General features: G+C 42.8%; 3 protein-coding genes and 1 non-coding gene across 4 annotated transcripts; 2 read left to right on the top strand and 2 right to left on the bottom strand.

The window, feature by feature from the left end:
* Nucleotides 1-14,531: 14,531 nt before the first annotated feature.
* Nucleotides 14,532-45,566, bottom strand: LOC132820448 (sodium- and chloride-dependent neutral and basic amino acid transporter B(0+)-like). The gene is made up of 14 exons (XM_060832594.1): nt 45,235-45,566; nt 44,872-45,025; nt 40,466-40,597; nt 38,139-38,306; nt 35,992-36,130; nt 34,103-34,235; nt 32,657-32,797; nt 30,868-31,096; nt 28,581-28,706; nt 24,649-24,767; nt 20,747-20,846; nt 17,417-17,526; nt 17,142-17,312; nt 14,532-16,665 (listed from the first exon to the last, which is right to left on the bottom strand). The coding sequence occupies exons 1-14, from the start codon at nt 45,304-45,306 to the stop codon at nt 16,540-16,542; spliced, it is 1,920 nt and encodes a 639-aa protein (XP_060688577.1). The 5' UTR covers nt 45,307-45,566; the 3' UTR covers nt 14,532-16,539.
* A 13,062-nt stretch (nt 45,567-58,628) lies between these two features.
* trnai-aau (transfer RNA isoleucine (anticodon AAU)) lies at nt 58,629-58,702 on the top strand. Its single transcript has one exon. It is a non-coding gene; the product is annotated as a tRNA-Ile (tRNA).
* A 16,798-nt stretch (nt 58,703-75,500) lies between these two features.
* On the bottom strand, nt 75,501-204,797 carry LOC132820054 (sodium- and chloride-dependent neutral and basic amino acid transporter B(0+)-like). The gene is made up of 15 exons (XM_060831973.1): nt 204,642-204,797; nt 200,072-200,215; nt 155,727-155,880; nt 145,268-145,399; nt 139,101-139,268; nt 113,817-113,955; nt 113,163-113,295; nt 112,463-112,603; nt 107,728-107,956; nt 101,001-101,126; nt 89,160-89,278; nt 87,383-87,482; nt 81,361-81,470; nt 80,201-80,371; nt 75,501-75,744 (listed from the first exon to the last, which is right to left on the bottom strand). The coding sequence occupies exons 1-15, from the start codon at nt 204,795-204,797 to the stop codon at nt 75,607-75,609; spliced, it is 2,160 nt and encodes a 719-aa protein (XP_060687956.1). The 3' UTR covers nt 75,501-75,606.
* A 22,162-nt stretch (nt 204,798-226,959) lies between these two features.
* LOC132820053 (sodium- and chloride-dependent neutral and basic amino acid transporter B(0+)-like) lies at nt 226,960-287,666 on the top strand. Its single transcript, XM_060831971.1, has 16 exons — nt 226,960-227,070; nt 228,323-228,476; nt 231,491-231,622; nt 236,665-236,832; nt 245,494-245,632; nt 256,356-256,488; nt 257,351-257,491; nt 259,271-259,499; nt 269,439-269,564; nt 272,401-272,519; nt 272,837-272,936; nt 277,335-277,444; nt 278,402-278,572; nt 281,941-282,048; nt 285,637-285,735; nt 287,412-287,666. The coding sequence occupies exons 1-16, from the start codon at nt 226,960-226,962 to the stop codon at nt 287,664-287,666; spliced, it is 2,295 nt and encodes a 764-aa protein (XP_060687954.1).
* Nucleotides 287,667-288,358: the final 692 nt, after the last annotated feature.

The raw sequence follows: 288,358 nt of genomic DNA, 5'->3' as shown, positions 1-288,358 counted from the left end.
AGTTATTCAGGGTGAGGACCAGTTCAGTCAGTCGAAGGAGGGTGTCAGTGGAAGGGTACTGGTTGGTGCGGCGGGAACGGAAGAAGCGGAGGGCTTTGAGTCCTTCGTGATGGGGGATGGAGATGTACAGGGACTGGATGTCCATCGTGAAAATAAGGCGTTGGGGACCGGGGTAGCGAAAATCCTGGAGGAGGTGGAGGGCGTGGGTGGTGTCCCAAACGTAGGTGGGGAGTTCTTGGACTAAAGGGGACAGAACCGTGTCGCGGTATGCGGAGATGAGTTCGATGGGGCAGGAGCAGGCTGAGACAATGGGTCAGCCGGGGCAGTCAGGTTTGTGGATTTTGGGCAGGAGGTAGAAACGGGCGGTGCGGGGTTGTGGGACTATGAGGTTGGAGGCGGTGGATGGGAGATCCCCTGAGGTGATGAGGTTATGGATGGTCTGGGAGATGATGGTTTGGTGGTGGGAGGTGGGGTTGTGGTCAAGGGGGCGATAAGAGGAGGCGTCCGCGAGCTGGCGTTTGGCCTCAGTGGTATAAAGGTCGGTGCGCCAAACTACTACTGCGCATCCCTTGTCTGCCGGTTTGATGGTGAGGTTGGGATTGGAGCGGAGGGAGTGGAGGGCTGCATGTTCTGAGGGTGAGAGGTTGGAGTGGGTAAGAGGGGTGGACAGGTTGAGTCGGTTAATGTCACGGCGGCAGTTGGCTATAAATAGATCGAGGGCGGGTAAGAGGCCAGCACGGGGTGTCCAGGTGGATGGGGTGCGTTGGAGGTGGGAGAAGGGGTCGTCAGAGGGTGGGCGGAAGTCTTGGTTGTGAAAGTAGGCACGGAGGCGAAGGCGGCGGAAGAATTGTTCAATATCTCGCCGCGTGTTGAACTCATTGATCCGAGGGCGTAGGGGAATGAAGGTGAGGCCTCTGCTGAGGACTGATCTTTCATTCTCAGAGAGGGGGAGGTCTGGAGGGATGGTGAAGATCTGGCATGGCTGGGAGCTAGGACCTGGTGTGGGACTGGAGCTGGGGGTGGGGGGCGGGGTGAGGGGCGGGGACAGAGATCGATGTAGGGGCGTGGTTAGACGTGGTGATGTTGCTTGGTGTGGGGGCAGGGTCAAGCGTGGGGGCGGGGTCATGCGTCGTGACGGAAATAAGCGTGGGGGCGGGGTTACGTGTGGTGGCGAAAGTCAAGCGTGGGGGCGGGGTTATGTGTTGTGACGAAGGTTTGCGTGAGGGCGGGGTTACGTGTAGTGACGAAAGACGACGTGGGGGCGGAGACACCTGAGGCGTTGTGATCCTGCAGGTTAGTGATGTCAGTGGAGGCGGAAGTGGTTGCGGCGACGGCAACCGAAGGGGCGGAAATGGTTGTGACGACGAAAGAACCGTAGTCATTCCCGGTAGCTGCGGGGGCCGCGAGTCTGTCGGTGATCTTCCTGGCGATCGTGGAAGTGGTTGTCTGTGCGGTGATCGCCGGGGCGGTTGTTTGGGCGGCGATCGCGGAGGCTCCAAGGTCGGTGGGGGCGGAAGTGACGTCACGGTCGGCAGTGGCTGTTGGTGCGGCGGGCGCTGTAGCGGCCACATGTGTAATGGCGTCCGACAGGCCGATAGAAGATTCTGGAACAGTTGAGGAACCACGAGTGTGGGGGTAAGTACGTGAAAGTTTTCGGTACTTACTGTCTTTAATTTCTGATATGGCTAGGAAGAACTGTTTGTTTAGTGTGTGGATTCTTCTGTAGATGAAGAACAGCAGGGGTCCTTTGCAGGTCTGTGAGAGTGTTGTCCTGAGCTAGGGTAGGGCTGATTGCAGGGAATGTAGGTAGCGACGCATGGCTGCAGGGGTGGAGCGGAGGATCCGGAGGGAGGTCTGATGCTGGAGGCTTCGGATTTGTTGTAGGTACAGGTTGTCCTGGTTGGGTCCAAATTTTGTTGGTCGGAATGTAGTTCGGAGTCCGTGTGGGATCAGTCGGTTCCGTAGGCAGGTGCTGTGGAAGGAGATGTGGCTGTGGTAACGAGTCTGTTTGAGAAGCAAACTTGTAAGGAGATCTCAGCTATCTGTAAGAATAATAGGGTGGTTATGGTAGGGGATTTTAACTTTACAAACATCGACTGGGACTGCCATAGTGTTAAGGGTTTAGATGGAGAGGAATTTGTTAAGAATGCACAAGAAAATTTTCTGATTAAATATGTGGATGTACCTACTAGAGAAAGTGCAAAACTTGACCTACTCTTGGGAAATAAGGCAGGGCAGGTGACTGAGGTGTCAGTGGGGAAGCACTTTGGAACCAGCGACCATAATTCTATTTGTTTTAAAATAGTATGGAAAAGGATAGACCAGATCTAAAAGTTGAAGTTCTAAACTGGAGAAAGGGCAATTTTGACAGTATTAGGCAAGAACTTTCAAAAGCTGATTGGGGGCAGATATTCACAGTAAAGGGATAGCTAGGAAATGGGAAGTCTTCAGAAATGAGATAATGAGTCCAGTGACAGTATATTCCCGTTAGGGTTAAAGGTAAGGCTCGTAGTTACAGGGAATGCTGGATGACTGAAGAAATTGAGGCTTTGGTTAAGAGAAAGAAGGAAGCGTATGTCAGGTATCGACAGGATAGATTGAGTGAATCCTTAGAAGAGTATAAAGACAGAGGGAAAGCAGGAGGGCAAAAAGGGGACATGAGATAGCTTTGGCAAATAGAGTTAAGGAGAATCCGAAGGGTCTTTACATATTCATTAAAGACAACAGGGAAATAGGGAGAGAATAGGACCGCTCAAAGATCAGCAAGGCGGCCACAGGAGATTGGGGAGTTATTAAACGAATATTTTGCATCAGTGTTTACTGTGGAAAAGGACATGGAAAACACAAAATGTAGGGAAATAGATGGTGACATCTTGAAAAATGCCCATATTACAGAGGAGGAAGTGCTAGATGTCTTGAAATGCATAAAAGTGGATAAATCCCCAGGACCTGTTTAGGTGCACCCTAGAACTCTGTGGGAAGCTAGGGAAGCGATTGCTGGGCCTCTTGCTGAGATACTTGTATCATCAATAGTCACAGGTGAGGTGCTGGAAGGCTGGAGGTTGGCTAACGTGGTGCCACTATTTATGATAGGTGGGAAAGAAAAGCCATTGAACTATGGACCAGTGATCTTGATGTCGGTGGTGGGCAAGTTGTTGGAGGGAATCCAGAGGGACAGGATGTACATGTATTTGGAAAGGCAAGGACTGATTAGGGATAGTCAACATGGCTTTGTGCGTGGGAAATCATGCCTTACAAACTTGATTGAGTTTCTTTGAAGAAGTAACAAAGAGGATTGATGAGGGCAGAGCGGTGGATGTGATTTATACAGGCTTAAGTAAGACGTTCGACAAATTTCCCCATGGGAGACTGGTAAGCAAGGTATACGGGGAATATAAGCAGAACTTGCCATTTGGATACAGAACTCTTTTTTAAGATCAGATTCCCTACAGTGTGGAAACAGACCCTTCAGCCCAACCAGTCCACACCGACCCTCCGAAGAGCAACCCACCTAGACCCATTTCCCTCTGACTGATGCACCTAACACTATGGGCAATTTAGCATGGCCAATGCACCTGAGCTGTGTGAAAAAACCCATGCAGACACAGGGAGAATGTGCAAACTCCACACAGACAGTTACCCAAGGCTAGAATCGAACCTGGGACCCTGGTACTGTGAGGCAGCAGTGCTAGCCACTGAGCCACTGTGCGGCCCATAATTGTTCAAAGGTAGAAGACAGAGGTTGGTGCTGGAGAGTTGTTTTTCAGACTGGAGGCCTGTGACCTGTGGAGTGCCACAAGGATCGGTGCTGGGTCCACTACTTTTCGTCATTTATATAAATGATTTGTATGTGAGCATTAGAAGTATAGTTCGTAAGTTTGCAGATGACACCAAAATTGGAGGTATGGTGGTTAGCAAAGAAGGTTATCTCAGATTACAATGGGATCTTAATCAGGTGGGCCAATGGGCTGAGAAGTGGCAGATGGAGTTTAATTGAGATAAATGTGAGGTGCTGCATTTTGGAAAAGCAAATCTTAGCAGGATTTGTACACTTAATGGTCAGGTCCTAGAGAGTGTTGCTGAACAAAGAGACCTTGGAGTGCAGGTTCACAGCTCCTTGAAAGTGGAGTCTCAGGTAGATAGGATAGTGAAGAAGGCGTTTGGTATGCTTTCCTTTATTGGTCAGAGTATTGAGTACAGGAGTTGGGAGGTCATGTTGCGGCTGTACAGGACATTGGTTAGGCCACTGTTGGAATATTGCGTGCAATTCTGGTCTCCTTCCTATTGGAAAGATGTTGTGAAACCTGAAAGGGTCCAGAAAATATTTACAAAGATGTTGCCAGGGTAGTAGGATTTGAGCTATAGGGAGAGGTTGAATAGGCTGGGGCTGTTTTCCCTGGAGCGTCGGATGCTGAGAGGCGACCTAATAGAGGTCTATAAAATCATGAGGGACATGTATAGGGTAAATAGAGAGGGTCTTTTCCCTGAGGTGAGGGAGTCCAGAAGTAGAGTACATAGGTTTAGGGTGAGAGGGGAAAGATATAAAAGACACCTAAGACACAATGTTTTCAGGCAGAGGGTGGTACGTGTATGGAATGCGCTGCCAAACAAAATGGTGGAGGCTGGTACAATTATAACATTTAAAAGGCATCTGGATGGGTATATGAATAGGAAGGGTTTGGAGGGACATGGGCTGGGTGCTAGATTGGTTTGGAATATCTGGTCGGCATGGACACATTGGACTGAAGGGTCTGTTTCAGTAGTATACATCTCTATGATTCTGTTGCCACTCCCCTGATCAAGTGCAGCTACAAAGCTGTCATCTACACAACAATGTGGAAAATTTACCTGGTATGTCTTGAACAAAAAGCAGGACAAATCCAACCCAGCCAATTACCACTCCATCAGTCTACTTTCGATCATCAGTAAAATGATTGAAGGTGTCATCAACAGTGCTATCAAACAGCACCTGCTCAGCAATAACCTGCTCAGTGACGCCCAGTTTGGGTTCTGCCAGGGCTATTCAGCTCCTGACCTCATTACAGCCTTGGGTCAAACATGGGCAAAAGAGGTGAATTCCAGAGAGGAGGTGAGAGTGACAGCCCTTGACATCAAGGCTGCATTCGACCGAGTGTGGCCTCAAGGAGCCCGAGCAAAACTAAAATCAACGGGAATTGTTGATTGGAGCTATACCTGACACATAGGAAGGTAGTTGCGGATATTGGAGGTAGGCATCTCCATTCCAGGACATTGCTGCAGGACTTCCTCAGGGTAGTGTCCTTAGCCCAATCATCTTCAGCTGCTTCATCAATGACTCCCATCATCAGAAGTAGGGATGTTCCACAGTGGTTGCACAATGTTCAGCACCATTTGTGACACCTTAGATACTGAAACAGGATCTGGACAATATCCAGGCTTGGGCTGACAAGTGACAAGTAATATTCACTCCACACAAATACCAGGCAGTGACCATCTCCAATAAGGGACAGTCTAACCGCTGCCTTTTGACATTCAATGGTGTTACCATCCCTGAATCCCCACTATCAACATCCTGGGAATTAACATTGACCAGAACTGAGCTGGATTATCATATTAATACTGTGGCTACAAGGGTAGGTCAGAGGCTTGGAATCCCAAATGAACTCACTTCCTGGCTCCCCTAAGCCTGTCCACCATCTACAAGGCACAAGTCAAGAGTATGATGGAATACTCCTCACTTTCTCATTGAATTTAGCTCCAACAACACTCAAGAAGCTTGACACCATCTAGAACAAAGCAGCCCACTTGAATGGAACTACATTCATTAGCATCCATTCCCTTCAACCACTGACACTCAGCAGCAGTTGTGTGTACTATCTAGAAGATGCACTGCAGAAATTCACCAAAGAAACTTGTGGGCGGCATGGTGGCTCGTGGGCAGCACAATGGTTAGCACTGCTGCCTCACAGCGCCAGAGACCTGGGTTCGATCCCAGCCTCGGGTGACTGAATGTGTGGAGTTTGCACATTCTCCCTGTGTCTTTGTGGGGGTGCTCCGGTTTCCTCCCACAGTCCAAAAATGTGCAGAATAGGTGAATTGGCCGTGCTAAATTGCCCATGGTGTTAGGTGAAGGGGTAAATGTAGGGGAATGGGTCTGGGTGGGTTGCTCTTTGGAGGGTCGGTGTGAACTTGTTGGGCCGAAGGGCCTGTTTCCACACTGTAAGTAATCTAATCCTCAGACAGCATCTTCCAAACACACGACCATTTCAATCTAGAAAGACAAGGGCAGCAGATACGTGGGATCACCATCACCTGCAAGTTCCTGTCCAAACCACTCACTATCTTGACTTGGAAATATATTGTCGTTCCTTCGCTGTCGCTGGGTCAAAATCCTGGAATTCCTTTCCTAATGGCATTGTGTGTCAACCCTCAGCACATGGACTGCAGCAGTTCAACAAAGCAGCTCACCACCACTTTCTGAAGAGCAACTATGGATGGGTAATAAATGCTGGCCAGCCAGCGACGCCAGCGACACCCACATCCCATGAATGAATAAAAAACAATTGCACTCATTGGGACAATTCATAAGAAAAAGCAATCACGTGAGCTGTCCTGAGGAGTGCACGATGAAACATTTGACACAATGTACCTTTCTTCAGTACAGGCAGTCTCTGGGTTGTAGACGGATTCTGCTCTGGAGTCCTTTTGCAAATCAGTTTATACACTTGCAGAATACAATGTAAGATAATGGAAAGCAACTATTAATACATCCAGGCGAAAGTTATATGTTGGCCCTTAAAAAATAAAGCCATGAATGGGGTGGCATTTGGAACGAACCAGTATTGGGCTAGGGTGTACAAAGTTAAAAATCACACAACACCAGGTTATAATCCAACATGTTTATTTGGAAACACTAGCTTTTGGAACTCTGCTCCTTCATCAGATGGTTGTAAGTTGGCAACTCCCTGTATGGTTCAGGTTCTGTGCTATCATATGATTAAACCACATTTTGTTATTTATTGGACAGGCTGCTACATACAATGATTCTGCTTGAATCTGTCTGTACTTTCTATTAATAGAAAGAATCGCAGCAAGGTGGAATTACCTGACACAATTTTAGTAGTTGAAGGAACAATTTCCTGAATGCTGCTGAAAATGGACTTTTCAGAAAGTAAATTGCTCAGTGTTCATAAGTTCTCCAAACTTGAATCGGCAAATGAACTAACCAAGTAAACACTGAATAGGTAAGAACTTGCTAAATGAAGAAGCTATGGACTTTGCTGGGAACGAAACAATGAGCTTTTAATGGAGACAGTGGGAAAATCCATTCTTATCTTTTACTCAATCCAAAGTCTGTTGATTATTTAGTTAAAGCAGTGGACCAGAAGGTAATTGACAGTGTGTTTATTTAATGCATGCCATAGCGTTGATCAGTACAATGGCACTATTGAAGGCTGTGACGAGAGCTTTAAATTTGCCCACAGCAGTCAATGAATGGGCTCCATTGTTTGCCATTGATTTTCAACATTCTCTTGATTCTTAGAACGATGATTAAATAATCAATCAAAATCAACAAGCAGGCACAAAATAATTCTTCAACCGATCCTGTATTCTTATACATATTATAGCTGACCTAATTAATTTGGAGCCTTTCAATCCAGACTTCCAATTTCTGGGGCTAGTAATGTTACCTTCTTTTATATACAAGAGGCTGACCACACAGTAGGGTCCCTTGTACTCGCATTAGCTTTGTCGATCAATTGCAGTGTTGTGACAGTATCCTGTCATAGATGGGAACAAATCTGCATTCCAGTGGTTTAATCATTGTCTATATTTCAATGGAATAAAGTGCAGTGTACTCACAAGCCCAGAGCAACATAGGAAGACAATACAAATGCCAATGTCCATTAAGCTTGTCTCTCCCGAACATTTGGCCATAGGTACACAGTAATGGAATTATTGGTTAATCATTTTCTACAAAATAGAGTTGCTACAGTTCTAAGCTTAAGATGTAAAAAATCCCAATGGGAGAGAGATTTGGGAACCATCACCTCAAAGTCTTCTTGTTTATCAAATGGCACCATTTTCTTTGCTCATAATATTAACACAGAGATGTACAGGGAGTGGGAGCTGCCTGACATCATGTGGGAAGGTAAAAACTACATTCAGCCCTTCTGTCAGTGACTTCGTAACTCGGCAAATGTATCAGAATTTTACATCCAGCTCTGCCCTTCAGTTCACGGTGGTGGTGGATGTAATAAGGACTTGCCTGACATGAGCTTGAAATAACTCCACAGAGGCTGGTATTCCAGAGGACTTCAAGAGGTTATTTTGTCCTTTTTGTTATGAGGAGACGTTGTAAGGCCGAGGAAGAAAGCTGTCTCTTAGAAAATAAACAGCTAATGAGGTGATTGCATTTGGACTGGCCTGGGTGTGGCCAGCTCTCAGAGACCTAGCTGTCTAGTTTGTTTTTTTAGCTTTTAGGTTTAGCTTTAAGCAGAAACTATTGGCGTCTCAGAAGAGTTGGACACTTCAGTGAAGGCCTCCTGGCTGCTACACTCCCTGAATTTTCTCTTGATGCTTTCCTCCCGGATTGGAGAATTTGTGTCTGAATTTGCCTTTTTTTTGCCAAGGAGTGTGTTTCAGGGATGTTACTATATTGGAACAGTTAATTAGTAATAATAACTGTGTCTATTGTTCTGTTAAGTTTTCCAGTAGAGTTGAATTATTCTAAATGCCTCTTTCTTTGGTTGTATTTTAATTACAGTGTTTTACAATGTCAAGTAGTTTGACCAGTCGCATCACATCGCAACGAGACTCTTTACACTTGCCTTTAAAATAAGAAAAGTTTAGGGTATAGTCTACTTTCTTAGAATGTTTTAAAGGGGTCTCGTCAGGTCCAAAGCACCCGTCAGCAAGTCATCCTTTACTTACACACAGAGAGAGGCCTTGACACTGGTCTAACTCCCTCAGAACCACTCTCAGAGTGAATAGAATCTCTGACACTCCTTTCCTGCCTGTTAGCCAGGGCTCCCTGATTGGATCAGGTTAACAACCCCAATCAGGGAACTCAGATTCTATGAGATCTACCTGTCTGACCTCATTACTATCACTGCTAATCTCAAGTCCTTACTGAAAAGGGCTGACCTAAAATGCAACTTTAGTGATTGGGAAAGAGAGAGAAACAACTTCAACAAGGGATTCAAGACATTGAGGAGCCAGTTCACAGGTGCCTATGTTGATACCGTGCTGCATTCTGAGAGGAATTGATCAAACATACCACTCCTTGGCAACCGAGGGGTGAAAAACGTTAGTCCAAATCAAAGAATGTGTGGCTGTAGATTGTCCAAGGGGTTAACAGCAGGACTGTGTGGACCACATATTTGGAGGCAATGCAGTAAGCATTTAATATTGCCCCCAGGACAGGTAAATGTTGCACATTCATGTACATCCTGGTGTGTGCATCACCCTAACTCTCTCAATCTGCCTTGCCAAGCATAGGTCATATTGCTTTTAACACTTACCCACCCTGAAGATGCACACACCCTGCTATGTCTCTGCATTTTCTCATGTTTCCATTAGGGCACACACCACAGCAACTCACACTCACTTTTTATTGCGTCCTTTGACATTCTTTGTCATCAAGTGTAGTGCATTCCACCAATTGGGGGAATAAGAGCAGTAACTCATAGATTTATTCTTTCCCTCAATGTAGGAGCTAGAGAGCATGAAACAGAGAAACAAAAAGGCCAGGAAAGAAGGTGGCCCTACAAATGTCTGGCAACAGAGGAGCTGAGAAGGAAGGAAATTAGAGGAGTTTTGGCATCACTCACCCTGGGAGATGGGCAGATTGGGGCTGCCTAGTTACCAAGTGAGACCAATAAAGATTTATGTTATACAGCATGCAGTCACATTGACCTGATTTCAAAACAAGTGAAATATGCTCTTTGGCATAAACATAGCATGCACCATCGCCTCATCTTGCCAGCACGAATTCAATTCTTTTATCACTGACATTACATTTCGTGTGTGGGGCAGAAGTAGGTGGAGGTTCCTTCTCACATGAACTTGACAGACCTGAGTGTTTCTTCAAGAACGTAGCCAAGTAAGACCAGGCAATTGGCAACCTAGACCTTCTAGCCAGTTAAACCAGTCAATGAGATCATGGCTGTCTGTGATCCAACTCCACTCTGGCTCAGCTTCATGTCTGTTCATATTTTTGTTTAGAAAGAAAAATAAATCAAGCTCAGATCCAAGATTAATAATTGACCTAGCATCAACTGTTGTTTGTGGAAGGGAAATCCAAACTAATGCCATCCTTCACATGAAGGAGCATTTTTGAATGGCATTTCTGAAACGCCTGATATAAACTGTGGACCATGTCCCCTAATCCTGGCCTCCCCACTTTCTCTATCCTTGTGCAAATAGTTTATCTCCATCTAACCTGCAGTTTCCCTCGATACCTTGAAAACATCCATCATACCTTCCCGTGTACCTCTAAATTGCAGGAAATACAACCCTAGTTCATGTAATCTCTTCATCCAATTCAAACTTGAAGCCTGTGTCACTCTATTTAGTTTATGCTGCACTCTCTACATGGCCACTGTAACCTTCTTAGAGTGTGGTGCCCTGAATTGAATAGTTTTCCAGGTTTGGTTGAATTGAACCCTTAACTTCTCCCGTCCTATATTATCATGAATTGAATTTAAAGATCAGCCTTCCTTTTGGCTTTCTGATTAATTTCTGAAGAGTTGGCCTAGTGGTATGATCACTAGACTATTAATCCAGAGATGAAAATGTGTTGCTGGAAAAGCGCAGCAGGTCAGGCAGCATCCAAGGAGCAGGAAATTCGACGTTTCGGGCATAAGCCCTTAATCCAGAGATCCAAGTAGTGTTCTGGGGATCTAGGTTTGAATTCTGCCATGGCAGACGGTAGAATTTGAATTTAATAAAAATCTGGAACTGAGAGACTCATGATGACAATGACACTATTATCATTTGTCGGAAAAACCCAGCTGATTTATTAATGTCCTTTCAGAGAAGGAAATCTTCTGAAATGGGTCACTCGACCCGAAATGTTAATACTGATTCCCTCCACAGATGTTGTTAGACTTGCTGAGCTGTTCCAGCAATCTCTATCTCTGATTTACAGCATCTGCAGTTCTTTCAATTTTAAATCTGCCATCTTTACCTAGCCTGGCCTATATGTGACGCCATACCCAGGTCAGTGTGCTTGACTCTTAATTGCCCTTTGACCAATTAGGGATGGACAGTAAATATTGGCCTAGACAGTGACACCTGCATCCCATGAATGAATAACAAAATATTCAGTTGGTTGAAAGATGAAAGGAAAAACAATACTTAGCTTCCTACTGCTGGATAATCTTGAGGAGTAGGCCTCAACTGGGGGATCTACAGAATGTTGGCCTCTGATTGGCCAGCAGCTTCTGCTGGGTCAAGGCCTCTGTTCAGGGCAAGATACACACCCTTACTCCCCTCTCAGCTCTTAGTGAGCTGTCTGCTGCATAAAACAAGAAATTAGCTCACACTAGCAGGGATGATAAATGAATTACCACCTAATGTATTCACCTCCACACTTAGATAATGGGCACAATTGGCCATATTGTCTTTCTAAATATGACCACATCTCAAATTTGATTGAGATTCTTTTTGATATTTAGTAAAAAGGAAAAGATTCCTGTATTCTGAAATCATTTTATTAAAAAAAACGAACCCCTGTGGTAGTAAAATGTGGTGTTCGTGGTACAGTGATGGTTAGGCGAAGCCATTTCTGAGGTGCTTAATGCATCTTCCTAACCCCATCCCCACTCACACTACTCAAATGAAATGATTTGCTGTCTGTATTTCTGGTCTTCATTTATTCAAAATGCCTCACGAGGATGACTGAGCAGTTTTGTAGGTGAATGTGAATGTGTTTGCATTCTTTATAAGACAGTTAAGTGAGAATTGCGTTCAGCTGATGACCTTTGAGTGGTCCCTGTTTACATTTTCAACATTTCTTCCCGATCGAGTTGGATGACAATGTGTTGGATATCTCTACGTATTCCAACGTTGTTAATAGTTCGGAATCACTCAGTTTCTTACTCATAAATAACAAACGCACTTATAGAGGAAAGTCAAAATAATTCTGGTAACTGATTTGATGTTTTGTTGATCAATGTGGCTGAGCAACTGATTTATAGAACATAGAACATTACAGCGCAGTCCAGGCCCTTCAGCCCATGATGTTGCGCCGACCTGTGAAAACCAATCTGGAGCCCATCTAACCTACACTATTCCATATTCATCCATATGTTTATCTGGTGACCATTTAAATGGTCTTAAGATTAGCGTCATGATTTGGAGATGCTGGTGTTGGACTGGGGTGTACAAAGTTAAAAATCACACAACACTAGGTTACAGTCCAACAGGTTTATTTGGAAGCACGAGTTTTCAGAGCGCTGTCCCTTCATCAGATGATTGTCCACCTGATGAACCATCTGATGAAGGAGCAGCGCTCCGAAAGCTCGTGCTTCCAAATAAACCTGTTGGACTGTAACCTTGTGTTGTGTGATTTTTAACTTAAAATTAGTGAGTCTACTCCTGCTGCAGGCAGAGCATTCCACGCCTCTACTACTCTCAAGGTAAAGAAACTACCTGTGACATCTGTCCTATATCTATCGCCCCTTAATTTAAAACTACGTCCCCTTGTGCTAGTCATCATCCTCTGAGGAAATAGGCTCTCACTGTCCAACCTATCTGACCCTCTGATTATCTCATACGTCTCAGTTAAGTCATCTCTCAACCTTCTTCTCTCTAATAAAAAAAGCCTCAAGACCCTCAACCTTTCCTCATAGGACCTTCTCTCCAGAGCAGGCAACATCGCCTCAGAACCCTTTCCAAAGCTTCCACATCCTTCCTATAACATGATGACCAGAACGGTACGCAATACTCTAAGTGTGGCTGCACCAGAGGTTTGTACAGCTGCAGCATGACCACATGACTCCAGAATGCAATCCCTTTGCCAATAACAACTAATACACTGTATGCCTTCTTAACAACCCTGTCAACCTGGCTGGTAACTTTCAAGGATCTATGTACATGGACACCGAGATCGCTCTGCTCATCTATACCACCAAGAATCTTACCATTAGCCCAGTACTGTTTATTCCTGTTACTCCTTCCAAAGTGAATCACCTCACACTTATCCGCATTAAACTACACCTCTCAGCCCAGCTCTGCAGCTTTTCTATGTCCCTGTGTAACCTGCAACATGCTTCGGCATTATCTACAACTGTACCGACCTTAGTGTCATCCACAAATTAACTAACCCATCCCTCTACGGATTAAAGTCATTTCATGGTGAAGTAATGTTCAAACAAAAAAGGTAAAGGAGGTGGTAAATCCTTTAATTGATTTTGGGCCATCAAAACTCAAAAAGGAAGGTTTAAATTGGATCTTAGGATAACATCAGAAGTCACACCACGGGTTATTGTCCAACAGACTTATTTGAAATATCAAGCTTTTGGAGCGCTGCTCCTTTGTCACCTGATGAAGAAGCAGCGCCTTGAAAACCTGTGATTTCAAATAATTTTGTTGGACTATAACCCGGTGTCATGTGACTTATGACAATATCCACCACAGTCCAACACCACTACCTCCACATCACGGAGTTTAGGATGAGTAAAAAATGGGATTGAACTGGCTTCAGATTTCAAAGTGAAGGAGGAATCTGATACTTTGACTAAATAGGTTCAAATCCAATCTAAAAATGGACAGGTTAAGTGAGTTGGCCATGCTAAATTGCCTATAGTGTTCAGGGATGTGAGGGCTAGGTGCTTTAGTTAGGGGTCAGTATAGGATAATAGGGTAGGAATGGGTCTGGGTGGGATGGTCTTGGGAGGGTCGATGTGGACTTGTTGGGCCAAATGGCCTGCTTCCACACTGTAGGGATTCTATGACATTCTATGGTTTGGAAGCTAGATTGTGAGGTCAACTAATGGTCATAATCCTGTACTATGAGTTAAAATGGGGACATCTGCAATGATGTTCCCTGAATTGGTTTATTAATCAACTCAGGGTGGACTCAGGCAGTGCTTGAAGATGGAAGGCCAGTAGGAGGGCCTTTGTTTGGAAGGAGCACTTTGGGTAGAGAGAGAGAGGGAGAGAAGGAGAGCTGCCATTATCGTGAGCCTACTCGCTCTGCAGTTTTTAAAACATTTGCATTGGTATAGGTACTCAGCAGCCGGGAAACTGTAGGTAAAGGAATGCCAGCCATTCTGCCATCGCTCCCTCAGGACAGCCTGCAACAACTGTCGCCATGTAGATGGTGATTGTGGAGGAAACATTGATGCCCAGTCCGTGGCCAGGAGGCCTCATCAGGTCCAAGGGCCTAGTGCCTACCTCTCAAGGTACCAATTGACCTCTGACACTTGGCCTTCATAAACTGCGATCACATTGTGCTGATTACCCAGAATACGGACTGCCTAAAATGGTGTGAAAATCCTACCCATGAATTCACAGGAAACAAACACAGAGAAAGAAATCTTCAGTGAGTTAAAATTATTTTATTTTATAAATGTAATAGAATCTAACACAGAAACACAGTCTTCAACCCAACAGGTCGATGTCATTCTTTATTCTTTCCTTGAGCCTTACCCTAGTAGCACATTTTTGAAGGTCACAATTAATAATATGGTTAGTTGCCCATACCTCCATGGGAAATTACAGAATCATTGGCAGTCATATTGCCCATGTTGTCAGTCCTTGTTCTATGCTACATAAACCTAAACTAATTTCACTTTTCTGATCACCACAATTCGACTGCAACTTGCTTTGACCTTTGGTATTAAATCATTTTGTAGGGATTTGTAGTTTCTTGGGTCTGTATCCATTGAAGCGTAGAAGAATGAGAGGTGATCTTATTGAAACATAAGATCCTGAGGGGACAATGAAGAGGAGATCTTTTTAATTCACCCTTGAGAAAGGATGTTTCCCTTGTGGGGGAGACTACAATTTGAGGACACAGTTCAAAAATAAGCAGTCTCTGATGTAAGATGGGCATTTAGAAAAATTCTTTCCCCCAGAGAGGGTTGTGAGGCTGTGAAATGTTCTTCCCTAGAGAGTAGTGGTAGCAGGCTCACTAAATATTTCTAAGGCAGAGGTAGACGGATTGTCAAGAACCAAGGGTGTCATGTGGCACCAGAGGTAGACAGGAAAGTGCAGTTCAGACAACAATCAGATGGTCTTATCGATTGATAATGTATGTTGAAGGGATCGAATAGCCCATCCTGATCCTAATCTGTATATGACAGACTCTGATATTTGGATGTTTGTTCAGTTGAATTGTAACTGTGGATTAGATATGTTAACACAGCAAGCACCACTGCAATGTGGGACAGTGACTGAAGAAATCAAACTGTGTTTTTCTTCGTCTGATGCATTGGGTTGGCATTTGACCGAGCTTTCAACTGCAAGGAACTGCAAATACTTCTTGTTTCTCACAGCAGTCCATTGATATTATGACAACTCCTTAACTATGATTAAAAGAAGGTGGATTCTTCCTCATCGAAAAAGAATGCCAAAAATTTACAAGCAAAGTATTTACGGGATGTATTTAATTTTATGTGAAACACCAAACTGATCCCTTTGGCATGTGCAGGCTACCATTGAATAATTCTGGCCTGTAATCTGAGATAATTACACAATTTGTATTTGTGCACCCAGTAGATTATTGTTTGGAATACAAGAAAGAAATAATAATAATTGCTTCCTGAATCAACTCCACAGAGACTGTGGTGTTCCGTCAATAAGTCACTGCTCTTTCTATCAGAATTGGAAGAAGGAAAGGAAATACTTTTGGGGAAAAAAAATCTAGTTTACTTCATTCAGACTTAAAAAAGTCTTAGTCTTTGTTTAAACTTCCTCATTCCTCCTTAAGTATTGCTATAGACAGAGTTGGATTTTCCAAGGAGTGACAATCACAGTCAAATTGGTATTTGTTCTATCCCAGTCTAACAGAAGGGGTGTGTGTTTGTGTGTGTGCATGAGCACACGTGTGAGTTTGTGTGTTTGCGTGTGCGCGCGCGCGCGTGTGTGTGTCTGTCTGTCTCTAACACTTTCTGGGTGATCACTTACTTAACAGCAGTGATAGCCTCTGAATTCTCTGATTTAATGGGCACCTTTGGAGTGTTCCATGCATTGGAAAATCATCCATCAGAATATTCAATGTCCCTTGAGAATGCTACCTCAGGGTGTCTGCAGGGTCCTGCTGAGCAAATCCCATCCATGCTTCAGAAATGACCATCTGGTCATCAGAAAATCTGGCCAACATATTTTGAGTGAAATGGTAAAAAGGGCAATCTTATGAATGCAGACTTCAAATACAGAGCCTTGCTCACTGGAGTCCTTAAAGGGCATTCAGCCGTCTGCTCCATATGATTTGCTATTGAAACAGAAGTCCAAATTCCTACTAAGCGATCCATGCTGGCAAAATTCCAGAGGCATTATGCATTTTTAAGTTTAACTTGGGTGATGTGTCAATGGAACTGCAAATGTTCCTTACATTTTTGCCATCTCAGGAATGCCAGTTTGTGTTGAGTCCCAATTTGTGTCATATCTTTCTCCCCTGTGTTGTTTCAAGTAGGGGCCCCAGTCTGGAGTTGGCTTGGAAGCTGCAACAATTTTCTGTGGAAAGAAAATGTTTAAATTAGGTACGTGGAACCAAACGAAGAGATTACATTGAATTACAAAACAGCCATGGTCAATGGTAGAACAGACATGAATGGATGAATAGCCTGTGCATTGTTTCTTATGTTATAAAGTTCCTCGATTACTGCAATTTTATTCCAATGCATTATCAAAAAGCCTGTTTACAATGTGTTGCTTATTTCCATTCAGCACCATCTGTCTTTCCTATTAACCACAACATTAGTCTATTTATATTGTGCCCTTAACGTTGAGAGAAAAAACATATAATCCCTACAGCTCAGAAAGAGATCATTTTGCCCATTGAGCCCATACTGACTTGCTGAAGAGCATCATACCCAGGCTCATCTTGACCAAATGCTGTGTTGATAAATGATGATAATGGAGGAAACAGAGAGAAAATTGCTGAACAGAATGGGTGAACAATGGAGGAATAGATCAACATATTTTCTTACCTGCCATAAATTGGAGCCCTTGTTTTGGACAATTTTCACAATGGCTACAACAGGGATCCACAAAATAATGAAGATGATCATACACCAGCCAAGTGCTGTCGCCCAAACAGGGTATTCTATTTTTCCATAAGTTGGTGGTTCAAATGTCACTAAGGACCAGATTAAGATTGCCTGGATAAAAGGAAATCACAAAACCAGATCAATATCACAATGAAAGACCACCTGCAGTTTGATAATTCCATTTTTATTCACTAAAAGATGCAATATTTGCTTACCATCAACAAACATGGGGTGATAAAAAACCAGCATGCTCTCCACCACAGCCAGAAGACCCAATTCTTTTCCCCAATCATCATCTCAATGTCCTTGATGAATCTGTTTATCCCTGTGAACAACAAGGAAGCAGATAGATACCATCATTCACTCTGTCCTGTCTTCAGGGCAGCTTATATACTGTTGATGTTCATCACATACTGGCACTAACAAACAGGTTTAGTGCAAGAGGGTAGATTAAGAGGTACACAGCATGTAACTCCTGGTCACCCAGGAGCATCCCTCATCTTCAACTCACACAATCACACACTCCTGACAATGTCAGAGATCAAACGAAAAAACAGTGCCATGCATTAACGAACCTCCCTAGACGCACTGCCAAAGGCTGTCCCAAAATAAAAAAATGGCTTTCCCCTAGTGATGACAACAAAAAGGCCATTCTTACTGATGAAGACACAGGTGTTTGTGTAGGACAATTGGTATTATCTCTGTACTTTTATTCTAGAGACTCAGGTAATGTTCTGGGGACCCAGTTTCGAATCTCACCGCAGCAGATGGTGGAATTTGGATTCAATAAAGGAAATCTGCAATTAAGAGTCAGGGGAAGCCTAGGAAACCATTGTCAATTGTCCGAAAAACCAATCTGGTTCACTAATGTCCTTTAGGGAAGGAAGCTGCCACCCTTACCTGGTCTGGCCTGCATATGACTCCAGATCCGCAGCAATGTAGTTGGGTCTGAACTGCCCCGTGGGCAATTAGGGGTGGGCAATAAATACAGGTCTAGCCAGTGATGCCTTCATCCCGTGAAGAAATTTAAAAAATGAAATCAGCACACTCAGATGGTTTAGGAGAGTCTGGGCCCTGTGCCACAAGGGGATGAAAACTCCACGGTGCCAACCAATGCTTCAAGCTCCAGTAAGGATGAATGAGCGTTAGAAAGTTGCCATTGCAGAGGACTGTTGCTCCGCATTTAGTGCTCCAGGTACCACAGGGGTATCACTTCTCATACATCTGCCAGGCTTAAAACATAAGAGGAGCTGCAACGTTCAGCATATCACACCATTGGCTCACTGATATTTAACCACAATGAGGAAAATGTACATCTGGTAGCTTTTCACTAAAGCCTTGTCTGACCACCCCAAAGGATGGTCTTCTGAGGTTCAACTGTCTGCCAAGCTCAGTCAGGTTTGTTGGCATCAGCCAATGGGGTGGCCTCACTTGGGCAGGGTTACACCATACAGTGTTTAGCAACAAGAAGCCAGACACATGCGTTGCTGCGGCTTCTCATGAACTGATCAGCACGGAGAGGCTTCACTCCCTACACTGAGCATTTCGGTAAAGAAACAGCTTGTAATATAAAGGAATCAAGTTCCTCAACAGAGTCTGGCAGAAACAGTCTACCCCACCAACTCTGCATCCTATAGTCAGGCTTGGAAATCCATGTGGCTCACATTTCTGACTAACAAAATCGTACCCATGAACATAAGTCTTGCAGCTGGGATCTTAATGAATATGCATGACAAATGTTGATGAGTGCAAAAGAGGTGCCTTGCTCAAATGTTCTGAGAACTTCTCAACACACCTTCGGCTTGCCTCAAGAAGCTAAACTTTTTGCCTGCTGCCCATTGAAGATGCCCACCTCTGGCTGAGTGTGGAAAATTCAGCTTGTAAATTCAGAGAAGGGATTACTGGCTTTTCAGACAGTTGTTCCCTGTCCCCATGAAAGTGAAAGGTTCATGCAAATCCTGAGGAACCCTTCAAAGAAACGTTTGCACTTTTGATCTGTGCTGAGATAGGGAGGCCTCCGCTATCAGAATGGGGAAGGTGGACAGTGTTGTCTCGTACATGGAAGATAGCAAGTGGATTTCACAATCCTCATGGACATGCTACAGCAGAGACTGGCTTGTGGTTCCACTTGGCTCTCCATTTGGGAGAAATTAATAACTGACTGAGTCTAGTGGCAAACTCATGATGAAGATGTTTGAACAACCTCCAAAATGTAACTAGATTAAAAGTGGTTATTCCACAATTAAACCCAATAACTAACCAACTGTAACCCAACAAGAGAAAGGAGAGTTTTTCAAACAAAGTATGCAGCAGATATTGTCTAATATGTCCCAAGTGGGGAAAGATTTGACAGGGAATAGGAGCACTGGACTGTCTAGTCATCTGTGAAGGATTATCTCTACAACAGCTTTAAATGATGCCACCTTCGAAAACAGTGCTGCTGTCATGGCTTCCTTCTTTCATAACCGGGGTTTCTCACCCACTGTGGTTGACAGGGCCCTCAACCATATCCGACCTATTACCCATGATTCTGTCTCTGCCCTTTCCCGTCACTCACAACACCGTGATTGGGTCTCTCAAGTCTTCACTTTTCATCCTACCAACCTCCGCCTTCAAAGGATCATTTTCTGCAATTTCAGACATCTCCAGCAGAATTCCAAAACCGAACACATCTTCCCCACACTTCTTGTGTCGGCATTTTGCAGGGATTGTTCCCTCCGGAACACATTAGTCATCCTCCAACCTTGTGCATTATATTCACTGCGCCCAATGTGGCCTACTCTCCATTGGAGAAACCAAATGCAGACTGGGTAACCACTTTGCAGAACACCTCCGATCTGTGCACAAGCATGATTCTGACCTTCCCGTAGCTGGTCATCTTGACGAGCATCCTGCTTGCGTGCCCACTTGTCTGTCCTTGGCATGCGGTAATACTCCAGTGAAAATGAGATGAGCAACATCTCGTCTTCAAAATGAGCAGTTTACAACCTTTTGGGCTCAACACTGAGTTCAGCACTTTCAAACCGTAAACCCATTCCTTCCCTTTCCTTTAGCATTGCTTGTTACATTCTCTGTCACCATGACCTCTCTTCCTTCCCCCACCATGGGGTTCCTTCCAGTCTGGCAGTTCGACACACCTTTATTCTGCCATTTTCACATTTCCAATTCTTAATCTGAACCATCAACACCTTTTCTCCCCCAGCACTCCAACACCCCCACCTTCCCACTATTGCATCAATTCTGCCCCCGCCACCCTTCACGTCATTTCTGGTGAAAGGTCATCTCAACTCGAAACGTTAGCTTGTTCTCTCTCCATGAAAGCTGCCTGACCTGCTGTGATCTCCAGCACCTTTTGTTCACATTATATGATTCACCTTGTCTCTTCTTAAGAGCTGTGATGTGGAGGTGTCAGTATTGGACTGGGGTGGACAAAGTTAAAAATCACACAAGACCAGGATGAAGAGGCAAGAACCCACAGGAGTATTATTATCAAAATACAACCATTTTATTTCATTTCATTTTGGTGCTGTCCCTGCTGTACTTACCATAGATCCAACTTATTCCGGCAAGTTCTGCAATCGCAGCAACAAGAATTCCCCATCCAGCGCAGAAGTGGTCAATTAAATTGATCCAGTAAATCCCAGCCTGAAAATACACCAAATATTAGAAAATAGTCAGCATGAAGAAACTGTAATACTCCGCTATTCAAAATAAAAGCTTTCTTTGGTTGTGACAAAACTACATTTTTCTCAACCACAAACCAGCTAGTCCAAAATGGTTTCTGAGATGTCAGATAGTTTTTTGTTTGCTTGGGGGTGGGGAACTACCTGGTGGGCAGACCTACAATATCATATGACCAGCTGCTGTGTTGCTCTTCTGTCATGGTTTCACCTCCAGGCCATTATCATTCAGGTCGGATTGGAAGGCGCAGAGATTAGAGACAAAAAAATGCAGATGCTGGAATCCAAAGTAGACAGGCAGGAGGCTGGAAGAACGCAACAAGCTAGGCAGCATCACTCCTGCCTGTCCAGAGATTAGTCTCTTATGCCTACAAAAACATCTAATAAGGTCATTATGCAGAACGTTCTGTATTATGAGGTCTCCTGTTGAGACTGAAATAAGGTCAAGAAAGGGAGGCAGCTCTGAGGCAGCAGAGTGGGTTGAGGTGGGGTTCTATCCCATAATCAGTCCTTTCCATCTCTCCTATCATCATAGAGTCACTGCTCTCTCCTATCTACATTAGGAGTATTCACATCTGAAGGGGGGGGGGGGGGGAGCTGCCAGATTTTCACTGCTGGTAGATCTCTCACTGACTCTGCAAACCTATCCAATATCCTTAATTGGATGGAGCGATTCATCTGAGTATTACAAATAGAGTTATTTATTTATTCATAGGCTGCGAGCATTGCTATTGTTCAACATTAATTGTACCAGAGAAGCTGGTGGTGATCTGTTACCTTGTGATCTGTTACCTTATCTGTTACCTTGAATCACCACATTCATTGGAAGATAAGGATCCCTGCAGTACTGTTAGGAAGACTTTGGCCCCAGTGACAGTAAGAAAATGACACCAAACCAGGATGGAGGTGTGTGACTGGAGGGAAATGGCAGTGGCAATGTTGTTGTGCACCTGCCGGCTTTGTGGGAGGGAAAGTTCAAAGTGATGCATGTGGTGCCAGACCAAAAGCCTCCTTTGTCCTGGGATGTAAGTCACTTAACTATTGTTGGAGTTGCACTAATTCAGCATAATCAATGGGTTAGCACAGCAGGTGAAAGGGGAATGGGTGGTCACAGAGTCAGAGAATTGTACAGCACCGAAATACACCTTTCAGTCCAACTCATCGATGCTGACCAGATATCCTAAATTAATCTACTCCCATTTGCCAGCATTTGGCCCATATCCCTCAATCCTTTTTGTTCATAAAACCATTGATATGCCTTTTAAATGTTGTAATTGTAGCAGCCTCCACCATTTCCTCTGGCAGCTCATTCCATGCACGCACCACCCTCCGTGTGACAGGGCCTAATTTAAATTAGAGGCATGTAGCACAGAGGACATTAGGTTGCATGGATTGGCATGGTTCGATGTGTGTGGAGTAAAGACCAGAGATATGTTTCACATTGATGAGGTAACATGCTGTTTTGAATCTAGCCTCAGGACATCTTTGGGAGGGGGAAGGTACCCTTTAGTGCTATGAAAAGGCACACTCTAATTAATTGCATTACTGAATTGGTATTAGCAAACTGATGCTGACTCACTCACGAAACTCTCCCTACATTAGAGCACGACAGTCCCACTGGATTGCTGAATTCAAATATTTGTTAATATAAAGGAATTAAGCAATTATTTTAAAAGAACGACATAACAATAGACTAGCAACCTTAGTTTGCTGTCATGATGTGCCCTGATTAATGCTGGATATGAGTAAACTGCCATGGAGAAGAAAAGGAAAGAATTCGTGGATAAGGCTACATGGAGTATCGTGCGCAGTTTTGGGCCCCATATCTCAGGAAGGGTATACTGACCGTGGAGCGCATTCAGAGGAGTTTCACAAGAATGGTCACAGGAATGAAAAGCTCAACATATGAGGAATGTTTGAGGACTCTGGGTCTATAATCAATGAAGTTTAGAAGGATGAGGAGGAATCTAATTGAAACATACAGAATACTGAAGGGGCTGGACAGAGTAAATGTTGGGAAGATATTTCCATTAGTAGGAGAGAGGAGGACCTGAGGGCACAGCCTTAGAGTAAAGGGAAGACCCTTAAGAATGGAGATAAGGAGAAACTTCTTCAGCCAGAGAGTGGTGAATCTATAGAATTCATTGCTACACAAGGCTGTGGAGGCCAGGTCATTGAGTATATTTAAGACAGAGATAGATAGACTCTTGGGTTACAGAAAGAAAGTGGGAGAATGGAGTTGAGAAACTTATCAGTCATGATTGAATGGCAGAGCAGACTCAATGGGCTGAATGGCCTAATTTCTGCTTCTAAGTCTTATGAGATCAGTTGTCAGAAGGGCTAAAGGCAGTTCACCACCACCTTCTTCAGGTCAATTAGAGATTGTCAATAAAGACTGGCCTGTTCCAACATAACAATGTCCAAGGCCAGGGAACAATTGAAAAAAACATTGAGTCCATTGAGAGTATCTTGGCATGAGGGATGATGGGAGATTGCACAGGATGTATGAGTGGCAATATGGGGTTGGCCTCAGGGCCATGGTTCTGTAAAGGGGTTATGAGGGGCCTGGGGAATGCCTGGATTCACCTCGGGTGACACAGGAGTTAAGAAAGACTACAGGGGTTGGTGGTGGGGCATGTGTAGTCATGAGTGGGGCATTGACAGTGAGACGATGGGAGCAAGAATGATGTTTTCCATTTTAATCCGTGTTTCTAAACTTGTATGGTGCCAGAGTCCTCATAGAAAGCTTCCCACCAGGTCCAGCTTGGGAAATGGGCAATATTCTAGCTTCACCAATCCAAAGTGCCAGCCTGGACCAAAATCGTGCCAGCGGTGGCCATTTTTAAAGGTCAACTTCACAGACTTGTGCTTTCTCCCACCATTGTGCTTCCAAGTTGGAAGGAAATCACTGCCTAATAGTTTACCTTGTATAGATCCTATGCTTATGAGGAAAAATACTTCCCATGCAGCAAAATTCCATAATGAACAGTGAAATGAGCCTTTAGTGCCATGGGAAAATTAATTAGAAATTGTAAAGGAAATCTCAATTGGCACCTGATCAAGTAGAGGTGGACCTTGCATAACACTTGCAAAGGATAGCATCTATACTAATGGAGCAGTCCCTTTCTTACTACTTTGAAATTTCAGCCTTGAATATGTGTTTCAATTTGCATTTTCAGTTTGAACTTCCACTTAACAGCGTAGTGTGTTTCAAAGGAGGTGAACAAACTTTAAAACAGAGATTTATCAAGGTGGACAACTCTTGAACAGAAAGAATTCATATCCAAAGACATCCTAGGGATCTAAAATGAATACAATGGTATACATGTTGAAACAGGTAACAGTGATAAAGTAAATGAAAATAAGGATATGACAGACATCACTTTGCCTCAGTATTTACGACAGGTGAAAACAATAGAATTTCAAATGTTCCTAGGAAACTTGCACTTAATCAGGTAGAGAGATTAAGTAAACAAAATGCCAGTAATCAAGCAAATGACCATGCTGAAGACTAACGCATCCCCAGTACTCAGAAAATTGCTCTCCTAAAGGCTTTAAAGCAAAGAAGGTGACTTTCAATATCTTAACCAGGGGGGAAAATCAGTCAGTTCCATACCATCCCTTCACAATTTTAAATGACTGGGAAAGAAAGACAGGACCAACATAGACGATCCTTCCTAATCCCTGAATCCTGTGAAACTGCAGATTTCATTGACAATCAGCACCGCAATGTATACACGATGCACAGTATTAAAAGACAGACATACCTGTGTTACACATACAAGGCCCAAGAAAAAAAATATCAAGCACACGCCAGATGTCACAAAAATGCGTTTTGTTCGTAGAACGTTAGGGAACTGGTCCAGCAAGGTTGTTATAATTGTTTCTGAAGTAACAAAATATTAAATGCAAGTCAATGCTTAATAATTTCCACAGCTCAATAAAATCCACCATTACAGCAGAAAGCCTGGCGATGATGTAGTCTTCTCACTAAATGCCCACTTTTTGAAGCATTCAGGGGTTTGGGTCAGGCCTTTACAAGATTATAAACAGAATGTCATTACAAGGCTTGCTTGTACTCAAGTTGTCTTTACCCCAGGACTACAGGAATCATTTAAACTGACCTTTGGACAAGTTGATAACTTTATCACTCTGCAAGTAAGCTCCTCAGTGCCAAAATTTCATGAATATCTTCAGTGTGGGGCACTGCAGCACAGCTCTCATAATACAGCTTAAAATATTCAAAACCAATAAGAGTCATATTAGTTTAATTAGCCAGAATTAGTTAAGAGTTTAATGGCCAGTGAAATATTTATTTCACAGTGATCATAACATGATTGATCTCAGTGTTTCGTTTAAAAGGGAGAAATGTGAAACCATTTCCCCGATCCCAGATTTAGTCAAATCTGACTTAATGGGTGCAACTGAGATTCCAGAGTGAAGGGTACAAATCTGTCATGAGTAAATGGACAGAAATGGGTCACACGGTGGCTGAGTGGTTAGCACTACTGCTTCACCACACCAGGGGCCTGGGTTCAATTCCAGTCTTGGGCAAATGTCTGTGTGGACTTTGCACATTCTCCCCGCATCTGTGCGGGTTTCCTTCGGGTATTCTGGTTTCCTCCAACAATCAAAAGATGTGCAGCTTAGGTGAGTTAGCCATGCTAAATTGCCCATAGTGTTCAGAGATGTGTTAGTTAGGTGCAATATCAGGGGTAAATGTGGAGTAATAGGGTACAGAATGTGTCTGGGAGGGTTACCCTTCAGAAGGTCAGTGTGGCCTTGTTGGGCCAAATGGCCTGTTTCTACACTATAAGGATTCTATTCTATGAGAAGATCAATGGGAGGTGTTCAAATGAAAAACAAAAAAACTTTGTACATTTCAAGGGCAAGTTCATTACTCTCTAAAAACAACAGAAAGCAATGATGAAAAAGGTAAGGGAACACATAAAGCTAAAAGAAAACATGTACAAAAATATCAAAATAACACCGATCCCAGAGAATGGGAAACAAACAGAGGGTTACTAATGTTCAAAACAGACAGTAAGAGTGATGACAAAAAGGGACTTTGACAACGTTTTAATGGCATATGAAACTCATCATGTTTTCTCCAATGAGTATATGTAGGAAATACATGTCACCAGGAGGAATGTATCTCTTGGAACAGATAACAGTAATAAAGTAAATGAAAATCAGGACATGACAGACATATTTGAATATCACTTTGCTTCAGTATTTACGGTAGGTGAAAATAATAGAATTTCAAATGTTCCTAGGAAACTTGCACTTAATCAGGTAGGAAGAATCTTTAAAATTAATGTAAACCAATAATGAAGAAAATGACCATGCTGAAGACTAACATATCTCCAGCATGCAGATGATTGCTCTCCTAAGGCTTTAAGTGAAGTAGAGTGTATGACAATGTTGCAGACACCCTAATCCCAATCTTCAAAGTCCTCTCATTTCAGGAACAGATCCTTTTGATTGGAAATGTATACGTATCTCTCCAGCTGATTAAGAGAAATAAGTGAGGGAAGCCAGGGAGTTATCATCTAAAACATGTGTTTGGAAATTGCTATCATTAAGGGTGGGATGACTGGGAACAACTTGAGGATTTCAAACAATCAGAAAAAAAAATCAGCATGGGTTTTGTTAAGAGTCAATTTTGCCTGGTCATAAAGATGTACAGCACAGAAACAGATCCCTCAGTTCAACTCATCCATGCCAACCAGATATTTTTAGATGAGATTAGATTACTTTCAGTGTGGAAACAGGCCCTTCGGCCCAACAAGTCCACACTGACCCTCTGAAGAGCAACCCACCCATACCCATTCCCCTACATTTACCCCTTCACATAACTCTACAGGCAATTTAGCATGGCCAATTCACCTGACCTGCACATTTTTGAACTGTGGGAGGAAACCGGAGCACCAGGAGGAAACCCACACAGACAGTTGGCTGAGACGGGAATTGAATCCAGGCCTCTGCCATTGTAAGGCAGCAGTGATAACCACTGTGCCACTGTGCCGTCCTAACTTAATCTAGTCCCACCTGCCAGCATTTGGCCCATGTTCCTCCAAACTCTTCCTATTCATATACCCATTCAGATGTGTTTTAAATGTTGCAATTGTACCAGCCTCTACCACTTCTTCTGGCAGCCCATTCTACATATGCACAACACACAAGTGAAAAAGTTGCCCCTTAGGTCTCTTTTAAACCTATGCCCTCCAGTTCTCGATTCCCCCCACCACAGGGAAAAGACTTTGTCTATTTATCCTATCCATGCTCCTCATGACTTTATAAACCTCTATGAGGTTACCCCTCAGCCTCCGAAGCTCCAGGGAAAACAACCCCAGCCTATTCAGCCTCTCCCGATAGCTCAAATTCTCCAACTCTGGCAACATCCTTATAAATCTTTTCTGAACCCTTTAAAGTTTCACAACATGCTTCCGATAGGTACATCTGATTGATTTCTTTGAAGGGGTAATAAAAGTTGTGGGTAAGGAAATGTCTGCAGAGGTTGTTATTTATATGACCTTTTTGACAGAATTTGATTAAGTTTCCTTGTAAGAGATGGTTAGCTAGAGTTGAAACTCATTGAAATTGAGGCCAACGATTGACTCTGCTAAGGAAGTTGGATGACTGGCAGGGAGAGAGAGTAGGTATTATCAGTCAATTCTCTAAATGACCAGGTGGGATTTTTGATCTCCTCCATGAATTTGTAGAGAGGTTTCAACTGTCCACCAAATTTATAGATAACTTAGATATCAGCATGGAAAGCCATTTATACAAGGTAGCCAATGATAAAAAGATAGAGTAAAAAATGAGGTCTGCAGATGCTGGAGATCAGAGCTGAAAATGTGTTGCTGGTTAAAGCACAGCAGGTCAGGCAGCATCCAAGGAACAGGAAATTCAACGTTTCGGGCCGGAGCCCTTCATCAGGCTCCGGCCCGAAACGTTGAATTTCCTGTTCCTTGGATGCTGCCTGACCTGCTGTGCTTTAACCAGCAACACATTTTCAGCTCTGATCTCCAGCATCTGCAGACCTCACTTTTTACTCAAAGATTTTAACCTACTGCGAATCCTCTTGCAAGGATGCCTTCCTTGAAGAAGCTCTCTTCCTCCCTCTACAAGGATTTCAGTGAGTCTCTCTCTCACTGCACCCCCCAGGTCATCTCCTCTGCACAGAAGCTTTTCAGCCATGTTCTCAAACAGACTCGTTACCACAGCCACATCTCCTTCCTCAGCACCTGCCTATGGAACCGACTGATCCCACACGGACTCCGAACTACATTCCAACCAACAAAATTTGGACCCAACCAGGACAATACCTGATGAAGGGCTCCGGCCTGAAATGTCGAATTTCCTGTTCCTTGGATACTGCCTGACCTGCTGTGCTTTAACCAGCAACACATTTTCAGCAATGATAAAAAGATAGGTGACATTTTAATTCATGTAGATGGAAGCACATCATTAAGGAGGGATTAGGTTGTACAAATGAGCAAACTGTGGTAAATGGCTTCCAAGTTAACAAGTGCCATACATTTTGATCTAAAAGGGGTAGAACAGTGTACGTTTTAAGTAATAAATAGCGAGACATAATGTAGGCCCACAAAGATTCAGTGCCCTAAATACTTAAATCAATGATATGTGAGGGATAATTACAGAAGGAAATACTTGGAAATAATGTGATTCTTACCTATACTTGCAAACTGACTATCCAGTCCCAGAGTGACCAACATGAAGAAAAATAAAATGGACCATAAAGGTGCCACTGGCAACTGTGCAAGAGCCTCTGGGTAAGCAATGAAAGCCAAACCGAAACCTAGGCAGTGAATCAAAAGAGAAATTGTGCAATTAATGGTACATAAGCTAACGATACTGTAAATTTGCACCATTTATTTAAGACATGTTAATTAATTTACAATCTATTTTACCAAAAAATATGTTCAGTATTTATATTGCAGCCTGAGATTTTGTATTTATTATATCAGGGACAGTGAGGGTAGAGATGTTAACAGGGCAGTTTTCATTTTACACCTTGTGATAGCTCCTTACAAGACACATGGTAAATCCTAAAGGAATCTCCCTGTGGAGCTCAACAAGTGTGAGTTCTCTTGGTAATTGGCAAAGGGTCGGCCCAGCTGGAACTCATCATCTGAGCCCTTTATAGTGGTAGTGTCCCTGCCACTTTACCAGGATTCAAGTCCCACCTGCTCCAGAGGTCTGTAGTAACATCTCTGAACAGGTTCATTAGAAAAACAGGTTAAATAAAAAAAAGAGATAAAGCAGACCCAGAGATTGGTATGTAGAATAGCATGCCCTGGGCCGGGACTAGCTTGTGGACTGTAGTGGCTCTATTTTGGTGTTCAATAATAAAAGATACTCCTTTCCAGTTGGGCTTCCTGAGTTATTGTGCACCTCAAGTTTTTATCACAGTTGTCTGCAGAGTATAGAACCCTACTCTACCAAGCGTTGTGGCAGTGTGACCATTTCTCATTGCTCATAGAAGCTATCTTGGAGTTGATCAGAGTGATGTTACCAAGTAAGTGCTAATTGGTGCATTAGTTCCTTGCACATCACGAGCAGCTTGGATCTGCCCAAACTCTTCTCATGGAAGTTTCTTCTTAACAGCACTGTAGGTGAACTAACAGCTGTAGGACTGCAAAGATTCAAGGAGGCATCTCACTAGCACCTTTCTCAGGCAATTAGGGATGAGCAACAAATACTGACCTAGCCAGTGACGCCCACATCTTGTGAAAAAGATGTTCAAACCCTTCATACTCAGTAGCTAGGGAAACATTAATTACATTAGCATTGTACTAGTTATGAGAAGCAAAAATATCACCTTGCCCAATAAACCTCCACACCTTCAAAAAGAATCTAATATTGAAAGGGACCTCATTTTATTTCTTTTGGACAATAAACTGGAAAATGGAAGCTGGACATAGCTATGTAGCTAAAATCACCAGGAGTATTACATTGCTCCTGCAACTTGAAGATCAAGTGAGATTGTATGGTGGACACACTAGCTATGCATTCTATATTAGTTTTCAGAGCAATGAGGTGGGCACTTTTGAGACAGAGTGACACCAGGAACCTTTGAGCTAAGGAAACATTGCTTGAGAACAGCCTTTAGATTGGTCCAGCTGTGATTTTCTGTAGATCAGAGGCCATAAACAAGAAGCATTTCCTGTCACATCTCTCTCTGAGTGAAAAGATAAAAACCGAGAGACCTTCTGAAAGAATTCTAATGCAAGGTAAGGCAAGGTCAGCGACTGAATTGAAGAGTAATCATCATTCTGCATACGACATCGTGTCATCAGTGCTAGAATCAAAATAATCTTGGAATTAACTATCCGCTTTTGTGGTCTTGAACACCAGAATTCATTACTCCCTATCTATATTCTCCCATGCATAGCATTTGTGTCAAATGAAACTATTCTCTTCTTTGTCAGTCCTATTTGTGAATGAAAGCATGAGTATGTGTTTGGGTTTCAAATGGGTAAAACTTAAGCCACATATTAGTAAGTTAGTAATCTTATTTTGCCAACTGTTAAAGAAAATGTTTGTTTACAATAAATAAAACTATTTTCCCATCAATGACAAAACCATGTAAATTACTTTTATCGTGAATAGCGCTTTGTATGGCAAAGGGTGATTTATTTGGGTGGGTACACATTGGTGATGACGTGTGAAATACAAGACTTGATTGTCAGCACACTCTGCCATGATTATATTAAGTCATGATTATGTTGTTCAAGATGTTTTAAGTTGTGAGTCTCCTTGATATTCTTGCAAATCCTTATTATTCTTCTCACAAGTAGCTTAACAGTAAGCATTGCTGTTGCTTGTTTAGATTACAACACTATATCTTAAACTATTACCAGGTAAAACTACAGGAGGCAGATTGTGGAATAGCTGAGATTGTGAGATAATTTTATCTAGCACTTTTTCTTAACAAAGACGATAAGGTGAATGGGTACCTGACTGGGCAACCTCTGAAACAAGCTTGTCTTGTTTATGAGCCATATGTCCAAGAATGGAGAAGATGGCAAACCCAGCAAACACACTGGTAGCACAATTAATAATACAGACAATGATGGCATCTGTATAACAGTTGTTGTGGAATTTGTTGTAGGATGACAGTGCTGTTAAACCTCCCCAAGCGACTGACAGTGAATAGAAAATCTGTGTGGCAGCATCTTTCCAAACCTGGAAAATAGAAAGCAGAGTTAATCAGCTGTGGGACTTTTTACATGACATTCTGAACTGTGACAGGTAACACTGTATTAACCAGGAAGTAGTATCAGAGCTCAATGATGAGCTGACTGAATGAAAATCGCTTCAGCCAATGGAGTCTTTGTTAAATAGTACGATATACATTCATTCATTTTCCTTTTCCAATTCCCAAAAGGGGATCAAAAGCTTTGCACAGTTCTGTTTACAAGAAACTTACAGCTAAATTAAGTTACAAAAGCAGAAACCTCAGCATCTGTGGAGAGAAATCAGAATTTCTCAGCGATCCTTCTTCAGAACTGTGTTTAATTAAGTTTCAGTTTCAGTTTAATGTAAGCTCCTGTCACCATCGTTAAAAGCAGCACAAATCAAAGATTCACCAGAACTCCATCAGAATTGTAGTGAAACTAACAATCAAATCTCAATGTCAATTAATAGGTTGTTGAATTATCTTAATTGTTAATCAGTGACTTTCCAGCTAACATATTTAGATATTTAACAAACAATTTTTTACCAGATTGTTTACAAGCTAAAGAGAAATGGTGGCCATTATAATTGTAATCTACTCTAATCAATTCAGATATGCCATTCTATGCAATCATTGTTTCATTTAATCACAGCCCATTCTGCTATTGTAATCCCATTCCACCTGCGAATGGCTATATCTTAGACAGCACACATTATATCATTGACTTTCATTGCTAGCTTTCACTTACAAATACTTTCTAATTCTAAAGCAATCAGAATACAGTGACTGAAATCAATTTTCCCTAAAGTTCAAGAGCAGCACAAATTTTACTTCAAACATGTACCACATATCCTCATGTAAAAGTTGAGTCTTTTTCAACAATGTTTTAAGATTAAACTTATGGGATCAACTATTACATAGAAACAACTTTTGAGGGGCTGAAATTCATGCTACGGTCCAAAATACCATATCATTAGCAGAAGCCCAATTGCTCTCGAAACGAATAAAGAAAAAAAACCACAATGAATGATGGTAATTATCGGATAAAGACAATTGAAACAAAAATGATTTAGTTGTTGTTCCGTCCACTTTTTTTTCTTGTTATTCTCACGTTTTTTTTAAAAAAAGCACTTACCTTGGAGCGGCGATGACATCATTGGTGCAGCTGAGGGCTAGAATAGAGTAGACTGGAGGCCCGGAATGGAACAGAATGACCATACAGAACGTGAATACCAATTATACTAATAATAGAGCTCGTTTAATAATGAACTTAAGAAATCCGCACACTATTGTTGGTGTGAATTTTACATCAAATCATATAATAGCATGAAAAAATATTCATTTCCTCATTGCAATATTTATGTACAGGATAATACCTTGACTCATAAATGTTGATTTGTTATCTATGAAGAACTAGGGTTGATATATGGAAAATTCCAGATTTTTAGGCCAAAGATAGTGGGTCAACTTTTGCATGAGATCAACTAATAATTAACCAGGAAATTAAAGGATACCAGGTTGACAGAATAACGTAATTAAAATTATTTGATTTACCCTGGCGTATTTACCTCAGCTTCTCTCAATTTAGTGATGTTTGATTGGGATCCAATGTAGTATTCAATTCCTTTATAGGCTCCATCCAGAGTAGCACCTCGGATTAGAAGTATGATGAGAACCACATAAGGGAATGTTGCAGTGAAGTAAACCACCTGACCAGAGAGAGTAAGTTTAGATTACTTACAGTGTGGAAACAGGCCCTTCGGCCCAACAAATCCACACCAACCCACCGAAGCGCAACCCACCCAGACCCATTCCCCAAAATTTACTCCTTCACCTAACGCTATGGGCGCATGGCCAATTCACCTAACCTGCACATTTTTGGACTGTGCGAGGAAACCCGGAGCAAACCCATGCAGACACGGGGAGAACGTGCAAACTCCACACAGTCAGTCACCTGAGGTGGGAATTGAACCTGGGTCTCTTGTGCTGTGAGGCAGCAGTGCTAACCACTGTGCCACCCACAATGTTATTGTTAGAGTTTCCTGTTAGTATATCAATTGCATCCAATTTAATGACAAACTAATAAAGCTAAATAAAACAGTAATGACTACTGTGAAGATACTTTTAACACAGTTTGAGTATTAGTCTGGATCGTGCTGCAAGAATGATATGTTCATAACACTATTATTTATGTGCAAATCAACCAGCAAGTTCTGGGATAAAGAGCTGTGAGCTAGAAATCTCTCCAATTTGATCAACTACCTGTCATATTCTGCTGTTGGCTTTACACAAATGCCCTCCAGCCTCCTATTAATTTTAACAGCTTAGTGATTTACACATATACTACATACTTGAAACATGACAGAAATGTAGTCATTCAATGGAACAAATTGTAAAGACCTTTTTAATGAAGTCACACTTGGTTAATCTCAAGTCAATCAACCTCTGATCTTGAAATTGAACAATCTACACCATGGAACTTCAGGTATAAAGTTGTTCTTTGAAATTTCCTGGTTTTCCCCTTCCCTTAGTCTCTCTCTATAACATCCTTTGATTCACTCACCATTTCATTTGTCAATTTAATGTTTAACTAGGATGCTGATTGCCCTTGCCAATCTGTAACCAGCGCTAATTTCTCATGTTTTTCAACAGAAAATCATGTTTGAAGTTGTCCCATGTGGAAAAATGCCTAATCTGTGGCTGTTACATCACACAGGAGAAAATTGCCCACATCCTATGCAGGCCCAAAGTGCTCATGAACTGCAGATCTCACAATCTCTGCAGAGAGAGTTAGACAGAGAGATAAACCTGGCGAAAGTGAGGACTGCAGGTGCTGGAGATTAGAGTCGAGAATGTGGTGCTGGGAAAGCACAGCAGGTCAGGCAGCATCCGAGGAGATGGAAAATTGACATTTTGGGCAGAAACCTGTCCATTTTACAAATTTATTCATGTATCATTGCAGAAAAAATTATTTTGTCACTAATTTTAATTCTATTCACAACCAGTCATTTTACCTTTCCTGAAGATTTGATTCCTTTAGATAGTGCTATCCCAACTATAATCCAGGCTAGCAGCAGACAGAGGGCTAAATACCAGACTACCGGCCCAGTCTCATCTATTGAGCTGCTACGGTGCAAAGCCACACTACTAAATAAAATGAAAAAAAAAGTCTTGTCAGGGCATATTATTCATTGCATTTGATTTTTTTAGCCAATAACACTTCAACATAGAAACTCTACAGTGTGGAAGCAGGCCATTCAGCCAATCAAATCCACACCAACCCTCTAAACAGCATCCCAATCAGACCCGACTCCTTAACCTATCCCTGTAATCCAGCATTTCCCATGGCTAATCAACCTAATGTGCACATCCCTGAACACTATGGACAATTTAGCATGGCCAATCCACCTAACCATGGCCAATCCACCTAACCTGACTGTGGGAGGAAACCTGAGCACCCAGAGAAAAGCCATGCAGACACAGGGAGAATGTGCAGACTCCACATAGATAGATGTTTGAGGATGGGATTGAACCTGCATCCCTAATGCAGTGCTAACCACTGAGCCATAAAACCATTGTGCCACCCATAATAATTGATCTGAAATATAAAGAGAATGAATATTGTGTTTAGAAGTGAATTGGCAATGGATTAAAATTAAATTTCATCTTTATTTCCTTTGTGTTTATGCTACCCAGTCTTTATTTTCTGCTGCCATCAAGTAAAAGGAGCATAAAGAATATACAAATTTGTGAACTGAGATTAGCACAGTGCAAATATAAAATACTGGACACCATTGTGGAGAGAGGGACAGTGTAGCTGGGCAGAATTACCCACACTCTCTGGTGGTATCTGGAGATGGAGGAGCAGGCATTTGACTGGGCAGGAAGATTGGGGAGTGAGCATCCAGCTGCCTTTCTGCATCCATTTTAATTAAACGTGAGGAAAGATGGCTTCTGATTAGCTTTTCTATCCTGCTAACAATGGATACCCTTAAGTGGACAATTAATGACCACTAATAGCCTCATCCCACTGCTGCTGCGATTGATGGGCTGCAGGTGGACCATCACCAAAGGGGGGCACTCTACAGGTAAATCAGAGTGGGCTCTGGAGGTTTGGGCCCTTCCCTCTCTGAAAGTAACTCAGTCACTAACTGAAAGATGGTTATTCCGATGAAGGTCCAACTGTGAACCACCACCAAATTGGCTAATGATCCTCCACCATTGAGCACAGCCCTGGAGACTTTGTTGGAAGAACCACAACATGTCCTCGGTTCTATTATGGATGCCAGTTGCTGGCTGTTTATGTTCTCCCTACAGGATATCCTATGCCAACTCCATAATATTCTTCCATCTGGCTCTTTGGAGGCAATATACCATCTGGAAGTCAGGAGGGTAAGAGGTGACCTGAATGAAGTTTATAAAATAATGAGGGCTGTAGATGGAGTTAATGGTAGTAGTCTTTTCCCTAGGATGGGGGATTTCAAGACCGGGGCACACATTTTAAGGTGAGAGGAAAGAGATATAAAAAAGACACGAGGGGCAAATTGCTTAAAAAAGAGGGTGGTTTGCTTGTGGAATGCACTTTCTGAGAAAGTACAGGATGTGGGTACAATTACAATATTTAAAAGACATTTGGATAGGTACATGAACGGGAAAGCTTGGTTTAGTTTGGGAACATGGTCAGCATGGGCTTGTTGGACTGAAGGGTCTGTTTCCGTGTTGTACGACTCTATGACTGTAAGTGCTTGTCCATGCCTGACCTATTTAATTCTCAATGACAATTGCATTTTTATACATTCTTTTCATTGATTAAACAGGACATTCAGCAATCAAGTGTCTCAAGAGGAGTTACTGGTCCAGCTATGCAGGTTATAGGTGTAGTTCTCCACAGCAATGTACTTACTCCCAGTATTGCTCACTCGGACCTTGGTGAGGAATGGAGATTTCTGATCCATTTGGACAAGTTTCATTGTTTGTCTGCAGCCATGTTGTATTAACGATTTCAAAATATCCATCATTCAGAGTGAGATTGCAGAGTGGATCTAGAAAATATGGAATTTGGAAGACTAAAAGACTAATTTTCATTAAGGAAGTGACAACACTTGGAATCACAAAGTGTTCTACAGTAAAAGAAGTACTTTTGAAGCTTTTGCAATGTAGGAATCATAATAGTCAACTTGTGCACTGCTGGATTCCAATTCCTCATTTTGAATGATGAACCAGCATACTTCGATGATGAATCACACTTGGAGAAAGCAGCGACTGTGGCACTGGACACAGAATATACACTAGGTGGCAGACTATAATACCTGTCACTGAGAGTAACTCAGTAATTCCACTATAGATTGGCGATAGAGCTGGCCAAGTCTTAACGGACATACCTACTAGACTGGATCTGTAGCATGAACTGAGGCTGTCGACAAAAGGGAAAAATCTACTTGATTTTGTCCTCATCAATCTATTTGTTGCAGATGTATTCTTCCATGACAGTATGGTGAGGATTGACCATTGCACAGTACTGGTGAAGACAAAGTCTTGAGGATTGCAATGTACAATGAAACACAGGTCCTCATTTCTCTTGCTTTATGATCATATAAATGCTCCCATTTTGTATCACAAAGAGAGCAATGGTGTGTCCATAAGCTTGACTAAAGCAATGACCCAGTGGTATCATCGCTGGACAGTTGATCCAGATAATGTCCTGGGAACCTGGCCTTGAATTCTGCCATGGTAGTATTTCAATTCAGTGGAAGACAAAAAAAACATCTGGAAATAAGAGTCGAATGATGACCATGAAACACATTGTTGTGGGGGAACAAAAACACCCTCTGGTTCACAATTGCTCTTTAGGAAAGGAAACTGCTATCCTGATCTGGCCTGGGTCTACATGCTTCCAGACCCACAGCGATGTGGATGATTCTCAACTACCCTCTGGGCAATAGATGTTGCCAATGAATGTAGAAATTCCCCTTCAAAAAATAGCACGATGTACCCTGACAGGGGTCTGCTAATCCTGATTTGTGGGCAGGGAGATCTGTATTCTTGATACCACTTTGAGAGCTGTATGAAAGGACTCTTTAAGGAATGGAGTCCCACAGCCAGATTTAGAGGATGCACATTGTTTACAGACAAACAAATTAGAGAGCATACTTTCAATGGAGAAGATTAGTCTCATCAGCCTATTTGTAAAATAAAATTAGCAACTACTAGTTGTAATGAATCCTTATGTATTGGGTATTTTTAATTGGGATTTGGGAAGCTGAGTAAGTTTCCATCAGTCATGGCTCTGCTGTGGAAACTTAAAAGGCCAGAGGTGGAGAAATGAAGGGGGTCAATGTGGAATATATAACTGGAAGGAATTGCAGAGGAAGACACTGATTTATTTGAAGATAGTAAACAGGATCCAGCAGATATAGTGGCTTGGTATTTTCATTAACACAGGCCTTTAACATAGCTGCTGCTCTGCACTACTGGCTCCAGATTACTTTGTGCTAAACCTTAACTGAAGAGGATGTGTAGTTTTGAACGTTCAATTAAACATACGTGACTCAGGGCATTTTGTTAGACTGAAGATGTTATATGACCAGAAAATGATGTTAATGAAGTAGACCAAAAAAAAGTGGCCGCTTTTGGAGTGTGGTAAGTGAGTCTTGTACTATTTATTAAGCAGTGTTAGGGACAGAGAGTGGGTTGGACTGGGAGTAAGGAGTGAGTAATTTCATGTAAAGTACAGAATGACATAGGTTGCCTTGCAATCAGCAGTTTAAGTTTTTGCTTCTTTAACAATTTTAATCTGTATGGAATTTAAAATAAACAGTTGCCATCTATACTCTAGAGAGTGTGGTGCTGGAAAAGCACAGCAGATCAGGCAGCGTCCGAGGAACAGGAGAATCGATGTTTCAGGCATAAGCCCTGATCCTCCCGCTCCTCAGATGCTGCCTGACCTGTTGTGCTTTTCCAGCACCACATTCTCAACTCTGACCTCCAGTATCTGCAGTCCTCACTTTCTCCAGGTATCTATACTTTCCCCAGTAGAATTGAGCACTGTACCTTTGGGAGTCTTGCTGCATGTTTCATCTGCTCCCCACCAACTGAAACAGTCTGCCCACGGCAAGGTCGATTGGAAGGAAGCAAACAGGTAGTACAGACTGTATCCGATAATGCAGTTGTAGTAAATGGTCACAAATGTCGATACTAGGACCATGGTGATTCCCACACCTTTAAATGGACAGAGAAAGCAATGTAAATTAGAAACTTTTAATGACAGTATTTGTTTTTTTTCACACATTCAGCTGTCAAACAATTGATTAACAAACTACTGCCTGTGTGCATGTCTTTCTCTAAAATTAAAGAAGGATAAAAGGAGTGATAAATTGAGAACGAGGGAGAATACCAGGGTACACTGAGAGAGTGGGAAGACAGAGTATCATTGAAAGATTGGAAAGTTGTTTGGTGTATACACTGATTGTCGTTTGGTGAGAAGGGGATGGGTGGTGTCCAAAACTTGTGCTGTTTTTGGTATTTAAATATTTCACTAGAATGATCTCACTTGATTGCAAAGCAGCTCAATGCAAATGCTTATACTTTTGTCAATGGCTCTGTTCACAGGCCTCTCACTTCAAGATGAACGGGTTGTGGGCTTACTTGTGCACTGCCTGACACTGCAATGCAGTACTGAGAGAGTGCTGCAATATTACAGGTACTGCCGTTTGGTTGTGACATTAAATTGCTCTCTTTACTTCTCTCTCCTGTGGGTGTTAAAAAAGACATGGTGCTATTTCAAAGACAGCAGCTTTCTCCCTGAAAGGTGACAAATTTTAAATAATTATCTAGCAATCAACAGCAGTAAAATAATAAAAAAGTTATGCAGTTACCAAATTGCTATTGCACTTGCTGTCTGCAAATTGGTTGCCCTGTTTCTGACACACCATTGGAAAGGTGAAAGATCCTTTAAGCTGCTGTGGATTTTCAGACCTGAAACTTTCATGTACTCCTCCTGTGGACTCAGGAAGAAAAAGGGATTTTCGGGATTTTCCCTTCCCCCTCCACCCGAACTTCAGGAATATTGCATTTATAACTTTCTTCCAAGTATAGAAATAAATCATGTTGTGGAAACTTCTGAGGTATTTCCCTCTTGTCTAGTTTAGAGAAAATCCTGACCCTCATTCTCCTGTATTACCTCTTTCTTGGGCCTGAGAAAGACCTGCCTGGTTTAGATCTTTTACAGAACAACAGCGGAAACTCCTCATCGCCTTCATTGACCTGACCAAAACATTTGATTCAATAAATCACACGGAGCTCCGTGCTCCAGAAATGTGGAATGACCAAGAAAGTTCATCACAATCCTAAAACTTGCCAACTTGTTCCATACACACACCACAATCTGAATAAAAAAGTTTCCCCTTAGGTCCCTTTTCAAACTTTCCTCCCTCTTCTTAAACCTATGCCTTCAAGTTTTGGCCTCTCCTACACTGGGATAGGCAATTCATCCTATCCGTGGTCTTTATAATTTTATAAACCTCTATGAGGTCATCCCTCAGCCTCCAATGCTCCAGGGAAAATAACCTCAGCCTATTCAGCTTCTCCCTGTAGCTCAAACCCTCCAGACCAGGCAACATTCTTATTAATCTATTCTGCACCCTTTCAAGTTTAACAACCTCTTTCCTATAGCAGAAACATGGTGTTTGTCTATTTTCTGTCCCCTCCTCTGTTTAAGGACCTGGGGGAGTCTGAAGCCTAGTTGTGCTACTGAGTTGTACACTCTGACAGCTCTGCACCAGGACTGAATTATTTTCTCCACATTTTATGAATAATATCAATCTTCGAATTACCTTCAGTGACCTCAAGGTTTTAAAAAAGTGAAACGGAGATACTCTGAGTTAAGTTTCGACTGTCCCAGAGAAAGGAGGCAGGATACAAAGTCAATAACCAGGAACTGAACTTTATGCAGGGCCAATGGCATTGTCTGTAAAAGTGTGGGGTACAGTTTCCATCACATTGTTGCTGACCCCTATCATGGCCATTTCACCTCTGGCGGTTCACAAGTGGACCCCATGCTGTGCAGTCACCACCCCCCCCCCCAACTACTGTCAATTCACACTCGGGATAAGTGGAAAAAAAATCAGTTGAGATGAAAGGTAGAGAATTTTCTATGTGTTGGGTCTAATATCTTGCAAAAGAGGAAAGCAAATACTTATTTGCTGTGCATGTCACATCATTATCTGTGTCTGTATTTTTAAAAGTGTACAAAAAATCCAATTTTCAACAATAATTCAGTAAGGCCAGCTTATTTTCCTGTCTGATGAAGACAGTGTAGCCAAAGTATTACTGTGGAATAAATAGCATTATTTCAGCTTGGTTGTTAAATAAACTTTCACCTTGCAATATTGGCACAGCTTTCCACACTGCCACAGGCCCGAGGCTGGCAAACTGCCCAAAAGAACACTCCAAGAAAAACAAGGGGATTCCAGCAAGTGTCAGCATGACTATGTAGGGAATCAGAAATGCGCCTGAAAAAGATAGAAATGGTAGAAAATGTTACATGGGATAATTCATGTTGTTTGAGACTGAACATTTAACGAACAAGAACACAATTTTGATGAGGAAGCTCATCACAGTTTAACTGCAGAAGGTATTCAGTATTGAATACAAAAACAAACAATGAGAAATTAACGTTCAGGTTCTTATCCAGTCCCACGCACTCAAAAAGTCACAAATTGCACCTGTAAATATGTGTGTTTACACAGTCATGGGATTTAAATGGAATTGATTATGACATCTGAAATACAATATCTCTTGCTTTGATTTCTCACTAAGAAATGAAGAGTCTGCCATTATGTCAGTGCTGCTGAGTCAAAATCGTGGAACTGGCACCCTAGCAAGTGTAGGTCAACCTACAGCACACGGACTGCAGCAGTTCAAGACAGCATCTCCCCACCACCTTCTCAAGGGCAACTAGGGGCGGGCTATAAATGCTGGCCCAGCCAGCGACGCACTCATTCCATGAATGAATGAAAGTAATTACTTTACTTAAAGAGATGGTTAATTCATCAGCTATCACCACTACTTCAGTAGAGCAAGTTCAAATTTCCAGATAAAGTAAACATCCATAGTGATTAAAAATCTGACAATTTGGGAAACGAAAAATGGTCTTTAATAAATTAGGTACTTTTTATAATTGAATGACTAAAAACCCACAGGCATGAGCCTCCCTGAATTTATAATTGGCTTTTAATGATGCATCTACCTTGACGTGGCCTCTATTGCTATTGAATGAACTTCAGTTGGAATGTGTGGCGGAGAGCACAGAAAATCAACTTTCACCTTCTTTCCAAGTGAGACAGTGAAGCAGGTCATTAAACAATGCATGAAACCAATTTATGTTGTTCCTTTACATATTTCATTTAAAAGTACCACATGAATTTTGGGAATTAAATTAGAAACTAAGAAACTAGGACCAGGAGTAGGCCATTTGAGCCTGTTCTTTCTCTTCATTATGATCATGATCGATCATCCAGCACAGTACCCTGTTTCCACTTTCTCACCATAACCTTGATCCCTTAAACCCTCAGAGCTTTATCTAAATCCTTCTTGAAAATATCCAACGTTTTGGCCTCAACTACATTCTATGGCAAAGAATTCCACAGACTATCTCTGGGTGAAGAGCTTGACTTCATTTTCGTCCTAAATGGCCCATATGGACTGTGACTCCCTAGTCCTGTTCTCCCCAGTCTTAAAGTCATAGTCATAGAGTCACACAGTATGGAAACAGACCCTTTGGTCCAACTCATCCATGCTGACCAAGTTTCCCGTATTAAACTAATCCTACTTGCCTGCGAGTGGCCCAAATCCCTCTGACCCTTTCCTATTCATGTACCTGTCCAAGTATTACTGTACCTGCATTTACCACTTCCTCTGGTAGTTTATTCCATTTATAAATTTTCCTTTGTGTGAAAAACTTGCCCCTCAGAAGTCTTTTAAATCTTTTTCCTCCCATAGGGAACATTCTTCCTGCATTTGCTTTGAAATTAGATTTCCTTTGTGTAGAAGCAGGCCATTTGGCACAAATCCACACCAACCCTCCACACAGTAACCCATCTAGATTTATTCCCCTACATTTACCCTGACTAAAGCACCTAACCTACACATCCCTGAACACTATGGGCAACTTAGCATGGCCAATTCACCCTAACCTGCACATCTTTGGCTTATGGGAGGAAACCCACACAGACAGTGACCTAAGGCAGGAATTGAACCCAGATCCCTGATGCTGTGAGACAGCAATGCTAACCATTGAGCCCTGTGCCACTCTCATTAGCGTGGTTAGAATTTTATAGGGTTCTATGACAGCCCTCACTCCTCCGACTTATTCTTCTAAACTCCAGTAAAAATAGTCTGAACTAATCTAGTCCTTGTTCATACATCAGTCCTACCATCCCAGGGAGTAGTCTGCTAAACGTTCACTGGACTCCCTCCATAGCCAAAACGTCCTTCCTCAGATAAGACCAAAATTGCCTGCAGTATTCCAGCCATCGTCTCACCAAGGCCCTGTACAATTGCAGCAAGACATCCCTGCTTCTAAACTCAAATCCCTTCAAGATCTGAGATATAGGGAACAGATTATATTAAAATTGTTTTGACACGTATCACATTCAGCGGCAAAGTAGATTTCAGTACAATCTGCATTCTATACCTATCTATTTTCACATGATGGTCAGGAAATAGAAAGTTTTTTTACACCTGTGTACTTTCAAGTACCACAATCCAAAGACATTTCATTGGAATGATTTATATTGATAGGAGGTTTCCTTGCAACTTAAAGTATGGTTTTCAAACGAACTTAAAGGAGCATTCCCAATACTTGCGCATCTCTAGCAAAACTAAGGCAAGAAATGACTTGGAAGTGGAAACCTGAGCTGAAGGTACGTGAGTAAGCTAACCTGTTTTGTGTGAATAATTCTTTAGCGATTATATATTTAAAGACATCCTGTAATCTGATTCCTAAGGGTGGGGCTCTGTTCAGAAATTGGAGAAGTTGCTTTGTAACTGCTTCTTGTTATATATAATATGGAAATATGAATGTTTCACATAAACATGAGGAAAAAAAAGGCTGGAAGTTTTGCACACGATCTCCAGACATATTAAGCAGTCTGTGTGAAAGGGCAGTGCTCTGTCTCACCCCCTTCTGACAATTCCCTGGAGTTGGATATTTCTCATTTCTAAAGGATGTCAAATGCTGGAGATGTCTTCATAGAAGTACTATTTTCAGGGAAGATCAATTTAATTTTAGATTATTATGGGGCAGCATGGTGGCCTCAATGGTTAGCACTGCTGCCTCACAGGAACCCAGGCTCGATTCCAACCTTGGGCGGCTAACTGTGTGGAGGTTACACCCCGTGTCTGCGTGGGTTTCTTTTGGGTGCTCCAATTTCCTCCCACAGTTCAAAGATGTGCAGGTTAGGGTGAATTAGCTATTCTAAATTGTCCATAGTGTTCGGGGATGTGTAGGTAAAGTGCATTAGTCAGGGGTAATGCAGAGTGACAGGGGACTGGATGTGGATGGGTTACTTTCACAGGGTCAGTGTTAGCCTGTTGGGCCAAATGGCCTGTTTCCACATAGTAGGGAGTCTAACAAAAAGTAATTAGCACTCTAAACCTCTGTAAGGACAGGGCATAGGTATTGTTTTTTATTGAAAATATATAATTGTTTGACAGTCATCCCTCTATTCTGAAAGACTTCTCTCTGGCACTGCACAGAATAATCAATGAGTCTCAGTCTCACCTTTTCAATTGGCCATATCATAATTTCCAAATAAATTTATGATGTCAATATACATGAATATATGGAGCATGTTTAATGCTTAGTTCCAGTTCTGAAATTCAATCCATCAACGAAGTGAAGCAGGAGAAGACCTAGCTTGTCAAATTCATGTCAAACTGAATTAAAATGCTTTCTGTCTCTTTGATACAGTTTATTGATTAAAAATGTTGTGACATTTCTGCTCTTGGTTTCCTTTGATCACTTTCATTGCATTGCATTAACCCAACTCTCAAGGTTATTCTGGGAATACCATTGAAGTTTACATTATTTGCATGCATGATTCATAGAATCTCTACAGAGTGGAAAGGGGCCATTCATTCAATCTGACCCTTGGAAGACCCCCCACCCCCACCACGTAAACTAGCAATAACCATGGCTAACCCACTTGGCCTTGGATGCTACAAGGCAATTTAGCATGGCTCATTCGCCTGCACATTTTTTTAGATTAGATTCCCTACAGTATAAAAACTGGCCCTTCTGCTCAACAAGTCCACACCGACCCTGCGAAGAGTAACTCACCCAGACCCATTAACCTACCCTGTATTTACCCCTAACTAATGCATCTAACATTATGGGCAATTTAGCATTGCCAATTCACCTGACCTGCCCATCTTTGTGACTGTGGGAGGAATCTGGAGTGCTAGGGGAAACCCATACAGTCATAGGGAGAACATGCAAACTCCATACAGCCAGTCATCCAAAGCTGGAACCGAACCTGGATCCATGACACTGTAAAACAGCAGTCATTGTGAACTTGCATCTGGAATCCTCACTAGAATTTCTAGACAATGTACAGTTTAAAGCTATAGTCAAATTAGTATTTTTTATACTTAGCTCAAATCTACATGATTTATTTAGTACTAAAGGGTTTCCAGCTTTATTTAATTTTTTTTACTTCAATGGTTGACCCCTTTAATTTCTTTCTGCTTTCTCTGCTCTGTAGTTTGGACTTCATCACAGTACCTCCTCCGTTTCTGTAAGCCAGGTACGGGAATCTCCAGACATTGCCCAGACCCACAGCGTAACCGATCATCGAGAGCAAGTAGTCAGCCTTCGAGGACCAGTTCCCTCGTTCTACATTCTCATCACCTTCACTTACATGGTCATTGGTTGCAGCCTGGGAGAGAGAGAGGAAATAACTGAATCAGAAATTACACTTGCTCTGTAAAAGCATATAACTACAAAAACACTGTGCTTTTCTCCATCTGGAGTAACCGGTTGGTAATTTGGAACCTACTGCAAACCTCCACAATTAACACTCATTAAATTCCACAATACCTTTCAGGGTTCTGCATGAGTTTATTCTCACGATTGGTAAATACTTACTGTGTTCTCTGGAAGTTGTATTTGTTGATCTTTCTTTAAGAACCCAGGTAAAGGCAAATGCTTCTTGTCCATTTTTGAACAATGATGAATTTCTCTTTTGTTTATTGAGGGTGGGATGGAAAACTCAGCAGCTTTTTTTGTTCAAAGATGTTCCAACTTTGTTCTTGCTCCGGGACACTTGTTGAAGTTTACTCAGCTCCACAGTAGGTAATGCCTGTTACACAGTCAGAAGCCCAGTTCCTTATATGCAATTTAAAAGGGGTGTTGCTCTGTTTATTCAGATTATGATGACATCCAAGTTCCCAGAATATTTCTTCGATTAATACATCGATCTGCGAGAACAAAATGATCAATTGTTAACTATTTGTATTATTGTTGAACATTAAAAACAAGTAAAGCTATTCAGTATCCGCAGGTTAGGTAGAGCTGAACTTTTTAAGGGAAAAACATCAAACTCACCTGCATCAATCAGGAGGTTAGGCAAAGCAGAACTGCGTGTTGCTTAAAAATAGTACAATCCTTTCAAATGCAGAAACTTAAAGGAAATCTATTGGTGCCTGAGTTTCTTTCAGACTTTGAACTGGCAGTCTGACCATTTGGTCATGCTCCAGTTATTCTGAATCTACCTGCTTCACTTCCAAGTGGGGTCACATCCACCGCAAAGTGGAATCTGTTCAGTTGTACCTGTGCTGCTTACGGTGTACCTGTGATGGTTATCTTGTGCATTTGGTATTTACATTGTGTTGCAGTAGCAATGCTGTACTATTAAATCTAACAGGATCTTGGAACCAATTGTCCCTGACATTGTTAATCTATTACATCGATAGATATTTATTGTTGTTTCTATTTGTGAAAATACAGTAAATGTGTATAAAGTCATCACAAAAACAGCACAATTCCATTATTAGTGGACAGATGATATTTTGATTAAATGAAGTTCCTCACTTTTATCTATCTGTGGTAAGATAACATTGAGGATGCTGTCCAATATCTGAAAGCTCCACATATTTTCTGATGAACAACATTCACATTAACTGTTACCCAGTTGGGTAAAGGGTGTGATTTATTAAAAAAACGGTCAGTTGTGTTTAGTAGAGCTGCAAGAACTGGCCTTTGAAGCTGATTTTTAACTGCTCAGATGATAATATTTTTGAAGTGACATCCATCTCTAAAGAATAATAAAATTATTTAAAAACAAATTGCATTGTTTTAAAATCATTTCATTATATTTTAGAGATGGATGTCACTTCAAAATTATTATCATCTGAACAGGTAAGAATCAGCTTCAAACTACATTGTTTTTAATGAGTAAAAAATATATTTATTTTATAATATCATGTAAAGAATTTTGTGTTTTGAGTAATTTATATTGTACCAATGAGATATTACAGTGTTTCATCAGGAACTTGCAAAACCGGAATGTCCAGGGTAGGAGGGACTTCCCTGAAACTGTTTCAGAATATATTTTCACATTGTGCGGCAGTTTTTTTATAACAAAAACTGCAGTAATTTTGGAATTAAGTTGCTTCGAAGGGATTGATTGTTACATTTGTAAAGTATTTGGTAAAAATATCATTGTAATTCTGATTGGTACGAAGCACAGCACAAGTTCCATTCCTTAAGATACACACAGTGCTAGTGATCAATAAAATAAAATCATCATAAACATGATACTGAACGTGAGGAATGAAACATTCACGGTTCGCTTTAACCTTCACAGGAGAAATACAATGACTTTACCTTTGAGGTAATAAAATGCTATAAAGTGCTTCACATGAGCGTTACACAGAGAAAGAGAAAGGCGGGATTAGGTAATGAAAATGATCAGCTTTAAGGAGTGTCTTAAAGGGGAAAACAAAGTAAAACATTTTTACGAAGGCATTCCGGCGTTTAGGTGACTGGAAGCATTGTTATCTGTAGTTAGAGCACTTAAAGTCCAGTTGCTTAAGTGGGCGGAATGAGGCGAACATAGAAATCTCAGTAGGTGGAGGGGCTGGAGGACACAGAAGCATTCAGGAGGAGCAAGGTCAGGGAATGATTTGAAAACAAGAAGGAAACGTTTAAAATCAAGACTTTGCTTGGTTGGGGACCAATATTTCTGTGTGCACATGGGTGCTTGGAAGTTTTTTGGAAGTTGGATGTAGGCGACGAACTGGGGTGTGTGTTGGAATAGTCAGGCTGAGAGAAATTAAGGCATGAATGAGAGTTTCAAGAGCAGTTGAGACGGAGTGACGTTGGTTGATGTTGTGGAGATAAAAATAGCTCATCTTAGAGGAGACGTCATGATTGTGGCTGTGGAATATCATCTCGTGGTAAATTTTGACTCCAAGGTTGCAAACAGACTGGTGTCATTTCAGACTGTTGCCAAAGACTTTGAGTATTTAATAATGCTCTGGGAATATTTGTCAGGTTTACTCAGGGCTCATTACTTGCCAAAGATTGTTGCAGTCTGGTTTCACCCACTGGCTAAATTAGATGAGTCAGATCTATAGGGCAGAACTTAATGAGATTTAAGTACATTTCAGTACAGAGAAGAGCACCCAGTCTATATCCCATTTACTAAGGATGAATAGAAGATTGCAGTTTGTGTAGACATATTTGAATGCCGATATCCACTCTTGTTGTGTGAATCTCAAATTATTCAGGCTCTCAGTCATCAAAAGGAGTGTCAGATTCAAATCTCAACAATGCATTTCCACAGTTAATTTCAAATGAACAATATATATCTCTGATGAAGGGCTTATGCCCAAAACATCAATTCTCCTGCTCCTCGGATGCTGCCTGACCTGCTGTGCTTTTCCAGCATCAGTCTCTCGACTCTGATCTCCAGCATCTGCAGCCCTCACTTTCTCCTAATATATATCCCTCAGCAAAGCTAAATATTCTTGAACTTGTGGAAATGTTCCAGCAGCAGCACATCAATCCCATTGATAGCAAAATCAAAAAATTGCTACAGAAACTCAGCAAATCTGGCAGCATCTGTGGAGAGAAGGCAGAATTAATGTTTTGGGTCCAGTGACAGTTCTTCAGAACTGATGAGGGAGGAAAATATATGTTGGAAGGAAGGAGAGGAATGAGAGAGGTAAAATGATCAGGATTCAGGCACTGGGAGGTCTAGGGGTAGGTTTGGTTTTATGTTCAAGGGCTCATGCAATAAAGGCAACTTAATAGATGGTCCCAACCATAATGGCAAAGATGTCCACCAGCTCTTTTGTTTCTTGTAGAAGACGTGGTTAGAAGGAATAGAGAGATTGGTTGGTAACAGGCAAAAGAAACTAGGGGGTTTCTTTGAGCACTAAGATAATACTGAAATCACAGTCTGTTTTGACAAAGGGAATGATTAGCAATATTGCTTGATGAGGTATTTATATTATATAATCATCACAGTGTGGAAATAGACCATGTGCCCCCTTTGAAAAGCATCCCACCCAGACATATCCCATTCCTGTAAACATGCACTTCCTTTGGCAAACTTGCCTATCCCTGGACACTATGAATAATTCAGCATGGCCAATCCACCCAACCAGAGCAATCACATGGAGAATGTACAAACTCCACATGGACAGTCACACGAGACTGGAATTGAACATAGATCCCTGGTGCTGTGTGGCAGTAGTGCTTAGCCACTGAGCCACTATATCGCCCAGTAAACCTGGTGATTAATGCTGAAACAACTGTGTGCAGCTTTTGGGTATGTCTATAGGCCCTATGTTTGGGTGGAGTGGGAGGTTAATGATATGGACTGCTCCGGGGAAATGGACAGAATGAGAAAGGATGAAGGTTTTGCCAGGAGCTGAATATGAGGGAAAGGTTGAGCAAATAAGGAGCTGCATTAATATTGCGTCAAATGATGAGAGGAAAGCCAGTCAGCTGGAAATTGGACGCTCAGTTGGAAGTGAAGGGTGGAGGAATTTGATTTTCTCCTGGGATGGACGCAGAAAGAAATGAGGTCAGAACAATATTCTTAAATAATTCGCTGGCATTGGAATCTCCGCTGCCTTTGTCCTTCTAGACGGCAGTAGTCATGTGTCTGGAAGTGCTCTTTAAAGAACTTTGGTGAATTTCTGCAGCAAATCTTATAGATTGAGGAAGCAGGATCAAACAGCGCTGTAGAGGGTTACCAGGTAGCCAGGAAGGAACTGAAGAATGGACTTAGGAGAGGTGGAAGGGGGTATGAAAAAGCTTTAGCAGGTAGAATTAAGGAAAACCTTAAGATGTTCTTCACTTACATGAGGAACAAGAGGATGGCCAGAGTGAGGATATGGCCAATCTGAGATAGTTGAGGGGACTCGTGTCTGGGGTTGGAAGAGGCAGTGGATGTCCTTAATAAATACTTTGCTTTAGTATTCACTACTGAGAGGGACCTTGACGTTTCTGAGAACAGCACGAAACAGACCGATATGCTTGAACAGGTTGATGTTAAGAAGAAGGATGAGCTTAACATTTTGAAAGACACAAGGAGAGATAAATCAGACAGGATATACCCAAGGTTACTACAGGAAGTGAGGGAAGTGATTGCTGCACCTTTGGTGATGATCTTTGCGTCCTCACTGTCCACTGGAGTAGTAGCAGATGATTGGAGAGTGGCAAATATTATTCCCTTGTTCAAGAAAGGCAATAGGGATAATCCTGAGAGTTACAAACCAGTCAGTCTTACGTCAGTGGTGGACAAAGGATGGAGAGGATTCTAAGAGACAGGATTTATGATTAATTGGAAATCTATGAATTGAGTAGAAATAGTCAACATGGCTTTGTGAGGGGAAAGTCGTGCCTCATAAACCTTGTTGAATTATTTGAGGATGTGACAAAACACGTTGATGAAGGTAGAGCAGTGGATGTGGTGTATATAGATGTTAGCAAGGCATTTGATAAGGTTCCCCATGGTAGGCTAATTCAAAAAGTAAGGAGGTATGGGATATAGGGAAATCTGGTTGTCTGGTGGCAGAATTGGCTGACTCATAGAAAACAGAGGGTAGTAGATGGAAAGTATTCAGCCTGGAGCTCGGTGACCAGTGGTGTTTCTGCAAGGATCAGTTCTGCTGTTTGTGATTTGTATAAATGACATGGATGAGGAAATGGAAGGGTGGGTTGGTAAGTTTGCCAGTGATACAAAGGTTGGTGGAATTGTGGAAAGTGGGGAGGGCTGTTGTAGATTGCAGAAATGGACTGATAAGTGGCAGATGGAGTTCAACTTGGAAAAGTGTGAAGTGATTCACTTTGGAAGGTTGAATTTGAATGTGGAAAGAGGGTTAAAGGCAAGATTCTTGGCAATATGGAGGAACTGAGGGATCTTGGGTCCATGTCCATAGATCCCTCAAAGTTACCACCCAAGTTGATAGGGTTGTTAAGATGGTGTATAGTGTGTTGGCTTTCATTAACAGGGGAATTGGGTTTAGGAACCATGAGGTTATGCTGCTACTCCATAGAGCCCTGGTTAGACCACACTTGGAATATTGTATTCAGTTCTGGTTGCCTCATTATCAGGAGGGTGTGGAAATGTTAGAGAGGGTGCAAAAGAGATTTACCAGGATGCTGCCTGTACTGGAGGACATATCTTAGGAAGAGAAGTTGAGGGACCTAGGGCTTTTCTCATTGGAATGAAGAAGGATGAAAGGTGACTTGATAGAGGTGAACAATATGATGAGAGGCATGCAGTGGATAGCCAGAGACATTTTCCCATGATGGAAATGTCTATCACGGAGGGTGCAATTTTAAGGTGATTGTAGGACATTTTAGGGGATTTGTAAGAGATCAGTTCTTTGCAGAGAGAGTGGCAGATGTGTGGAATGCATGGCCAGCAGTGGTAGTAGAGTTGGATATCTTATGGACGTTTAAGCAACTCTTGGATAGGCACATGGAAGATAGAACATTGAAGGGTATGTGGGTTAGTCTGATCTTAGAGTAGGATAAAAGGCTGGCACAACATCGAGAGCCGAAGGGCCTGTGCTGTGCCGTACTGTTCTATGTTCTATGTTCATGTAATTATCCTTTCTGAAGCCATGTCGGTTCCCAAATTGCATGGCTAACATGGAGGTAATGTTGATTTTGTTGGGGAGCTCAGTAAACAGTATTCTGGAATAACATTAATGCGAACAAAATAAAGTAGAGATGTTTAATAAATAATCTACACGTTGTAGTCATGCCCAAAGTTAAAAAAAATTACTCATCCATCTCTCATATTTCTAACCTATACTAACCTTAAAAATAATTATCTAATATAACCATCTTCCTTTGCCCAAACTTCATTTTCTGTGGCCGTTGAACTCCAATCCCACAAATTGTTACATTTAACTCTATATATTACACTTAATAATTTGATGTACATTACTCTGTCAATGATTGCTTTCTTTATTTATATGAAACATTGAATTAGCCTCAGAACTTCATGGAACTTATCATCAAACGTTTTCCATCCCTGAAGGTTTGTGCCTCAACTAAAGCAAAAAGTATTTCTCATGCTGATCTCTCAAGGTCAATAATGAACTCAACAGCCAAGTTACACAGAATGATTCAGTACCTCTTTGAAAATGTCCCACTGAGATTACAATGGGACCATAGAAAGCATCAAGAGTGAATTATGTGGCAGTAGCACAGTCACGCCGATCAGATAGCTTTACAACATTATTATTTTATCATTAGATGTGTTTTTTTTCTCAATCTGTCATTTATGTGATGGCCATGTGACACATCTCTGTATATGTGATATTCTGCATGGCAAGCAGACAAAGAATAGGAATTAAAGAACAACAATTCCCTTTCAACATTTTGTGGGTCATAACACATCCGAGGTATCTGAACTTCCCATTTTCATCATTAATTTGTTATTTGGATCATACATCGATGTTATCATCTACACACCTTGCGTAATGATATCTCCCATTCAGAACATGCTCAAAGGCTTCTTTTACATTTGTTGTCTTAAGGAATTATCGAAGAATTGATTTAATTCCTTAATATGGGATAAATGTCAGTAGTGACATGTAACATATATGTCTCCTGGTGTTTGTCCGATCTGCTCACTATGTAAGGATCATTAATCCAGCTATTTGTAATGTGGAAACTAGAATGACGTGAAAGCACTGGCAATGTTTATCAAGGGGCTACCTCTGACCAACTGCTGTCTCAGAGTGGGGTTTCATCTACTGGTGTGTACATGAGGACAGCATGGAATTAAATCCGTATTCAGAGAATCATTCGCTGTCATTTCTACCACCTCCAGTAGGATACCACCACCTAACACATCTTCCCTTCTCCTCCACTGTCAGCATTCCACAGGGACTATTCCCTCCTTTGTCACTTCCAACACTTCCTCACCTCCCCCTCTCCCACGGCAACTTCCCATGCATTGACACCCATTCAACTCCTTCCTCTGCATTTTCCAAGGGCCTAAACACATCTCCCAGGTGGAGCAACATTTTGCTTACACTTCTTTCAATCTGGTCTACCGAATTTGCTGCTCACAGTGTGGTTTCCATTACATTGGTGAGACCTAATACAGATTGGGTGACTGCTGGAACGTAGCCGCTCTGACTGCAGTAATAAACTCAACCTTCCAGTTGCTTGCCATTTCAGTGAATCCCCTTCCTCCTATGCTAACGTCTCTATCCTTGATTTGCTGCTGTGTCCCAAAGAAACTCAATGCAAGCTGGTGGAATAGTTTCTTATTTTCTACTTCAGGACTTTCCATCCTCTGGGATTCAACATTGAATTCCATAATTTCAGAGCAAGACCTCTGTCGTCCAGTTTTCTTACAATTCCGCTCCTTGACAAGACTGTCTTGCTGGTTTTTTCAGCAGAGAGTTCCCAGTTTTTCATTTACACTTGCACTTCGTATATCTATCTCTCCTTTATCACCACTGGCACTCTCTTTGCCCTTTGCCTTGGGCACTCTCACAATCTATCCCACTCACTTGTCCTCCTCCTCCTCTTTCATGGCACAAAAAAACCATCATTTCAGTTCTTAAGAAGTCTTAAATCTGTTTCTCACTCTAAAAGTGCTGCCAGGCCTGCTGAGTTTCTCCAGCATTTTCTCTTTTTATTTCAGGGTTTCAGCATCCACAATATCGCCGTGTTATTATGGGGTCACGTTCCTCTTAATCTGAAGCTAGCAATTAAGACCCACTTCAGAAAGCTGAGCAACTAATTTAGGCTGACATGTCAGAGCATTGCTGAGAGAGTGGTGTGTGATTAGAGGAACTGTCTTTTGGATAAAAGGTAAAAATCTCCCTTCCCAGATGAACAGGAAAAATTGCTTGGCATTGTTTGAAGAAACCCGTTGAATGTCCTGACCAACATATATCTACCAAAAAATTTCTACTGCAGATAATCTTGTTTTTTATTGAATTGCTTTTTTGTGGTGGACACTTTGGCTGTCACACTTCCTGTTCTATAACACTGACTTCACTTCGAAAGTGCTTCAGTGGTTGAGATGGACTAGGATCCTGACAGTACCATCCATAGCCTGGTAAACAATCAGGAAAATGTTGAGCAAATGGATTGGAATTGGTTAAAGGCATTTTTCTGACAGATAAACATCACTGTGCAAGCGTAATCTGGCAGGGTGGAGTAGGAAAGTGATAAGTTGTCAAATAATTTTAAGCGAACAAGTGCAAAATGTGCATACAAATATCCACATGTATCCTTCTTTAACATCCAGTTGTGGTGTGGTGGCATTGTCACTGGGTTACGAACCCTCAAGCCTAATGCTGTGGAGACACAGCAGATGGTGAAATTTGAATTCAATAAAATTAAAATGGTAGCTATTGTCATGTGTCATTAAAAAACAGTCCCTATCTGATTCACAGGCGCCCTTTAGGGAAGAAAATCAGTCATCCTTGTCTGGTCTGTGTGTAATGCTAAACTCTCACACTCCCCCAAGGACATGCAAATCCTGGGCCTCCTCCACCACCAAATAAAAGCCACCTGCCAACTGGACGAAGAATGCCTCATCATCTACCTTGGGACCCTCCAACCACATGGCACCACTGGTTTCCAACCCCCCCACCCCGATCCAACCCTTCAACTTGGCACTGCGTTCTTGACCTGTTCCAGCTGTTCATCTTCCTTCCTATCTATCCACTCCACCCTCCCCACCGATCTATCGCAGTTACCCCCCATCTGCATCCACCAATCACCTTCCACCAGACCCAGTCCCACCCCCACCCCATTATTGATCTCTCAGCTCCCTTCCCCTTCCACATTCTCGAAGAAGGGGTTGTGCCCGAAACGTTGACTCTCCTGCTCCTCAGATGCTGCCTGTGCCGGCTGTGCTTTTCTAGCACCACACATTTTGACCCAGGATGATGTGGTTAGCATTTATTTGCGTTCTGTCACGGTTCAGAGAGCTAATCTGCTCAAGGGCAAGTAGAGATGGGCAATGAATGCTGGCCTTGGAAGCATTATCCATCTTCTAAAGATGATTGCCAATTATCACATGAGGGTTTCAGTGCCAACAGCTCCACTATCCCCCAGTAACAGAATTCAACAACTGGAAGTGTCTTCATTGGTTCTTTTCTTCACCCCACCTCCATCACTCAGTCTCTGTAGATGGCCTCAAAATTTGACTTCCGCAACGTCGATGGTTCCAGGGCTGTGGGAGCTAGGAGAGATGGAAGTGGTACTCTGACCATTTCCAAAACAGTCCACACTGATCTTCGTGCCTTTGAGGGTGATAGCACAGAAATTCCCAGGGCAGGCAGCTAGTAGTGTAAACCTTGAATGACAGCATTGGAGCTGACTCCTTAACCTGCCATTTTGAACCATGTCAATATCTTGACTGGATGAGGGATCGTCATTCCTCAGTAATGCTATTTAAAGGCACTGCCACTCAGTCAGCAGGCCTGTTCATTTATTTGCCTTTGCAGCAGTGAATCAGATTCACTGAATTATTCCAGTGCGGAAGGAGGCCGTTCGGCCCATCCTGCCTGATTGAAGGAGTTGTGAAAAATTTGGCAGGCCGTTGAGGAGTGACAATGCCTCTGAATACACTCCTTGCCCCCAGTCATGGGGATGATGGGAATTGTTCCCCTTGCGATGTAGCAACAAAGTTGGGTTGGGGGTGGGGGGGGGTGGGAGTGGAGCTGAGGTAGAGTGGAAGATGCAAGGAAGACAGACTGCTTGGCGAGAAAGGAGGAGTGGGGAGGACTCTTCACACTTTATTTGGCAACTCCATTTTATTAAGAGCGCAGTTCAGGAACTGCATCATCTCCTGGAAGCAGACCGACCAGTCACAGAGCAAGGCGAGGATGGTACTGTCAGCAACGATCAGGGTGAGGATGGCCCTCAAACCTTTCATCAGAGCATTTCCAGAAATGATCCAGAAATGTTACCAACATATTGCTATCTGCTGTTCATTGTTGTATCCAGGAGCCACAGCCATTAGGCTGGTACTGTGGCTCAGTGGTTAGCACTGCTAACAACACCAGGGAGCCAGGTTCAATTCAAGCCTTGGTAACTGTCTGTGTGGAGTTTGCACATTTTCCCTGTGTCCCTGTGGATTTCTTTTAGGTGCACTGGTTTCCTCCCAGAATTCAAAGATGTGCAGATTAGGTGGATTGGCCATTATAATTGTTCTGTTGTGTCCAGGAATGTACAGGTTAAATGGATTGGCCAGGTAAATACGGGGTTAGGGAATGGGGCAGGGGTAGCAGGTCTGTGTGGGGATGCTTTTTGGAGGGTTGGTGCAGGCTCAAAGGCCGAATGGTCTCTTTGGAGAAAGTGAAGACTGCAGATGCTGCAAATCAGAGTCGAAGTGTGGTGCTGGAAAAGCACAGCAGGTCAGGCAGCATCCGAGGAGCAGGAGAATCATTGTTTTGGGAAGGGCTTATGCCCGAAATGTCAATTCTCCTGCTCCTTAAATACTGATGTCCTGCTGTGTTTTCCAGCACCACACTCTCGAATGGTCGTTTTGTACACTGTAAGGATTCTATGATTCTACATCAGGAGAGAGGACTTTGTTGTCTCCTCTCAGTCAACAAAGAGAAAAAGGAATAGTGGAATTTTAAACAAAGAAAAAAACTGGAAAGACCCATCAGGTCAGGCAGGGAGAAAAACATCAGGTCTTAATACTGTTCATCCAACCATATCTGCTGGATTTATCTGACTTTTCTGTTTCTTTTTAGTTGGAGTTTCTAATCCATGGCATTTTGTTTCTCTGGGGACAGGAAGCTGCTTGGCTTTAGCAGGTTGTTGGTTTCCCCCTGGCATAGGGACTCCTTGATTACATGGAGATGGGTACAGCATCTCAGTGGGAGAGGCATTGTAATAGGGATGGGTGCAACCTCTAGTTAGTTGTTAGGTGACCCATGCCTGGAACGCTGTGTGCTGGTGAATGTCGACTGTTCTGGCAGCAGGCGTGAGGGCTTTATTGTGCATCAGTTCCACAAACACCACAACCCCAAGTCAAAATGCTATCCATCCAATTCCCTGGATGAAGGTGTCCACTCTGCAAAACCACCACACATGGGCTGCACTTGCGTGGTGACTACTCACGGGAAATGTCATGGGAATGCTGAAGAGAAATGAACCATGTGGGAAATACCCTCCAGGGTTCAGCTGGTGGCTTGGCTCATGGGAATCCTTAGCATTAGGTACAGTCCCTGACACCACAGGTTCAATGGTCACCTCAGAAAGGGTTGAGGGAGTGCAGGAGGGGGTGGGGAGCCGTGAATGGAGGCGGAGGAAGGCAAGAGGCAGGTGAGATATCAACCATCCGATCCTGCAAACGGTCCTTAAGGAACCGACTACCGTTTCCCCATGAGCGTGGCATCAACTCTGAGCTCCACACAAAACCTTCAGCCAAGTTGCGCTTGAACACTTCTGGGAGCAGCAGACTGAGGGCAGGCTGGCTCTCTGCCAATACATTTCTCAGGTGTATTCGTTTTGGACTTTTCTCTCAATGTTGCCCTGCTGCGATTGTCACCTCGGCAAGAGAGCTCATGAATGAGCTCTTCAGAGAGCTGGCCCTCACACTGACCTTTGCCCTTGGCCATATGCAGTGTAACCTTACCCAAGGTTTCATCACTTTGTGCCATTGTGCAGACTCTGTGGTTGGACTGTCCGAGGAAGAACACATCTTGCCAGCACCTGAGCTGTAGATGTTGGATCTAGTGACATTGTGACCCATCCCTCAGTGTCTTGATTCTCAGTTCATACTCTTCTCACTCTGACTGTTAACTAACTGCATTATGGGTGGCACAATCACTCAGTGGTTATCGCTGCTGCCTCACAGCACCAGGGACTCGGGTTTGATTCCAGCCTCAGGTGCCTATCTGTGTGTGGAGTTTGCACATTCTCCTTGTTTCTATGTGGGTTGCCTTCAGGTACTCCAGTTTCCTCCCACAGTCCAAAGACGTGCAGGTCAGGTGAATTGGCCATGTTAAAATTCCCCATTCAGGGATGTATAGGCTAGGTTCATTCAACAGGGGTAAATATAGAATAGGTGGAATGGGTCTGGTTGGGTTATTCTTCAGGGGGTCGGTGTGGACATGTTGGGCCAAAGGGCCTTTTTCCACACTGTAGGGATTCTATGTTTAAATTGATGTTCTTCTGTATGTGACTGAAGGGAGGCATTAGGGTAGGGTGGGCATGAAGCAACAACATGTGTTAATTTATACATTCTGCAGCCTGGAGATTGTGGGTTGAGGGTGCAGAATGAAGGTGAGTTTGGAACAGTCATACTTTCACCATGGAATGAAAGGAAAATACTGCAGATGCTGGAAATCTGAAACAGAAATTTTAGCATGACAGTAAGATGACCTATTGAAATGGCAAGAAACTGGGAGGTCAGGGTCATTGCTATGGACAGAGCGGAGGTGTTCTGCAAAGTGGTCACCCAGTCTGCTGTTGGTCTTATTGAAGTTATGACCTGGGCCTTCTGCAATGTTCCACCAAGCCCAATGCAAGCGTGAAGAACAAGACCTCATTTTCCTCTTAGGCACTTTATACTCCACAGGTCTCAATATTGAATTCAATAACTTCAGAAACTAACCACATTATGCCTGATCTCTATCTTTCTTACATTCTCTCTCTCCCATGCTTCATCTGACAGCATTGTCTTGTTTCTGTTTTGTTTACTTTGGTCTCAGTAGAAAGGACCCATTCTCTCCCTTTCACACCTTAATATACACCCACTCCACATCTCTATTTCTCTTCCATCACCATTAACAACCTTACACAGGGCCTCGGCACCATCTTCCTCTTTGCTCCTTCTCTGCCTCTGTCAAAAGTATTTTAAAAACCTTCTATTCAACACCTTTCAGTTCTGAAGATGATTCAAACTGGACTCAAAACATTAACTGTTTCTCTCTCCACAGATGCTGCCCTGACCTACTCAGTTTCTCCAACGTTTGATACTGTCATCCTGAAAGACTCCAGACAAAAGCATGGTTATAGTTGGTCAGTTAGCTCAGATGGTTACAGCATGGCGCTAATAATGCCAAGGTCGTGGGTTCAATCCCCACACTGACCAGGTATGTTGTTGGGATTTGCAAGTCACAGGTTCGTGCATGCAGGGTATGTGTAAGCATTGCTGCCTCACAGTGTCAGGGACCTGGGTTCAATTCCCACCTTGGCAACTGTCTGTGTGGGTTTCCTCCGACAGTTCTAAGATGTGCAGGTCAGGTGAATTGGCCATGCTAAATTGCCCATAGTGTTCAGGGATGCATTAGGTGTAAATGTAGAATGGGTTTGGGTGGGATATTCTTCAGAGGGTCAATGTGGACTTGTTGGGCTGAAGAGCCTGTTTCCAACTGTAGGGATTCTGAGTCCTGTGCTTTTAGAGCAGGGGATAGTGATCAAGGTTGCCTGTTCCCTGTTGATACATTGCTGCTGTGTTATGGGTCAACTTATCCTGTGAGACAGAGTTAAAAATCACACACCACCTGCTTAAAATCCAACAGGTTTATTTGGAAGTACCTGTTGGATTATAACCTGGTGCTGTGTGATTTTTTTTAACTTTGTTCATTCCAGTCCAACCTCCACATCATATCCTGAGAGAGACGGAGAGGCAGTGGGAGAGAGGAGTGAAAATCAGAGTGGTGTCATGTGTTTGGGTGATGCATCAGTTGGGGTAGAATGACAGTCAGTGAGTGCAAGCTGTGAGAATTGGGTGTGAGTATCAGTGGTTAATGAGTGATGCTAAGGTGGAACACATGATTATATGAGTGATTGGAGTGTGGGAGTGGTGTAGCGAGAATTGTGGGTGAATATACTTGAAGATTCATCCAGTGACCTCAATCACCCACTAGAAGTCAGTGAACTTTCTTCTGGCATTGCATCCAGGAGGTGGAATTTTAGTGTTGATGCGCAGAGATTTTGCTCCAACAATATGTGCCTGGAAATCCTCTTAGACATCTCTAGATGGTGCTCTTCTCTATATCTTACAACTTCCTGCATCAAGCTTTCCAACAGTGAACTGCAGAGTTCTCTTTCTGGTTTGAAGCACCATTGTTCAGGGTTCTTCCTGCTCCGAATGTATTTCCCAGCCTCTAGAATGACTTGCTACTGCCAGACTGTACCTTCTGCTTAATAGATGTGGAATGGCTTTAATTAAAGCCAGCCTTCCTCTTATCAGGCTCCACTGCATGCTCTAGTTTCTTCATTGATAACTGCTAGCTGCTAATTAGCTACATACATAATTTGGTTTTTAAAAAGTATTGAAAATTTCTTCAGGTATAATGGGTGAGCATTTTACTTTTTATGAGGTATTTCCACATTGACATAATCAGGCATTGGAATTTGAAATGCAATATGAATGTTGCAGATCATATGGGATTTGCAACAGAGATAATGGATCCTCTGTGGTCTTGCAGACATTCAGACAATATCAAGTTCAGGAGGACATTGAAGGGAGGGAGAAACATGTGGTAACAGGGTTTAGTAGGCTTGGAGCAAACATGGAAGAAGATGGAAAGAAATGCAATCAGATAGTATCGAGAGAGTGAAGGTAACAGTATGGAGGGGATGAGAGTGAAAATATCAAATTGAAAGGATGGTGAAAAGCATTGGGAAATGCTGGCTTAGGCTGTTGACTTCAATGGGATTGATATTACTTGGTGGGGAGGGCAGTGGCTTCCAGTCATTAAAGAGGGCGAGTGGGTTTCATGTCACTGGTTATTGACAGGTTGAGTTTTGGGGGTTGAAGGGATATGGTCAGGTGAGGTATGCAGGCTTCTCTAAGTAGGACAATTTTCCGGGTTGGTTACAGGAGGTTTCTCTTCTGAAGGGAGATTGTAGTTGGTTTGAGGAGTTTAAATATCTAGTCAGTTGGCTATAAAGCAATCTTGGAGAAAGTGAGGACTGCAGATGCTGGAGATCAAAGCTTAAAAATGTGTTGCTGGAAAAGCGCAGCAGGTCAGGCAGCATCAAAGGAACAGGAGAATCGACGTTTGGAAACGTCGATTCTCCTGTTCCTTTGATGCTGCCTGACCTGCTGCGCTTTTCTAGCAACACATTTTTAAGCTATAAAGCAATTTTCAATTCTTTCAGCAATGTCAGGATGTCTTTCTCAGCTTACCCCTGGAGTGCAGCTACTGATAGGTTTTAGCTATGATCCGCTGACTGAGGCAAACATTCCAAGTTATTATTTTATACCCGTCTCCTCAAATTTAGTTTCTTAGACTTTGTTCTTATTTCTTCTCTCTTTTCATGATTTACATCAAAATCGATTCAGTCACTATCAGGATTCCTTTTTTTGTAATCTCTACAGATTCTGCTTGTGCTTGTTTTGTCTTTGCAATGTATTTTATATCCCAGCAAATACAATAAGCCATTTGCATGCACCTTTTATGCACAATCACATGGTGTAATGTGTTTGGATGACGCATCATTAAGGTTCAAGAACGGTCAGTAAGTGCAAGCAGTGAGGGGTGGATGTGACACTTGCTGCAGTGGTTAATGAGTGAGGCTTAGGTGAGCCTTTAATTAAGTAAATGGTTGGGGTGTGGAGGGCAGCGTAGCTAGTATCGTGTGTTGGGGATGTTAGTCGTGGAGCTCCTGGAATATACTTGAACGTTAACCCACTGACCTCAAACACAAAGAAAGAATGACGCTTTAGCACCATCCAGTGGTAAAATTATGAAACCATTGTGGAAAAAAACCCCTTCAAATTAGTCGCAGACATTAGTGCTATCCATCACTGCAGTCATAGCTTAGAGTCATACAGCATGGAAATAGACTCTTTGGTCATCCAGTTGATGCTGACCATATTTCCAAACTAAACCTGTTCTGAGGAAGGGTCACTGGACTCGAAACATTAACATCGGACTCGCCTTACAGATGCTGCCAGACCTGCTGAGCTTTTCCAGCAACTTTTGTTTCTGCTTCTAAACTAGTCCCACCTTCCTGCATTTGGCCCAGATCACTCCAAACATTTCTTATTCACGTACTTATCTAAATATCTTTTCAACATTGTAACTGTACTCACATCCACTAGGTTCTTTGGAATGCGAACCATTCTCTGTGCAAAAAAAAGTCAATGAGGTGCATAATATTAATCGGGTAAAAAATGAAGTCTGCAGATGCTGGAGATCACAGCTGAAAATGTGTTGCTGGTTAAAGCACAGCAGGTTAGGCAGCATCCAAGAAACAGGAAATTCGACGTTTCGGGCATAAGCCCTTCATCAGGAATGAGGAGAGTGTCAATCTACCACTAATTGTTCCCTTGTGTCATTGCATATGACAAATTTGAAATATAATCAAAAAGTATGGAAAGAACCTGATTTGTTTTACAACTTCTATTTTGTACTCAATAAACTTTTAAAAAACTAGCAGACCCTCATGATAATGGTAAGTGAGCTTTGTCAGAAAATGGGAGTTTACAGGAATCAAAAACAAAATCTGGTTTATTTTTTATTTGTTCATGGTATGTGGATGTCATTGACAAAGCCAGCATTTGTTACTCATCCCTAATGGTCCTGGAGACGTTGGTGTCAAGATGTCTCATTGAACTGTGGCATTCCTTCGGACATAGGGATAACTACATTTATGTTCTAGGATTTTGAATTAGTAACATTGGAAGATTGGCAATATAGTCACAATGGTGTGTTCCCATGTATCCGCTGTCCTTGTCCTTCTAGACCGTAGGCGTGGATGGCACAGTGGCTCAGTGGTTAGTACTGTTGCCTCAATGTGCCTGAGACCAAGGTTCAATTCTACACTCAGGTGACTGTCTGTGTGGAATTGCACATTGTGATAACAAGAAACGATCTTTGATTGAAAGATTGGTGGAGGTAAGAAATAACATGGAGAGGAAGACACTAATAGTGGTAGTCTATAGCCCCGAATAATAGCTGTACAGTACAACAGAGAATGATGACCAGATAACCGTTGTTGATTGTCAGGAGAAAAAAAAACAAATCGGTATCTGCTGTTCTTACCTGGAAAGGTCGATATGTGACTGCAAATCTACAGCAATGTGGGGACTCTCAGCTACCGCCTGAAATGACTGAGTAAGGCACTCGGTAGTAATAACTGTGGGAAAGTCTTAAATAAGAAATGATACCAAATGGACAACCTGGCATTGATCTAGGAACCAGAAAAGACAATGGCAGAATTAGCACTGTCAACCCTGCAATGTCCTCTTTACTATCATCTGGGGACCAGTGCCAAGCTTGGGAGAGTTGTCTCACGGGTTAGTCACACAACAGTCTGACATAGTCATACTCACAGAATCATGCCTTCCAGATAATATCCTACACCATCGTCACTCCATGGATAAGGCCACAGAAAGTACTCTGGGTGGGGCATTTCAATGAGTGGTTCAGCAGCAGCACTATTGATTGAGCTGGCCAGGTCCTAAAGGACATAGCTGCTGGACTGGGTCTGCAGAATGTGGTGAGGGAACCAACAAGAGGGAAAAACATACTTGACCTCATCCTCACCATGCTGCCAGCTGCAGATACATTTGTCCATGACAGTATTGGTAATGGTGACCACTGCACAGTCCTTGTGGAGATAAAGACCCGCCTTCACATTGAGAGTACTGTCCATTGTGTTGTGTGGCGCTACCACTGTGCTAAATGACATGGACTTCAAACAGATTAGCAACTCAAGACTAGGTAGCCATAAGGCGCTGTGGGCCATCAACAGCAGTAGAATTGTACTCCAGCACAATCTATAACCTCATGGCCTGGCATATTCCCCACTTAATCATTATCATCAAGCCGGAGGATGAACTCTGTTCTGTGGAGAGTGCAGGGGGGCATGCCAGGAGCAACACCAGGAGCATTACCTGAAAGTGAGGTGTCAACCTGGTGAAGCTACTAAACAGAATTGCTTGCATGCCAAACAACATAAGCAGCAGCATAAGTGACAGACAGAGCTAAGCATTTCCACAACTAATGGATTAGATCTAAGCTCTGTAGTCCTGTCACATCCAGTTACGAACAATAATGCACAGTTAAACAATTCACTGAGAGAGTAGGGTCTGAAAATATCTCCATCCTCAATGATGGAAAAGCCAGCACATCAGTGCAAAAGCTATGTTTAAATCATTCATAGCAATTTTCAGTCAGAAGTATCAAGTAGATGATCCATCTTGGCCTCCTCCAAATGTCCCAGCATCATATACGTCAGTCTTTAGCTGGTTCAGTTCACACAATATCAAGAAATGGCTGGAGGCACTTGCTATTGCAAAGTCTTAGGCCCTGACAACATAGTACTAAAGACCAGTCACCAGAACCTGCTGCAATCCTAGTCAAGCTGTTCCAGCATCGCATCAACACTGGCATGCAGCTGACAATGTGGAAAATTGGCAACTTTTGTAATTGGTCTATTACCACCCCATTAGTTTACTCCCAATAATCAGTAAAGTGCTGGAAAGTATTACGAACAGCTATCAACCAGCGCTTGCTTAGCAAAGCCCTGTCACCGACTCATGTTGGGTTCTGCCAGAACGTTTACTTCACTTTTCAGCTCAGTGTGATAGCCATCATTTAGATTAAACCTTATCTATCCATCTGTAGCCAAAGAACGTCCAGAAATGGGTTCACTTCTCAATCCCACACTATTATCTCTTAAGTGTGTCAAGTATCTGTTTTTGGCCCCACTCTCCCAGCAACATCGTCAAAGAAGTGGATCAGCTTCACATACATGACATCATCCAGTTCCACCTCTTCAGCTTGTACCCTTGAAACCCTCATGAACAGCCAGCTTATTATTCCAATATTTTTCCATTTAAACTTTAGGGATACAGAAGTCACAGTCTAAAGCCCATTGTCCTTGTTACTCATCCATCTCTCCCACCGGTCACTTGCTCATGCTGAGTCAGATTGCTTGCAGCCTTTTCAATTTGAAAGTTGACCTTGTGATTTCATGTTATCAACATCACAAAGTATGAAAGGAAAAGGGGGTCGCGGAGGAAGGACTCAGCAGACATTACTGAAGTTTTTAGAACAAGTAATAGGACCGAGAGTATAGAAAAGGTCAGGAGTCTAACTTCAGGCACGGTGGCACAGTGGTTAGCACTGCTGCCTCACAGCGCCTGAAGACCCGGGTTCAATTCCCGACTCAGGTGACTGACTGTGTGGAGTTTGCACATTCTCCCCGTGTCTGCGTGGGTTTCCTCCGGGTGCTCCGGTTTCCTCCCACAGTCCAAAGATGTGCGGGTCAGGTGAATTGGCCATGCTAAATTGCCCGTAGTGTTAGGTAAGGGGTAAATATAAGGGTATGGGTATGGGTGGGTTGCGCTTCGGCGGGTCGGTGTGGACTTGTTGGGCCGAAGGGCCTGTTTCCACACTGTAAGTAATCTAATCTAATCTAGATATCAGGACAACTAGGAGAAGGGGCAGTCAATGTAAAACTGATGGGTGTTGTACTCAACTGCACATACAGTTTATGAAACAAAGTAAATAAACTTGTAGCACAGATTAAAAGTGGCAAGTACAATGTTGTGGGTATCACAGAGACATGGCTCCAAGGGGATCAGGGCTGGGAACTGAATATCCAAGGATACACGGCCTATTGAAAGGAAAGGCAGATGGGGAGAGAAGGTGGGGTGGCCTTATTGTAAATAAATTATACTAAATCAATCCCAAGAACTGATATAGAATTGAAATGCATGGAATCTATATGAGTAGAGGAATCACAAAGGAGAAAAGACCCTGATGGAAGTTGTGTCCTAGCAGTAGTCAGGATGTGGGGAAGAAAATAAGTCAGGAGATAGAAAAGGCAAGTAGGAATGACAGTATTACTATCATCACAGAGGACTTCAATATGCAAGTGAACTGGGAAAACGAGTTGTTAGCAGTTCACAAGAAAAGGAATTTGTAGAATGTCTACAAGATAGCTTTCTTGGAGCAGTTTGTGGTAGAGTCCACTCGGGAACAGGCAATTCTGGATTTGGTGCTGTGTACTGAGACAGACTTGATTAAGGAGCCTAATGTGAAGGAAGCCCAAGAGGGTAGTGACCATAATATGATAGAATTCACCCTGCAGCTTGAAAGGGAGAAGCTGGAATCCAATGTAATGGTATTACAATTGAGTACAAAAGCATGAGGGAGGAACCGGCCAGAGATGATTGGAAAGGGGGGCTTAGCAGAGAAGATAATGGAGCAGCAATGGCAGGAGTTTCTGCATGTTACAAATTTAATGATGAACAAAGCATTGAAACAAATTAATGAAAAGTTTACATGAGAGGCATTTGGGGAGAGGGAGTCAGTGAAGGTCAGTAGGAGCTGGTACAATGGAAGATCACAGCAATAGTCAAATTTTGAAAAGACAAATGTTGAACACTAGATTGACCATAAGATATAGAACATAGAATATAGAATAATACAGCAAAGAACATGCCCTTCGGCCCTCAATGTTGCACTTACCTGTGAACTAATCTAAGTCCATCCCCCTACAATATCCCATCATCATCCATATGTTTATCCAAGGACTGTTTAAATACCTCTAATATGGCTGACTTTACTACATCAGCAGGCAGGGCATTCCATGCCCTTACCACTCACTGAGTAAAGAGCGTGCCTCTGACATCCGTCTTAAATCTATTACCCCTCAATTTGCAGTTATGCCCCTTAATACAGGCTGACATCACCATCCTAGGAAGAAGACTCTCCCTGTCTATCCTATCTAATCCTCTGATCATCTTGTATGTCTCTATTAAATTCCCTCTGAGCCTTATTCTCTCCAATGAGGACAAACCCAAGTCCCTCAGCCTTTCCTCATAAGACCTTCCCTCCAGACCGGGCAACATCCTGGCAAATCTCCTCTGCACCTTTTCCAATGCTTCCCCATCCTTCCTGTAATGGGGTGACCACAGCTGCACACAGTATTCCTAAGTGCGGCCGCACTAGCATTTTGTATGGTTGCAGCATGGCATCATGGCTCTGGAAATCAATTCCTCTTCCAATAAAACTTAACACACCATATAACTTCTTAACAGCCCTATCAACCTGGGTGGCAACTTTAAGGGGTCTATGTACATGGACACCAAGATCCCTCTGCACATCCACACTACCAAGAATCTTTCCATTAACCCAGTATTCTACCTTCCCGTTATTCTTCCCAAAGTGAATCATCTCACATTTATCTGCACTGAACTTCATTTTCCACCTTTCAGCCCAATTCTGCAGTTTATCCAAGTCCCCCTGCATCCTGCAACATTCTTCTACACTGTTCACCACTCCACCGACTTTAGTGTCATCTGCAAACTTACTAACCCATCCATCTATGCCTGCATCCAAGTCTTTTATAAAAATGATAAACAGCATTGGTCCACACAGATCCTTGTGGCACACCACTAGTAACTGGACTCCAGGCTGAATATTTTCCATCAACCACCACTCGCTGCCTTCTTACAGAAAGCCAGTTTCTAATCCAAACTGCTAAATCACCCTCAATCCCATGCCTCTGTATTTTCTCCAATAGTCTACCATGTGGAACCTTATCAAAGGCTTTACTGAAGTCCATGTTTACCATGTCAACTGCCCTACCCTCATCCACATGGTTGGTCACCTTCTCAAAAACCTCAATGAGGTTTGTGAGACACGACCTGCCCTTGATGAAACCATGTTGACTATCTCCAATCAAATTGTTGCATGCTAGATGATAATAAAACCTATCTTTTATAATCCTTTCCAAAACTGTTCTTACAGCATAAGTCTCACTGGTCTATAATAACCTGGGTCATCTTTGCCGTCCTTCTTGAATAAGGGCACAACATTTGCAATTCTCCAGTCCCCTGGTACTATAACCTGGAGACAATGACGGCGCAAAGATCAAGGGCAAAGGCTCTGCTATCTCCTCCCTAGGTTCCCAGAGAACCTTGGATAAATCTCATACAGCCCAGGGGACTTATCTATTTTCACACCTCTAGAACTGATAACACCTCTTCTTTACTAACCTCAATCCTTTCTAGTCTAATAGCCCATCTCTCAGTCTTTTCCACCATAAAATTCTCCTTTTCCTGATTAACAGATGAGAAATATTCATTTAGCACCTCTTCGATCTCCACAGAGTCCACACATAACTTCCCACTTCTGTCTTTGACTGGCCCTATTCCTACCCTAGTCATCCTTTTATTCCTCACAAACCTATAGGAAGCTTTAGGGTTCTCCTTTATTCTACGTGCTAAAGACTGCTCATATCTCCTCATTGCTCTTCTTAGCTCTATCTTTAAATCCTTCTTTGTTAATGATTAGATTAGATTAGATTACTTACAGCGTGAAAACAGGCCCTTCGGCCCAACAAGTCCATATCGACCCTCCGAAGAGCAACCCACCCAGACCCATTCCCCTACATTTACCCCTTCACCTAACACTACGGGCAATTTAGCATGGCCAATTCACCTAACCTGCACATTCTTGGACTGTGGGAGGAGATTTGATTCCCTCCAGTGTGGAAACCGGAGCACCCGGAGAAAACCCACGCTGACACAGGAGGAATGTACAAACTCCTCACAGACAGTTGCCTGAGGCGGGAATTGAGCCCGGGTCTCTGGCGCTGTGAGGCAGCAGTGCTAGCCACTGTGCCACCCTGCCGTACAGGTGGTAAGTTACCATCACCTCAACTGAACCATCTCGTCTCAACGTCACATAAGCCTCCCTTTTATAGGCCATTCGATCCATTGAGTCTGCTGTGCCATTTGCTCATGACTGGTGTTTCTCAACCCCTTTCTCCGGCCTTCTCCCTGTTATCCTTGTTCCACTAACTAATCCAGAACTTAATTTGATGTAGTTCAGTGATCTTGTTGGAACATAATAATTAGACCTTCTGACCCTTCAAAATTGTTCTTCAGTTTAATAAGGTCACAGTCCATCCTGAGGCTACACTTCCCTTTCCTCCCCAGAGCTACATTTGTTTTGATTCACTTAGAATAAAAAAGTTATCAACATTGGATTAGATTTGATTCCCTCCATGTGGAAACAGGCCATTTGGCCCAACACGTCCACACTGACCATCCAAAGAGTTACCCACCCAGATCCATTTACCTCTGACTCACGCACCTAACACTATGGACAATTTTGCATGGCCAGTTCACCTAAATTGCACATCTTTGGACTGTGGGAGGAAACCAGAGCATCCAGAGGAAACCCATGCGGACACAGGGAGAACGTGCAAACTCCACACAGACAGTCGTCAGAGGCTGGAATTGAACCCGGGTCCCTGGTCCCTGCAATGCTAATCACTGAGCCACCGTGCTGCCCTGAACCTTGAATATATTAATTGACAGAAGATCCATAGTTCTCTAGGGAGTGGAGCGTGGTGACGATTCTAACCCTTCGTTATGAAGAAAATTTCATCCTAGACTGAAATGGCTGTTATCTTATCCTAAGCGTGTATGCTCTAGTGAGACACTATTCTGGGGACATAATGTCTCCTGCCAAACTTTGTCACAATCAAATATGTTTTAATGTGCTTTCTGCTCACTCTTTTTAACTCCACAGCCTATTTGACCTATTTGACTTGATCTGTCCTTAGAGACATTTTCATTCTCGAAATAAATTTAGTAAGCTTCTGTTGGACTCAAAGGCAATTATATTCTTTCTTAGATAAGAAGATCACGACTATGTACTCTAGATATAGTAGTTCCCAAAGCCTTGTACCATTACAACAAACTTCTTTACTCCTGCACTCCGAGGCCTTTGCAATAAAGAATTCCATATCATTTATAGAATAATGGAGTGTTAGAGACATTCAGCACGGAAACAGACCCTTTGTTCCAACCTGTCCATGTTGACCAGATATCCCAACCCAATCTATTGCCACCTGCCAGCACCCGGCCCATATCCCTCCAAACACTTCCTATTCATATACCCATCCAGATGACTTTTAAATGTTGCAATTGTATCAACCCCCACCACTTCCTCTGGCAGCTCATTTCATACACATACCACCATCTGCAGGAAACCATTGCCCCTTAGGTCTGTTTTATATCTTTCCCCTCTCACCCTAAACCTATGCCCTCTAGTTCTGGATTCCCCCACCCCAGGGAAAAGACTTTTTATGTTTATCCTATCCATGCCCTTCATGATTTAATAAACCTCTATAATGTTACCCCTCAGCCTCTGGCGCTCTGGGGAAAACAGCTCTAGCCTATTCAACTTCTCCCTATAGCTCAAATCCTCCATCCCTGGCAACATCCTTGTAAATCTTTTCTGAACCCTTTCAAGTTTCACAACATCCTTCCGATAGGAAGGAAACCAGGATTGCAAGCAGTATTCCAAATGTGGCCTAACCAATGTCATGTACAGCTGCAATATGACCTCCCAACTCCTATACTCAATACTCTGACCAACAAAGGAAAGCATGCCAAACACCTTTTTCATAATCCTATCTACCTGTGACTCCACTTTCAAGGAGCTATGAATTTGCACTCCAAGGTCTCTTTGTTCAGCAACATTCCCTAGGACCTTACCATTAAGTGTATAAGTCTTGCTAAGATTTGCTTTCCAAAAATGCAGCACCGCGCATTTATCTGAATTAAACTCCATCTGCCACTTCTCAGCCCATTGGCCCATCTGGTCAGGATCCTGTTGTAATCTGAGGTTACCTTCTTTGTTGTCCACTACACCTTGAATTTTGGTGTAATCTTACTAACTTACTAACTATACCTCTTATGCTTGCATCCAAATCATTTATATAAATGATGAAGAGTAGAGGACCCAGCACTGATCCTTGTGGCATTCCACTAGTCACAGGCCTCCAGTCTGAAAAACAACCCTCCACTACCACCCTCTATCTTCCACTTGTGAGCCAATTCTGTATCCAAATGGCGAGTTGTCCCCGTATTCCATGACATCCAACCTTGCTGACCAGTCTCCCATTGGGAACCTTGTCAACACCTTACTGAAGTCTATATAGATCATGTCTACTGCTCTGCCCTCATGAATCCTCTTTGTTACTTCTTTAAAAAACTCAATCAAGTTTATGAGACATGATTTCCTAAGCACAAAGCCATGTTGACTATCCCTAATCAGTAGTCTCTCCTCCACTTCCCGCTCCTCCGCTCTTGAGCCCCGCCCCTCCAACCGCCAAGACAGAACCCCACTGGTTCTCACCTACCACCCCACCAACCTCCGTATACAACGTATCATCCGCCGTCATTTCCGCCAACTCCAAACGGACCCCACCAACAAGGAACTATCTCCCTCCCCTCCCCTATCAGCGTTCCGCAAAGCCCACTCCCTTCGTGACTCCCTCGTCAGGTCCACACCCCCCACCAACCCAACCTCCACTCCTGGCACCTTCCCCTGCAACCGCAGGAAATGCAAAACTTGCGCCCACACCTCCTCCCTTACTTCTCTCCAAGGCCCCAAGAGATCCTTCCATATCCGCCACAAATTCACCTGCACCTCCAAACACATCATCTATTGCATCCGCTGCACCCGATGTGGCCTCCTCTATATTGGGGAGACAGGCCACCTACTTGCAGAATGCTTCAGGGAACACCTCTGGGACGCCCGAACCAACCAACCCAACCACCCCGTGGCTCAACACTTTAACTCTCCCTCCCACTCCACCGAAGACATGCAGGTCCATGGACTCCTCCATCGCCAGAACATAACAACACGACGGTTGGAGGAAGAGCGCCTCATCTTCCGCCTGGGAACCCTCCAACCACAAGGGATGAACTCGGATTTCTCCAGTTTCCTCATTTCCCCTTCCCCCACCTTGTCTCAGTCGGTTCCCTCGAACTCAGCACCGCCCTCCTAACCTGCAATCTTCTTCCTGACCTCTCCGCCCCCACCCCACTCCGGCCTATCACCCTCACCTTGACCTCCTTCCACCTATCACATCTCCATCGCCCCTCCCCCAAGTCCCTCCTCCCTACCTTTTATCTTAGCCTGCCTGGCACCCTCTCCTCATTCCTGATGAAGGGCTCTGGCCCGAAACGTCGAATTTCCTGTTCCTTGGATGCTGCCTAACCTGCTGTGCTTTAACCAGCAACACATTTTCAGCTATCCCTAATCAGTCCTTGCTTTTTCAAATACATGCACATCCTGTACCTCAGGATTCCCTCCAACAACATGCCCAATACCAATGTCAGACTCACTGGTCTATAGTTCCTTAGCTTGTCCTTACCATCCTTCTTAAATAATGGTACCACATTAGCTAACCTCCAGTCTTCCGGCACCTCACCTGTGACTATCGATGATAGATACCTCAGCAAGAGGCCCAGAAATCACTCCCTTAGCTTCCCACAGAGTTCTAGGGTACACTAGATCAGGTCCTGGGGATTTATTCACTTTTATGTGCTTCAACCCAGCCTCCTATGTAATATGGATATTTTTCAAGGTGTCACCATCTATTCCCCACATTCTATATCTTTCATGTCCTTTTCAAAAATAAACACTGATGCAAAATACTCATTTAGTATCTCCACCATCTCGTGCGGCTCCATACAAAGGCCCATTTGCTGTCTTTGAGGGGCCCCATTCTCTCCCTAGTTACCCTTTTGTCCTTAATGTATTTGTAAAAACCCTTTGGATTCTCCTTAACTCTATTTGCCAAAACTATCTCATGTCCCTTTTTGTCCTCCTGATTTCCCTCTTAGGTATATTCCTACTGCCTTTATACTCTTCCAAGGATTCATTTGATCTATCCTGTCTATACCTGACAAATGCTTCCTTCTTTTTCTTAACCAAACCCTTAATTTCTTTAGTCATCCAACATCCTTTGCACCTACCAGCCTTTCCTTTCATCCTGGCAGGAATATACTTTCTCTGGACTCCTGTTATCTCATTTCTGAAGGCTTCCCATTTTCCAGCCATCCTTTTTCCTACGAAATCTGCACCCAATCAGCTTTTGCAAGTTCTTGCCTAATACTGTATAAATTGGCCTTTCTCCAATTTAGAACTTCAACTTTTAGATCTGGTCTATCCTTTCCCACCACTATTTTAAAACTAATAGGATTATGGTCACTGGCCCCAAAGTGCTCCCCCACTGACACCTCCATCACCTGCCCTGCCTTATTTCCTAAGAAAAGGTCAAGCTTTGTGCCTTCTCTAGTCAGTACATCCACATGCTGAATCAGAAAATTTTCTTGTACACATTTAACAAATCCCTCTCCATATAAACCCTTAAAATTATGGCAGTCCCAGTTTATGTTTGGAAAGTTAAAATGCCCTACCAAACCACTCTATTATTCTTACAGATAACTGCGATCTCCTTACAAATTTGTTTCTCAATTTCCCTCTGACCACTAGGGGGTCAATAATACAATCCCAATAAGATGATTTGTCTTCCCATTTGTTGTGCTTACAAAATATCTTCCTTTATTTCATGTTTGAGGACAACCAATTTCTCTCAACATCAACACTTGTACATTAAAAAAAAATGGAATGATTCAGTTTTTCCTAACAAGGTCAATTTGCACAAATGTCCTCCACCAGCTTGCGTATTCACTTGATCCGTCCAGGGGCCTTTCCAGACTCTTCAGAGAGAATTTTCAATTCAGGTTTGGAACTGGTTCTGAATTCCGATGCTGCTTGATGGTGTTGTTGGATGATCAACGGCATTTTGAAGGAAGGTCCAAATTGTGTTGCACATAGTGAATTAGGTGCAGCAGACTCGACGAAGAGGTGAGCTGAAGAGGTGATGGGCCTGATTTATGCACGTAATAACGGGCTGTGAGTACTAGCATTCTGGGTGACTGCAAGATCCAGAACACAGTGAAGCAGCAACATGACATGCACTAATGGAAGACCAGACTTCTCACTAGGAAGACTGTGAGAGGTGGTGACTATTTATTTTTGGAATGTGGAAGGAGGAACTTAACCAGTCATAAAAAACCATGGCAGCTGTGTCTGATCAGTTGAAACATGTCAAGGCATTTGTCTCCCTATTCTTATTTATTAACTTTAATAATTTCCTGTCAATAGATTTCAGACTAGCTGGTCTTTTATTATCTGTTTTTGCTTTCTTATATTTCTTATATACCACAGTGCAGAGCATTTTCCAATTAAGCAAATGATTCACACATTGAGACAATATTGAAGGACTGTTGTCAAGGTATTTCGGAAGAAATATTTGGAGGAGTATGGGCCAAGTGCAGGCAATTGGGACTAGTTTAGTTTGGGATTATGGTTGGCACGGACTAGTTGGACCGAATGGTCTGGTTCCGTGCTGTATGACTCTATGACACTGCCTGCAGTGCTCCAACCTCCTTCATTTTTAGATGGAAACTACCTGGTTTTGGGGATTTGCCATGTTTTAATACACCAATTTTCTCTAGTGCTGTTTTCTTGCTCGCCTTAATTTTGTTGAATCACATGTGTGATCCACTAGCAGCTTCTTTGAACTGAACACTGATGCAAAGTCATTTCAACATATCCGACATTTCCCTGTTGTCATTGGAAGCATCATCATTATCAAGGATCATAGGGCCCACACTGCTACAGGCTGCACTATTTCTCAAATGCAGTTAGAGAAGTTATCAGACTGGTTATTATACCCTTTGTGAATTGCTTCCATTCTCCCTTTAATAGCTCAAACCCTTTGCTTTATTACACATTGTTGCTCTTTGCATTTGCCAGGATCTATGCTGACTTTTTTTTGCATTTTTCTCTGTTTTGCCTTTTACTTTCATTTTCTAACTTATCTCTCTGGTTGTCTGTGATTACCATTTCTTTGGGAAAAGAACCCTTATCCATTAGGCACGTGACCTGGTTCTGTGTCATACTGAATTCCTTTTTAAAAACCTCTAACTTATTCCCTGTTCTTTACTGCATTAGTTTATTTCCTCACCTTTCTGAGGACCATCTGTTTCATCCCATCAAAGCCAATCTTATCAAAATCTAGAGTAATAGAAGTTATTTGATCTTGCATATTTTCAAACAAATTGTTGAACTTTGTTAGCCTCCTAGTGGGCCATATTATAATCACAAGTGGACAGGCAGGAGGCTGGAGGAACACAGTTAGCCAGGCAGCATCAAGAGGTGGAAAAATCAACGTTTCAGGTCCTGAAGAAAGATTACACCCGAAACATCGACTTCTCTGCCTCCTGATGCTGCCTGGCTTGCTGGGTTCTTCCAGCTTCCTGCCTGTCTGCTTTGAATTCCAGCATCTGCAATTTTTGTTTGTCTTTAATATTAAAATCAGTTTTTCTTTATTCTGGAATGGGATTTTGGCGTTATTGGCAAGACTGGAATTTTTTTGCCTAACCCAAATTGCCCTTGAACTGATTGTCTTGGAATTGAGGAAGGGTCACTCGACCCGAAATGTTAACTCTGATTTCTCTCCACAGATGCTGCCAGAGCTGCTGAGCTTTTCCAGCAATTTCTGCTTTTGTTTCAAATTTCCAGCATGTGCAATTCTTTCTTTTTTTAACTTTGATGAATTGATTCAATTGGAGATGTCGTGCATTAAACGTGGCTATAGGTTATTAAAAATAATACTCGTCAAAAGTCAGAAAGTGGACAGACTGAGTAATCAAAGTCAGCCAACATATCTCCTCTTGTTTTTCCAATGCATTCAGCTGCACCTAAGTAAAGATTAGTGCAAGCAGAATTCAAACGGGGATCAGTACAGAGAGAGAGAGAGAGAGAGAGAGAAAGAGAGAGACAGCAGCAGTTAACCTGAAAAGAATTACTGTCCACACAATTGTGGAGTTTGAAACAGTGAACTCTGCAGGATTGTAGTAAGTAAAAAAATAAATTGTAAGTTCAACACCATATGACAAGAATAGATATTGAGAAACCGAGGTTGAGTTAGAGCCACATGAGAAAAATTGAGAGACAGAAGCACTCAGCTGGACAGACCCAAACAGATTCAAACAGAAAACTAAAGATGCAGAGCAGAGATAAATTGTGCTGAATGATTTACTGGCTGCACAAGAGAATCCCCATTGAAATTACAATGAATGAACACCAGAAGAGAGGAGGATTTTACAATTGATCACAAGTTAAGAATACATTTTTCTTTAAAATTTCACAAAGATCCTAATGACAGAGTTTCCATACTGACATGGGCTTCTGGTAAATCAGGCTTTTTCCTGTATCTTGCCCCTCTATGCTGTTCCAAGTACGGACCCCAATCAGGGGCTGATTTGAAAGCGGCAGTAAATTTCTGCGAAAGGAAAAGCAAAAGTATTTTGACCTAATTTTAACCAAATCATTAACCCATAACCAGAGAAAGGAATCCCAGTCTCAATCAATTTATTTTGCAATGAGGATGTCAATCCCTGCTCCAGGATTCCTGACCAGTCCCGGAGTCCAAGTGACAGCTCCCACCTGTTCATGAAAAGCTCTGTATTTAAGGTGACCTGAACAGCAGTTGGAATGGCTGTGTCCTAATTTCTTTGGGAAAGCAGAAGAGCGATGACACAGAGGTATGAGAAGGCTGCCCCTGTCCCAACCCTCCATCCCACCCCATTCTGACTCATTTGCCAACACTTAAGGTGATGGGGGGCTAGAGGGACGGATTGCTCCCCATGGAAAGAGCAAGGGGCCAGCTGCCTTGTTGTGGCTGGAGTTTGCAGAAGCAGTGAGCAGCAGTAGGGCAGGACATTGGAGAAAATATAGCTGTGTAAATCACTGCCCAATAAAAGGACAGGTGACACTGAACGTATTATTTTGCAGTGAGAAAGAGTTCATTCATAAAGTAGAAGTACAGAAATAGCGGGGATAGAGTAATTATATGTCAGAACTTTATAATTTATTTTGAGATCATGGGTGGATGTGAGAGTGAGGGGGATTGCTGGTTGTGAGAGTGAGGGGGGTTGGTGGGTGTGAGAGTGAGCGGGGTTGTTGAGTGTGAGAGAGAGGGGGTTGGTGAGTGTGACAGTGAGAGGGGTTGTTGAGTTGAAAGAGAGGGGGTTGGTGGGTATGAGAGTGAGGGGGATTGCTGGTTGTGAGAGTGAGGGGGGTTTGGTCTTTGTGAGAGTGAGGCAAGTTGATTGATGTGAGAGTGATGGGGGTTTCTGGTTGTGAGATGAGAGGGGTTGTTGACTGTGTGAGAGAGGGGCTTGGTAGGTGTGAGAGTGAGTGAGTGGGGTTGGTAGGTGTGAGAGTCAAGGTGTTTGTGAGTGTGTCATAGAGTCATAGAGATGTAAAGCACAGAAACAGACCCTTCAGTCCAACTCGTCCATACTGCTCAGAAATCCTAATCTAATCTAATCCCATTTGCCAGCACTTGGCCCATATCCCTCTAAACCTTTCCTCTTCATATACACATCCAGATGTCTTTTAAATACTGTAATTGTTCAAATCCACCACTTCCTCTGGCAGCTCATTCCATATATGTACTACCCTCTGTATGAAAACGTTGCCCCTTTGGTCTCTTTTATATCTTTCCCCTCTCACCCTAAACCTGTACTGTCTAGTTCTGGACTCACTCACCCAGGGAAAAGACCTTGTCTATTTACCCTATCCAAGCCCCTCATGATTTTTTAAACCTCTAAAAGTTCACCCCCAGCCTCCGAAGCTCCAGGGAAAACAGTCCCAAACTGGTTAGCCTCTCTCTGTAGCCTCTCCCTCCAACCCTGGCAACATCCTTGTAAATCTTTTCGCAACTCTTTCAAGCTTCACAACATCCTTCTGATAGGAAGGAGACCAAAATTGAATGCAGCATTCCAAAAGTGGCCTAACCAATGTCCTGTACAGCCAAAACATGACCTCCCAATGCCTATACTCAATGCTCTGACCAATAAAGGAAAGCATACCAAACATCTTGTTCACTATCCTATCTACCTGTGACTCCACTTTCAAGGAACTGTGAACCTGCACTCCAAGATGTCTTGAGAGTGAGGGGGGTTGGTGGGTGTGAGAGTGAAGGGGTTTGGTGGGTATGAGAGTGAAGTGGGTTGATGTGTATAGGATGAGGGGGATTGGTGGGTGCAAGAATGGGGAGGGTTGGTGGGTGTGATGTGAGGGGAGTTGGTGAGTGAGAGGGTGAGGGGGTTTGGTGGCTGTGAGAGTGTGGAGGATTGGTAGGTGTGATGTGAGGGGGGGTTGGTGGATATGACAGTGAGGAGGATAGGTGGGTATAATAGTGATGGGGATGGTGATGTGAGAGAGAGGGGTTTGCTGGGTTTGAGTGAGGGGTGTTGTGGGTACAAGTGTGAGGGGAATTGGTATTTGCGAGAGTGAGGGGAGTTGGTCAGTGTGAGAGTGGGAGGGGTTGTTGGGTGTGAGATTGAATGAGTTGGTGGGTGTGAGAGTGAGGTGGTTTGGTAGGTGTCAAAGTGATGGGTGTTGGTGGGTGTGAGAGTGAGGAGAGTTAGTGGGTGTGACAGTGAGGGGGGTTGGTAGGTTTGAGTGAAAGGGATGTTGATTGGTGCCAGACTGAGGCAGTTTGGTGGGTGTGAGAGTGAGCGGATTTGGTGGGTGTGATAGTGAGGTAGGTTGGTGGGTGTGTGAGCGAGGGATCTTGTTGGATGTGTGATGGGGATTAGTGCGTGTGAGAGTGAGGCAGTTTAGTGGATATGAGAGTGAGCGTGGTTGTTGGAAATGAGAGTGAGGAGGGTCGGTGAAAGTGAGAGTGAAGAGGCTTGGTGGGTGTGCATGTGAGCAGGGTTTGGTGAGTGTGAGTGTGAGGGGGTTGGTGGGCGTGAGTGCGTGGGGGTTAGCGAGTGTGAGAGTGACGGGGCTTAGTGGGTGTGAGAGTGAGGGGTGTTGTGCTTGAGAGTATGGGGATTGGTGGATATAAGACTGAAAGGGTTTGATGGGGTTGTGAGCGTGATGGGGTTTGGTGGGTGTGAAAGTGATGTGGGTCAGTCAGTGTAAATGTGAGTGCTTCAAGAGTGTGGTACTGGAAAAGCACAGCAAGTCAGGCAGCATCCGCAGAGCTGTAAGAGTTAGCGGAATTGTTGGCTATGACTGAGCGGTGTTGGTGGAAGTGAGAGTGAGGAAGATTGATGGGTGTGAGAGTGAGAGGTATTGGGTGTGAGAGTGAGGAGTGTTGGATGTGAGAATGAAGGGGATTGGTGGGTGTGAGTGATGGGGGTTGTTGCGTGTGAGAGTGAGGGGGTTTAGTGGGAATGAATGTGAGGGTGTTAGTGGGTATGAGAATGAGGGACATAGATGGATGTCAGTGATGCAGGCTGGTGCATGTGAGAGTGAGGGGGTTTGGTGGATGTGAGTAGGGTGTTTGGTAGGTGTGAGAGTGAGGGAGGTCAGTGGGTGTGAGATTGAGGTGGGTTGGTGGGTGTGAGGGGGATAGTGCATAGAGAGTGAGGAGGGTTGGTGGATGTGAATGTGTATGGGGTTGGTGGGTGTGGGAGTGAGGGGGCTTGGTGGTAATGAGTGTATGGAAGTTGGGGTGTGCACGTGTGTGAGCGCATGTGTATGTGTATGTGTGTGTGTGTTTGTGAGGAGATGGATGAATTTGAGGAGGGTAGGTGATTGTTAGTGTAAGGAGGTGGATGGGTGTGAGACAGTGTCGGGGTGGGTGAGTGTGAAAAGGTGGGTGAGTTTGAGGGTGAGGAGAGTGAATGAGTGTCAGGAGGTTGGTGGGTGTGAGTGTGGAGCGGATGGTGGGTGTGAGGAGGTGGGTGAGTATGAGTGTGATGAGTGCAAATAAGTGGGTGTCGTTGTTGGGTGTGTGAGAGTGAGGGGGTTTGGTGAGTGTGTGAATGGGGACCATGGTAGAATTATGTGTGTTGGGGAGGTTAGTGAGAGTGTAAGAGTATGCATAGCCTTTATGATGCACCTTGATGTGACCCAGCACTCTCAGATGAATTGAATTATTTCAGGCTTAGGCTGTGTCAGGCTAAGTGATTTGCTGCAGACTACATGAACATGTTTCCCTCCCCTGCCTCTTGTTCCTTCAGCATGTTGAGGATGCCAAGCCTACCTTAACACTTAAATGGCTGGTCCAGTTGGGTGCAAGTCAGACGTTTAGTTTGGTTGGGAAATCTGGAACCGGGTGGCTCAATATAAAAATAAGGGGGAAACGATGAGTTTTTTTTTAACTCAGAGGGTCTGGAATTTCTTCCCACAGAGTCAGTTTTCGAGTATGTTTAAATTAGAGATTGATAGATTTCTGATTACCTGTGGTGTACAGGATTGTGGGTGTAATGTGGATAAAAGGCTTTGAAGTGTCTGAGCATCCATGACCACATTAAATGGTGAAAAGCCTCGTGCTCTTCCTATGTTCCTAGTGGAAACTATCTTTCCGTGGTGCACTCCTCAAAAAAACATGGGCCCCCTGCTGAAGTGTGCAGCTATTCAACAGTACACTTAAGTGTGCACATTGGAGTACACATGTAACTCTCCTTTAGATTAGCAGGCAGCACGGTGTCTGTGTGCTATTTCCATCAAAAGGAACAGGCTTGGATGAATCACATCTGCTCAGCTCATTTTCAACTTGTCCAATTTTTCTCCCTGGAGTTTCTCATTGAAATAACAAATAAATACAGGTTAAATTCACTCCAACATAAAAATATTGGAGAATATCTGAAATAAAATCAACATAAACCTTAGAATAGTTGTCATTCACCTTCTCCACACTTCTACTGGTGATGCAATTTATATATTGGAAACTTATTCTTTCCTCTTTGAAATTTATTCAGGTGTATCCTTACCTGGTACAAGTTGGAGCCATCAGCTTGAATAATTTTTATTACAGCCACAATAGGGATCCAGATAACAATTATAATAATCAGACACCAGCCAAATACTATTACCCAGCCAGGATATCGAGTAGATTCGTACGTTGGTGGGACAAACGTCATTAGGGACCAGAAGAAGACCATCTGTTTAAAATGATTACATAAGTCAAGACCAAAAATACAGAACAAAATCTAATATCTCAAACATGAGTATCTTCAGTTTTGTTCACAGAAACATCGTGTGAAATTACATATCAGAAATTCAAGTAAAGCCTCTTCAGCAAACAAACATTATGTAAGGTGGTTTGTGGCGGATCACCTGAAAAACATCAACATCCGGCTGTGTTCTGGTGCTTTTCATGTCCTTTCTATCCATTTCTTTCCCTCTCTTACTCACAACAGCACTTTTCTTTCTCTGATATTTCTCCCATGGCACAATGTTTCCAAAACATCTTTATCTGTTTTTATTTGAGTTCAGGTGAGGGGTGTGGGGTAGATGATGTAATTATTTTTGGAAAGAGGCTTCTATAATCAGGATTTTCAGAAATTTTAAAGAATGTGTTCGATTTATATGTTTTTTTTATTATTTTACTGCCACATTTACTATTTTAAATACATTTAGTTTCCAATCACATTTAATCAGTAACTGTCCTGTAATGTTGTAAATTTTATTCTACAATATTAATTATTCATGCTCATTAGAATTTTAGTGATCAAGCAATATACCAACAATGAAGAACTGAATTGACAACAAAATGTACAGTACAAAAGCAGGCCATTTAACCCAACAGACCTTTTTACTAGTGTTTACACTCCATGTAAGTCTCCTCTCACTGGTTCTCCTTGCACTGTACATTTCTTTCTTCCTCATGTACTAACCTGATTCCTCTTGGCTATAGCTTTGCCACTTGCTTCAGCTCTTCCCAATAGAAAGTTCCACATTCCATTTGTTTCCCGAGCAAATTCCTTATTGGATTTATTAGGGACCATCTTAGATTTGTGCCTCCTCATTTTTGTCCCTCTCACAGAATGAGAATTTTTTCTCAGTGCAAACCTTTGCTTATTTCTAAACTACAACATCATTTTAATTAGTTGACAATAATCTATGCAGTAATAATATAACATCTCCTTACTGCTAATACAAATGGAGAGACAAATGACCAGCAGAGTTTCCACCACAGCCAGAAGAGCCAAGTCCTTTCCCCAATCATCATCTCAATGTCCTTGATGAACTTGTTTGTCCCTGTGAACAAGGAAGCAGAGAGACACCATCACTTGCTCTGTCCTGTCGTCAGGGCGGCTTGTTTACTGTTGAAGTTCATCTTGTACTGGGTGGCACTAATGAAAAGGTTAAACCAGAGAAGGGATCGCTCAGGATTTCAAACCAGGGGAGTAACTTGTTCCCTGTCACCAACTCAATTATCGTGAAAATAAAATGTTTGTATACATCCTGAAGAAGTCTATCTAAGAAAGGCTCATGGTTCTGATCTGTACTGAGATGGACAAACCCTGTTATCAGAATGGGGGAGCATCAAAGGGAGTTCTGTGCAGAGATAAAAGAATGGAAGGTGGATTTCAGGAGATCACAGGAAACATCATGAATACATAAGCTGTTCTGTTTTCCCACCTGCCTGGATGACTGGGGGGAACTGAATGAGTTCTGTAGTAAACAGCAATCGAGCTTGGAATGAAGATGTTTGAACAGGTTCCCCATCAGCAATTAACAGAAATATGCCAGCAGCAAAACTGACCTCAACAACAGCTAGCTGTAACCCAGTAATACAAGGTGTTCACATGTGGTTGGACAGATCTTTGACAATTAAAGAGGGTACACTTGCAAATGAAGATTTAAATCACAGGACTCTGGGTAATCCAAGATGGAGGATGGGGAAAAGATTAAGAATGTTAGAGCTGCTCCTTTTTCGAAGTGTTTTCAGTGTTGGAGCTGATTTCCTCACATTTTTGGAATTGTAATCACTGTTTTATAAGGTGTTGCATTGTTTTGGTATTTTGGAAAAAAAATGAAAACAACAGTACTTTATAAAAGGAGAAAGGGAGAGCAGATACTATGTGAGTAAACTTGCTTAGATGTCTGACCAGGCAGTAAACTTGCACTGCTGACTGCCTCTGTTGTTTAGCAACAAGTATCTTTGGACATCAGAGTTCCTTCTAAGAAAAATAAACAAACAGTGGAATTCACCTTGGAGAAAACTGTGTGGGAACTTCACAGCAGGGAAGCAGATAAGTGGAACTTTTTTAGTGTAACCTTACTTTTTTTGTAAATTTATAATAGTAGAGTGGCTGGTTTTTATCATATTTTAAATTGAGATTTGTCTCTTGATTGAACCTTAACAATAGGTACAAAGCGGAATGCTTTTAGTATAGTACAACTGTGCTATTTTCTGGGTCTGTAGATTATTAAAGTGTAAAGACGGCTTTTAGTAGAGTGATGTGCTCTTCCTGTCGGATGTGGGAGGTTAGGGAGGAGTTCAATGTTCCTGATGATTATATCTTTGGGAAGTTTGTTTGCTTGCAGATCCTATCAGATGACATGGATTGGTTGGGGTGGCAGTTAGAGGCAATGAGGAATTTATAGGGGCTAGCAGGTGCGACAGGTGGCAGACGCAGGAAGGGAGATAAACCTCAGATACAGTCAGACAGATGGGTTACCTCCAGGAAACATAGAAGAGGAAGGCAGGTAGTGCAGGAGTCTCCTGTGGCTATCCCCATCTCAAATAAATATGCTGTTCTGAAAATGTACTTGAAAAACATCACTAGTTACCTGATGAAGGAGCAGTGCTCTGAAAGCTTGTACAGGTAGGCAACACTTTATCTGAAATCCCAAAATCCAAAAAGCTCCAAAATCTGAAGGTTTTTTTGTGAAGATTTTATCTCATTAACAAGGTTGTTTGGCATGCAAACAGTTAACCCAACTCCACACGCACTCCGTGTGTGTCACTCAGATGTGACATGAGTGGGTATGGCCCAGCACTGACTGGCCTCAATTCTGTCTCAGGGCCCGTTTCTCATAGTGAGTCTGCTCTTCGGTAAGATTCTTTAAAATTTCACCATCAAACTGTCAATTATTCTCAAATCAAAAAATTTCAAATTACAAAAGCCAGCTGGACAGGAGCATTTCGGATAAAGGATTGTGCATCTTTACTTCCAAATAAATCTATTGGTCTATAACCTGGTGTGTAATTTTTAACTTTGAAAAATGTAGGGAGTGATGGACTCTCAGGGGAATGTAGCACTGACAGCCAGGTTTCTGGTACCAAGACTGGCTCTAATATAATGAGGGGTATGTCAGGTTTCAAGCAATTGATTGTGATAGGGGACTTTCTAGTCAGAGACAAAGGGAGACACTTCTGGTCCGACAGCGAGTTAGAATGGTATATTGCCAGTGTAGTGACAGAATCAAGGATATCTGGGAGAGGGTGCAGAATATTCTCAAAGGGGAGCGCGCCCAGCAGGAATAGTTTTACACATTGGAACTAATGTCATAGGGAGAGAAAAGAATGAGGTTCTGAGGAGAGAATATATAGCAAATTAGGCAGTAGGTTAAAAAGTAAGTCTAGATTACTCCCAGTGCTATGAGCTAGAGAGGGTAGGAATAGGAGGATAGAACAGATGAATGCCTGACTGATGAGCTGGTGCAGGAAGAAGGATTCAGATTTTTGAAATCTCTTCTGGGTAGAAATGACCTGTTTAAGAAGGCTGGATTACACCTGAATTGGATGGGGACTAATATGCTGGCAGGGAGATTTGCTGGAGCTGCTTCGGAGGATTTAAACGAGTAAAGATGGGTGGGGTTGGGGTAACAGGGAGATAGTGAAAAAAGGATCAATCTGAGACTGGTGCAGTTGAGAGAAGGTGCAAGTCAAAGAGTCAAGCCAGGCAGGAACAAAAAAGATGAAGTAGGACTGATAAATTAAACTGCATTTACTTCAATGCAAAATGCGTAACAAGGAAGGCAGATTAACTCAGGGCATGGTTGAGAACATGGGATTGGGATGTCATAGCAATTATAGAGACCTGCCTCAGGGATGGACAGAATTGGCCTTAATGTTCCAGGATACAAATGTTATAGGAAGGATAGAAATGGGGGTGGGGGGGTGAGAGAGGAGGGGGAATGGTGTTTTTGATAAGGGATAACATTATAGCTGTATTTAAGGAGGATATTTCTGGGAGTAAGTCCAGGGAAGTTATTTTGATGAAACTGAGAAATAAGAAAGGGATGATCACTTTATGGGGATTGTACTATAGCCAGTGGGAAATTGAGAAGCAAATATGTAAGGAGATCTTAATTATCTGTAAGAATAATACTGTGGTTATGGTAGGGGATTTTAACTTTCCAAACATAGACTAGGACTGCTATGGTGTTAAGGGCTTGGATGGAGAGGAAGTTGTTAAGAGTGCACAAGAAAATCTTTCTGATTCAGTATGAGAGTGTACCTAATACAGAAGGAGCAAAACTTGACCTACTCTTGGGAAATAAGGCAGGGCAGGTGACTGAGGTGTCGGTGGGGGAGCATTTTGGGGCCAGTGACCATAATTCTACTAGTTTTAAAATAGTGATGAAAAAGGATAGACCAAATCTAACAGTTGAAGTTCTAAATTGGAGGAAGGCAAATTTTGACAGTATTAGGCAAGAACTTTTGAAAGTTGATCAGGGGTGGATATTCACAGGTAAAGGGACAACTAAAAAATGGGAAGCTTTCAAAAACGAGAAAACGAGAGTTCAGAGACAGTATGTTCCTGTTAGGGTGAAGGGCAAGGCTGGTAGGGTATGCTGGATGACGAGGGAAAGTAAGGTTTTGGTAAAAAAAAAGCATATGTCAGGTATAGATAGCAGGGAGCGAGTGAATCCTGAGAAGATTAAAAAGGCAGGAGAAGCATACTTAAGAGGGAAACCAGGAGAGCAAAAAGGGGACATCTGATAGCTTTGCCAAATAGGATCATGGAGAATCCAAAGGATTTCTACAAATACATTAAGGACAAACAGGCCATTGTGGAGAGAATAGGGCCCCTCAAAGATCAGCTAAGCTACTTATATGTGGAACTGCAGGAGATGGACGAGATACTAAACAAGTTTCTTGCATCAACGTTTACTGTGGGGAAGGATATGGAAGTTACAGAACTTGGTGAAATAAATAGCGACATCTTGAAAAATGTCCACATTACAGAGGAAGAGGTGCTGGACACCTTAAAATGCATAAAGGTGGATGAATCCCCAGGACTTCCCCTGTGGGAAGCTAGGGAAGTGATTGCTGGATACCTTGTATCATCGATAGCCAAGGGAAGGTGCCAGAAGACTGAAGGTTGGTTACGATGGTGCCGCTATTGCACAGAGATGTTAAAGAAAATCCAGGGAACTATAGACCGATGAGCATAACATCAGTGGTGGGCAAATTGTTGGAGGGGATCCTGAGGGACGGGATTTACATGTATTTATAGAATCCCTACAGTGTGGAAACAGGCCACTTGGCCCAACAATTCCACACCAACCCTCCAAAGAGTAACCCACCCAGACCCATTCACCAACTCTGTCACTCTACATTTACCCCTGATTAATGCACCTAACCCATACTATGGGCAATTTAGTATGGACAACACATCTACTCAGCATATCTTTTGGATTGTGGGAGGAAACTGGAACACCCAGAGGAAACCCATGCAGACATGGGGAGAATATGCAAACTCCACACATGTGGTCTCTGAGGGTGGAATTGAACCCGGGTCCTTGGCACTGTGAGGCAGCAATGCTAACCACTGAGCCACTGTGCCACCCCTTTGGAAAGGCATGAATGATTAGGGATAATCAAAATGGTTTTGTGGGTGGGAAACTGTGTCTCACAAATTTGCTTGAGTTTTTCAAGACATAACAAAGAGGATTGATGAGGGCAGAGTGGTAGATGTAGTCGAGATGGACTTCACTAATGCATTCAACACGTTTCTGCCTGGTAGTTTGGTTAGCATGGTTAGATCACTTGGAAACCAGGGAAAGCTAGCTATTTTGATACCAAAGTGGTTGAACAGGTGTAGGGTTGCTTTCCAGACTGACCAGCGGTGTGCCATAAGGATCGGTACTGGGTCCACTGCTTTTTGTCATTTATATAAATGATTTGGATGTGAACATAGGAGGTACAGTTAGTAAGTTCGCAGATAACACCAAAATTGGAGGTGTAGTGGACAGTCAAGAAGGTTATCTCAGAGTACAAGGGAACATGGATCAGATGGGCTAATGGGTTGAGGAGTGGCAGATGGAGTTCAATTTAGATAAATGTGAGGTACTGCATTTTGGAAAGGCAAATCAAGGCAAGTTTCTAGGGAATGTTTCTGAACAAAAAGACCTTGAAGTGCAGGTATGTAGTGCCTTGAAAATAGAGTTGCATGTAGGCAGATAGTGAAGAAGGTGTTTGGTATGCATGCCGCTATTTGTCAGTGCATTGAGTATAGGGGTTGGGAGGTAATGTTTTGGCTGTACAGAATTTGTTTAGTCCATTCTTGGAATATTGCATTAAATTCTAGTCTCTCTCTGTCGGAAAGATGTGAAACTTGAACAGGCTGAGAAAAGAGTTACAAGGTTATTGCCAAGATTGGAGGTTTTAAGCTATAGGGAGTTGCTGAATAGGCTGGGGCTATTTTCCCTGGAGCATCGGAGGCTGAGGGGTAACTTTGAAGAGGTTTATAAAATCATGAGTAGCGTGGATAGGGTGAATAGACGAGGCCTTTTCCACAGGGTAGGGGAGTCCAAAACTAGAGAGCATAGGTTTAGTGTGAGCAGGGAAAGATTCAAAAGGAACCAAAGGGACAACTTCTTCACACAGAGGATAGTGTGTATATGGAATGAGCTGCCAGAAATGTGGTGGAGGCTTGCACAATTGCAGCATTTAAAAGGCATCTGGATGCGTCTATGAATAGGAGGGGTTTAGAGGGATATGGACCAAGTGCTGGCAAATGGGAACAGATTAATACAGGAAATCTGTTCAGCATGGATGAGTTGGACCAAAGGGTCTGGTTCCATGCTGTACAACTCTAACTCTGTGACATCATTCAATTAATTTGTCTTATGTTTTCTGAAGAGACATGAAGATACATGCAAGTAATTCTAACTGCAACATTTTGTGTTGTTTCAGTTCTTTCTCAACTTACCATAAATAGCAACTATACCGAAGAGTTCCTGCAGTGCTGTTAAAATGAGGACCCATCCAATACTGAAATAATCAATTATATTCAGCCAGTAAATTCCAGCCTGAAATTACAATGAAACATGAGTTCTTCAGAAAACCACAGCAGTCTCCTGCACAAAACAGGTGCTTCCTGTGACATAAACGTTGTGTGCTTCTATTCAGGTACAATCTGATCTTGGCCAAGATCTCAGGTTGAAAATGTATTGCTGGAAAAGCGCAGCAGGTCAGGCACATCCAAGGAACAGGAGAATCGACATTTTGGACATGAGCCCTTCTTCATGAATTCCTGAAGAAGGACTCATACCTGAAACATTGATTTTCCTGCTCCTTGGATGCTGCCTGACCTGCTGCGCTTTTCCAGCAACACATTTTCAGCTCTGTTCTCCAGCATCTGCAGTCCTCACTTTCTCCTACAAGATCTCAGGTTCTATATTTAGTAACAGGAGATGGGACAGAGTCACTCAGTCCCACAGCATCATTGTAGGCATCCTTGCAAGAGGATTTGCAGTAAGGTTAAAATCAACTAGTCAAAAGTGAGGACTGCAGATGCTGGAAACCAGAGTTTAGATCAGAGTGGTGCTGGAAAAGCACAGCAGGTCAGGCAGCCTCCGAGGAGCAGGAAAATTGACGTTTTGGGCAAAAGCCCTTCATCAGGAATACAGGCAGGGAGTCTCCGGAGTGGAGAGATAAATGGGGGGGGGGGGGGGGGGGAATTGATGGGGGTGTCCTGGAGATGTTCCCAGAAGCGCTCTGCGAGAACGAGTCCAGTATCCCCAATGTAGAGGAGACCGCATCGGGAGCAACAGATACAATAAATGACACTGGTGGATGTGCAGGTAAAACTTTGATGGATATAGAAGGCTCCTTTGGGGCATTGGATGGAGGTGAGGGAGGTGGTGTGGGCGCAGGTTTTGCAATTCCTGCAGTGGCAGGGGAGGGTGCTAGGACGGGAGGTTGGGTTGTAGTGGGGCATGGACCTGACCAGGTAGTCACGGAGGGAACGATTTTTGCTGAAAGCGGAAAGGGGTGGGGAGGGAAATATATCTCTGGTGGTGGAATCCGTTTGGAGGTGGCGGAAATGTCGACGGATAATGAGGTTAATGTGAAGGTTGGTAGGTTGGAAAGTGAGGACCAGGGGATTTCTGTCCTTGTTATGGTTGGAGGGGTGGAGTTTGAGGGCGGAGGTGTGGGACGTGGATGAGATACGTTGGAGGGCATCTTCAACCACGTGAGAAGGGAAATTTCCATCTCTAAAGAAGGAGGCCATCTGGTGTGTTCTGTGGTGCAACTGGTCCTCCTGGGAGCAGATACGGCGGAGGCGGAGGAATTGGGAGTACGGGATAGCATTTTTGCAGGATGTAGGATGGGAAGAGGTGTAATCCAGGTAGCTGTGGGAGTCGGTGGGTTTGTAAAAAATGTCAGTGTCAAAGTCGGTCGTCATTAATGGAGATGGAGAGGTCCAGGAAGGAGAGGGAGGTGTCAGAGATGGTCCAGGTGAGTTTAAGGTTTGGGTGGAACGTATTGGTGAAGTTGATGAACTGCTCAACCTCCTCGTGGGAGCACGAAGTGGCACCAATGCAGTCATCAATAGAGCAACATTGCACATTATCATACAAATGGTAAAATAACTGCTATCAAAATCACAGTCTTTCTTTATTTATAAATAATTTGAAGCTTTAACTTCTTAGCTACAACAAGCAATATACAAAAACTCAGAACAAATTATAAGAGCAATTTACCTGTGTTACACTCACAAGGCCAAACAAATAAAACAATATGCAAAGGCCAATTGTCAGAGCAACGCGCTTTGATCGTAGGTATTCCGGAAACCTGTCCAGCAGAATTGTTATGACATTTTCTGGGAAAATGAAAATTGTTATCTGCGATCAGTAATTAATTAAAAAAAACTTACACAGGTACTAAAACTGAGCAGACTAGAGGGGCAGATGGAGACATGTTCCATTTTACCATGAGTCTGCTCTCTCAGTTATTGGAGAGACTCTCAGGCTGTCAATCTTTTACAGCATCCAAACCTGAATGTTACTACATTTATGGTTAAACCTATTTGCATCAAAAGTAGAGGTGTTTTATGATACAGAGACTGTTTTTCTGAGATCAACTGAGATTTGGACAGGAAGAGGCAACGTGGATTTAGTCCAACATGGTTACATCTTGTTTAATCAACCTATTTACATATTTTTGAATCGACCGACATGAATGCAATTTATGTGGATTTCCAGAAGCATTTGTCTGTGTTTCTCTTAGGTCTCACTTGGCCTTATCAGTATCTCTTTGTAATACATAGGAATTTAGTTAAGAGTTAGGAAGGAGAGAGTCTGGGATAATGGGTTTTTACTCCAATTGATAGGAAAAAACAAAGTTTCCAAGACAAATCCATACATATCTGAGATTTCCACAATATTTATCATGATTTAGATGAAAGAATGGAAAATGGTATATCATGTTTGTTGTTGAAAAGTTGGTTGTTAGTGAGTCTTGGACTGATTGTTGAGTCAGTAGTTAGTTCAGACAGTAAGTAGTGCATTACACATTAAGGAACTGTGACAAAGACATGATCAACTTTTTTGGTAACATGTTTTCTGACAGATATTTTTAATCAACATGTTCAGAGATGTGCTGGCGCCCAAGGCTTCTGGCTCAGATATAGGTGTGCTATCACTGTGTCAGAAGTGCAATCTGTACAAACACTCATATATATAATCACTATGTGAGTTACTATTCACATGCTCATGGCCAATGTATTCTTTCAACCTTAATGTGACATTTTCTCACTCATTGTGATATTTGTTTTCTTTCACATGTTGTTTTACATATACCATCACTGCCTCTCAAGTCCCTGACAACTGCCTTCTAGTCACACACAAAAATTCAGTCATCTTTCTCTGAATTCCCGCCTCATGCTTGCATGGCCTTTGCTGAGTTTAGGAGAAAGTGAGGATGCTGGAGATCAGAGTCGAAAAGTGTGGCACTGGAAAAGCACAGCCGGTCAGGCAGCATTCGAGGAGCAGGAGAGTCGACCTTTTTGGACATAAGCCCTTCATCAGGAATGTGGGGGTGGGGAAAGGGACTGAGAGATAAATAGGATGTTGGAGTAAGTATGGGGCTGGGGGAGGTAGCTGGGAAGACGGTAGATAGATGTAGGTGGGGGTGATGGTGATAGGTTGGATGGGAGGGTGGAGTGGATAGGCGGGAAGTAAGATAGACAGGTAGGGCAGTTCAAGAAGGCAGTGCCAAGTTGGAGCGTTAGATTTGGGACGAGGTGGGGGAGAGGGGAAATGAGGAAACTGATGCTGTGTGGTTGGAGGGTCCAAAGGTGGAAGATGAAGCATTCTTCCTCCAGGCGTCGGATGGCTAGAATCTGGCGGTGGAGGTGGCCCAGAACTTGCATGTCCTTTGTGGAGTAGGAGGGGGAGTTGAAGTGGTCAGCCATAGGGCAGTGGGGCTGTTTGGTGCAGGTGTCCCAGAGATGTTCCCTGAAATATTCCGCGAGTTGGCGTCCTGTTTCACCAATGTTGAGGAGACCACATCGAGATCAGAGGACACAGTAGATGACATGTGTGAAAATGCAGAAAAATTTCTGCCAGATGTGGAAGGATCCTTTAGGGCCTTGGATGGAGGTGAGTTGGGAGGTGTGGGTGCAGGTTTTACACCTCTTGCGGTGGCAAGATAAGATGGTGGCAGTGGAGGGTGGCTTGGTGGGAGGCATGGACCTGATGAGGGAGCCACGGAGGGAATAGTTTCAACTGAATGCTAATAGGGGTAGAGAGGGAAATATATCTTTGGTGGTTAGGTCTGATTGCAGGTGGCAGAAGTGGCGGAGGATATCGAACTGTATCTGGAGATTAGTAGGGTGGAAGGTGAAGAGTGGGATGAGGGTTGGTGGTGGTGGTGGGGGGTTCTATCTCTGTTGTGATTAGAGGGGTGGAGTTCAATGGTGGAGGTGCAGCAAGTGGAGGAGATGCGTTGGAGAGCACTGTTGATCACATGGGAGGGGAAACTGCGGTCCTTGAAGTAGGAGTCCATCTGGGATGTCTTGAAGTGGAATTGCTTCTCCTGGGAGCAGATACAGTGAAGAAATTGAGTGTAAGGGATAGTATTTTTACAGGAGGTGGGGTGGAAGGAGGTGTCGTTCAGGTAGCTGTGGGACTTGGTGGGTTTGAAATAGTTGTCGTGTGTTCAATCAGTTGCCGGAGATGGAGACAAGAGAGGTCCAGGAAGGAGAGGGAGGTGTCCGAGCTGGTGCAGGTGAACCTGCAGGTCAGGGCGGGAGGTGTTTGTGAAGTTGATGAACTGTTCAACCACCTCGTGGGAGCACAAGGTGGTGCCGATACAGTCATTAATGTAGTGGAGGAAAAGGTGGGGAATGGTGCCAGTGTAACTGCAGAAGATAGACTGTTCCAAATATCTGACAAAGACGCAGGCATAGCTGGGGCCCATGCAGGTGCCCGTGGCTACCCCTTGGTCTGAAGGAAGTGGGAGAATTTGAAGGAGAAGTTGTTGAGGGTGAGAACCAGTTCAGCTAATCGAATGAGTGTTGGTGGAGGGGTATTGGTTGGATTGGTGAGAGAGGATGAAACGGAGGGCTTGGATGCCTTTGCCATGGTGGATGGACATGTAAAGGGACTGTATTTCCTGGACCAAAGGGACCTACTCAGCCTACTTCAAACCTATGGACTCCCACAGCCACCTGGACTACACTTCCTCCCACTGCGTTCTCCTGTAAAAACACTATCCCTTTCTCCCAATTCCTTCACATCTGCCAGAAAGAATAATGCCACTCCAGGACATCCCAGATGGCTTCCTATTTTTAGGACCACAATTTCCCCTCCCATATGATCAAAAATGTCCTCCAGCTCATCTCCTTCAATTTCCGCACCTCCGCCCTTGAACCCCACCCCTTCAACAGCAGCAAAGATAGAACCCTCCTGGTCCTCACTTTTCACCCCCGCAATCTCCAAATAAAATGTATTATGCTCTGTCATTTCCGCCACCTACAATCAGACTACACGAACAGAGACATATTTCCCTTCCCACCCCTATCTGAGTTCTGCAGAGACCATTCCCTCCGTGTCTCCCTCATTAGGTCCATGGCCCCCACCAACCCACCCTCCACTCCTGGCACATTCCATTGCCACTGCAAAAGGTGTAAAACCTGCAGCCACACCACCCCCTCACCTCTGTCTAAGGCTCTAAAGGATCCTTCCACATCTGGCAGAGATTTTTCTGCACTTACCCACACGTCATCTAGACTATCCGCTGCTGTCAATGTGGTCTCCTCTACACTGGAGAGACAGGACGCCAACTCGGGGAACGTTTCAGGGAACATCTCTGGGATACACGCACTAAACAACCCCACTGCCCTGTGGCTGACTACTTCAAATCCCCCTCCACCCAACCAAGGACATGCAAGTCCTCAGCCTCCTCTATCACCAAATCCAAGCCACCTGAAGCCTGGAGGAAGAACACCTCATTTTCTGCCTTAGGACCCTCCAACCACACGGCATCAATGTTGGTATCACCAGTTTCCTCATCTCCCCTTCCCCCACATCATTCCAGATCCAACCCTTCAACTCAGCACCACCCTAAACTTGTCCTACCTATCCAACTTCCTTCCCACCTATCTGCTCCACTCTCCCCTCTGAACTATTATCACCCTCACCTGCATCTACCTATCACCTTCCCAGCTACCTTCCCCGCAGCCCTACCCCCACCCCACCCTCCTATTTATCTCTCAGCCCCCTTCTCCCACCCCCACATTCCTGACGATTGGCTTATGCCTGAAACGTCGATCCTCCTGCTCCTCAGATGCTGCCTGACCGGCTGTGCTTTTCCAATGCCACACTTTTCACTACATTGAGTTTAGTAGCATTTGGTTCTTTCTGAATTTCCAGCTCAAGATCTAGATCAATCAAATGTGTCCAACAAATAAAAATAAGATCCCTCCTATTTTTATCTATAGCAGCTTCCACAGTATGTACTAAAAAAGATCTCTGTTGATTGTCAACTACTCCTTTCTTACCCTAGTCTTGAACTCACACCTTCTCCCCTTTCATCAATTTGAGATGCTCAATGTTATGGTGATTCCGAACATAGTTAGACAGCTCCTTTTGATTAGACTTTTCTTTTTCTCGAATTCTTTGATAATCTTGAACTTTGGGTACTGGACACAATATTTTGTACAGAACAGGGGCGTGTTTGGAGTTTTCTACCCATTGTTTTGAATATTCAGGAGACCGTGGGCAGCATGGTGGCACAGTGGTTAGCACTGCTGCCTCACAGCGCCTGAGACCCGGGTTCAATTCCCGACTCAGGCGACTGACTGTGTGGAGTTTGCACGTTCTCCCCGTGTCTGCGTGGGTTTCCTCCGGGTGCTCCGGTTTCCTCCCACAGTCCAAAAGATGTGCGGGTCAGGTGAATTGGCCATGCTAAATTGCCCGTAGTGTTAGGTAAGGGGTAAATGTAGGGGTATGGGTGGGTTGCGCTTCGGTGGGTTGGTGTGGACTTGTTGGGCCGAAAGGTCTGTTTCCACACTGTAAGTAATCTAATCTAATCTAAAAATAAATGAATTGCCTTCCTTTCCTCACATCCATAGAACATTACCAGCCTTGGGTGACTGTGCGTGTGGAGTTTGCACATTTTCCCCGTGTTTGCATGGGTTTGCTGCAGTTTACAAAGATTTGCACGTTAGGTGAATTGGCCTTTCTAAATGGCCCACAGTGTTCAGGGATGTATAGGTTAGGTGCATGAGTGTGGTGAATGGGTCTGGTTGGGATACTCTTCGGAGGGTCGGTGTAGACTTGTTGGGTCAAAAGACCTGTTTCCACACAAGTAGGGATTCTAATTACAGTTCAGCACAGGCTCTTCAGCCCTCGATGTTGCGCCGACCTGTGAAACCAATTTGAAGCCTATATAACTGAGACAATTCCATTTTCATCCATATGTTTATCCAATGACCACTTAAATGCCTGTAAATTTGGCGAGTCTATGACTGTTGCAGGCAGTGCCTTCCAAGCTCCTACTAATCTCTGAGTAAAGAAACTACTTCTGACATCTGGCCTATATCTATTACCCCTAAATTTAAAACTATGTCCCCACGTGCTAGCCATCTCCATCTGAAGAAAAAGGCTCTCACTGTCTATCTAATCCTCTGATCATTTTTTATGTCTCAAATAAGTCACCTCTCAACCTTCTTCTCTCCAATGAAAACAGCCTTAAGTCCCTCAGCCTTTCCTTATAAGTCCTTCCCTCCATACCTGGCAACATTCCAGTAAATCTCCTCTGCACTCTTTCCCAGGCTTCTATGTCCTTTCTATAATGTGGTGACCAAAACTGTAACAATACTCCGAGTGCGGCTGCACCAGAGTTTTGTATAGTTGCAACATGGCCTCATGGTTCCGAAACTCAATCCCTCTACCTATAAAAGCTAAAACACCATACGCCTACTTAACAACCTGAGTGGCAACTTTCAGGCATCTACGTACATGGACACTGAGATCTCTCTGCTCATCCACACTACCAAGAATTTTACCATTAGCCCAGTACTCTGCATTCCTGTTGCTCCTTCTAAAGTGAATCACCTCACACTTTTCTGCACTAAACTCTATTTGCCACCTCTCAGCCCAGCTTTGCAGCTTACCTATGTCCCTTGTGACCTGCAACTTCATTCAGCACTATCCACAACTCCACCAACTTTGGTGTAATCCGCAAATTTACTAATCCATCCTTCTATGTCCTCATCCAGGTCATTTATAAAAAATGACAAACAGCAGTGGACCTAAAAAAGATCCTTGCGGTACACCACTAGTAACTGAACGCCAGGATGAACATTTCCCGTCAAGCACTACCCTCTGTTTTCTTCAGCTAGCCAATTTCTAATCCAAACCACTAAATCACCCTCAATCCCATGCCTCTTTTTTCCGCAATAGCCTATCATGGGAAATCTTATCAAACATTCGACTGAAATCCATATACACTACATCAACTTCTTTACCCTCATCTACCTGTTCGGTCACCTTTTCAAAGAGTTCAATCAGGTTTGTGAGGCACAACCTACCCTTCACAAAACCATGTTGACGATCCCAAATCAAATTATTCCTCTCTAGATGATTATAAATACTCTCTCTTATAATCCTTTCCAACACTTGACCAACAACAGAAGTAAGGCTCTCTGGTCTATAATTAGCAGAGTTGTCTCTACTCCCCGTCTTGAACAAGGGGATAACATTTGCTATCCTCAGTCTTCTGGCACTATTCCAGACAATGACAACATAAAGATCAATGCCAAAGGCTCTGCAATCTCCTCCCTGGCTCCCCAGAGAATCCTAGGATACGTTCCATCCAGCCCAGGGGACTTACCTATTTTCACACGTTCCAGAATTGCTAACACCTCCTTCTTGCGAACGTCAGTCCCAACTAGTCTAGTAGCCTGTGCCTTAGTATTCTCTTTGACAACATTGTCTTTTTCCGGTGTGAATACTGATGAAAAATATTCATTGAGCATCTCTCCTATCTCCTAGGAATCCACACACAACTTCCCACTCCTCTCCTTGATTGGCCCTAATCTTATTCTGAAAATGTGTTGCTGGAAAAGCGCAGCAGGTCAGGCAGCATCCAAGGAACAGGAGAATCAATGTTTCGGGCATGAGCCCTTCTTTAGGAATCTGATTCCTGAAGAAGGGCTCATGCCCGAAATGTTGATTCTCCTGTTCCTTTGATGCTGCCAGACCTGCTGCGCTTTTCCAGCAACATATTTTCAGCTCTGATCTCCAGCATCTGCAGTCCTCACTTTCTCCTAATCTTATTCTAGTCATTCTTTTATTCCTGTAAAAAGTGAGGTCTGCAGATGCTGGAGATCAGAGCTGAAAATGTGTTGCTGGTTAAAGCACAGCAGGTCAGGCAGCATCCAAGGAACAGGAAATTCGATGTTTCGGGCCGGAGCCCTTCATCAGGAATGAGGAGAGGGTGCCAGGCAGGCTAAGATAAAAGGTAGGGAGGAGGGACTTGGGGGAGGGGCGATGGAGATGTGATAGGTGGAAGGAGGTCAAGGTGAGAGTGATAGGCCGGAGTGGGGTGAGGGCGGAGAGGTCAGGAAGAGGATTGCAGGTTAGGAGGGCGGTGCTGAATTCAAGGGAATCGACTGAGACAAGGTGGGGGGAGGGGAAATGAGGAAACTGGAGAAATCTGAGTTCATCCCTTGTGGTTGGAGGGTTCCCAGGCGGAAGATGAGGCGCTCTTCCTCCAACCGTCGTGTTGTTCCTCTGGCGATGGAGGAGTCCAAGGACCTGCATGTCTTCGGTGGAGTGGGAGGGAGAGATAAAGTGTTGAGCCACGGGGTGGTTGGGTTGGTTAGTCCGGGCGTCCCAGAGGTGTTCCCTGAAGCGTTCTGCAAGTAGGCGGCCTGTCTCCCCAATATAGAGGAGGCCACATCGGGTGCAGCGGATGCAATAGATGATGTGTGTGGAGGTGCAGGTGAATTTGTGGCGCATATGGAAGGATCCCTTGGGGCCTTGGAGAGAAGTAAGGGAGGAGGTGTGGGCGCAAGTTTTGCATTTCCTGCAGTTGCAGGGGAAGGTGCCGGGAGTGGAGGTTGGGTTGGTGGGGGGTGCGGACCTGATGAGGGAGTCACGAAGGGAGTGGTCTTTGCGGAACGCTGATAGGGGATATTCCTGACGTACCTATAGAAAGCTTTAGGGCTTTCCTTGATCCTGTCCGCCAATAACTTCTCATGCCCTTTCCTTGCTCTTCTTAGCTCTCTTTTTAGGTCTTTCCTGGCTAATCAAGTGACTTAACTGAGCCTTCACATCTCATCTGAACATAAGCCTTCTTCTTCCTCTTGACAAGAGATTCAACTTCTTTAGTAAACTATGGCTCCCTTGATCGACCACGTTCTCCCTCCCAAGATAAAACTGACACATTATAGTATGGAAGGAGGTAAAGATTGTTGGAAAAATTACAACACTTCAATAAGGAATAATGAGCTCCAGTTCAATGTTTTTTGAGATCTTGACAGGTGAGTTCAGTATATCAGTTGCCAAAATCTAATTGTGCTCCTGAATGTAGCTTTTGGAGGAGGCTCTCATGCTTTTAACACATTTCTTGGTTAATAGTCTGTTCCTTCAAGTCAGTCAACTCAGTTTAGTTCCTTGAAATAGTTGCTGTTCACGTATTCTATGTCAAGAGATCATTGTCTTTTGCTAATAACCATAACAAGATATTTCATCTACAACTTGTAAGGATTCTCATAATGGTGTAAACAAATAGGAAATGAGGACCATTTCACACTTCCTGGATGTCTGAGTAACTGCTGCGAGTCTTTATTGAGGAAGTGACTTCCAGGTATGTGTGTTTATCCCACTTGCTTTTGAAATTTCAGAGTGTTCTGTGGCCTTTGGCCAATAGGCTCATGAATGGAGTTCAAAGTATCCAATAAGGCCAGGCCAACCCCTTCACTATTGTCATGCCAGGGAGGTATAAACACCCTCAGGCACTGGTTGGAAATCAAGGTGCCAGAAAGTCTGATCGAAATGTCTTCAATACAGATTCTTCAGACTAGTCACAGCTGGTTCCCTCTGAACCTTTGTGACCTCCTTGACCTTGGTTTCCACTGTTTTCTGTAGCTGACAGCTGCTGGTTGCTGTTTAATTTAGTTTGGCCAATTTTCTGTCAGGTCAGATTTTTTACAAAGTGTTTGAAGTAGTCATTGGCAAATTGTGGACTCTTATCAAAGGTAATTGAACTCTCAAAGACTTTGGAATCATTTAGAAATGGTAAACAGGATGCAATTCTAGAATTCTTGGAGCTCCTAAGCTTTTGTGATGCAGGATAACTGTCTGAGCAATGAGGCCACATGCTGCTCTTCCCAACATTGCTGGGTTAGCTATCTCCCAGTTTTTTGCAATTTCCATGGAATTGTGCCAGCTTCTCCATGAAAGAGGATGGCACGGGGTAATCAGCAGGAGGTTTCCTTACCCTAGTTTAACCTGAAGCCATAGACTTCATGAGGTTTGGATTCAATGTTGAAAACTCCCAGGGGACTCCCTATGGACTCGGTACTACTATACCATCATCTCTGCTGGGTCGGTCCTGCCGGAAGGACAGGACATATCCAGGGATGGTGATGGTGGTGTCTGGGATATTATCAGTAAGGTATGATTTTGTAAGTATGACAATGTCAGGTCGTTAATTAACTAGTCTGTGGGACAGCTCTCTCAATTTTGGCACTAGCCCCCCAAAATGGTTGTGAGGAGGACTTTGCAGGGTCAACAGGGCTGTTTCTGCCATTGTCTTTTCTGGTGCCTACATTGATGCCAGTGGTCTGTCAGGTTTCATTAATACAATTGAGTGGCCTGCTAGGCCATTTCAGAGGGCAGTTGAGAGTCAACCACATTGCTGTGGGTCTGGAGTCACATGTATGTCAGACCAAGTGAGGGACTGCAGATTTCCTTCCCTAAAGGACATTATTGAACCAGAAGGGTTTTTTCAACAATTAACAATGGATTCACAGACATCAATAGATTCTTAATTTCATATTTTGTTTAATGAACTGAAATTCCACCACTGTCGAGGGCCTGATTCAAACCTGGGTTTCCAGAAAATTGGTGAGATTCTGTCTTCATAGCTTAACAATAATACCATTGGGCCATTGCTTCCCCACAAATTTTGAAAGGATGGGGTGACAGTGCCACAAAGGTGTTGGGTCTCCTGCTTATCATCATTTATATAAGTGATTTGGATGTGAACATAGGACGTGCGTTAGTATGTTTGCAGATAACACCAAAATTGGAGGTGTAGTGGACAGCGAAGAATGTTACCTCAGAATACAATGGGACCTTGATCAGATGGGCCAATGGGCCGAGGAGTGGCAGATGGACTTTAATTTAGATAAATGTGAGGTGCTGCATTTTGGAAAGGCAAGTCAGGGCAGGACTTATACACGTAATGGTAAGGTGTTGCTGAACAAAGAAACCTTGAAGTGCAGGTTCACAGTTCCTTGAAAGTGGAGTCACAGGTAAGCTTGCCCTTATTTGTCAGTGCGTTGAGTATAAGATATGCGAGGTCATGCTGCTGCTGTACAGAACACTGATTCGGCACTTTTGCAATATTGTTTGATTGTGGTCCCCCTATTATAGGAAGGACGTTGTGAAACTTGAAAGGGTTCAGAAAAGATTTAAATGGATGTTGCCAGGGTTGGAGGATTTGAGCTACAGGGAGAAGCAGAGTAGGCTGGGGCTATTATCCCTGGAACATTGGAGGCTGAGGGCTGACCTTATAGAAGTCTATTAAAATCAGGGGGGGCATGGATAGGGTTAATATCTAAGGTCTTTTCCTCAGGGTGAGGGAGTCCAACACTAGAGGGAATATGTGTAAAGGTAAGAGGGGAAAAATTTAAAATGGACATAAGGGGCAACATTTTCACACAAAGAGTGGTGTGTGAAGGAATGAGCTGCCAGTGGAGGTGGTGGAGGCTGGTACAATTACAACATTTAAAAGGCATATGGATGGGTATATGAATAGGAAGAGTTTACAGGAAGATGGGCCAAATGCTGGCAAACGGGACTAGATTAATTTAGGATATCTGGTCAGCATCAACGGGTTGGACTGAAGGGTCTGTTTTCATGCCGTACATCTCTATGACTTCCTTTGAATCACAACTGAATATAGCCTTTAGCTCAATAAAACACAGCCTAAGTCTCCATTAAGATATGTGCTGAGAATTAATATGGAAACATATTGAATATTCATTATCATATCAAGACTAGTTTATTCTCTATAATCTTAATTATTGCAAAATCTTCCACGATCTTAATTTTATTAGATTAGATTAGATTACTTACAGTGTGGAAACAGGCCCTTCGGCCCAACAAGTTCACACCGACCCGCCGAAGCGCAACCCACCCATACCCCTACATTTACCCCTTACCTAACACTACGGGCAATTTAGCATGGCCAATTCACCTGACCAGCACATCTTTGGACTGTGGGAGGAAACCGGAGCACCCGGAGGAAACCCATGCAGACACGGGGAGAACGTGCAAACTCCACACAGTCAGTCGCCTGAGTTGGGAATTGAACCCGGGTCTCAGGCGCTGTGAGACAGCAGTGCTAACCACTGTGTCACCGTGCCGCCCATGATATTTTGAAGAATATCATGTGGTAATTGTAATAGGCAAGGCTAGCATTTACTGCCCATCTCTAATTGTCCTTTGAAGGCTTACCAGGTCGATCAGTGGACCTTTCAACGTTAACAATGTTGCTATGGAACTGGAATTAAGTAAGGTAAGGAAGGCAGATTTCCTTCACTAAAGGACACGAGTGAACTTGGTAAGTTATAATGACATTTCAATGATAGTTGCATGAACAACTTTACAGACTCGCTATCAATTTCAGATTTGTTGCCAGGAATTGAATTTAAATTTTACCACTGACAAGTAATGGAATTTGAACAGTGTTCCAAGAGCATTAGCCTGGTTTTGTGCAGTATTACCAATGCGTAAACTGTGCCTGAAGTATTTATAACACATTCCTTTACAAAGGGACTGGTTAAGTAATGTCATGCTTACCTAAATCTGCAAACTGACCGTCAATTCCCAGCATGAACATCATGAGGAAAAACAAAATGGACCAAAACGGTGCCCATGGCAACTGTGAAACAACCTCTGGATAGACAATGAAAACCAAATCGAAATCTAAATAATGGCACAATTGAAATTGTAAAATTAGTGTTGCTGAAGGGAGACAATGAAGATTCCTCATTATTACAATAACAATGCGCCTGTGACCCAGTCTTAGGAAGGTGACCAGTTTAACATTATCCCATTAACCAATAGACAATAGGTGCAGGAGTAGGCTATTCTGCCCTTCGAGCCTGCACCACCATTCAATATGATCATGGCTGATCATCCTTAATCAGTATCCTGTTCCTGCCTTATCTCCATAACCCTTGACTCCATTATCCTTGAGAGCTCTATCCAACTCTTTCTTAAATGAATCCAGAGATTGGGCCTCCACTGCCCTCTGGGGCAGAGCATTCCACACAGCCACCACTCTCTGGGTGAAGAAGCTTCTTCTCTTCTCTGTCTAAATGGTCTACCCCGTATTTTTAAACTGTGTCCTCTGGTTCGGCACTCACCATCCTGGGGCATTCTTACATCATAGAATCCCTACAGTGTCGAAGCAGGCTATTCAGCCCATTGAGTCTGCACTGACCCACCAAACAGCTTTGCACCCAGAACCACCCACTATGCTATCCCTGTAACCCTGCATTTCCCATGGCTAATCAACCTAATCTGCACTTCCCTGGACATTATGGGAGCAACCCGAAGCCAGAAAATACAATAAGCTGACCTAATGGTCAATCTCATAAACAGCAAACCTGCTAAGGCCCAAATGACCAATCCGGGACAGGGTGGTAGATCTTGGAAGAGTACTACTTAGAGCTGCAAAGCTAAAAGCAGTTGCACAATTCCCCATTCTCACAACACAACAGGAAATTACGAGGTTCTTGGTATTGAGTGGGCCCTACTGAAATATCCTACCAAAATTTTAGTGCAGTATTTGTTTTAAACAGTATAACAACAAGCATGCAAAGCATTTAACGTAGCCATCGATGTGAATGACATTGGAATGGGGGTTGCTGCCCTTCAGGAAGATCAATCCAGTTTTGTGAGACCAATCAGGTACGAGAAGAGGTCCTTTCTAAATTAGCCTTGTTCTGACCAATTAAGGGGATGTGAGCAGTTCAGTGTATCCTGACTGGGGTCATCGCATAATGGGAAACCTTGCCTTTGATTTGGCCACAAGAATTTCAATAACGACAATGCCATTAAATGTCGAGAGGTGAGGGTTAGATTCTCTCATGTTTGACATGGTTATTGTTCGACACATGAGAGGTGTGAAAGTTACTTTGTTTTTAGCAGCTCAGGTTTGCATATTGTCCAGGTTTCACTGTATATGGCCACAGAGTGCTTCAGCATCTGATGAGATTCAAATGATGCTGAAGAAAGCGTGACTATCAGTGAACATCCCCACCTTTAACCTTCCAGATGGAGAGAAGGTGATTGATGAAGTAGCTGAAGATAATCGGGTTCAGGGCATTACCCTCAGAAATTCCTGCAGCTAAGCCCTGAGTCTTAGAACAAAGAACAAAGAAAATTTACAGCCCAGGAACAGGCCCTTTGGCCCTCCAAGCCTGAGCCGATCCAAATGTACCGTCTAAACCTGTCGGTCAATTCCTAAGCATTTGTAGCCCTCTGCTTCCCACCTACTCATTCATCTGTCCAGACGCATCTTAAATGAATCTACCATGCCTGCCTCTACCACGTCTGCTGGTAACGTGTTCCAAACGCCCACCACCCACTGTGAAGTACTTGCCATGTGTATCCCCCTTAAACTTTCTACCCTCACCTTGAAAGCATGACCTCTCGTTATTGAATCCTTCACCCTGGGAAAAAGCTTGTCTCTATTCACCCTGTCTATACCCTTCATGATTTTGTAAACCTTGATCAGGTCCCCCCTCAATCTCTTTTTTTCTAATGAAAATAAACCTAACCTACTCCACCTCTCTTCATAGCTAGCACCTTCCATACCAGGCAACATCCTTGTGAACCTTCTCTGCACCCTCTCCAATGCGTCCACATCCTTTTGATAATGTGGCGACCAGAACTGTACACAGTATTCTAAATGCCGCCGAACCAATGTCTTGTACAATGACTTGCCAGCTCTTATACTCAATACCCCGTTCAATGAAAGCAAGCATACTATATGCCTTCTTGACCACACTATCCACCTGTGCAGCAACCTTCAGGGTACAATGGACCTGTACTCCCAGATCTCTCTGCCCTTCAACTTTTCCCAAGGCTCTTCCATTCATTGTATAATTCGCTCTAGAGTTAGACTTGCCCATATGCATCAACTCACATTTGTCTGGATTGAAAGCCATCTGCCACTTTTCCGCCCAACTCCCCAGTCTATCTATATCCTCCTGTATTTTTTGACAGTCTCTTATGCTTTCTGCTACTCCACCAATCTTTGTGTCATCTGCAAACTTGCTGATCATACCAACAGTGCCCTTTTTTGGATCATGTATGTATATTACAAACAACAGTGGCCCCAATACTGATCCCTGTGGAACACCACTGGTCACCTTTCTCCATTTCGAGAAACTCCCTTCAGCTACTACTCTCTGTCTCCTGTTGCTCAACCAGTTCTTTATCCACCTAGCTAGAACACCCTGCACACACTTTCTCCATTAGTCTACCATGGAGAACCTTATCAAACTCCTTACTAAAGTCCATGTATATGACATCAACAGCCCTTCCTTCGTCTAACAACTTGGTCACTTCCTCGAAGAACTCTATCAAGTTGGTAAGGTACGATCTTCCCTGCACAAAACCATGTTGCCCATCACCGATAAGCTTATTCCTTTCCAAATATAAATAGATCCTATCTCTCAGTACCCTCTCCAGCAACATCCCCACCACCGACGTCAGGCTCACTGGTCTGTAGTTACCCGGAATATCCCTATGACCCTTCTTGTACATAGGGACAACATGAGCAACCTTCCAGTCCTTCGGCACCTCACCTGTATTTAAGGATGCCACAAAGATATCTGTCAGGGCCCCAGCTATTTCCTCTCTCGCCTCCCTCTGCAACCTGGGATAGATCCCATCTGGTCCTGGAGATTTGTCCACCTTAATAACCTCGAGCATACCCAACATATCTTCCCTACTTATGCCAACGTGATCCAGACTAATCAAACTTCTATCTCTAATCTCAAGATTCATCATCTTCCTCTCCTCGGTGAACACTGATGCAAAGTAATCATTCAGAATCTCACCCATTCTGTCAGGTTCGACACACAACCTTCCTTCATTATCCTTCAGTGGACCAATCCTTTGCTTCTTATATAAGAAAAAGGTCTTTTGGGATTTTCCTTAATTCTGCTTGCTAAAGCTATTTCATGACCCCTTTTAGCCCATTTGATACCTTGTTTAAGACTTATCCTACTCTTCCGATATTCCTCCAGGGCTCGTACTGTTCTTAGCTGCCTAGACCTTATGTATGCTTCCCTTTTCCTCTTGGCTAGTCGTACAATTTCTTCTGTCATCCACGGTTCACGAATCTTGCACTTCCTATCCTTTGCCTTCAACGGGGCATGCCTATCCTGCACTATCTTTAACCTATCTTTGAAAGCCTCCCACATCTCAAATGTGGACTTCCCTTCAAATAGCTGTGTCCAGTCCACATTTCCCAACTCCTTCCTAATTTTGATATAATTGGCCTTAGCCCTGTTTAGCACTCTTTCCTTAGGACCAATCTCTTCTTTATCTACGAGTATTCTAAAACTTACAGAATTGTGCTCACTGTTCCCAAAGAAATCCCCCACCGCAACTTCTACCACCTGTCCTGGCTCATTCCCCAGTACCAGGTCGAATATGGCCCCTTCCCTCCTTGGACTATTGACATACTGCTCTAGAAACCTCTCCTGAACGCTTCGTACAAATTGTACCTCATCCAGACTTCTGATGCTAAGTGTATCCCAGCCAATGTTGAGAAAATTAAAATCTCCCATCACCACTACCCTCTTGTCTCTACATCTATTCATAATCTGTTTACTTATTTGTTCTTCTACCTCATGCTCACTGTTGGGAGGTCTGTAATACAGCCCCAACAATGTAACCGCACCCTTCTTACTTCTCAGCTCAACCTATAATGCCTCGTTACCCAAGACCTCCATAGCATCCTCCTTTAGTACAGCCGTGATATCGTCCCCCTCAGCAATGCAACTCCATCCCCCCTTTTATTTCCCTCCCTGTCCTGTCTGAAGCGTCTATATCCTGGAACATTTAGGTGCCAATCATTATGTCTTTCCTTCAACCAAGTCTCTGTGATTCCAATAACGTCATACACCCATGCACCAATCTAAGCCCTAAGTTCATCTATTGTACACACTATACTCCCTGCATTAAAGTAAATGCATTTCAGGCCACCAGTTCTTTTGCGCTCACCTGCTCTCTGCCTATTTTCCCTTTACTAATGCTATCATCATGATTCTTACCGTCTCCAATCTCTACTTCGCTGTCTACTTGTTTCCTCTTCCGTTCCCAGACCCCTGCCGCATTGGTTTAAGACGTCCCCAACTGCAGTAACAAAAACTCCCCCAAGGACATTGGTTCTGTTCTGGTTCTGATGTCGACCGTCCCTTTTGTAATAGTCCCACCTTCCCCAGAACCGGTCCCAATCTGAACCCCTCCCTCCTACACCATCTCTCAAGCCACGTGTTCACCCTGCCTATTTTTTCATTTCTACACTGGCTAGCACGTGGCACTGGTAGTAATCCTGAGATCACTACCTTTGAGGTCCTCCCCTTTAACTTCTCTCCTAGCTCCCTGAATTCTTCTTTCAGGCCCTCATCTTGCTTTCTACTTATATCGTTAGCGCCTATATTCACCAAGACAACTGGCTGTTCATCCTCCCCTTTTAGAATGGTCTGCAGCCAATCAGTGACATCCCTGACCCGAGCACTTTGGAGACAACATACCATCCAGGAGTCCTGTTTTCGGCCACAGAACCGCCTATCTACTCCCCTCACAATAGAATCCCCTATGATTATGGCCCTATGAGTCTTTTTCCTGCCCTTCTGAACAACAGTGCCTGCCACGGTGCCATGATCTTGACAACTGCTGCCCTCCCCTGGTGAGCCATCTCCCCCAACAGTATCCAAAACGGTATTCCTGTTTTGGAGGGAGAAAACCGCAGGGGACACCTGCACTGCCTTCCTACTCTTTTTCTGTCTTTTGGTCACCCATTCATTGTTTTCTTCAGCAATTCTAACCTGCGGTGTGGCCAGTTCACTAAACGTTGTATCCACGACCTCCTCAGCATCGTGGATGCTCCACAGTGCGTCCATCCGCAGCACCACAGCCGTCATGCAGTCAAGCAACAGCTGCAGCTGGACACACATCTTGCAAGTGTAAGAGTCAGGAACATCAGACACGTTCCTGAGCTCCCACATCAAGCAAGAGTCACATGCCACAGCTCTGAGGTCCCCTGCCATTGTAAGCTTGGCTTTATATGAACTAACAAAACCAAACAATGCACTTAAATAAATAAAAAAGAAGGATAAGAAATAAAAGCCTTACATACAGGTTTTTTTTCTTCTGCTTAGAGGAGGGGTGTGGGAGGGAGATACTACACGTGTAGTATCTCCGGTATAGCCACTGCCCAAATATAAATTAAGCCTTTACCTTCCCAGCAGCCCTCACTTCACTCCTCCTTCTCTCCTCGCCGCTCTGGCAAAATGGAGGCCCGACTCCTGAATTAAGTCACTTTTTATGTGGGAAAACTTACCCTTCCCGGCAGCCCTCTCTTCACTCCTCCTTTTCTTCTCGCCGCTCTTGTTCCAGGAAGTTCCACAGCTTGACATACAATGGACTCACAAACTCTTAGCATTTGCCTTTTACCTGTGTTTTGTTTTTTGCCACTTTTTAGCTATCAGTTACTTATCTATGCTATTTAACTATGCGATCTGCCTGTATTGCTAGCAAGACAAAGCTTTTCACTGTGTGTCGGTACACATGACAATAAATTCAATTCAATTCAAGGCCATTTTGTGGCTAGCATTATGAAAACATCAAAAGAACCAACTAATAGGAAGAAAGAACAACAACAGTAAATGTGCTCCGCATGATGCTTAGCCTGTCGTCAGCTCGGTGGGATACTAATACAACTGTATGCAGGATAAGTCACTACATGACAAAAGGGGAACCCATTTCCCCAAATGTTAAAGTACTCAAGGGGCTGTTGAACACTGTTATCTTAGTGCTGATCACCCTAAACCAGATGGATTCATGTAATCTGTAGAACAAATGTGAAAAACATTCTGATACTTATCAATGTATATTTAAGCTTGTTATTTAAAACTACTTGGCCATGTATTATACAGTGATTATTGTTGCCAACAAGTCTTAGTTGCAACTTTGTAGTGGACCTCTGTAATCTCCTCCTTCAAATCATTTAGGATCCGAAATTACATCTTGTTAGGTCTGAAGTACTTACGTAACTAGCTGAACTAATTGATCTTAACTTTCCATCACAATATTTTGCATAACTCCCAAACAACTTCAGGATCCTTCTCCCCTACTCCATAAAAGTTAATTACTCAGCTAAAACTGTCAGACCCAGACTTTTCTAACAGAATGGAAATGTGTAAACTGTGCAATCAATCCATTTTTATCATTTGTTTTGAAATGTTTTAACAGATGTTGTTAAGTTCGATTCTGCATTTACCTGACTGTGCAATGTCTGAAATAGTCTTGTTTTGGACATAAGCCATGTGTCCAAGATTGGAGAAGATGACAAATCCAGCAAAAAAACTCGTGAGAGAATTAACAACACAGATAATGATGGTGTCTTGATAACAGTTGTTATGGAATTTGTTGTATGAAGACAGTGTTATTAAGAGGCCAGAACCCACTGAACAAGAAAAGAAAATTTGAACTGCAGCATCTATCCAGACCTGGAACAAAGAAAGGAGAAATAATTAGTATCAGGAAGCATCATTTGAACCCATTTAACAGACCAATCTGTGGCCTGGAGTTTACTTTCAGGGTCACAGTGTGGAAATGGGTGTTACAATGAACCATGTGCATCTCTGGTGCTTAAGTTGGTCACTTGGCGCCCTGTTTGCTAAGGCAGTGGTGGCTTGCACCCTCTGAGGACAATGGCTGATCGGGGTAGATCATAGAATCTTAACAATGTGGAAGTTGGCCATACGGCCCACTGAGTCCACACTACCCTACAAAGAGCATCCCACAGACCCACCCCACTACCCTATCCCTGTAACCCTGCATTCCCTATGGCTAATCCACCTAGCCTGCACATCTTTAGACTGTGGGAGGAATCCAAAATGTCTCTGGGAGAATGTGCGAGCTCCACACAGACAGTTGCCTGATACGAGAATTAAATCCAGATCCCTGGCACTGTTATGCAGTAGTGCTAACCACTGAGCCACCATGCTGCTCTAAGATTCTGAGATGTCACAGGAAAGGGAGAGTTGGAGGGAATGAGTTAGAGGAAAGGGCAGGAGTGTGGTTTTCGGCAGGAACTCCAAGCAACCTTAAATTGACTTAGTTTGAGGTCACCTCCATTCACCAAACCCAGCATCAGGCTGCGCCATCTTACTAGTTACGAAGGCTGACACTGAAGGTGGTGATAAGGACCTAAACTGGTCATTAGCTGTTCAATTAATTAGTGGCACTTCAAGATTTGTGAGCATGGACCTTCCTACATAGAACTTAATTTGTGACATGGTGGGAAGGGGGCTTTGCCAACCTGCCCAATTATTTGAGCTTTTTGCCACTTTTTGGGAGGGGAGCAACTCGAACTACATTAACCCCAAGGGACCAGGGCTGGTTTTGTGCCACAACTCAATGCTGAACTGAATAAGGCTCCTTTGGTCGACAATATCTTCTTTAAACAGTTAGGAGCATCACTTTGTTTCTGTGTCTGCTTTTCCTGCCAAATTCTCGCAAGTTAGTAGATGAATTCCCTTATTAACCATTTTATAGAGTGAAAAATTTTATTTTTCTTGTGTGACCCATTCGTGAGGAAGTTGTCATTCTGACTGTCCATTGAATGATGTTTTGATAAAAATCAGCCCAGCACATTAGTCTAACAATTAACTGAAATTAAGATACTAAAATAAAGTCAGCCCAAAGAATTAAATTGCTGCAATTTCCTGAAATTCCATCCCTTCCTGTTCAATTTCATTGAATGTGACTATTTTCCATCTTACATTGTTTTACTCCACAGTTTCTCTTCCTATCTCACCCTACTCTAACCATTCTGCCCCCTTCCCAACATTGATATCAAAATGTTAAAACTTAGAAGCCTAGCACATTTTTATTTGTCACAGAATCTCAATATTAACTTCGTCTCAAAAGAATGAGAAACGGGAGGACCTGGAAACAGTCACCAGTACGTAAAAAAAAATAATTTCTGAGCCAGCATGAGAATGATCGGGGGTGGGAGGGGGACAGTGGCTACATTAAGAGTAGGAGAGAGAGAACAGGGTAAGCAGCTTTACAAAAAGTGTGAGGGACTGGGGACAGCAGACCAATAAGGAGAAGAATAGATGTGTGTGAGATCTGCAATGAGGGTGCAATATTAAATCCAGCAGCAGAACAACCCATTTCTATGTCACAGAGAAACAGGTAGATGGTTTGTGTGCATTTCTTCCATGTCTCTTTTAATTAGTCAAGTAGTCTAAATCGGGACATACTATTACAGCTGAAGAGTGAAGAAGTTAAGAAATTTGTCTTGAAAATATTTAAAATCCAAATTAATTAATAAAATAAAACTGGTGGCTGTGTAAGTGATGTGTTGCAGCTTGAGTAGATGGGAGCTGGTGGAGTCTAGTGCTAGCCACTGTGACTATATTTGCAACAACTATTGGTTGTTCAAGGAACTTCAGCTCAGAGGTTAAGAGCCAGAACCTTAACTGTGGGCACTGCAGCACATCAGAGAGAAGGAAGAGACAGTGGACTCTGTACCTCAGGGGGCTTTCAGACCCATTAGGTTAATGACTTCAAATTTAGCCTGTGCTGAGGGACAGGGACGGGGAGGGGGGTCGGCGGGGGTGGAGATGTGTGTGTGTGTGTGTGTGTGTGTGTGTGTGACTGAGAGTGAGGCAGGTATGGAGATCCAGAGCAGAACTTTCGAGAAGTCGTCTCTTTTGGGCTAGAGACGAACTTGGGGTGGGAAAGGAATGATCCGGTTGTCGTGTTTGAGATAGATATCAACAACACTTGGAAATAGGATCGCCAGCATGATTATGAGCAGTTTAGGATAAATTATAAAGTAAAGACATAGAGTAATAATAGTAATGGATTAGTATCTGAGCCATGTGCAAATTGGCATGGGGCAATTAAGTTGGAGAGGTAAGTGCATGGCTCAAAGACTGCTTTGGAAGAAATGGGGCTATAGTTCATGAGGCACCGGTGCAAATACTGGAGAAAATGAGAGCTGCACAATTGGCTTAATTTGAATTATGTTGTGACCAATGACCTAGCGAATCATACAATAAGGGTTGTAGATAGAACTTTAAACTAATTAGTGACAGGATAGGGTCCAATTTAAGAGAAGCTGAAAAAAACTAAAAGCTTTCAGCTGCCAAGGAATGGACATGGGCTTAAATCCCCATGGATTGTCAGTGTACCCAAAACCCAATATAATCTTGCTGTCTTCCAGCGTTGACTGGATCAGGTTTGGAGTTGTGAAATAACCCATTCAGGGGTTGTAATTAATAAAACCAAGGAATGTGGAAATCTAAAACAGAAATTGCTGTTGAATCTCAGCAGGTCTGGCAGCACCTATGCAGACAAAGCAGAGTTAACATTTTGAAGGAAGGTCACTGGACCTGAAACATTGACTCTGCCTTCTCTCCACAGATGCTGACACACCTGAGTTGTTCCAGCCTTTGGACAAGTAACCAATTAACCCAAACTTAAACTCAGCCTCCTGGCTTTAAAAGCTCGGCACACATTTGCTAGCGTCAAAGGGGATATTTATCACTTCGTGAAACTTACAAGCTAAATTTACTTCAAAGACTGAAACTGCTGAGCTGCTTCTCTGCCTATATGAAACTCCTGCACTCAGCACTGCTTCTGAGAGGCCAGTTTTGCAACTTCATCGTGGAATAACTTTTTGGAAACTTTCCTGATTTTTCCACTTCAATCTGGACTGCCTGCCTGCCTGCCAGCACTGCAGAATGGGAGCTTGTACATCTCCAATTGGGACCTCTGATGAGGAACAGGAGGGATACCAATAGCAACAGCACAAGGACAATCAGCAGCAACCTTCCCCACAGGCACATGCCTCTCCATCACATAGACACGGTGGAGACAGAGACCTAGATCCAAGGAGGATATATGCCTAGCACAAGGTATACAACTGGCAGCATAGTGGCTTAGTGGTTAGCACTACTGCCTCAGTGTCAGGGACTGTAGTTCGATTGCACCCTCAGGCGATTGTCTGTGTGGAGTTTGCACATTCTCCCCGCATCTGCGTGGGTTTCCTCACGGTACTCCGGTTTCCTCACCCAGTCAAAAGATGTGCAGATTAAGTGGACTGGCCATGGGAAGTACAGGGTTACAAGCTGGAGTTAGGTCTTGGTGGATTACTGTTCAGAGGGTTGATAGACTTGATGGCTGAATGGCCTGCTACCAAACTGTAGGGATTCTATGAGGTGGAGGATTAGCTTCCTCAAAATTGACAAACAGGGCCCTAAAAGAGTGAGACTTCTGTGTCAGGTTTTTGTTGTTACCTATGCAGTCTTCTGGAAGGAAACCTCTTTCTAACACAAAGGTCCAGCTCCAGGGATGGGAGAACAAGAATATTGAAAGAATCAGAGTTACAGGATGTACTATCTTCAAGTACCATGAAACTTCACTCCTGAGTTCATTGAAACCCCTGAGGCACTGACCCCATGGTTCATTCTCTCCACCACTTGCAGCCCCTTGTTCACTTCAGTGGGAAACAGACACTCTCTGTGGTCCCACACTGTCTGCAACATGACCACGAGGATCAGTTGAAGGAGCACTGAGAAGAAATTTTTCCATTAGCTGGTGAAGATTGTCATCGCACCCAAACACTCGTGTCAATGCCATGGTCACTGTCATAGCCAAATCCATGACACTGAGAAATGGTTCCTGACTCACTGTTGACACTCACACTGCACTTTCACAAAAATTCTGTCTTTGTTTCCCCACATTTGAGCAGGAACACAAAGGTAGCATGTAGCTCTTTAAAATTATTACCTTTGGTATGAAACAAAAACAAAGAATGACAGATGCTGGAAATTAGACACAAACACAGAAATTGCTGGAAAAGTTCAGCAGCTCTGGCAGCATCTGTGGAGAGAATCAGAGTTAACCTTTTGGGTCTGGTGATCCTTCCTCAGAACAGAAAACACCTTGACTGAAAATCACAGCTGAACGTCTATGGATTATTCTGAAGTGCATACCTGAGCCTCAGTCAGTTTGGTGAAGTCTGATTGGCTTCCGATGTAGAATTCAATTCCTTCAGAGGCTCCTTCCAGTGTAAGCCCTTGGATCAGGAGGATGACGAGAATCACAAAAGGAAATGTCGCAGTGAGATAAACCACCTGTACATGGAGAAAAGCTTATTAGATTTTCCTGTATTGCTGGCACGGTATTCAGAGTCGAAAGGTGTGGCACTAGAAAAGTACAGCTGGTCAGGCAGCATCTGACAAGCAGGAGAGTCAATGTTTCGAGCATGGTGAATCAATTGTACTCCTCATATTGATTGCTCAGGGTTTTTGTCATTCTCACTGTCCAGACAAAATTGCATTTCATTCAAATCAAATGCTCGCCCTAATCTAGTCAGTCCCTTCCCCCAGTTCTTCTCAGCCTTCCAGAGCCATTGGAAATTCCCCCAGAGTGCCTGTAGCAGGGATGAAACCCTTAGAAGGAGGGAGACATTGCAGGGGTTTGGGGGAATTGCTGCTGTTCTTTCTCTCAGGAGAAAGATCTTCAGATCTCCCTCAGGCCTGAAGTGCTGATGAATTATTGATCTCCCACTCCCTAGAGAGACACTATTACCATCACCTACACATCACAAAAGATTCATAAGTCCTAGTTTCACTGTTACAGAAATTTGTACTTTGTCTCTAGTTATAACACGATTCATCACTAATCATTTACCTTTCCTGAAGATTTGGTTCCTTTTGATAACGATGCCCCAACTATTAGCCAGGTCAGAAGCAGACAGAGCGCTAAATGCCAGACTATGTCCCCAGTCTCATCCACTGAACTTGTACGGCGTAAAACCGCTTTACTGAAGAAAATGACAACAGAAAAGATATGAATGCTCATTATAGATAAAAAATATTAGATTAATGTAATTGCACTGTTAAGCTAACTATGTTAGTCACTCTGCATCCCAATGAATTCAGCTAATTCATATTGTTGAACATGGTGCCTGTTCTCAGAGAGTTTTCCTAATTCATTCCAAAGCCCATGGAATTAAATACAGTACTGTATTAAATTAAAAGTACAGAGAAAGGGACATCAACCACAGAACCTCTGATAAACAAGAAAGTAAATAAGAGTTCACTCAAGGTTTCAGTGCATAAATATTGTTCAAGGAAGCTCATAGTGTTAGAGGTCAGTGTATTGTTAACTTACGAAAAGACCTCTCTTGTGATGTTATTTTGTGACAAGAGTATGACTTAAATAACATCTCTATTGAAATTAAACATCTTCTCTCTCATTAAAACAGGACATTCACAAATCATCTCTCCCAAGAGGAGTTACTGTTGAGGTTATCGATGCTGCTCTCTGCAGCAATGTACTTACTCCCAGTATTGCTCACTCGGACCCTGGTAAGGAATAGGGATTTCGGATCCAATGGGACAAGTTTTGTTGTTTGCCTGCAGCCATGTTGCATTAACGATTTCAAAATATCCATCATTCAGAGTGAGATTGCAGAGTGGGTCTGGAAAAGTGGAATATATTTTTGAAATACAATTTATTTAAGATTTGTTTTTATATCTTGTTCTTGGGATACACAGAATATTAAGAGAGCAGGCATTTTCTATTAATCTTAATAGATGAGGTTGATATGCCTCTTCTGATGACAGTTAAGAGATACAAGTTTTGTCAAGCATCCAGTAGCACTTTCAGTCATACCATCGTTTTTATTTTGTTTCAAATATTTCGTCATTTCTAATAGTATAACCAGGGCCATTGTTTCACCTTGTCTGATTCAGCTTGATCTGTTTGAGGTTACAGAGGAGTCAGAACACAGAGGCACATTCTAAAAACAGCACAGTCCAGCTCTGTTGCTCGGTCTGTGTAATGAGAGATGTTACTTCATTGTTAACTTTGCTTTTTCTTCTTTCTGTTTCTCTAGATAGGACTTTAAACAAGACTTGATTTACTTATGTATTGTCATGTGTACCAAAGTACAATGAAAAGCTTTGCTTACAAGCAGTACAGACAGTTCATGGTAAGCAAGAATGTATAGATCAGAAAGACCTCGACAGAAGCACAGAGGTTACATTGCACAGGACATGCACTAGGCGAGAGCAACGTTAGCAAGATCAGCATTGTTTGAGGCTAGGGAGTCCATTCAACAATCTAATAATGGCTGGGATGAAGCTGCTGCTTCAGAACCTGCTGGTGTGTGTGTCAGGCTTCTGTATCTTTTGCCTGATGGAAGAGGTTGTAGGAGATCATTACCGATGTTCTACTTGATGATTTTGGCAGCCTTTCTGCAGCAGTGAGCCATGGAGTCCATGAATGGAAGGTTGGCTTCTGTGATGGTCTGGGCTGTGCACACCAACTTCTGTAGTTTTATGATTTTGGGCAGAGCAGTTGCCATACCAGGCCTTTATGCACACAGGTACTATACAATTTTGAGATCAGTCTTGGGGGAATAATGTTGAAGATGGATATGTAGCTGATAAGCAGGAGTCTGACTTAGGTGTCATTGTTGGCGAAAGTGATGACTGCAGATGCTGGAGATCAGAGTCAAGATTAGAGTTGTACTGGAAAAGCACAGCAGGTCAGGCAGCAACTGAGGAGCAGGAAAATCAACATTTCGTGCAAAAGCCCTTCATCACGAATGAGCACAATGATCATGGAGGATCCACAAGCCTGACCATCCCAGCCGACTCATTGTCTCAGCCTGCTTCTGCCCCACCAAACTCCTCTCCGTCTATCTCAATCCTGTCCTCTCCCCCCTAGTCCAGGAATTCCCCACATACCATTGAGAACCACCCACTTCCTCCACCTCCTCCAACTCATTTCCCAGGCTCCCAACACTTCATCTTTACCATGGACATCCAATCCCTTTACACCTCCATCGCCATGACCAGAGCCTCTAAGCCCTCAGTTTCTTCCTCTCCTGATGTCCCCACAGGTACCCTTCCAATGACACTCATTCTTTTGGCTGAACTGGTCCTCATCCTTAACATTTTCTCCTTTGAATCCTCCCACTTCCTCCAGACCATAGGGGTAGCCATGCGCACCTGCACGGGCCCCAGCTATGCCTGTCTCTTTGTTGGCTATGTAGAACAGTCCATCTTCCAGAGTTACACCAGCACCACTCCCCTCCTCTTCCTCCGCTACATTGATGACTGCATCGACACCACCTCATGCTCCTGCGAGGAGGTTGAGCAGCTCATCAACTTCACCAACACATTCCACCCTGACCTTAAAAGCTCATTTCTAATGAAGAGCATTTGCCCGAAACATCAATTTTCCTGGTCCTCGGATGCTGCCGGACCTGCTGTGCTTTTCCAGCACCACTCTAATCTTGACTTAGGTGTCATTGTTATCCAGATGTTCCAGGGATGAGTGCAGAGCTAGGGAAATAGCATACATTGTGGACCTGTTACACTGCTAGGCAAATTGCAGCAGATCAATGCAGGCTAGGAGGCTCGAATAGCTGCAGGCCGTGACCAGCCTCTCAAAGCATTTCATGATTGAAGACAGAGCTATTGGGCGGTAGCCATTTAGACACATTGTATGTGCTTTCTTATGTATGGGGACGATTGGGTGTCTGTGTGTAGTGAGGGTAAAATAGGTGCTTGTGTATGTGTGTGTATTTATGTATGTGTCATACTGCTATGTGTCTGTATGTTTGTGTGTGTGAGAAAGAGAGGGAGAAGAGGGTCAATTATATTGTCTGCTGCATCAGGATGAGTGCTGCACCTCACTCTCTCTTTCTGCTGCATCACACTGACTCTATCTCTGCTACTGCACCTAGCTCCTGCCAAGATGCATGCTCTCCCACACCGACCATTACAATATCTTCCCTCATTTGCTGTTGTTCCCTCTGCCTGATACTACTAATCCTCCATGCCCTCTGCGCCAACCCCTCATTCACCTGCCTTTCACTCACCTGCACCTTTGTCAATCCCTCTTTCTTTCATTACAGGACAAAACAGCCCAGAACAACATGGGAAGAGCCAGGACGTGAAACACCCACTGAACATTAAACTCTTCACCTTACGAGAGGTGAGTTTCCTGGCCCTTCCAGAAGAATCTGGCACTGATACCATGAGCATGCTGAGATATTCATGGCCCACCAACTGAGTAAGTACCACTCTTTGCTCCACTCAGTAACTCCACTTTCAGCATGACTGATTGCCCAACATTCCTAACCTTGGCAATGATGCCTTTTCTTTCATATTTTGCAGGAAACAGCGAGATGTCATTTTCTCCAGTGGAGAAACTGATATCCTTTCTCCTAGTTCCTTTATAGGGATCCAACAGACTGACAATGGCACTTGGAGTAGGTTTGAGATTGATGTAATACACTGCTGCACTGCAAGGTGTATGTCCCCTTCTGGGTAGCTAAGCAGCAAGTCAGACCTTCTGATGTGACTGCAGGGAAAGGAGCTGCAAGCCTAGAATGTTGTGAACATGCAGGTAGGTGCTACATGAGCATGTGCCAAGACTGTAAGCGAGCAACCCTGAGATACTACGGTCCAATTGATGAGCTGGATGTCTATCTCTGTGTGTAAAATCTCAATGCTGTATCAATCCTAAAATCCCAAAAGAGGTAGCTACAGAGACAGGAGATGCATTAGTTGTAATTTTCCAAAAATCTTTGGGTTGTGGAAAATCAAGAGGTTTTAAATTGATTTGATTTTGCTTTGTCATATGTCCCTAAGTACAGTGAAATGTTTTGTTTTGCATGCAGTGTAGGTAGATCATTTCATACAAAGTACATTAGAGTAATAGAACTGAGCTAAGAATACAGTGTTATGACTGCTGAGAAGGTGCATAGACAACAAGATCAACATTAAAGTTAAATTTGAGATCTGTTCAGAAGTTTAATAACAGTGGGGAAGAAGCTGTTCTTGAATCTGTTGTTATGTGGGTTTAAGCTTTAGTATCTTCAGCTTGACAGAAGAGGTTGGAAGAGATTATAACTGAGGTGGGAGGGGTTGGAGAGGATTGAAAAACTATTCATGTGACACTTCTATTCAAAAAGGGAGGGAGGCTAAAAGATGGTAACTATTGGCTAATTATCCTAACATCTATTGTTCAAAAAATATTAAAATTATTTAAGGAAATAGTGGAACATTCGGAAAATCAAAATCTAAATAAACAGTCATCATGGCTTCATGAAAGGAATATTGTGTCTGACTAGTTTTTCGAGAAAATATCGACCAGAGTGGAGAGAGGGGAACCGCTAGATGTGCTGTATTTGAACTTACAGAACATGTTCTACAATGTACCAAAATAAATGTTGTCATAAGGTAAGAGACCACAGTGTTGGAAGCAGTATATTGACACAGGTAGAGAACTGGTTAATGAGTAGGAAGCAGTGAATTGGGATAAGGGGTTCTTTTTCAAACTGATGACCTGTAACCAGTAGGGTTCCACAAGCTTCAGAGCTGGGACCGAAAATGTGATTTGGAAGAAGGAAGTGAATGTGCTATAGCCAAATTTGAAGATTACAGAAAAATAGTTGGAAAGGCAGGTTGAGAGACAGATACAAATAGTTACAGAGAGATATTGATAGGTTAAGTAAATGGACAAAATGTTGGCAATAGTGTAAAATGTGAGAAAATGTGAAGTTGTTTATTTTGAAAGAACAAGAGGACAGAATATTATTTAAATGGAGAAAAAAACTGCAGAAAGTTGCAATATAAAGGGACTTGGGCATGTTTGTACGTAAAACAGTGAGCACACAGATATAGCCATTAAACAGGAAGGCAAATGGAAATGTTGAAATATTTCAAAGGGGTTGGAGTATAGGAGTAGGGGAGCCTTAGTGCAACTGTACAAGGTGCTATTCAGACCACATCTGGAGTCCTGAGAGTTGTTTAGGTCCCTTACTTAAGGAAAAATATCATTTCATTGGAGGGAATTCAAGAAAGGACAATTAAAGATACGGGGGCATTGTCTTATGAGAGAGGCAAAACAGAGTGGACTCTACTCACTGGAGTTTAGAAGACTGAGAGGTGACCTTATTGAAGGAGATGAGATTCTTAAGGGGCTTGACAAGATGAGTGCTGAGAGGATGCTTCCTCTCACGAGAAAGTCCAGGACTTGAGGGAACAGCCTCAGAATAAAATGGCACCAATTGAAGACAGACGAGGATGAATTTCTTCTCTTAGAGGGTTTTAGGTCCTTGGAACTCCTTGCTATGGAGAGCAGTGGGGGCAGAATCCTTGTCTATATTTAAGGCTGAGAGAGATAGATCCTTGATCAGTAGAGGAATCAAGAGTTACGGAATAGGGTGGGAAAGTGGATATGAGAGTGTTGAATCAGCCATGATGCTATCAAGTGACTACTCTTGGTCGTATTCCTTATGGCTTAAGGTCTTTAGTCCAGTGCTAGTTGCCAATACAGGTTTGTGCTTCCTATGCATTTGGCAAGTAGATCGGAATGGCCATTATAGATCGGTAAATATCGAATATCAATGTCTGTGGATGAGGGATACAAGCAGCCAGTGCCTGTGGATAATACCCTGAGATACTACTGTGTGGTGAGAAATATGAAGGCTCTTTATAGCCAACGGTGAGCAGGTTCCAACCCTGACTTCCGTGATGAGCATTTGTCGCTCCCATCTGTGAATGGTAGGCTAGGTAGCTGCATTTGAATGAGGTGAGCTGTCGAGTTAATAAGGTTGCTAACAAACAACAATCCCCCTTCATAGCCAACTAGCACCACCCGAGAGAGAATCTCCCCTCAATGGCTGGAACAGGGTTACAGGATGCAGCAACATAGAGTTAGACCTCACCAGACATCTTGGACCATTCTGCTACCTTTCTCACCATAGCCCATATTGTTCAGGCCCTGGCATGATTCCCAAACAATTGAGCATTTGTGACTCATGTGGCATCAGAAAGGAAAATAGAAAAAAATTGAAAACTAAAGTATTATATCCAGAATGATCAGCAAAATGGAAAAACAGTTTAGCTCCAATCCTAAACTTTCAGTAGAGAGAAAATATTTTTCCTCAGATCAAGACTAAAGTCAGCTTGTGTGGGAGCTAAGGAAAAGCAAGTGGCAGGAAGTATTTCTTAGAGTTCTAGACCCAATGACAGAAGTTGTGTTGTCAGGAAGAGTATAAAGTAAGAACTTAGAGGTACATGTCATAAGGTTCATACATTAATCATGTTGGAACATAATGTTTACAGTCGAGATAAACCTGATATTAAATAATAAATAACTACAGAGAATATATGCAGGCTAGTTTTCTAAGTGGTATGTCAAAGAATAAAATAAGGAACAGGTGATTTAATTCTAGTACTGTACTATGGGAAAGGTCTAACTAACCCTATATATAAAGGCACCTTGAGAGAGGAGTGACTGTACTATGAAAAAATTTTACTTTGAGCACAAAAACCTCACAGATAACATTGTCATATTATTGCTAACGAGAAACCAAGACTTTACCGTATCAAATTCAAAGGTTTATAATGTATCTTCCAATTTGTGAAACCCAGTCTTGTCGACTCTGTGGCCCAAGTAGAACACTAGGGGTGCCTGGAACACACATTTTTCCCTTCTAAGGTGTATGCCCACCTGGATGAAACATCGAAAGTTAATGTCCAAGTTGTTTATATGCTCCTTATTTGTCTTCACTGTTGGTAGTACATGATCTAGATAAATAGTGACCGGAATAGACCTTATAAAATATTCTCAGTCGTCCGCTGTATAATTGCACAGACTAATGATACCCCAAGTGAGAGTCTGGTCTATCAGTACAAATCTTTATGGGTATTAATTGAGGCATACTTCTGGGGATCGTCATCTAACCACAATTGCAAGTACACACGGTTCATGTCCAGCTTCGTGAAGGACAGCCCCCCCTGCTAGCTTTGTACATAAATCCTCTATGCGAAGGATTGTGTATTTATCTAGCTGCAAAAAGCAGTTTACCAATTGTTTAAAATCCCCACAAATGTGAACCAACCTGTCCATTACAATCAGCACAACCGGTGCTGCCCATTCTGCAAATTGAACTGATTTGATGCTTTGTTTGCTTTCCAGCCTTCTGATTTCTGCCTCTATTTTTGCCGTTTATTAAATGGCACTGGGTGGGCCTTGTAGAATCATGGAATTGCTTCCTGGTCAACATGTAAGGTGCCTTTTTCTCCTGTAAACCTTCCAGGTATTTAATTAGGACTTCACTCACGCAGCCATTTTCTAATTTAAAAACATTGAACCAAGCTAGGTGAATCTTTCTTAACTGATTTAGCCCCATCTAGTTTGGGCCTGAGGTTTATATCACAATCCGTGGTAACTAACCAACTGCTTCTCGTAAGAGACCAGAACCGAAGTTGTACCCTTAATCTGTAAAGGTTCCCCAGTTCAGGTTTTCAGTCTGGCCAAGGTCTTATGCAAACTTAAGGGTTGGAATCCAGGGTGAACTTTGTTAGAATTATTCTATGATCGCTGAATCACTGTTATTGACCTTTATTAGAACTGGGTAACCATTTAACCATTCATTTTGATTGGTTTTGATTTGGATGTTGCTAAGCAATTTAACTGTTCCAAACCAAATGTAAGTGGACTTTGCAGGGTGTGTAGTCTCCTGGATACCAGCCAATGAGTTCTTTTACTCAATTTAGGTCTAATGAGACTCCTTTACTTTCTTGAGCTCATATACCAGCATGGTTTGCCAGCCTGGATCCAGAAGAAAATTTTAACTATTTGCCTGAGGCTTTGCTTTGTTTGGGGTTTTGATAACCAAGAGTCCCTCTGTCTAAAGTGAGTGAGGTTATGCAATTATCTTCACTCAAGTGGTGTTCCCCAAGCTCAGTCAGCCTGGCAAGAGTGTCCATTTCCATCAGAATACCCTGCAACTCATATGTTCCACTTGCTGCATTTTCCTATGTTAAAGCCAGTTGTACTGCCTGTTTGAAGTCCTGTTGGGCTTCAGTCAAAAGATGCTTTTGAGTGGTTATATCATTAATTTCACGTATAAAATGGCCTCTCTGCATCTTATTAAGGGTTAAACCATAGTCACATTCCTCTATCAGTCATCTTAACTTAGCAAAACCCCCATTATGGATTCCACTGGTTCTCGAATTGCTAAATAAAATCAATAGCATCTCAGAATTAGAGATGGTTTGGAAATATTCCTTAACTCATTCCTTCAACTCTTGGAAGGTTTTAGTATCTGGTGCCTCAGGGAAAGTTAGGCTCTGAATAATCAAAAAAGCTCCACAAGCTGTCAGGAGAATTACTCATTGCTTTTTATCTATCTCAATGTCAATTGCCCAGATAAGTAAAACATTCTTTCCACGTACTGGGCTCAATGTTTGATGGCAGAAGCAAAGAGTAAATAACAGCATCATGCCAGAAATTCTTAGCCCAATTCAAAGATGACTGTTGTGAACAAATTTCTTCAGGCGCATTCTTTCCCTTGTTGCCACGGAAATAACTCAATAGTGGCCAGTAACTCATCACCTTTTATTTACATGTGGAAAGCTCTTGACACTAATCCAGTTTCCTCAGAGCTAGCTCTCAGTGAACAGGATGTTTGATATTCCTGTTGTTACTTGTCAGCCAAGGCTCCCTGAGTGGACTAGATTAACAGCCCAAATCAAGGAATTCATATTCCATAAGGTTTATCAGTTGACCTTGTTATCATCACTACAGCAGGTTCAACCTTCTTGCAAATAGCATCTAAAATCTAGTTAGAAACTGACTGTTTTCATCCCGCTTCACTTGGTAATCTGTATCCTTTACATCTGGTGAAATAAGAAGATTTTCCTTTACAAATTCTGTCAATATTTCTTTAATTGTCAGTATGGATTGTGAGATCTCTTCATCCTTCAGGTCGATACATAATTTTGGCTTTCCAGTTTGTTTCACTGTTACCCATTCTGTAGTAGGTGTCACTTTCTGGATGCCTGCTTGTCTTCCAGCTTTTCTATCTCAGCTTTCAAGCTGGACCAGAGGGCAGCTGGAATTTACTTTGGCAGATGCTGAATTGGTCTTGAAGCTACTTCAAGATGTCATTCTCCAGGAAGACATCCGAGTCCTGTCAACACACCATTGTACTCCTTGTGGAATCCATTTCACATCAGGGGTCTAACAGCCGCAACATGTTGCAAGTTGTTTTTGGAATGTGAAGGTTATCAGTTAAGCTTTGGGTTTGCTGTGGCTGAGCTGAGTGGCTTCATTTCCTGTCATCAGTGACTTGGAACTCAATGTCTTCATAATGCATTTGGTTCTCAGACTGAACTGTCCTCTGGAACAGGTATGGTATCATCATATAGCTTCAGATTTACTTGCTCCAAGGCTTCACTTGTGGATCACCATGTTGTAACACTTTACACAAATCTTCGAAGATCACATGTTGCATCAGTAATCTATCTAACATTTTATCTTGACCTGATGTTCTTATTCTGCATTCCTCATTCAGTCACAATTCATCTAGCGGTTGTTTGGTGCAGGGTGATTTGTCAGAACCTTCAGCCGATATCTCTTTTAGCCATTTGAACTTGCTTCATTGTGTTTCCTTCTGAGCACATTGTTTGTGTGTAAAATGATTCTGTTCTGTCTTCTGCAATATTTTCATTCTGCGCTTTGTCTGTGATGTATCTATCAGCACAATGTAAGACCTGAACTGTTTTGCCTTGATTATGTTCTATATGCTAATTTTCAATCTCTGCACATGCCAATCATTTTCCTGAGAGTAAGCTTCTTCTCTTCCAGTAGGATCACAGTCTCTGGAAAAAATGCACACATCCTAAGTCTGTTTATATCACTCTGTTCACTTCTATTCAGCTGCCATGGGACGCCAATAGTGAGCAATTGCTCTTATTATTGCTGCACAAGTTGCCTCAAGATTGATCTGTTCACATTCCACCTTTTATCCAAGGAACCTGGAATTCTTGCTGAACATTTCTCAGTTCATGTGTTTGTTATTGTCATGTATAAATATCAAAACTGGTTTCTGAATGCTTTTGATTGTTGTGGACTGGAAACTACACCAGTCTAAATTGTGTGTGGGTATTTAAGCATCTGAAAAAAGTTACCGTTAAGAAGACTCATGTACATTTGATTTTATTTGATTTATTATTCTCACATGTACCTAGGTACAGTGAAAAGTTTTGTTTTGCATGCAGTACAGGAAGATCATACTATACAAAATCTATAAGAATAATGAAACAGAACGAGGAATATAATGCTACAGAGAACATTGTTAGCAATTTTGACAGACTTAGAATTGAGGTTTAAAAGAGCAGAATACTTGCACGATACGTAAGAGCAAGTTCTACTATAGAGAGCTCAGAAAGAGTTGTTAGGCTGGCACCATAGAGTCATAGAAATGTACAGCATGGAAACACATCCTTCAGTCCAACTTGTCCATGCTGATCAGGTATCCTAGTCCCATGCCAACACTGGGCCATATCTTCCCAAACCCTTCCTATTCATATACCCATCCAGGTGCCTTTCAAATGTTACATTTGTACCAATCTCCACCATTTCCTCTGGCAGCCCGTTCCACTCACACATCATCATTTGCATGAAAAAGTTGCCCCTTAGGTCTGTTTCATGTCTTTCCCTCTCACCCCAAACCCATGCCCTCTAGTTCTGGACTCCCAGACCCCAAGGAAGAGACTTTGTCTATTTACCCAATCCATGTCCCTCATGATTTTATAAATGTCTATAAGTCACTCCTCAGTCTCCGATGCTCCAGGAAAAACAGCCCTAGCCTATTCAACCTCTCTCTATAGCTCAAATCCTCCAACAATGGCAACATTCTTGTAAATCTTTTCTGATCCCTTTCAATTTTCACAACATCCTTCCAATAGGAAGGAGACTGGAATTGCACATAATATTCCAAAAGTGGCCTAACCAATGTCCTGTACAGCTGCAACATGACTTCCCAACTCCTTTACGCAATGGTCTGATCACTAAAGGAAAGCATACCAAATGCCTTCATCACTATATTATCTACCTGTGACTCCACTTGCAAGGAACTCTGAACCTGCACTCCAAGATCTCTTTGTTCTGCAACACTCCCTAGGACCTTACCATGAAGTGTATAGATTTGGTTTCCCAAAATGCAGCACTTCACATTTATCTAAATTAAACTCCATCTGCCACTTCTCAGCCCATTGGTCCATCTGATTAAGATCACATTGTAATCTGAGGTAACCTTCTTCGCTGTCCACTACACCTCCAATTTTGGTGTCATCTGCAAACTTACTAACCATACCTCCTATGTTCACATCCAAATCATTTATATAAATGATGAAAAGTAGTGAACCCAGCACAAGACCTCCAGTCTGAAAAACAACCCTCCAACACCACCCTCTGTCTTCTACCCTTGAGCCAGTTCTGCATCCAAATGGCTAGTTCTCTTGCGAACCAGTCTCCCATGGGAACCTTGTTGAATGCCTTACTGAAGTCCATACAAATCATATCTATGCTCTGCCCTCATCAATCCTCTTTGCTACTTCTTCAAAAACTTAATCAAGTTCATGAGACATGATTTTCCATGCATAAAGTCACCTTGAATCTTAATGGTGTGGACACAAAACAACCACAAAAATACTAGAGAAACTCAGCTGATCTGTCGTGATAATGTCATGATGTGGAGATGCTGGTGTTGGACTGGGGTGCACAAAGTCAGAAGTCAACCAACACTAAGTTATAGTCCAACAGGTTTATTTAAAATCACAAGCTTTTGGAGTGCTGCTCCTTCATCACCTGATGGCGTAACTTCTGATGATGATGTCACATGAACTTGTGGGCAGTTCAAATGAGTAAGATCATTTCCTCCAGATTTATCTATCATATTAATGTAATCTGTAAGTAGTTGCAATAAACCATACCTTAACCATAATAGACTCTTTTAGTTAGACCAAGAGGTATAATCAGACCAAGCAGGACCTATAGTTTCCCAAACCTTCATCATGAGGAGTAGCTCATATAGGGCAGTGAGCTGCCATCGGCAAACAACATACACAAATTATTAATAGAGACACAATTGATCTATTTCCCTCATCTCATCACATAAGAGCTATTTACCTCCTGTGCTACAGTTATTATGAAGACAAAAACAAAATCTATATTGATACAGATAAAATAAATAACTAATCCATCTCACTAATTGTGTAGCATACCCCAAGATTATTTAATAATGGAAGTGAGTTGAAGAAAAATGAGTAGATAAATTACAAAGTTAAATAAAAAGAAAATAAAATAATCATATGGGTGGATTTTTAAGTACTGGTATTAATTGGAAAGATAGATAATGATGACATGAAATAGAGTTCCTGCAATGTGTTCAGGACCCCTTTATATAATCCAACATGTAAAAAAATCAACAAGGGAGCCTTGGGGGAGGAGTACGGTTGCTATGAGATCTGATAACAGGGCATGAAGCAAACCAGCTCAGAGGAGTAAAAAGAGAGTAACATCTAGGTAATAGTGACCGTAATGAAATTGGTTTTAATTATTAGTTCCATTGGTTTGTGATTAGAAAGACACAATAGCATGGGTCCCATTCGCGCACCAGTTGTGGTTACCATAAAGGATTCTCTTTCTCACCCTCTCCCCTCACCTGAGACATGGTGACCCTCAGGTTAAATCATAACCAGTCATCTCTTTCTAATGAGAGAGCATCCCTGGCTAGGACCACGGCAAAAAGGTGGTACATATGATGAAAACAAAATTTGGAGAAAACTGATGTTGAAGGTGAGAATAAAAAATTATAATATTGAAAAGCAACACTGTAAAATAACAATGGAAACATATCTAACCAAATTCAACACAGACTCATAGATTCAAGTGCATTGTTTGGGTTTAGTTAGTTCATATAAAGCTAACAGTTGAAAATGTGTTGCTGGCTAAAGCACAGCAGGTCAGGCAGCATATAAAGCTAAGCTTACAATGGCAGAGGACCTCAGAGCCCTGGCACGTGACTCTTGCTTGATGTGGAAGCTTAGGAACGTGTCTGACATTCCTGACTCTTACACTTGCAAGACATGTGTCCAGCTGCAACTGTTGCTTGACTGCATGACTGAACTGGAGCTGCGGATGGACTCACTGTGGAGCATCCGCAATGCTGAGGTGGTCGTGGATAGCACGTTTAGTGAACTGGTCACACCGCAGGTTAGAATTGCTGAGGGAGACAGTGAATGGGTGACCAAAAGACAGAAAAAGAGTAGGAAGGCAGTGCAAGTGTCCCCTGCGGTCATCTCCCTCCAAAAGATGCTTGGATACTATTGGGGGAGATGGCTCACCGGGAGAGGGCAGCAATTGTTAAGATAATGGTTTACTGTGGCAGGCACTGGTGTTCAGAAGGGCGGGAAAGAGATTCATAGGGCCATAATCATAGGGGATTCTATTGTGAGGGGAGTAGATAGGCGGTTCTGTGGCCGAAAAAGGGACTCCCAGATGGTATGTTGTCTCCCAGGTGCTCGGGTCAGGGATGTCACCGGTTGGCTGCAGAGCATTCTAAAAAGGGGAGGGTGAACAGCCAGTTGTCTTGCTGCATATAGGCACCAATGATATAAGTAGAAAACGGGATGAGGTCCTGAAAGAAGAATTCAGGGAGTTTGGAGAGAGGTTAAAGGGGAGGACCTCAAAGGTAGTGATCTCGGGATTACTACCAGTGCCACGTGCTAGCCAGTGTAGAAATGACAAAATAGGCAGGGTGAACACGTGGTTTGAGAGATGGTGTAGGAGGGAGGGGTTCAAATTTGTTGGATATTGGGACCAGTCTGGGGAAGGTGGGACTATTTCAAAATGGACGGTCTATATCTGAACCAGACCAAAACCAATGTCCTTGGGGAATTTTTGTTACTGCTGTTGGGGAACCAGAAGAGAAAACAAGTAGACAGCGAGGTGGAGATTGGAGATTCTAAGAATCATGAAGATAGCATTAGTAAAGGGAAAATACGCAGAGAGCAGGTGAGCGCAAAAGAACTGGTGGCCTGAAATGCATCTACTTTAATGCAAGGAGTGTAGTGTGTACGGCAGATGAACTTAGGGCTTAGATTGGTGCCTAGAAGTATGACGTGATTGGAATCACAGATACTTGGTTGAAGGAAGGGCATGATGATTGGCAACTAAATGTTCCAGGATATAGACGCTTCAGACAGGACAGGGAGGGAAGTAAAAGGGGGGGGTGGAGTTGCATTGCTGGGCAGGGATGATATCACGGCTGTGCTAAAGGAGGACGTTATGGAGGTCATTGGTAGTGAGGCATCATGGGTGAAGCTGAGAAATAAGAAGGTGCAGTTACATTGTTGGGGCTGTATTACAGGCCCTCCAACAGTGAACGTGAGGTAGAAGAACAAATAAGTAAACAGATTATGAAAGGTGTAGAGGCAATAGGTTAGTGGTGGTGGGAGATTTTAATTTTCCCAACATTGACTGGGATACACTTAGAGTCAGAGGTTTGGATGGGGTAAAATTAGTACGAAGTGTCCAGGAGAGCTTTCTAGTCTATCAATGGAAGAGGCCATATTGGTCCTGGTACTGGGGAACGAGCTGGGACAGGTGGTAGAAGTTGCGGTGGGGGATTTCTTTGGGAAGAGTGACCACAATTCTGTAAGTTTTATAATACTCGTAGATAAGGATGAGAGTGGTCCTAAGGGAGGAGCACTAAACTGGGCAAAGGCCAATTATATCAAAATTAGGCAGGAGCTCGGAAATGTGGATTGGACACAGCTATTTGAAGGGAAGTCCACTATTTGATATGTGGGAGGCTTTCAAAGATAGTGCAGGGTAGACATGTCCTGTTGAAAGCAAAGGATAGGAAGGGTAACATTCGTGAGCCGTGGATAACAGGAAAAATTGTACAACTAGCCAAGAGGAAAAGGGAAGCGTACATAGGGTCTAGGCAGCTAGGAACAGTACGAGCCCTGGAGGAATATCGGAAGAGTAGGATAAGTCTTAAACGAGGAATCAAGTGGGCTAAAAGGGATCATGAAATAGCTTTAGCAAGCAGAATTAAGAAGAATTCCAAAGCATTTTATTCTTATATAAGAAGCAACTGGGTAACTAAAGAAAGGATTGGTCCACTGAAGGATAATGAAGGAAGGCTGTGTGTCGAACTTGAGAGAAGAGGTGAGATTCTGAATGATTACTTTGCATCAGTGTTCACTGAGGAGAGGAAGGTGACGAATCTTGAGATTAGAGATAGAAGTTTGATTAGTCTGGATCACGTTGGCGTGAGTAAGGAAGATGTGTTGGGTATGCTCGAGGTTAATAAGGTGGACAAATCCCTGGGACCAGATGGGATCTATCCCAGGTTGCAGAGGGAGGCGAGAGAGGAAATAGCTGGAGCCCTGACAGATATCGTTGTGGCATCCTTAAATACAGGTGAGGTGCCGGAGGACTGGAAGGTTGCTCATGTTGTCCCTATGTAGAAGAAGGGTCGTAGGGATATTCCGGGTAACTACAGACCAGTGAGCCTGACGTCGGTGGTGGGGATGTTGCTGGAGAGGGTACTGAGAGATAGGATCTATTTATATTTGGAAAGGAATAAGCTTATCGGTGATGGGCAACATGGTTTTGTGCAGGGAAGATCGTACCTTACCAACTTGATAGAGTTCTTTGAGGAAGTGACCAAGTTGTTAGATGAAGGAAGGGCTGTTGATGTCATATACATGGACTTTAGTAAGGAGTTTGATAAGGTTCTCCATGGTAGACTAATGGAGAAAGTGTGTGCAGGGTGTTCTAGCTAGGTGGATAAAGAACTGGTTGAGCAACAGGAGACTGAGAGTAGTAGTTGAAGGGAGTTTCTTGAAATGGAGAAAGGTGACCAGTGGTGTTCCACAGGGATCAGTATTGGGGCCACTGTTGTTTGTAATATACATACATGATCCAAAAAAGGGCACTGTTGGTATGATAAGCAAGTTTGCAGATGACACAAAGATTGGTGGAGTAGCAGAAAGCATAAGGGAATGTCAGAGAATACAGGAGGATATAGATAGATTGGAGAGTTGAGCGGAAAAGTGGCAGATGGTTTTCAATCCAGACCAATGAGATGCATTCAGGCAAGACTAATTCTGGAGTGAATTATACAATGAATGGAAGAGCCTTGGGAAAAGTTAATGGGCAGAGAGATCTGGGAGTGCAGGTCCATTGTACCCTGAAGGTTGCTGCATAGGTGGATAGAGTGGTCAAGAAGGCATATAGTATGCTTGCCTTCATTGAACGGGGTATTGAGTATAAGAGCTGGCAAGTCATGTTAAAATTGTACAAGACATTGGTTCAGTGGCATTTAGAATACTGTGTACAGTTCTGGTCGCCACATTACCAAAAGGATGTGGACGCTTTGGAGAGGGTGCAGAGAAGGTTTACGAGGATGTTGCCTGGTATGGAAGGTGCTAGCTATGAAGAGAGGTGGAGTAGGTTAGGTTTATTTTCATTAGAAAAAAAGAAATTGAGGGGGGACCTGATCGAGGTTTACAAAATCATGAAGGGTATAGACAGGGTGGATAGAGACAAGCTTTTTCCCATGGTGAAGGATTCAGTAACGAGAGGTCATGCTTTCAAGGTGAGAGGTGAAAAGTTTAAGGGGGATACGCGCGGCAAGTACTTCACACAGAGGTTGTGGTCGTCTGGAGCACGTTGCCAGCAGAGGTGATAGAGGCAGGCATGGTAGATTCATTTAAGATGTGTCTGACACATGAATAGCTGGGAGCAGAGGGATATAGATGCTTAGCAATTGACCGACAGGTTTAGACTGTACATTTGGATCAGCTCAGGCTTGGAGGGCAGAAGGGCCCGTTCCTGGGCTGTAAATTTTCTTTGTTGTATTCATAGAGATGTACAACATGGAAACAGACCCTTCAGTCCAACTCGTCCATGCCGACCAGACATCCCAACCTCATCGAGTCCCATTTACCAGCACTTGGCCCATATCCCTCTAAATCTTTCCTATTCATATACCGACCCAGATGCTTGTTAAATGTTGTAACTTTACTAGCCTCCACTATTTCCTCTGGTAGCTCATTCCATACATACACGACAATCTGCGTAAAAAGCTGCCCCTTAGTATCTTTTATATCTTTCCCCTCTCACCTTAAACCTATGCCCTCCAGTTCTAGGCATTTTCTGTTTACCCTATCCATGCCCCTCATGATTTTATAAACCTCCATGAGGTCACCCCTCAGCTTCAGCCTATTCAGTCTCTCCTATAGCTCAAATCCTTCAACCCTGGCAACATCCTTGTAAATCTTTTTTGAACACTTTCAAGTTTCACAACATCTTTCTGATAAGAATGAGACCAGCATTAGAATTAGAATCCTACAGTGTGGAAACAGGCCCTTCAGCCCAGCAAGTCCACACCAACCCTCCAAAGAGCATCCCAACCAGACCCACTCCTCCACCGCACCATCCCACACTTACCCCTGACTAATAAAGCAAGCCTATCCATCTCAGAACATTATGGCTAATTTAGCATGGCCAAACCATCTGCTGTGGTTTGACCCACAATGCTGTTAAGGAGGGAATTCGAGGATTTTGACCCAACAACAATGATAATATATTTCCCAGTCAGGATACTGAGTGGCTTGAATTGCAAGCAATATTTCAAAAGCGGTCTAACCAACATCCTGTACAGCCGAAACATGACCTCCCAACTCCTATACTGAATGCTCTGATCAATAAAGGAACGCATACCAAATGCCTTCTTCACCATCCTATCCACTTTCAAGGAGCTATGAACATGCACTCCAAGGTCTCTTTGTTTAGCAACACTCCCGAAACCTTACCATTAAGTAAAAATCCTGCTAAGATTTGTTTTCCAAAAATGCAGCACCTCACAGTTATCTCAATTAAACTCCCTCTGCCACTCCTCAGCCCATTGGTCCAACTGATCAAGATCCCGCTGTAATCTGAGGTAATCTTCTTCGCTGTCCACTGCATCTTCAATTTTGGTGTCGCTGCAAACTTACTAACTATATCTCCTATGTTCATATCCAAATCATTTATATAAATGACGAAAAGTAGTGGACCCAGCACCAATCCGTGTGGCACTCCACTAGTCACAGGCCTCCAGTCTGAAAAACAACCCTCCATCACCATTCTCTGTCTTCGACCTTTGAGCCAGTTCTGTATCCAAATGACTAGTTCTCTCTGTATTCCATGACATCTAATCTTGCTAACCAGTCTCCCATGGGAAACCTTGTCAAAAGCATTACTGTAGTCCATATAGATCACGTCCACTGCTCTGCCCTGTTCAATCCTCTTTGTTACTTCCTCCAAATTCTCAGTCAAGTTCGTAAGTTATGACTTCCTCTGCACAAAGTCATGTTGATTATAACTAATCAGTCCTTGCCTTTCCAAATACATATACATCCTGTCTCTCATGATTCCCTCCAACAACTTGCCCACTACCAACGTCTATAGTTCCCTATCTTGTCCTTACTATCTTTCTTGAATAGTGGTACCATGTTAGTCAACTCCAGTCTGCTGGCACTTCACCCGTGGCTATTGATGATAAAAATATCTCAGCAAGGGGCCCAGCAATCACTTCCCTAGCTTCCCACGGAGCTCTCGGGTACACCTGGTCAAGTCCTGTAGATTTAGCCAGCTTTATGTGTTTCAAGACATCCAGCACTTCCTCCTCAAAATGTCACCGTCTATTTCCCCACATTCGATATCTTCCATGTCCTTTTCCACAGTAAATACTGATGCAAAATACTTGTTTAGTATCTTCCCCATCTTCTGCATCTCCACACAAAGGCTGCCTTGCTGACCTTTGAGGGGCCCTATTCTCTCCCTCGTTACCCTTTTGTCCTTCATGTATTTCTAAAAACCCTTTGGATTCTCCTCAACCCTATTTAACACAGCTACTTCATGTCCCCTTTTTACCCTCCTGATTTCCCTTTTAAATATACGCCTACTGCCTTCATACTCTTCTAAGATTCACTCGATCTATCCTGTCTATATCTGACATATGCTTCCTTCTTTTTCTTAATCAAAGCCTCAATTTCTTTCGTCATCCAGCATTCCCTACACTTACCAGCCTTTTCTTTTACCCTAACACAACTATACTGTCTATAGACTCTCTTCATCTCACTTCTGAAGACCTCTCATTTTCCAGCCATCCCTCTACCTGTGAACACCTGCCCCCAATTAGCTTTTGAAAGTTTTTGCCTAATACTGCCAATATTAGCCTTCCTACAATTTAGAATTTCAACTGTTAGATCTAGTCTATCCTTTTCCATCACTATTTTAAAACTAATAGAATTGTGGTTGCTGGCCCCAAAGTGCTCCCCCACTGTCACCTCAGTTACCTGCCCTGCCTTATTTCCCAAGAGTAGGTCAAGTTTTGCACCTTCTCTAGTAGGTACATCCACATACTGACCCACACACTCTTAACAAATTCCTTTTCATCTAAACCCTTAACACTATGGCAGTCACGCTCTGTGTCTGGAAAGTTAAAATCTTATACCATAACCACTCTATTATTCTTACAGATAACTGAAATCTCCTTACAAACTTGTTTCTCAATTTTCCGCTGACTATTAGGGGGTCTATAACACAATCCCAATAAGGTGATCATCCCTTTCTTATTTCTCAGTTCCACCCAAATAACCCCTGGATATCCTCCTTCAATACAGCTGTAATGTTATCCCTTATCAAAAACACCACTCTCCCTTCCTCCCCACCCTTTGCCTCCCTTTCTGTCCTTCCTATAGCATATATTCTGGAACATTAAGCTGCCAGTCCTGTACATCCCTTAGCCATGTTTCTGTAATTGTTATGATATCCCAGTCCCATGTTCCTAACCATGCCCTGAGTTCATCTGCTTTCCCTGTTAGGTCTCTTGCATTGAAATAAAAGCAGTTTAATTGATCAGTCCTACCTTGTTCTCTGTTTTGTTCCTGCCTGCCCTGGCTGTTTAACTTGCTTCTTTTCTCAATTGTACCAGTCTCAGATTGATCTCTTTCCTCACTATCTTCCTGGGTCCCACCCCCACCACCTCAGCAGTTTAAATCCTCCAGAGCAGTTCTACCAAATCTCCATGCAATTCAGGTGCAATCCATCCTGCTTATCAAAGTCACGTCTACTCCAGAAGAGATTCCAATAATCCAAAAATAGGAATCCTTCTCCCATACACTAGCTCTTCAGCCATGCATTCATCTGCTCTATCCCCCTATTCCTACCCTCACTAGCTTGTAGCACCAGGAACAATCCAGACATTACTACCCTCGAGGACTTCCTTTTTAAATTCCTGCCTAACTTTCTAAATTCTCCCTTCAGAATCTTATCCCTTTCCCATCTTATGTCGTTAGTACCAATATGTACAACGACCTCCTGCTGGGCCCTCTCCCCTTGGAGAACATTCTGCATCCTCTCTGAGACATCCTTGATCCTGGCACCAGTGACACAGCACACCATTCTGATTTTTTGCTGCTGGCCACAGAAACGTCTGTCTGTGCCCCTGACTAGAGAGTCCCCTCACACAACTGATCTCTTGGAACCCAATGTACCACTCATTACATTGAGAGCCAGTCCTAATACCAGAATTTTGGCTGTTCGTGCCACATTCCCCTGAAAGTCCATCACCCCCTACATTTTCCAAAACAGCATACTTGTTTGAAATGAGGATAGCCACAGAAGACTCCTGTGCTACCCATCTACCTCTCCTACCTTTATTGGAGTTAACTCATCTACTTGACTATATCTGCAGCTTTTTCTCCCTTCCTATAACTGCCATCCATCACACCCCCTAGCTCTTGTAAATTCTTTATTGCCTCTAACAATCGCTCCAATGATCCATTCGATCTGACAGGATTCACAACCAACAACTATTACTGCAGATATAATCATTAGTAATCCTTAAACTTTCCAGAAACTTCCACATCCAACAAGAAAAGCATATCACACTTCCTAAGGGCATTTTGCTCCCTCCAATCTACAGACCCAGAAAATAGCACCATCTTATTGCTCTACAAAATACTGCTCTCGAGTAACTTGATACTTATGGCTTATATTTTAAAATTTAATCAAGAAACAGATCACAATAAAAACATATAATCAAGAAAGAACTCATCCTGCTCACAATTGTAGATTTACAGAAAGGCTATACTTAAAACCATTCACTTATCTGTTTCTGTGCTGTGATCCCTCCCAAACAGGTTGCTCCAAGATCAGTTGTGAATTTTGCTGTTTGTTAAGTTTTCCTAGACACACTCCGATGTAGAATGATATGTGAATTCAAACAGCAAGGGCTGTAACTGCGCAGTCCCAAACAGGTTGCTCCAAGATCAGTTGTGAATTTTGCTGTTTGTTGAGTTTTCCTAGACACACTCCGATGTACAGTGATATGTGAATTCAAACAGCAAAGGCTGTAACTGCGAAGATTCACTGCAATGTAAGTTAGTAGTGTGGGCTTTTTTCTCTCTCTCCCTTACAGACCATGTGCTTGCTGCCTTTGTTTGTATTTCATCCTTTTATAACTGCTGGTGTTTTTGCCTTTTTTGCCTCCCAAGTTTCAAAACAATTGCAACAGCATATAAAACATTAATGGCTGCTCCTGGAATTCAAAGAAATACTTCCAACACATAAAATACCTCAAAAAAGGAGCAGCCTGTTACAGCCAGAAATTTTTCCCGTCCTCCATCTTGGCAGAATGCAGGAAATTGTATTCCAGGAACAGGAATGAATGAAATAAACACTAGCCAGACTTCATGAATAAATCAAGACATAAAATAATATTTGAATTTTTTAAACAGACAAAAATTACTTCAACAGCAGAGGAATGCAGAATAACAGTATACAAAGAGATTTGGAGAAAAATGACAATCTATTGGAAAACAAAAGGAATTTTAAAATTCAATTGTCAAGGAACATAATGTTTTACACTTCTGCATTGATTAAATGGGAAGCTTGTGATTAGAATGGAACCACCAGGCGACAGGCAGGTTAATACCACAGAGAACAATAAAGGGAAAGCAAAAATATTCAACAATTATTTTGTTTGGATTTTTCCCTTGGAAAGAACAGGGTGGTCTGACTCGGAATCATAAGATAAGCAATGAGATGAGTTAAATAAAAATTTGGGATATATTGCATAAACTAAACAAATGTAAAATGAATGGAACTCCTGTTCCACGGTAATGTCCATGTATTTTTAAAGAATCTGAGGAAGTGATAGCAGAGGCATTACCACACACATATTAATAACTGGTTAGAACAAAACAGGTATAATGGCTGAGAAATGGCAGAAAACTAATTTTATCTCTATATTTGAGGAGGGAGAGCGAACATGTCCAGAAAATTATCAACCTGTCAGCTTGATACAATTAGGAGGAAAGTTATAGCATCTCCAATAAATGAGAGATAGAAGAGCATCTGGAAATAAAAAGGTAACACAACTTTTAAAATGTGCCCCATAATAAACTAATTAACTAGGTCAAGGAATGTGGAAATGGGGGCAAATAGTGGCATGGATTGGCTGGCTGGCTTTAAAACTGAAAGCAGTGGGGACAGAGGGATGTTATTCAATCTGGTAGAATGTAGAAATTAATACTTTATAATGATCTGCTGTAGTGCTGTTCACAATTTACATAAGTTATTTGGGCAAATTTATAAATTTGTACCTGACAACAAATTGAGGTGAGTTACAATTTTCAGTAGGATATCAATAAACTTGCAGACTGAACAGATAATTGGTGAATGAAGTTAAGCATGAATAAATGTATTCTGATACATGTTGCTGGCAAGAACAGGGAGGCAACTTATTACTTAGAAGGTAAAAGCCCAAAAATGATAAGGAACAAAAATACCGAATAGATTTTAATCGAGTGGGCACAGAGGTAATTTTATTTTGGGATGAAGAGTGTATTGGAGCCCTTAGTATAGGTGATCACCACAAAATTCAAGGAAAATTTCAGAAGAAATGTCTGCACTCAGAGTGATAAGAATGAGGAAATTGCTACCACAGGAAATTGAGGCAAGAATTACAGATGTATTTAAGAGATGCATTTCCACATTGTAGGGATTCCATTCTAATCTATTCTATTCATATAATACAATCAGATGAGAAGAAAAAACAATATATTTACAATGGCAGATTAGATGAGAAAAGGTGGAGGGAGGCTTGCTTGGGAGAGCAGTATTACCATGGACTTGTTGAGCCAAATGACCTGATCTGTGCCATATTTTCTATATAATCCTGTATAATTACTTTGAGAGAGATAAGTTAGCCATCCACTATGCTAACCACACACACACACCTGATCCTCTATTGAGACAAACCTGCAGTGCATTTTGCAAACTGCTGCACACTGCAATTATGTGGATGAGCAGCCAGCAATATGTTGAGCTGCTGTGTGTCCCAACACAGCTGGGCACAGTCAGCACAGTGCAGTGCACTTCCCTGCCTAAAGACTGGCTTCAGTATGGCAATTGCTTGCATTTCAATTTGATGAAAAGACAATTCAGAAGTGGTATAAACAGAATGTCAATTTTCCATGGCCCATTTTGTCCTCCAATCCAGGATGTATTTAAAACCCAAAGTTTATTGAATTCCTCACATGAGAAACATCAGAGGTCATTATTTTCTTCACAGCTTTTAAAGTTTTAAAACCAATGTTTATTATAAAAGTCCAGTGACTCAGTAATAATATTCTTGCTGCATAAAGTCATAGAGTCATAGAGATCTACAGCATGGAAACAGAACCTTTGGTCCAACCCGTCCATGCTGACCAGCTATCCCAACCCAATCTAGTCCCACCTGCCAGCACCCGGCCCATATCCCTCCAAACCCTTCCTATTCATATACCCATCCAAATGCCTTTTAAATGTCACATTTGTACCAGCCTACCACCACTTCCTCTGGCAGCTCATTCCATAAACATACCACCCTTTGCATGAAAAAGTTACCCCTTAGATCTCTTTTATATCTTTCCCCTCTCACCCTAAACCTATGCCCTCTAGTTCTGGACTCCCCGACCCCAGGGAAAAGACTTTGCCTATTTACCCTATCCATGCCCCTCATAATTTTGTAAACCTCTATAAGGTCCCTCCTCAGCCTCCGACACTCCAGGGAAAACAGCCCCAGCCTGTTCAGCCTCTCTCCATAGCACAAATCCTCCAACCCCGGCAACATCCTTGTAAATCTTTTCCAAATCCTTTCAAGTTTCACAAAATCTTTCCGATAGGAAGGAGACCAGAATTGCACACAATATTCCAACAGTGGCCTAACCAATGTCCTGTACAGCCGCAACATGACCTCCCAACTCCTATACTCAATACTCTGACCAATAAAGGAAAGCATACCAAACGCCTTCTTCACTATCCTAGCGACCCGTAACTCCACTTTCAAGGAGCTACGAACCTGCACTCCGAGGTCTCTTTGTTCAGCAACACTCCCTAGGACCTTATCATTGAATGTATAAGTCCTGCTAAGACTTGCTTTCCCAAAATGCAGCACCTTGCATTTATCTGAATTAAACTCCATCTGCCACTTCTCAGCCCATTGGCCCATCTGGTCCAGATCCTGTTGTAATCTGAGGTAACCCTCTTCACCATTATACCTCCAATTTTGGTGTCATCTGCAAACTTACTAACTGTACCTCTTATGTTCGCATCCAAATCATTTATGTAAATGACAAAAAGTCCAGGACCCAGCATTGATCCTTGTGGCACTCCACTGGTCACAGGCCTCCAGTCTGAAAATAACCCTTCACCACCACCCTCTGTCTTTTACCTTTGAGCTAGTTCTGTATCCAAATGGCTAGTTCTCCCTGTATTCCATGAGATCTAACCTTGCTAATCATGTATCCAATGGGGAACCTTGTCGAACGCCTTACTAAAATCCATATAGATCACATTTACTGTTCTGCCCTCATCAATCCTCTTTGTTAATTCTTTAAACAACTCAATCAAGTTTGTGAGACATGATTTCCCATGCACAAAGCCATGTTGACTCTCCCTAATCAGTCCTCGCCTTTCCAAGTACATGTACATCCTGTCCCTCAGGATTCCCTCCAATAACTTGCCCACCACCGAGGTCAGACTCACCGGTCTATAGTTCCCTGGCTTGTCTTTACCGCCCTTCTTAAACAGAGGCACCACGTTTGTCAACCTCCAGTCTGTCAACCTCACCTCTGACTACCGATGATACAAGTATCTCAGCAAGAGGCCCAGCAATCACTTCTCTAGTTTCCCACAGAGTTCTCGGGTACACCTGATCAGGTCCTGGGGATTTATCCACCTTTACCCATTTCAAGACATCGAGCACTTCCTCCTCTGTAATCTGGACATTTTGCAAGATGTCACCATCTATTTCCTTACAGTCTATATCTTCCATATCCTTTTCCACAGTAAATACTGATGCAAAATATTCATTTAGTATCACCCCCATTTTCTGCAGCTCCACACAAAGGCCACCTTACTGATCTATTCTCTCCCTAGTTACCCTTCGTCCATAATATATTTGTAAAAACCCTTTGGATTCTCCTTAATTCTATTTGCCAAAGCTATCTCATGTCCCATTTTTGCCCTCCTAATTTCCCTCTAAAGTATACGCCTACTTCCTTTATACTCTTGTTTCTATTCAGTATTTCTGCTAGACAACATAATGAAGATGATCACTGAAACAATTGGCTATTTTTGCACTGACAGATCAACAGAATGAAATATGAACAATATCCCCAACAGAAGTGAACATTGTACCTTTGGGTGTCCTGCTGCAATTTTCATCTGCTCCCCACCAACTGAAGCAGTCGGACCATGGCAGGGGTGATTGGAAGGAAGCAAACAGGTAGTACAGACTGTAGGCAAGGACACAGGAGTAGGTAATGTTTCCGAAGAATCCTTTTACTACCAAAGTTATGCCCACACCTTAAAGAAGGAACATAAATTTAGATTGAAACTGCAATAAATTCCTTCACATAATTTCAGCTTGTCGACAAACCAACCTTGTCTAATTGCCAGTCACCATTGCAATTTTTGCAGTTAGAATCATAGAATCCCAACAGTGTGGAAACAACCCATTCAAACCAGCGAATACACATCAGCCTTCTGAAGAGAACCCCACCAGACCTGCCCCATTCCTGTAATCCTGCATCCCCCATGGATGGTCCATCTAGCCTGCACACTATGGACAATTTAGCATGGTCAATCTATTTACCCTGCCCATTTTTGGACTGTGGGAGGAAACCAGAGCAAACTCACACAGACACAAGAATAATGTACAAACTCTACACAGGTAGTCGTCCAAGCGCTGAATCGAACCTGGGTCCCTGGTGCTGTAAGGCAATGGTGCTAGCCACTGAGTCACTGTGCTGCCCAATTATTTGCATTTCCATCATTCTCTGGAATTATATCACATTTGAGAATCAGCTATCCCATCAACTTCACTGCGAAGATATAGGTTTCTAAATGTATAAATGTATTAATATGAAATTCCACTGACTTCAGGGATATGTAATAACACTTGATTGGTGAAAAAGAACCCTTGTGTATCAACTTCAGATGCCATATCTTCATTACATTTGCTTATAATCCTGAAAATTATTGGGATATTCAGGGCCCTTTGAAGACACCACTGTATCAGTTCCGTATTTTACAAGGATGTGATAATATGCTGAGATTATACATGTGTGGGTATGACAAAATGCAAGATAAATCAAGATCCAATAGAATGAGACCTAATTTTGGCTATGACAGAGAACACCTTTGTTGTTGCAAAAATCCCAGATGTTGGTAGGAATTCAAAGTGCTATTTCTGATGCTGGTGTTTCTGTTTTTTATTCTGTTTTTTGACTTTGGAAGTTCATGCATGTATGGCTCCTGAAGGCAGATGGCCATTTGAATGACCAGTTAACAGCAGATCTGTTTTCAGTTTTTTTTTGGATGCCAGGTACCGTTTTGGAAGTTTGAAGTACCCCTCTGGATATAGTCTCAGCCTTGGGGATGGGAATGTGGGATTGTTTTCTGGAGGCAAATGCATGATACCCTTTGGGTTTGGCATCAGCATGCTCTTTGAAAGTGTTAACTATGGAAATAATGTGCATATAAGGTAAATAGACTCTGAGGAACTGTCGGACTTGTTTGGACCTGTCAAGGACTGTTGCAAAGTGTCCAGAAGTGTCAACAAGTGTCAAACAATGTCAATTGAAGAAGTGTCAATATTGCCATGACTATCTATCAAGAAGCATCAGCAAGATCAAATGTGTTTTAATGAATGAAATTGTAATCTCAATATAGAACTCTAAGTAATAAAATTATGTTTTTCTCTAATGTGGTATTGGTGTCAGATGTCAGATACCAGATGTCAGAACTCTTGTCAAAATCACAGTTGCTGTTAGCGTCAATGCCTCTGGTTCAATCCAAGGGCCTACTGGAGATATGTGTGGCATCTCAGAATCAGTAATAATTCTGATGATTAAGATGATGACTGATGTCAGGACAGTTCATTGAAACATTCATTATCCCACTGATCCAGATAGTTGTTCTGAGTGTGTCAGAGATGTGGGGTTGGAGGTGTATACTTGGTTCCATCAGGTGTAGGTTATGATAGATTGTATACATGTGGCCTGAAAAGCTCAGGACAATGAATGTGGAACTGATCTACACCTCCAATAGATCTCAGAAGGTGTGTGTTCATGATACATTGGATTGACAAGCAGGAGACTGGAAGAACACAGCTAGCCAGGCAGCATCAGGAGATAGAGAAGGGTCCTGAAGAGTCCTAAAGAAGGGTTAGAACCAAAACATTGACTTCTCCACCTCCTGATACTGCCTGGCTTGCCTTGTCAGGCTGAGGTGCTCCATGGAACCTGAATGTTTCCATCACATACTCATGCCTTCAATTCATGAATTCGTAGTATGTAGATTGACCATCAAAGGAGTGTCTACTGACTCCAGTGAGGAACTCCACCTTGGATTCTCTCTTATCCAAGTGGACATTCTTCATCAGGCAGAAATTAACCACCTTGGGTCATCTTTGATGAATTACATTCAAGATGCAGACCTCATGATTGGTAACTAGGTAAAATTGTCAACTCTGCATGTAGAAATTTAAGACTTCTATGGTCTATTTTGTTAACAGGCATTCTTTGTGGGCTTTAATGTAGTGTTATCTCCTAAGTCTGATATCTGCTCAGATTAGACATTGGGTATTCATGTCCTCAAATTATTTGAGTGACTATAGACACTAAATCTCTGAAGCAATGCTATTTTTCCCTAAAGTCTGGGACCATGAGCGCAGGGCTATTACATGGTGTTTGGCCCCAGTTTCTGAAAGTTCTTCTATCTTAAGGTTCCATTTCAATGGTGGTTTCATTTCAATGAGGGGGGACAGTAAGGTAATAATGGTATTTAAAAAACATGATTCCAAAAATGTTTTGAGTTGCTCATTATCTTGAATTGAACTGGACCTTTTAGAATTTCAACTTTCTGTACCTAAGGTATTTATTCTCCACAAACACAAGGATCTACTTGACATGAGCCCAAAATTCATTCTCAGTCAAGTAAAGCCTGCTCTCATGAAGAAATGAACCTCAGCCAATCTTAACTGTAGGTATTTATAACCAACCTGTCCAGGATCTAGACAAGCTATTTTCTATTTCAATATCCTATTAAAGGGGCCAATACCCTTTGGCCAGATTCAAGTTTGTGAGTTGGCTGTTCCCAATCTCGAACCAACTTATCCAACTGTGCCGTCAAGTAAGCACCTCATATCAGCTTCTGGATATCATTATATAACTGTCAGTTCCTGTTCAGGTTTCAGAATGAATATAATAGATCTATTCCATTTGCACTGTAATTGTTCCCTCACATTCTCCTAGTTTCTGTCCTTTTTTGGCTTTTGGGATTTGACAAAAATTTGATAACTTTTATTATGACTGAGTAGTGTTACCATGTCATTGTAAACCTTCCTTATCAGCTGTGTCAAGATGTCAAAGTACTATTGTCTAGGTACCATGTCCTGAACCCATTTATACTGATTACTAATCAGTTGACTGGGAAGATGAACATTTCTCTATTCCCTGGGATCAAGGTGTCTCAGTAGTTCGTCCATCACTGTGAGATCCTTTCTCTTTCTTGATCTGTCTCCCTCTTCATCACTTCAGGGTATGAACAAACAAAAAGAAATTGTGAGAAACTCAGTAGGTCTGGCAGCATCTGTGAAGAAAGACAATTTAAGTCGAAATGTTAACTCTGTTTTCTCTTCACACATGCCAACCCTGCTGAGTTTCTCCTTCAATTTCTGCTTTTGTTGGTTCAGATCTCTAGCATCCGCAGTTCTTTATTGATTACCTGGATTCTGTATTTTGGATTTTCTGACCATGTACTTGTCATTATGTTGGGTTCTTGGATTGTCTTGGAACAGTTTGCTTCCTACTAATCCTCATGTCAAAGGCTCCATGAGGAAATCATTCACCTAACATCTCAAACAGGCAAAGCCTATAGTTTCCCATGATAGCCCACAAGAGAAATAGCAAGAGGGTACAATATTTTCTCTTCATTCCCCAAAACCAATTATAGCACAATCTTAAGAGTTATATGGGGCTTCTTTGGAAGACAATCTACTTGAGAGTGCTGCACAGACATGTATGTGAGGAATAAGAAAATGATCAAAGAAAGAGTAGGGCCGATCAGGGATAGCATAGGGAACTTGTGTATAGAGTCTGAGGAGGTAGGGGAAGCCCTAAATGAGTTTTTTGCTTCTGTCTTTACTAAAAAAAAGGACCTTGTAGTGAATGAAACCATTGAGGAGCAGGTGTGCATACTGGAACAGATAGAGATTGAGGAAGCTGATGTGCTGAAAATTTTGACAAACATTAAGATTGACAAGTTGCCAGGACCAGACCAGATTTGTCCTCGGCTGCTTTTGGAAGCGAGAAATGTGATCGCTTTGCCGCTTGCGAAGATCTTTGCATCCTCGCTCTCCACCGGAGTCGTACCGGAGGACTGGAGGGAGGCAAATGTAATTCCTCTCTTCAAGAAAGGAAATAGGGAAATCCCCGGCAATTACAGACCAGTCAATCTCACGTCTGTCATCTGCAAGATGTTAGAATGGATTCTGAGGGATAGGATTTATGACCATCTGGAAGAGCATGGCTTGATTAAAGGCAGTCAGCACAGCTTTGTGAGGGGTAGGTCATGCCTCACAAATTTTATTGAGTTCTTTGAGGATGTTACTAGACAAGTTGATGAGGGTCGAGTGGTGGATGTTGTGTATTTGGACTTCAGTAAGGCATTTGATAAGGTTCCCCATGGTAGGCTCGTTCAGAAGGTCAGGAGGAATCGGATACAAGGAAATATAGCTTTCTGGATACAGAATTGGCTGGTCAACAGAAGACAGTGAATGGTAGTGGAAGGAAAATATTCTGCCTGGAAGTCAGTGGTGAGTGGTGTTCCACAGGGCTCTGTTCTTGGGCCTCTACTCTTTTTAATTTTTATTAATGACTTGGATGAGGAGATTGAAGGATGGGATAGCAAGTTTGCAGATGACACAAAGGTTGGAGGTGTCGTTGACAGTATAGAGGGCTGTTGTAGGCTGCAGCGTGACATTGACAGGATGCAGAGATGGGCTGAGAGGTGGCAGATGGAGTTCAACCAGGATAAATGCGAGGTGATGCATTTTGGAAGGTCGAACTTGGAAATTGAGGACTGGATTAAAGACAGGATTCTTGGCAGTGTGGAGGAACAGCGGGATCTTGGTGTGCAGGTACATAGATCCCTTAAAATTGCCACCCAGGTGCACAGGATTGTTAAGATAGTACATGGTGTTTTGGCTTTCATTAACAGGGGGATTGAGTTTAAGAGCCGTGAGATCTTGTTGCAGCTCTATTAAAACTTTGGTTAGACTGCACTTGGAATACTGTGTCCAGTTCTGTTCACCCTATTACAGGAAAGATGTGGATGCTTTGGAGAGGGTTCAGAGGAGGTTTACCAGGATGCTGCCTGGAATGGAGGGCTTATCTTACAAAGAGAGGTTGACTGACCTCGGACTTTTTTCATTAGGAAAAAAGAAGGAAGAGAGGGGACCTAATTGAGGTGTACAAGATAGTGAGAGGCATAGATAGAGTTGATAGCCAGAAACATTTTCCCAAGGCAGAAATTGTTAACACAAGGGGTCATAGTTTTAAGCTGTTTGGTGGAAAGTATTAATGGGATGTCAGAGGCTGGTTCTTTACGCAGAGAGTTGAGAGAGCATGGAATGCGTTGCCAGCAGCAATTGTGGAAGCGAGGTCATTGGGGATATTTAAGAGACTGCTTGACATGCATATGGTCACAGAAATTTGAGAGTCCATACATTAGGTTTATCTCACATGAGGATCAATGATTGGCACAACATCATGGGCTGAAGGGCCTGTTCTGTGCTGTCCTGTTCTATGTTCAATGTTCTCTATGTTCTATCTTTGCATTCTCAATTTGGAGCAGGATATCCAGTTCTTTTCAGACAACAAATAGAAAATTCTGGTTCCATTTATGGGTCACTGCCTGAAGAATATTTTCAATAATCCCCTTACTTAGGTTTTAGAGATGATGTTCCTTAATGGAATTGACTTTGATTATCATGCTTATGAAACTGTTCTATGATATATCAGAATGTCTTCCTTATTTCTCAAGCAGCCCTACTAGGTCTACATCAATTATTGAGAGAGAGGCCATTTAGAAAATTGTGATCAAGGAAAGGCAAACAAATCTACTCATTTTTAATATCTGCCTTTGTTTGAAGTGCTGTCATGTCAGTGTGAGAGCAGTATTTTTGCAAGGTTGGCTAACAATGTCACCTGATAATGAATGCAGTCAGTTTATTAATTTATATTAAATATATGTGCTCATCTGAAAGGTTTCTAAGTCAGTGCTGATTAATGAATATTCACCTTGTAATATTGGCACAGCTTTCCACACTGCCACAGGCCCGAGGCTGGCAAACTGCCCAAAAGAAGACTCCAAGAAAAACAGTGGCATCCCAGCAAATAGCAACATGGTAAGATAGGGAATGAGGAATGCACCTGGAAAATATAGAATATGTTATTACCCCAGATATAGCTCTGACTGAACAGGTCAGAGGAGATGCTGGAGATCAGAGTTGAGAGTGCAGCACTGGAAAAGCTCAGCTGGTCTGGCAGCATCTGAGGAGCAGGAGTTGACGTTTCAAGCATAAGCCCTTCTTCAGGAATGCCAGCACCATACTCCCAACTCTGAATATGCACAAACCTGTTTTTATGGACCATAAGATTCATTTTTACAATTCCTTTACTTGCGATCAGTCACTAAACATATTCACAACAGCATTCTCTGAACTTACAAATGGCTCCTTTAGATTGTCCTATATTGTGTTCCAATTTGCCTACAAATCAACTTGTGAATAGGCTCAGGAAAGGAACCTGTTGTCAACCTGTGGATGGCCTGTATTCCTTTCCTGACTCTTGAGATGCTCCTAACCACACCTCTACCTCTACATCTCAATTCCTTCACTCTCTGTCTGGTTCCTGAATTTGTCAATGGTCCCAGCTGTCTCAAATGCAAGTAATGTAATAAGTCAGTTTCCAGTTCCATTAGATTGGCACAACATACCTAGCAAAGGTGTATTTGCACACAGACACCTCAGAGCCATCGGTGTGAAATGTTACTTCCAATATACGTTACAGGTTTGATATCTGACTAAAGATTTGACTCATGGCCTTACTAACCAATTGAGTATTGTGTTGACAGGAATACCAAAGCACATCAAGCAATCCATTGCCTTGACATAGTGCACACTCACTGACCAGAGAATATGCAGTGCTGGCACGTGCATTAATGTATTTCCTATAAATTATAGTGTGCAAGAAAGTTACTTATCAGGCAGAGTCTCAACAGGTTCTGACCAACGTGCATGATGGCAAGATGAGTGGTAGAATCAAGTGAGATGTTTACCTCTTAACATCAGGAGCATCTCGCTGCCTCTTGTAAACATCTTTAATCAGCCTGATCGGACATGTTATTTTGGAAGATTTTATAGGATAGATAGGAATTTATACTAGCCTTCGTGGCCTATTGGCAGGTACACTACCACTATGCCACACTAATGGCATGGTGTGATTCTCACCGAGCAGCGGTGAGTTGCCAACTGAAACACATTATTGCTTGTTAACAGTTCCACTTGTGGATAAAGAGGGGAGGTGGAAAAAGCATAGAAGGTCAAACAGCATCAGAAAAGGGGGGCAGTCAGAATTTCAAGTTGGAACCTTTCATAGGAATTAAGTTTACTGGAGGCAGGAGAAGGGGTGTTCTGATTCAAATAGACATGGAACAAGTAGACATGGAGGCAGCAGAAAAAGTGTTCAACATCGAGACCTGTGTGAAATTCATTGATATGTAGACACAGTGGAATGAAGGTGAGTCCTTTGCTGAGGACTGACTCAGTGAGGGAGAGGTTGGGGAGATGGTAAATACCCAACAGGGTTTGCGGCTGGGACCTCATGTTGAGTTGGAGTTAGGAGTGGAGGTGCAGTCCGGATGAGAGGTTCCAACCTGAATTGTTGGCTTCCTTCCTCCTCTGATGCTGCTTGCCCTGTTGTGCTTTTTCCAGCTCTACTCTTTATTCACTCTGGCTCTCCAACATCTGCAGTTCTTACTATCTCCAAGTGACAGTCCTACTTGCCATGAGTTGTGATCTCACCTCACTCACCGTACAAGCAAAAACAGAAAAGCTCAGCAGGTCTGGCAGTATCCGTGAAGAAAAATCAAAGTTAAAGTTTTGGGTCCGGTGAGCCATCCTCGGAACCCAAAACATTTACAGTATCCACAGTTCTTTCAGTTTTTATCACCTTACCAACAAATCGTCAGAAAACCAGACAGGTTGCCATGTTGGGCAGCAGTCCTCAGTCAAGGGCATGTACATCTTAAAATCATAGAGTTGTACAGCACGAAAACAGATCCTATGATTCAACATATCCATGCTGACCAGACATCCTAATCTGATCAGGTTCAGTTTGCCAGCATTTGGCACCTATCCTTCTAAACCCATCCTATTCATAAATCCATCCAGATGGCTTTCAAATGCTGTAAATGTACCAGCCTCCACCACTTCCTCTGTCAGCTCATTCCATACCCGCACCATCCTCTGTGTAAAAAGGTTGCCCCTTAGGTCCCTTTAATATCTTTCCCTTCTCACCCCGAACCTATGCCCTCTATTTCTGGACTGCTCCACCCCAGGGAAAAGACTTTGTCTATTTATCCCTCGTATCTGGCAGCAGCATTCACGCCAATCTCACTGCATGGTTCATCAAGTAGCGGGACATGCCTGAACCAAAGTCCATGGGGGCAACCATCGGCAAGGAAAGTGGTGGGGGCAATCTAGGTTCATCAAATGCAGCTTCCCATCCCAGTCCCAAGTTTCATCCTACAGTCAGGCGTCATATCAGGGTGGATGGCTTGGTGATGACATAAGGAAGAGTGAAGCCTTTGCCATGTATAGAATGGGTACCTAGCTAGAAGAGGTGGATGTTGGCAGTCCCAGTGGCATGTTACTGTCAGAGGACTACTCGCTGTTGTCAAAATTGTGAAGATCATGGACAAGGCACAATGTTGAGATGAATGGTTGCAATAGGACTCAAGTTGGGAGGGGTAAATACGCCAAAGTGTGAGGGTGAGTGTTGCATCTGCCACCAGTCACTGGGACTTCAGCTGGGAAGCAGATTTGTCACCAACACATGTTATCTTGGCCACTAAGGCATGCAGCATGCCTATTCCCTGGCATCCTTCAACATTGATCCTGTCTTTGTGTTGCACCTTTCTGACACTGCGAATCTCCATGAGATGCACACTTCTGTGCACAGCAGTGAACATGAGGAATGTATTCTGTGGAACACATAACCCTGTTGGTCATCACCCCTAAATGCGCTTGGTACAATTTTCTTTTCCTTTCCCTCCCACTCAGATTACAACAGGATCTTGACCAGATGGGCCAATGGGCTGAGAAGTGACTGATGGAGTTTAATTTAGATAAATTTGAGGTGCTGCATTTTGGGAAAGCAAAGCTTAGCAGGACTTATACACTTAATGGTAAGGTCCTAGAGAGTGCTGCTGAACAAAGAGACCTTGGATTGAAGGTTCATAGCTCCTTGAAAGTGATAGGATAGATAGGATAGTGAAGAAGGCATTTGGTATGCTTTCTTTTATTGTTCCAGAGTATTGAGTACAGGAGTTGGGAGGTCATATTGCAGCTGTACAGGACATTGGTTAGGTCACTTTTGGAATATTGCCTGCAATTCTGGTCTCTTTCCTATTGGAAGGATGTTGTGAAACTTGTAAGGTTTCAGAAAAGATTTACAAGGATGTTGCCAGGGTTGGAGGATATGAGCTACAGGGAGAGCTTGAAAAGGCTGAGGCTGTTTTCCCTGGAGCATCGGAGGCTGAGGGGTGACCTTTTTAAAGTTTATAAAGTCATGAGGGGCATGGATAGGATAAATAGACAAAGTCTCTTCCCTGGGATGGGGGAGTCCAGAACTAGAGGGCATAAGTTTTAGGGTGAGAGGAGAAAGACATAAAAGAGACCTAAGGGGCAACTCTTTCATGCAGGGGGTGGTATATCTATGGAATGTGCTGCCAGAGGAAGTGGTGGAGGCTGGTACAATTACAACATTTAAAAGGCAACTGGATGGGTAAATGAATAGGAAGGGTTTGGAAGATATGGGCCGAGTGCTGGTAGGTGGGAATAGATTGGGTTGGGATATCTGGTCGGCATGGACAAGTTGGACCAAAGGGTCTGTTTCTGTGCTGTACATCTCTATGACTGTATGACACACTCAGCTACCACATACCGCAGATGGGGTGGAGGAAACCAGCTCCACAGTGAGTCTACTGGCCGTGGAAGCATGAGTGAGCAACCTCTGTAGTTTAGATCTGGGCAGGTCAAACATTCTGAGGGTTTTCTTGGCGGAGACAAGTGAACTATCCTGAGCTGGAACTGTCAACAGTCAAATGGGCCCAGGCAGGGTGGATGTGGAGGATTTAGCCACCTCTGTAGGCTCCTCAGTGAACTCTCCATGTGGCTCCTCCTCCAGCTAGGTGTATTTCAGATCACCTTTAACTTTTATATTATTTTAACAATGTCATTGTTTACTTACATATCTGCATATTTAGAAGCATCTTGACAGACACCATTCTCATCAGTTTCTTCACCAATGCAGCTAAATGCAGCTTAAGATGCAATAGGCTATGATGTGTGGGCTCTTACTGCATTTCAAATACAATAATTGCAATATTTTTCTTGCCTCAAAGAGGGGAATGCTCAGGCTCACAATTGCTATTCACTAGCCAGATTATGAATGGAGGCTAGTACAGTCAATGTGATGTTATGAAAGGTATTGAATTTGTGGCGTTTATTTATGAGGCTAACTAAATGCAAAGAACCCTGGCAAGCTTGACTTAAAATCCCTAAATGTTGATTTTAGAACTTTGAATGTACAGTGAACCATTGATCTATAATTGCGTGTCACAACAAAGGTGAACTTTGACAGATGTGTCAATAATGGATGTTAATGCCATGTCCAGGTGCTGTGCCAGTGTTTAACAAAATGACAATCTTAATATTGTTCTGCTCGAAACTTAACACAAGGAGCAGAATGGGTTAAGTAGATGTTTTGCAGCTAGCTCCTATGCAATGGTTGCTAGGTAAAGGGTACATGGGGAGTACTGGTCACAAGAACCAGGTGGAGGAATCAGGACTATCACAGAAATGGACTAAGAAGGCAGTGTGTCCAGGGCAGGAGGCAGTGACCTATTTCAGTACAGTGCTCAATAAACCTCAGGGTATTTCCACAGCCAGTGAAGGAAGGAGGTAAGAGTCATAGAGTAATACAAAACAGAAACGGATCCTTTGCTCCAACTCATCCATGTTGACCAGATAACCTAAATTAATCTAGTCTTACTTGCCACCATTTTCTGCATATTCACCTCCCCCATTATCTCCTGAACTGTTGGATTTATCCTCATTCAGCATATTGCGTTGAACATTCAATGCTAGCCACAAGCTTGAGGGGCCTTCCTATCTTTCAACCCATCACCTCAATTACAGACTAGACACCAGCAATGATAGCTCCATAATACACCTTATTCATGTAACCATCAGATGCCTTTTAAATGTTGTAATTATACCAGCCTTCACCATCACCTCTGACAACTCATTCCATACATGCACCATCCTCTGTGCAAAATGTTACCCCTCAGGTCCCTTTTAAACCTTTCTCCTCTCACCTTAAATCTGTACCCTCTAGCTTTGGTCTCCCTTACCCTGGGGGGAAAAGAAACTTTGGTAATTTAACCTATCCATTCTCTTCATGATTTTATAAACATCTGTATATCACCCCCTCAGCTTCTGACCCTCCAGGGAAAATACCCCAGCCTATTCAGCCTCAAACCCTCCAACACTAGCAACATCCTTGCAAATATTTTCTGCATCCTTTCAAGTTTCACAATACCAATAACTCAGTCAGTTACAGAACAACAGGAGGGAGACTGACCACTCAAATGTAAAGAAAACAAACAGTATTCCAGCAATCATTAATAGGGACATAGAGTGCAAGAGCATAAAATTAAGATGAACTTCTCTTGGACACTGGTTAAACTTCAGCTGCAGTATTGTGGCCAAGTCTGGAAAGATATGAGTGGGAGTGAGTGCAGAAGAGATTTAAATAATACTCCCAGGGATAAGTCACTTCAATTATGAGGACAGATGGGAGGAATGAGGAAGGATGTTGCGAAACTTGAAAGGGTTCAGAAAAGATTTACATGGGTGCTTCCCAGGTTGGAGGACTGGAGCTACAGAGAGAGGCTGAATAGAATGGAGCTATTTTCTCTGGAGCATCAGAGGCTGGCGGGTGACTTTATAGAGGTTTGTAAAATCACGAGGGGCATGGATAGGATAAATAGACAAAGCCTTTTCTCTGGAGTGCAGGAGTCCAGAACTAGAGGGCATAGGTTTAGAGTGAGAGGGGAAAGATATAAAAGAGACCAAAGGGGCAACGTTTTCACGCAGAGGGTGGTGTGTGCGTGTGGAATGAGCTGCCAGAGGAAGTGGTGGAGGCTGATACAATTACAATATTTAAAAGTTAAAAATCACACAACACCAAGTTATAGTCCAACAGATTTACTTGGAAGCAATAGCTTTCGAGGCACTACCTCTTCATCAGGTGGTTGTTCCACAACCTGGTGTTATGGGATTTTTAACTTTGTCCACCCAGTCCAACATTGGCAACTCCAAAAAATTTAAAAGGCATCTGGATGGGTTTATGAATAGAAAGGGTTTAGAGGGATATGGACAAAGAGCTGGCAAATGGGACTAGATTAGTTTAGAATATCTGGTCAGCATGGACGAGTTGGATCGAAGGGTCTGTTTCCGAGTTGCACATTTCAATGATTCTGTGACTCTATGACTGATTTCATCAGAGAAGTGAAGATGAAGGTGCAATTTGTTTGAGGTTTTCAAATTCCTGAAAGGACTGGACAGTGTGCATAAGCAGAAACTGTTCCCACTCATGGAAGGATTGAGAACCAGGTACCAAAGATTTGAAGTGTTTTGCAAAAAAAGCAAATGTAAGGTGAGAAAGAGATTTTCCGCACAGTGGGTAGTTAGGGTATGGACTGTGGTGGAAACATTGAGACATTCAAGACAGCATAGGATGATGATTTAAGTAGAAGGAATTGGCAGAGCGGCAGGGGAAAAAGGCATGAGATTGGCACGAAGTCAAAATGCTCAGATAGCTGACATAGATGTGATGGGCAGAATGGTCTCTTTCTATACAGTGGTAATGCTGTGATTCTGTCTATGGTTGTGTCCTCTAATATCTGAAATATTGTTGTACTGTGTGGGTAATGTGATTGACAGTCAATACATGACTAATTGCTGGGGCATATCTGAGTCATTGATACCCTGAGTGAACCAATTTGAACCAATAGGGGCAGTAGGAACCCAGTGGAATGGTCGACAGGTAGAAGTTGTTTGTCACTGTCCATACTCGCTTACAAGCAGCAATCACAGGAGTTATTCTGGCCATTGAAAGCATAGAAAGCAAAAGAACCTATTGACAATTAATCACACTGTAATGAAATACATATATTTGCTGGATCTGTTCAAAATTGACAGGGATGGTGGACAGTGGGAGTAACAGAGGGCACAACATGAGGAAAAGGAGGTAAATGTTCACTCCCCTTAATCCTGCTCTTATTCCCTTGGCCTGCTCCACCATTTACCCCATGAACCTTCTTCCCTATTCATCTCATAGAATCATAGAATTGCTATGATGCAGAAGGCAGCAATTCAGGCCATAGTTCTAATGTTCTATTATCTCATGTCAATTTTCTGTCTTTGCTCATATCGCTGCACAACATGAATATTAAAACAATATCGCTGCTAAATTTCACAACTGAATCTGCATCCACTCCATTTCCAAGCAGCGCCTTCCAGACCCTATGGAAAATAAAGAGCATGAATGTATGGTAAGGGTTAAAGCATGAAGACCACCGGCAATCTGTGTTCTGTGGAAGGTAGGATGGGATAACCATAGTGGAACATTCTTACACCAATTAGCAGAGTAAGGTTAAGGCTGAAAAGCCACCATGGTAAGATGAGATAACACAGTAATAAAGCAAGTTTCTCTGTTTAGTTTATTATGACAGGATTGAGACAATAAATACTTGGGACACGACACTAAAATATCTAATTAATAGTTAGTAGAGTCAGTTTGAAACAGGAGACTATTGTAACAGATGGAATAGCTAAATATCTATCATGATAGGTTAGTCTGGAATTTAAGATCATTGTAGCACAGTTACCAATAAATATCTAACCGTGAAATTGGAATAACATTAAGTAGAATGTACAACTAAAGAGATATTGGGAACTAACATCACTGGTATATTGTGTAGCTAGAGTGAGGTACTTTGATTAATGTAGTTGGACATGCCGATAAGCTAACAGAAACATGATAAAAAAAATCCACAGACCATGAGGTTCAGGGGCATTCGAGAATCTGTTTTCTCAGTGTCACGGTTTTTTGTTTGCAAATAAAAGATCTATTCTTGAAGAACTCTCTGCGTCTCCTGTTGATTCTCTACATTTTCTCCACAACAACCCTTAAGATTGGCTGTGGAATTTTTTTTTAATTTTGCAATACACTTGCTTCATTTGCACATCAGTTTAAATTTACACTGAGATGTACAAATCTTATAAAAGCAGTTAATCAGAGTTTTAGGACCATCATGTTCCTGTGAGGATGAAGCATAAGAATGGCAAAATGCGAGAACTCTGAATTAGTCAAAAAGTTTTTAAAAATATATCAAAGGATTAGGAATTTGAAATCAGACAAGATCATTGAGGAAGGTAAAGGGAACAGAAAAGAACCTAAGAAATCAGGAGAGTTAAAAGGGCCATGAAATATTTTTGGCATATTAGGATTAAGGAGAAATCCCAAGACATTTTAAACATGTATTGAAAACAATGATTAGCTAAGGAAACTGCAGGCCCACTCATGAACAACGGAGGGAATTTATGCATGGAGCCAGAGGAAGTGGGTGAGGTTTTTAATGGGTACTTCAACTGATATTCACCAAAGAGAGGAACGTGGATGATGGTAACATTAGAGAGGGATGTGTTGATATCCTAGAACATGTCAACGTGTCAACAAATCTTCTCAAAACTTGCTAGCATGTCAACGATTAGAAGAAGGTGTTGGGGGCCTTCAAAAAATATTAAGGCAGATCAGTCCCCAAGGCTGGATGGGATCTATGCCTGGATAATGAAAGAGACAAGGGAGGAAATTGCTGGGCCTTGACAGAGATCTTTTCATAAACCAGTTCCCAGAAGACTGGAGAAAAGCCAATGTTGTTCCTTTATTTAAGAAAGACAACAAGGATCATCCAGGAAATTATAAACCAGTGAGCCTTAACATCTGTGGTGGGGAAATTATTGGAGAAGATTCTTAGGACTTATTACGGATAGTCAGCATGGCTTTATGTAGGGGAGAGCTTGTCTCACAAATTTGATTGAACTTTTTGAAAAGTGATGAAGATGATCAATAGGATGGGGGCATGAATGTTATCTACCTGGACTTGATTAAAACATCTGTCAAGGTCCTTTATTGTAGGTTGGTCCAGAAAATTAACAAGCATGGGAACTATGGTGAATTCTGATTTAGAAACAAAATTGGCTTCAATATCAAAGACAGAGGGAAGCTGTGGACAGGTGTTTTCCGACCGGAGATTTGTGATCAGTGGTTTTCCACAAGGATCATTGCTGGGACCTCTGTTGTTTGTAATTTGTATAAATAATTTGGATGGAATTGTTGGTCGCCTGATTGGTACTTTTGAAGACAATACGAGAATTGATGGACTTGTGGATATTGAAGAAAGTTATTAAAGGACACAGCAGGATGTAGATCGGTTGGAAAATTGGGAAGAGAAATGGCAGATGAAGATTAACATGGATGAGTGTGATCTTGCATTTTGGCAGGTCAAATGCAAGAGCAAAGTACACAGTAAATGGTAGGACCCTAAGAAGCATTGATATATAGAGGGATCTAGGGGTGCAAATGCATAGCTACCTGAAAGTGGCAATACAATTGGATAAGGTGGTAAAGAAGACATGAGGCATGCTTACTTTAATCAGTTGAGGGCATTGAGTATAAATGTTGGCAAGTAATGTTGCAGCTGTAGAAGACTTTAGTTTGGTCACAATTGGAATATTGTGAGTAATTCAGATTGCCATGGGTATGGAAAGGATGCTAAGGCTTTGGAGAGAATGCAAGACATGGATAGAGTGGATAGTTAGAGTTTGTATTCTAAAATGAAAATGTCAAATGTTAGGTTTAAGGTGAGAGGGGAAAGTTTAAATGAGATGTGCAAGGATTGTTTTTTACACAGAGGATGGTAGGTGTCCAGAACATGCTACTATGGGAGGTGTCAGAAGTAGATATATAACAACATTTAGACTGACCCATGATCAAGCAAGGAACAGAGTAATACAGACTATGTGCAGGCAGAAGGAATTAGTTTAGAATGACTTTATGGTTGGTGCAGACATTGTGGACCCAGAGGGCCTGTTCCTGTGCTGTACTGCTCCATGTTCTACATTCTAGTTGGTGAGCTTAATGAATATATTTAATTAATAATAATGTCTAGTATAATAAACACTATCTGTATGATAGAGACCTGATCTCACTGTTAGCTGGATGGACAGCATAACTGTGGCTTAGAGTTCCCTCTTTCATTGAATATAATATTCTTTGTCAATCAATGACTTGTCCCTATTATTTATGATTTTCTCTCATTCCTGTCATTCAGATTTCATAACATTACCTCCTCCATTTTTGTAAGCCAGGTAAGGGAATCTCCAGACATTGCCCAGACCCACCACACACCCGATCGCAGAGAGCACGTAGTCAACCTTCGAGGACCAATTCCCTCGCTCCACATTCTCATCACCTTCAGCCACTTCTTCATTACCAGCAGCCTGAGGAATAGAGAGAATTCAAAAATAATATGAGCAGAAACTACTGAAGGAACTCAGCAGCCATAGCAGCATCTGTGGAGGGAGAAACAGAGACATTGTTTTGAGTCTGGAAGACTCTACCAACACTTTCCGGGTTTTCTTTCAGATTTCTAGCACTAGCAGTACTTTTCTTTTATTTTGGCTGATTCATAAGTTGGATTTCCCAAGAATAGAAGGTACGCAAATTCTTCACCCAGTACAGAAACACTGAGCAGAATCTTCCAGTATCTGAGCAATGTGGGTTATGGAGAGGCCTATGTCAGAATTTGACACAAAGTCCAGAGAGGGCAATCTCAACATCAGAACATCTTGGCTTCATCGTCTATGTTTTTCACAAACGGCCTGGTGAGTTTCGCACGAGACAATATTGAGGTACCAATTAAACACGATCATTGCTTGCTAAACAATCTGGAACAAGAGGTCATAATTTTAGCACATGTGGTAGCAGATTTAAAACAGAGATGAGGAGGAATCACTTCTCTGAAAGGGTATGTGGAATTCACTACCCCAGAGTGCAATGGACACTGGGACATTAATTAAACTCAAGGAGGAGTGAGACAGATTTTTAATTAGTAATGGGTTGAATGATTATGGAGATCAGGCAGGAAAGTGGAGTTGAGGCCAAGATGCAATCAGCTATCATTGTATTAAATGATGGAGCAGACTCAAAGGGCTGAATTATCTACTCCTGCTCCTAGTTCTTTTGTAAAAACCTTGTTGAGAGTCTGGTTCACCTCTTTGACCTTCAGCTTTCTAACTTAACAAACAAGCCAGATGTTAAGAAAGCTTGACATGGAAACCCAAGGAGCTGCCTGGCAAATTCAGTTCGCTGCTCGATATGAAGGTTGGTAAGCCACACGAAAATCTCAGGCTGCACACCACAAGCACTGCTCACATCCAGGGACATTATCATCTGATATGAGCCAGCCTCTCTGAACCCTCAAAGCATATCTCTAAACGATATACAGGGCACCTCTGCACATCAATGCTACATCTCAGGCTGTACCACTAACTCTCATTGTAATGCTGCAGCAAGGAAATTGTGTGCTCATGGATATACACCCAGCTCATGGACTAGACAAGGCTGCGTCTCCATGCCCTTAACTCAGTCACTCTGCACAGATTTCTTCTCGGTGCTCTGGTTTCCTCCCACAGTCCAAAGATGTGCTGGCAAGGTGGATTGGCCATACTAAATTGTCGATAGTGTGCAGGGATATGCAGGCTACGTTGGATAGCCACGGAAATGGATGCTACAGAGATAGCAAAGGGGTTGGGTCTGGTTTGTTCTTTAGAGGGTCGGTGTGGATGCGACAGGCTGAATGACTTGTTTCCACACTACAGGGATTTTGTGATTCTATGTTGGAGGAGTCGGAGAGATTTCACAAGTGAGTGAGTGGGCAGCGTAGAGGGTATGCAGGGTTAGTGGTACCAGGGGTTGGGGTGAGGAAAAATATCGAAGGCAACAGTGAGAATGATAGAGCATTGGTACAAGACAGCGATAAATTGAGTGTGAAGCATCAGAGAGAAGATGGTGGCACTTACACTGGCAGACTGGAGAAGGTCATTGACCTGCATCCTACAGAGTTAGGCATTCCTCCAAATGGCTGAGACTGTACTGACCCGAGTAATACCATCATACAAAGCTGGCATGGTCAGTGTCGTGCTTTCCTCTGCCAGTCCTGGGGGGAAGAGGAATTCCTGCTTTTGAGCTCCCTCTGTTAGGATCTCCAGATACCTATCTGAAAAGCAGGGCACCAATTGCTGCCTGTCTACCAATGACCAGGGCAAATGTCAGGGAACTGCGCAAGGGCCTTTAAAAATGACACAGACTGTAAGGGTTTGGGGTTAATTGCGGTATATCCACCAAGCGGTGAGTTGTTCTGCGAATGGCATACGGTAAGATGGGGCAGGAATCATATAAGAGGTAAGCATTATCGGCGGGATAGGGAAGTTAATGCAGCAAGGTTGGTAGCAGAGAATGAGAAAATTTGTTAGGCCTCACAGTGGAAATCCCTCCAAAAAACAAACTCTAATGCAATTTACACTTACCGAAAAGAAAAATATATAAGATTCAGCCCTCTGTGTCGATCTCTATTTAACAGCAACCAGTTGCTAGTTTAGAAGCCCCTTGAACAACACAGAGAGACTCTGCACTTCACGATAATTAAACTCATCAGCCATTTTGCCTGAGTTTACATGCACATTTTGATCAAGTACTCACAGTGTCCCCTGAATGGTATATTAGACGGTAAAGTTGTAAGAACCTTGACACAACCAACTGTCGTATGTCCATGCGGTGAATGATGAAAGATTCTTCTGTTTACTGATGATGTAGAATTCCAGTTTGAAAACTCAACTGCTACAATAGTCTGACTAAAGGAGTGACTCCTGGCACAGTCTAGGAACAGGTGAATCTGTTAGTCCAAAGCTACTAATGTGTATCAATTTCAGAACACTCAGTGTCAAAGTACATTTACATTTCTGTTACATTTTTAAAATGGGACAGAACTTTGCAGCTGCAGCAATCAGTCCATCCTGAACCATCCTGAAATAATGGATTTTTTTTAAATGTCTGATGCTTAACTACCATTTGACTATTTATTTTGTTGGGCTTAAATTGCAATAATTAACTTTTAGATCCCTTCACGGTTAACAGCACTGATAGTATACTGGGAATTGAGAAGCTTCAGCACCACATTTGTCTGTCGCCTTTTAACTCAGCTACAATACATATATCAGCCTTTGGGGTTTCCTGACTGTTGAGAAGTTGAAGGCGTGCACTGTACCTTTAAGAGAGAACAACTGACATCGAGACAGAAAAGCCTGGAGATCTAACATTTTGCTCTCTAAGAAATTAGGAAACACTCTCTATCAAAGGTACCTTTGCATACAAAATGTACTTTCAATAAAAAGAAAGAAGACAACCCAGGGAATTCAGTAGCCAGAAGAGTGAAGTCACAGAAGACGACAGTAGCTGTGTAATTTTTGAAATTAAGGTGATGTAATTTTAGAAATGTCTTATTGAAACAGCATACTGTTATAGAGTTGGAGGCAGATAACAATCAGTTGAGAAAAGTGGGGTCTTAGAATTGTGAATAGTTGTTTCAGGTTCACTTTTAGAGTAAATAAAATAAATTGATGTTATTTTCTTTAAATAGTAGAATTTGGGAGTTCTCTGTCACTCATATTTTAACAGATTATATGTTGAGTTGAGCTTTAGTTTAATTCACAGAAGGGTTAACCTCCGTGCCGTAACATGACTTTCACCAATTATTTGGAGTGGGAGCAACCCATGGCAGTCAGAAACTACCTAAAAGGACCCGACAAGCACCAGAATTGAAGAATTGCATGTGTGTTTTGATGGGCCTGAATTGTCACAGGTCTTGAAGTACAGAGAAAATCTTTTTTTACAAGCAGTCCTGAATGTCATGCTGTGAGCTGTCAGGACTACAGGGAATCTCTGATCCTGATAAACGGGAGGAGAAGGATAGGCCTAGGGAATAAGTAAGCTTGACCTCAAGTGATTGGGATTTACTGCAGGAGTGTGGGTCCTCACTCCTGGCCACACCAGGCAGTGCTATCGCACTGATAAGACACAACCCTCATGCTTATGTTCAGAGGATATATCTTTGCATCCCACCATGGCCATTAATGAAACATCAAATTCAATTTGTTAAAATATGGAAAAGAAAGCGAGCCTAATTGCGATGAAGTAACCACGATCTACTTCCCAAATGTCCTTTAGGAAAGGAAATTAGCCATGATCGAGAGGCGATGGCCTAGTGTATTATTGCTGGACTGTTATTTCAGAGAGTCAGATAACATTCTGAGGACCTGGGGTCGAATCCTATGATGGCAGATGGTGGAATTTGAATTCAAAATATATCTGGAATTGAATGATGACCATGAATCCAATGTTGATTGTTGGAAAAACTCATCCAATTCACTAATGTCCTTTAGGGAAGGAAACTGCCATCCTGACCTAGTCTGGCCTCCATGTGACTCCCAACCCACAGTAATGTGGTTGACTCTTAATTGCCCTCCAGCCAATTCGGGATGGGCAATAAATGCAGCCTGGCCAGCGATGCCCTCATCCTGTGAATGAATAAAGAAAAGATTACATGTGACTCCAGAACCACAGCAATGTTCTGGGCTCTTAACTGATATTTATTTAGAAATGGGCAATAAAAATGACCTTTTAACACATATATATCATGAAAAGAGTTAAAAGAAGAGATTAAAAGGGCTGACCCAGGTAGGAGAGATTAGCAGGAAGCACATTGAATTACAAAGCCCAATCCTTTTCTTGTACATTCCTCCTCTGACCGATATAGCTGTTCGGGGGAGAGAGAAAATGAGGACTGCAGATGCTGGAGAGTCAGAGTTGAAATGTGTGGTGCTGGAAAAACACAGCATCCAAGGAGCAGGAGAATCAATGTTTTGGGTCTCTTCATCAGGAATGTGGTTTGGGGGGTGGGGAAGGGGGCTGAGAGATAAATAGGAGGGTGGGGCTGAGGGAAAGTTAGCTGGGAAGGCGACAGGTGGATGCAAGTGGGGGGGGTGATTGTGATAGGACAGTGGGGAGGGTGGAGCGGACAGGTGGGAAGGATGATAGACAGGTGGCATAGTTCAACAGGCAGTGCCGAGTTGGAGGGTTGAATCTGGGATGAGGTAGAGGGAAGGGAGATTTGGAAACTAGTGAAGTTAACACTGATGCCATGTGGTTGAAGTTTTCCAAGGCAGAAGATGAGGCATTCTTCCTCCAGTCGTAGGTGGCTTAGATTTGGGGGTGGGGGAGGCCCAGGACTTGCGCGTCCTTGGTGGAGTGGAAGGGGGAGTTAAGTGGTCAGCAAAGGGTGGTGGGGTTGCTGGTTGCGTGTGTCCCAGAGTGCTCCGTGAATTGGTGTTCTGTCTTGCGGATGTAAAGGAGACCACATTGTGAGCAATGGACACTTCTCACATCCCTATCTGAGCAACCAACTCTGACCATAATCCTATTGCAATCTCTCACAGTGACTCTCCATTCTCCCTCACATCCTCTCAAAACATTGACCAGCTCAAATTCAGGTTGCTCCTTTGTCTCCTTGCGTTTTATTCATCTGATTCATGTTTATGATACATAAAATATATTTCAACGTTCCATTGTCCTAACCTCCCTCCTGCTGTCTGCCAACTACCTCATGAAGCAAGATCTGATGCATCACAAATGAGAAACTAGAGTGTCTGAGGGGGCTACATTGTGGAACTTGTTTGCTCTGTGACTGGAGTGGGGAACAGTGGGTTCATAATTGATGTGCTAGATGTATGTACTTTCACACATTCATGCCAGCGCATCGAAAGCCATCCATCCAGGCCATCTCAGGAACTAAGTCTGCATATACCCTCATCAGATTAGTCACCTCCACCTGGGAAATAGTTAGTAGCCCAGGATAATGAGTTGCCAGTCAAATCAAACATGAGTGTCATACAGGTAGTTGCCTACAATTGTGTTTATTAAATGCGATTTCCTTTATTGGTCAGAGTACCGAGTACAGGAGTTGGGAGGTCATGTAGCGGCTGTACAGGACATTGGTTAGATCACTCTTGGAATATTGTGTGCAATTCTGGTTCCCTTCCTATCGGAAAGATGTTGGGAAACTTGAAAGGGTTCAGAAAAGATTTACAAGGATGTTGCCAGGGTTGGACGATTTGAGCTACAGGGAGAGGCTGAACAGGCTGGGACTGTTTTCCCTGGAGTGTCGGAGGCTGAGGGGTGACCTTATAGAGGTTTACAAAATTATGAGGGGCATGGATAGGATAGGATAAATAGACAAAGTCTTATCCCTGGGGTCAGGGAGTCCAGAACTAGACGGCATAGATTTAGTTTGAGAGGAAAGATATGAAAGAGACCTAAGGGACAACTTTTTCACGCAGAAGGTGGCACGTGTATGGAGTGAGCTGCCAGAGGAAGTGGTGGAGGCTGGTACAATTGCAACATGTAAGAGGCATTTGGATGGGTATTTGAATAGGAAGGGTTTGGAGGGATATGGGCCGGGTGCTGGCAGGTGGGACTAGATTGGGTTGGGATATCTGGTCGGCATGGACAGGTTGGACCGAAGGGTCTGTTTCCATGCTGTACATCTCTATGATTCTATGATTATTTTATAAAGTGAACTCCCTTCGCTGTTACGTGAGTCTCCTCCCTGGCACTAGGTGTTGCGGTGTGGAGGACTGGACTCTGCATCACCATCACGTGTTCAACAGGCTCGTGTGCTTCCTCGTGAAGAGCTGTGAAATGTTTACGTTAGTGGACTTGGAAAAGCATGTCAAAATGTCACTGCAGTCTGAGGACAAGAAGCTGGGAGCAATCTGTAAATTTAAATAATTAAAGAGTTGAGATAAGAATGAAATTTCACTGGAATTGACTAACAGTAAAATGACAATATTGAGGAGCAGTTTGAAACAGCTTTGTTGTTTGGATTAAGAGCTTTTTTTGTCTCTTTTTGTTTAACAAATACGTTTAGATGTTAAGAAATATCTGTAGACTTAGTATTGGAGAGGATTCTGAGAGACAGGATGTATGATTACTTGGAAAACCATAGTTGGATAGCATGACCTTATGAGGAACAGGCAAAAGTGAGGACTGCAGATGCTGAAGATCAGAAAAGCACAGCAGGTCAGGCAGCTTCCGAGGAGCAGGAAAATTGACATTTCGGGAATTCCTGATGAAGGGCTTTTGCCCGAAACATCGATTAACCTGCTCTTTGTGAGGAACAGGTCATGCCTCAAAAACCTTATTGAATTCTTTAAGGATGCGACAAAATACATTGAAAGTAGAGCAGTGGGTGGAGTACATGGATTTTAGCAAGGCAGTTTTTTTTGGTAAGAGATCCCATGGTAGCCTCATTATGAAAGTAAGGAAGCAAAGGTTAAGTGGAAATCTGGCTGTCTGGATATAGAAGTGGCTGGCTTACAGAAGACCGAGGGTGGTGGCAGTTGGAAAGTATTCAGCCTGTAGCTCGGTGACCATTGGTGTTCCACAGGGATCTGTTCTGGGACCTCTGCTCTTTGTGATTTTTTATAAATGGATGAGGAAGTGTAAGGGTGGGTTAGTAAGTTTGCTGATGACATGAAGGTTGGTTGAGTTGTGGATAGTATAGAGGGCTGTTATAGGTTACAGCTGAACATTGATAGGATGCAGAACTGGGCTAGGAAGTGGCAGATGGAGTTCAACCTGGAAAAGTGCAAAGTGATTCATTCTGGAAGGTCAAATTTGATTGCAGATTACAGGGTTAAAGGCTGGATTCTTGGCAGTGTGGAGGAACCAAGGGATCTTGGAGTCCACGTCCATTGATCCCTCAAACTTGCCACCCAAATTGATAGGGTTATTGAGAAGGCATATGGTGTGTAGGATTTCATTAGCGGGGGATTGGTTTTAAGAGCTGTGAGGTTATGCTGCAGCTCTGTGCAGTCCTGGTTAGCCCACACTTGGAATGTTGTGTTCAGTTCTGGTCACCTTATTAGAGGAAAGATGTGGAAGTTCTAGAGAGGGTGCAGATGAGATTTACTAGGATGTGGCTGGACTGGAAGGCATGTCTTAAGAAGAAAGATTGAGTGAGCAAGGGCTTTTCTCATGGAGCAAAGAGGGATGAGAGGTGACTTAATAGAGGTATACAAGATGATAAGAGACATAGATAGAGTGGATAGCCAGAGACTTTATCCAAGGACGGAAATGGCTATCACAAGGGGGTATAATTTTAAGGTGACTGGAGGAAGGTTTTAGGTTGATGTCAGAGGTAGGTTCTTCACACAGAAGATGGTGGGTGCATGGAATGCACTGCCAGCAGTGGTAGTAGAGTCAGATATACTGGGGACATTTAAACAACTCTTGGATAGGCACATGAATGATAGTGAAATAAAAGGAATGATCTTTAAGTTGGTTGATCTTTAAGTAGAATAAAAGGTCGACACAACATCGAGGATTGAAGGGCCCATACTATGCTGTACTGTTCTGTATTCTATGTGAATGTGTTTCAGTGACTAATCACTATCGTAACCAATTTTAAACAATTACCAGTACAAGGGCTTGGATACAGTCAGTCAGTTGCTCAGGGTGGTCTTGGTCAGGAAACTCTGCACATAGTGGGTGAGGGAGAGAAAAGTGGGTGGCACACTGTTACTTCCGGTGTGTGTGTGGAAATATCCTGAGGAGGTGTCTTGGCTGTGCAGAAGAGATTCAGGGTTAGTCTCAGACTGGTGTTAGCAAGGATGAGAGTGAAAGGGGAAGATGTTACAGGAAATTGTGGGTACAGTCGCAGAGATAGAGTGAGTGTAAGGTATCAATGAGAAGATTCGAATAGAATGCTGTCTTCTGTTAGCCTGGGAGAAAAAGACATCCTACCTCGGCATCACCTCATCTCCGTCAGCAGCATCTCCATGTCCCTGCCCACAAAGAGAGGCACCAATTTTCCATTGTCTGCTATGTCCAGGGTCAATGCCAGGTACCATGCAGGGCAGCTCTGGACTGACAGCTCTTGTCTGGGTGCATGATATCTTTTTAAAGATGGTGCATCACCACAGATGTTGGTCAATTCTGAGATATCCAGGAAGTGGTGAGCTCTTTTGGAATTGGTACCTGGTATGATTGTGCTAGAATGTGTGAGAGAGGCATCGAAGAGTGGGGTAGGTAATACTTCAGGTGTGTTTTGTAAAATAAGGTGGTAGAAATCCCCAAGCATCATGATGTGAAACCCCTGAAAAGCTTGACAAAACTGACACTCAGTGAAAGAAATTAAGATTCAGCCCTTGATTTATCAAGGCAGGTTTCATTCCAAGTTTTGACGTGTGCAGTTGATCAGATCAGAAGACTGGATAGAAAGTAGTGCAGCCAGCAGGTACAGATGCCAGTGAAGAGTCAAGTTGAAGATTCTGATGGATTGCACTAAACAGATCAGTTACAACACATCAAAATTTACTTAGACTGTGCTATCATATGTATTAGGCTAAGTACTATTTTTGTTTCGATATTTACTGGTTTTTATGGTGGTTTGCCCCAAACCTTAGGCCCCACTATTTCTATTGCACCATTCTCTGTAATATGGCATTACATAGAGATCTACCTGTATGCATATGGACATTGTAAGGCCTTGAACAATTTTAACAAATTAGGAATTTTATTTATGAATTTCAGTCTCTCTATGGGGTTCAGGTATTGTTTACAATCATAACTTCTCACTTGGAGACATTAAGAATTGAAGTACCTCTCAAATTATTCTTCTCAATTCAGCCAGACAAAGCTGGATTCTAGAACATGTAATATGAGTCTACAGAGACCAAATAGTCTCCCACCCAAAGAAAAAAAGCCAGCAAATCGTGATCCTTCTTCCTGATAGCATGTTAGACTAGTCAGTTTTGCTATAATGCAGTACTTCCGTTCTTGTGCCATCCTGTATTATAAGAAAATCGCGCAATAGCAGTATCATTTAAACAAATGGGAGTCGTGTTAGAACCAATACAAACTTTAAAACTTTGCGCTTTAGAAAAGTATTCCCAATTCATCAATCATATTATAATTAATTCATGTTAATGAAAAGTGTGTTATAGCAGAACGAACTGTATTATTTTTCAACGCAAGATTGTAATTTTCCTGGATGTTGTCAGGATCCAGTTGAAACTCCTCAGAAAATATAACTCCACCAAAAGGAACAGGAATTGGGATTGCTAAGTGGTTTGCTACAGAAGAGTCATAGAATCATAGAGATGTACAGCATGGCAACAGATCCTTCGGTCCAACTTGTCCATGGTGACCTGGTATCCAAAATAAATCTAGTCCCATTTGCCAGCATTTGGCTCATATACCTCCAAACCCTTCCTATTCATGTAACCATCCAGATACTTTTTAAATGTTGTAATTGTACCAGCCTCAATCACTTCCTCTGGCAGTTCATTCCATACATGCACCACCTCTGTGTGAAAACGTTGTCCCTTAGGTCCCTTTTAAATCTTTACCCTCTCACCTTAAACCTATGCCCTCCAGTTTTGGACTCCTCCATTGTGGGGAGCAGACCTTGTCTATTTACTCGATCTGTGCCCTTCATGATTTTATAAACCCCTATAATGTTACCCCTCAGCCTCTGATGCTCTAGGGAATATAGTCCCAGCCTACTCATCCTTTCCCTGTAGCTCAATCCCTCCAAACCTGGCAACACCCTTGTAAATTGTTTCTGAACCCTTTCAAGTTTCAAAACAGAGAGACCAGAATTGCATGCAGTATTCCAAAAGTGACCTAACCAATGTCCTGTACAACTGCAACTTGACATCCCAACTTCTATACTCAATGCACTGACCAATAAAGGCAAGCATACCAAATGTCTTTTTCACTATCCTATCTACTTGCAACTCCACTTTTAAGGAACTATGAACCAGCATCCCAAAGGCTATTCATTCAGCAACACTCCCCAGGACCTTACCATTAAGTTTAAGACCTGTCCAGATCTGCCTTTCCAAAATGCAGCACTTTACATTTATTTAAATTAAACTCTGCCTGTCACTCCTCGGCCCATTAGCCCATCTGATCAAGATCCTGATGTACTCTGACATAACTTTTTTTGCTATCTGCTACACCTCCAATTTTGCTGTTATCTGCAAACTTATTAACTATACCTCCTATATTCACATCCAAATCATTTATATAAATGATGGAAAGCAGTGGACCCAGTACCAATCATTACATCTGTCCCCTGCTGAATTTTTTTTGTAGCCTCTCCTGGGACATTTCAGCACCGGGTCAGGTTCCTCCAACTCTGCCTCTGAAACTGGCAGCATGTAACACACAGTAACTTGTCTTTTGTGCCCAGAGCATCTCAGGAAGAAATCATTCTCCTCTTCAGGCAACAAAGACATTGAGGCAGTCACATCAGCTGTGAGCCTACTGGGGAAGACAGTAGAGCAAAAATGGCAGAAGTTTGTGGGTATAATTGAGGACACTGTACATAGGTTCATCCCCAAGAAAAGAGATTATCTGGGGAGGGATTAGATTTTGCCATGGCTGACAAAGGAAGTCAGGAAATGTATTAAAGAAAAAGAGAGATCCTATATAGTGGCCAAGAGCAGTGGGAAATCAGAAGGTTGGGAAGGCTACAAAAACAGAGGATGACAAAGAGAGAAATATGGAAGGAGAGGATCAAATATGAAGGTAGGCTAGCCAGTAATATTAGAAATGATAGTAAAATTTTCTTTCAATACATAAGAAACAAACGATCGGCAAAAGTAGACATTGGGCTACTTCAAACTGATGCTGGAAGCCTAGTGATGGGAGATAAGGAAATAACAGGAGAACTTAACAAGTACTTTGCGTCAGTCTTCACAGTGGAAGACATGAGTAATATCCCAACAATTAAAGGGAGTCAGGGGGCTGAGTTGAGTATGGTTGCCATTACAAAAGAGAAAGTGCTAGAAAAGCTAAAAGGTCTTATAATTGATAAATCTCCTGGCCCCAATGGTATACATCCTAGAGTTCTGAGAGAGGTGGCTGAGGAAATAGCGGAGGCATTGGTTGAGATCTTTCAAAAGTCACTGGAGTCAGGGAAAGTCCTGGATGATTGGAAGATGGCTGTTGTAACCCCCTTGTTCAAGAAAGGATCAAGACAAAAGATGGAAAATTATAGGCCAACTAGCCTAACCTCTGTTGTTGGTAAAATTCTAGAATCCATCATTAAGGGTGAGGTTTCTAAATTCTTGGAAGGCAGAGTCTGATTAGAACAAGTCAACATGGATTTAGTAAGAGGAGGTCGTGTCTGACAAACCTGTTGGAATTCTTTGAAGAGGTGACAAGTAGGTTATACCAGGGAAACCCAGTAAATGTGGCCTGTCTAGACTTCCAAAAGGTTTTTGATAAGGTGCCACACGGGAGGCTGCTGAGCAAGATGAGGGCCCATGGTGTTCGAGGTGAGCTACTGGTATGGATTGAGGATTGGCTGTCTGAGAGAAGGCAGAGAGTTGGGATAAAATGTTCTTTTTTGGAATGGCAGCTGGTGACAAGCTGTGTCGATCAGGGTTCAATGTTGAGGCCGCAGCTGTTCACATTATATATTAATGATCTGGATGAAGGGACTGGGGGCATTCTAGCGAAGTTTGCCGATGATATGAAGTTAGATGGACAGGCAAGTAGTACTGAGGGAGTGGGGAGGCTGCAGAAGGATCTAGACAGTTTGGGAGAGTGGTCCAGGAAATGGCTGATGGAATTCAACATGAGCAAATGCGAGGTCTTGCACTTTGGAAAAAAGAATAAAAGCATAGACTACTTTTTAAATGGTGAGAAAATTCGTAAAGCCAAAGTACAAAGGGATCTGTGAGTGCTAGTCAAGGATTCTCTAAAGGTAAACATGCAAGTTGAGTCCGTGATTAAGAAAGCGAATGCAATGTTGTCATTTATCTCAAAAGGTTTGGAATATAAAAGCTACTGAGACTTTATAAAGCTCTAGTTAGGCCCCATTTGGAGTACTGTGTCCAGTTTTGGTCCCCACACCTCAGGAAAGACATACTGGCACTGGAGGTGTCCAGCAGAGATTCACACGGATGATCCCTGGAATGGTAGGTCTAACATACGAGGAACGGCTGAGGATCCTGGGATTGTATTCATTGGAATTTAGAAGATTAAGGGGAGATTTAATAGAAACTTACAAAATACATGGCTTGGAAAGAGTGGAGGCTAGGAAATTGTTTCCGTTAGGCAAGGAGACTAGGACCCATGGGCACAGCGTTAGAATTAGAGGGGGTCAATTCAGAACAGAAATGCGGAGACATTTCTTCAGCCAGAGAGTGGTGGGCCTGTGGAATTCATTGCTGCAGAGTGCAGTGGAGGCCAGGACGCTCAATGTCTTCAAGGCAGAGATTGATAAATTCTTGATGTCACAAGTAATTAAGGGCTGCGGGGAGAATGCTGGAAAGTGGAGTTGAAATGCCCATCAGCCATGATTGAATGGCGGAGTGGACTCAATGGGCTGAATGGCCTTACTTCCACTCTTATGTCTTATGATCTAATGGTGACCATTTCAGATTCCAAGTTATCTTTAACACGGGACGGAGAGGGAGGGTCTTCAGCTTCTGGAACAGTCAGAAAGGCAGTCGAGGTGTCAGGCAAGTTTTGCTCCTACACATTGGAGATTTTGCAGTTATCATATGGTCCATGTGCTTGTTCAGGATTTCGCATCGACATGAATTTTATATCACTGGACCCGACCTCTCATCAACCAGTTTGGTATCTCTTGAAGCTTTTGGCCGTTTTTTTAAGTCTACCTTCAAAGTTTGCACTGCTCTTTCTGCCAGACCATTGGATGATAGATAGTATGGAGCTGTCCCTATATGTCGAATGCCATTCGACTTAAGAAAATACTCAAATTCCCTGCTGGTAAATGATAGCCTGTTATCTGTAACCAGCGCTTCCAGGAGTCTGTGTATTGCAAAAGATGCGTGCAGTTTTTCTATTGTCAACCATGTGTTTGACAAAGAACTCCATGCATGTCCAGCTGTTTTGAGTGGGCATCCATAATGAAGAACATTGAGTCCATGAAAGGACCTGTATGGTTGACATGCAATCAAGTGCAGGGTTTACCGGTCACTCCCACAAATGTGGTGGTACTGCTGGTGGTAATTGGTCAATTGGGGTGCCTACAACATACATTTTCACCTTCTAAGCATATATCCACCTGGGAGAAATGTCTAAGGGTGATATCCAACATCTCTAAGTGTTTTTTATTGGTCTTCCCTGTTATTAGCACGTTATCGAGATAAATGGTGACCTGGAGCACACTTTGTAAAATGTTCTCCACTGTCTGAGGAAAAATTGCATAACGTGATGATAACCCAACTGGCAGTCTCGTGTATTGGTACAAACCCTTATGGATATTAATTCTGACATTCTTCTGGGAATCCTCATTTAACTGCAATTGCAGGTACACATGGCTCATTTCCACTGTCATGAAGAACAAATCCCTGCCAGATTTGTGTATAAATTATTTTTACAAGGAATTGCATATTTATCCCCCTGTGAAAAGCTGTTTACCATTCATTTAAAGTCCCCACAAAAGCGAAACAACCAATTGAGCTTCACAATCAGTACAACCAGTGCTGTCCATTCCACAAACTGGACTGGTTTGATGATTCCTTTGCTTTCCAGCCTCTTGACTTCAACATCTGCTTTCACAAGTCAGGCAATTGGCACTAGGTGGGCCTTACAGAATCATGGAATTGCTTCCTGGTCAACATGCAAGGTAGCCTTGGCTCCTTTGGTAGTCCCTAGACTGAGAAAGACTTTCTGGTATTTAATTAGGACTTCAGTCAGGCAGCCATTTTCTAATCAAAAAATGTTTAGCCAATCTAGGTGAATCTTTCTCAAACAAGTGTGCCCCATCAAGCTGCGGGTCAAATCAAATCAGTGGTAACTGGACTCATAAGAGACTGGAAACGAAGTTGTCCCCTTCATTTGTAAGGTTTTCTGGGATATGTTCTCAGTCTAGTGAATTTTATTAAAGACTGCTTCTGCAATCACTGAAATTTCCAATGAATCGTTCTGAATTTATTCTGGCTAGGGCTAATTAATGGCCATGTTGGACAATCTTTTTGTTCAGATCCAATCAGGTAATATGGTAACAAGGCACAGCATTGCTTAATCAGGTTGTGGCGTTACTTATTTGAACTGGCATTGTACTCTATTGCAAAGTTGTCATCACAAGGATCCCCAGGATAGTGGATTTTAGGTATGTATAATCTGTATACACTATTCCACACAACTGTGAAAGAAGTTGACCATTGCTATATCTGGTCTTTTTATTCATAGAAGAATGCAACTTGCTTGTCAATTTTACTGAATGGTAACTTTTTATGTCAAAAATTCTCATACTATCCATATATTTAATTCCTAATTCCTTCAAATAGGGTGTTAAGATGAACGTACGAGATAGGAATAGAAGTAACCAGTTTTGCTTATTGAGTCTACTCCACAATTTAGTGAGATTACAGTTGACCTGATAATCCTCAAATCCACTTTCCTATCTTTTCCCCAAAACCCTTGTTTCGCTTCCTTATTCAACATCTTTCTGCCTCAACCCTGAATATATTAAATGAAGATATAAAATTAACCTTGAATATATTAAATTACACATCTCTGAAATAAAGAATTCAAAAGATTCCATCGTTAGAAAAATTTCCTCCTTGTCTCTGTTTTAAATGTGTACCCACTTATTATGTCCTCTGGTCCGAGACTGTCCCACAGGAGAAAATCTCTGCATCAACCCTGTCAAGTCCTCTAAGAACCTTATGTTTCAATAAGGTCATCTCTAATTCTTCTAAACTCTGTGATGATACTGTGCCTTTTAGGGGTGTGTTCTGTCTTGTTTCTCTTGCAGAGCAGTATTGTCACAGTCGTGATGAAATGTCTCCCCTGTCCTGTGCCTAATCCCCCAACACCAGGCCTTGTTCTCATGTAGTCTATTACACATAACCCGTTGTTAGCCGCTAAGAGTCTCCAATAACAGCTATTCACCCTTCAAGCCAGATCATTATCCACCCCCTTGTCTGTGCAGCTGTTCTTCTATCTTTTAGTCTAACCCCACCTATAATTTTCTCCTTACCTGCACCCCCCACCCTACCTTCTGCAAATAACCTGTCATTTTCCTAGCTACCATCAGTTCTGAGGAACGGTTGCTTGATCCAAAATGTTAACTGTGAATTTATTTCACAGACACCACCAGATCTGCTGAGCTTTTCCAGCAATGTCAGTTCTTGATTCTAATTTATATTACCTGCAGTTCTTTTGGCGTTTTTGTGATAAATTGTTGTTTCTGCACCTTCCAAGCTCACGTAGCATTGTTTTGATATGCATTTGGATTTAATACACACTTAGAGCATAGAAAACAGAACAGAGAACAATACAGCACAGAATAGGCCCTTTGGCCCTCAATGTTGCGCCGAACTGTGAACTAATCCAAGCCCATCCTCAACACTATCCCATCATCGTCCATGTGCTTATCTAAGGATTGTTTATAGTCCCTAATGTGGCTGAGTTAACTACATTGGGAGGCAGGCCATTCCACACCCTGACCATTCTGAGTAAAGAACCTTCCTCTGACATCTGTCTTAAATCTATCACCCCTCAATTTGTAGCTATGCCCCCTCATACACGCTGATGTCATCATCCTAAGAAAAAGACTCTCACTGTCTACCCTATCTAATCCTTTGATCATCTTGTATGCCTCTATTAAATCCCCTCTTAGCCTTATTTTCTCCAATGAGAACAGACTCAAGTCTCTCAGTCTTTCCTCATAAGACCCTCCCTCCAGACCAGGCAACATCCTGGTAAATCTCCTCTGCACCTTTTCCAATGCTTCCACATCCTTCCTGTAATGTGGTGACGAGAACCGTACACAATATTCCAAGTGCGGCTACACTAGCGTTTTGTACAATTGCAGCATGACATTACATCTCTGGAACTCAATCCCTCTCATAAAACCTAACACACCATATGACTTCTTAATAACCCTATCAACCTGGGTGGCAACTTTCAGGGATCTAGGTACATGGATTCCAAGATCCCTCTGCACATCCACACTATGAAGAATCTTTCCATTGATCCAGTATTCTGCCTTCCTGTTATTCTTCCAAAGTGAATCACCTCAGATATATCTGCATTGAACTCCATTTGCCGCCTCTCAGCCCAATTCTGCAGTTTATCCAAGTCCCTCTGCAACCTGCAACATTCTTCCTCACTGTCCACTACTCCAACAACTTTAGTGTCATCTGCAAACTTACTCATCCATCCACCAATTCCTGACAAAATGACAAACAGTAGAGATCCCAAAACAGACTCTTGTGGCACATCACTCCTAACCGACTTCAGGCTGAATAATTTCTATCAATCATCACTCGCTGCCTACTTATAGAAGGTCAGCTTTTAATCCAAACTAATAAATCAAACTCAATCCCATGCCCCTGCATTTTCTCCAACAGCCTACCATGTAGAACCTTACCAAAGGCTTTACTGAAGTCCATGTATACCATGTCAATTGCCCTACCTGCATCCACATGCTTGGTCACCTTCTCAAAAAACTTAGTGAGGTTTGTGAAGCATGACCTGCCCTTGATGGAACCATGTTGACTATCTGTAATCAAATTGTTGCTGTTGACAATGATGACTCAATGACTCTTAATGGAAACACTTTTGCTCAGAAGGACTTTTGATGAGTATGAGTCCCTATGGCAATAAAAACATTGGTGGAGATGTCAGACAGCTAGTCATTGAGAACTCCAGGGTGATATTCAATTAAAATCCGGACTAAAACACTCGCCTAACAATGACCAACCACCGTTGATTGTCGTTTACAAAATAATTCTGGTTCATTAATGCCCTTTAGGGATGGAAATCTGCCATGTTTACCTGGTGGCCTACCTGTAACTCCAGAACTGCAGCAATGTGATTGAGTCTTCATAGGCCTTCAGGCAATTGGGGATGGACAATAAACACTGGCCTAGCTGACAATGTCCACATCCCATTAAAAAAAATTTCAAAAATCTGTGATAAAATTCACTGAGGTTTTCTGTTTAACTCTAGAATCAACTCTGGTTGCATTAATCTCTTTTGTGGGCCAGATTTTCAGTTAGGGTAGGGAGCCCAATACTTGGATAACTTCTGCCCCTATCCTGTATAGACCCTAGATTAGAGTGGTGCTGGAAAAGCACAGCAGGTCAAGCAGCATCCGAGGAGCAGGAAAATCGAATGAGGCCTCAATCCTGATGAAGGGTATTTGCCTGAAACGTCAATTTTCCTGTTCCTCAGATGCTGCCTGACCTGCTGTGCTTTTCCAACACCACTCTAATCTAGACTCTGAGTTCCAGCATCTACAGTCCTCACTTTTGCCTTGTATAGACCCTATACAGACAAGAAGCAAAACTAATGTCTGTACAAAATACTGTGCAAGAACTCTAACAAACACTCACGACACTGGACAAACATGCAGAAAACTAGCCTCCAGGTTACATGAACATCAACTAGCCACAAAACATGACCCTCTCTCACTAGTATCCTTACATATAGATAAGGAAGGACACCGCTTTGACTGGGACAACACATCCAATCCTAGGACAAGCCAAACAGAGACATGCACAAGAATTCCTAGAAGCATGGCATTCCAACCAGAACTCTATCAACAAACACATCGAGTTAGATCCCATCTACCACCCCCTGAGAAAATGAACAGGAAATGACATCACTAACCCAAAGAAACCCAAACATATAAATAGAAAGCAGGAATCATGAACATTGCTTCGCCTGGAGGCCCACTGAAGATGTTACCTCGTAGGGTGATGAAATGTCTGGAAATGAATCTTGCAGCTCAGTGAGCAAACCTCAACCTGAGCTACAAATTTTCTAAAAACTCGTTACTGGGGAAGTATTTCATTTTACATTATGATCCATATAATGGGGGACTATAGCAACAGTTCCCTCTTCCAGCTATAGTCAGAACAGTGCACTATAAGTGTAATTGTATCATATTAAACAATGGCTGACGTTTAGTGAGCTTCAATATAGCTTTAACCAAAAAATATATACTTTTAACAAATATTCAGTAAGGAAATTGGTTAACCGTGACTAAGAAAAGAAATTGGTGATTGTATTAAATCAAAGGAAGAACTGTATAGAGTATCCAAAATAGTTTGTGAGCCTATGGATTGGAAACATTTTGGAATTCAGCAAATGATGAATAAGGAAAAGATTAAGAATGGGAGAATAGAACATTAGAACGCACTAGCAAGAAACATAAAGTTGGACTTTGGAGAGTTGGTCTGGACTTGATGGGCTGAATGACCTGTTTCCACACTGTAGGGATTCTGTGATGATCCCAGAATGTTAGAAGAGGTGGATGTAGAGATAATGAATGCATTAGTGGTCATAATTAAACATTCTACATCCTTTGGAATGGTTACTGCAGATTAAAAGTTGACAATGTAACCTCACTATTTACGAAAGCAAGGACCAAAAACAAGGAACTACAGATCTGATAACAAGCACTCGTGGGAATTTATGAAAAAAGGGATCATGTTTAAAAAGGGATCATGTTTAAAAAGGGATCATGTTTAAAAAGTGTTTAATTTTTTGAAGACATAGCTTAACAGATTTTTTTCTGGGTGGGATGGGGACGATGGAGGTGTGTGGTTAGATGGAAAGGACCAATGGATCTTGTATATTTAGTTTATGACAAGGTTCCACACGCAAGGTGAGTAAACAAAGATCTAAAGAGATATGTATTCACAGATTAAGAACTGGTTAATGGGCAGGAAACAGAAATTATGTACAAATGGTTCATTCTCAGGTTGGAGCAAGAGTCATATCAAACTCAAACTGTTGACTCCATCTCTCATTGCATCGATGCTGCCAGACCTTCGAGTTTCCTCAGCATTCTATCTTTTAAGATTTCCAGTATCCACAATTAATGCTTTTATTTGAATGTAAGTGTGAGTTATGAGGAAAGTGCAAAGATGCTTGTTGGTTTTGGAGAGGCTAAGTGAGTGGGCAAAGAATTGTCAGGTGGAATACAGTATGGAGAAGTGTGATACTGTGGACTTGCGTTGGAAAAACAGAAATGCAGAGTATTTCTTTAATGGTGAAAAATTGGGAAGTGTTGAATTTCAAAGATTGGTTTCCTTTGTTCACCAGACACTGAATTTTAACATGTAGGGACTGCAAGCAATTAAAAAGACTTCTATTACGAGAGGAGTTTAGTAAAGGAGTAAAGAGGTCTGACTGTAACTGTATAGAATCTTGGTGAAACTACACCCTGAGAATTGTGCATAGTTTTTATCTCCTTACCGACCTAAAGATATACTTGCTGTAGAGGGAGTGCAAAAAAGGTTCACAAACTAATTCCCATGAGTGTCCTACAATTAGAGATTAAAGGGTCTTTATTCTCTGGAATTCCTCTCTTCTTTGAGGAGAATGAATAGTGACCTCATTCAAACATACAAACTTCTTAAGAATCAGCTGATTAAATGTTGGAAGGATGCTTCCCCTGTGGATGGGGAGGGTCTCAAACCAAGGGACATAGTTTCAGAAAAAGTGGCAAGCCATTTATGTAAAAAATGAGACATAATTTCTTCATTCAGAAGAGGTTAAATTTTTACAATTTGTTTTCTGTTTGGGTGTTAGGGTAGATTATGAGCCATAATCATATTGAATGCTGGACTAGCTTGAAGGGCTGAATAGCCTATGCTTGCTACAATTCCTTCTATTCTAATGTGAATATAGGGAACTACAAAATTTTAGCCTAGAAAACATGAAAAATGTTGATGCATGTCTAAGTTGTTGCGTGATTGAGAAGTGCTGGTTTTTCGATGCACTTGTACATTTAGGGGGCAAAGTGGCTCAGTGGTTAATATTGCTGCCTCACAGCAACATGGACAGGTTCGATTCCACCATCAGGCCATCAGGACACTGCCTGTGTGCAGTTTGCACATTCTCCTCATGTCTGCATGGGTTTCCTCTGGTTGCTCTGGTTTCTCCCACAGTCCAAAGATGTGCAGGTTAGGTGGATGGCCATACTAAATTGCCCATAGCATCCAGGATGGACAAATTAGGTGGATTAGCCATGGGAAATGCAGTGTACAGGGATGGGAAGGGTATGGATGGATTGCTCTTCAAAAGGTTGATTTAAACTCTACGGCCCAAATGGCCTCCTTCCACATTGTAGCGATTCTGTGATTTAGGTGATAATGATTATGATTTGATTTGGGTTCTATGCTCATGAAACCTCGCTCAGCTTCTTCACCACTTCCCATCGATAGTACATGCTGCAACCCTGATATATGGATGCTGCAGGGAGTGCATGGTTAGCAACTTAGGGAAACTGTTTAGGCCTGGACACTGTCAAGTTACTTAAATGCTGTTGGAGATATATCCACTCAAGCATTTGGCATTTCCCCCACACATTCCTGAATTGTGCCTTGCAGGTAGTCAAGAAAAACTGAGGAGTCAGCAGATGAACCACGTAGCAGAATATCCAGCTGCGAGTTTTGAATGTGGGGACTCACCAATGGTAATACTGCTGTATGCCAAGTGAAGATGGTTATTTGGACATGGTTTGCACATTGTTATGACCAAACCCTCTCAAAATATTCAGAAGATAGTCTAAACCAGAATGTTTTCTGACTTTAAAATTAAATGTGAGGTGATGTGTTCCAGATGCCATTCAATTGGTCAAACTAACAGATTTACAATATAGTTAAAGTATAACAAAAGAAAGAAGGAATTGAAATAATTGTATTGGAAGACTTAACAGACTAGATACAGCTGATACAGTAACTATTCCTAATTAACTGTTCCAATACAGTAACATCCCACAAATACACCCTTGGCAAAAAGCAACTTCAGAAAACAGATTGTCTCACGTGCAACTTCCATAGCATAAAGAGAAGCCAAGCTTTTGGCTGTTACCACGAGAGGGAGAAAATAGCTTTCCCTTCTTCAAGATTCCAACAGCAACTGCTAAAAGTTAAACTAAAAACCCTGGTTCTATGGGAGTTCGACCACACCCATTCAGGCTGCTTCTATTGTTCAAACTTAAAAAGAACAAGGCTTTGTTTATCTTCTGAATCTCGACACCCCCCCCCCCCCCCCCCCCCCCCCCCCCGCAAGTGTGTCTCAATGAAACCAAGAAAAAAATACAGCTTTTAAAGCTGCAGAATCATCACATGAATTGCCTGGAAATTGTGTGCCACAAACAATATTTGTTACTCATCAAGCATTTCTTCAACATTGTTCAGGTCTTGCTGCATGTGGGTTTGGATTGCTTTCCCTTTGGAGGAGTTAAGAATGAAACTGAACTCTGTGCTAACATCAGTGAAAGCAGGAAATGGGAGTCAACATTTTCATAAGGAGAATGATGACAGAAACTTGATAATCAACCAAATCCCTTTCTGTTTCACCTTTTAGCTGTTTCACAAAACACTTGTTTCCATTTACTCTGTACTATTTTCTGGTTATCCATAATGGGCTTATCAGTCATGGATATAACTATTTTCTGATAGGCTCTGCCTCCCTTGATGGGTTACACTGGTTCCCTGGAGACAACTAACCTCCTATTTAGTATCTACCATGGATTTCATCAGGGATTTGGTTTACTGCCAAGGCTAGGAGGCGATACAAAATAGTGCCAATGGCATGGAATCAATTCCTATTGTCCATTTGTGGAGATCCTGCTTCATTGGATGTGCTGGTCTTGTGGTAGTGCACAAAATTTAAGTAAGAAAATTATCCCTCTTTCTCTCTCTAATGGATGGAAATGAGTGTGGTCTGTTGTGACCAAGGATTAATGATGATGAATTTAATACCTCCTCCTATCTTCCCCGGACCATGACCCCACCATGGAATGTCAGGCTATTGTATCAGCTACGGTCCCTAATCTCATTTCATTTGGTTTCATGTAGGTTATGAATACTGGAACTCAGCACTATCTTTTTGTGATATGCCACTCAGCAGTTCACTATCTTCCTGATGCCACCTTCCTAATCTTTTCTACCTTCAGTCATGTTCACTGTCATAGCCCAGAAGGATTAGAGCTCTGATCTCTGGAGCAGACACTCATTTTTAACCCTCATACTGCTTTTCTTTGTGACCCACTGACATTTCTTTTTAGCCAAAAGCTCGAGAGCGTTTTGCTGCAGTCTCTTGTGATGTTCAACACCAAAGTTAAGGTATCTCTCATTTCTTCAAGGTTAGAATCTGAGTGTTCAGATCATTGGTGGGAACCAACATATTTTCAATGATCCGCTGTCCAACGTTGAATGTTCTGTACTCAGCAAAGGTCTCAGTGTCCCCATCTTAATGAATTTTGGACAAGACATGATGTTGAACTCTTCTTCCGTCATCTTTGCCTCTGTGCCCATTTCTTTGGACAAGAGTCCTCTTCCCATCCCACAGATTCCTTTGCCCAGCTCCAACACTCTCCCTCTCTCTGGTCCTCTGCCTGTACTCGATCTGTTTGTTGAGAACTGTCGACATGACATTGCTCACCTCAATTTCTCTGCACCCCTCACCCATTTAAACCTATCTCTTCCTGAACTGACTGCACTCTGTGCACTCAGATCCAACCCTGACTTTGTTATTAAGCCTGCTGATCAGGGTGGTGCTGTTGTAGTCGGGGATACTGGTCTCGACATTGCAGAGGTGGAGTGCGGTCTCTCGGATAACACCTCTTATCTCCCCTTAGACTGATGACCCCACCATGGAACATCAGGCCATTGTATCATCTATGGTCAGTAACCTCATTTCATTTGGTGATCTTTCTCTCTGCAACCACCGCCCCCCCCCCCCCCCCCAATGCCTCCAAGCTGACAGTAATCTAAACCCACATAGCTTATTTCTACTTCCGTCTGAAAATCCACAAACAGAACTGTTCCTACCAGACAGAACCCAGTTCTTCCTACCTTGATTTGGTCTTTTCTCTCTTGGTCCAGCCCCTGTGTATTTAACATTTGCGATTCCTCTGATGCTTCAAGAGGAATTCCAAATTTGCAAGCTCCAGCCACCTCTTATTCACCATGGACATGCAATCCCTGTACACATCTATTCCCTATCAGGATGGTCTCAGGGCTCACTGCTTCTTCCTGGAACAAAAACATGAACTGTCCTCATCCTCCTCTGCCTGGGCAAGCTAATCCTCACCCTAAACAACTTCTCTTTTCATTCCTCTCATTTTCTTCCGGTCAGAGGGGTGGCCATGGGTAGGCGCATGGGCTCCAGTTATGCCTGTCACTCTGAGGGGTAAATAGAACATTCCTTGTTCCACTCCTATTCTAGCCCCCACCCATAACTTTTTCTTCAATATATCAATGATGTCATTGGTGCTGCTTCCCTCTCTCATCTAGAACTGGAATGGTTTATCAATTTCGTTTTCAATTTCCAGCCCACACTCACTTTCACCTGGTCCACCTCTGACTCCTCCCTCCCCTTTCTTGACATTTCGCTTTCTATTTCCAGTGTTAGACTGGCCACTAATATCCACTATAAGCCCACCTACTTCCACACTCATTCACAATATACATCCTTGCACTCTGCTTCCTGTAAAATCTCTATTCCATTCTCCCAGTTCCTTTATCTCCATCGCATATGTTCCAATGAGGCCAACTTCGACAAGGGAGCCGCAGAAATGTCCACCTTCTTGCTGAACTGAGGATTCCCCAGCACCATTGTTGACAAGGCCCTCAACTGCATCTGATCCATCTCCTGCAATCCCACCCTCAACCCCCTCTTCCCCTCCCACAATAGCAATATGGTTCCCCTTGTCCTTACCTACCATCCCATCAGATCGTCAGCACCATTTCTGCCATTTCCAACGAAATGCCACTACCAGACACATATTGCCCTACTCTTGGCCACCTTCCGCAGAGACCATTTCCTCCAGGATACCCTGGTCCGCTCTTCCTTCACTCCCAACACCCTCCCACAGCCCCATGGCCCCTTTCCCTGCAACTGCCAAAGGTGTAACACCTGCCCATTTACCTCCTCCCTCCTCAGTATCCAAAGGCCCAAACATACCTTCCAGGTGAAGTAGCACTTTACCTGCACCTCTCACAATCTAGTCTACTGCATCCGCTGCTCACAAAATTGTCTCTACTACATTGGGAAACGAAGTGTAGACTGGGTGAATACTTGGCAGAATGTCTACATTATCCCTGCAAACATGACCCTGAGCTTCCAGTTGCTTGCCACTTTGACATACAATCTTGTCCCTAGCCAATATCTTTGTCTCAGACTTGCTGCAATGGTCCAGCAAAGTTCGGTGTAAGCTGGAAGAACAATACCTTATTTTCTGATTTTGGACCCTGCAACTTTCTGAACTCAATATCAAGTTCAATAACCCTCAACCACACATATCAGGCCTTGTTATCACGAAGTCTGCTATTACACATCAGCCATTATTAGTCATTAACGGTCTCCAAAAACAGTTATTCATCCTCCGAGCCAAATCATTGTCCACTCCTTTGTCTATCCAACTGTTATTCTCTCTCCTTGGGCTCTAGCCCTACCTTTCGTTTACTCCTTACCCTCTCCTACCACCCTAACTTCTACATTAAAAAACGGCATTTTCTTCATTCCCATTTGTTCTGAGGAAGGGTCACCAGACCCAAAACATTAACTCTGATTTCTCTTCCCAGGCACTACTGGAGCTGCTGAGCTTTTCCAGCAATTTATTTTTGTACCGTCAGTTACCTGTTGTCTTCAATGTTCCATGCAGATTAACTCTCCATCCATCAGTGTTAGGGACTGAGACATCACACCAATCATTTCAGGGGTGAACTGTTTCAATCTCTCTCTGGTGTGTAATATGGCCAGAAAAGTAGTCAGAACTTCACATGGGTTTCTGCATTTACAGTGACTGAGCAGAGCCTAGAAAGGTCGAGACCTTCCAAAAGGGGCTCTCCACTACTGTCCTTCTGTCCAACACCCTCCTTGCTCATTTGTGATGTGTGACTCATTAGGCCATAAGTCACTGCCTCTCCTTGTTGGTCTCACTGAGCAGTGTGTATCTGAGCTGTGTGGATGGTGTGTATGAGTCCTCTGCTGCTTATTGGAGCCTGGTGATCGCCAGTTCCGGTTATTGGCTTGTACAGAGAGGACAAGAGTCAATTCTCTCATAACTCACAAGACACTTTATTAATGTTGTTACACAACACGTGTGTAGTTTATACATTTGTTGGCATAAACCAAAAGTTAGAACATATTTGTGCACACAACTAGGGACCTCTGATACTCCCTGAGTAGTCACAAAATATAAAAGCTAATACCCAAGCAGGATAGCTGCTAATGATGACAAGGGCTGACGCTGGCCAGGTGCTTCTTTCCCTGCCTCTCTCTCAATGTTGTCACTGTATTCTTGAAGTAGGGTTCACTTCTGCGATGGTCAGATTCTGGATTTTCCACTGGCTCCATGTCCAAGAGTCATCTTCTTATTCCTTTCCTTTCTAAATGTCTGCCTCTGCGCCATTGGCTCAGGCTCATTTGCTTTACCTTATTGGCTCTGGCCCACCAACTTGGGCAGCTTGTCCAAATAAGGGTTTGGCATTACTTCATCTTCCTTTGATATTACTTCATCTTTCCAAGAAACTTGATATAAACTGGTTTCAAGCAGCTCACACCAGTATTTGGACACTGGCCATTTTAGTTCAAAAGCCACTTCTTCCTATGTGTCAACAATTTTGCATTCAATATTTTTCTGCAGCATTTTGGTAGCTTGTATCCCTCTCTTTCACTCTCTTTTCCTGCAGCCGCTGGCTAATATCCCCCTCTACCTTGACCCAAAGATACTTCTCTTAGGATCATCTTCTGTCGACCACTCCAGGAATTGTCAGTGTCTCACACTGAATGTGTCATATGTGCTGTGTTACATCATTTTAGTAAAATAGAGAAAAGAACACATAAAGGGCACGAAAAAAAAAGTATATATATCCAACACACCACGTTTCTACAGAATACCCAAAATTCATAAACCAGGAGCTCCCCTCAGACCGATAGTGTCGCTACCTGTAACATCAATGTACAGATTAGCCATGAAACTACACCAAAGTCTAAAACAGATAGTAGAAGAATCACACCATTCCATTCATTCCACTCAAGAATTCCTGAACACCCTCTAAGATACCAAGATAGAAGAGGATGAAGTCATGGTCTCCTTTGATGTAACAGCCCTGTTCACACCATCAACATTAACCAGGCCAAAGAAATACTGACTATACTATTAGAAGAACCAAAGACACATACACCAGACAGCACCAACTTTATCACCCACTTCACTTTCAATGACAAACCCAACAGACAAACCAACAGAACACTCGTGGGATCTCCGAGATCAGCATTCTTACCAGAAGCAGTAAGGCAAAGACTCGAACAAACAACTCCACCAACAATCCAACCCAAACCTGGGGTCCGCTACGTGGATGACACCTTTGTCATCACTAAACAAAACAAATTAGAGGAAACCTTTAAGTCTATCAATAACATCCCTACAGGCATGAAATTCACAAAAGAGGAAGAAAACCACAACAAACTGCCATTCCTAGATGTCACAGTAGAGCGAAAGTCAATGGGGAACTTCGAAACAGTGTCTACAGGAAAACAACACATACAGACCAAAGACTGAACTGCAGCACTGCAGCACAGGGGAATTATGCAGAGGAGAGGAAAATCACCTATGCAATGCATTCAAAAAGAACTGGTATTCAATGAACACAGTCTAGATTAGAATGGTGCTGGAAAAACACAGCCGGTCAGGCAACATCTGAGGAGCAGGAAAATCAACGTTTCAGGCAAAAACCCTTCATCAGCCCCGAAACGTTGATTTTCCTGCTCCTCAGATGCTGCCTGACCTGCTGTTCTTTTCCAGCACCACTCTAATCTAGACTCTGATCTCCAGCATCTGCAGTCCTCACTTTCGCCTACCCAATGAACACAGTCTGTTTATTTCTCAGCAACAAATCCAAACAAGTGGACACAATGCATCCAGAAACTCTAGCCACTCTCCCCCACATCAAAGACAACTGAGAAATGACTGCCAGACTACTCAGACCTCTTAGCATCATGATAGCCAAAAGCCCACCAACACAGTAAAGCAGCAGCTAATGAACTTGACAGACCCTAAACAGACAACAAGCAAAACTAATGTCATTTACAAAATATCTTGCAAGGACTGTAACAAACACTACATTGGACAAACAGGCAGAAAACTAGCATCCAGGATACATGAACATCAACTAGCCACATCCACTATCATTAGTATCCTTACATACAGATGAGGAAGGATACCACTTGACTGGAACTACACATCCATTCTAAGGCAAGCAAAACAGAATCATGCACGAAAATTCCTAGAAGCATGGCATTCCAACTGAAACTGTCAACAAACACGTTGATTTGGATTCCACCTAGCAACCTCTCAGAAAAGAACAGGATGGGTATATGAATAGGACGGGTTTAGAGGGATATGGGCCAAGTGCTGGGAAATGGTACTAGATTAGGTTGGGATATCTGGTCAACATGGACGAGTTGGACAAAAGGGTCTGTTTCCGTGCTGTACATCTCTATGACTGTATGACATCACCCCCAAGGAAACCCAAACACATAAATAGAAAGTGGGCCATAACACCAGTGCTTCACCGGAGGTTCACTGATGATGTTACCTAGTATGGTGACAAAACATCTGAAAATGAACCTTCCAGCTCAGCGAGCAAACTTACATTCAAGGTATATATATAAAACAAACATGCAAAAAACGAGTCATAGAGTCGTAGAGATGTACAGCCCAGAAACAGACCCTTCAGTCCAACTCATCCATGCTGACCAGATATCCCAACCCAAACTAGTCCCACCTGCCAGCACTCAGCCCATATCTCTCCAAACACTTCCTATTCATACACCCATCCAGATGTCTTTTAAATGTTGCAATTGTACTAGCCTCCACCACTTCCTCTGGCAGCTCATTTCATATACATACCACCCTCTGCCTGAAAATGTTGCCCATTAAGTCTCTGTTATATCTTTTCCCTCTAACCTTAAGCCTATGTCCTCTAGTTCTGGAATCCTCCACCCCAGGGAAAGACTTGCTCTATTTACCCTAGCCATGCGCCCCTTGATTTGAGAAACCTCTGTAAGATCACCCCTCAGCCTCCGACACTCCAGGGAAAACAGCCCCAGCCTGTTCAGCCTCTCCCTGTAGCTCAGATCCTCCAAACCTGGCAACATCCTTGTAAATCTTTTCGGAACCCTTTCAAGTTTCACAACATCCTTCCGATAGGAAGGAGAGCAGAATTGTACGCAATATTGAGACTCTACTTTCAAGGAGATATGAACCTGCACTCCAAGGTCTCTTTGTTCAGTAACACTCCCTCACACCTCACCATTAAGTGTATAAGTCCTGCTAAGATTTGCTTTCCCAAAATGCAGCACCCTGTATTTAATCTAAATTAAACTCCACCTGCCACTTCTCAGCCCATTGGCTCATCTGGTCCAGATCCTGTTGTAATCTGTGGTAACCGTCTTCACTGTCCACTACATTCCACTTTTGGTATCTGAAAAAATATTGTGTATATAACTTAATTCACAGTGTTTTCATAATATTCTTTCTGTTTCATTACAGCCTCAACCTCCATTCTCGTACAATTTCATTTGTCCACCTCCTAAGCTAACATATATTGAGTATGACAATTATTAATGCACACAAAATCGCTACTACAGTAACACGTAACAGAATTCTGATCCATAGATATATTTGAATATTGACTCTCCAATTCCAGAACTTGTTCCACAACCACTCCTTCGCTTTATCAGGAAGAGTTCTAATTATTTTAGTGTGCTTGGTCCATTGATGAATTATCTCTTATGCCTCTATGCTTTCAAGCCCCATCTTACCCCCTCCCAATTGTTGTGATACATATGGGCCCTTGGGATCATTTACTGCCGTCAATTACCACTCAAGTTTCAGCCCTGGTATATGACATTTTCTCCTAATATGGTGATGGTTTTTACTTCTTTCACAGGTGGTATTCCTTCCCTGTAGCAACAGTGTCCACCTAGCAATTCCATTTCAGCTAACTGAACCATCTTTAATCCTTCTGTTCTAATAGTCGCTGTGCTGAGGTATGCTCTGTTATTAATTGTAACTAGGTTTAGTCATACTATGTAGGTGAAATGCTGCACTGTCCAGAAACAGCTAGCAAATGTTTTCCACATACTGTGCAGCCCTGCTCTACTGGTGACAGCACGTGTAAGGTGTATGCTACTGATCTTAATTTCACATGCATCTCCTGTAACAGAAATTTCGAGAAGATGGTGCCTACCTCCAATGAAAACAGCTCAGTTGGATTTGGGGTTTTCAGAACAGACATGGCAGCTAGTGCTTGCTTTAGAGCTGCAATGGCTTGTCTATGTTTCATTTTCCACTCGCATGCCACATTCTTTTTTAATAATAATGGGTGGCACGGTGGCTCAGTGGTTAGCACTGCTGCCTCACAGCACCACGGTCCCAGGTTGATTCCAGCCTCGGGCGACCGTGTGGAGTTTGCACACTATCCCTGTGTCTGCGTGGTTTCCTCCGGATGCTCCAGTTTCCTCCCACAGGTCCAAAGATGTACGGGTCAGGTGAATTGGCCATGCTAAATTGCCCATAGTGTTCGTTGCAATAGCCAGAGGGAAATGGGACTGGGTGGGTTAATCCTTGGAGGGTCGGTGTGGACTTGTTGGGCCGAAGGGCCTTTTTCCACACTGTAGGGAACCTAATCTGAAAAAAATCTAACCTAAAACTCCACCAGTGGGGCTGCTTTAGTGGTCAATGTGTGGTCTCTGCAAGACCCGACTAAGTCTGGGAAGTATCTCAACCCTTCGACATCCCACAGAACAGGGAATCTGCTGATCGCCTTGACCCTTCATTTGTCCAGTTCTCTTTTCCCCGATGACAGAATCATTCCCAGATAAGTAATGTCCTGCTTCATACCTGTGCTTTCTTAGGGTTCACTTTCAGACCCAACTCATGCCACAATTACAGTAATTCAGTTAGCAGCTGATAATGTTCCTCTTTAGTTCTGGTTTGTAGAAGCAAGTTGTCTACATACTGCAGTAGACATTAAGGTTTCGAAAATTCTTTTAACCCTTCCCTTAGACATTGTTGAAATATGGACAGGGAATTAGGAAATCACTGTAGCAGGGTGGTGCACGGATATTGCTGATCTTGGAAAGGAAATGCAGATTTACATTGGCACACCAAAAAGGTGGCACCCACTGTACATCCTCATTTTACTTGATTACGATCTCTGGGTTAGTTGCTATGGTGGGGTCTGTAAATGGGGCGGCCTTGTTCAATGCTCGGTTGTCAATTGCTATTTTCAAGCAACTGTCTGGCTTAGTAACTGGCCAAATAGGTGAGTTGTTAGTGGTAGCTACAGGTCTCGCTATCCCTTGTTGCAGCAAACTCTGTATCAGCTTCCCTACCTCTTCTTGTGACTGTTTCGGAACATCATATTGTTTGGGATCTGGACCCTGTATAAACACACTCTTGGCCATTCTCCCACAGACATGTTTATGTCGGGCAAATACCGCTGAGTGCCATACAATGACTTATTGCACTTCATAACTGTCACTCATCTCCCCTGGTTTTATCGACAATTCCCTGACTGTGCATACCCTATCCTGATAAACCCCACTGGGTTGAGTGTGCAGTTTACACTACTGCCAAATCGTGCAATTAACAGGATCAAAACAGAGTTCCACTTAGATCTTGTAGTAGCTCCCTAAGACATGTTTTTGTTCTCGAGGTAATTTAGTCAGGACTATTGAATCCTTTAATACTACACCTCCCACACTGAATTCCAACAGTACACTCACTTATCCCCAATTGTGAATGTCCCATGAATCCGCTTAGAATGATTTTACTTTGAATTTTCTAATCTGCATCATTAATCTAAGTGTTCCTCTCTCTCTCTCTCTCTCTCACTTTTTCTGCAGCTGGTGGCTAACATGCTGTTTCCTCAGAGTGAGTGACCTCCTTTCAAAAATCTTCATAGCCCAGAGATCAACTCCTGTGGCAGGCTGGAAGGGTATCCAGAAGATGAAACAAGGAGAAGCAGCAAGGATTCCGAGACATCATATTTCAATAACTTTTGAAAGTAACTCAATATGAATGAGTACTGTTTGCCACTGACTGATGCAGTGGCGCAAAGTATTGGCACTCAAAGTTACCATTTTTAAGTCTGAAATCTCTTGGAGAAGGCGATAAGACTATGAGATATATTAGCAGAATTATGCCATTCAGCCCACTGAATCTGCTCTTCCATTCAATCATGGCAGGGTGAGTCAACCAAATTAAGACCGCTGCTGCACAGCAACTGAGAATAGCCAATTAAGTAATAGACTGGTTGGGAACAAAGAGTTTGTTTCCATGCTGTATGACTCTGACTTAATTGGTGTTCATATCCGCTTAATAAAAGATTGATTTGAAACCCAATAGAATAAATGAGGCAAGTTAATGGAATGGAATACTCAGTAGAAACACTGAGTTTGGTGAGAGGTGAAGGAGATGCTTTTGTTTTACCTACCATGCTTGATCCTTTTTATTTCTCGATCTTCAACCTCAGCTGACTAGGGATTTAAAAACTGTATAATGTGGGTATGTTTTTAAAACATTTAAACTGAATACCACAGGGAAAGCATTAGTTCATGAAATGGGAAATGGAGCAAGTGTGAGATGAGCAGTGGCCTTGGTAAATAAAATCTGGTGAGATTTATACTGTTCATTATGTAAAGTAAAATCTGATCTTTTAGTTCAAGACTTTCAATACTTAAGGAAATAAGTACAGTAAATTCTCTTTAAACTAGAGGAAGTAAACAAAGGGGAGTAATTTAAGGGGAGATGTCTGATGTCATTATCACTTAGTAATATAAATCCTCCTGTTAGATAAGATCAATTGATAGATCTCAAACCTGGTGTTGAGATTTTTAACTTTATAGATCTCATTTACCAAGTTACACTTGGTGACCTTTGTTACATAAATATGTCTGACTCACTAACTTTCTTCAGGGAAGGTAATCTGTTGTTGTTTTACTGAGTCTGTCTTATATATGACTCCAGATTTACAACAATGTAACTGCCTAGTTCATAACCAGACTGTATAATTTTCTAGCCAGGAATCCACTTCAAGGGTGTTGAGGGATGAAGAACAATTGTTGGTCTTGACACTTATGCCCACATTCCATGAAGGAATCTGTAACTAAGCATGTTGTGGTGACATCATGGAACTGCACTGTTGCCTTGCTATACTGAGTGCTATGTTCTCTCTAGTTACCCTCTTGCTGTTAATGCATTTGTAGAATCTCTTTAGATTATCCTTAACTTTTACCTGCCAATGCTACTTCGCATCCTGTCTTTGCCTTCCTGATTTCTCTCAAGAATGTCCCTACACTCTTTTTATATTGATTTTGAGATTCAATTGAAACAAATTGTCCATATCTGAAATAAGATTTTTTTTCTTAATGAGCACCTCAATATTTTTATTCATCCATTGTTTCTAATCTTACCAGCCTTACCCTTCACTCTAACAGGAAGAAAATATCTCTGAGCTCTCGTCATCACATTCTTGAACGCTGACCAGTTGTCAGATGTCATTTTACCTGGGAGGGTGGTGGAGCTGAGGGGAAGGTATCTTAGAATGTGATAGGTAGATGGAGGTGGGGTTGATGGTGATGGGTCAGAGTGGATAGGTTGGAAGATGGACAGTTCAAGAGGGTGTTGCTGAATTGGAGGGTTGGATCTGGGGTAAGGTAGGAGAGAGGAGAGGGGAGGGGAGAGGAGATGAGGAAACTGTTGAAATTGACACTAATCCCATGTGGTTGGAGGATCCAAGGTAGAAGATGAGGTGTTCTTCTTTCAGGTGTCTGGTGGCTAGAATCTGATGGTGAAGCAGGCCCAGGACTTGCATGTCCTTGGTGGAGGGGGAGTTGAAATGTTCAGCCACAGGTTGGTGTCGTTGTTTAGTCCGTGTGTCACAGAGATTCTCTGAAATGTACTGCAAGTTGGCGTCCTGTCTTGCCAATGTAGAGGTGACCACATCGGGAGCAACGAACACAGTAGATGGTATGTGGAGGTGCATGATCCCCCACTATCACATTCAAAGCTCCCTTCCCACCTACCACTGTTGCCCCACTGTGCCTCCCCACCCCACATTCCTGGTGAAGAGCTTACACTTGAAACATTGACTCTCTTGCATCTTGGATGCTGCCTGACCAGCTGTGCTTTTCCAGCACCACATTTTGACACTATACACCCTCACCCTGTTTCCTGTAAGGTCTCCATCCCATTCTTTCAGTTTTTTCATCTGATGCATGAGTTCTGATGATGTCACCTTGATGCAGGGTCACTCAAAGGTCCACACTTTTCCTGAACTGAGGATTCCCAGCCACTGGAGTTAGCAGAGCACATAGCTTTGTTTTGACCCATTTCCCACACTTCTTTCAATTTGGTCTACTGTATTCACTGGTCACAATGTGGTCTCAACACTGGGGGAGGTAAGTTGCAGAGTGGGTCACTACTTTGTGCAATATTTGCATTCTGTAAAATGACCCTGAGCTTCCGGTTCACTGCCACTTCAACACACTACTGTGTTCCCTGGCCAACATCTCCATCTCTGGCTTGCTGCAGAGCTAAGTTCCAGCAAGGCTAAGTGGAAGCTGGAAAAACAACATCTTGTTTTCTGCTTGGGGACCCCTCAGCCTTCAATATTGAGTTCAATTTTAGGGACTGAGCACCTTTGCCAGGTCATGTCACCATTGTCCTACCAGACGATAGGATTGCTCTCTCATTAGAGAGCGATGAATAGTAGTGGTTAAAACTGAGGGTCACCACGTTTGAATGGTTGAGAAAGAGTTCTTTATTGTAACCTCAAAGTCCAGGGATTGAATTCATGCAGTTTGCATTGGTTTACACCACCTGGCCAACTGAGCTAACAATGTCCTTGACCTACTCCAGGCCCAGTCATGACCTGGGCTGCTTTTAACTGAGTCAGTCAATTTTCACTTACTTATGGTCCCCATCATCAGCTTTTTTCTCTTCTGTTATACTATCAATCATTCCTTTGTCTAACTTTCTTTCTCTTTGGGCTTGGTCGGGTCACTTTCCACTGGACTTGAAACATTAGTTTTGTTTTCTCTCCATACACACTGCCAAGACTTGCTCAGTTTCTCCATCAATTTCTGTTTTTTAAAATCAGCCACTTCCTTTTTTTTTGCCAGGCTGCCACCAGTGAATGTGACGAGAATATGGTATGAGGTAACTGGTCCTTGAAGACTGACTACTTACTCTGTGATGAGTTCTGCTATGGGTTTGGGCAATGTTTGGATATTCCTGTATTTGGCTTACAGAAATGGAGGAGGTATTGTCATGAAATCCAAAATACAGGGGAGAGGAAAACACCAAGAACAAATAAATGGTGTAAAAAATCACATTCAATGAACCAGAGAGCACTTTAACCTGCAGTCACCAACAGCTATGCCATTCACCCTTACTCCACACTAGCACTGCGATCAAGTTTTAATTATAAAAACAGTATGTTTTTGTTCAATTGCAGACAATTGCAAACTGTCCCTACAAAAATAGCTGACCTTTCTGACCAGATGGAAGTTGCTGCGAACTTCAAGATGTGTGAATGGTGGCTAGTATATTACTTCAATGGTTCAGGTGGTGCCAGTTGTGATTTCTTCTGCAGGCTGTGAGAAAAACTGAGGACAGCATCTCAAAAAAGGCTTCAATTTCAAACATTTGCTCCAGTGACCCTTAGGAACTATTATTTGTGCTCCTTTTGTGTTTAACAGTAGTTAGCAAATGTGAGAGGATTGCTGAGATCCTACACTGTGGTTTTATGAAGGATGAATGTGCTCTTTCATAGAACAGTGCAGCATGAAACAGACCCTTCGGTTCAACTCATCCAGGCCGACCAGACGTTCCAACCTAATCTAGTCCTATTTGCCAGCACTTGGCCTATATCACTCTAAACCCTTCCTCTTCATCTAACCATCCAGATGTCTTTTAAATGTTGCAATTGTACAAGCCTCCACCAACAAGCCTTCCTCTGGCAACTCATTCCATATGTGCACTACCCTCTGTGTGAAAACATTACCCCTTAGGTCCCTTTTGCATCTTTCATCCCACACCCTAAACCTATGCCCTCTACTTCTGGACTCCCCTATCCCAGAGAAAAGACTTCATCTATTTATCATCAAAACACCCTTTGGCCCTCAATATTGCGCCGACCTGTGAACTATTCTAAGCTCATTCCCCTACACTATCCCATCATCATCCATGGGCTTATCCAAGGATTGTTTAAATCTCCCTAAAATGGCTGAGCTAACTGCATTGGCGTGTAGGGCATCAACACCCTTAACCACTCTCTGCGTAAAGAACATGCTTCTGACAGCTTAATTAAACCTATCATCCCTCAATTTGTAGTTATGCCCTCTCGTACAAGCGGATGTCATCATCCTATGAAAAAGACTTTCACTGACTAACCTATCTAATCCTCTGATTATGTTGTATGTCTCTGTCAAATCCCCTCTTAGCTTCCTTCTTTCCAAAGAGACCAGACCCAAGTCTCTCAGCCTTTCCTCATTAAGCTTCCTTGAGATAATAGTGTTTATGCACTTAACATTGCTATTCAACTGATGATCCTTCATACTACTGCTACTCATATCAAATTCTGCATCTCACAACGAATCAGAGAATCCCCAACAGTGCAGATTGAGGCCATTCAGCCCATCATCTCTGCACTATCCATCCCTCCCTCCCACCCACCCTATTCCTGCATCCCTGAAGTCTAGGGGCAATTCAGCAAGGCCAGTCGACCTAAACTGCAGACCTTCAGACTGTGGGAGGAAACCAGAGCACCCAGCGGGAACTCCTGCAGACGTGGGGAGAAGCTGTAACCTCCCCACAGTGTGAACAGCCCGGATGTTGCCGCTCTCTAAACTGGGAATCCCGGTGTGAATAGTTGATAGGCAGAAGGATTCCAGCCGCTATCTCTGTAACTTTCCAATGGGGGTAGGGCAGTAAAGGCCAGATTTAACTGTGGGAGAGCCGTCACTGGAAGTAATTGATGGACAGGATCGGGGTAGTTTATATAATGAGGAGGATGTTGATTGAGGGAGTGTATTCCCACCGGTATTTACAGATGCACTCCAACAACACAAGCCGCACCACGTGACCGTTGTTCGTGGGCTCTCGCGCGCTCCAATTCGAACTCCTGGCCGTTGGCCACCAGTTGCTGCAGAGCGCGAACGCACGTCAGAACTACAACTCCCATGAGGCATCGCGGATAGCCCAACCCGCTGATGGGCTGAACTGCGCAAGCGCGGGGTGTCTAACAGCAGCATAAGTAATGTAGTCCAAATTGCGTGTATTAGGTGAAGTCTTGCGAAGAGAGTCAAAGACTTAAAGGTATGACCTTGAGTCTGACCTAACTTGTTGAGGACTGAAAGGCGAAGGAAAATGGTGTTTTTGATGTTATGAACAAAAGGGAATAAGAATGAAGGGAAAAGATAGTGAAAGTGCCTAGAGGCGGAGGTTGCTAACCGTTGTGAAGTAGCGATTGTACACATTGCTCAGAGCAAAGTCAAGATACAGGCTTGTGGGCAAATGGAAGGAAACTGGAGAGGGCAAACAGGGCAGCGCTTATATAGTTAATGGTAGGGCCCTGCAGAGTGCTGCTGAGCAGAGACCGAGGGATGCAGCTTCACAGTTCCTTCAGAGTCGCAGGTAGATAGGATTGTGAAGGAGGCGTTTGGTACACTTACCCTCATTGGTCAGTACATTGAGTATAGGAGTTAGGATGTACTTTGTGACTCTCCAAAACATTGGTCAGACCACTTTTAGTATTGTCAAATAATGCTCATCAGGATAAACTCATCTGGACATTGGTGAGACCACTTTTGTAATTCTGTTAAAAATCACACACCAGGTTATAGTCCAACAGGTTTAATTGGAAGCACATTAGCTTTCGGAGTGCCGCTCCTTTATCAGGTGATTGTGGAGGGCACAAATCTAAGGCACAGAATTTATAGCAAAAATTTACAGTGTGATGTAACTGAAATTATACATTGAAAAACACCTTGATTGTCTGTTGAGTCTTTCATCTGTTCGAATACCATGAGAGTTTCACTTCTTTCATATGTAAATCACAAAACCTTTTTTTAAATTGCATTCTCAGCTTAGCTGTAACAATGGGTATTAGCTCGACAATATGTTGAAGGTGTTAGCCCCCTGCATTCTGACTATGTTATGATATTTAGATTGATTCTAATCTAAAAAGTGAGATAACTGAATTTTACATGAATTCATGCAGTTTTTGAGCTCCAAGAACAGGGGTAGCTGAAATGACCACAAGTTGCTGTGTCGTGACATGAACTAAAAACGACTTAATAAAAGATAAAGCACAATGAAGGCAGCAACAAGCAAAACTGCACCTACAATAAGACCGATATTATTTAGCCAATCAAAAGCCTGGTGACCAAACCCCGCATTATCTTTAAGCTCCCGTCTTAGGTTCTTTAGTTTTTCCATTGCTTTAGTAAAAGATCACCCAGGGCTAGTGTTGTTAGGTATAAAGGTACAGCAATGTTCGCCAAACATCACACAAACCCTGCCTTTTTCTGCTAGTATCTAATCTAAGGCCTGTCTGTTTTGCCATGTCACTTTGGTAGTTGCATCTAATTATTCTCCCAAGGCCACAAGGGTATCATCAGTATAATTAATAATCTCTGATTGTAATAAATGTAATTAATCCATTCAGCAGTCTTGCTAACCCCTATCACTGGGATGAGAGGTTCCCACTCCGCGGCAATCTCATTGCTGGCCTTAAACTCATTTGAAATACCTCTTGGCTGTCCTATGCCAACAATCTGAATTGTCGGATCAGGGACATACTGTCGCTTAGTTCAGCACAAAGCTGATTGTGACATTGCATCAAGCTGCGCGTGTGCTGATATAACTACCTCGTGTAGAAGCATTACACGGGCACAGCTGCCACTCCAGTCAGTGGGCAGTGTCGGGCGCAATCCTCCTTTCCTACCACACAGCCACCACGTATCTGCCAGTGGGCTGCATTGAGAATTTAAAACAGCCCCAAATGTGGTGTCCACCTCGAGTTTAATTGTATTGCCCCCCTCAAAGACCCTTAAAGTAGCCAAGTGGTGTGGAGCCATTTTGCTCAAAGCATTCAAAACTCAACCCTTCCCGTTTCCTGAAAGCAGCCACGGGGAACGTGTAATTAGTCTTACTGGTGGACCACGGGGTACTATAGCCACACCACTGTTGGCATTGCTGCCTGCCCACATCATCCTGCTGATAGTACATAGAGGCCTGAAGTAGGAGGCACCAAAATGGGCAATGAAATTGCCTGTAAATTGATGAATCATCCAGATTAAGAGGTCGGCTAGAGTGCTGCAAACGCCATTGAGTACAGGTGGTCGAGGTATAAGGCATAGGGACAACATAGTATGACGGGATTGCCTTCGTACACAAGAAACAGTCCTGTCTAGCCATCATTACAACTGTATAGTTTGCCCATTGATACTAGTGATTGTCACGGGTGCGTACCCATGTTTGGGCAGCGAGGTCTGCACTTCTAATACGTCTTTGACTCCCAGCCTGAGCAACCCTGGCATTACCAGTCCAGGTCTGCCAAATTAATGGTCTCCAAGTTTGAGTATACAGACCTAGCATCAGAGAGGGGGGTACTAGCCTCCTGTGTGCCCTGCCTGTGTCCAAGTTCCTCAGCCTCAGCTCCACTTACTTCAGTGTTCGAGTTAGTTTGTGCTGGTGGGAGAGCTTTAATACAATGATTAAGATGATACCATATGTGTCGTCCTTCCAATTGATTGGCAGTAGATGATGACTTAGTCTCTCCTCAGCTCATTCCAGCGTCTTCGAAAAACCCGCACGTACACCGAAACCCGGGGTTTAATAGGTCCTTCCTCATTGACAGGTGGTGGTTCCCTTTGTGTTTCCTGCAGGTGGATAGTCTCATGTACCATAGTTAGCTGCTGGAACACATTTCTCTATATTTGCAGGATCACTCCCTGCTCCCCTAATACTATTTTTTTTCAATTTCAAAAATATACTTTATTCGTAAAATAATCATAAAATAATTTGATGGACTGTACATTAAGTAATGCCATACATAGGTCAACATTTACATATACAGCTCAGAATTATTATTATATACAGGTCTGTGCATCTCTCGCTCATATATCCATATATTGAGCTGAGGTGTCAGCAGAGCCCAAACGACTGCATGGGCCCCCTGTTCTCCTTTAGGCAGACAAATGTTAAACTGTGGTCTTTCCCCACCGCGCCTTGGCGGCAGCTGCCCCAAGCTTCAGCGCGTCCCTCAACACGTAGTCCTGGACCTTGGAATGTGCCAGTCCGCAACACTCAGTCGGGGTCAACTCCTTCAGCTGGAAGATCAACAGGTTTCGGACCACCCAAAGAGCGTCCTTCACCGGGTTGATGATCCTCCAGGTGCAGTTGATGTTCGTCTCAGTGTGCGTCCCGGGGAACAGGCTGTAGAGCACGGAGTCCCGCGTCACGGCGCTGCTCGAGACGAACCTCGACAAATACCACTGCATTCCTCTCCAGACTTCCTCTGCATAGACACATTCCAGAAGGAGGTGTGTGATAGTCTCGTTCCCCCCCCACAGCCGCTTCGAGGGCAGCGTGCGGTGCGGCAGACAGTCCGGGCGTGCATAAATGATCTCACAGGTAGAGCCCTTCTCACCACCAGCCAAGCCATGTCTTGGTGCTTGTTGGAAAGTTCTGGCGATGAGACATTCTGCCAAATTGCTTTGACAGTCTGCTCAGGGAACCACTCAACAGGATCCGCCCTCTCCTTTTCCCGAAGGTTCTCGAGGACACTACGTGCTGACCACTTCCTGATGGACTTGTGGTCAAAAGGTGTTTTCCTTCATAAACTTCTCCACGAAGGACAGGTGATACGGAACGGTCCAACTACTCGGAGCATTCCACGGCAGCAAGGCCAGGCCCATCCTTCGCAACACCGGGGACAGGTAGAACCTCAGTACGTAGTGACACTTGGTGTTTGCGTACCGGGGATCCACGCACAGCTTGTTGCAGCCACACACAAAGGTGGCCATCAGGGTGAGGGTGGCATTGGGTGTATTTTTCCCCCAGATCTTTGTAAAGTGAGTCCCTTCGGACCCGGTCCATCTTTGAACTCCATATAAACTGGAAGATGGCCTGGGTGACTGCAGCGGCACAGGTTCTGGGAATAGGCCAGACCTGTGCCATGTTCAACAGCAATAGCAGTGCCTCACACCTGATGACCAGGTTTTTTCCAGTGATGGAGAGCGACCGTAGCTTCCATCTGCCCAGTTTCTGCCTCACTTTACTGATACGCTCCTCCCATGACTTGGCGCACGCCCCAGCCCCCCCAAACCAAATACCCAGCACCTTCAGGTGGTTGGTCCTGACGGTGAAGGGGATCGAGGATTGGTCGGCCCAGTTCCCGAAGAGCATGGCCTCGCTCTTGCCTCAGTTTACCTTGGCCCCCGAGGCCCGTTCGAACTGGTCACAAATGCACATGAGTCTGCGCACGGACAGTGGATTCGAGCAGAAAACGGCGACGTCATCCATGTACAGGGAGGCCTTAACCTGCAGGCCCCTGTCGCCAGGAATAGTCACCCCTCTCAGGCTCGCATCCTTCCTGATGGACTCGGCAAATGGCTCTATGCAGCACACAAACAAGACAGGAGAAAGAGGGCAGCCCTGCCTGACTCCAGATCTGACTGGGAAGCTATCTGATTCCCACCATTGATTGAGACTGCACTGACGATGTTGGTGTAGAGCAGTCCAATCCAATTGCAGATGCCCTCCCCAAAGCCCATTTTGGAGAGAACATCTCTCATATACCTGTGTGATATCCTGTCAAAGGCTTTCTCCTGGTCCAGGCTGATCAGGCAGGCGTCTAACCCTCTGTCCTGCACGTAGACGATCGTATCCCTGAGGAGTGCGAGACTCTCAGCAATCTTTCTGCCCGGCACAGCACAGGTTTGGTCAGGGTGAATCACCGACCCCAGAGCAGACCTGACCCAGTTGGCGATTACCTTTGACAGGATTTTGTAATCTGCATTCAACAGTGTGCTCGGTCTCCAATGTTTGAGTTCCTCCCTCTCCCCCTTCCACTTGTAGATGAGGGTGATGATGCCTTTCCTCATGGATTCATTCATGGTACCTGCCTGAAGCATACTGACATACACCCCCAGCAGGTCCTGGCCAATCAAGTCCTACAGAGCGGAATAGAGCTCAACCGGTAAGCCGTCGCTTCCGGGGTGTTTTATTCTTTTCGAAGGACTCGAGGGCCTTGGTCACCTCATCCAGAGATAGTGGCTGGTCCAGCCTCCCGCGTGTTCTGTCGTCTAAGACCTCCGCGATATACGACAGAAACGACTGTGAGGCTGCACTGTCGGTCGGCTTCACGTCATACAGACTGGCATAGAAGGATTTACTGATCCTCATGACGTCAGCCTCAGATGACGTTATCGAACCGTCTTCTTCCTTCAGGCTGCTGAGCACAGAGCTCTCTTTGTGCACCTTCTGGAAGAAGAAACGTGAGCACATCTCGTCCTGCTCCACCGAGCGGACCCTGGACTGGAAGATTATCTTGGAAGCCTCCGAGGCAAAGAGCGAGGCTTGCTGGCCCATCACCTCCTTGAGGTCCTCCGTGACATTGATCCCCATCGTATGCAGCAGGAGCATGTTCTGCATACTTTCCTGGAGCTGGGAAAGTTTTCCCCGCCTCTCTCTCGCCTCCTGAACACCTTTGAGGATGAAGAGCCTCTTGATGTTCCCTTTTACTGTTTCCCACCAGTCCACTGGGGATCCAAAGAGGGGCTTCACGGTTCTCCAACCTGCGTAGTCCCTCTTGAGCTCCTCAATGTTTCCCGGGGTCAACAGCTTAATGTTCAGCTTCCATGTTCCCTTACCCGCCCGCTGCTCGTCCTGTAGGTGACAGTCGGCCAGCAGGAGGCAGTGGTCAGAGAAGAACACCGGCTTGACGTCGGTGGATCTGACCAAGAGCGTTCAGGACACAAACAGGTAATCTATCCTTGAGAGGATAGACCCGTCTGCCCGTGACCAGATGTATCTACGCTGCGCTCCATCTGCAGGGGTGCTGAAGACGTCGTGCAGCTTGCCATCTTTTACCATGTCCATCAGGGCTCTGGACGTGGCGTCCAGTTTACTGTCCCCCCCGCCGGATCGTCCATCTGCATCAATGATATAGTTGATGTCTCCGACCAGAATGACCAGCCTGGATGTAGCCAGCAACAGGGGAAGCTGTTGCAGGACGGCCAACTGTTCACTCTTACCCATCGGGGCGTACACATTAATCAGTCTCAGGGGAGCATTCTTGTACATAACGTCGGCGACGAGGAGGCGCCCGCCCACCACCTCCTTAACCTCGGAGATGGTGAAGTTGCTTCCTCGCAACAGGATACCCAGGCCGGAGGCCATCGTTGAAACACATCGCATAGCCGATTTGATGCTACGCACATTGCTGGCAATTTTAAACCCCATTTTAACAGTTTACAAGGTTAACCGTGTCCATTTGCTGCTGGTCTTGCTCCTCTGGGGTAGCTGTGTGCATCCCCGTGGTGACGGCAAACTGCTGGACCATCCCAGGACTGAGGTAGCTGTCCGGGCTCCACGCTGGAGCCATTTCCCCGCTCTGGTATCGAGCCCAGGGCCCGCACCGTCCAGTTCTCCATCTGACAGCGGAGTTGTCACAGGACCGCTGCTCCCAGTTACCTGGAGCTATGGGCCGGTCGGTAACTCTTGGTTCTCATCGGGTAGGGGGAGGCCTTTACCCATCCCCACCGAGGGATCGTCTTTCCCTTCTTGGGTGTTGCTGCCCTCCTTTCTCCCCACGGCGGTCTGTCTCTTCCTCTGGTGGCGACCCTTCTTGCGTCCGCCCTCACCATCGGAAGAGCTGACTGTGTCCTCGACTTGTAGGTGTCGTTTCCCCCTTCTCTGCGTGGCTTTGGGATCCCAGAGAGGTTTCCTCTTCCTGTTTTTGACCGTAATCCAATCCTCTGCCTCCTTTGATCCCTCCTCTTCCATTTCCTCCGTCTGTTTTGAAGGAGCTTGGGTCGGCTGCTGCATCTCCCCGCTGTCTGCTCTGCTACAGCCTGCCCTTCCTTCTGGGTGCCTTCAGACACCGTTTCCGTGCTATTTTGTGGTACCTTGCTGGTCTTAGTCAGTCCACGGCTCGTGTTGCCACATCCGGCCATCTGTACGTAGGTGGTGGCTCCTCGTCTTGGGCAGGCCTTGTACATGTGGTCCGCCTCTCCGCACAGGTTACAGTTCTTGGCCTCCTTACATTCCTTGGTCGGGTGGCATTCCTGCTTGCAGTTTCGGCAGATGGTCACCTTACAATCCGCTGCCATGTGACCTGACCTCTCCCAGGTTCGGCCCACCTTCGGCTGCCCTGCGTATGTCAGGTAACCTCTGCTTCCTCCGATGGCAAAGCTGGAGGGTGGGTGGAGAATATTCCCACTGGCGTCGACCCTCAGGGCTACCCTGACCTGTCTTTTGCTGGTCCAGATCCCGAAAGGATCGACCACATCGGTACACTCTCCCTCGACCTGGACGTATCTCTTCAAGAAGGTCAGGACGTCTGCTGCTGGGATGTAAGGGTTGTACATCTGGATTGTTACAACCCGACTCCTCTGCGCAGGTAGCACACACAACGGGACTGCCGACAAGATGGAGAACAGAGGTTCCCCTTCCTTCTCCTTGAAGACCTTCAGGAGCTGCTGACAATGCTTCACACTCCTGAAGGTCACGCTGAAATAGCCTGCCGCAGGGAAATCCTGCAGGCAGTACACGTCCTTTTTTTTTATTTCAAAAATATACTTTATTCGTAAAATAATCATAAAATAATTTGAATGTCTGTACATTTGGTAATGCCATTCATATGTCAATATTTCCATACACAGATCAGAAATTATCATTGTTATATACATGTCTGTGCTTTTTTCACTCATATGTCCCTATATTTAGCTGAGGCGTCAGCAGAGCCCAAACGACTGCATGGGCCCCCTGATCTTCTTTAGACAGGCAGATGTTAAACTGTGGTCTTTCCCCACCGCACCTTGGATGCAGCTGCCCCAAGCTTCAGCGCGTCCCTCAACACGTAGTCCTGGACCTTGGAATGTGCCAGTCTGCAACACTCAGTCGGGGTCAACTCCTTCAGCTGGGAGATCAACACGTTTCGGACCGCCCAGAGAGCGTCCTTCACCGAGTTGATGATCCTCCAGGCGCAGTTGATGTTCGTCTCAGTGTGCGTCCCAGGGAACAGGCCGTAGAGCACGGAGTCCCGCGTCACGGCGCTGCTCGGGACGAACCTCGACAAATACCACTGCATTCCTCTCCAGACTTCCTCTGCATAGGCACATTCCAGAAAGAGGTGTGTGACAGTCTCGTCCCCCCCGCAGCCGCTTCGAGGGCAACGTGCGGTGCGGCAGAGAGTCCGGGCGTGCATAAATGATCTCACAGGTAGAGCCCTTCTCACCACCAGCCAAGCCATGTCTTGGTGCTTGTTGGAAAGTTCTGGCAATGAGACATTCTGCCAAATTGCTTTGACAGTCTGCTCAGGGAACCACTCAACAGGATCCGCCCTCTCCTTTTCCCGAAGGGTCTCAAGGACGCTACGTGCTGACCACTTCCTGATGGACTTGTGGTCAAAGGTGTTTTTCTTCAGAAATTTCTCCACGAAGGACAGGTGGTACGGAACGGTCCAACTACTCGGAGCGTTCCGCGGCAGCGAGGCCAGGCCCATCCTTCGCAACATCGGGGACAGGTAGAACCTCAGTACGTAGTGACACTTGGTGTTTGCGTACCGGGGATCCACGCACAGCTTGATGCAGCCACACACAAAGGCGGCCATCAGGGTGAGGGTGGTATTGGGAGTGTTTTTTCCCCCATTGCATTGGTCTTTGTACATGATGTCTCTTCGGACCCGGTCCATCTTTGATCTCCACATGAAGTGGAAGATGGCCTGGGTGACTGCGGCAGCACAGGTTCTGGGGATAGGCCAGACCTGTGCCACATACAACAATACTGAGAGTACCTCGCACCCGATGACCAGGAATTTTCCCGCGATGGAGAGCAACCGTTGCTCCCATCTGCCTAGTTTCTGTCTCATCATCCTGATCCGCTCCTCCCAGGTCTTGGCGCACGCCCCAGCACCCCCGAATCAAATACCCAGCACCTTCAGGTGGTCAGTCCTGACAGTGAAGGGGATATAGGATTGGTCGGCCCAGTTCCCGAAGAGCATGGCCTCGCTCTTGCCTCGGTTTACCTCGGCCCCCGAGGCCCGTTCGAACTGGTCGCAGATGCACAGGAGTCTGTGCACGGACAGCGGATCCGAGCAGAAAATGGCGACGTCATCCACGTACAGGGAGACCTTAACCTGTAGGCCCCCGCTGCCAGGAATAGTCACCCCTCTCAGGCTCGCATCCTTCCTGATGGATTCGGCAAATGGCTCTATGCAACACACAAACAAGGCAGGAGAGAGTGGACAGCCCTGCCTGACTCCAGATCTTATAGGGAAGCTATCTGATTCCCACCCATTGATTGAGACTGCACTGACAATGTTGGTGTAGAGCAGTCTGATCCAATTTTCGATTCCCTCCCCAAAGCCCATTTTGGAGAGGACATCCCTTATATATGTATGCGATATCCTGTCAAAGGCTTTCTCCTGGTCCAGGCTGATGAGACAGGTGTCCACTCCCCTGTCCTGCACGTAGGCGACCGTATCCCTGAGAAGTGGAAGACTCTCAGAGATCTTCCTGCCCAGCACAGCACAGGTTTGGTCGGGGTGGATCACCGCTCCCAGAGCAGACCTGACCCGGTTAGCGATGACCTTTGACAAGATTTTGTTGTCTGTGTTTAACAGTGAGATCGGTCTCCAATTTCTAATTTCGTCCCTCTCCCCCTTCTGCTTGTAGATGAGGGTGATGATGCCTTTCCTCATGGATTCACTCATGGTACCTGCCCGAAGCATACTGACATACACCTCCAGCAGGTCCCGGCCAATCAAGTCCCAAAGAGCGGAATAGATCTCGACCGGTAAGCCGTCGCTTCCGGCAGTTTTATTCTTTTCGAAGGACTCGAGGGCCCTGGTCAGCTCATCCAGAGATAGCGGCTGGTCCAGCCTCTCTCGTGTTCCGTCCTCTAGGACCTCCGTGATAGAGGACAGGAACGACTGGGAGGCCGTGCTGTCGGTTGGCTTCGCATCATACAGGCTGGCATAGAAGGATTTGCTGATCCTCATGATGTCAGCCTGAGATGACGTTATCAAGTCATCTTCTTCCTTCAGGCTGCTGAGGACGGAGCTCTCTTTGTGCACCTTCTGGAAGAAGAAACATGAGCACATCTCGTCCTGCTCTACCGAGCAGACCCTGGACCGGAGGATTATCTTGGAAGCCTCCGAGGCAAAGAGCGAGGGCTTGCTGGCCCTTCACCTCCTTGAGGTCCTCCATGACATCGACCCCCATCGTCTGCAGCAGGAGCAAGTTCTGCATACTTTTCTGGAGTTGGGACAGTTTTCCCCGCCTCTCTCTCGCCTCCTGAACACCTTTGAGGATGAAGAACCTCTTGATGTTCCCTTTTACTGTTTCCCACCAGTCTGCTGGAAACTCAAAGAGGGGCTTCGCGGTTCTCCAACCTGCGTAATCCCTCTTGAGCTCCTCGATGTTTCCCGGGGTCAACAGCTTAATGTTCAGTTTCCACGTTCCCTTGCCCGCCCGCTGCTCGTCCTGTAGGTGACAGTCGGCCAGCAGGAGGCAGTGGTCAGAGAAGAACACCGGCTTGACGTCGGTGGTTCTGACCGAGAACGTTCGGGACACAAACAGGTAATCTATCCTTGAGTGGATAGACCCGTCTGCCCGTGACCATGTGTATCTACGCTGCGCTTCATCTGCAGGGGTGCTGAAGACGTCGTGCAGCTTGGCATCTTTGACCGTTTCCATCAGGGCTCTGGACATAGCGTCCAGTTTACTGTTCCCCCCGCCGGATCGTCCATCTGCATCAATGATGCAGTTGACGTCTCCGGCCAGAATGACCGGCCTGGACGTAGCCAGCAGCAGGGGAAGCTGTTGCAGGATGGCCAACCATTCACTCTTATCCGCTGGGGCGTACACTTTGACTAGTCTTATGGGAGTGTTTCTGTATTTAACATCCGCGATGAGGAGGCACCCACCCACCACCTCCTTAACCTCGGAGATGGTGAAGTTGCCTCCCTGCAACAGGATCCCGAGGCCTGAGGAGCGGTTATCGTTGCCCCCCCGACCACACTGACGGCCCATGGGCCCACAAGCTTGACCACCTCCTGTAACTGCTGAGGTGCGGTATCCCACACTCCTGCTGAAACAGGACATCGGCTTTGACGCTGGCCAGGAAGACCAGCGTTGGAACGCATCGCATAGCCGATTTGATGCTACGCACATTGCTCGCAATTTTAAACCCCATTTTAACAGTTTGCAGGTTTACCGGTGTCCATTTGCTGCTGGTCTTGCCCCTCTGGGGTAGCTGTGTGCATCCCCGTGGTGACGGCAAACTGTTGGACCTTCCCGGGGCTGAGGTAGCTGTCCAGCTCCGCGCTGGGGCCATTACCCCACTCTGGTGTCTTTGTGTCGGCCCATGGTTCGCATTGACCAGTTCTCCGTCTGACAGCAGGGCTGTCATAGGACCGCTGCTCCCAGATACCTGGAGCTGTGGGCCGGTGGGTACCTCCTGGTTCTCACCGGGTAGGGGGAGGCCTTTACCTGTCCCCTCAGAGGGATCGTCCTTTCCTTCCTGGACGGTGCTGCCCTCCTTTCTCCCCACGGCACTCTGTCTCTTCCTCTGATGACGACCCTTCTTGCGCACGTCCTCACCATAGGAAGAACTGCCTGCGTCTTCGACTTGTAGGTGTCGCTTCCCCCTTCACTGGGTGGCTTTGGGGCCCCCGAGAGGTTTCCTTTTCCTGTTTTTGACTGTGATCCAGTCCTCTGCCTCCTTTGATTCCTCCTCTTCCAATTCCTCCGTCTGCCTTGACGGAGCTTGGATCGGCTGCTGCATCTCCCCGCTGTCTGCCGTCTGCTCCGCTACCACCTGCTCCTCCTTCTGGGTGCCTCCAGGCACCGTTTCCGTGCTATTTTCTGGTGCCTCGCTGGTCTTTGTCGGTCTGCGGCTCGTATTCGTGTTGCCACCTCCGGCCATCTGTGCGTAGGTGGCAGCTGCTCGTCTTGGACAGGCCTTGTACATGTGTCCCCCCTCTCCGCACAGGTTACAGTTCTTGGACTCCTTACAATCCTTAGTCGGGTGGCCTTCCTGCTTGCAGTTTCGGCATATGGTCACCTTACAGTCGGTTGCCATGTGGCCTGACCTCCCGCAGGTTCGGCCCACCTTCGGCTGCCCTGCGTACGTCAGGTAACCTCTGCTTACTCCGATGGCGAAGCTGGAGGGTGGATGGAGGATGTTCCTGCTACCATCGACCCTCAGGGTTACCTTGACCTGCCTTTTACTGGTCCAGATCCCGAAAGAATCGACCATATCGACCATTTCTCCTTCGACCTGGACATACCTCTTCAAGAAGGTGAGAACATCTGCCGCTGGGACGTAACGGTTGTACATTTGAATTGTAACAACCCGACTCCTCTGCGCAGGAAGCACACACAACGGACTGCTGACAAGATGGAGAACAGAGGTTCCCCTTCCTTCCTTCTCCTTGAAGACCTTCAGGAGCTGCTCACAATGCTTCATACTCTTGAAGGTCACGTCGAAGTAGCCTGCCCCAGGGAAATCCTGCAGGCAGTACACATTTTTTGGTTTAATTTTTTTTATTTCAAAAATATACTTTATTCGTAAAATAATCATAAAATAATTTGATACACTGTACATTTGGTAATGCCATACATATGTCCACACTTACATACACAGCTTAGAATTTTCCTTTTTACATACAGGTCTGTGCATTTCTCGCTCCTACGCCCATATATTGAGCTGAGGCGTCAGCAGAGCCCAAATGACTGCATGGGCCCCCTGATCTTCTTTAGACAGGCAGATGTTAAACGGAGGTCTTTCCCCACCGCGCCTTGGCGGCAGCTGCCCCAAGCTTCAGCGCATCCCTCAACACGTAGTCCTGGACCTTGGAATGTGCCAGTCTGCAACACTGAGTCGGGGTCAACTCCTTCAGCTGGAAGATCAACAGGTTTTGGACCACCCAGAGAGCGTCCTTCACCGAGTTGATGATCCTCCAGGCGCAGTTGATATTCGTCTCGGTGTACGTCCCGGGGAACAGGCCGTACAGCACGGAGTCCCGCGTCACGGCGCTGCTCGGGACAAACCTCGACAAATACCACTGCATTCCTCTCCAGACTTCCTCTGCATAGGCACATTCCAGAAGGAGGTGTGTGATAGTCTCGTCCCCCTCGCAGCCGCTTCGAGGGCAGCATGCGGTGCGGCAGAGAGTCCAGGCATGCATAAACGATCTCACAGATAGAGCCCTTCTCACCACCAGCCAAGCCATGTCTTGGTGCTTGTTGGAAAGTTCTGGCGATGAGGCATTCTGCCAAATTGCTTTGACAGTCTGCTCAGGGAACCACTCAACAGGATCCGCCCTCTCCTTTTCCCGAAGGGTCTCAAGGACGCTACGTGCTGACCACTTCCTGATGGACTTGTGGTCAAAGGTGTTTTTCTTCAGAAATTTCTCCACGAAGGACAGGTGGTACGGAACGGTCCAGCTACTCGGAGCGTTCCGCGGCAGCGAGGCCAGGCCCATCCTTCGCAACACTGGGGACAGGTAGAACCTCAGTACGTAGTGACACTTGGTGTTTGCGTACCGGGGATCCACACACAGCTTGATGCAGCCACATACAAAGGTGGCCATCAGGGTGAAGGTGGCATTGGGAGTGTTTTTTCCCCCATTGCACCGGTCTTTGTACATGGTGTCTCTTCGGACCCGGCCCATCTTTGATCTCCACATGAAGTGGAAGATGGCCCCGGTGACTGCGGCAGCACAGGTTCTGGGGATAGGCCAGACCTGTGCCACATACAACAATACTGAGAGTACCTCGCACCTGATGACCAGGTTTTTTCCCGCGATGGAGAGCGACCGTTGCTCCCATCTGCCTAGTTTCTGTCACATCTTCCTGATCCGCTCCTCCCAGGTCTTGGCGCATGCCCCAGCACCCCCGAACCAAATACCCAGCACCTTCAGGTGGTCGGTCCTGACGGTGAAGGGGATATAGGATTGGTCGGCCCAGTTCCCGAAGAGCATGGCCTCGCTCTTGCCTCGGTTTACCTGGGCCCCCGAGGCCCGTTCGAACTGGTCGCAGATGCACAGGATTCTGTGCACGGACAGCGGATCCGAGCAGAAAATGGCGACGTCATCCACGTACAGGGAGACCTTAACCTGTAGGCCCCCGCTGCCAGGAATAGTCACCCCTCTCAGGCTCGCATCCTTCTTGATGGATTCGGCAACTGGCTCTATGCAACACACAAACAAGGCAGGAGAGAGTGGGCAGCCCTGCCTGACTCCAGATCTTACAGGGAAGCTATCTGATTCCCACCCATTGATTGAGACTGCACTGACAATGTTGGTGTAGAGCAGTCTGATCCAATTTCCGATTCCCTCCCCAAAGCCCATTTTGGAGAGGACATCCCTCATATATGTATGCGATATCCTGTCAAAGGCTTTCTCCTGGTCCAGGCTGATGAGGCAGGTGTCCACCCCCCTGTCCTGCACGTAGGCGATCGTATCCCTGAGGAGTGCAAGACTCTCAGAGATCTTCCTGCCCGGTACAGCACAGGTTTGGTCGGGGTAGATCACCGCTCCCAGAGCAGACCTGACCCGGTTAGCGATGACCTTTGACAAGATTTTGTAGTCTGTGTTTAACAGTGAGATCGGTCTCCAAATTCTAATTTCGTCCCTCTCCCCCTTCTGCTTGTAGATGAGGGTGATGATGCCTTTCCTCATGGATTCACTCATGGTACCTGCCCGAAGCATACTGACATACACCTCCAGCAGGTCCTGGGCAATCAAGTCCCAAAGAGCGGAATAGATCTCGACCGGTAAGCCGTCGTTTCCAGGAGTTTTATTCTTTTCGAAGGTCTCGAGGGCCCTGGTCAGCTCATCCAGAGATAGAGGACAGGAACGACTGGGAGGCCGTGCTGTCGGTTGGCTTCGCGTCATACAGGCTGGCGTAGAAGGATTTGCTGATCTTCATGATGTCAGCCTGAGATGACGTTACCGAGCCATCTTCTTCCTTCAGGCTGCTGAGCACGGAGCTCTCTTTGTGCAGCTTCTGGAAGAAGAAACATGAGCACGTCTCATCTTGCTGCACCGAGTGGACCCTGGACCGGAAGATTATCTTGGAAGCCTCCGAGGCAAAGAGCAAGGGCTTGCTGACCCTTCACCTCCTTGAGGTCCTCCATGACATCGACCCCCAACGTCTGCAGCAGGAGCAAGTTCTGCATACTTTTCTAGAGCTGGGTCAGTTTTCCCCGCCTCTCTCTCACCTCCTGAACACCTTTGAGGTTGAAGAACCTCTTGATGTTCCCTTTTACTGTTTCCCACCAGTCTGCTGGAGACTGAAAGAGGACCTTCACAGTTCTCCAACCTGCATAGTCCCTCTTCAGCTCCTCAATGTTTCCCAGGGTCAACAGCTTAGTGTTCAGCTTCCACATTCCCTTGCCTGCCTGCTGCTCATCCTGTAGGTGACAGTCGGCCAGCAGGAGGTAGTGGTCAGAGAAGAACACCAGCTTGACATCAGTGGATCTGACCAAGAGCTGCAAATCCACAGCACTCCAGGAAGACTTTCTTCAGAAGCACAGTCCGATCGACCGGTGTGTCCTCCTCCACCTTCTTCACAGTCACCCTGACAGTGTTGCAAATGCCCTGGCCAGGGCTGCGAACGGCTGCTGAGGCCATGGCTCTGAGGTTGGCCTGTCCCTGAATTGGCGTTAGGCTGAAGCCAGCATGAATATCCACCAAGAGCAGGTCAGCACAACCAAACGATCCTCCAACGTCCAATCACGATCACGATCCAGCGATGATCTCTCCACTAGCTCTGATGACTCGCAACTCGACACCTGTCCTGATAAGAACAGACACTTGATCTTAGCCAAAAGGCGCTCCCCTAATACTATTGCTTCACTTCTCAAATGTTGTGGAGCAGTGACGTACTGCTGCCACTGCCTCTCTATCGCCTCTTCCTGAGACTCATCAAATATCACTGTACAATGCAGCTCAGACTTAGGTGGTCTTGCTTTGGTAAGAATCGTCAACACTTCTGCTTCCCATATCCCCCAAATGTCTTGAATATCGCTTGCTATATCCCCTATTCGATAAACATTAACATCTTTAACTTCTTGCATCACTAATTATGTATTGGGCTTTTCTATGATCAAGCCCTGCTGTGTGCACTCCAATCTTACCTCTAATTGTAGTAAAGCATCCCTACATAACAAGTTAATTGGTGTCTCTTTAGACACTAATATTGGCAGAACTATCTCACTACCTTCCATTTCAAATCTTACTGGAGCTGTAAATCAGGTTAACTGTAATTTCCCTGAGAACCCTACAGTTTTAACAAATTTACTTGACATGGGAAGGTGAGAGGCATACCATGGCTGTACACAAGTGTATGCAGATCCAGTATCTATCATCGCCGGTGTCTGCCGTCCTTCTATATTAACTTGTATTACTAGTTCTTGATTAGCCTTCCATGCTAGTACAGGGTAGTGTCCCTTCCCACCCAGGTTCTCAGGGCATCCCTAACACCTCCCATACGGGTTAACAGGTCCTGCTGGGCCTGTAGGTGTCTGGAATGTGGCCACTGGGGATTCCCGCCGTCCAGGCCAGCTGTAGGGCAGAGAGGGCCCGGTCCAATAAGGGCAATTCCTCCTAAAGTGGATTGATTGATGACATCCCCAACACATAATTTCTGACCTCCCTTGAGCCTGATTATTTATCATGAACCTTAGTCCTCCATTCTTACATCCTTGTCCTTGGGAACTCCAGTTCTGTTTAGGCTGTTGTTTAAATTTGCCCTGCCTTGGATGTGTCACCCGCAGGAAAGCTTCTCTGAAAATCTCCATTGCTGGCATGGGACTTTTTTGCCCCTGTCTGGCTACCTGGTAGGACCCCCCTTGCAGCGGCACTTAGTTCACGCCAGTGTTACTTACTGTGTTGGTTCTTGCTGGCAACAACTTTTTAGCCTTCTCTTTTTCTTTCTTTTTAAGCTCTCCGAGCTGCATTTGTGCCAGCTTTCTTTGCACCTCCTCCTGCTGTTCAGACAGTTACACTTTGTCTTTTCGAAACCTTTCAACTGCATGATCTGTAAATTCCTGGTGGCTCATCGATGATGTCAGACCACCACCTCCAGCCTTGACCTGACTTGGGAGAGCATTGCCTCAATGTTGGAATTTCGGAACATTGTGGTCAGCAACTGATTAGTCTCTGTCTTGCTCTGTTTCCAGCCTCCACTTCTTTAACTGTTTCCCCAAGTAGGCAGCCGGGTTTTCACTTTCTCCCAGTGGATCCCCACTTAGAGCTTTGGGGTCCGTTTTGGGTGGATAACAGACTCTTAAGGCCTGCCATACATTCTGTCCAACTCGATCAAACCCGACCCCATCAATCATTGGATTGTCTGCCACATTTTTCAAATGGGCTCGGACCTTTATGTCCTTGAACTTCAGGAGTCCTACCAACCTCACCAGCAGTGCCTTCAAGTCTCCTATAGCCAGCAATCGCTCTGTGGTTTCATCTTCAAAAGCCCTGATCCACTTTCCCGCTCCCTCATGTAAACTGGGCAGCGCATTCTTCAGCCCTTCCAGATCCTGAGTTCCCCAAGGAATGTATTGTGGGTTTCTCCCCTCTGTTGACCCTTTTTTCCCTTTACTGACACCACTTCTCAATAAATTGCCCTCGTGCTCTAAGTCCGATGCTATTTCTAATTCCTCCCATTCTTTAGGTACTGGGGCCTTTTTCTATCCTTGTCGCTCATCATCCTTTCTTCTTGCTCTACGTCACTTTCACTGCTTTTCTCTTTAGCCCTCCTTTCGTATTGCAATGAGTATTCCTCAATTTCTTTTTGTTCCCTTAGCCCACGCAGCATATTAATCTCATGTTTCAGCTCTTCTTGTTCTTACTGTATGGGTTCTATTTGCTCCCGCCTGTCCCTTTTCTCTCTTTCTCTTCTTTCCCTCAGTTCATTTTTGTCTTCCGCACTTCTATCCCATTCTAACTGTCCCTTTATTACTGGATACTGCTTCAATAACTCTTCACTCGAGTAGGGAGGAGGTCTATTCAACTCCTCCACATCTGGGTATAGAGAGAGTGAGGCGGGGGGAACTGATTCCTGCTTTCCTGTTTCCCGTAACTGCTCAGCTTATTCTTTTGCAGCTTTCCTTATCACCACAGGTGATTCCTGATGAAGGGCTCCGGCCCGAAACGTCGAATTTCCTGTTCCTTGGATACTGCCTGACCTGCTGCGCTTTAACTAGCAACACATTTTCAGCTCTGATCTCCAGCATCTGCAGACCTCACTTTTTACTCGAAGATTTTAACCTACTGCGAATCCTCTTGCAAGGATGCCATTGCTGATGAAGGGCTCCGGCCCGAAACGTCGAATTTCCTGTTCCTTGGATGCTGTCTGACCTGCTGCGCTTTAACCAGCAACACATTTTCAGCGTTATCATCATAGGTGCCTGACAAGCTATCTTCAGTTCCTCATCCTCTTTCAATATTTCCATCCCGTGATCCCTTTTTTGGTTTCTATATTTTTATTTATCTTTTGGTTTATAGTTCTTAATTAATCCTTCCATCTCATTGCACATGTGTATATCAAAGGTACCTTCTTTTGGCCATTTAATCAATAAATCCTTAGTTCTTTTTTCCCCATTTCTCAGAAATGTTTACAACATCATTTCTTGCCAGTGGAAATTTCTTACTCAGTATCTCAACTGCAGTCCCTTTATCCATCCTAAGATATATTCCAGTCCAACTAATGTATTATCTTTGCTCTCATAAATCACTTCCTCATACCATTCAAGTCCGGTAGTTCTTTGTTCAGTAGTTTCAGCAATTCCTAACTTTATAACTTGCAGTTGTCCCTTACAAATCTATCAATTTAAGACTAAAATTGGGCCCTTGAAGACAGAAACAGGGGAATATATTACGGGAAGCAAAGAAATGGCAAAAGAATTGAATTGGTACTTCAGATCTGTGTTCACTGGGGAAGACACAAGCAATCTCCCTGAGGTAACAGTGGCTGAAGGACCTGAACTTAAGGGAATTTCTATTTGCCAGGAATTGGTGCTGGAGAGACTGTTAGGTCTTAAGATTGATAAGTCCCCGGAGCCTGATGGTCTACATCCCAGAGTACTGAAGGTGGTGGCTCGAGAAATCGTGAATGTGTTGGTGATTATTTTCCAGAGTTTGATAGATTCGGAACCAGTTCCTGCGGATTGGAGGGTGGTTAATGTTGTACCAGTTTTTAAGAAAGGTGGGAGAGAGAAATTATAGACCAGTTAGTCTGCCCTCAGTGGTGGGAAAAATGCTGGAGTCTATTATAAAGGATGAAATTACGACACATCTGGATAGTAGTAACATGATACGTCGGAGTCAGCATGGATTTATGAAGGGGAAATCATGCTTGACTAATCTTCTGGAATTTTTTGAGGATATAACTCTGAAGATGGACAAGGGAGATCCAGTAGATGTAGTGCACCTGGACTTTCAGAAAGCTTTTGATAAAGCCACACATAGGAGGTTAGTAAACAAAATTAGGGTGCATGGTATTGGGGTCAAAGTACTAACTTAGATTGAAAGTTGGTTGGCTGATAGGAAACAAAGAGTAGTGATAAACGGATCCATTTCGGAATGGCAAGCAGTGACCAATGGGGTACTGCAGGGATCAGTGCTGGGACCGCAGCTTTTTACAATATATATTAATGATATAGCAGATGGTATTAGTAATAACATTAGCAAATTTGCTGATGATACTAAGCTGGGTGGCAGGGTGAAATGTGAGGAGGAGGTTTGGAGATTGCAGGGTGACCGGACAGGTTAGGTGAGTAGTCAGATGCATGGCAGATGCAGTTTAATGTGGATAAATGTATGGTTATCCACTTTGGTGGCAAGAACAGGAAGGAAGGCAGATTACTACCTAAATGGAATCAATTTAGGTAAAGGGGCAGTACAAAGAGATCTGGGTGTTCTTGTACACCAGTCAATGAAGGCAAGCATGCAGGTACAGCAGGTAGTGAAGAAGGCTAATAGCATGCCAGCCTTCATAACAAGAGGGATTGAGTATAGAAGCAAAGAGGTGCTTCTGCAGCTGTACAGGGCCCTGGTGAGACCATACTTGGAGTACTGTGTGCAGTTCTGGTCTCCAAATTTGAGGAAAGACATTCTGACTATTGAGGGAGTGCAGCATAGGTTCACGAGGTCAATTCCTGGAATGGCGGGACTACCTTACGCTGAAAGACTGGAGCGACTGGACTTGTATACCCTTGAGTTTAGAAGACTGAGAGGGGATCTGATTGAGACATATAAGATTATTAAAGGATTGGACACTCTGGAGGCAGGAAACATGTTTCTGCTGATGGGTGAGTGCCGAACCAGAGGACACAGCTTAAAAATATGGGGTAGGCCATTTAGGACAGAGATGAGGAGAAACTTCTTCACCCAGAGAGTGGTGGCTGTGTGGAATGCTCTGCCCCATCGGGCAGTGGGGGCCCAGTCTCTGGATTCATTTAAGAAAGAGTTGGATAGAGCTCTCAATGATAGTGGAATCAAGGGTTATGGAGATAAGGTAGGATCAGGGTACTGATTAAGGATGATCAGCCATGATCATATTGAATGGTGGTGCAGGCTTGAAGGGCAGAATGGCCTACTCCTGCACCTATTGTCTAATTTCTAAACGTCCTGAATTGCAGCTAGTTAATACAAACAACCTCTTCTCATTCATTCAACCTCAACCAATCCAACACTGCACCTTCGAAATGCACCAATCACTAACAGTTTCTTGAGAAATTTCTCTCTCAAAAACCTATCTTAAACTTTTACAGTGCAAAATCAAAATACCCTGGATCTCAAGCTCCAGGGAAACAAACCACAAATATTTAACCACCAACAAATAATTATGCATACAAATCAGATCGCAATGATTAAACTATAAACTCTCTATATCTCTCTCACAGACACACGCACAGGTTTGCTGCCAACAACCAAAAACTCTGCTATAAATTAATTGCTGTCAGCCAACGCCTTACTTAAACAGACCCATTGTTCATTTCCAGAAGTCTAATTATCTTACAGGCCTTATCTAAAACATTTAACAGTCTAGTGACATTATGACTATTCTCTGTTATTTTTACTTTTAATCATCCACTACCAATTTGCCGGCTTTCTAAATACATTTATCAGCACTTCTAGTAAAGCAATTTCCCCTTCTTTATTCTGCCCTATCTACCGCTAGCGTCTTACATACACCACGTGGAATTTTTGCTCCTTTTTATTCTTACTCACCCCTTACCCCACTGCGCAGTTTTCTTGCCCAATTTTCCACGTCTCCTTCAGCAGCAATTTACCCCTGGCCTTTGGATCTTGGATTGGAGAAACCCTCCGGCAGGTTGCCACACCTCTGAGTCCCCAAGGACCACTCAAAGCCAACAGAATATAGTCTGAATTCATAGCAAAAGTGCTAACTTTATTTTGTTGGGTACCCTTATTCTGTCAGTCTTTGGAGTGTCCCCGGTGGACCAAGAAGCACCTTGTAACTGCCGCCCCCTGTCCAGGTGGGTCTCTGCACGATCCTGCTCGCAGCACCAAATTTGTTGTGGAGAAAATATTGCACTCTCAGCTACTTTCCCCCCAGCCCCAACCTCCTCCCATTTATCTCTCCTTCCCGAGGCTCCCAGCCTCATTCCTGATGAAGGACTTTTGCCTGAAACGTTGTTTTTTTTCCCCTGCTCCTCGGATGCTGCCTGACCTGCTGTGCTTTTCCAGCACCAAACTCTCGACGCTGATCTCCAGCATCTGCAGTCCTCACTTTCACCCTTGATAACTGGTATAGATACGATAAGTTGAACAGCATCTTCCTATGTTGTAACACTGTATGACTTGTGCTTCTAATTGAGGTAGACAGAGTGGAACTCAACTCCTGAATTTGACAGAACCTATTTGTAAACATGATATTGAGGGTGATTCTGCTGGGGATCTGCAATAATCTTTGAAACTTGAGTGAGTGAATTAGTGAAGACTTTCTCCAGCATAATGTCTTGAGGAGATTTTAATGGATCAGGGCAACCCCCTTGTTACCCAAACTGTGAAAGATTTTTGTTTGCTGCTCCACATTCATAATGTAAGAATGTTTGTGCACTATTTTCAAACAGATAGCCTTGCAATGAGATTCAAGTACAACAGTTTCCTGTAATAATCCTGTGTCCCTTGATATATAGAAATCTATCAATTTCAGTTTTGGGTGTGCTCGACCATTGTGTTTCCATTGTTGTTTGGGTTCAAGATTTCCAAATATTCACAGCCGCTATTTTTGACTGATTAATGAAATTCGTGCACGTCACAGTCCAAAATGATCCACCCTTTAGTATAATATAGGAAACCTTCCTGCATTGACCATGTCAGTCTCGGAAAGAATTTTGTATGATGGCATTAGATCACTGCTGCCTCACAGGGGTGGCACGGTGGCTCAGTGCTTAGCACTGATGCAACACAGTGACAGGGACCTGGGTTTGATGTGGAGTTTGCACATTCTCCCCGTGTCTGCGTGGTTTTCCTCCAGATGCTCCAGATTCCTCCCACAATCCAAAGATGTGCAGGTTAGGTGAATTGGTCATGCTAAATTGCGCATAGTGTTAGATGCATTAGTCAGAGGTAAATATAGGCTAGATGAGTGGGTGTGGGTGGGTTATTCTTCAGAAGGTTGGTATGGACTTGTTGGGCTTGTTTCCATACTGTAGGGAATCTAATCTAATCTAATCGCCTCTCATTCTTCTAAACTTTATCTGCAAATTTGGAAATATGATGTTGAACCCGACTGAAGAAGACTCATAATGAACTTAAAAATGTTAGCTCTCTTTCTTCTGCATGGATGTTGCCAGGTGTGCTGAGTTTCTAGAGTGTACTGTCTGTGTTAGTTTCAGATTTCCAGGATCTGCAGTATCTTATTTTCATTTAAATCATTCCTATGGATTAATAGCTGGGGTCTAATCACTGACCCCTGTGGAACTACATTCATTGATGCTTACCAAACTAAAATTGAATCAGCTGTTCTTATACTCTTTTATGTTCATTAATCAATTCTCAATCCATGCTAATGTATCCCCCACCGCCCACCCCCACCCCCCCCCAACTCCCATGTGCCCTAATTTTTTTCACTATCTTCCAATGTGGACCCTTTTTGAAAACATTTTGAATATCTAAACCAACAATATACATTTGGATCTCACTTAATATATTATTTACATCCTTAAACACTCTCAGCTTTGTCAAAAATAATTTTTTTCTTTTCTAAATCCATGTAGACTCTACCAAATTCAATCATTATCTTCTAAGTGGGCTGGAATTGTGTCTGCTTCTAATGGATTCACATTTGTTTTTGCTGTTCTTTTCCTTTTTACACGTATATAAGAACTTTTACACTCGGCTTTTATGTTTCTCACCCGTTTAGTTTCATAGTCCATTTTCTCAATGTTTTTCTCGGTACTCTTTTGCTAAAATGCTCTGAATCTTTTATTTACTTTCTTTCTGAAACTTAACAGACATATTCCTTTGATCCAATATGATCTTAGATTTGTTTTGTTACCAATGATTGGAATGCTTTCTTTGGGGGTTCTGTGCTTTAAAATAATGTATTTTTATTGTTAATTATGAAGAGTGAAGTTGGTTAGTCCACTTTCTCCGTCATCCAGAAGCAAAATTAGCAGTGATCTCGCAGGCCTTAAAGCACCATAGATGGGCAAATATGAAACAGTGAAGAACATCCCATCCAGTGGTGATACCAGACAATCTGATTGTTATAAGAATGAAATCACACTCCTGCCTGCACCAGCTGTTTGATGGGGTGCGTGGTGTGCTATTGTGGTCAACTGAGTCTTTAACAAATTATTTGACCATTAATTATTTGCGTATGGTGAGAGAGCGATTGACTTTAGTGCTCCATGCTTTAGAGATGAGCTCACGAGTGTACAGGAATGTTGCAGGTTAGCCTACAGTTCTTTATAATATTTATCCCTACCAAAATCATATGCTGCAGTGACCTGTGGTATCCCATCATCTTTATTTGTCTTTCAGTGTTAGCCATTGTCTGTCTACTATCATATCTTTCATTTTGGGTCGTAATCCATCCGTAACCAATTTTTCTCTTCACAGTTTCATAAATTCTTTTATTTATATTTGATATCGTCATTTCTGATTGGAGTTTGAAAGTGATGTAGTTCAGTATAAGCAGCTATCATATACTGTATCATATAAATAAAATGGTTTATTGCACATGAAAGGGAAAAGAAATAGTAATTGTCATTCATTATACAAGAACTAATTGAAAGGGTCTTATTACAATTGTCAAAAATAAAGAGTCAATCTTCTTATGAGTCATCATTAAACTCTTCATTCCAGATTTGCATTGAATTGAAATTTTACTATTTGCCATGGGCAGGAATCGAACCCTGGTTCCCGGAACATATCTTGGTCTCTGGATTAACAGTGTAGCATTAATATCACTAGGTCGTTGCCTCCCCCTATAAATGATCTGTATGATGCCTAGAGTGTCTCAAGTTTACGCAAAAGACTGTATAAATGGATACCTATCTTATCTTTATTCACAGTGAAAGATAATGTCCTCAGTGTTTGAGCCTTGCTGCTAAGACATGCTGCCTCACTGAGTAGATGATTCTTTGCTGTTTTCATTGGATTCAGAGCAACCCCTTTGCCCTTGGTATGACATTAGGACAGGCCAGTACACTCTCAGACTATTCGCTTTATTATTACATTATTTCTTAGATCAACATCCATTTCAGTCCCTTCATGTTGGTCCCCTCCCCTTTCTAAAATGCAGAACTAACATCAGCATATCTGGAACCCTCAAAACGTCAGCCAATACTGTTCAGGATTTTTGTTGCAAATGCAGTGCAAATGTGATATTTGAAGTTGAATGGACTCAAGAATTTTACACTTCAATAATTAGAAACATATCCACCCAATTTAAAGTACTTGGAATTAAAGTACAGCTTATACTCATCCATAGTGTATTTCCAGAGAATTATGTATGCGCAAACAACAGCAGAAATTGCAATGCCAACTGGCAACTAGACAATGTTGATTTGTCTACCAGCTAAATCTATGTGAAGAAATGTTGTGCCTTTATTCAAAAAGGGCTGTAAAGAAAAGCCTGATAGCTATAGACCAGTAAGCCTAATGTGTGGTGGAGAAAGTGAGGTCTGCAGATGCTGGAGATCAGAGCTGAAAATGTGTTGCTGGAAACGTGCAGCAGGTCAGGCAGCATCCAAGGAACAGGAGATTCGACGTTTCGGGGATAAGCCCTTCTTCAGGTGTGGTGGGTAAGTTATTTGAGAAGGTTCTAGGGATAAGGTATACGTGCATTTAGAAAGACAGGGTCTGTTTCGGAATAGTCAGCATGGCTTTGAGAGTGGGAGATCATGCCTCACAAATTTGTTAGTGTTCTTTCATGAAGTGACCAGGAAGGTTGACGAGGGCAGGGCAGTAGACGAAGTTGATATGGACTTCATTGAAGCTCTGATAATCTTTCATGTGGTAGGCTGCTCTGGAAGGTTAGATCACAGGTAATCCAGTTGGAGCTGGCAAATTGGACACACAATTGGCTTGATGGTCAGAAGCAGAGAGTAATAGTGGAAGGATGCTTGTTGGACTGGAGGCCTGTGACGAGTGGAGTGCTTCAGAGGTTGGTGCTGGGCCCACTACTGTTGTTATCTATATCGATGATTTGGATGAGAATGTACAAAGCATGATTAGTAACTTTGCTGATGACACTAAAATAGGTGGTATAATGGACAGTGAGGAAGGTTATCATAAATTGGACCTTGATCAGTTGGGGAAGTGGGCTGAGAAATGGCAAGCGCAGTTTAATATAGACAAGTGTGTGGTCATGCATTTTTGGAAAGTCAAATCAAGGCAGGAGTTTCATGATGAATGGTAAGGCTATAATGAGTGTAGTGGAACAGAGAGATCTTGGAGTTAAGGGGTTCACAGTTCACTGAACGTGAAGTCACAGGTAGACAGAGCGGTGAAGCAGGCTTTTGGCTCACTGGCCTTCATCAGTCAGGGCATTGAGATTAGAAATTGGGAAGTTGTGTTGCAGATATACAGAGCATTTGTGAGGCCGCGCTTGGAGTATTGTGATCAGTTTTGGTCACCTTGTTATGGGAAGAATGTTATTAAACTGGAAAGAATGCAGTAGAAATTTACAAGGATTTTACTTGTACTCATTGGTCTGAGTTATAGGGAGAGCTTGGACAAGTTAGGACTTTTTTCTTTAGAGTGTCAGAGACTGGGGGAAGACCTTTAGAGGTGTATAACATCATGGGAGGCATACATAGGGTGAATGCACTCAGTCTTTTTCTCAGGGTTGGGGAATTGAGGAGCAGAGGGGATCAGTTTAAGGTTAGAGGGGAAAGAATAAAAGAGAACCTGAGGGGCAACTTTTTTATATGGAGGGTGTATGCAAATGAGATGAACTGCCAGTGGAAGTATGTATATTAACACTTAAAAGGCATTTGGACAAATACATGGATAGGAAAGGATTAGAAGGATAAGGGCCAAGTTCAGGGAAATGGGATTAGCATAGACTGATTTTTGAGAAGATTTGGAGCTCAGGTTGTGTTTCAGGTTGTAAGTTTGCTTGCTGATTTGTTTTCAGATGTTTCATCATCATGCCAGATAATATCATCAGTGAGCTTCTGTTGAAGCGCTGGTGTTCTGTCCTGCTTTCTATTTGTGTGTCTTGGTCTGTTTTGGAGGATGATATCACTTCCGGTTCTTTTTCTGAGAGGTTGGTAAATGGAGTCCAAATTGATGTATTTGCTGATGGAGTTTCGGTTTGAATGCCAGGCCTTTAGGAATCCCCCTGGGTGTCTTTGTTTAGCCTATCCCAGGATGGATGTGATGTCCCAGTTGAAATGGTGTCCCTTTTCATCTGTGTGTAAGGATACTAGTGATAGTTGGTCATGTCTTTTGATGGCTACTTGGTGCTTGTATATCCCAGTGGCTAGTTTCCTGCCCATCTGTCCGATGTAATGTTTGTTGCAGTCCTTGCAGGGTATTTTGTAGCCATTTTGCCATTTTGGTCGGCATGGAGCAGTTTGGGCCAAAGGGCCTGTCTCCATAGTTTCAAATCTAATCTCATGCTTCTTGATCAGCGTTAAGGTGTGAGCATAAATATTGTTATATTTGCAGTTTTGACAGCATTTCATATACCTGCATCCTCGCCTACAGTCTGTACTACCTGTTTGCATTCTTCTAATCACCACTGCAGTGGGGAGACTACTTAAGTTGGGTGGGGAGCAGATGATACAGCAGGACTTCCAAAGGTACAGTGCTTAATTCTTTTGGGTAAAGTATTGACACTGATTGCTCTGAGAGAAATGGGCAATAGTTTTGTGACTGTACAGCAGAACATTGTGCATAGATTCAGCTGCAAGAATATTATTAATGAGTCACTGGACTTCCAAGGATAATCAATGAAAACTTTTTTTGCACTTAGGATAAGCTTTAATGAAAATAATAATTTCTGTTGCAGGGAATTTAGTACACTTTGGGTTGTAAATATACATTATATCAGAACAGGCAATTGTAAATTGTTTGAATTATGACCTGAATTTCAACATTTCCGTTCAGTGGGTTAAAATTGCTGACTAATAATGTTCTGACAGCAGTCTTCAGGCAAGGAATTGTACTGCGAATTTGTCTGAGCCCAGTTGAGTTGAGATGCAAGCTTTATGCTGTCTGCTCATCAACGTGGTTGTCAGGATCACATGCAGTTGATGACACAGTAACAGACTATTTGGCAATTGAAATTCTGCAATTCAGCAGGGGAGAGAGAGCTGTACTAGAGACGTATAAGTGTTGGGTGGTCTGATATTTGTTCCCCTCATGCAAAGATGGCATTTTTTGCTCTTGAATAGAAGGCTGGCCTGCACCTTCTGACGGACACTGCTCTGTGGTGGCACTGTACAGCTGTGATGGTCACGGGCAACACATGATTGGCTGACTATGCCTAGTTGGAGTCAAAAAGTATGGGGTTGGAAAAGCACAGCAGGTCAGTCAGCATCTGAAGAACAGGAGAGCCAATGTTTCGGGCATAAGCTCTTCATTTAAATCATTATTCCTACTCCTTGAATGCTGCCTGACCTGCTGTGCTTTTCCAATACTACACTTTTTGACTATGACTCTCCAGCGTATGTAGTCCTCATTTTCGTCGAAGCCCTGTTGGGACAGTTGAAGAAGGGTCTGTGAAAGAACAAAAGTTCTGCATATACCATTTAATAATTCATTCCTGAGGCACTTTCTAATTGTGGTAGCAAAACTCCAGAATACCAGTAGAGTCAACTCTTACCAGAATTAGCTACTAACACAAAAAGCTACTTCTTGCCTTCAGAGCAGCTGCATTCTCCTGTCTCTGTCTCTCTCTTTGTCTCTCTCTCTGTCTCTCTCTGGTCTCTCTCTCTCTGTCTCTGTCCCTCCATATCAAAATAACTCTTTTCTGTGTCAGGTTGTCAAAACCGTCATTTGATTTTGTCAGTTTTGAGTTTGACTTTGTTTTTCATGATGTCCCAGTTTCTGAGCAGAGCCATAGTCCTCCCACTACCTGTAACTGTGTTACTGTTATGATAGATCCAGCATTTTGCCCACTAAGTTAACAGGTTTATGCTTCTATATTTTCTTCTGAAATGGCAGGACTATGTTTGTTAATTTACAAAATTTTGTCAAATCTCAATTTCACCTCTCTGCATCTGATAGGCACATTTTTATTTCATCTAATTGCTTTAGCTTTATATTCCCATGGAAACATTTACATTCATGTCTCTCTTGCCGAATCTTCTTGTCATTTTTCTTTCCTTATCCTTTACTGAACTCTACCATGCCCCAAGCTCAGCTCACTACCTTTTAGAGTCACGCAGTCATAGAGATGTACAGCATGGAAACTGACCCTTTGGTTCAACTCGTCCATGCTGACCAGATATCCCAACCCAATTCAAGTCCTACCTGCCAGCACCCAGCCCATATCCCTCTAAACCCTTCCTATTAATATACCCATCCAGATGCCTTTTTAAATGTTACAATTGTACCAGCCTCCACCACTTCCGCTGGCAGCTCATTCCATATACATACCACCCTCTGTGTAAAAGGTTTCCCCTTAGGTCTCTTTTACATCTTTCTCCTCTCATCCTAAACCTATGACCTCTAGTTCTAGATTCCCCATCCCAAGGAAAAGACTTTGTCTATTTATCCTATTCATACCCCTCATGATTTTATAAACCTCTATAAGGTAACCCCTCAGCCTCCATCGCTTCAGGGAAAACAGCTCCAGCTTGTTCAGCCTCTCCCTATAGCTCAAATCCTTCAACCCTGGCAACATCCTTGTAAATCTTTTCTAAACTCTTTCAAGTTTCACAACATCTTTCTGATAGAAAGGAGACCAGAATTGCAAGCAATATTCCAACAGTGGCTTGACCAATGTCCTGTACAGCCGCAACATGACCTCCCAACTTCTGTACTCCATACTCTGACCAATAAAGGAAAGCATACCAAATGCCTCCTTCACTATCCTATCTACCTGCGACTCCACTTTCAAGGAGCTATGAACCTGCACTCCAAGGTCTCTTTGTTCAGCAAAACTCCGTAGGACCTTACCGTTGAATGTATAATTCCTGCTAAGGTTTGCTTTCCCAAAATGTAGCACCTCACATTTATCTAAATTAAACCCCATCTGCCACTTCTTAGCCCATTGGCCCATCTGATCATGATCCCATTGTAATCTGAGGTAACCTTCTTTGCTGTCCACTACATCTCCAATTTTGGTGTCATCTGCAAACTTACTAACTATACCTCTTATTCTCCCATTCAAATCACCACATAAATGATGAAAAGTAGTGGACCCACCACCGATCCTTCTGGCACAAGACCTCCAGTCTGAAAAACAACCCTCCACCAACACCCTCTATCTTCTACCTTTGAGCCAGGTCTGTATCCAGTTGCCTAGTTCTCCCTGTATTCCATGAGATCTAACCAGTCTCCCATGGGGAACCTTGTCGAACGCCTTACTGAAGTCCATATAGATCACATCCCCCACTCTGCCCTCATCAATCCTCTTTGTTACTTCTTCAAAAACTCAAATCAAATTGGTGAGACATGATTTCCCACGCACAAAGCCATGTTGACTATCCCGAATCAGTCCTTGCCTTTCCAAATACATGTGCATCCTGTCCCTCAGGATTCCCTCCAACAACTTGCCCACCACTGATATCAGGCTCACTGATCTATAGTTCCCTGGCTTGTCCTTACCACCCTTCTTAAACAGTGGCACAATGTTAGCCAACCTCCAATCTTCCGGCACTTCACCTGTGACTATTGATGTTATCTCAGTAAGAGGCCCAGTAATTCCCTAACTGGGTTTACCAAATAGAGGGAAGAAACAGAAGAAAATTGGCAAAACTGCATTTGCTATTTATGGGATGATGTGATGCCGATGAGGTTTGTGCACACAGATCATCTGAGCTCAGAGGTTCATTCAATAATCTCTTTTTCTGTGTGGGTTTTATTAACAATGAGTGTAAGTTCTTCAACAGTTAGCCTTCACTGGATATACGTTGAAGTCCTGTAGTATACTCTTGTCCACGTTCTTGCCAATCCCAATATCTGCGATAAATCAACAGATATTGAATCATGCTTAACTGAAGTAAATGATCCTTTAAAAACATGTTCCACATTTTCCAGATCCATTCTGTAATCTCACTTTGAATTATAGATATTTTGAAATTGTTAATGCAGCATGGCTGAAAACAAACAATGAAACTAGTCTAAATGGATCAGAAATCACTATTCCTTACCAAGGCCCGAGTGAGCAATACTGGGAGTAAGTCATAGTCATAGAGTCATAGAGATGTACAGCATGGAAACAGACCTTCGGTCCAACCCGTCCATGCCGACCAGATATTCCAACCCAATCTAGTCCCACCTAGCAGCACCCGGCCCATATCCCTCCAAACCCTTTCTATTCACATACCCATCCAAATGCCTCTTAAATGTTGCAATTGTACCAGCTTCCACCATATCCTCTGGCAGCTCATTCCATACACATACCACATCTCTGCGTGAAAAAGTTGCCCCTTGGGTCTCTTTTATATCTTTCCCCTCTCACCGTAAACCTCTGTCCACTAGTTCTGGACTCCCCAACCCCGAGGAAAAGACTTTGTCTATTTATCCTATCCGTGCCCCTCATAATTTTGTAAATCTCTATAAGGTCACCCCTCAGCCTCTGACACTCCAGGGAAAACAGCCCCAGCCTGTTCAGCCTGTCCTTGTAGCTCAGATCCTCCAACCCTGGCAATATCCTTATAAATCTTTTCTGAACCCTTTCAAGTTTCACAACATCTTTCTGATAGGAAGGAGACCAGAATTGCACGCAATATTCCAACACTGGCCTAACCAATGAGATGTAAAGCCGCAACATGACCTCTCAACTCTTGTACTCAATACTCTGACCAATAAAGGAAAGAATACCCAAGTGCCTTCTTCACTATCCTACCTACCTGCGATTCCACTTTCAAGGAGCTATGAACCTGCACTCAAGGTCTCTTTGTTCAGCAACACTCCCTAGGTCCTTACCATTAAGTGTATAGGTCCTGCTAAGATTTGCTTTCCCAAAATGCAGCACCTCTCATTTGTTAGAATTAAACTCCACCTGCCACTTCTCAGCCCATTGGCCCAACTGGTCCAGATCCTGTTGTAATCTGAGGTAACCCTCTTCGCTGTCCATTACACCTCCAATTTCGGTGTCATCTGCAAACTTACTAACTGTACCTCTTATGCTCGCATCCAAATCATTTATGTAAATGACAAAAAGTAGAGGGCCCAGCATTGGTCCTTGTGGCACTCCACTGGTCACAGGCCTCCAGTCTGAGAGCAACACCTATAAGCTTCATAGCTGGGTCAGTTACCCCTCTTGGGATGGTTGATTGGTAAATGAAAGAGAAGCTGTTTGATTTTGATTTGAGGTACTACATTATTCTCCTCTTGCATACCAACAGGGGCTCCTGCTTTAGTTTGTAATTCCATGGTTTCCAAAACAGTAGCTTTCCTTTAACAGGAATTTAAACAGTGTAAACCTTATCAAACAAATATTTATTTTCTTGTATATTCTGGTTTCAAGACTGATCTCCCTCTCTGTGTTATCAATTGAATATAGTATTGTGTTTATCCCATAGTCCTGGTAAATGAATTAGGGAAATTGGGAGTAACACTATGTTTAATGATATGAAGGAGCTGAATTCACTGGGAGACTCAGTGACTAACTCAGGTAGTTTTAACAATGCTGTGTCAGGCTGTCAATGAAGCACTGAGCTGAAAATGTGTTGCTGGAAAAGAACAGCAGGTCAGGCAGCATCCAAGGAGCAGTGAATCGACGTTTCGGGCATGAGCACAATGTCAATGAGCACTGTGTTAATGAAGCACGATCAGGAACTCCTTCAAACCAAATCAGCTCACAAGGGTATCACATCAGCATTGACTGTTTAACAAAACTTACTTCCAGCTACCTCAAATAAAAACTCATATCCTTTCAACTCTTCACCTCCTAAGAAATTACCCTTTGGTAAAATTAAGGTTGTGGAGGACATGTAAATAACTATGATGGCGGACACCGTTTCTAGTCCACAGCATTGTACTTGATCAATCTAGGCATCTTTGTCAGTAGTCCTATTGTGATGGTATTGTGCCTTTAAGAGTGATGTATTCTCTGCTGTTTCTCTTACAGAGAGGTGTTGCCACAGTGGTGTCAGGCTGTCTGTTGCAGGCAGGCAGTTGGTAAATAGTTTGACGATTTTTTTTAGGTGACAAAAGAAACCTGAGTGGATAGAGTCAGGGTTAACACAGACCCAGTAAAGTTTTAGTTTTTCTTTTAGTTTGTGAGATGGTTTCTTCTGCTGCTAAGCTAACAGCTTGTATTCTCTGACGTTAGAATCTTAGGTGAAAGGTTTCCCTGAGAAATAAAATGAGGCAGATTATTCCTTCCATTATCTTGTTCTGCTGGACTGGAGAGAGGTAACATATGAGAGCCTTAACCATTTTACTAAATTGCCTTGTCAAGAGTGTTTATGGGATGCTTCCTATATTGGAACAGGTGATAATTAGTCCTGAGGTCAAACATTATCTTGTTAAGTATTTCGATAGAGTTAAAGATATGCCAATTTGTTTTGGATTTTAATTGTCATAAGAATAAAGTTTGTTTTGATTAAAGCCTAGTTGGCGACCAATCATGTCAAATTTATAACATAAGGATGAGATGTGGGCTGTGTATTACTAAAGAATTCAATGGACTTTTATTATAGCTCCTCATATGTACACACATACAGTACAATCTCTGCAATTGTGTGTTTCGACTCAAGCTCAGCAATTCAAATGTCATGCTGGAAGAGGACCAAACTTAGTAAGACAAAGAGTGAGAACTTTATACGATTAGGTCACGAGGCATGATATATTGCTGGCATCATGACCATATTCAATAATAATATATCACACATTGATGTTGAGATATAATAGCATGTTACCCTTTTTCCAAAGATAAGAAACCTCAGACTGGTATATGGAACTGCTTTATACAGGTAACTGTTGTCCATTTAATAATTATAGAAATAGTGTTAACAATATTAATAATTGAAACTTCCATCAAATTTAGAACGCTGCTCCTTTGACAGGTACCTGATGAATAAGTGACACTTTGAAAGCCAGTGCTTCCAAGTATAACCTGGTGTGGTGTGAATTTTAACTTTGTCCACCCAAGTTCAACACCGGCAGCTTCAAATAATATTTTAGTGAATGCATGGAGGGTTTGGCTTTGCCTTGTTTTCTGATTTGTACAGCTGTAATGTACTGTCCCCTTTAAAAATTCACCTATAGTCAAAACTGTAAATGCACTTTGATACTGAATGCTCGGACAATGATGTCCACAACAGCCAATTGGAATACTGAATCCAAGAATAGCTTAAATATTCTGGGATCTTAGATAAATCCATAACCTGTGTAAGCAGAGTTGCACATACTTAAAATCACATGTGGAAGAGTTGCTGTACTTTGCACTGCACTTAGACTCTGTTTCAGAATTCTGTCACTTCTTTAACCATAGTACTATAACACTCTTCTTCAAGCATGCCATCAGTAACAGAAGAATCTTTCAGCAGTGACCAAATTGACAAAAGAAAATTTGCTTTATCTGGGTTCTCACAGACTCACCATCAAACACGTGCTCCAAAGCATATGGTGAGTATCTATCAAAACATTAGACAGTAGTCTCAAGTAAAACCCTGAGAGGTATGGATAATTTGGGGATTTTAGTTGTTGTGAATTGCAGAGCTTCTTTGAGGGTTCAGTTCACCAACTGATTCCTGGCAAATGGGGAACAGTTACGTTGTTTATTTGCTGGGTGGAAACGTATCATTTGCTTTGGTTCCAGGTGGAGAAAGCCAAATGAGCTATCATCCACTCCAAACCCATTGCGTCCCACGTTTGCCTAAACTATTCATCCTCACACCCTCCTTTCTGTAAGGACTCCATCCCATTCTCCAAGTTACTCTGACTCTGGTGCATCGATTCTGATACTTCCACTTTGATGCATGGGCATCTCAGAATTGTTCACCCTTTGCCTCTGGTGCAGCTGGGGTTAACAGAGCACTTAGCCATGTTTGACCCATTTCCCATAATTCTAGTCTGTTGTATTCGTTGTTCACAATGCGATCTCCTTTACACTGGGAGAGAGAAGTCGCAGAGTGCGTATCCATCTACACTCTGTAAAGTGACCCTGAGCTTCTAGTTACCTGCCAATTCAACACACTAACATGTTCCCTGGCCAAGATCTCTGTCTCGGACTTGCTGCTGTGCTCCAGCAAGACTAAGTATAAGCTGGAAGACCAGTATCTTGTTTTCTGCTTGGGAAATTCACAGTCATCAAGATCAATATCGAGTTCAGTGATTTTAGGGCCACGGCACCTTTTTCAGGCCAAGTTGTCCCCATTGTCCTACCAGGCCATAAGACTCTCTAAGTTGTTAGAGAGAGGTGGTGCTAAAAGCTGAAGGTCATCAAACCTAAGGCGAGGGGAGAGGTTGAGAAGGGGAGTCCAATATTGTAACCTAAGACAGGAGCTGAATTCATGCTGTTGGCATCACATGCATTGCAAACCAGCCATCCAGCCAACTGAGCTAGCAATGTCCTTTATCTACTCTAGGCCTGGTCACAACATGGCTGCTTTCAGCCAAGTCATCCCATTTGCACTTTCTCATGGTCTCCATCATTAGCAGTTTTCCCTTTCCCTGCCATACTATCAACCATTCCTTTGTCTAACTTACTTTCTGTCCCTCCTGAGCTCAGTCAGCTAACTCTATTATCAGCATTTATATAGTTTGTTCCTCTGAAGAAGGGTCACTGGATTTGAAATGTTAATTCTGCTTTCTCTCCGCACCTGCTGAGTTTATCCAACAATTTTTTAAAATCAGCCATCACCTCTCTTTTCCTCAGGTTGCCACTAATAATCCTGTGAGTGAAGGTGATGAGAATGTGGAGCGAGGTAACTGGACCTCAAAGACTGACTACCTGCTCTCAGTGATTGGTTCTGCAGTTGGTCTGGGCAATGTCTGGAGATTCCCGTATTTGGCTTACAGAAACGGCGGAGGTATTGTCATGAAATCCAAAATACAGGGAAGATAAAAAATTTAAGAGAACAATTAAATGGCGTAAAAAGGTCGCATTAAATGAACCAACTAGCAATTTAGCCTGCAATCACCATTGGTTATGCCATCCACCCTTACTCCATACAAGGACGTGATTAAGTTTCAATTATAAAGACAGTGTCTGCAATGTAACACAAATCTGTAATCACTGATAGGCACTACAAGAATAACTAACCTTTGTGACAAGATGGAAGCTGATGCTGACTTAAAGATGTCCAATTGGTGATTGGTAGTTTACTTCACTGTTTCAGTGCTGTCAGTTGTGATTTCTTTTGGAGACTGTGGAGAGCACAGAGGAGAACAGAGCACAGCATCTCAGAAAGGGTTCCAATTTCAAGCATTTTGTTCAGGGATGACAGTTTAGTGGACATCAATTGTCAGTGATTCTTGCAATATGTTGGGTCACTAACTTGGACAATATGAATTCTAGGAACCATCTCATTATGCATCTGTTAGCACTCAGTAGCACCCAGATGAATTACTTGTTGTGATTTATTGTTGCTTATGTTGTAGTGCTGCTAATGTTGCTTCACACTGGCAAGGGCTCAAGTACCTTCTTCAGGCGTGTATCAAGTGAGAAAAACAACATTGTGTGTTACAAGTAATATTCTGCTGCACTGATTCTTAAATCTCTGTGTAATGATCCACCTATATTCAGCATATTGTGTTAAAACTCTGATAGGGCTCCTTACACTTGACACAGCTAGACTCACTGCCTTCTTGAACCTTGCAGTATATTTTCTTACCCACCTACCTCCCCCATCCCACACACTCACTTGCCTACCATCCTACCCGCTCACCTTATACACTTGTTTTCTGAGAATTTGGGACATTTAAGCCTTCACTTACTAGAATATGGCAGCTCGTGCTGTAAAAAGGGGAATAACTTGGTTCCTCCCAATGGCTCTGTATTCAGGATTCAGATGGATTAAAGATACACTGCATATTTCTCCATTGTGGAACTTTTGTGCGACAGCACATAGATACAGGATAAAAATGTAATTGTGACAACAAATAACTGCCATTAATTCTATCGCTGTCTCAGAGATTCTGCCAGATCTGTTGAATATTTCTTACATTTTCTACTTTTTAGTTCAGATTTCCAGCATCCATTGAATTTTCCTTTTCTTACTTTGCAGTCTGTATCACATCCTATTAAAATCAGCCCCTCCTAAGTTGAGAATTTTCTTGGTTGTTTCATGTTTGTCGTTATCTTGTTGAACTTGTGTATTATGATCATTATTAAATAGCTGTACACACCTCGTTTGGCAGCTAACTATTGCTCATTATTATTTCTAAATCTGAATTCTTTGTAACAAAAGCAGAAATTGCTGGAGAAACTCAAATCTGATAAAACTATGAAGAGGAAAAGCGCAGTTAACATTTTGGGTCCAGTGACCCATCTTAGGAACTGTTTTAACAGCTAATTTGAGAGGATCATTGAGTTTCCACATAATCAAACATATTGTGGCTTTGTGAAGCACAAATGTACTGTGTCCTATTGAGATGATAGTATTTGATCTTCCACCACTGCTGCTGAACCAGCGATCTTCCTGATGCCTCTCAGGCAGCCAGCCCATACTACTGCTGCCCATGTCAAAGAATCATGATAGTGCCATTTGCCCATCAAATCTGCAGCAACCCTATGAAGAGCATCCCACCCAATACCCTATCCATGGTAAGCCTGCATTTATCATAGCTACCCACTTAACTTGCACATTCTTGTCCATGATGGGCAATTTGGCATGGCCAATCCACCTCACCCTGCACATTTTTGGACTGTGGGAGGAAATTGGAGCAACTGGAGGAAATACACACACTCACCGAGAGAATGTGTAAAGTCTGCACACAGTCATCAGAGGGGGAATCGGATCGTGAGGTATTGTGAGGCAACAGTGCTGTCCCAGTTTGAAGCCAGACCCTCAAATCGTGTAGGCCCTCAGTGAACATAGACTTCCCCACCTTAACACACACCAATCATTCACCAGCATCACACTCATTTCGCTTTCTCATCAGGAAGTTCCTGCACCAACAATTAATAAAAGCCACCAACCAAAAGCCTTCACAAGCATGCTTTACCCTTCACCCTCATGTGCAAGCTTTTACTGCCTACCTTCACATACTGCCACCCAGGCTAATGTTACATTGCTACGCCAGTAACTGAAGATTGACTGGTGCAAATTGCTGACTCTCATAGCATGAAACTACAGTTGGCCATGTAAGGTTGAAGAGTTCAGTGGTTTAAAGCTGAGTTGTGAAGGTTTTTGATGATGGCTTTTATTAATTGATGTTGGTGCAAGGACTTCCGGATGACAGAGTGAAATGAGTGTGATGCTGGTGAATGATTGGTGTTTGTTAGGGTGGGGAAGTCTGTGAGGCTATCCCCCAATGAACACAATTTCTCTATTCTCTTATACAGGGGGTCAATGTCACCTCCTCCCTATCACCTCCTCTTTCCAGTTTCTGTCCCTTTCTCTTCCCAAGGCAGGAAACAGTGCACAGAGGTAATATTTGGATTCTCCAACGGCCAGGACAAAATGGAGAATGTGGTGCATCACCCCAAGTGTGGTCAGTCTCTCTTGCACCCCTGTAAAGATTGCCCTGTTTGCAAGTAGCCTTGTCTTATGGTGTCACACTGTTTTGTTACATTCACAATTCTTCTCCCTGGTCCATAAACATGACAGAAACCGCTCTCCTGAGGGGAAATGGAATCAATGTAAGAAGTATCAGGCAGTAACACATTGTATTTTCACTCCAAGGTCCAACCTTATAATAAAACCCTTTCCAATCCCTTGACTGTTGCAATTGCACATTTTCTTAGCTGCGAAGTACAATTAATGAGGGTAAAAAAAGTAACAGTCACTGGATGTTGATTGTATCTGTTTTGTATTCCGATGAAACCTGGTGACATTAACATTTAGGCAATGGTTTACTTTCCCTTTTCTATATTTTGCAGGTGCTTTCCTTATTCCCTACATTTTGATGCTGGCAGTCGCTGGGATGCCAATGCTTTTCTTGGAAACTTCCTTTGGGCAGTTTGCCAGCCTCGGACCAGTTGCAGTTTGGAAAGCCGTGCCCATGTTACAGGGTTAGTGTTCACTTGATTTGGCAACAGTTTAAATGAGCAATTGTGTTTTATACTCCTGAATATACTCGCTATATTTCCTTCACCAGCTGCTGGTGTCAGCTAGCCTTGCAGAAATAGTGTTCACAGTCAGCACAATAAGTGGAATGTCCCCTTTCAATGGCTCATTCACTTTCAGAAAGGGTGATAGAAGCAGGAACCACTGCAACATTTAAAAACTATTTAGATGATCACTTGAAACACCTTCGCATATAAGGTTAAGTACTGGGAAATGGGATTAGAGTAGATCAGTTCTTGGTAACTGGTACAGATACGATAGGTTGAAGAACATCTTCCTGTGCTGTAACACTGTATGACTCTCATTGAGATAGAACGAATGGAACTGCTAGAGAGAGAATTTTCGTGACTCCTGAAATTGTTAGAACTGTTTATAAACATGACATTGTGGGTGATTCTGCTGGGATCTGCAATAACTTCTAAAACCAGAGTGAGTGTATTAGTGATATTAGTGAAGACCTTCTCTAGTACAATCATCTTACGGAGATTTTAAAGGATCAGGGGAATCCTCTTGATGTTCAAATTAGTGAAAGACCTTTTTATGCTGCTCCATGTTCATAATGTAAAGGTGTTTGCAACCTCTTTTCAAACAGATAACCTCGCAAAGAGCTGCGATATAACCCTCACGATTAGGCTATAACATGTTGAGAAGAATGAAGAGAAAAACCTTGTCACATTTTGAACAAACTCTGCTGTTCAGTGAGATCAAGTTTCTACTACAGTAATCCCATGTCCTTTGATATCTAGAAATCTATCGATCTAGTCTTGAGAATGCTCAGCTATTGGATTTCCATTGTCCTCTGGGGCAAAGGTTTCCAAATATTCCCTGCCCATTTTTTTTGTTTTGGTTGATTGATGAAATTCTAACTCCTCACAGTCCAAAACAACCCACCCTTTATTCTAATGTAGGAAGCTTCCTTCCTGAAATGACCATGTCCGGACATATTGCAATCGATCACCTCTCATTCTTCTAGACTACGTCAGTGAACTTGGAAATATAATGTTAAATCCCCACTAAAGCAGAGCCCTATTGGACTTGAAATATTAACTCTGGGTTCTCTATCCACACACGTGGACATCCACACATGTCCAGCATTCTATGTTTGTTTCACATTCCCAGCATATTTTATTATATTCCAAATCATTCCTACAGATTGTAAATTGCTGGCGCCCAAACACTGATTCCTGTGGAACCACACTAATTGAAGCTGGCCAAACGAAAAGTGAACCATTAGCTCCTACACTGTTTTGTGTCCGTTAATCTGTTCTCAATCCATGCTTAAAAGATCTCCCCACACCCACGTGCTCCAAATTTATTTATTACCTTGCAGTGTGGAACCTTATTGAAAACATTCTGAATATCCAGAGGTTCTCCCACATACGTTGTTATTTATATCCTTAAACTCTGACAGGTTTGTCAAGAATGAGTGCCCTTTCATTAATCCGTGTGGACTTTGCCAAATTGGATCATTATTTTCTAAGTGGGCTGGAATTGCATCTTCTTGTAATGGATCCAGACTTGATTTTGCTATTTTTTTCCATTTTACACATCTACAAAAAGTTTTACAGACTGCTTTTATATTTTGCACTCATTTAGTTTCATATTCTCTTTTCCCTTTCTTAATTTGTTTCTTGGTTCTCTTTTGCTAAAATGCTCTGAACGTTTTATTGACTTTCTTTTCAAATCTTTACAGACGTCTTCTTTTGATCTAGTATGATCTTTAATTTGTTTTGTTACCAACTAATGGAAGACTTGGTGGGTTTCTGTGCTTTTAAACCATGTATTTTACTGTGAAATATGGAGAGTGAACTTGGCTAGATCCCACCTCCTCCAGAAGCAAAATCAGCAGTGAGCTCATAGGCCATAGCAAGCCTTAAAGCACTATAAATGGGTAAATATGAAACAGTGAAGAACATCCCACCCAGTGGCGATACTAGCCAATCTGATTAGTTTGAAGCTATGGCAAATGTGATATTACTACAGAAACCCACCAAGTCTTCTATCTCTAGTGATGGCTGCAGGGACTGCAAACAGATCCACACAAAAGTGCTGATTTCAGAGTGAGGGGATGGGGGGAGCCTATGAAGGATCGTTGTCACATCTTCTCAGGGCAAAAGGCACTCAAACAACAAAGAAAATTTACAGCCCAGGAACAGGCCCTTTGGCCCTCCAAGCTTGAGCTGATCCAAATCCACTGTCTAAACCTATCGTCCAGTTCCTAAGGATCTGTATCTCTCTGCTCCCCACCTACTCATGTATCTGTCCAGATGCACCTTAAATGAATTTACCATGCCTGCCTCTACTATCTCTGCTGGCAACACGTTCCAGACACCTATCATCCTCTGTATAAAGTACTTTCTGTGTGGATCCCCCTTGAACTTTTCACCTCTCACCTTGAATGTGTTACCTCTCATTACTGAATCCCTCACCCTGAGAAAAAAAGCTTCTCTCTATCCACCCTATCTATAACCATCATGATTTTGTAGAACTCAATCGTACAATTTTAACGTGACCTGCCAGCTCTTATACTCAAACCCTGTCCAATGAAGGCAAGCATACCATAAGCCGCCTTAACCACTCTATCCATCTGTGCAGCCACCTTCAGAGTACAATGGACCTGAACTCCCAGATCTCTATTTACAGTATTGTTCGCTCTAGAATTAGACTTCCCAAAATGCATCACCTCACACTTCGCTGGATTGAACTTTATCTGCCACTTCTCCGCCCAACTCTCCAGTTTATCTATATTCTCCTGTATTCTTTGACAGTTCCTCTGCTTTCTGCTACTCCACCAATCTTAGTGTTATCTGCAAACTTACTGATCAGGCCAACAATGCCCTCTTCCAGATCATTAATGTATATCACAAATAAATGGTACCAGCACTGATCCCTGTGGAACACCACTGGTTACCTTTCTCCATTTCGAGAAACTCCCTTCAACTACTACTGTCTCCTGTTGCTCAACCAGTTCTTTATCCACCTAGCTAGAACACCCTGCACACTATGTGACTTCACTGTCTCCATTAGTTTTCCATGGGGAACCTTATCAAATGCCATACTAAAGTCCATGTATATGGCATCTACAGCCCTTCCTTCATCTATCAACTTGGTCACTTCCTCAAAGAACTCTCTTACGTTGGTAAGGTATAACCTCCCCTGCACAAAACCTATCACTGATAAGCCCATTCTTTTCCAAATATAAATAGATTTTATCCTTCAGTATCTTCTCCAGAAACTTTCCTACCACTGACGTCAGGCTCACTGATCTGGAGTTACCTGGAATATCCCTACTACCCTTCTTGTACAGGGGGACAACATTAGCAACCCTCCAGTCTTCCAGCACTTCACCTGTGTTTAAGGATGCTACAAAGATATCTGTTAGGGCCCCAGCTATTTCCCCTCTCTCCTCCCTCAGCAACCTGGGATAGATCCCATCCGGTCCTGGGGATTTGTCCACCTTAATATCTTTAGCCTACCCAACGCATCTTCCCTCCTAATGTCAACTTGATCCAGAGTGAACAAACTTCTATCTCTAATCTCAACATTCATCATATCCCTCTCCTCATCCTTCCTTGCTGTTTTAGACATTGTTACACAAAAAGAATCACACTCCTCCCTGCCGCAACTGTTTGATGGGGTGTACAGTGTAATATTGTGGCTAATTGTGTCTTTCAGAAACCATTTGACTGGTAATTATTTGCATATGGTGAGAGAGCTACTGACTTTAGCACTCACAAATGCTCTGTGCTTTGGGAATGAGCTTAGGGAGTGTGCAGGAATGTTGTGGATTAGGCTACAATCCTTTATCACATTAAGCCCACCAAAACCATATGCTGCAGTGACCTGTGGTATCCCATCATCTTTATTTGTCTTTCAGTGTTAATCATTGACTATCTACTATCATACCTTTCATTTTGGGTCGTAATCTACCCATAGCCAATTTTTCACTTCACAGTTTCATAAATTCCTTTTGTTTATTTTTAATGTCATCATTTCTGATTGAGCTACATCATTTTCAAACTCAACGTAAGCTGCTATTATTACTCTATCTTATAAATAGACTGGTCTGTTGCACACAAAAAGGAAAAGAAACAGTACCTATTGTCCATTATCCAAGAACCAATTGAAATGATATTATTACAACTGTCAAAAATAAAGCATCAATCTTCGTATGAGTCATCATTAAACTCTTCACTCCAGAATTGTATTAAATTCAAATTTTACCATTTGCCCTGGCAAGAATTGAACCCTGGTTTCCAGAACATTATCTTGTTTTCTGAAATAATAGTTCAACGATAATACCACGAGCCATTGCCTCCTCCTATTGATTATCTGAAAGGTGCTTAGAGATGTACCAGGTTTGTGTGAAAGGCTACATAAATGTATATCTTTCCTATATTTATTCAGAATCAGAGGTAATGTCCCCACTGTTCTAGCTTTGCTATTAAGACATGCTGCCTTAAATGGTAAGTCATTCTCCACTGTCTTTATGGGATTCAGTGTAGCCCCTCTGCCCTTGGTTTGACATTGGAACAGGCCAGAAAAATCTCAGTCCATTGGCTTTGTTATTATATTATTTCTCAGATCAACATCGGCTTCAGTCCCATAATGTGCGCCCCCCCTCGCTTCCAAAATACTTAACTGCCATCAGCATATCCCACACACTGAAAATCACAGCCTATATTGTTCAGGACTTTCGGCTGTAAACGCAATCAAGATGTGATAGATGAAATTGCATGGACTCAACATTTTTACATTTATATAATTGGAAATATATCTATTTGTATTCAGGTTCTTGGAATTAAAGTATAGCTTACACTCACCCATCACGTATTTCCAAAGAATTATGGACACACAAACACCCACATAAATTGCAACGCTGACTGTCAACTAGACAAGATTGATTTGTCCACCAGCTAAATCTATGTGAAGGGATTTATTTCAAAGCAGTTTCAAATCTAATTCATGATCTTTGTTCAATTTTAAGGTGTGGGCATAAATATCGTTCTGCTTGAAGCATTCAGCATCATTCCTTATACCTGCATTCTCGCCTACAGCCTGTACTACCTATTTGCATCCTTTCAATCGCCCCTGCCGTGGGCAGGCTGCTTCAGTTGGTGGGGAGCAGATGAAACATGCAGCAGGACCCCCAAAGGTACAGTGTTCACTTCTATTGGGATAAGTATAGACACTAACTATTCATTCTGTCAGTCCAAATGAGTGAGAGAAACAGACAATAGTCTTCTTGACTGTATAGCAGAAAGTCTTAGATAGAACTCAGTAGCAAGAATATTATAACTGAGTCACTGGGCTTCCAAGGATAATCATAGTCTTTTTTTTGAATACAGGTTCAGCGTTAATGAAAATAAATGCTAATGTCTGTGGTAAGGAATTCAATACAGTTTGAGTTATAAATATACCTTACATCAAAGCAGACAATCATACATTGTTTGAATTTTGACCTGAATTTCAACTTTTTCATCAACTTCATTGTTTTACAATTGCAGAACTAATAATTTTGACTTCAGGCAGGAATTTGCACTGCAAGACCTGTCTGTTGCCGTTTGAGGTGAAATGCAAGCTTCTTGCTGTCTGCCACATCATTATGGGTGGCACAGTGGCACAGTGGTTAGCACTGCAGCCTCACAGCGCCAGAGACCCAGGTTCAATTCCCACCTCAGGCAACTGTTTGTGTGGAGTTTGCACATTCTCCCCGTATCTGCGTGGATTTCCTCCGGGTGCTTCAGTTACCTCCCACAATCCAAAAATGTGCAGGTGAATTGGCCATGCTAAATTGCCTGCAGTGTTAGGTGAAGGGGTAAATGGGGGAATGGGTCTAGGTGGGTTGCTGTTCAGAGGGTCGGTGTAGACTTGTTGGGCAGAAGGGCCTGTTTCCACACTGTAAGTAAGTAATCTAATCATCAACATGGTTGCCACGATCACATAAGGTTTATGACAAAAGGACAGACCATTTGGCAACTGAAATTCTGCAGTTCAGCAGGGGAGAGTGAAAGCTGCAGATGAGCTGTGTAAGTGTAGTGTAGGATATTTGTTCGTCTTATACAAAGCTGGCATTTTTTGCTCTTGAATGCAGGGCACTCTGTTGGCCTGCTCCTTCTGATGGACACTGTTCTGTGATGGCACTGAACAGCTATGATGGTCATGGGCAACACCCAATTGGCTGGCTATGCCCATTTGGGTCAGTGAAAGAACAAAGGTTCTGAATGCACTGTTTAACAATTTGTTTCTGAGGTATTTTCTAATCTAGGTTAAAAATCACATAATACCATGTTATAGTCCAACAAGTTTATTTGGAAATACTAGTTTTCAGAGTGCTACACCTTCATCAGGTAACTAGTGAGGCAATCTGACTCAAGATTGGGATACAGACAGATTCTAACCTCACACCTTTTTATGCATTATCTGAGCTGAGATGTCACCCTTATTTATAAAATCTTAAGTTATCTCAAGAATGTGACTTAAAAGAAGTTATGGGATTTACATATTAATGAAACAAAACCTGCAACCCCATTCTAAAAGATGAAAAGCTTAACAGCAATCACGGTTTGTTAAATATATCATTTTAATTGCATGACACTTGTGATCTCTTGCTATAAATTCTGTGTTTTATGATGCTGCCCACGAGATGTCGGAGCCGCGCTCTGAAAGCTAGTACTTCCAAATAAACCTGTTGGATTATAATCTGGTGTTGTGTGATTTTTAACTTTGTCCACTCCAGTCCAACACTGACACCTCCACATCTTTTCTAATCCAGGCAACAAGACCCTAGAATACAAGCTGAGCCAATTCTTAACCGAATTGACTGCTAACACAAAAGTTGTTACATGCCTTCAGCGCAGCTGCATTCTTTCTTTCTCTCTCTGTCTCCCTCCCCCTCTCTCTGTGTCTCTGTCTCTGTCTCTCTCTTTCTTTCTGTCCCTGTGTCTCCGAAAAAAAAATGCTGCTGCTTTTCTGTGCCAGATTGTCAAAACTGTCATTTACTTTTCAGTCAGTTTTGGGTTTGGCTTTGTTTGTCATGGTATCCCATTTCTGAGCAGAGCCATTGTCTTCCCACCGTTCTCTTCTCAGGAACACTTTGGTTTCATTTTAAATTAAAGAAGATTTGGAAAACAACGATTATGTAAAATCTATATTTGTAACCCCTCTACCACCTGTAACTGTGTTCCTGTTATGACAGAATCCACGATTTTGCCTCTAGGTTAACTGGTCTCTGGTTCCTTATTTTTCTTTTCCGTGTTTCTTAAGCAGTGGGGCTGTTTGTCACTTTCAAAATTTCTGTCAAATCCCAGTTTCACATAGGCACATTTTTATTTCATCTTAATTGCTCCAGTACAGACAAACATTCACGATCTGTTTTCATGTCTCTCTTGCTAGCCAGTTCTCATTGTCATTTCTCTTTGTGTCCTTTATTGAACTCTACAATGTTTGTTACCTTATAGGGCAGCATTATAAGATTGCAGCATTCATTCAATATTTATTTGCTTTCTTTGTGCCTTAAAGCAATTTATATTCAATGCAGATTATGCATTTTTTAATATTCATTGCAGATTATCTTTAAAATTCTGGCCACTACTTGTTTACCACCAAAGATCAGCAAGGCGGCCTTTGTGTGGAGCCACAGAAAATGGGGGAGATACTAAATGAATATTTTGCATCAGTATTTACTGTGGAAAAGGATATGGAAGATATAGACTGTAGGGAAATAGATGGTGACATCTTGCAAAATGTCCAGATTACAGAGGAGGAAGTGCTGGATGTCTTGAAACGGTTAAAGGTGGATAAATCCCCAGGACCTGATCAGGTGTACCCGAGAACTCTGTGGGAAGCTAGAGAAGTGATTGCTGGGCCTCTTGCTGAGATATTTGTATCATCGATAGTCACAGGTGAGGTGCTGGAAGACTGGAGGTTGGCAAACGTAGTGCCACTGTTTAAGAAGGGCGGTAAAGACAAGCCAGGTAACTATAGACCGGTGAGCCTGACCTCGGTGGTGAGCAAGATGTTGGAGGGAATCCTGAGGGACAGGATGTACATGTATTTGGAAAGGCAAGGACTGATTCGGGATAGTCAACATGGCTTTGTGTATGAGACATCATGTCTCACAAACTTGATTGAGTTTTTTGAAGAAGTAACAAAGAAGATTGAGGGCAGAGGAGTAGATGTGATCTATATGGACTTCAGCAAGGCGTTCAACAAGGTTCCCCATGGGAGACTGATTAGCAACGTTAGATCTCATGGAATGCAGGGAGAACTAGCCATTTGGATACAGAACTGGCTCAAGGGTAGAAAACAGAGGGTGGTGGTGGAGGGTTGTTTTTCAGACTGGAGGCCTGTGACCAGTGGAGTGCTACAAGGATCAGTGCTGGATCCTCTATTTTTTGTCATTTACATAAATGATTTGGATGCGAGCATAAGAAGTACAGTTAGTAAGTTTGCAGATGACACCAAAATTGGAGGTGTAGTGGACAGTGAAGAAGGTTACCTCAGATTACAACAAGATCTGGACCAGATGGGCCAATGGGCTGAGAAGTGGCAGATGGAGTTTAATTTCAATAAATGCGAGGTGCTGCATTTTGGGAAAGCAAATCTGAGCAGGACTTATACACTTAATGGTAAGGTCCTAGGACCTTTTCAGTGTTGCTGAACAAAGAGACCTTGGAGTGCAGGTTCATAGCTCCTTGAAAGTGGAGCTACAGGTAGATAGGATAGCGAAGAATGTGTTTGGTATGCTTTCCTTTATTGGTCAGAGTATTGAGTACAGGAGTTGGGAAGTCATGTTGCGACTGTACAGGACATTGTTTCGACCACTGTTGGAATATTGAGTGCAACTCTGGTCTCCTTCCAATCGGAAAGATGTTGTGAAACTTGTAAATCTTTTCTGAACCTTTTCAAGGATGCTGCCAGGGTTGGAGGATCTGAGCTACAAGGAGATGCTGAACAAGCTGGGGCTGTTTTCTCTGGAGCATTGGAGGCTGAGGGTTAACCTTATAGAGGTTTACAAAATTATAAGGGGCATGGATAGGATAAATAGACAAAGTCTTTTCCCTGGGGTGGGGGAGTCCAGAACTAGAGGGCATCGGTTTAGGGTAAGAGGGGAAAGATATAAAAGAGACCTAAGAGGCAACTTTTTCACGCAGAGAGTGGTACATGTATGGAATGAGCTGCCAGAGGATGTGGTGGAGGCTAGTACAATTGCAACATTTAAGAGGCATTTGGATGCATATATGAATAGGAAGGGTTTGGAGGCATATGGGCCGGGTGCTGGCAGATGGGACTAGATTAGGTTGGGATGTCTGGCCAGCATGGACAGGTTGGACCGAAGGGTCTGTTTCCATGCTGTACATCTCTATGACCTTAACGTGGAGTTTCCAAGTCTGCCCTAGTTCATCTGTCTGCTATTTAGATACAGTGCCCAAATTTTGATCATCACTAAAATACTTTCACACTCAACATTAAACTATTTCGTATAAGTCAGTCTTCCCTGGAGATTCATTTTCTACAAGAATGTTAAGTAGCCCTTTCTCATTACACAGTACCTGATCCAAAATGGCCTCTTATTCTTAACATGCTGATCTAGAAAACTATCTTGCACACTTTTCCTCCACTTAACCTCGACACTGTTACTGCTGTGAGAAACTAAGCTCACACACTTCAATAATTTCAGTCCGAGACAAAATCTGAATCAGTAGTGTCCTTTATTTTACTCTTGCAAGAGGGTGTGAAGTCCATCGTCTGTGTACAAGGCAAGGGACTCACACACCGAATTCAACGAATACTCGATATTTATATATTTGGTTCCTATATTTTGTTTTTTTATTTCTTTGCTCCTCCCCTGTTTATATCCTCCACTTCCCTAAGACCAGTACCCATTACTCCTGTTTATCTCTTGCCTTATCCGGCCTCGTCTGTGATAAAATGCTTATTTCTGGCCTCACAAGACTGTTTGACCTCATCCTGCTGTGGGTCATTGTTAGGCATATCCTTTCCTTACCATTATCTACTCCCTCCAACTGTGCTGCCCCTCTCATACAGATTGTTAAGGCCCTTTTAATTGGGGTTTGTTCCTGTGTTTCTGTAAAAGTGGGAAACAGATGTTTATACCTAATGTTTGTACAAGCATATCTAGCTTAACTGCCTCTCCTCACAGCATCTTATTTAGTCGCCTGTATTTCTACCATTGTTTGCAGTTACATTTCTTTCTTGCATACACTTTTAACTAATACAAAAATTCAATTATACATTTCCTCCACATAGTTTCCATTCTTGTTGACTCAGCTCTTGGCTGAAACAATTACACACTGGTGTGAGTTCATTTACTTTGTATAAGCAATTATAATTGCAGAAGTAACACCACTTTACCTATATCCCACACTGCTATTAATATTTGCCCAGTCTATGTGAAGAAATAAATTTGCCAATGATAAATGATTAACCTAATTACATGGAGCACAAGTTTCCTGATATTCACTGCAGCTGTTGTTGAGGACAGTGTAATAACTTCCACTAGAATTTTCTACCTCGTGATTTTTCTTTGATCCACCCAAACTGATTTTAGTTCTTGATTTCCTGAGGCTAGATTATTTTTCTCTATTGTCATTATCCCTGAGTTTTGTTCTTGCTGTGGTATTGACATAATTATGAGTTGTAGTCATACAGCATGAAAACAGATCCAACAGTCCATGCCAAATATTTTCCCAAACAAAACTGGTTCCACTTGCCAACGTTTGGTCTAGATCCCTCCAAATCTTTCTTATTCACATACTTAGCCAAATGTCTTCTAAATGTTGTAACTGGACCTACGTGCACTATTTCGTCTGGCAGTTCATTCCACATGCAAATCACTCTTTGTGGTTGCCTCTTATATCCTTCTTAAATCTATCTCCTCTTACCTTAAAAAATGCCTCCTAGATTTGAACTCTTCCATTTTAGGAAAAAGACTGGTAAATATTTTCTGAACTAATGGTATTAATAAAATATTTGTTATTAGATTTGATTTGGACTCAATTTATCCTGAGTGCTTCTTTATAGAACATAGCGCAGTACAGGCCCTTCAGCCCCAGATGTTGCGCCAACCTGTGTAATCTGATGCTTATCTAACTTGCACTGTTCCATTATTATTCATATGTATGTCTAATGCCTATTTAAATGCCCTTAACGTCGGCGAGTCTCCTACTGTTGTAGGCCGTTCCACGCCTCTACTAAACTGAGTGAAGAAACTTCCCCTTATATCTGTCCTATATTTATGACCCCTCAATTTAAAGCCATGTCCCCTTGTTAGGCTTCTCCATCAGAGGAAAAAGGCTCTCACTGTCCACCCTATCTAATCCTCTGATTATCTTACACGTCTCGATTAAGTCACATCTCAACCTTCTTCTCTCCAAAGAAAACAACCTCAGTTCCCTCAGCCTTTCTTCGTAAGACCTCCCTTCCATACCAGGCAATATCCTTGTAAATCTCCTCTGAACCCTTCCCAAAGCTTCCATATCCTTCCTATAATGTGATCGGAACTGCATACAATACTCCAGGTGCAGCCTTACCAGTGTCTTGTATAGCTGAAGCATGACCTCATGGCTCCAAAACTCAATCCCCCTACCAATAAACACCAACACACCATATGCCGCCTTAACAACCCGATCAACCTGGATGGCAACTTTCAGGGATTTATGCACATGGACATTGAGATCTCTCTCTTCATCCACACTGCCAAGAATTTTACCATGAGCCCAATACTCTGCATTCCTGCTATTTCTTCCGAAGTGAACTACCACACACCTATCTGCATTATCTATGTTTCTCTGTAATCCACAACATCCTTTGGCACTCTGTCTGCCTCAGTGTCATCAACAAATTTATTAACCCATCCTTCTCTACCCACATCCAGATCATTTATAAAAATGACAAACAGCAGTGGCTCCAAAACAGATCCTTGCAGCACACCACTGAAAACTCAGCTCCAGGATGAATATTTCTCATCAACCACCACCCTCTGTCTTCTTTCAGCTAGCCAATATCTGATCAAAACCACTAAATCACCTTCAATCCCAAAACTCCGAAGTTTGTGCAATAGCCTACTGTGTGGAACTTTATCAAATGTCTTACTGAAGTCCATATACACCACATCGTCTGCTTTACCATCATCCATCTGCTTTGTCAGCTTCTCGCCCTACTCTTCACAAAACCATGTTGACTATCCCTAATCAAATTATTCCTTTCCAGATGATTATAAATCCTATCTCTTATAACCTTTCCAACACTTTACCCACAACCTAAGTAAGGCTCACTGGCCTGTAATTATCAGGATTGTCCCGACTCCCCTCCTTAAACAAGGGAACATTTGCTATCCTTCAGTCTTCTGGCACTACTCTTGTCGATGATGATGACATAAAGATCGAAGCCAAAGGCTCTACAATCTCCTCCCTGGCTTCCCAGAGAATGCAAGGGTAAATCCCATCCAGCCCAGGAGTCTTGACTATTTTCAGATCTTCCAAAATTGCTAAAACCTCCTCTTTGTCAACCTCAATCCCATCAGATCTTGTAGCCTGTATCTCCATTTTCTAACTAACCTTGCCCTTTTCCATGTGAATACTGACAAAAAAATATTCATTAAGCGCTTCCCCTATGTCTATATATTCCACACACAACTTTCCACTATGATCTTTGGCCCTAATCTTACTCTAGTCATTCCTTTTATCTGATTTATCTATGGAAAGGCCTTAAGGTTTTCCTTAATCCTATCTGCCAGCAACGTTTCATGTCTCGTCCTGGCTCTTCTTAGACCTTGCTTTAGATCTTTTCTGGCTAACTTATAACTCTCAAGCCCCTTATCTGAGCCTTCATGCCTCATCCTCACATCAGCCTTTTTCTTCCTCTTCAACATCTTTAGTAAATCATGGCTCCTTCTTTCAACAACAACCTCCCTGCCTTTCCTTTGCTGCTTTTGGTATTTTTGCGACCTCCCACTTCCGAATCTGTCCATCTGCTCTCGTTGCCCAGTACTTCAAGTTCTATCTCAAGAAACAAAGTAGGAGAAGAAACGAGGTTTACCAAATAGGGAGAAGAAACAGAAGAAAATGGCAAAACTGTAGTTGCTGTTTATGGGATGGTGTGATGGTCGATGAGGTTTATGCACACAGATCATGTGAGTTAACAAGTCTCCCATTCTGTGCAGATGTTTTTCACAATGAGTGTAAGTTCTTCAACAGTGAGCCTTCGTTGTAAATACGTTAAAGCCCTGTAGTATACACTTGTCCATATTCTTGCTTATCCTGAAATCTTCTGTGATAATTAACATTTATTGAAGTCATGCTGAATACCTGAATGCAAAATTAGCAAGTGATCAGCAGTTCAGAATCGTGAAATCGACCATAGCAAACAGAGTGATCCCCTGAGCTGGGCTGCTGTGTAAGCAGAGTGTACAGACTGTACCTCCTGTTTTCTGACCCATCTGTAACCTTGCCCGTGCAAAGGAATTGGACTGATTCAGACAGAGTGAAACAATTACCCTGGTTATATCACAAGAAATTGCAATATAAGAATTTGAACAAAGAGCTCTAAATAAAAAGTTGACATCACTGAAAGTCAACAGGGAAGCAATTGGGTTGTTGACAATACCTCACTGGCAGACTCATCTATAGTAAACTTTTCTTCGGGCAAATGTGGTTATCTGTTAACTGCCATCTAAAGGGCCTATTGACCTCCACAGCTAAGATTAGCAGTAAATGACTACCCTCCTAATAATATGTATATCTTAAGAATATTAAATACATTATCCCTTGCAAACATGTTCTGCATTTTCCAGACCCACTCTGCAATCTCACTTTGAATGATGGATATTTTACAATCGTTAATACAACATGGCTGCAGGCAAACAACAAAACTTGTCTAAATGGATCCGAAATATCCATTCCTCACCAGGGTCCGAGTGAGCAATACTGGGAGTAAGTACATTGTTGCAGAGAGCTACAGTTATAACTTGCACAGCTGTGCCAGTAACTCCTCTTGAGATGGTTAGTTAGAAAATGAGAGAGAAGCTGTTTGATTTCAATCATGATGTTATATTTTTCGCCTCTTGTATACTAACAGGAATCTTTCTTTATTTTGAATTTCCCTGGTTTCTAGCGCTGCAACTTTTCTTTAGCAGTATTTAAATTGTGTAAACCTTATCGATCAAACATTTATTTTCTTATTTGTTTGAGTTTCTGAGACTGATCTCCCTTTCTCTGTATGATCAATTGAATGTGGTATTGTCTTTAACCCATAGTCCTGATAAATGAATTAGGGAAATTGGCAGTGACACAATGTTTAATGATATGAAGGAGCTGAATTCACTGGGAGACACAGTGACTAACCCAGGTAGTTTTAACAGTGCAATGTAAGGCTGTCAATGAAGCACCGTCAGGAACTCCTTCAAATCAAATCAGCCCACAAGGGGAATTACATCAGCATTGACTGTTTTAATAAAAATTAGTAGAATGAGAAAGTATAGTTAAAACAATACCAAATTCAGTCTTTATTTTTAACTCAACCATTGGACACTGGAATATAGTTTTACAAGATGTCAACAATAATTACCTGCATTTTTATAGGGCCTTTTTTAATCTGAACATCAGAAGCAAAACCAAAATATATTAGGACAGAAAGAACAGATAGACTCCACTCGAGCCTAGCTTTCATCATAATCTGATCAATTTCTCATCTGCCTAGCACTAAGGATTGTCTTTTTATCCTGAGGCTGGACTCCCAATGTTCTAGATTCTCCAATCAAACAAAACAATGAGTGGGATTTTCTCTTCTCAGAGCGGGTGAAAAGAATGTAGGCAGGTGAACTTGATCGGGTGAGAGGAATAATGTCAGAATTTCTCCCCCTTCCAGAGCTGGCTTAGCTATCTGACCAGCAAGTTATGAGTACAATGGATCACGAGTAAGTCTCAGAACTTGCCTTACATAACACAATGTGTTTATTACATGACAGTAACTATGTACTGATTTCACTAATCCTTAACACATTTTAATACCTATCAGCCAGAGGTAGCAAAGACGTGTGTCTCCATCAGGAGACCAGTTCAGACACCAACTGATTCCCAACCCAGAGTTGTGGGACATCAACAGACTGGGTAGAAATGAGTCCAGCTCAAACATTAACTCTTTCAGAGCCTTAGTTTATGCAATGGATAAGAACCCACAAGAACCCATCAAGAACCCACAGACTAATATTGAGTTGCTGTGCAGCACTATGAGTGCTTCTGCAAGGGTCATTCTAAAGCAAACCATAGTGGTATGGACCAGACCAGAATACCTCTGCCATCAGCTAAAGCATATAGTCAGCAGATAACCTGGACTCTAACTTTTATACTTATTTAAAGGCAAGTGTGAGGTACTGAGTTTCAGATTTGATTTTATTCGTCTACCATAAGACTTTAATCAATATACTCCTTATTCGTATGACACAATTAAAATATTTTTAAAAAGAATTGGCATAGCTTTAACACTAGTGAACTACTTAACAAGATAATGTATTATTTAACTATTAATTATCAACTGTTCTAATATAGGAAGCCGTCACATAAGCACACACTTGGCAAGGCAATTTAGCAAAACAGTTACGGTTCTCATGTGCTGCCTCTCTCCAGTCCAGCAGAACAAAAAAATGAAATAAACAGTCTGCCCTTTTTTTTATTTCTAGAAGGAAATGTCTTGTCTAAGACTGTAGGAGTAGAGAGCTCAAACCTTTAGCTCAGCAGCAGGAAAAACGTTCTCACACACTGAAAGCAAAACTAAAAACTTTCCTGAGTCTGTGAATCCTGACTCCGCCCACTCATAATTCTTTTATCCAATTTAAAGAAAACAGACAGGCTATCACCGCTGTGGCAACACCTCTCTACAAGAGAAACAGCATAGAATACATCTCTCTTAATGGTACTATATCATCACAATAGGGCTACTGAGGAAGATGCCCAGACCGGTCAAGTACAATGCTGTAGACTCTAAACAGAGTGTCTGACATCATAATTATTTGCATGTCCTCCACAACCTAACTTTATTCAAAGGTAATTTCTTAGGAGGTGAAGAGATGAGAGGATATGAATGTGTTTATTTGAGGAGATAGCTGGAAGTGAGGGTGCTGTGGTGGCCCAGGAGGGCCTTGACAGATATCAGGAATACCGGCCTATGGTCTGATAAGTAATATGAATACCTCCCAGGTTGCATGGTCCTCAGGAAACTAAGCTGCACTGACACATTTCTTTTACTGTTCTGTTTTTGTTACGGACCAGGCTGCTGGAGTGTGACAGAGTCCTCCCGTTGACTTGTTCTCATTGGCTGAGAAGCACCTCTTTATGTCCACTGAGGTTATAGTCTGATTTAGTTCAAAATCGCACAATACCAGGTTATAGTCCAACAGGTTTATTTGGAAGCGCTACCTTTCGAAGTGCCACTTCTTCATCAGGTAGTTCATCACCTGATGAAGAACCAGGGCTTTGAATGCTAATCAATCCTCCACGTTCACATTCAAATGTCTTTCCGGCTTCAACAACTGATGCAAAAAAAGCACCACAACTATCAATCATATATACTCTTTATCGCAATGTCATTAAATCTTTGGTGCCTCCATTCATCATTTCTGCCCAAATGCATCACCTTGCATAGAATCCGTACAGTGTGGAAACAGGCCATTTGGCCCAACAAATTCCCACCGACCCTTCAAAGAGTAACCCACTCAGATCCATTCCCCTATTACTCTACATTCTCTCTGACTAATGCACCTGACCACTATGGGCAATTTAGCACGGCCAGTTCACCTAACCTGCACATCTTTGGACTGCTACGGGAGGAAACCGGATTACACAGAGGAAACCCACGCAGATACAAGGAGAATATGCAAAGTCCACACAGACGGTCGCCCATGGCTGGAATCAAACCCAGGTCCCTGGCACTGTGAGGCAGTATTGCTAACCACTGAGCCACCGTGCTGCCCTGTCTTTGGATGAAATCCTATTTAACAATTCCTGCCCATTTGTCCAGCCAACTCTTCTCATAGAGATCAGATGTTTTTCCTTTTGAGGGATCTTTTTCAGATTTTCTTGAGAGCTACGTTTTGATTTTGGGGGGCTGCTTTTTAGTTTTCATTCATCCTCACACCTTTCTTAGGGTGATGTCATTTACTAATTTTTTTTACCTCACTCAGAAGCAGAGTTTGAAGGCTTCATCAAATCCTCAATAATTGTCACCCATCCATTAATATGGAGACACTACACCCAATTATATAACTGGCACAGCAGTGTTTAAATTGGCAGAAGGCAATAGGCAGAAGTTAGAGACAAAAGGGTTTTTTTTCCCAAAATAACTGACCAGCACTGCAACTCAGAAAACCATTACCCCAAACACACTGTCCACACTGGTGATGTCACAGCTAGTATCTTTTCATTGGAAATGCTTCAAGTTGGAGGATTTTAACTGGGCAGTAACTATCCTTTTTACTATATCTTAGACTCAATCTCAGATTTAAATTTAACAATTTATCTAGCACTGATTTTATTCAAGCATCAATTGTTAGTTGGGTATGAGAGCCCTAAACTGCTTCCAGCCTTCTTCTAGAAACGTTTCCTAACTTCACTCCTGAATGTCTTGGCTCTAATTGCAGATTATGCTCCTTCGCCTTCAACTTTCTTCACTGACTAACACTTGGTGAGATCTTCAAGTCATGACAAGCACTGTTAATTATTATTTGGTATCTTAGTTCATGAGAAAACATTGCATGTTTATCTGGAACACAGTCCTTGCAACTCAATTATTTATGGCATGCAAAATGTTTTGAGAAATGATAGAACCAAAATGAAGTTCATTCTTATAAAACAAATCTATTCAGTATTAAATTGTCCAAATGGTACGGTGTGCAGTAGAATTGCATCTCCGTGCTGTAGCTTTTGAATTTACACAGCCTTAATTTTTTCTATTCATTTGTGGGACTTGGGTGTCACTAGCTGGCCAGCATTGATAGCCCATTCCTGTTTGCCCATGAGAAGGTGGTGGTGACCTACCTTCGTGAATCGTTGCAGTCCATTTGCTGTGGGTTGACCCACAATGCCGGTAGGGAAAGATTCCAGCATTTTGGAAACAGTGGTATATTTCTGACTGAGGGTGGTGAGTGGCTTGGAGGGGAACTTGCAGATAGTAGTGTTCCCAAACACCTGCTGCCGTAGTCCTTCTAGAAGGAAACGATCGTGGGTTTGGAAGGTGCTGTCTAAGGATCTTAGGTGAATTTCTGCAGTGCATCTTGTAGATAGTACACACTGCTGCTACTGAGCGCCGGGGGTGGAGGGATTGAACGTTTGTAGATGTGGTGTCAATCAAGTGGGTTGCTTTGTCCTGGATGGTGTCAAGCTTGAACGTTGTTGGAGCTGCCCCCATTTAGGCAAGTGGAGAGTATTCCACCATACTCCTAACTTGTGCCTTGTAGATGGTGGGTAGACTTTGGGATCTCAGGAAGTGAGTTACTTGCTGCAGTATCCTTAGTTTCTGACCTGCTTTTGTAGCCACTGGTGTTTATGTCATGAGTCTAGTTGAGTTTCTGGTCAATGGTAACCCTAAGGATTTTGACAGTGGGAGAATCAGTGACGGTAATACAGTTGAATGTCAAGGGCGGTGGTTAGAGTGTTTCTTACTGGTGATGGTCATTGTCTGGCATTTGTGTGGCATGAATGTTACTTGCCACTTGTTGGCCCAAGCCTGCATATTGTCCAGATCTTGTTGCATTTGATCTCAGACTACTTTAGTATCTGAAGAGTTGCGAATGGTGCTGAACACTCTGTAATCATCAGCGAACATCTGCACTTCTGATCTTATGACATAGGGAAAGTCATTGATGAAGCAGCTGAAGATGGTTGGGCCGAGGACACTACCCTGAGGTACTCTTGCAGAGATCTCCTGGAGCTGAGATGACTGACCCTCCACAACCACAAGTATCTTCCTTTGTGCCAGGTATGACTTGAACCAGTGGAGTGTTTGCCCCCAGGAACCCATTGATTCCAGTTTTGCCAGGGCTCCTTGATGCCATACTCTGTCAAATGAGACCTTGATATCAAGGTCTGTCACTCTCACCTCATCTTAAGCTGAAGACTTCATATTCATTTGCAAGTAATTCATTGTCTCAGAGTTTTCCTGACCACCAGTAAATTCAGTTGACAAGATTAAAGCTGTTCTCTTTCCTTCACAGCCTCTTCTCTTCTTCACCTTCTTTTCCTCGTAGCCTTTGCATTTTAGCCTTTCTCTCCCAGTAACCGTTCTCCCCCTAGTAGCCTCTAACACCAGCAACTACACATTCTTTTCCCCACAACACCATCTCATTATGGCAGCCTTGTTACCATCAAGCTCTTCACACTACCTCTCTCCTCTGGCAGTCTCTGTTCCCATACGAACATCTCTCCCAAACGTCTCACGTTGCCACAAGTGTGGTGCTGAGACTAATATGCCCCCATTCACTTTTCTACTGCTTACTGCTCCTGCAATCACAGGCTGTTTCTCTCCCACATTTCTGCACTAATCAGCCTAACAGTAGTAAGCATAGTTTCTTTTCCCTGACCAGTCACTCCTATGATTGAATTCTCCAGGGTTTTTTGGGCCACTCAGCATGAAGTCGCAAATGAAATCTGTGCATTTAGAACTCTTCGATGTGAATTGTAGGGAATTTCTTGTATTGTCACTGCTCACCAATCCTTAAAGTCTCGTTTCCTGAGCAAAATTTGAAATTCCACTCTGTACAACAAGGTCAAACTATTTTGAGAGAAAGCAAGTAAAATAGTGGATCTAGCACTGACCCTTTGGGAACACCACTGTATATTTTCTTCACTATGACAAATAATCAATTGCCATAATTTGCTGTTTTCTGCATTTAAATCATTTTTTAAACCCAATTGGACATTGGTCCTCCTATTCCATGAGCTTCAGTTTTGTTAATGAGTTTTTTTTTGTCAAATACATTTCTAAAATCGATATGGACAATGTCTATTGGATTTTCTTCACCAACATTATCCATTATTTCATTAAAATTATCAATTAAATTAGTCGCGTTACCTCTACCATTTAAAGATATGCTGTCTGTTCTCCATCCATGGTTACGTGCCACTCTGATCTCCATGAGCACTTCACTTGTACACTAACCTTTTCTGTGGTGTAACTGAGTACGTTGAAAATCCAAGAGAACCATATTGAGTGATTCTTCACTATCTATCCTACTCTTTGCATCCTCGAAAGACTAGTAAATTCATTGAATACAATTTTCATTTTGTAAAATCATGCTGACATTTTCTGGTCATATTATTAGTTTGTAATGCACTGTTACGTTTTCCTTGATAATATGTTAAAACATTTTCCCATCAATTGATGTCAACTGCCTGGTTGGCCAGTTACCATTTTCTCTTTCCCATCTTTCTTGAAAAGTCATGGTACATTTGCTAATTTGCAGTTCACTGATACCATTCTATAGTGGATTCTGAAAAATATTCATTCATTGGTCCATTATTTCTGTAGATACTTCTTTTCAGACTAGGATGTACTCTATTGGGTCCTGGGGATTTATTGGCTTTCTGTCACTTAGGTTTCTCCAGTACTTTTTCACTGCTGATATTAATTATCTTAATTTCCTTATTATTATTAATTCCTTGGATATTTTCTATTTCTGACCTTGCCTCGATGCAGCATGATATACTGATGATCTGCAACTATCACACTATGATTTTATGTTCGCTCCTATAACATAAAGATGAGACGAAGGCGATGTAGTACTGAAGTTTTCAATGACCATGTCCCTTAATGGTATATCACACATTGATGTTAGGATATAATACAACATTACCCTTTCTCCAAAGAAAAAGAAATCTCAAACCGATATACAGTACTGCTTTCTATTGGTACTTGTTATCAATTATAAAAATATACAGGAACAGTTTTAACATGTAAATAATTGAAATTTCTTGGAGGTTTGACATCTCTGCCTGATCTGGTAATTGTATACCCATCAGCAGAGGTATAATTGCTCTCAGCTGACAATTTGATTTTCTTGCAAAAAATGCTGTCACTTAGTATCATTGGACAATCATCATCCTTCTTTTGCTAGTAACCAGGTATCAATGACTAGATTTCTGACTCACACTCTCTGTTTGGGCTTGTAGTTGTGGTAGTCTTCGATCTGCTTGCTGGTCATGAATCTCTTTCATTCTCCTTTTGATATTGAAGAACATCTTGAGTCTCTAAATAACTGGATAGCTGGTTGTTAGGCAAGATTGTTCACATTTACCTTTCAAACACAAGTTATGCAATGGATGGATGTCCTTCTCCATCGGTGTTACACAAAAATGTGTCAGTGCAATGCGAACAGCTTGTTTTGATGTTCAAACTCGATGGACATGGATTTTGCGTTGTGTACCATTTGTAATGCAAGATGATTTCAGCATGAATAGTCGGGTGGCAATGTAATGTGAGTTACTCCTCTTTTCAGCACAAACATCTGAGAATGGTCAGGCAAAGAATTGTAATCCATTGTGAGATAGTACCCAGTTTAATATTGTTATATAGCATAGGTTGATCCTACTCTGAGAATTAAAACCTAACCATCCAGAGAAGAGCACCTCGCCCTATAATTTGTAATAAGAGTGTGAAAAGTGGTGTAACCTGCTCTTCAGCAACTTCTAGTGGTTAAATAAAATAAATCCCTAACAGTCACTTTAAAATCAACAAGTAACAACTTCTATTTATCTAACTCTAACAATGAACAAATTAACTAAACTATTAACAAACTGAATAAATCCCTTCTGATTGCTATTACCAAATAAAACAAGATTGTATTGTTATGCTGTTCCAATAAATACAAGTCCTTCATATAACAAAAAAAATTAGTCTCTCAAAATTACAGCCGGATTACATATCTTCCGGAATGTTATATGCCTTCTCCTATCAATTCTTCTGTCAGAAATACCTTATTCTGTCTTTGGTACTGTTATTATTTAGATGGTGCCTTCTCTAGTACATAGATGACTGTTAGAGCCAATCTTTAGAGCTGGGGGCTGTTAGCTCTAGTGGATGGAGGGTTTTTTTGTCCAACTGCCCCCTTTTAAACCTGTGATGACATATCAATATTCCTTACAATAGGATTGGTCCTACATTGTCAAAACCATCAGATTTAAATTTAATAGGTTTTTGTATTGAAGTGCCTGGTTCAAACTGATTGGCTAATTCAAAAACCTGTTATCTTGGTGAAAACTGCTGCTTGACCTGCTAACAGTACCACATTTCAATAGAAATACTTCAGTCTGGGATCTCTGTGCACTTGCCTTTTAAATCTGTAAGCACAGAAAAAAACACCATCTTTTAAAGGGACCAAGCAATGCTTTCCCCATTTTACAATTCTACAATTTCTAATTCTAACTTCCTGTTTCCCAATCCACAACTACTCTACCCAACTTCCCACAGTTATGTCAAATAAACTGAAAATCGCAGGCATTATTTCAGTGATGATTGCACTCAGTGTTACCAATTCATTAAACAAAAAGAAATTTGGAGGAGCTATCAGTCATGACGGTGTAGTCTTCCCTGTGCACTGTAATTCATTGTTCCTTGAAAGTGGAGTTGCAGATACGATAATGAAGGCGTTTGGTAAGCTTGCCTTTATTGGTCAGTGCAATGAGTATAGAGGTTGGGACGTCATGTTGCGGCTGCACAGGACATTAGTTTGGATACATTTGCAATATTGTGTTCAATTCTGGTTTCCTGCTGTAGGAAATATGTTGTGTAACTTGTAAATCTTTTCTGAACACTTTCAAGGATGTTGCGAGGGGGTTTGAGTATTAGGGAGAGGCTGAATAAGCCGTGGCTATTTTCCCTGGAGTGTTGGAGGCTGAGGGGTGACCCTATAGAAGTTTATAAAATCATGAGGGACTTGGATAGGATGAATAGCCAAGGTCTTTTCCATGGACTGGGCGAGTCCAAAACTTGAGGGCATAGGATTAAGTTGAGAGGAGAAAGATTTGAAAGGATCCGAAGGGGCCACTTTTTCACACACAGGATGATGCAATTCTGGAACGAGCTGTCAGAGGAAGTGGTGGAAGCTGGTACAGTGACAACATTTAAAAGGCATCTGGAGGGGTGTATGAATAGGAAGAGTTTACAGGGATATGGGCCAAATGCTGCCAAAGGGACTAGATTAAAATAGGATATCTAGTCAATATGGATGAGTTGAACTGAACAGTCTGTTTTCGTGCTCTACCATTCTATGACTCTATGATTCTACAAGGAAGTCAGTTGCAATTATTCTCCAAGGAGTGAAAGGAACATTGTGTAAATGACAAGGTTACCTGCATTGCTAGGATTGGTATGTTTTACATTCAGCATGTGTCTACATGAGTTGATAGGTATCCTTATTCAACCCAAGCGAGTATCTGTTTTATTAAAGAGTGAGGGCAAAGGTGACATGGTGGAGGTTAGGTCTCCGATCAGCCACAACCTCATTCAATGGCAGGACAGGCTCAAAAAGTTAAATAGTCTCTCCATGTTCCTGTGTCCCTCTCCCTGTTCATGGTCAGAAGTCATTGTTATGAATATCTTCAAATCAAATTAGAACCCCAGGAATATCATCAATGCTCACAACGTAAACAAAACCTTGAAAGGCCCATGTGATGTGTTGGTAGTGTCCCTTCATTTGTGTCAGCAGGTCTGTTCCAGAGATATGCCAATGGGCTGAGGAGTGGCAGGTAGAGTTTACTTTAGATAAATATGAGGTGCTACATTTTGGAAAAGCAAATCAGAGCAGGACTTTATACCTTAATGACTCTGACCTTAATGATAAGGTCCTTGGGAGTGTTGCTGACAAAAGAAATCTTGGAGTGCAGTTTCAAAGCTCCTTGAAAGTAGAGTCACAGGTAGCTAGGATAGTGAAGAAGGCATTTGGCATGCTTTTCTTCATTGATCAGAGCATTGAGTACAGGAGTTGGGAGGTCATGTTGCGGCTGTACAGGACATTGGTTAGGCCACCTTTGGAATACTGTGTGCAGTTCTGGTCTCCTTCCTATCGGAAGGATGTTGTGGAACTTGAAAGGGTTCAGAAAAGATTTACAAGGCTCTTGCCGGGGTTGGAGGATTTGAACTACAGGGAGAAGCTGAATAGGCTAGGGCTGTTTTCCCTAGAGCGGCGGAGACTGAGGGGTGACCTTATAGAGGTTCATAAAATTATGAGGGGTATGGATAAGATAAATAGATAAAGTCTTTTCCTTGGGGCGGGGGAATCCAGAACTAGAGGTCATAGGTTTACGGGGAAAAGAGAAAGATATAAAAGGGACGTAAGGGGCAACTTTTTCTCACAGAGGGTGGTACGTGTATGGAATGAGGTGCCAAAGGAAGTGGTGGAGGCTAGTACAATTGCAGCATTTAAAAAATATCTGGATGGGTACATTAATAGGAAGGGTTTGGAGGGATATGGGCCAAGTGCTGGCAAATGGGACTAGATTAGGTTAGGATATCTGAGTAGTACTGAAGAGTCTGTTTCTGTGCTGTACTTCTCTATGACTCTAACAGTTTAATTGGAAAATATTAATGCAAAATCCTGTTAGCTAGAAAATTTCTATGTGTGATGAACTTTGACCTTATACAAACCGTTTCTATTATTATTTTGTTCAGTAAAGTGGTTTTACGCCGTACAAGTTCAATCGATGAGACTGGGGAGATCGTCTGGTATTTAGCCCTCTGTCTGTTTCTGGCCTGGCTAATAATTGGAGCAGCTTTATCCAAAGGAATCAAATCTTCAGGAAAGGTAAATGATTAGTGATGAATCGAGTTATAGCTAGTGACAAAGTACAGATGTCTGTAAGAATAAAACGAGAATTTATAAATCATTTGTGAAATGGCTGGTTTATTTCCCAGGTGGTGTTAACAGTGTCTGTATGGGAAATGCGAGATCCATAACTCATCGAAACTTCAGGCCTGAGCGAGATCTGAAAATCTGTCTCTTGAGGAAAACAACAGCAATTTCCCCATACCCCTGCAATGTCTTTCTCATTCCAAGGGTTTCAGTCACTGCTACAGGCACTCTGGGGAATTTTGTATACCTCATGTATGTTTTGAACCCTGATCTTTTGGCCAAAAGTACAAATCTTTGTACATACCATCCACTTTAAACTTGAAATCAAACATGTTGTAATGTAAACTTACTGTGTAGCAATATAGAACAACATGCCTGTGACAGTACATGCACAGCTTCATGTGTTTGCTTACACCATTTTATCCCCTTGCACTCCTGTTGGTGGTAAGGTTGGTAGGAACACTCTCTGACATAACAACTACAACAGCACATTGATTAAACAAAATGGATTACAATCTCTTCAAAATCTTGCTCCTGTAACATAGACTCCCAACCTTGGATTAAAACCTTACCCTTAGAAATACAACTTTTACGTGAGCATATACAGTAACTTAGAAAAATAATGTATGATTTAAATTTAGTTACAATACATATCTCAGTTTCAAATTTGTACTTCATCTAATTATTGTTCCTCTAAATCTATACTATTTGATTCTCTGCATTGATTAAAATCCTATTGCCTTAATATTCAGTTAAGTTAAATGCTTTAAATGGGGAACATGGGAATATCTAATGATTTATTCTCTGTGCTCAGGTGGTTTATTTCACTGCGACATTACCTTACGTGATCCTGACCATACTCCTGATCCGAGGGCTTACCCTGGAGGGAGCCTCTAAAGGAATTGAATTCTACATTGGAAGCCAATCAGACTTCTCCACATTGGCAGACGCTCAGGTGTGTACACCAGAATAATCCATAGAATTTCATCTGTGATTTTGAGTCAAGTTCTGATTTTCAGTATTTTCCTGCGTACCAAAGGTTATCACTTTAAAGAGTGATGTGCTAACGTTATGTCCCTGCTCAAATATGGGAAAAGAGAAACAGAACTTTTGTGAAACTGACCCGCCTGCAGTGGGACTGTCAACAGTGAAGTAGGTTTGGCTGTGACTGTGATTCAGCCATGCCATTAACATCAGTGGTTGGGTGTGATCAAATTACCTGCCTTTACATTTGCTGAAGCAACAACATAGTCCCAAATTTGTTTCATTGAAAATAGAAGAGGAAGATATTTTAATTGAATCGAACAAAGGGCTCGATTTGAAATGAAACAATTAGAGAAATTACATGATATGCATGAAAATCTCAGTGATTAAGCTCTTCAAGATTTCTTTGGCCATTTCCTCTCCCAAATGGATATGAGTCTTCAGGTGAAGGATATGAACAGAGAAGATGATGAGCAAAGTATGTGACCAAAATAAAAATTGTATGATCTGTTGGAATGTCTGTGTTGAGGAAGTGGGAGTGGGGTCAGTAGATTTGTATTGGAGTACCTTATGGCTTCACACACACTGATTAGTTGAATGACACCAATGGCTGTTTATCAGGCCTCTCTGGGAATGCCATAAATGGGTGAGAGGCGCTCTGGCCATTTAAGTCTCCTGCTTCTAAATTTCATGGTCATCCAAGGATACTGGATGATCAGCGACTTCTTCCTTCTGAAGTTCCAGTCCTCTGTACAGTACTATATTGTACCAGTTGACAATCTTGGACACCATTGTATGTGAATACTGAACGGCAGCTGCAGATTTATCCAGGGACCTGAATCGCGTCTTTACTAATTAAATGTTTGGCTTGATAATTGTCTTTATGTTTGTGTGATACTTGTAACTTTCCGCTGCATCAGTCTCGAGGTTAATGATGGATATTATATCCATATCCTTGGAAGCTTGATCTTATCTCCAAAGAACCATCCACAATTTTGCATCATTACAGGTCTTTGGGCATAATAATGCTGAATGAGCTAGGGAATCTACCAAAATGTCATTGAATGATATGCATGAAACCCTTCCTGTGATCACATGCCATTGAACATTCATGGAGTGGAATACCTAGAAATTGTCAAAAATTACACTTGAATCTGAGGATGCCTTGAATGCCACATGTATATTGTCCATGGGTCCATGTACCAGCCATGGCAATGAATTTCTATGCCCAAGGCCCTTATTAGCATCAATGTGGATATAAGGGGCAGCCTTGGCAAACAGCAAAGATATGCCACAGTGGTCTGACTTGCTCAAGGTACTATTTATCTGTTATATCAAGGAAGCTAATCCTCCACTTGTACACCTTGTGCCAGGTGTACGTCCTCCTTGGAACTAGGTCTCTGTCTCCATCATCTTTGTGTGATGGAAAGGCATGTGGCTGTGGAGAAGATTGCTGTGTTTCTCCTTATGCTGTTGGTATTGGTATCCCTCCTGTTCCTCATCAGAGGTTTGTAGGGAGAAACAATCAAAGTTCCTGAAATAAATTTGGCAGTGAGTATAAGACAGAGGTTTACAATATACTGTTTAACAGAGATACCAATTAGCAGTGGAAAATTAGTTCATTTAGCCCCCCATTAAGTTGGAGAATAAACCCATTCCAGGCTTTTTGTGGTTAATGCAAGTTTACACGTGCAATAAGCTTCAGTGTGATTTCCTGATGCTGACGCTTTTTTTTCCCCTTATTTTATAGGTCTGGAAAGATGCTGCGATGCAAATTTTCTTTTCTTTGTCAGTGGGTTCTGGTACTTTAATAGCACTGTCATCCTACAACAAATTCCACAACAACTGTTACCAAGACGCCATTGTTGTCTGTGTGGTTAATTGTGGTACGAGTGTGTTTGCTGGATTTGTCATCTTCTCTATCCTTGGGCATATGGCTCATGTCCAAGGGAAACCTGTTTCTGAGGTTGCCCAGTCAGGTAAGTGCAATGTCCACTTTGCTATCTTCTGTTAAAATATTTCCAAACTTTCCAAACATAAAGTTGATGGGCAAAGGTAGCCTGGTTGAGGAATTCGTGGAATGATTTCAGGATAATTTTTTAGAACAAGTTTGGAAACCAACAAAAGAGCAAGCTGTACCAAACCTGGTATTGTGCAACAAGAAAGGATTAATGCATAGTCTCGTGGTGGAGCTGCTCCAGGCTAGCATTTTATATTCACTTCGAGGTGCAGAAGTGAGTGCAAGATATTATAGTAAGCTTAAATGCGGACAATTACGATGGCAGGAAAATAGCAATCTAAATTGAATTGGCAAATTTGATTGAAGTGTGTAATTCAATTGAGTCACAGAAGCAGCCATATAGTGAGATTTTCAGAATAAACACAGAAGATATAAATTCTAAAGAGAAATAACAATTCCAAAGGACAGTCCCGCCATTCGTGGTTAACTAGAAACGTTAAGCAGCATCAAAGTTAAAGAAAAAGAATATAATTATGGGTAGAAAGTTGGCAGGTCAGAAAATTTGGCAGAATATAAGGTACAGCAAAGAATGATTTTTAAAAATTCACAAGGTAAAATTAGAATTGTAAAGAGAGATACATAAAGGTTTAATATAAAATATAAAAGATAAAATATAAAGATTTTAAAATATTATATATATTTAAAAAAGAAAAGTTAACAGGCTGAGCATTGGGCATATAGAATGCGAGTCTGGAGAATTAATCATTGAAAATAAAGAGATGGCAAATCAGTAACACTCCAGAAGGAGCAATAAATCTGGGAATGGAAGGGAGTGAGGAACTCAGGATAAACACAAAGACCTGAGAAGTAGAAATGAGCAAATTGTTGCAGTGTTGTCTGACAAATCTGAATGCTAATTGACTTTATCCTTGTGGCAAGTGACGTAGTCGATGCATTTATTTTAATATCCAAAACTCCCTTGATGCAGGAAAAATGTGATTCAATTGGAGAAAAGCAAATGGGCCTGCTTTATGGAGAAAGAAGGCAGGAGTATTCAGGTCAATTAACTTAACATGTATCTTGGGGAATATGTTATAAACTCTGATTAAATAAATCATATTGGAGCACTTAGATAAATTTCAGATTATGATGAAGATTCAACATGCAATTTTGGCAGCAAGAAGATGACTCCCAGCCTTTAGCTGCAACAAAGAAAGGTAAACCAGCTTCCACATCTAGCTGCAAGACACCAGCAACAACTACTACTGAAAAACTAGAACTAAAAGTCCCTGGTCCTGCAGAAGCTTGATCTTACCCATTCACACTGCTTCTATTGTTCCAACTCTGAAAAAGAAAAAGGCTTCACAAGCTGTTTACTTTGTTAGCTCTGAGCAGATTGCTTGGAAACTCTGTCTCAAATTTCTTTCACAAAAAAAAACAATGGGACAAAACGTACCTCTTAAACCATAGTATCGTCATATTTCATCTCTGAAAAAAATGAATCATCAATACTTAAAGTTGGCTTCATTTTTAAAAACCTTCAGTATTATACTATTAGTACACTATAATACATATACATTACACTGACTCTAAGCATGCAAAGATGCCTTACCACAGTCCATTTCATTCTATTTTGTCCCGCCATCAAACACCTCAGTCCTTCACAAAGCCGTGACAATGCATCAGCAATTACATTCTCTCTTCCTGCCATGTGAATATTTTTCAAATTGAATGTTGCAAGAATAAGCTCCATCTCGTACATTTACCCAGCAATATGAATGTTGAAATGTTGCAATGCCAAACCAAACTCAAGGTCTACTTCTCAATCATGCAATATTTCTGTGGTTGATTATTCAATTTTCTGGAGAAAAAACAAGTCTTTCTATCTGCTTATCTTAATGCCAAAGTACAATACCAATATCCACATCATTCACATTGTTTTCACATCCCATGGATCCATTTGTCCATGTGTATTGACTTGGCGCAGGAACGTGACTTGAGCTTTTGCAAACACACCATTAGCCACATTTATCACCAAGCCTGCCAACTGAAGGCAATTGAACAATTCTGGTAGATATTCCAAATGTACCTTTCAAGTGTGACTAAAAATCACTAGAACATTGATGGGTAATCCTGAAATTACTTTATTGATTAGTCTTTGAAATGTGGCTGGTGCATTTTTCATACTAAATGGTATGAGCTTAAACTGGAACAGTCAATTCAATGTTATGAATGCCAAAATATCCTGCCCTATTTCAAATTAGAAATGTAAGTTGCTTGGCCCACCTTCTATATGCAGTCTTCCAAGCATGGAATGGGATACGAATCGGATTTTGTAACTGCATTGTCTTTGTGATAGTCTACACATAATTGTTGGGTATCATCAAGTTTTGGGACAATTAATATTCATGAGCTACATTCACTCCAACTCACTACAATGATGTTGTCTTTGGGCATGCAATTAGTATCTTTTTGTACCTATGCCAACTTTTGAGAATTAAACACAGAAGGATGTTGCTTAATTGGAACAGCATTTCGTCTATCTACACTGTGCATAATCAGGTAAATACTTCCCAGCGTATTCCTATATATCTTATTGTATGATTATAATAACTCTTTTATTTCAGTATTCCTCTGGAAGGTAACTCATTAACATATTCCAATTTTTGAGAACTTCCTCATTGTCCAATATAATTTGAGGAATGTCCAGTTCAGAGTCCTCTGAACTTGGTTCTTCACTCTGTGTTGTAACCAGTAACACATTTTCCTTTTGCTTTTCTTGCCTGTCAAAATACCTTATGAACATATTCTCATGATACACAGTGTGAGATTTCTTTCAATCTAGTGTTCTCATTAAATAATTCACCTGACTCGATTTACTTTTGATTTGATTAGGCTGACTAAACGTTGCCTTTAAACATTCACCTGCCACTGGGTGTAACACCAACATTTTATGTCCGCTGGCAAAATTGCGACTTTTCGATTTTTTTTTTGTCTGCTTCCTGTTTCATCATATGCTGTGTGACTTTAACATGCTGTTGGGCCAATTCATTCACTCACTTTCATCTTCTCATGAAATTTGACACATATGTGGTCTCTGAATTCTGACTCCCCAATTTCTCTTTAATTTCAGTAATCCTCTCACTTCTCGCCAGAAATCTAACTTAAATGGCCAGAATTTGGTAGTTTCATTTGGCACATCTCTATTTGAAAACCAGTGCAACTGGAATTTCTTTATCCCAGTTATCTGGATAGTCGTGACTCTCAGCCCCCAACGTGGTTCTCATGTTCCCTGTGATCTAGAAGGTGTGCAGTAAATTTGAAGTTTTTTGTTCCAAAGTTATTCATAACTTTCTTGAATAATTTTGGTGTAAAATTTGAACCTTTTTCCAATTGTATTTCTGTGGTGGTCCGTATCTTGTAAAACAAGTTGAGTAACTCTTCTATAATCTTTTTAGACATGATACTGCATAATGGATTGGCTTTTAGAAATTGAGTAGACACCTTCATTATGGTCAACAAATACTGATTCCCATATTTCATTTCAGTAGGGATCCTAAGCAATCAATTAAAACATCTGTAAAAGGTTTCAAAAACGAGGGAATGGGGAATAAGGGTGCTGGTTTTATCACTGCCTGTGGTTTTCCACATGTCTGGCAAAAGTCAACTATGTTCCAAATACAGTCCAGGCCAATAAAAATGTTTTTGTATTTTGACTTGAGTTTTCCTTACCCCCAAATGCCCACATCCAGGTAATTCATGTGTTACCTGCTACCTTCCTTTCTATAACGTGCTGGTAATAGAACTTGATGAGCTTCTGCCCATTTGTCATCTGGCTGGATTTGCTATCATCTCCATTTCCTCATCAAAGTTTCATGTTTATAATAGTAATATAAATTATAGTAATTTATAATAGTAATAATAAGTTTCATGTTTATAATAGGGATAAACTCATTCTTTTTCTGTATATAGCTTTTGATACAATTGCATTAGTTTATCATTTTTCTGTCATAATCCAGCTAATTTCTCTGAATTTAAAATATCCAATTTGACCTCCGCCTGTTCTTGTTTTTTTTTCTCAACCATTTGATCAAATATAATTTCTGATGTTTGAACTTCCACTTCCTTATCTTTACTCTTTGATTCCTCCTCCTGTTTCCACTTGCAGCTTTGTGACCTTGATATCATTGTTAGGAGAAATCCCAGGTTATACTTCATGTAACACCTTAGTCGCCTGATTTTCCACTGGCTTTTCAACCACAGTAGGCATCACACCCACCTGTGACCCAGCTAGATGATTACCAGGGATAAACTGTATCTCTGGAACTGAGAATTTCTTTATTGCTCCCATCATCACTTCACCACTTCTCACTGGATTCTCCACCTTCACTTTATTTAATCATAGAATCCCTATAGTTTGGAAACAGGCCATTTGGCTGAAAAAGTCCACATCAACCCTCGAAAGAGTAACCCACCCAGACCATTCCTTACCCTATTATTCTACATGTCCCCTAACTAATGCATTTAACGTACACATCCCTGAACACAGGGCAATTTAGCATTGCCAATTCATCTAAACTGCACATCTTTGCACATTGGGAGAAAATTGAAGCACCTGGAGAATGGAACCTCTCTTCTCACCATGAATTCCACATATTACTACTGCTTCTGGCAGTATTCCTACTGAATCACATATCTCTTTATCTCTCACAATCAAAGGTGGACTTGCTCCTGTATCTCTTAAAATCTGAATTTCTTTTACTGCTCCTGCTGGCGTACATGAATTAAACCTTACCATGCAAATTCATTCTTTAAAGAGATCTGGAACTTCCTTCTCAACCAACTCTTGATTTGGTTGTAAATTCTTTACATTTTATTAGCCTCCATTGTGTTTTCCTTTACCACTTCAACAAAATTCACTGGCTTGTCCTGTTTTCCCACATCTGTCTTCTCAGTACGTTTTCTAAATCACCAAAACCGCAACTTAATGTGGCCTACTTTATTACAGTGAAAACTCCTGAGCTTTTTACTTCTCCTTCCCCCTCATGGGTCTCCTTTTTGCCTTCTGGTAAACTATCTTTACTCTCTCCAATGTTATCTGCTTTTCCTTTACCACCTGAGAATTTTTCTTTTCCCTAATTTAGATTGAAATTGATATTGGAAGCTAGACTTTGATTTATGAACCAGCTCATAATCATTTCCCATTTGTGCTGCTAACCTGCCAGTCTTAACTCTCTGCTTTTTAACATGAATTCTCACTACTTCAGGAAGTAAATTTTTGAATTCCTCCAAAATAATCATCTCTTGAAGCGTGTCATATGTTTGATCTATTTTCATTGCCCTTATCTACTTATCAAAATTGCTTTTTTTGATCCTTTCAACTTTTCTGAACGTTTGACCAGGTTCCTTTCCTAGATTCCTAAAACATTGTCTTTATGCTTCTGGTACTAGCTCATATGCACTTAAGATGGCTTTTTTCATCTCATCGTACTCCCCAGGTCCCTCCTCTGATAGTGATACAAATACCTCACTGACTGTACCTATCAACTTTGTTTAGATCAATAATACCCACATGGGCACCAGCCATTTTAAATGTTGAAACACTTCCTCAAATGAAATGTAAAAGTCTTCTACATCCTTATCGTCAAATTTAGACATCACTTGGACATATTTAAACAGGTCCCCACTGGGCCTTTGGCTTCAATGGGATTGCTCTCCATCACTGTCCTTTTCACAACTCCTACATTTCAATTCTACCTCCACTATTTTAAGTTGACTTTGAGTTTTCAGTTTCAACCTCTGAAGTTCAAAAGCTCTCTCTTTCTCCCTTTCTACTCTCTGTTTGTCCCTTTCATTGCTCGGGTCTTCCTTTCCTTTTCTTTTAGTTCTGCTTTTAATCATAATTCAAAAGTGTTTCATTTCTGTTTTTGTTTTGCATCTAACTCAAGCTACTTCCTTTTTAATTGAATTTTGCCGTTTCAATGGCATTCATGGCAATTATAAATGCCGTGCAGTTGCCACAATTGTTTTCCCTTTCCTCACAAACTCAGGCAACCCAAGTTCTAGGTTGTTTGTCCATTGCCCTTGATCACTTTCTGTAAAACTCCTGAAGTGACTTCTTCCACCCCCAGGATACTCTTAGTAACTGAAAGAGCCAATACTATGCAAAGCATCCCGTAATTAAATCAATCAAAAGCAACACCTGAAATTAAAACACCAACACTCACCATTGCTTTTTAGTCCAATTATCCTGAATCAAATTATCTTAAACCCAGTTAGAGATTTTGATCCTGACAGGCACCCTCATTTTGTTATGGGCCAGACCAAACTCCGTCAAAATATTTAGAAAATAGCTTAGACCTTGACGCTTTCCTTTTTTAAAGGCAAGTGCCAGGTGTTGCGTTCTGGATGCAATTTGATTGGTCAAACTACCTGTCTTGAAGCAAAGCACACTTTATTCATACACTATCATTAAAATATAGCAAAAGAAAGAAGTAATTGGAATAAATGAACTCTATTGGAAAATTTAACAGAATAATAGATTAATTGACTACTAAACAGTAACTGTGCCAATATAGTAACGTCCCATAAACATACCATTGGCAAAGGTGAATTCAATAAAATAGATTGTCTCATGCAATTCTAGCAGGGAGAAGTGAAACGTCAGCTGTTAGCTGTAACAGAGAGAGGAGAAACAGCTTCAGGACCCCAACAACTGCTGTTAGTAAAGTAGAACTAGAAGTCCTGGCTATGTGAAAGGTTGACCCACCCATTTGGGCTGCTTCTGTTGTTTCAACTGTTAAAAATACTCATGGCTTCAGTCATAATTTGGAGATGCCGGTGTTGGACTGGGGTGTACAAAGTTAAAAATCTCACAACACCAGGTTATAGTCCAACAGGTTTAATTGGAAGTACACTAACTTTCGGAGCGACGCTCCTTCATCAGGTGATAATGGAGGGCTCGATCGTAACAAAACTTAGCAAAGATTGCAGTGGCTTCAGTAGTTGTTTACTTTCTTGGCTTTAAGGAAACTGCTGTGTACATCTGTCTTAACCTTTCTTCAGAAAAGAAAACAGAACAAAATGCACTTCTTAAAGTATCATCACAATAAGTAGCAAATGAGCTGAGAAGGGGACATAAGGAAGCCATAAAAAGATATACATAGGATATACATAGGTAAAGATGTGACAAATGGAGCGTAATGTCAGAAAATGCTGTGTTTGACAGGAAGAATACAAAGGAAACATCTGATTTGACTAGTGAAGTTGTTCTGAGTTCTAGAATGCAGAGGTATTTTGCTGTCTTACTGCATGAATCACAAGAACAGCTAATATGCAGACTTAGCATGGAAGGAGCAAAGCTTATAGAAGGTTATGGTTTATTGTAGCGGGGGTATTGAATGTAAAAGGGGGTAGGTTATAGTTCAGTTATGTAGGGCATTAGCAAGATTGCCTGTGTACAGGCAATTTATTTAAGGAGGAAGTATATGCATTGGAAGCAGTGCAGATTAAGCTTATCAGTCTAATACCGGGAATGTGTAAGATAAAGCGATTGGTCGGGCTAGGCTTGTATCTGTTGGACTGACACAGTTAAGATCCCAACGGGTCTTCATGAAAGAAATTAGAACTAAGTATTAGAAATAAAGGTGTTAGAAATAATCCCAACCTCACTGTCAAACTGGCAGACAAGGGAGGCGCGGTGGTAGTTTAAAACTGGACACCCCGTGCTGGCCTCTTACCCACCCTCGATCTCTTCATAGCCAACTGCCGCCGCGACATTAACTGCTTCAACCTGTCCACCCCTCTTACCCACTTCAACCTCTCACCCTCGCAACGTGCAGCCCTCCATTCCCTCCGCTCCAACCCCAACCTCACTATCAAACCAGCAGACAAGGGAGGCGTGGTTGTAGTTTGGCACACCGATAAGAAGTCCCTCCTCCCTACCTTTTATCTTAGCCTGCTTGGCACACCTTCCTCATTCCTGAAGAAGGGCTTATGCCCAAAATGCCAATGCTCCTGCTCCTTGGATGCTGCCTGACCTGCTGCGCTTTTCCAGCAACACAGTTTTCAGCTCTGATCTCCAGCATCTGCAGTCCTCACTTTCTCTGAAATAAAGGGGTGCCCATTTAAAATATGTGTTTTATTTCACTCGCAGAAGATTGAGAGTCTTTGGAACTCTCTTCATGAATACCTGATGGAGACAACGTCTTTCCATATTTTCTAAGGTCAAGTTCAATAGATTCTTGTTAAGCAGTGGATGAAAGCTAATCTGGTTTGTGCAGGAATGTCGATTTGAGGTTACAGACTGATCAGGCTCGATCTCGTTGAATGATGGAGATGGGTCACAGTGCAGAGTGGATGACTCCTGCACCTTTTTCACATGTTCCTATTTCACCAAACCATGATCTCTCTATTCTGTTGGCAAAGTCTGGATTCGATAATTATTGCTGCAGAATAAACTATACTGACTTTTACAAATTAGTGGAGATTGGTTCTGAAGAGGTTTGGAGATCCATTAAATATTTTGACGTTTTACAATTTTTTTTTCAAGTTAGTTAGTTGAACTTCCAACTGAGGGGATATAATTTAGGAGTTAAAATGTTTTGAGTTGTGGACTGGGGTGGTTTGTAGGTGGGTATTGTGCGGGTCTCAGGTTAACCAAATTCTTTTGGTCAAGGTTGCAATGAGGATCTGTTAGTAAAGCAACAATAGCCATTGAATGCTTCAGGCATAAATGGATCGAAACCAACATTGATAAATGATAATATGATTGAACTTCAAAACATAGCAATACAAACAATTTGCACATTTTAGTTCTTAAGCTCAGTGTGATAGCTCTGGCTCTCTAGGCTCCCAAAATGGTGAAAGGAATTACAAGTTTCGCAAGAGCATGATAAAGTTGGAAGGGAAATTATAGAGACATAGAGGTGTACAGCATGGAAGCAGATTCTTCAGTCTAATTCGTCCATGCTGACCAGATATCCCAATCCAATCTAGTCCCACCTGCCAGCACCCAACCCATATCCTTCCAAACCTTTCCTATTCATATACCCATCCAAATGCCTCTTAAATGTTGCAATTGTACCAGCCTCCACGACTTCCTCTGGCAGCTCATTCCATACACATACTACCCTCTGCATGAAAAAGTTGCCCCTTAGATCTCTTTTATGTCTTTCCCCTCTCATCCTAAACCTATGCCCTCTAGTTCTGGATTCCCTCACCCCAGGGAAAAGACTTTGTCAATTTATTCTATCCATGCCCCTCATGATTTTATAAACCTCTGTAAGGTCACCCCTTAGCCTCCGATGCTTCAGGGAAAACGGCCCTAGCCTGTTCAACCTCTCCCCATAGCTCAAATCCTCTAACCCTGGCAACATCCTTGTAATTGTTCCACCTTTATACTATTCAGTACATTATCCAGCACATAGTCATGGTACCTCACCAACTTCATTACAGACTAAACATTTTACACAGCAGGAAAATAAAAGATTGCTCACTTCTCCAAACTGTTAGTCTTTACATGTTTCCATAAACCTAGCTTCCATGATGGCCTTGCATGTCAAGCTGTTGCAGTCTTAGAACCGGCCTGTGTCCTAGCTGCAGATATTCCTCGGGCTTGTGTCCTATCACTAGCCATCTTCACAGATGTTTAATCTATAATACCCTCCCCAAATTTAAAAAAAAATGTAAATAATATTTTGTATCAATACAGTTATGGCCTTATGCACGCTGTAAAGATAACATGCTGGAAATGTCTCCACAGCACAAATCTATCATTGAATTGATAATATAATTTAATGGTCACCCAGGATGGATTGATAAAGGGAAAATGTCACAATAGGGACTGTTTTGAGACTGTTTTGGTCTCCTAGTACATTGTTGGTTGAAATGGAGGGACCTTTATTTTTTTCCTTACAGCACAATTGCTTTTACTGTATCACATGTATCCATCATTTAGGTTTTGGTTTGGCTTTCATGGCGTATCCGGAGATTGCTGCGCAGTTGCCGTGGGCACCTTTATGGTCCATTCTATTTTTCCTCATGCTGGTCACATTGGCAATCGACACTATGTTTGCAGCTTTAGGTAAGAACAATGTTTTTTAATCATTCACTTTGTGGGTTAGAATTACAATCGAAGATAATAAACTACTCTTAGTGAATAATTGGATGGACCTCCAATCTACCAGTATATCAATTCTTTGCTCATTGTGTTCGTGGAGAATGGGGATGCTTTAACTGAACTAAAAGTTACATTCAAATTCAGAGGAAATCACCCCAATATTTAGAAAAACTCACAGAAACTTTGATGTTTATTCTATCCCTGAAAATTTATTGCAAAAATTAGTTCAACTGTTTCAATTTTCAATATATTTACCAAAACAATAAAGTCTATACAAATTGCAGGAGGACGCCACTAACCCACCTCAGTTAGCTGCTCCACTGTTGCTTTATAAACAGCTTTTAACTGTCCAAATTGAATTTCTTTGCATTCTCATTAATTTTTTTCTCATTGTTCCTTTTCATTTCTTTGTCTAATTCCCTTTTAAAAAATATAATGCTTGTTACCGATATGCATAGCTATATTTGGGAAATATTCCATCAGGCTGCACTCACCTCTGTAGGAAGCGCCTGGAATTATATGGTTTTCACTCCTATGATGGAAGGATGGTGTTAGGTGAATTCAGGTCTGTTGTGTTCAGACACAGTTTGGAGGTGTCAGCATGATCTACCCAGCGCTGAGACAGACCCTTCAAAAGATTGGCTTTTGATCTTTAAGATGCATCCTAGTTGTTAATCATATTTCAGACACTCTGGCTCACTTCTTGCCCTCCCAACCCCATCCTGCCAATTCAATTCCAGCTCATGAACCCATTACCTCAGAAGTTTGACTGAACTTAATGCCACTCAGTACCACCCAATGCTCCTTTATAATCTCCATACCAGTTCATCCCACCCTCTCAATCCCAATGGCCTTGCATGCACTGCATATCGACACATCAGCCACACCCATACTCCATGTACCCTGATATACTCTTGTCACTCATTTCTTTTCTATGCCCACTCATTCAACTCACGTTCTGAATAGGAACAATGGATTCCATAGAAACAATCGCATGTGTGGAACTGCTTACAAACATGCATTCATATATTTCATAAAATATCATGCTACAATCCTGAAAAAAATCAATCAACCAGACTACTAACACACCAAAGACTATTGACATTTGCCATATCTTTACCTTGCGCAAATAGCATTGAGCCATTGTCAACAGAGCTCACAAGGAAAAATGTTTATTATAACATATAACTGGCATGCATCTCCTCAAATGTGTCAACAAATTAGATTAGTCCTTATATGGGAGCGTAGACTCTCATGAAGTATGCATAGTGCACCCCCCTCCTCTCCCCAAATCTGAAAAGGAGCATTTGATTGGGAGTGGCACATCTTTCAAGGACTTGTGAATTTTCTGTCTCTTCTTGCTCATCTAGATGGTATCAGATTTTTAGACTGACCCCTCACTGTCTATGGGATGATTACCTTCTGCGAAGTATGACCCAGAAACCTCTCATCCTGCCTGACCATCCACAGTGACTTCAGTTTTCGCACAGACTTGGAAATCCTAAGCTTGAAATGGAGCAGCAGGAGACACACTATACACACGTAACCACCCAAGACAAAATGTAGTGTCCTGAAGATTCTACAGGGGCAGGAATAGCATGTAACAGATCTCAGATGTCCATCCATGAGATGAAACCTCCTCACTACTCCCTCTCAGGATTCCTGTCACATAGTCACACTCAGTCCCATTCCTACACTGCTCTCTCTCAATTCTCTCCTTAATCCTACCCCAGCTCTCCTCATCTTCCACTACTCTTATGCAAGAACATAGGAATAACATCCTTGTCTAACACAAGTCTATCAATCTCAGTTTTGAAATTTTCTAATAAAATTCATTTTTCCCTGATATAATTTTGGTGAACTTAAGATTCTATTAAACTTTTTGATTTTTTTGTATCTGTCTATTATGGTTTTATGATTTTCTTGCCTGCACCCTGAATCTCACTTCTCGTCCACACGTTTTACTTTCCTCACCATTTAAAAATTACTGTAATGAATACATCTTAAGCCCAAAGGTGTTGTTTGAAACTTGCCTCATTGAGCTCAGTCTACCACTTTATCCCACTCACTTAATCTAATGCTTTCCTTCAACTTTCAGTGCCACTTACTGCACTAACTGACTTCATGTTGTCAGCAAGCTTTAATACATGGCTTTGAATTTCTTCATTTAAGTCACTGGTGAAAAATTGATAATCCAGTGCGGATTTTGTTGAAAACATACAGTCACATCCTACTAACTACAGTAATTATCTGTTATTCTTACTCTCAGTTCCCTACTTGCTAACCAATTTCTAATATATGTCAGAGATATGCCTCTTACAGCATTTATTTACATTTCTCCGAATAGACTCTTGAGCAGAACTTAATTAAATGTCTCCAGAAGTCCATCTATACTCTCTTAACTATCATGTTACTTATTGTAAAACACTCAAATCAGTTTTGTTAGACATGCTTTTTCCAAAATAAATCTATGTTGACTCCCCCAGTCAGTTCATATTTGTCCATAACTTAATTGTTTGCCTTTGAATGCAGATCCTATGTTGTCAAATCTCTGTTTTTGGGGCAAACATGTTTAACCACAAATGAGGCTTGCAAAAATATTAAGGTTTGAATGTTGTAAAGGATTGACAGCCTGAGAATCTCTCCAATAATTGACAGGCCAGACTCAGGATAAAATGGAATTTGTTGTCGTCTGCCCCTCTGATCTTTTGAGCTTTGGTACCTTCGGGTCGGGTTGTTGAGGTACTGTGTAACTTATTAATTTGTTACTGATTGCAAATAATAATTTTCATTTTTCCAGAAAAGCTCCTAACAGTTTTGCTGGACAGGTTTCCAAAATATCTACGATCGAAGCGCTTTGCTCTGACATGTGGTATTTGCGTGTTGTTTTATTTGTTTGGCCTTGTGAGTGTAACACAGGTAAGTTGCTTCTATAATTTGTTCTGAGTTTTTATATATTGCTAGATATAACTAGGAAGTCAAAAACTTCAAATTATTTAGAAATAAAGAAAGACTGTGATTTTGATAGCAGTTATTTTACCATTTGTGTGATAATGTGCAATGATACTGTAGGACTGCATGACCCTTACCCATCTCCTGTTACTAAATGCAGAGCCTGAGATCCTAGCCAACCTCAGATTGTACGTGAATAGAAGTTTACAACTTTTATGTCATAGGGATCACCTGTTTTGTGCAGGAGACTGCTGTGAAGAGCTCATGTCTTATTGTAATTTCAGGCTGGAATTTACTGGATACATTTAATTGATCATTTCTGTGTTGGATGGGTCCCCATTATAGTAACACTGCTGGAACTCATGGGTGTAAGCTGGCTGTATGGTAAGTTGGGAAAGAACTGAAACAATATTAAAAAAGGGCACAAAAAGAATTCTTGGTGGAGGATTTCAATGTTCGGTAGCAGCACTACTGATCAAGGCAGTCGGGACCAAAGGACATAGCTGCTAGACTTGGTCTGTGGCAGATGGTGAGGGAACCAACAAGAGGGAAAAACATACTTGACGTCATCCTAGGCAATCTGCTAGCTGCAGATGCATTCTGTCTATGACAGGATTGGTAAGAGTGACCACTGCACAATCCTTGTGTTGATGAATTCCCATCTTCACATTGAGAATAATTTCTATCATTGTTGTGTGGCACTATCACTGTTCTAAATGGGACGGACTTCGAACAGTGTGGTGCTGGAAGAGCACAGCTGGTAAGGCAGCATCTGAGGAGCGAGAGAGTCGATGTTTTAGGCATAAGCCCTTCATCAGAAATGATAATAGACAATAGGTGCAGGAGTAGGCCATTCAGCCCTTCGAGCCTGCACCGCCATTTAATATGACCATGGCTGATCATTCCTAATCAGTATCCGCTCCCTGCCTTATCTCCATAACCCTTGATTCCACTATCTTTGAGAGCTCTATCCAACTCTTTCTTAAATGAATCCAGAGACTGGGCCTCCACTGTCCTCTGGAGCAGAGCATTCCACACAGCCACCACTCTCTGGGTGAAGAAGTTTCTCCTCATCTCTGTCCTAAATGGTGTGCCCTGTATTTCAGCATCTGCAGTCCTCACTTTCTCCTAGACTTGGAACAGATCTAGCAACTCAAGACTGGGCATCCATGAGGCACTGTGAGCCATCAACAGCTGCAGAATTTATAAACTCATGCCCCGACATAATCCCCACTCAACATTACCATTCTCCTCTCATTTATCTCTCCACCCTTCAGGCCTGTGTTCCTGATGAAGAGCTTTTGCTCGAAACGTCAATTTTCCTGCTCCTTGGATGCTGTCTGAACTGCTATGCTTTTCCAGCACCACTCTAATTTAGAATCTGGTTTCCAGCATCTGCAGTCATTGTTTTTACCATTACCATTAAGTCAGGGGATCAACCCTGATTCAATGGAGAGTGCAGGATGATATGCCAGGCGCAGTACCAGGCGTAACTGAAGATGACATGTCAACCTGGTGAAGCCAACAAACAGGACTACGTGCCAAACAGTATAAGCAGCAAATGGTAGGCAGAGCTAAGCGATCCCACAACCTATGAATCTGATCTAAGCTGAGCAGTCCTGCTACATCCAGTTGTGAGTGGTGGTGGAGGAGAAGACTCTACAAATATCCCATCCTCAGTGCAAAAGATAAGACTGACGCTTTTGCAGCAATCTTCAGCCAGAAGTGCTGAGTGGATGATCCATTTCGGCCTCCTCCAATGGTCCCCAGCATTACAGATACCAGTCAATTCAGTCCACATGAAATCACAAAATGGATAGAGACACTGGATACTGCAAAGGCTACGAGTCCTGACAACATCTCAGCAAGAGTATTGAAGATGTGTGCTCCATAACTAGCCACTCCCCTACTAAAGATCTTCCACTATAACTACACCACTGTCATCTATCCAACAATGTGGAAAATTGCCCAGGTGTGTCCTGTATATAAAAAGCAGGATATATCCAATCCAGTCAATTAGCGCCCCATCAGTCTAGTCTCGATCATCAGTAAATTGATGGAAGATGTCTTCAACAGTGCTATCAAGTAGCAGTTGCTCAGTGACACCCAGTTTTTCTTCCGCCTGAACCACTCAGTTCCTGACCCCATTACAGCCTTGATTCAAAAGTGGACACAAGAGCTGAATTCCAGAGGTGAGGTGAGAGTGACAGCTCTTCACATCAAGGCCGCATTCAACTGATTGTGACATCAAGGAGCCCAAGCAAAACTAGAATCAATGAGTATTTGGGGGCAAACTGTCTGATGATTGGAATTATACTTGCCACACATGAAGATGGGTTGAAAAGTATGGCGCTGGAAAAGCACAGCAGATGCCCTTCACGGGAATGTGGGTGCAGGAAGAGGGATGAGAGAAAAATAAAAGGGATGGGGTGAGGGACAGGTAGCCAAGAAGGCGATAGATGGGAAGGATGATGAACAGGTAGGACAGGTTAGGAGTGTGGTGCTGAGTTGAAAGGTTGGATCTGGGATGAGGTGAGGGGTGTGGGGTTGAGATTCGGAAATTAGTGAAGTCGATGTTGATACCGTGTCGTTGAAGGGTCCAAAGTTTAACCAAGGACATGCAAGTCCTATACTGACTCCACTGCCAAATCCTGGCCACCCGACAACAGGAAAAAGAACGCTACATCTTCTGCCTTGGGATACTTCAACCATATGGCATCAGCATTGACTTCACTAGTTTCCAACTCTCCCCTCCCCTCACCTCATCCCAGATTCAACCCTCCAATTCGACACCACCCTGTTAACTTGTCCTACCTGTCCATCATCCTTCCCACCCTCCCCACCAACTTGTCACAATCACCCCTCTTTGCATCCACCTATCATCTTTCCAGATACCCTTTTCCCCAACTTGAACCCTCCTGTTTATCTCTCAGCAACCACTCCACAACTGCCCCACATTCCTGATGAAGAGATTATGCCTGAAACATCGACTTTCCTTCCCCTCCAATGCTGCCTGGACTGCTGTGCTTTTCCAGCGCCGCACTTTTCTACTCTGACCTCCAGCATCTAATGTCCTCACTTTCTCCTAGTCCACATAAGAAGATGGTTGTTGTTGTTGGAGGTCAGCTATCTCAACTCCAGGACATTGCTGTAGGTGTTCCTCAGGGTAGTGTCATGGGCCCAACCATCTACAGCTGCTTCGTCAATGACTTTCCCTCCATCGTAAGGTCAAAAATAGGGAGGTTCTTCGATGATTGCATAATGTTCAGAACCATTTGCGACGATTCAGATACGAAACATTCCATGTTCAAATGTAACCAAGTTCTGAACAATACCCAGGCTTGGGCTGACCAGTGGCAGGCAACATTTGTGACACTCAAATACCAGGCTATGGCCATCATCAATAAAATATGTTGTAACCACCTACCCTTGATATTCAGTGGTGTTACCATCAGTAATTTCCCCATGATCAACCTTCTGGGGTATTATCGTTGACCAGAAACTCAACTGGACCCAACATACAAACACAAGAGCAGGGTAGAGGCTAGGAGTACTGTGGCATGTAACCCACCTTCTGACTCCCCAAAGCTTGTTCACTGTCAATAAAGCATAAGTCAGGAGTGTAAAGAAATATGTCCCATATGCCTGGATGAGTGCAGCCCCAACAACACTGAAGAAGTGTGGTATCATCCAGGACAAAGCAGCTTGCTGGATTGGTACATCCACATGCATCTACTCCCTCCACCACTGATTCATCAAAGATCCTCAGACATTACCTTCCAAACCCATGACCACTTCCATCTAGAAGGACAAGGCAGCAGATATATGGGAAAAACACCAACTTCCAGTTCCTCTCAAATATATTCACCATCTCGACTTGGGAATATATCGCCATTCTTTCACTGTCGCTGGGTCAGTACCCTGGAGCTCCCTTCCTAATGGCAATGTGGGTCAACCCACAGGAGGTGGACAGCAGTGGTTCAAGAAGGCAGCTCACCACCACCTTCTCGAGGGCAACTAGAGACTGGCAATAAATGGTGACCATGAAGCAATGCCCACATCCCACAAATGTATGAATAAATAACAAATTTAGATAAAATTGCCAACTGTTCTTCATGATTCTTCAAAAATCACAACACTGATGAATTGAATTATATGACCTTAATAGTACTTCATATGGGAAGACAATGGGATAAAAAATGGACCCTCTTTTTTAATTATCAAAGATCTGTCCTTAAGTAGTTCAAGAGCTTCCTGCACCAACCACTTGTGAACATATTTTATTGATGGGTTCCAGGTGGTTGTTGTTGGGGTTCAGTTTTGCAGCCAGCATGTTTCTGTTATTTGCTGATGGGGAGACTATTCAAATATCTTCATCTTAAGACCAACTGCTGTTTATTACAGAACTCATTCAATTCCTCCCAATTATCAAGGCAAGTGGGAAAACAGAATGGCTGGTTTATTCATGATATTTCCTGTGACCTCCTGTGCTCCAGTTTCCTTTATTTGTCTCAACATAGGACTCACTTTGATTCTCCATGCTCCCTCATTCTGACAACAGGTTCTGTCTGTCTCAGGACAGATCATCAACATGACCCTTTTTTTTAAGAGGGAGACCTCTTCAGGATATATCCAAAAATTTATTTTCATGATAACTAGGTTGGTGACAGGGAACAAGTTACTCCCCTAGTATGAAATCTTGAGTGATCCCTTCTCTGTTTTAACCTGTTCTTGAGTGCCACTCAGTCCAAGGTGACCTTTCTGCTTCCTTGTTGTTCACAGGGATAAACAGATTCATCAAGGACATTGAGATGATGATTGGGGAAAGAAATTGGCTCTTCTGGCTGTGGTGGAGAGCGTGCTGGGTTTTTATCACTCCGTGTTTGATGGCAGTAAGGAGATGTCACATTAGTTGGCAATTACTTATTGAGTAATAATTAAAATATCAAATATATATTGATAAAAACATCAACATTGGCAGAGCTTTGGAATTGTGGTTGGTAGAAGTTTATTGACAACAAGGCTTCCTAGAATACCATATCTTTGTACCATGGCTACTGTGGCTCTCCACCTCAGTAGCATGGGCACTCCTATGGTGTAAGGGATTGGGAGGGATAGTCAGTTTTCTCCAGAGTCAATCACAACTCAAAGGAAAGCAGAGTTTCAGGGATTGGAATGTGTTGTGAGCAAGATAGGGGGGAGTTACAGGAGGTCAGCAAGGAGTTTCCGCAGTTTGGAATCCTGTACAGCAGGTACAGTGTACTTGTGATCATGTGATAAAGGCTGTTCACTGAATAGCCAAATGGTTAACCAAGGGATTATGTAATAAGAGGCAGTCCAAGTGGCTAAGGGGTTATTTATAAACAAAATGCTGCATTCCTAAGAGGTGTGATATCTTGGGGAGTGATTGCATTTTCTGCAACCTTAGACAACTGAGGATATGTAATGTACACATGGTACAAGAAGGGCACAACTACATGTTAGTCATTTATATAAGTCGGAAGAAATTCAGGAGAAAACTCTTTAATCAAGGAACAAATATAATGTGGAATTTGCTAATATGATAAGCAGTTCAAGGAAATGGTAAATATTTAAGGGAACGCCAGATTGTTATATGAGAAAGAAAAGATGAAAGCTTGGACAGATAGAGTTGGATGGAAAGCAGTGGGAAGTGTATCATTTGGAATTTAAGCACGAGCATCGATCTATTGGGTTGAATGGCCCTTTTTCAGATGTGTGTTCTCATGTAATTTTTCAATGCTTTGATTTCAGCATTGTTCAGCAATCAAGGTAGAGAGGATCAGTCTCATTGTGCTTATGATTTTGTTTTGTGCAATCATTTTAAATAGGTTCTCTTGATTTGGTCCTTGACAACATTGGCTCCACCAACATATGGACCTGTTGAATACCCTGTCTGGGCAGTAGCACTGGGCTGGTGTATGACCATCTTCTGTATTATGTGGGTCCCCATTGTGGCTGTAGTGAGAGTTGTCCAAGCTGAGGGCTCCACCTTGTGGCAGGTAAGGAAACATGTTGATGAATTTCGAAGAGGATACAGAGATATTTCCTTATGTGGGACAATCTAACATGGGGTCATAGTTTCAGGATAAGGGGTAGACGATTTACAATAGAGATGAAGAGAAATTACATTTGTTAAAGGGTCATAGATCTGTGGAACTCAGTGCGTGGTGGATGCCAAGATATTGAGTAAATGTAAGTTGGAGATGGACAGATTTTTAATGAGTAATGGATTAAAGTTTATGGGGAGCGCAGGAAAGTGGAGTTGAGACAGAGATGAAATCAGCCATGATCATATTAAATGATCGAGCAGGCTCCTGCTCATAATTAGAGTCATAGAGAGTCACAAACCCTTCAGGCCAACTTGTCCATGCTGACCAGATATCCCAATCCAATCTAGTCCCACCTGCCAGCACCCAGCTCATATCCCCCCAAACCCTTCCTATTCATATCCCATCCAAATGCCTTTTAAATGTTGCAATCATACTAGCCTCCAACACTTCCTCTGGCAGCTCATTCCATAAACACACCATCCTCTGAGTAAAAAAGTTGTCCCTTAGGTCTCTTTTATATCTTGCCCTCTCACCCTAAACCTATGCCCTCTAGTTCTAGACTCCCCCACCCCAGGGAAGAGACTTTGTCTAATTACCCTATCCATGCCCCTCATGATTTTATAAATGTCTATAAGGTCACCCCTCAGCCTCTGATGCTCCAGGGAAAACAGTCCCAGTCTGTTCAGCCTCTCCCTATAGCTCAAATCCCCCAATCCTGGCAACATCCTTGTAAGTCTTTTCTGAACCCTTTCAAGTTTCACAACATCCTTCTGATAGGACAGAGACTAGAATTGCACACAATATTCCAATAATGGCCTAACCAATGTCCTGTACTGGTGCAACACGACCTTCCAAATCCTGTACTCAATACTTTGACCAATAACGAAAAGCATACCAAATGCGTTCTTCACTATCCCCCCTATCTACCTGCAAATCCACCTTCAAGGAGCTATGAACCTGCACTTCATGGTCTCTTTGTTCAGCAAAACTCCCTAGGACCTTACCATTAAGTATTAAAGTCCTGCTCAGATTTGCTTTCCCAAAATGCAGCACCTCACATTTATCCGAATTAAACTCCATCTGCCACTTCTTAGCCCATTGGTCCACCGGGTCAATATCCCGTTATAATCTGAGGTAACCCTCTTCGCTGTCCACTACACCTCCAATTTTGGTGTCATCTGCAAAATTACTAACTATTCCTCTTATACTCACAACAAAATCATTTATGGGAATGACAAACAGTAGTGATCCCAGCAACGATCCTTGTGGCACTCCACTGGTCACAGGCTCCAGTCTGAAAAACAACCCTCCATTACCCTCTGTTTTCTACCTTTGAGCCAGTTCTGTATCCAAATGGTTAGTTCTCCCTATATTCAATGAGATAGTTCTTCTGTTCTGATGAATTGGTTTCCCAACTTATGCTGCTCCTTCAGTGAGTCAGCAGAACATTTGAGAAAATAAACAAATAACTGGGTAATTTGGTATACTTTTGTATGCTGCATCGATTTTTATTCATGCCATTACTAAAAAGGGTCAATGTGTGCAAATTGTGGGTAAAAAATATTATAATAGGCTGAAAACAAGCAAGGTGCAATGAATCCACATTGTTGCTTTCATTCAGGTAACACAAGACCTTCATACTGCCTGCGAATTTAAATGAGTTATTTATTTCTAGGTTTGGAGGAATGCATCAGTTAGCTCAATTGATTAGACAACCAGAACATGGCACAGAATTAAGCCAATAGCACAAGCTCAATCAAATCTGTACCCATTCTGATTGTTCATGGAAATCCTGCCTCCTGACCTTATGCCATGCTTGTGGTGTAGCTATCCTTAAGCTGTATGGAAACAATTGTCTTTCAATGTTGGGGAGATGTGCCTATGGTCTTGTTTTCTCATACTGTACACTGTACCCACCAAAGTCAAGCATGCCATTGAATGGCTGTACATCTCACCAAGGAGAGCACCAGTAGCAGGATAGCTGCCCCCTTCTTTTGTTTCTGAATTTAGCCCAACATTGAGATACACATATTTGTGGCAAAGTTCAGTCCTTGGTTCCTCATCACGTCCAGAAGTATTTCTTAAATTTTCTATCGGGTTAAAGTGTGCAAAGTATTTGTTTAAGCTTTTTGCTGTTTCCTCATTCCCCATTGTAACACCTGTTGATAAAGGCCTATGTCAAATTCCAATACGTATTTCCTGTTTACCGTAATGAGAGAATATTACAGTCACTTTCATATGTCTTGTTGGTTACCTCTGTATCGTCGTCTTTATTTCCTTTCCAACCTCTGACTCCCAATTGTCTGACTTATCATCCCCTGAGTCCTTAGGCCTACCAGCTTTCTTAGCAACAGATCAATTTGTACTGCTCCTTTGATCTATGATTGTCTTCCATTTGTTTGGATTTAAGACTCTCGTTCTCAAGAGCTGACAATATGAAATAGAGAGGTTCAAGATACTGCCGTCATTCCTCCATTAAAGCTCCTGTCCTACAATGTTACTGTTAAATTCTTCTGATCACAAAGTATTAGATTCAGTTCAAGCCGTTTCCCAACTGGTTTGCTGAAATATTGTTTTACAAAGTACATTTTAAATATTTGATGAACTTTCCCTCCCCGTTGCAACAAAGTTCTGACGAGACTGTAAGAAGGATAGATGAGTGGAGGTGCAGAGGAATTTGTTCTGACTGTGCTGTGTGGTAGACAGAAAGTTGAGACTGTCACCTGTAAGTGCTTTGTGATTTACCTTTCTTGTCCTTTCTAGGAGATTAAACTACCTGGGGGCTGTCTCCATGTTCTCAGGAGTGTCCTACCACTACTCACTGATTCTGCAAACTCCAACCACAACAAGGCAGCTGGCTCCTTGCACTCTCCATGGGTAGCAATCCCTCCCTTCACCTCGAGTGTTGGGAAATGAGTCAGAAAGGGGTGGGATTGAGGGTTGGGCAGGGGTTTGAAGGCAGCCTTCTCATATCTTTGTGTCATCGTTCTTCTGCTTTCCCAAGGAAACTAGGACACAGCCATTCCAACTGCTGCTCAGGTCCCTTTAAATACAGAGCGTTTCATGAGCAGTCAGGAGCTGTCACTAGGACTGCGGGACTGGTCAGGAATCCTGGAGCAGGGATGAATTAAACCATCATGACAAAGCCTAACACTGAAACAATGGGGCCACTTGGGCTTCCAAATGTGATTTCCTCATTACATTAAAATCAGGATTAATTCATTACAAGCAGGATCTCTTCCCCACATTCCCCTATTAGAGGTTGATGAACTGGTTAAAATCAGGCAGGATGTAATACTTTGCTTCTCCTTTTACAGAAGGTATCTGCTGCTTGTGCATCAGCCCCAGATTGGGGTCCGTACTTGGAACAACACAGAGGGGAAAGATACAGGAAAAGGCCTGATTCAACAGACGTTTCTCATGGGGTACAGCTTCTAGCCACTCACCCAAACTGTGAAGCTTTACAGTAAAAGTTTATTTTCAATTTGTAAACAATTGTCTTAAAATAAACCACCATTCTAGTGTACTTATAGAATGATAAGAGTCATAGAGATGTACAGCGGAAACAGACCCTTCAGTCCAACTTGTCCATGTTGACCAGATATCCTAAACAAATCTAATCCCATTTGCCAGCACTTGGTCCATATTCCTCTAAACCCTTCCTATTTTTACAAAATTACAAAAATAATACAATTAGAATGTTCCACTTTACAATATAATAACAGCACCAATATGAAATTAAAAAAAAACTAACTACCAATCTATTCTACAAACAACCAAAATATAAAATAGGGTATCATATGTTACTAACAATAAACAAATAGGTAAATAAATAACTAAATACATATTCAAAATAGATTTATATCATGTCATAACAAAATCCATATTTAGATGGGATTCCTCCTCCCAGGGGCCCCCGAACCAGCCAGAACCATTACCACGGCTAAACAAAGGCCCTGGACTGTAAGGCCAAAATATGTGTCAGTATAGCTCACAAGGGGCTGCCATGTTCTGTAAAATCATTCCGTTTTTTGGTGCACCATATTCATAAGATTGTCAAGGGGGATATATTCCATGACTAACATGTACCAGTTTGAGTGTCCTCGGGGGCTTTCGAACACCCAATTCACGAAAATATTTTTCCTCGCACAAAAGGAAAGGATAGTGAATAATTTTCTCCTGTATACATCCAAAGAGGGGAAATTTGGGGAGCCCAAGAGTAGGGATATTGGGTCCAATCCAATCTCCGTACCCAAAATCTTTGTCAAGGCATTCACTAATCTGTCCCAATACCTACGGATCTTAATGGCATGTCCATAGACAATGCGTGAGAGTACCAACTTCGATTTTGCATTTAGGACACATCGGAAATGCTCCTGCTTTGAAGTTTGCAAGTCGTTCAGGTGCCTTGTGAACCCTGTGAAGTACCTTCAATTGAGTAGACTGAGTTCTGTTACAAATAGAGATCTTCCTGGCATTTTCCCAGACGTCCTCCCACATTTCTAAGGAGATTTCTGATCCTAATTCTTGACTCCAGGTTTTATATAACAGTTCCATATCCTTCGATACCTTATTGCATAGTAGGTGGTAGAGAGTACTGACCGAGGGTGGACCTATCGGCCAGAGCACTCTCCTTTCCCTATCCGATTTATAAGGATTGATTATCAGTGTGGTCTTCTTTTGTATAAAGTCTTGTATTTGAAAATACCGAAAGAGGTCCCTGCTGGGCAGCCCAAACTTCTGGCGTATCTGCTCAAAGGACATTGTGACCTCCCCATCAAACAGATCTCCGAAACAGGAGATCCCTCTGGACTCCCAGATTTTGAGCATAGCATTGGTCAGCCCTGGCTGGAAACCTAATGTTCCCACTATAGGGGTATAAGGGGAGGGTTTTTTTTTGCAGGTTACCCTCATCTTGTCACATTATCCTCCAGGCTTTGATTGTATTTAATACAATAAGGTTTTCACAACAATCCATAATAACTCTCAGCTTGCCCATAAATAGTAAATTGATGAGACGTTTTGCTTGAGAGGCCTCAATATCTAACCAGATTGATTGATTGTCAGTCACAAGAGACCCAATCAGCTACTTAAGATAATCAGGAGCTCAATTAGTTCCTCCTGAAATCCAGAAAGTCCAACCCTCCCCTTACTTGTGGAAGCTGCAGCTTTTCTAATTTGATAAGGGACTCCAAATAAAGGAGCCGAGCCAACCATAAAGCTTACGCAATGCCTGTATCGGTAACAGCAAGGGGGCCGTTCTCATAGGGTATAAAAGACAAGGTAAAATATTCATCTTAACTAAGGCTACTCTACCTAACCAAGATATAGGGAGATTTTCCCAGCGTTGAAGGTCCTGTCTTATTTTCTCTAATAAGTGTGTATGATTGGCTTTATATAGCTGACCAAACGCCGGAGTGATGAAAATACCTAAGTACAGAAAACCTTCTAGTGACCACCGAAAGGGAAAACCGGATTTGTCCGGAAAAGTGGATATACTGGCAAGACCACCCAGTGGCATGGCTTCCGATCTCACAAAATTGATTTTGTAGGCTGAGAACATACCAAATAAATTGACCACTTGAATTAGGCAGGGCACCGATATCAAAGGATCGCTTAAGAAAAGGAGGACATCATCCACATAGAGAATAATTTTGTGCTTGCCCGATCCAACCTCTGGAGCCGTTATGTTAGGGTCAGTTCATATAGCTTCTGCCAGTGGCTCAATCACTAGCATAAATAATAATGGTGAGAGAGGACATCCCTGACGACAGCCTCTGCTGACGCTAAAGCCATTCGAACTTAAGCCGTTGGTGATCACCGCTGCTTTGGGATCATTATATAATACTGAGACCCATTTAGCAAAGACCTCTCCAAGGCTGAACCGTACCAGCTTATTAAAAAGATTAGATTAGATTAGATTACTTACAGTGTGGAAACAGGCCCTTCGGCCCAACAAGTCCACACCGACCCGCCGAAGCGCAACCCACCCAAATCCCTATATTTACCCCTTACCTAACACTACGGGCAATTTAGCATGGCCAATTCACCTGACCCGCACATCTTTGTGACTGTGGGAGGAAACCGGAGCACCCGGAGGAAACCCACGCAGACACGGGGAGATATGGCCATTCTACCCGATCAAATGCCTTCTCTGCATCAAGGGAGACAACAAAACCTGATATCGCTCCCTGCTGATAGGCTTGTACCATATTTAAGACTCTTCTAATGTTACTTGTTGATCTGCGACCCTTTATAAACCCTGTCTGGTCCTCTTTTATAATGAATGATAAGACCCTCTCCAGTCCTAATGCTAACATTTTTGAGAGAATTTTGAAGTCCACATTTAACAAGGATACGGGTCTATATGAGGAGCAGTCTTCTAGGGTCTTTCCCTTCTTAAGACTGAGAGAAATATTTGCTTCTCTCAGCGAAGGTCGGAGGCAGCCCTGACTATATGAAGTTATACATATTTATAAGTGGCCAGGCCAGTTCCCCGATAAATTCTTTATAAAACTCAGCCTAGAATCTGTCTGATCCAGGTGTTTGGCCACTCTGAAGCTGCCTCACCGCTCCCTGTACTTCCTGGGTTGTCAAGGGGACATTCAAGAACCGACACCTGCTCCGAGGTTAGGCCCAGCAGGGCCAGATTTTTAAAGAAAGACTCCAGCTTACTTGTTCTGTCCTCGCAGTCCTGCGACTTATACAATTCAAAATAGTACTGCCTAAAGGCTGCATTCATCTCCCTAATGCGTGTCATGGCTTGGGGAGCCTTTTTCTTTCTGGCAAGGTACACTAGGTACCTGCCAGGCTTATCACCATATTCGAATAGTCTCTGGTTCGCGAATAATATCTCCCTCTTTGCTATTTGAGTAAGTGCGGTATTCAAGGTTGCCCTAAGAGCTGTGATCTGCTGTAGTTTAGTAATGGAGGGCCTATCAACATACGCTGTCTCGGCTGTCTTTAGGCGAGCCACAAGCAGCCGCTGTTGCTCTCCCTTTTGTCTTTTCTAGGTCACAGAATATGAGATGACCAAGTCTCGCACTTATGCCTTTGCAGTCTCCCATATCATTGAGGGGTTACTGGCCCTACCTGAGTTGATATCCCAGAAGGTTTTATATTCCTGCGAAAAATATTTTATGAACTTGCTATCCTTCAATAAAAAAGGGACCATATGCCAATGGCAGGGACCTATCCCATCATCGCTAGTCTTAACCTCCATATACACTGCGGAATGGTCAGAAATAGTTATATTACCTATTTTACTGCACAATATCAAAAGGGTAGAGGGGACAAAAAAACATGTTGATTCTGGTATGGCATTTGTGTGGGTTAGAATAGAAGGTGAAGTCTCTACCCTCGTGATGGAGGCATCTTCTCACATCTACCAGCCCCAACTCCCTATTCAGATCCACCAGCTGCCTAGATCTTAAAGATATGCCCGCAGAGCTCCTAGGTATCCTGTCTGTCTCTGGGTCAATGATACAATTAAAATCTCCCCCTATAATTGTATGGCGGACCCCGAGAGCCATCAACTTAGAGAACGCTTCCATTACAAATTTAAAAGGGTGTGCTGGGGGGCAATAAAGATTCAAAATCCCATATACCTCTTCATATATTAGGGCTTTAATCAATATATACCATCGAGACTCATCTTTTATCTGGCTTAGCATTTGGAAGGGAAGATTCTTCTGAATAAGAATGGCCACTCCCTTACTTTTTGAGCCGAAAGCTGAAAAAAAGCACCTGGCCAAACCCGCCTTGTTGCAGCTTCGAGTGCTCCTTATCAAATAGATGTGTCTCCTGTAAGAGAGCTATGTCAACTCTTTCTTTTTTAAGACTTGATAATATCTTTTTCCTTTTGATTGGCAAGTGGCCTCCCTTGACATTCCAGGTGCACCACCTAAACAAATGATCATCCAGGCAAGCCTGAGACCCCCCAGGAGGAAGAATCCCACCCAAAAGATATTGAATACATACCAAAAACAATTCACATATTTAAAAAAGTTAAATCAAAACAACTAAGAACTACTCCTAAATAAAAATAACAAAGTATATTTAGAGGGAGACTTTCCCCCTTGCCCACAGGGGACACTACTACCTTCCAATAACCCAGCCATAACCTCTCCCAGCTAGAGCCCTGCCCTCAGCCCAGGCATTGCAAAGTAAAATAAATAAATTCCAGTATCTTATGAAACAGAAAAGAGGGCAACCCACCCACCCCCCTACACTATTAGCTAGATATACTTAACAAAACAGCACAACATAAAAATATTTAAGATTACAAAATTACAATCCCAGCAAGTATTAAGCAACGAAATAAAAAGCCCACTCAGAGACATCCCCCAATAATCAAGCTATAGATCAGAGACTAAAGAAAGAATAAGGAACAAATTGCCCCCCCCCTCCACCCCCCCCAGCCCTCCAAGGGAAGATGGAGAGAAGAAGGAAAGATAAATGGGGGGGGGGGGAAATAAAGTTGTTGTCCATACAGTTCAACTCCTGCAATCTATTTGAGAATGTCCAGGAATTCTTTTACTTTTTCCAGTGATCCAAAGTTATAAACAGATCTTCCATGACTGAAGCGCAGCGTTGTCAGATTATTGCATGGAATATTGAATATTTGAGTCTCTCAGACACTTCTTCACCTTGTCAAATGCCCTCCTCTTGCGGACCACAACCAGGGAAAAGCCCCGAAACAACATTGTCTTGGAGCCCTTATACATCATGGCATGGGAATTCTTCCCAAGACTCTGGAGGCCTCCAGCAGCATTTGTTTTTCCCGTAGTGTTGGAGCCAAACTAAGACCGGGCAGAGGCGCTGGTCCGACCCGGACCTGCATATAACGACCTGGTGGGCCCGCTCAACCCACACCCAGCCAAGCTCCAACTCCAGTTTCAACAGCTGTGGGAGCCATTGCTCCAGGAAATCCACAAGCTGGCCTTCTTCCTCCTGTTCAGCAACCAGCATTCTCGAGGTCATCGATATGTTCCTCCAGGGTCCGGACTCGCTGTTCCAGAACCCGGACCTGACCCACGGATGAGTCAGCAGCAGTCTCCGGGGCCGCGGCCCATTGGTCCACCCCTCCAACATGCTGCCCGAGTTTGTCGATCTCTTGGTCATGCTTCTGCAGTATGACCGAGATCGACTCCCACGTGGACCGGGTCTCCACAATGGACGTATCAATCTTCTCTGAGTTTAACGAACTCTGAGATCAGGCTCGCCTTTGCATGTAAGTCCCCCGAGGCGGCCGCGGGCATCTCTGCCACTGGGAGGCGGGGAGGGGTTCCTGCCTGTTGCGAACTACGGGAACCGCTGCCCTTAGTCATTTTTTTAAAAAGCACCAAACTGTTAAAGTTTGATGCAAAATGGCCAAAGGTGCTAGACAAAAACTATGTTAAGTAATTTAACAGGTGAAGTCCGAGTGGGCACCCTACTCTGCCTGAGTCTTGGGCAGAGCTCTGCAGACTCAGACTTGCTGGGTCACCGCCATCTTGGATCTCCCCAGATGCCTTCTAAATGTTGTAATTGTACCAGCCTCCACCACTTCCTCTGGCAGCTCATTCCATACACACACCACCCTCTGCGTGAGAAGGTTGCCCCTTAGGATCCTTGTAAATGTTTCCCCTCTCACCTTAAAGCCATGCCCTCTGGTTCTGGACTCCTCGACCTCAGGGAAAAGACCTTGTCTATTTACCCTTATGACTTTATAAACCTCTACAAGGTCACCCTTCA

This window comes from Hemiscyllium ocellatum, chromosome 11 (genome assembly GCF_020745735.1).
Source record: "Hemiscyllium ocellatum isolate sHemOce1 chromosome 11, sHemOce1.pat.X.cur, whole genome shotgun sequence".
Taxonomy (NCBI): Eukaryota; Metazoa; Chordata; class Chondrichthyes; order Orectolobiformes; family Hemiscylliidae; genus Hemiscyllium; species Hemiscyllium ocellatum.
Note: the sequence above shows the minus strand (reverse complement) of the source record. Positions and strands in the feature narration are given on the sequence as shown.

Bases quoted from the DNA above. Each gene is read 5' to 3' on its own strand.
- LOC132820054 (XM_060831973.1), bottom strand. From the start codon at position 204,797: ATGTACAAGGCCTGTCCAAGACGAGCAGCTGCCACCTACGCACAGATG. The intron at 145,400-155,726 runs GTAATGTTATGA...TATATTTTCCAG, and splicing joins GGCTTACAAAAATGGAGGAG to GTGCATTCCTCATTCCCTAT. The intron at 81,471-87,382 runs GTAAGTTGAGAA...CCTTGTTCACAG, and splicing joins CGGTATAGTTGCTATTTATG to GGACAAACAAGTTCATCAAG.
- LOC132820448 (XM_060832594.1), bottom strand. From the start codon at position 45,306: ATGGACAAGAAGCATTTGCCTTTACCTGGGTTCTTAAAGAAAGATCAA. The intron at 28,707-30,867 runs GTACCCATTCAC...TTCACTGCCTAG, and splicing joins TTCAGAGGTTGCCCAGTCAG to GTTTCGGTTTGGCTTTCATT. The intron at 17,313-17,416 runs GTAAGCAAATAT...CCTTTTATCCAG, and splicing joins TCACCCCATGTTTGTTGATG to GCAATCTTAATCTGGTCCTT.
- LOC132820053 (XM_060831971.1), top strand. From the start codon at position 226,960: ATGCCATCAGTAACAGAAGAATCTTTCAGCAGTGACCAAATTGACAAA. The intron at 272,937-277,334 runs GTAAGTTGGGAA...TGTTGTTCACAG, and splicing joins GGGTGTAAGCTGGCTGTATG to GGATAAACAGATTCATCAAG. The intron at 282,049-285,636 runs GTACAGCTTCTA...TGTCTTTTCTAG, and splicing joins CAACAGACGTTTCTCATGGG to GTCACAGAATATGAGATGAC.